Below are 288,358 nucleotides of genomic sequence, written 5' to 3'. Positions count from 1 at the left end.
AGAATTCATCCGGCCAGATGACAGGCCACCCCTAGAACAAACCTCCTTCCAAAGGAAAAAGGGCCCCATCGGCGCCACACGTTATAACAAGTTTCACAAAATTCATTCTAATCATGAACAGTTCTGAGCTTATTTTTGTAGTAGCAGACCCATGGACCCCCTATCCCACTCATTTAACTATGAAGATCATTTTGAGCAGAAAGATAGCATTTGTTACATGTAGAAACAAGCAAAACTACCAGATCCCCTGATGGCTGTAGGAGAACTGGTCTCCTTGAGAATCATAGGAGCTGATGGGCCTTTGAGAAGGGGAATTCAAAATGAGGCAACCACTTGAAGCAACTTTGACCAAAACAGAATCAACTTAAACTCATTTACAAAGGTTTTCATCATACAAGCTATTACTTGCCAGAAAATGCAAAAATTAACTGTACAAGTATGTCTTTTTTATTCTCTGTAATTATACTGGACCTTATATTTTCTTTTTATGAGAAAAATGTCAACAACTGTGTATTTTCTTTGTAATTTAATTGAATCATTAGGTAAATGTTAGCAATTATAGGGAAATATGAATACTGAAAAAGAAAAAGTTGTCAGATCATATTCTGACCTCCTTTTCTTCCTTGCTCCATGAATTTTTGACTATATCAAAGCAAAAATAAATTGGAATTAGTAGCATGCTATTTTCCATTCATCTAACTGACAATTAAGCTAAATGAAGGAAATTTGGCCTTGAAGTATATAGAATTATTCAACACTAAACAAAAAAGAGCTCAAGCTACTCAGTGTATCTTTAGACACTAATTTGCAAATAATGGTTTATTACCTTAGAAAAGCTGCCTTGGAAGCCTTCTATTTGAATACACAGTTTAAAAAACCAGTCCTTTCATTGCAAGCACATTATAGTAACTGATCAAATGTTTGTTTTCTTTAGAGACAGGAGACAGAGCCCTACCAAGTCACTGGGAGAAGGCTTTAAAGTTCAACAGCATGGTTTGACCTCCTTTCTCCTCTCTGCTTCCTGATTGAGGATGCACTGTGATGAACCACTTCATGCTCCTGCCAGCTACCATGCCTCCCTCCCCCTGCCACGATGAACTATAAGCCAAAACAAACTCTCCCGCCCTTAAGTTGCTTCTTGCCACATATTTGGTGAGAACAACAAGAAAAGTTCAGGTGATGGCCTGCAGCTGGCTTAGGGATCAGGATGCAGGGGCAAATCTCAGAATGGCATAACTGTATCAGTAACAAACACAGCGCAGTAGATGTGTGAAAGTAATCCAGACAGGGCAGCAACTCCATGTAACTGTACCACCCTTCTGTATAAACCTAAGCAACAGGGCAATGAGTTCTTTAGGAGAAAGCTTGAGTTTTGTTGCAGCAAAGAAGGGAAGAAACCACAAAGGGGGGGGGGGGGGGAAGATGTTATGTAAAGAGAAACAGAAATGACTAGGTTGCCTGAATAAAAAGGAGCTTCCATTTTTTTTCCAACCACCAGTGAGACAGTGGTGCATACAAGGAATGATCTTATAGCTATGAAGTCATTCTGGAGCCCCTCAGCATACCTTATGACCAAATTGGGTACTAATGTCAAGTCACCCTTTCTTAAAACCCCCATGCAGTCACCGAGTGACAACCATTAACCGTATCTCAGTGCCACTGTCATCTGAATAAGGGTATCTAGTATGTTTCAGTCTGGTTCTTTAATGGATTAAGACAAAATTTTATGTTCTCACATCTTTAGCTGTGAGTACAATTCTATGACTCTTCTAGTCAGAGTTTTCAGAGAATGTATAAAATTGCAGCGATTTTACTGAGCCTAAGAAAAGTCCTGTGGTTAGAAAAATTATCTCAAACGCATTGCATGGAAGACAAATTAAGCTAGGTAGTTCACAGAAAAGGAGTGAAGCATCAGGAAAAGTGGAGGCAGAAAGGATTAGCCTAGATGTCCTCACAGGCTACCGGATGTAAAATCTGAAGATACAGTATGTGTTAATTAAGAGCATCAGACCGAGAGTGCTCGACTAGAACACCTGAAGGCTAAAAACAAAGACAAGAAGAGTTACTAAGAGCAAATGGAAAGCAGAGAAGTCTATGTGGAGCAGAAGGAAGCTTCCATTCAGAAAAGCATGCCCATAAAGGATGCACAGATTTTCAAGTTGAGTGCCACATTTTTACTTCCATCACTACCAAACCTGAGACAAAAGGTCTGAAACGCTGGGGCTGTGAGATATTTATAACTCTGCATTAAAGGGAGATAGGGTATCCTTTAACCCAGGCTAGCTGAGAGCTTGGTAGGTAACAAAGTCTGACCTTGAACTTCCTATCTCCTGTCTCCACTTCCAGAGTATTGAGATTACTGCTGTGTACCATCATGTATGATTTTATACAGTGTAGGATTTTTATATTGGGCTTCATATATTGTAGGCATGCACTCTACTGACTGAATTACATCCCCAGCCCACTTTTTTTTTTACTTAATTCTTCTCTCTTACTATACATCCCGACCATAGCATTCCCTCTCTCAGCCCCTCGCAGTCCTCCCCACACTCCTCCTCTCCCTCAGATCCACAGCCCCTCCACTACCCTTCAGAAAAGAGAAGGCCTCCCAGGGATATCGACCAAACAGGTATAACAAGATGCACTTAAAAAAAAATAAAATAAGGGCTGGAGAGATGGCTCAGCAGTTAAGAACACCTGACCGATCTTCCAAAGGTCTTGAGTTAATTCCCAGCAACCACATGGTGCCTCACAACCATCTGTAATGGGATCAGATTCCTTCTTCTGGTGGGCATGAAGGTAGAGCACTCATATAGATAAAACACATGAATAAATAAATCTTAAAAAATAAACAAAAGTAAGATGCATCTCACTGCATAAATGTAAAAAATTGTATTTTTATTTCTGAAGTATGGACTAGTTGTCCTAAGACTTCTGAAAATATGAAGAAGAAAATGCGCTATACTCATCACCTTCCCATGGAACCAAAGTCATAGAATATATAATTTTCTTCATTATAACTATTATATTTTGCATCATCTGTGTCCCAATTTACCACCCAACATCAGATCAGAAACTTCTCTAGTAGTAAATGGTTCTTTCTGATTTACAGAAGACAGCTTTATTTATGCAGCTGATACCTTATGCTACTAAATACAGGGTTATCAAGAAATCCCAGGATTATCACACTGATTTCAACAGCCAGAGACAAAGCAAGCTGTTACCATGTGACAGAAGGGCCAGAGGGAACAAGTATGAGAAAGCAGTATCCCCATATTGGTCAATATCTTGCAATAATCTGTTAGTGACTTTTTATGTTTCATTTAATTTTCTGAGACTGGGTTTTGTGTATCTCAGGCTGTCCTCAAACTTGCCTATGTACAAGTTTTTAATCCCTGATCAGTCTTTAATCCCTGATCATCCTGCCTTCACCTCCACACTGCTGAGATTATACCTGCATGACTACTCACATTTTATGAGATCCTGGGAGTCAAAATTCAACCAATCGTTGTGTGTGCTAGGCAAGCACTCTGCTACCAGCTATATCCCCAGACTTCTGTGTTCTAGAAAGGCCTATGAACTTCTACTCCAAATCTGTAACACTACGGAAATCATCTCAAGTGGAACTCTTCAAGAGTCGTTCTACCTGTAAGTGTGAACAGATGCACCTAACATAGATGTGCCTTTCAAAAAAGGATGGCATATTAATAAAGCAATTTATGCTCTTTGCTAAAGTAACAGTAACAGCTAAGATAAAATAACAGAATAAAGTAATAAAACTGCAAAATGAGAACATCAGGAATCCCAGCACCCAACAATAAACATTTTTTTACAAGGTGAAATGCTATCAACCTGTAACTGACTACAAGAGTGCAATGTGCTGTCAAGAGCATAGTTTCTGCTGTCAGTTACTAGTCAGTTTGGCATTACTAAAACAAAATGCCCGAGGCAGCCATTTACCAAAAGAGTAGTTTATTTAGCACCTCTAGAGGATCAAAGTACAAATGACATAGTACAGGCTCTCTGGTGAGAGCTGCCCCTGAACTGGCCCTCACCCCAAACTGGGTCACCATTGGTGAATATTGGATGACAGTGACAGAAGTGTCTTGGAGAGAGTCATATCTTAAACCAGAAACAGCCGGATGATGACAGGTTACTCCTTATATACAACCACCTCAGAACTGAAGAACTTCTTTCTGAGAGCATCCCCTCCCCTCAGGAGCTAAGAACCTGTTTCTAGACCTCACCTCCTTAGGGACATGCTGTAGAACATGTCCACCTACCACCACCCTGAGAGCACAAGCCTTTGAGGGGACACATACCATAGGGATTGGCCTGGATTTACATCCCAGCTGGATAACTCTGTGATCCTACCTAATGTCGCTGCACCCCAGCTAATAGATTTTAGTCAGTCTGTAAAGCATTTAAAAAAGGATCTGGTACCTGTAGAGTTGATGGGCCAGCTAGCTATTGTTCTTCAGCACAGGTAGGTCCAACCTTCCTGACTTGGTGAACATTCTAAAAGGGCAATATGAACCACACCAGCAATTTCATACGTCTCACCACTCTGTGAGATGAGAGATACGGCTCTATAAGCCTCTCCACTGGACCTTGTTCACAAGTGTGTCTACAAAGGAAGCTAATGATTAGATTGAGACTGTGCCCTACAACCTGGTTTATAAGCACAACTGACTATTTCATCTTGCATCTCAACTGAAGACTGCCTTTCAGTGATCTCCAATGCAGTACATTTTTTTTTTTTTTTGCTTATTATTTTTTGAGACAAGGTCTTAAGTAGCCCAGGTTAGCCTCCAACTCACTATGTAGCTGAGGATAACCTTGAACTCTTGGTCACCCTGCCTCCTCCCTCCACTTCTAGTTCTGTGGTATATTCTTTAGTGAGTGATTGTCTGGAATTACTTTCTCTATATTTAAATTTTACATTGCATTCTGATATCTAAGATGACATTTCATTGTCTATTTTTTTTCCTGGTGCCACTGTAATAAATTACCACAAATTTGGTGGCTCAAAACCACAGGACATTATTTTTTCCACAGGTTTTGAGCCTACAAGTCCAAAAACAGCTTCACTGGAAGAGAGCAAAGTGTCACTAGATCTGTAATCCCTCCAGAATCTGTTATTGACTCTTCTAGTTTCTAGGAACTTCCAACATTTCTTGGTGTGTTGTTGCCTCACTTTAGTTTCTGACTTCATGGCTACATTGGCTTCTCTTCATTTTTCTATGTCTTCTCCCTATGCTATTCTCCTGTAAGAACATTTGTGACTGAGTTCATGACCTACACAGATGACCTCCCCATCTCAAGAGCCTTGCCTTAATAACCTCTGTGAAGTTCCTTTTGTCAAGTAAGGTTCTGGAATTAGAATAGAAAAAGATTTGGTGCCATTATTCAGTCTATCAACATACACATTAAAACTGAGAGAGAGGGGAGGGTGAGAGAGAGTCCATACATGAAGCCAAATTGTGACTTGCTTTGGGTCCCATCAAGTCAACTGGGCTATGCTCCTAGGAACAGCCTGATGCCCATAGACAAGCAAGTCTTTGCTGCTCAGTAGGCTTCTGGAATCTGCTTTGAACGCACCAGGTGGATCTTCAATTACAATATTTTCCAAGCTTTAGCTTAACAAAAAAGTTCCAGTTCCCCGTCCTCTCCATGTGTTGTTTTCAGTAAATACACATTTGGTCTTATGTGAATAAAGAAGATTTCTCCAGCCCTGTTTCAGGATCTATATATCCCGTCCCATTTGTCTGAGTTTACCATCCCCACCCCACCCCACCCTCCCTAGTCTTTCAAATGCTTTAGAGAACCCGGCTTTTGCTAAGTTAAGGAATTTCTGAATTTTCTGATAAGTTTGATGTCAGTCAATCCAAACTGTTTTTCCTCATGCTGCTGAGAAAAGAGAACATCCTTCCTCAAAAGACAAGAATTGTGTGACTCCAGAGATTGTCAAACTGTCCGAAAAGGAAAAGGAAAATTTGGAAAACAAACTCCTATGCATATAATAATCAGCACCCACCCACCCCCTTTTGGGGGGGGGAGTTGGTTGGTTTCCTTGGAAATTAATAGGATGTTTGAAGATTAGTGTAAATAAGTAAGTGCTAGTGCATTTGGAGGTCAATATCCAGAACATATGCACAAAAAAGATTAGAGAATGTTAAGATACCTTGTGGCTGCTCTTGGCCACTAAGTCCGAGTATTGGGCGAAAGCCCAGAGATTTGAATGAACCACAAAACTTCTGGTCCTTTTCTCAGAGAATGCCTCCCACCTTTATTGTGGAGCAGCCTTATGTACAAACTTACAAAAACCCTAGGTCAAAGGGTTCCCAACAGGATATTGATCCCAGTGGGGTGTGAGGTCAGGAAAACAGGAGGTACCTGTGGTTATGCTGGAAAACAACTCTTAGAGACGCCATGGGGGCTGGGTTCCAACAATACCTAGACTAGCACAAATAGTTGTGTAAATTGTGGAAAGTACAAGTTCTAGACTCATTTATTTTAACCAGAATGAATGATAAGGAAAAGATATATAGACCTTGCAAAATTTTCCCTTTGAGAAAGGATCTCCTGAAGCACAGGCTGCCCTCAAACTGGCTGTGTGGTTGAACTCTTAATCTTTCTGCACCCATCTTTTTTTTAAAATGATCATATTCACATTGCAAAATTTCTGGGGAATATTCACTGTGAGAATGTGTTGCTTTAGAAGTAGACTGTTGTAGAATGCCAATTTAAGGTGTGTTACTTTTGTTTATGCTCTGGAACATTTGTTTAATGATGCAAAGATGTGTTTGACTAAATAAAGTTCACCTGCAGTCCGGAGGCTGGGTCAGCAGCTAGCTGATAGGAAGTTGTTGAGAGGAGCCAGGTGGAAAAGGGTTTATAAGGAGGGGCGAGAACAAACACAGGATTTCTTGGGAGATAAGAGGAACTGAGCTAGGTGAGTTGATGGCTATTCAGCTTCTCTGGGAAGCAGGATTCTCTCTCAACATTTAAATCTTAAGTTCTTTAGTGGGACAGAGATTTAAATAAGTTTTCTTGGTAGCTTTGAAAGAGCTGGTGTCTGAGAGAGCAGAATCCCCTCAGGCTTTAGCTCTTGCAGCCTACCCACTGCTGGTAGCAGCAGAGTGGCAGTTGCTGAATAGGATAGCCGTAGCTTAAAAGGTCAAACAATTAAAAAAGAAAAACAACAGTTGACAGATGCAGATCAAGTGCATGTAGATAAAGGAAAAAAGGCATCTGGACACATTCAGCCTGTCTTTTCTGGGAAGCCTAGTATAACAAAGGCAGTAACTAGCCTGGTCAGAAGTTGAAAAATATCTCATGAGAAGTCATGTGGCCTGGGGAACAAGGCTGAGAAACTGAAGTGATGGGCTCTAGTTTTAGCTTTCCCACCATCAAGTTCTGTCACTTCACAGTTGCATGGAAATAATCTAGGACTACTGAAAGTGAGCTTCACTGTGGGTCAAGGAGGAAAATTCCAGAACCACAGAACTTCAGATGACTGTGGAGAATTATTTATATCAAATTCTCTACCCTTCCCATCCCAGAAATAGAAATCTACTGGCGAACAAAGGTGGCATATTTTAAGAAACATCTTACTTCCCTTTGCAAAGTGTGCATAACTTAAATTAGATCAGAATGATTCTTCACTTGACATCTATAAGTTGCTTCTTACATTGAAAGGAGACGCAGTCATTTATGCCTAACTGTTTAGCTATGGACTGTTACAAAACAAACCACATAATGAACCAAAACAACACCTTCCTTGTTTCCCAAGATTCTGTGGATTGGTTAGGAGTCCTTTTCCCTCTCTGTGGTGTTATCCAGAGGACTAGGAGAGCTGGAACATACACAACATCATTCAGGGAGTTGGTAGGTATGAGCTGATAGCTGGGAGCTCAGACTTAGCTGTCAATTAGGGATTTAGTTCTCTGTGTGGTTTTCTATACATGACTGTAGGGTTGCAAACAATATTAGAAGCTGCACATTGCTCTTTTTCTTCCATACAATATATTTTGATCATGTTTTCCCTCCCTCTTGCTGCTTCAAGGTTCTCTCCACCTCCCTACCCACCCAACCTTATGTTTTCTCTATCTCTCAAAAGAAAGAAAACAAAAAGAATCCAAGAAACACGCCCCCCCCATAAAACCACAAAACCAAAAATCAAAACAAATAGGCAAAAGACCAATAAGACAAAAAAAAATGCTATAGCAAAACAAAGCAAAACCTCCATAAAAATAGAGTTGAGTTTGTTCTTCCTGGGCACAGGCCCTGCCCTGGAGTATGGTTGTTACAGCCAGTAGGGAGTCCACTGGAGAAACTTATCTCCCCTCTGCCAGTGAGTATCAGAACTGCATGTCTAAGACCCAGCCTTTGTGGTTTCCATGTTGCCTCCCTCATGTTCCTCTTATCCAAACAAGTCCCTCGGCAGCTCAGAATCCAGAGGGTGGGGGAAATCCATGTTTCTCGATGGGAAAATACCAAAGTTGATGAAATGATGGCACTGGAAATTCCCAGGGTAGAGACAGCATGGCTGCAGAAAGATGTCAAGCTGTTTTCAAGTGTAGAACTATTTTCCTCCAGACTTCTAGTAGGTAAGAATACCAACTGCCGCCATTGTTGAAGATGCTGTACTGGGGTCCCATCACTGACAACCAGTGTAGCCTAGGTAATAACAAGCATCACTTTTGGAGCTGGGGAGACGGCTTAGTGGTCAAGAGCATTCATTGCTCTTGCAGAGGACCCGGATTCACAGATTCATTCCCAGCACTAGCATGATGACTCACTGCTGTCCGTGACTCCAGTCCCAAGGGATCTGAACCCTCTTCTGACCTCCATGAGCACAGACAAAACACTCATACACATAGCAATCGTCACTTTCACTACAGAGAGGCCTTATTTGTGTGTGTGTGTGTGTGTGTGTAGTCATATGTTCCTCTCTCTCTCTCTCTCTCTCTCTCTCTCTCTCTCTCCCTCCCTCCCTCTCCTCCCTCCCTCCCTCTCTCTCTCTCCTCTCTCTCTCTCTCTCTCTCTCTCTCTCTCTCTCTCTCTCTCCTCTACACTAGAGCATGCACAGGTGCATGTGCAAGCCAGAGGTCAACTTCAGGTGTTGTTTCTCAGGAGCTGTCTGCTTTCTTTTTTGAGACAAGGTCTTTCTCTGGGATCTAGGGATCATGGCTAGGCTGGCTGGCCAGCAAGCCCAGGAATCCTGTCTCTGCCCGCCTCCCAGCACAGGAACTATAGGCATATGTTATCCTGCTCAGCTTTACATACACATGCCTGGAACCAAACTCATACTTGCAGGGCAAGCATTTTATTGATTGAGCCATGTCCCTGCGTGGGTGGCCTGGGTGAGGAGGAGTGAATGCTTTCTGGGCAAACATGAAGGGATGAAGGAGTCATCTAGGGATTTTCAGACATATAGCTAGTTTCTTGTGTGAACATCTTACAAAGCCATTATAATTGGCATCCGATATGTAAGACTTTTTCCTTGTTTTACTTTATCTCTATTTTTTTTTAAATTTCCCATACATTGTGTTTTGGTCATATTCTTCTCCTTTCCCCTAACTTCTCCCAGATCCAACATAAATTGGTTTCAATTGGATTGACAGATAAAGGATCTGTAGAAGGCAGACACTCATGGGCAGGTGTCCTACACAGACTGATTATAGCTAAGCAAGTGATCTATCTTAGTGTCGATCTACAGGGAGATAAGAAGATTATGCCAAAATACAAAATAACAGACTGTTTCCTTCTTCTAGAAATCTTCATACACAGACACTCACGCACAAACCTACACACTCACACACCCAAGTACGAATTCGGGATAAGGAGGTGGTAGAGAGAGAGAGAAACTAAAAAAGTAAACTGAATTACACTAAGCAGTCTGATTACTGATATGGTTGATCTACATGCTGGAACAAGTTTCTTATCTACTCTTTGATAACTGATAACAGTTCACAAATCTGTAGCTACCCCTCAGGCCACACAGGTTAATAATGGGTTACAGAGGGAACAGTTTGCACCAGGCAAACTACGTAGATAACCAGTAAAGCAATCCCATGACTTTTACTCTGGATTCCACTCCTCTGATTCAGGAAGGGGTTTCTTTGCATCTAATTGAGCTGGCTGCTAAGCTTTGACTCCTTTGAAACCTTCCTGAACAATACTATTTCAGTGTATTTGTAGGTATGATTGCTTACATTTTTTAAGTATGTATCTGTTTAACTATTACATTAATTTGAAATTTGCTTCCAAATGAGGAAGTGGTAACTCTAACTAAAAGAAGATTCCAAATAAAGCTATCTTCTCTCTCCCATGCCACCTGCAATTAGATTGTTTAAATATACCCAATAAATCTCAGTTCTTTTTCAGGATATCAAGTGAAAATAGTTACTAAATACCTAGGGTATTTGAAGGAAACACATCCTGTTAGGAATAGAAACTCCAGGAGAGGAAGGAAAGGAGGGGAACTTTAGTCCACAATGGCTACTGTAACAAAGAACTAGAGCCTGGACAGTTTAGACAACAGAAATGTATGTTTTCACAAATCTGGCAGGTAGGTCAAGAACAGTTCTTTTCCCTAAACATTATAGAGTTGGATTTTTAATCCCTTTTAAATGAATTTAGGACAAATCATTCATTTTGTTGATGATAAGAGCCTTTGATTTGGGTTAGGTTATACATCATATTATTTAAATGAGCATGGTTTTAAAAGACAAAACCCACTTGTAATGTTACATTTGTCTGTCTTTCAAAAGTTTGAGAAAACGGTTGCATCCATCTAAAAGTTGGAAAAATACTTCATTAGGAAGATTCTTTTCATATTTTACTTTGTGTTTTTATAAAATAGCTCCAGAGAAATAGTCCACATATTACACCAATCCACTTTCTAAGGTATAAACCCAGCTACTTTAGCACAAAGTAGTACATCGTTAGTTTCATCTAATTCCAGAATATTTTCATTCCCCCAAAAGAAACCCCATTCATCCCCTTAAGCACTGCCCCTTTCTCTCCAACAACCTTCACAGCCACTAATCTACTTTATCTCTCTGGATTCCCCTTCTGAACATCTCACATAAATAAAATATGTGTGATATATAGGCTCTTTCACTCACTGCCATTTCAAGTTTCATCTATATTGCCACAGGTATTGGAATCATCCCTTCTGTGGGTAACATTTTATTGTATGATTCTTGCTTTGATTTTTAAGACTCTGTTACTATCAGTGTGTGTGTGTGTGTGTGTGTGTGTGTGTGTGTGTGTGTGTGTGTGTGTGTGTTTTCTCTAGTTCCTATAGAGGCAAAGGAAATAATCTTGAAATTCTATCTCCAATCTTTATGGAGTCTTTTTACTTGGTTGTGCTGCCTACAAAGTGAAAGCTTCCCCTATATCTGTACAGTCCCAACTTCTAAGAGGCTGTTATAGTTCAGGTGGTAAATGTCCCCAAAGACCCATTTGTGAAAGGTTTGGTTGCTACTCTGGGGTAATTACTGGGAGATAACTGAGTCTTTTAGCAATGGGGGCTAGGGCAGAAACCCAGTTTACAGGCCGTGACGTGCTCCTTGTGAGCCATGGTCTCTCCTACTTAGCTCAGAAACAAACCATCTTTTTGCCTTCGAGGTAAGAGCTGCGTTTTCCATCAGCACTTTGAACAGAATGTTAGGACCTCATCCCTTCCCTTCAATGCATCCCTGAAGTGAAAGTGCCTTGTGCTCCTCCTGGTCTGCACTGTGCTAACACAAGCCCAAAGCAACAGGATCAAGTGGCCATGGGCTGAAACTCCAGGAATCACAAGCTGCCACAAATCTTTGCTTCTCCTATATTCTTCCTCAGAAGTAATTTGTCACAGTGATGGAAAGCTGAGGTTTCCACTGAGCCCCAGGACTATTTCCTGTAACGAAAGACAGTGGACAGACATGTGCTTCAATTTTATCTAAACTGAACACATTTTCTTGTGAGATGTAGAATTTTTTTGAATGTTCTTTTGTTTTTCAATCCCTTTCAAAGGGATGAAAATCCATACACGGATAAGATGATAAACAAGAAGGCTTGGCAACAAACAATAAAGCCCGAGTAGCTGTGAAAAAAATTCAGTTCTTAAAAAAAAAGCGAGAAAACAAAACAAAAAACCAAAAAACCCAACTTTCCAGTTCTTTCAAAAATTATATACTTTGAGAGATAAGTATCCATATCATCTTGCCATATTGCTGAAATGAAGAAGACAGTGTTTATGCATCCTAGACCTTGGCTTTTAATGAAGGAGGAACTTATTCATGCAAACAGGCAAACAGTGTATGCTGCTTGTGTTTGTGAGCACATCTGGCTTGAAAACAGAAGAATCCGGTAGTCAGACCCACCTGCAAGTTCCCTGGTCCACACACATGGATGACAAGCCACAACCATCACACTCAAAAACAAACCCTTTTCTGCATCTGGTTTAAGCTTGGAAAGGGCTGCCTGTTGCCAGCCCACTGTGGATTTGCACTCTAGAATGCCTCTTTCATTCAACTCACAGAGGACTCGGAGGGTGGGAGTAGAATTATTAACCCATCATTGTATATTTTATGGTGGGAGAAAAATAGATGAAGAGCAGCTGGGTAAGAAGTAAATAAGCACAGAACAGCTGTGTGTATATATAAATGAAGATAAAGGCCTTAAAAGACTATACAACAAAAGGCCAACAATAGTGGAATAACTTCGTAGGACACATATGGGCAGAAAAATCCAATGAAGTTTCTGGGCATCCAGAACATTGGAACATAATGGACCATCTCCCTTCAAGGATACTGTGCTTTGTCCCTCTTCCCAGCAAAACAGAGGGACAAAGCATAATGCATCTCCTGGGATTTAGTGACATTTGTATGATTCACTTCCTGCCCATTACCTAAGTGACCCTCCTGCCTCAAATGGAGCGGGGGGTGGGATGGGGGGTGGGGTGGGGGGGTGGGGGGTGGGGGGGATACTCCCTGGCTGTTCTTAGTGAGAATGTCAGGCCAGTAAAGTCTGAAATATCTGTGGTTGATCTGGAAAAAGAGACATCCAAATCACAACTCAAGATCCTAGCACTTCATTAGACCTGCATTGGTCGTTCCGCTAACAAATTACCATGGCTGTAGTAGGTAGAAGAATGGCCACCTTGGAATTTCAAGTCCCAAAGACGAAGCTGTGGATGTAAGTTATAAGGAGAAGGGGCCTCTACAGATGTAATTAAGTTCAAGATCTTAAGGGTTTTTTTTCTGAATTATCTAGGCAGTCTTTAAATGGAAAATTTATGAGAGGTATATGGCGACTTGATAAAAGAGCAAACGATGTATAAAACAAACCATATAACCCTGAAGATCAAGGCAGAGCTTAAGGAATAGTGACAGGCAACAGAAGCTGGGATAGATGAGGAACAGACTCTTCTAGCCTTGTCTACAAATGGTTTCAGCCTGGTCACATTGATTTCAGCTCTCTGGTCTCCAGAACAACAATGGAGGAATTATATCTGCAGTAACTTGTTACTGCAGCAGCAGCAAATTGATAAGATGTTGTGAAAACAAGGCAGATCCACTCCCATTCTTTCTAGAAGTCTGAATTAGCTTTCCTGAGCTAAAGCCAAAGTATTGGAAGACCTGACTCCTTCCGGAAGCTTGGAAGTCAGTCAGACTTTCTCCAGTTTTCATTGACTATCCTCTGTCCTTTGGAATTGTTCCTTTCCTTCAAAACATATTATTCTAGTTGCTGTTCCAGCTATTTTATTGCTTATCCTCTTGTGTGCTCATTATGAGTGTTGTTGTTACATTGGGTCTGTCCAGAGATTCCAAGGCACTTCCCCATCTCAAAGTACTTAACTTCATCACCCAACCAAAGGTCATACAATGTGACATCTACAGGTCTGGGGATTCAGGATGAGTATCTTTGAGAGCCATTGTTCACCAGCCATATATTCTACAGTCATTGAACTCCAAATGTCTCTGTGACCCAATCTTCCCATAGAGAGCTTATGTGCTACCCAAACACCCTAAAGTTATTTACAGTGAATTCCATCCTCAGAGAAAGTGATAATACTCAAGTCATTGTAAAGACACTGGAATTTTTCATAAACATGTGTTTTTTTTTTTTTTTTTTTTTGGTTTTTCGAGACAGGTTTTCTCTGTGTAGCTTTGGAGCCTATACTGGTGCTCGCTCTGGAGACCAGGCTGGCCTCGAACTCACAGAGATCCTCCTGCCTCTGCCTCCCAAGTGTTGGGATTAAAGCCGTGCATCACCAATGCTGGGCTTAAACATGTGGTTTTCACTCTGCAATAGTCAGCTTTAGCTGTCAACTTGACACAAACCTTTAGTCACTTGAGAAGGAACCTTGCCTGAAGAATTGTCTCAATTAGTTTGGTCTGTGGCCATGTCTGTGGGACATTTTCATAATTGATAATTAATATAGGAGGCCCAGCCCACTGTGGGTATCACAATCCCTGGCCAGGTGGGCCTTGGCTTTATAAGACAGGTAGTTGAATGTGAGTTGAGGATCAAGCCCATAAGCATCATTGCTCCAGGGTTTTGACTTCTAGCTCCTGCCTTTAGGTTCCTGCCTTGAGTTCCTGTCCTGGCTCTCCTGAATAATGAACCATAACCTGTAAGCTGAAATAAATCATTCTCTCTTCAAGTTGCTTTTGGTCATGGTGTTTATCACAGCACCAGAAACCAAACCAAAACACACTCTCTATGCTCTAATCCCGAGACATTGTCTCATTTCTCATTCCAGAAATAGTTATCTAACAGTTAAAAGTTTTCAGAACCTGTGGATACCTTCTATAAATAGACTGATCCAAGTTCTGCATGCTCAATTTCTGTGCCTTATTGTTCTTTATAGCATTAAAATTAGGGTAGTTATACAGCCCTAGAAAATAGCATGTACAAATGGCACTGTAATATTGACTTTTTTTGGAAATAGAAATGCCTAGAAGTCTACATGAACTTCAGTCCACAGGCAAGGCTAATGATCTGGCCAGATAGCCAAGGACTTAAAAGAAATAAGAATGGGGGCTGGAGAGATGGCTCAGAGGTTAAAAACACTTGACTGCTCTTCCAGAGGTCCTGAGTTCAATTCCCAGCAACCACATGGTGGCTCACAACCATCTGTTATGAGATCTGGTGCCCTCTTCTGGTGTGCAGATATACATGGAAGCAGAATGCTATATACATAATAAATAAATAAAATCTTTTTAAAAAAAGAAATAAGAATGGAAAAAAATTAATAAAAATTGTTGTTCTGGAGACCTGCAGAATGGTGGGACAAGCTACAAAGAGTAACATAGCTTCCTTCTGCTAAGCAGAAAACCCACCTGTGGTGTCTAGAACCCAGGTTGTAAAGAAGCCGAGTAATATGAAAAAGCCACACACAGATGGTCTAGCCTCAGACTGAGCTGAAGCCCTGGCATTTATGAGCACCAACCTCCAGACACGAGTAAACAAGCCTTCAGAATAGTCCATTTCTCCCCAGCACTCGGGAGGCAAAGGCAGGCCGATCTCTGTGAGTTCGAGGCCAGCCTGGTCTCCAGAGCAAGTGCCAGGATGGGCTCCAAAGCTACACAGAGAAACCCTGTCTCAAAAAACCAAGAAAAAAAAAAGGATAGTCCACTTCTCAGTTTTTACTTATCCCAAGTGTCAGTGGATATGTGCTGACCCTGAGTGACTCACTTACGCAGAAAATTCATTATGGAAATAAATGTTATTTCAAACAATTACATTTGGAGTTGTTATACAGCACTAGAAAACAGATCATAAAAACTCTTAGAATTTGTCTCAAAGGTCAAAGTTATTTGTTCCCATTATAGGTGCTAATCAGAGGCCATTAGAAATATGCTAGACGAGGGAAAGTGCTCAGGAGCTTCAGTCAGACCCTCTCTTCGTTCAGCCTGTGTTTATCCAGTGGGCCTATGAGTGGACTGCTGTGGAGGGAGGGTGGGCTTTCCTTCAGCAAGGCAGACCTGGCTACTCCCATGGATGAGAACTCACTCTTCCAAAAGCAGAAACGTGCAACGAGTCTACAACGCAGCCATATAAGCTGGAACTTGGTAGCAGCTTGCCTACATCAAAAGCCTTCCATCTCTGAGAGACAGATTGTCCTAACAAAATTGCACATACTCTGGATATGTCTTATTTTTCCCAACACCCATATTTGTTCTATTTCTGCCAGCACTGCCATCCATAGATTTGTTAAATGCCTTGTTTGCTCAACTACTAACCAAAGGGCTCTAGGTACAGAAAAATAATCATGTGATGAATTGGTGCCTGTGATAGTCACTGACATTACCATGTATCTTATCACCTAGAAGCAGTCAGCCTTGTAAACAGTAGAATGGCTTATTGAGAACTCAGGAAATAATACTGTATTTGGCTTTCCTGCAGGGTGATACAGGCAGGATTAAAAAAAAAAAAAAAAAAGCCAGCAATAAGGGGCCAAGATGAAACAAGGACCAGATTTATCCTCCCAGCCATAACAACATCAACATCAACAAAGATGCAAGTGGTCCCCTGAGGATAGGAAGCAAGTGAGGAGCCCTGTGCCACTCCAGCCTGCTACCCTGAGAATTTCCAGGCTGTAGTGCAGGGAGTAGAAACCCAGGAAGAGCTTCCTGACTCCCTGAATAATAAAGGAGGTAGAACTGAGGGTCCAGGAGACCAAAGTGACAGAACTCATATGACAGTGTGAAAGAAGAGGTTCACATTGAAAACACCCCTCAGACTTACAGGGCTTCCTTAAGTCTTCTTACGTGTATGAGGAAAATCTTAAGTCAAAAAGAGAACTTTGCCTGGAAAGAAGCAATGCCTTGTGGCCATTGAGGGACTCAACCAGCCTGGAAAGGCTTAGAATGCACGGACACTGGGGGGAAGATGTGGATGATTCTTCCCTCAGTAGTGAGAAATATCTAGCTGGGTTCAGTTTAACAGACACCCAAAGCAAGCCCCCAAAGTATCAAACTGTGTTGTACTGTGTTAAAGAAAAAGAACATTCCCTTGCTTCCCTAGTGACTAAGGTCCTAAAGGCAAATTTCAATTTGTTTTATTTTGGTTGGTTGCCAACTAAGTGCATTTTATGTGGAATGCAAAAGCAAAGCAGAAAATCTTTCCCTGGTTCTTTGCTTGATGCTAAAGATTAAAAAGACTTTATTCTCCAGGTACTTTACTGTACCTAGAGAAGAACCCTATGCTATTGCAGCAATATTACAATTCACCTAACAAAGTCTACTGAAATCAGCAGTTATAGAGGCAGTCTTACCATTTTTCTCCTTCCAAATAGTAGCAGAGATTGCTGTTGTACTTGCTGCTGAATAAATATAGTGGCATTATTCTGCAAATGTGACCTAAATATATTCTGCCAGTCCTGACAACTCCCTCTATCTCTTTCACATGAAAACACTTGCAACTGTCTCAACTTCTTGAGATAATTCTTGAGGAATTTGTGTTAGTTAGGTATTGCTGTGTAACAAACTACCTTCTCTAAACTTGGTGTTTTAAAACAATATTTACTGTCCCACAGTTTTGTCTAGGCCAAGAAACCGGGAGCAGATCAACTTGATTACAGATCAGAATTTCTTTTGTGGTTCCAATTAAGTTATCAGCTAGAGATACAATCATGTGACAGTCTTACTGGGCCTGGAGCTTCCCTTCCCAAGAATGCTCACTGGCAAGGCCGTTATCAGGCAGCCTCAGTTCCTCAGTTACTACTGGCAGTAAGCCTCAGGCCGATTGACTGTCTGTTACAGGATAGTAACAGAACAACCAATCCAAGGAAGAAAATGAAGAAGCTGCAATGCTTTGTATGACCTTCTATTTTATCTCTGTTTCATCGAATTCTCCCAAGGAGAAGTAATTTAGGCTCAATTTTTTTTTTTTTTTGAAGGGGGTTTTGTCAAAGAAGTTGTAAACATGCTTTAAACCACCACACAATTCTCAATGGTATGAAAGCATACTACTTTGCATAGTGTCAATGCAGTTTGCCTGCAATTATCTGAATACCTCTGCATCATTAGGACCAGTTTCAAATGATTAGGTTATATCTTCTCTCTTGGAAACTGATTATGGTTTTTAAATCTTTCTTCTATTGTCTTATTTTTTCTTCCTCAAAGGTAAAGTTTTATTTATGAAGGTTAATTTGCCTTTCCTAACACCAGCTAGTATAAAGACAAAATTTGTTTCCATGTTCACAACAAATGCCATGATTTTTATGCTGGATAAATATCAAAATCTACAGATCTGGGACTGGAAGAGATGGCTCAGTGGTTAAAAACACTGGCTGCTCTTCCAGAGGACCCAGACTCAATGTCCATCAGGCAAATGGCAGCTCTAAACTGTCTGTAATTCCAGTCCTAGGGGATCCAACATCCTCCTCTGGTCTCCACAGGCACCAGGTATGCACAGAGTGCATAGAGATACATGTAGGCAAAGCACCCATACACATATAAATAAATTAAAACAAAACTAAACCTACAGCCAGCCCTAGTGGTATACAACTTTAAATCCCAGCACTCAGGAGGCAGAGGCAGGCAGGCAGACCTCCATGAGTTTGAGGCTGGCCTGGTCAACATAGCAAGTTTCAGGACAACTAGGGTTACATAGAGAGACCTTAGCTCAAAAAACATAAACAAACAAATAAGTAAATAAAGTACAAACCCATCTTTTCTATAAACAAAAATTTTAAAATCCTATCATTGTTTAATGCAACATAACCCCCAAAGCAGTTAAAATATAGATAGATTATTTTTAAAGGGTCAGGATAAGGGAATAGAAGAGTTTGAATTAACTTACCAAATTCATTGAAGAAGAAAATGAGAACACTTCAAAATAATTTCAATTCCTTCTGTATTTGAAGAAGAATGATGAATTTATTTTAAAGAATTCCCCTTATAGAATACATTAGTCATTCTTTTTGTCACTAGGACAACACACCTAACCGAAGCAATTTAAGGAAGGGAGGATTCATTTTGGTTCTCGGTTTCCAAGAATCTCAGTCCACCACAGCAGAGAAGTGTGTCAGGAGGAGAACCTCAGCCCATGGCAGCAGGAGCTGGTATATATGGTGATGGGTAGGATGGAGACAGCTGCTGCTGTAACCAGGTGCAACTAAAAACCTTTAAAGGCCTGTCTCTTGCGATCTACTTCAGCCATCTAGACCTCACCCACTAAAGGCTCCACAACCTTCAAAATAGTGTCCAAGTTGGGACTGAGTGTTCAAAACATGAGCCTGGAGTAGGGCAATCTCAGATTCCAGCCATAGAAAAACGAGATCGTTCTTGTAGAGCAATAATATTTATCAAAGGTATTTCATATAATTCAAAATATTTTAGACATTTTTTGACAATGCCAAACTGCCACCCAATGAAACTAGAGATGTATTATGAAACTGGAGAGAATATATTAACCTTATAGCTATTAACAGTTACTGGTGTAAAATGAAATTCCTTGTATTAACTAATAGATTAATACAGTTAATGAGAGTGAGACTTTTATCACTTGAACAAGAGAGTTATCAGCCTGGCTGGCAGTCATTTCGAAGTTAATCTAAAACTTCTCCATTTTGCTAGACCTAAATGGACTTTCTTTTGTGTCCTTAGATGTAACAGCCCATAACAATTTTCAGGACTAATATGTAAGGTGTGATAAAATACAACTCAGCCCAATGCCAGCCTGACTAATAAAATGGAAAACAGTGGAACCTGATGGTAGAAGTAAAGCAGCAGGGGTGCTGGGTTCTAAGGATGTACTCCCAATACAGCAGCATCAAACACGCATGCTGTAGGCTCTTCTCTTTCAAGCACTCTTTGCTGGTCTGTCTGTACCCAGCCGGCTTCCTATTTGCTTATATCAGCTCTTCTTTCCTTCAAATGTACTTACATGTTTTCATTTTATATCCTGTCTATGTGGTGGGTGACATGCACTTGCTACACAAATGAGATGGATGACCTGAATTCGATCTCCATAACCAACCCCAACACATACAGCAACAATAATAAAACCTTTAACACTGAGACAAATGATGCTATAATGAAAAGCACTACATGAAAAAATGAATATATTTGATATGAGCTTGGAGGCAAGAGATGATCTCAACAGATCTGAGGGAACAATAGGCGATATTAATTAGGAAGAATAAGAAAAGGCACAAAGGCTGGTAAATACGTGTGATTTTACATCTACATAGCTTTCATAATTATGTGATCCCAAGTCAATAATCCTGCTTACTGTGAGAGACCGTTCATTCAAACACAGTATCTGGGCATACCATCTCTGGTAATTTTGGAGACTGCAATTGCTTTGACTTACAAAAGCCACCCATCAACCAAAAACTAACAAGCAAAAAACCAGGAGACACCCAAAGGAATGTGAGTTGTGAGCTTTCCCTGACTGCTTAGCTGTAATGTCATCAGTCAAGTATACGGCTTAGTGCACATTCCCTATCCACCTTTTTTAAAAGGTGGAGTTTTTCTGTTTTTCTTTTGTTTTGGTTTTGGACATGAAGGGTGACAGCCCAGGGCCAGTGAGACAGCTTAGTGGATACAGGTGCCCACACCCAGGTCATGAACATACACACAACAATAATGAATAAACAAATAAATAAATAAATAATATAAATATCTCAGGATTCTTTAGTAATTGTATTACAACCCTGTCTCGAAAAACCAAAAAAAAAAAAAAAGAAAGAAAGAAAGAAAGAAATTGTATTACAAATATTCTCAGTGCCTGGAAAAGAAAGTATCATTCATATCCACAGTATATTCTCCAAATGGCTCCTAGAAGCTGGACTACCCAGAAGGATATGGCGAAATGCTACACTGAGACCCAAATGTCAGGAAACTTGGAAACGTTCCAGCCTATAAGAACAGTGGCAACTACAGTTTCTCTGATGGAGTTAGGTATTGACTAGTAAAGTCTTCTATCTGCATATGAGTAATGAAAATGAAAAAGACAATTTCAGATTTAGCCAGATCAGTGGCACTCAACTGTGGTATTTGCACAGCTCACACATTAAATACACATGCCATTTCTTCAACTAATATTTATATACTTGAATATACCAGTGGCTGCTCCAGGGATGGGAGTAGAAGAGGGAGTGAAAAGAAGGGTGAAGTATAACACCTCCCTCTAGAGGAACTGACACACGCATGGTGGGGGAAGCCAGTGAGGAGAAAAACAGAGGGCAGGATGCTGTTCAGACTATTCTTTCCTGCCACTTTAATTTAAAAATTAAAATCATTTTAAATACACAAATATGATTCTTTGAATAAGTGACTCTGTAAGATTTGGTCTGCCTGTCTGCTTTCCATTCAGCAGACACAGCTTCGTCATTATTTCATAAGGGTCATGGAGGAGGTGGCACAGGTGTCTAACTTGTGGTGTGGAAAGAGATGTTCTATTTATAGAATATACTCAATGGGAGGATTTGCTTGGAAATTATCATCCAGCCAAAATTTCACTAATCGAAGGGAGAGAAACCCACTAACATATACAATCCCAAACAAAAAGCTCTTTTTGTTTTATTTGCTTCCCCCCTGGCCCCACCACAAACATGATCTGGAAGGCACTTACAGTTAATTATTCAGGAAACCACTATGTGTATAATAAAAAATTAGCTGGAGTGTATTAACATGTTTCCCACATATGACTGTTATTGCTCCTAATTCTTCCAACTCACCTAAAAAGATCTGGATTCAGGTAGTTGTAAATTATTGGTCTAAACATGATACTTATTTTTAATGTTCCACTTGATCGTGTGTCTTTTGTTAGCAATAGAAGTACTAAGTGACTAAAATGGATAAGCAGGTAAAGGTGTCTGCCACCAAGCCTGCCCAGCCAAGCTTGATCCTCTAGACTCACATAGTGGAAGGACAGAATCGGCTCCTGCCGCTCATCCTCTGACCACCACACGTACATAGCTGCACCCAACCCTGGTTAGTCTGGCCATTGCTATGATGAAACACCATAACTAAAACAACTTGTGAAGGAAAGGATTTATTTGGCTTCTGCATCACTGGGCATCACTGAAGGAAATCTTTAAATAAATAAAAAAACTATATCGCCTATGAAAAATGCACCCCTCAGATCTCCTACTGTAGAAAGTGCTACTTTTAATATTTTTCCTTCACTATAAATGTAGTCAATAAACTAGTTTATTTGTTGCCACATACAAGGTAATATTTGTTTTATCTGTGAATACATCACCAAGAGAAATATGACACTTTCATTTGGTATCATAATTAAAGCAACTATGTCAAACATCTCTCATGTCCTTTACTGCTTCAAAAGTATGGTGGTTACTAGGTCCACCAAGTCTTATTGATGTATTATAAAGAAACACACATATATTTTTGTATCACAAATTTAAAAATTTTATAATTGACTTTAATATATGCAGTTCTCTTTGCACTATACATTTAAGTAAACCTTATATTTTGAAACTATTTCCTAGACTGTTCTATAGATTTATCCAGACTGCCAACTGGTAAAAGAAAAATTCCAACCCCTGCAATTTGATTCCCATAAAGGTCGCTGCCTACTCAAATGTATAACACATATAAAATAAAGGATCTAGAACTGAAGCCTTATTCATTTCATAATAAATTGATCACTAGGAGCAGCTGAAATAACAGTTTTCACCCAAGGGATAGAATTTGGGTGTCAATAACATTAGAGCAACAGGCTGAGGCTCCACATCATTGAGAAGCATATTTTTACCAGTACTTAGCAATTATAGTAACCCAGGATTTAACTCACTCCTGGGGCTCCTATTGCATGGCAGAGTTGAGCATAGTTACCTATTCACTGGTGTTATCCTTTCTAGAATCTAACCTATATGCAGACACCCAAGGGAAACTATTTTTCATTTTAATAATAAAGACAATGAAAAGTGCCCTTACATTGTTTTAAATATTTCTACCAAAAAGAAAATGAAGTCACCAATCTTTGGTTAGCCTGTAGCCTTACTCCTAAGTCCTTAACATCTTCATATCAGGGCAACAATGCATTAAGAGATGTTTTTCTTAATACTTTAATGATGTGTTTTCCTGTCTTTCCTTTTAAATGAAGAGTCAGGCCTGAATTTACACCTTGCCCAAACTTGTTTGATAATTGCATTTGAAATCTGAACTCCAGCCACTCTCCATTCTTCCCTTTACTTAAAAAGCAACGCACACACCAACTGTTTGTGTTTGTGCTTTGAGTCTCACTAATGTTTCCAGTGGGTAAAATTTCAAATTATGTCGCTCATCCATTGAAGTCTAATTCATGAGAAATAAATGTCAATTTTTTGGAAATTACCTATAAATAATGTGCAGCTTGGTTTTTTGTTTGTTTGTTTGTTTTTTAATGTCAGCTTGACTCAGGTTAGAGTTATTACAAAGGAGGTAGCCTCAATTGAGAATATGTCTCTATAAGACCTGGCTATACACAAGCCTGCTGGGCATTTTCTGAATTAGTGATGGGGGAGAGGCCAGCCCATGGTGGATGGTGCCATCCCTAGCTGGCAGTCCCAAGTTCTATAAGAAAGCAGGCTGAGCAAGCCATGAGAAGCAAGCCAGGAAGCAGCGCTCCTCCATGGCCTCTACATCAGCTCCTGCCTCCATGTTCCTGCCCTATTTGAGCTCTTGTTCTGACTTCCTTCAGTGATGATCAGTGATGTAGATGCCAAATACATCCTTTCCTTCGAAAGTTGTTTTGGTTATGGTATTTCATCACAGCAATGATAACACTAACTGGAACAAAATGGTTTGTCAAACATGAGTTTACTTTTTTTTGTTTTATTTTGTTTTGTTTCACTATGTAGCTTTGGCTGTTCCTAGAACTTACCAAGTAGACTAGGCTGGCCTTGAACCCACAGAGATTCACCTGCCTCTGTTTCCCAAGGGACTAAAGGTGTATGACACTATACACAGCCAAGTTTACTTTACTTTATAATCTTTAAAAAACAATGCTAACTTCCCAAATAGATTCCCTTTCCTCACTAGCTGTCAAGGAAGTCAGTTTAAGTCTTTTCCAGCCTCACAAGACCTACTGGCCTAAAAAGGAGGATCCCCAGAAGCATAGCTTGAGTAGACACAGTCTTTGTGCCTGAGCAATGTCCCTGCTGTACCTCCCTGCTTGTACCCTTCTGTTTGTTAGAACATTTTTGCTCTTCCGCCTGCAGTGCTCCCTCACAGAAAGAACCAGGTGCTCTGTCTTACTTTCATGGCTCCCCAGTACATGGCCTACCGTCTATCAACCTTGCCCCCAAATAAGTCAATGAGTGGAGAAGTCAGAACCTAGCTAAAAGTTATATCTAAATAACAAATTCCAGGGCTTCATGGAATTTACTGAACCCTCTTGCTTTCTTCCTAGTAAAAACCTGGAGAGATAGCAGGTATCTACAGTACAGCCAACCTTAGGAGTTTGTGCATATAGCAAAGGATGGAGAACCTGGAGCACTCCCCCACCCCATCCTGTGGGAAGAGTTAGTGAGCACCAGTTCAGAGTCTTAGAAGAGACAGTATGAAAAGAGGACCACCACAGCTAGGATGGAAGGGGTACCCTAAAGGACTTTTAGGTTAAAGGTTTGGTTGCTGGCCTATGGCACTATTGGGAGGCAACAGAACCTTCATGAGAGGGGGCCTAGTGTGACATTAGATGACTTGAGGTAGCCCTTGGATCAGATACAGGGATCATGGGACCTCCTGTTTTTCTGCTTTGCTTTCTGGCCACTGTGAAGTGAACAATCGTTATCTACCATGTGCCGCCACTGTGCCAGCATGGGCTCAAAGCAACAGATCCAAGTGACCATGAACTGAAGTCTCTGGAATTGCAGTCCCAAATATATTCTTCATCTCTTTAAATTGCTCATCTTAGTTATTCCTCAATGATGACAAGCTAATGTAAGGATCCAGTATTTGAGTAAGAGAGAATGGGAATGAGGGATGGGTAGGAAGAGAGGGAGGTCTAGTGTGAGATGCCTCCCTTTCTGAAGGCCCAAGCCTGCTAGAACTTCATTCCCTTGTGATAAAAATCCCTGATATCCCACACACTTCTATTCGTGGAGAGCTGACTTTACCATCATATGTATGTCCACCTGAGGAAGACTAGCAAGGGAAGAGAAAGGGCTCTTTTCTGACCATCAGCAGAATAGAAGAAAGTGTGTGTGTGTGTGTGTGTGTGTGTGTGTGTGTGTGCGCGCGCGCGCGCGCGCGCACGCGCACGCGCAATTGTGGGGCTGACCAAACAAGCCCAACGAGTGGAGAGAACACTCCAGTCAAGAAGCCCTTTCCAGGAGGAGTGGCATACACTATCCCCCTGGCACACTTGAGACTGAGACTGCAAGCTCGTGAATTCTATGACAACCTGGACCCTGTCTCAGAAAAAGGGGGAGCAGGAGGAAGTTGAAGGGGAGGAGGAGAAAGAAGAGAAGGAAGAAGAAGAGGCGGAGGAGGAAGAGGAAGCTAAGTAGAGGGAGGGAAGAGAAGACCTGTCTCTGATTATTTTTTTAAAATTTTTTTATTAAACTTTATTTTTTGTGCATTGGTGTGAAGGTGTCAGATCCCCTGTAACTAGAGTTACAGGCAGTTGTGAGCTGTCATGTGGGTGTTGCGATTTGAACATGGATCCTCTGGAAGAGCAGCCAGTGCTCTTAACTGTGGAGCCATCTCTCCAGCACCTCTATCTCTGATTCTTAATGCTCTCAAGCAAGTGACAAGACATTGGAACATGCGACTGTCACTGCAATTGCCTACAAATACCCAAATAAGTGGAAAGGGGAACATTCCTGAAGACAAAAAATCTGTAACTGAGTTTGGCAGTATAACAGCCAAAAGCAGTATAGAGTAACCTTCACTACATATCTTTATTCAAAACTCATACAAATGCATCTCATTAATAGCCCTTATTAAATAAAGAGAACCCTCATTGTAAGTGAGTGGGAACATGAGGTTTTCAACTTCCAAGCATCTGTCATACCAGACACCACATTAGAAAGAAGATGACCAGGTGCTAATTGACCACATCCACCATACCCAGCTAGACACACCCAACACAGTCTCTGTGATATTGGACTTCATCAAATTTTACTACCCTTGTGATATTTGCAAGCTATAGAAGTCCCCAAATACCATGGTGGGTTCTAGTACATGGCTACCAGAACCTACAGTAAGATACAAAAGTCACCCCACAACAAGATCACCTCTATGCCAAACACATTCTTCAGTGGAATCATTTATAGATGTGCTCTTTATCAAGCATGGGTTTGAGAAACTAATCCTCTAAGACTTTCATTTGAGTTTTAAATGTTACATGATATAAAAGTAGTCCTAGAAAAAGATTCCCAGAAGCAGATAGTTTTTGTAACTTATACTTAAGCAAGGGTTAAGATAAAATAGAACATATGGCTTATTAATTTATATGTATGTGTTGCCTTTCTGAAACAATGGTGAATTTTAAAGGATTGTCAGTCTTCTTTGCTGCTGAAGACCTTGATGAGTACGGATGTCATTATTTCTTTCTTTTGATGACTTCTTATGAGCTATGATGTTGGAACATGAAGGCACCGATGAAACATGGACCTGGAGATCTGGAGAAAGTTGTAATTCAAGCAACAGGACCTGTAGTGGAGAACCTACCAAACATCTCTTCTTGCTTTTGGCATTTAGATTCCAAAAGCCTCTGGAGGAAGCAAGGACAGCAGAGGTGATGCTGATTGGTAGAGGAGAGCAATAAGCTAACGGGCACAGTGGACACTGAGAAATCCAGATGATCTACATCTACATCTACAGCAGAGCAGCAGACAGTGAATTCAGAAATGAAAATGCAGCAAGTTAAAAAAGGCTTCATCCTACAGAGACCACCAACCTCCTAGTCTGGAGGAGAAAACTAGAATCTGCTCACTTGTCTGTTATTTATGAAGTACACAAAGCCAAGGCTTGTCAAAAACCTATGTTCAGATTGATGAGCCTGACATTCAAATGATGCAAATTAAGTGTGAAGCAAATTGGTTTTAGGATACGCACGGGATTAAATGCATAGGGTTAAGAGATAAGAATAGACACCAGGGATGCAGAGGAACTGGAACGTGAACAGACAGAATGCACAAGAACAGGGGGCAGGCACAGGGGTGGGAGACAAGACAGACTGCCTTGCCAATTTGACCTCCTCAGGGTTCAAGAGGCTTGGTCTCGGGGTGCACAGGAGTCTGGCAGGAATCAGGGGAGACATGTTACAGCAGGTCTGGTGGCCAGGGATGCCAGGCAACCAGCTAGAGAAATAAATCACAGTTGGCCAGAAGGACTTAAGAGTCCAATAGCTGCTACTAAGCTCACATACCACTAGCTGCAAGAAGAACCAGGTCCCAAAATACAGAATGCCCCAGGGAGACAGAGCAATGAAAATAACAGTGCCAGAAAGACAGAATTTAAACAACAGAGCCTGGCAACAATCAATGCAAACTAATGAATATTAGCATATTCCCCCACTATGGTGACAGGGTCTTAGATCAATGAAATGATAGAGCTTTTAAAACAATGAGCTTTAAAATATATGAAGCATCTGTTCTTTCAGAAAATACCTTGTATTAAATTTTAATGTGTTATCCAAACGTTCAATAGAAAGCTAAATGAGTTAGTCAGAATCAGATCCGATAAAAATTGCTTCTATAAAATGATCTTTTCTGAAAAGTATGAGTGTGTGTTAAGGACAGAGAAACAAGTCAAGAAATCTGGGGTGAGCCTTCACCATAGCAATCACTGTTGTTCTTGTATCGTACAGAGGTCGGGGAGTAACAAATATTGTGTACAGAGTTTTTCTTCTTTAAAAGGGAACAACTTCACAGGCCAGTGAGATGACTCAGTGGGTGAAGGTACTTGCCACCAACCCTGACCACTCGTGTTTGATCTCCAGTAGCAAATAGGCAGAAGAAAACTGACTTCCAAAACTTGCCCTCTTACTGCCTGCCACATGTGGGCAGTGGCACATGGGTCTCCCTAACACCCCCCCCCCATCAAGCAATAAATATAATTAAAAAATTAAAGAAACAACTTTAGGACAAATTCCAGCTATTTAGGTGAAGGTCACTAATGTCATCAGACTGTGAAACGAGACTTGCTTCTGTCAGCTCATCTCATGCTTCCATCTAAGCTCTTCTCTCCATTATGTCACATTAAAACAGCAAAACGGGCTGGAGAGATGGCTCAGAGGTTAAGAGCACTGGCTGCTCTTCCATAGGTCCTAAGTTCAATTCCCAGCAACCATATGGTGACTCACAACTATCCGTTATGAGATCTGGTGCCCTCTTCTGGTGTGCAGATATACATGGAAGCAGAATGTTGTATGCATAATAAATAAATAAATCTTAAAAAAAAAAGCAGCAAAACAGAATCCAGCCATTCAACAAATGTGGATGGTTAATCAGCACAGGAGTGTTATCTCAATATTGACAGTCTTCTGGACTGAGCACAAAAGGTTGTAAACTATGTAATCACCGGATAAACCAGAATATACACATGCCAGTATTGTGGATGATACTCTATTAGGCGCTCTGAGTGAATTTCACAAGTTTATCTTTAGAAAATTGCAAAGCTGGTTTCCAGGGAAAGCCCTTATTTACTAACTATTCTTTTTTTCTGACCTGATTTTTAAACACCCTGGTGAGATGACCTTCCTGGAAGAGCTGAAGACATACACTGATTATAGATCTGTTTTAAAAGTAATTTTAGCACTGTGGTCACCGCTGTTCTGCTTTGAATATTACAGTTACATTATTTTAAAATGAGCTTCGGGGAGCACCAACATGATTGGCCAACTACAGAGAACAAAGGCTGTAAAAGTCTAACTACATTTAATTTCAAAAGAGTTTTGCCTGGGTCTTTAATGGTTCTTGATAAATGCAGGGTAGTTTAAACAAGCAGGGAGTCGAAGACATTCTAGAATATCATCTCTTATCCACGAACTTTTGTTTGTGTCATTTATCCTGGATGCAACTTCATGTAACTCTCATCACCCAGTCACAGGCTAAATGTTTTTAGGGGCAGTTCAAAGTCAGAGGGGGAGAGAGAGAGAGTCCACACACACACACACACACACACACACACACACACACACACAACACACACACAGAGAGAGAGAGAGAGAGAGAGAGAGAGAGAGAGAGAGAGAGAGTCAGATACAGAGAGATAGAGACAGAGACAGAGAGGTGCATACATTCAGTATTCTAATCAAGATTCAAAAACACAGGTGTCCACCTAATCAGCCTCAGTGACAGGACATTTTTGGATACTATGCGAAGAACTCCGTGAGATCTGAGGGAAGAATAGCAAACGTTGTGCAAACCTAAAACTGGAAAGTGGACTGAAACAAAAGCTACCTTTTCCACAAGCCACAATCTGGTCCCTATGCATCTCTCTCTCCACAGATTTTTCTGCTCATCATCAGCATTGCTTCCTACTCTGGCCTCTCAGGTCCATTGACCATCATTATCCGAAGAGATGCTGTGTGGACCATCATCAACTGAAGTGGTGCTGTGTGAGTCTCAGCTCAGCCTTCGGAAAGGGGGCAACTGTGAGTGAGTCAGCAACGTGACCTGTGAGGAACCCCTTTGGACTCTCTGGCATGATCAATTAGATCAGAGAAGAAAGACCGACCACAAGCTTGATCGTGTAGCCCTCATGAACAAGACAGGCAAAGACAGGCATGTGCAGCCTGACATCTGTGAGTGATTAACTACTACGACTTGAACGGCAAATTATAGCATAGCTTCATGGTATATTATTTTAAGCGTTACTTTATTTTGTCAGATTTTTTTGTTTAGTTCATGTGCATATACATGTGCCTGAGTGAGTTTATATATGCCGCATGTATACAGGTGCCTAAGGAGGGTAAAGGTCATCAGATCTCCAGTAACTGGAGTTACAGGATATTGTCAACTGCCTGATGTAGCTGCTGGGAAATGGACCAGCTCCTTTGCAAGAATAATAAGTGTTCTTGACTGCTGATACATCTCTCCAGCCTCTGGCTTTACAGAACTACATTTTTAAATGTCCTCTTTTCTTGGTAAATTTCAAACATAAAACATTTGTTTATTTACAACAAAGGGACTTTAATACAAAGGATTGGTAGCATAGGTGATGGAAAAGCGATGAAAAGTAAGTAATAGGTGATGAAAGTAAGATAACCAGTGTTGAGTACCAGCAATGAGCTGTTGGTACCCTGGATTGGAAGGACAAAAAGAAGGTATTTGCCCTTTAGATACTAGAACCATGCCCTGTCTGGAGTCATCAGAGAGACATACCTGCTACTGAAGATGCTTCTGAGCCAATCAGAAGGGGACAGATACTCCAGCAATCCCATCCTTTTTCTGTTCCAATCTCCTTATATCCACTATTGGCCTGACATAGGAACCCAGCATCTGTGTATGTTTATGCTGCTATAACAGAATACCCCGGCCCAGCCAGCTTAAGCAACAGACACATATGACTCGTAGTTCCAGGGCTGTGACGCTGAATATCAAGGTGCCAGCCTGGGCGGTTCCAGTAAAGGTTCTCTTTCTAGCTCGTAGACAGCTGTCTTCTTTCTGTGTTCAAAAATGATATATACACTTCTTTCTCTTCTTATAAAACCATAGCCCTGTTGGATTAGAGATCTATCAAGATTTGATGTCACAGCCAGTGTTTCTATTTCATGGTGGAATGCCTGATGTGACGAAACAGCCACACGTCCCTGCAGCCACAGCTTCAAGCTGCTCTCGCTGCTATTCATTCCCAGAGTCCAAACAAATTCCTCCTTCCTTGAGTTGCTTCTTGTCAAGTATTTGTTCATAGCAGTAACAAAGTTGCTGATACAGGCCCTACTTCTCTGACCCCATTTACCTTCTGAAAGGTGCTGTCTCAGATGCTGTCATAATGGAGGGAAGAATTTCAACACATAAATTGGGTGGAGAAGACACAAATCAGTCGATAGCATCACAGAGGAATGAAACTCCTCCCCTGACCATCTAGCCCACCCCACACTACCAACACACACTTTCTATTGTGGTAGAGAGAGGGCAATAAATAGATCTGAGGGCAAACGGTGAAAATCCTCTTCAGAACAAATTTGTTCAGGGCCACAGAGCCACACCAGGTCCTAACCCAGGTCTTCTAATTCCAGATGCAGTCGACAGTGACTTCCATTGAGACAGTGCCATAAATATCAGCTCTCCTGGGCTCATCTTTTTCTGAATTTCCTAGTTACTTTTATTCCTTATTTGGTGGTTCATTAATGACTGATCTCTCATTTTATTCCTATTTTCCTTTGGAGCAACATTCCACCATTCTATACCTTCCCAAGTGTAGCAGTGTATTAAGATCAAGAATCATGAAGATTTCAAGTGACAGCCATCTCAGTTTTATATATACAGTGCATGCTAACCACTTCAATTGAATGATCTCTCCCATCGTATTATCAAATGTTGGAAAAAATAGTTCCACCTGAACAAGGATGACACCGATAGACCTCCTAACATGGAAGGGAGAGAAATCTCAGAGGGCCTCAATCCTAAACAAAGAACTACAGGCAACTAAGGAACGCTGAGAGCATGAGAAATAGTCTTCCCCAGGGAAGAACACACCAACTGGCTATTCAATACTAAGTGGTAGGCCATGAAATTATAAGCATATAAGTAACATCATATAGACTGTGAAGGTTCTATTTCTGCATGTAGGAATACATATACATGCATATAAATATATAAACATATATGTAGACAATTAAGTAAATGAGACCATAAGTGTGAGAGAGAATAAGGGGGAGGGGTAGTGTACATGGTGTGGTTGGAGGAAGGAAAGAGAAAAGGTAAAATGATGTAACTATATTTTAATTTTAAAAAACATTTTAAAAGAATAGTTCCATTATTTCTTTAAATAAAACTTTTCATCTGTTTTCCAAAATGCCATATTCCTCTAGCTGTCAAGATTTTTTTTTTTTTTACAATTCCAGGAAATTATCCAAGTAAATATTGTTTATTATTTCAGATATAATCTCAAAGAGTGATCTATTCCTATGAATCAGGAACGTTAAGCACCTTCCAATTCCCTCTGAACTGAGTTATCTGTCAGGGTTATGTTTGACCGTGGCCATTATTCATCCTTATTGGGAAACGACCGTCCTCTTTTTTCCTGACTGTCCTGCAAATACCTGGTTTGGTTGCTATTGATTAACAATTTATCACACCATTCTTACAAGATAAAATAGTAGAAAAATCAGAAATTCCTTTGCAAGAATCTCCTGGAGGTGAAATGATAAGCATTTCTCTTTTTTGTCACCACCTATGTTGTGAAATATGGCCTGTTGTTATCGTCATTGTTTTAGGTTTATTTATTTTGTTATTTTGTGGTATGAGTGTTGGAGAATATTACTTTATTTTAAGGTGTGTGACTTTTATTTATGCTGCATTTGTTTAACTCTGTGAAGCTGTGTTACTGTGCCTATCTAAAACACCTGATGGACTAATAAAGAGCTGAATGACCAATAGTGAGGCAGGAGCAAGGATAGGTGGGGCTGGCAGACAGTATAAATAGAAGAACCAAGGAAGAAAGGAGAGAAAAAAGAGAACAAGAAGAGGAGGACATCAGTCTATGATAGTTCCTTACATGTGACCGAGTATATAATTTACTTATTTAGAACTCAATTATAGGATATTTGGGTTATTTCTAGCTTTTAAATTATTGTTTATTATGAGCAAACTGTCACAAATATACTTGTAAGACTAATACAAATCATTGCAATGTATTCAGATGTATTTAGACCTCATTGTGTCCAAAATGCTTTTCAAATCATGGTACATGTGTAGATTCACCTAATACTCTTGGCAGGTGACATAATTTATATAAATCTTTATTTACAGAGGCCTTAAACCTAGGCAGTTGGCCCCAGGGCCTCAAGTTCACATAGAATTTTGCACATATTATGCATGTACTCTGGAGGGCTCACTTCCCAACCCAACTTATAGTTCTATTTGAGATCTGCTGCCTCTGTTTCAGTTGCCTTCTAGAAAGGACCACACATAAGAATCTCAGTATATTCGTCAGAGTGAATCTGAGTCCTGCATCCCTCACATCTCACCTTTGCCAAGTCTACAGATGCTGTAAGTTCTCATTCAAGCAGAAATCCCAGCTGAAAATTCAAGTGTGAGCCTTGATAATGGCCTTCCTCTCTACCTCACTCTCCCATTTCAACCCCTATCTGTCACTCACATCCCAGCCAAGTCCTGTGTGTCCTTATTCCTCTGTATACCAAAACTCCTGTGGAAACACCTTAAGGAAGAAGACAGAGTGATTTTGCTCGTAGGTTTGTTCCGTCATGGAAAGGAGGGTGCAGTGAAGCAGAACAGCTTACTTTATGGTAGCCAGAGAGCAGAAAGTGAGATTGCCTGAGAGTTGGGGTTTCTTCTTTCTACCTTCCTTTTCCTCCTATGCTCCTAGCCTATGGAATGGTGTCAACCACAGGCAGAGCACCACAGTTACCTCTCTCTGGAGAAGGTCTCACAGACACATTCAGTGGCAAGCTTCTCTAATCTCCTGGAGACTTTTCAGTCTAATCTTGTTGATACTGAGCTCAGGCACCACACTCCTATTTCAGACTCGGTCTTGAATCCATCCACTCTCTCCCAGTCCCACTTCTACTTTCTGAATGAAGCTTTCATTATCTCTGAGCTGAATTATTAAAATACTTTCTTCACAAGTTGCTCTGTAATTCAAAGTTATTTTGGAGGCTGATACGCTTAAAACATAGATCATATCACGTTCTCCCCCTGCCTCAAGCTCTTGCCATTGCTTTGAAAATCAAATTAGAAGTTCTGAGAGGAGCTCACTCAGGTCTGTATGATATGACTCCAAATTGCCTCACCAAATGTGCACATTTTATGTTAGCCTCTGCCTCCATTTTGGCTGAGGAGACATCAAACTTGTCCAACTTCAAGGTCTTTGTTCTCGCTGGCCCTCTTCCTCTCACTTTGAATGGTTCCTCATTCTCCGGTGTCACTTCCCCAGTCAGGCTTTTGTTGTCATCTTTTTTGTTGTTGTTGTTTTTGTTTTTATTTTTTGTTTTGTTTTGTTGTTGTTGTTTTTTGAGACAGGGTTTCTCTTGTAGCTTTGGAGCCTATCCTGGCACTCACTCTGGAGACCATGCTGGCCTCGAACTCACAGAAATCCACCTGCCTCTGCCTCCCAAGTGCTGGGATTAAAGGCGTGCGCCACCAACTCCTGGCCTATATTGGTTTTTTTGTTTGTTTGTTTGTTTGTTTGTTTTTGTGTGTGTTTTGTCATCTTATGACTAGGTCTTTTCAGTTATTTTCTGCCATATTTCCTTCAAAGCAACGGTCACATCTGTAATTTTTACGTGTATTTGCTTGCTGATTTTCTCTCCTCACAAAATATAAGCTCCAAAAAAATTTCTGTGTCATTAGGAAATCTATTTCTAGTGACTAAAGTGGCACTTATCTTAAGGACGATGGTGGCATAGAAGGCAAAGGACCCAGACATTTGAATAATATATGAGACACTGAATGGCTTCTTGTTTAAAAAAAAAAAACAAAAACAAACAAACAAACAAACAAAAAACCCTAGACTATGAAGCCACATCTGTCTGGCTCCAAAGCTCATTTTTTTTGTTTTTTGGTTTTTTGTCTGTGCTGTATTGACCTCCCATACACTTTACACCTATGATACCCAGCTACTTGCTCTTTTTAAAATATTTTATTAACACATATTAATCATATAAAATAATGACACCGATGGCGGCATTTTCATGTATATAAATAATATCCTTGGATGATATCCATCCCCTTCTTACCTTTCTTATACCTGCCCCCAACCTTCTATCTCATCTCTAATAGTCCCCCTTCTACTTTTATGTCTCCCTCGCTGAGTCTACATATTGAAGAAAATGTGGTAGTTACTTTTCTAAACCTTGTTGAAGAATATTTGTCTACAATTTAAAGATGTGTCTCTGCTTAAGGAGCCTTCTGATTAGTTTAATAAAGAACTAAATGGCCAATAGGAGAGAATAGGTGGAACTTCCTCAGAGAGAGAGAGAGAGAACTCTGGGAAGAAGAAAAATGGATGAGCCAGCAAGATACATGGAAAGCAGGACATGCAGTACAGAAATGAGATAATGAGCCACATGGCAGAACACAGATTTAAAAAATATGGGTTAATTAAGAGCTAGCTGGGAACAAGCCTAAGCTAAAGGCCAAACTTTCATAATTAATAATAAGTCTCCATGTCATTATTTAGAGATTGGTGGTCCCAATGAGAAAGTACTACTACACAATCTGATTTTTTTCCTCTTTCATTTTCTCTCTCTCTCTTTGTTTTTGTCTGTTTGTTTTATTTTTGTGACAGGGTTTCTCTATGCAGCTCTGGCTATCCATGGAACTCACTCTGTAGATAAGGCTGGCCTTAGACTCAGAGAACTGCCTGACTCTACATCCCAAGTGCTGGGATTAAAGATATGGACCACCACCACCTGTCTGGTTTATTTTTCTTGATATGATAATCTCTAGTTCTGTCTATGTTCCTGTAAATGACATGACTTTGTTCTTATTAATAGCCAAGTAGTACTCCGATGTGTAATACTTATTACTTGGTTGTTGTGGTTTTGGATTTGCTTTGTTTGTTTGCTTGCTCTCCTTTGGACAATAGCTGCCACAGGTCTCCTTGTAAGCCTAATATGGAAAATTCAATTTGGTGTTAAACACTCTTTTGGATTTAACACAAGAATGAAAGCACTACTTTGAAAGTACTGGTAAAAATCCATCTGTGTGTTGAATTAATTCACTAAAACACTTTTTCCCATCTGTAACTTCTCTGGTTTATGCTATCCTGTGAATAAAGTGATATAAAAAACACTTGAGATTCTGAGTTTACCAGCTTTCACACTAGGATTGAGAAATTATCACCAAGCTAGTTTGCTGTTGCAAAACCATCCAAGTCATGGACACTTGGTTGCCAGAAGATACCAAGCAGGAAAATCAGCTAGAAGAATGTGGTATCTGAGAACAGCAATTGCCCCAAAATTTCTTCACAAACCCAAATGCTTCTAATGAAACAAACAAACAAACAAAAATATGCCCAGTTATATATAACAATTTGAGATGTTCAGGGTAGATTTTTACTCATAGTTTATCTCTGCTCTGTTTTGATGAAGTAGTGATTTGATGGATTGGAGAAATAGCTCATGGATTAAGAGCACTGGGTGCTTTTCCAAAGGACCAAAGTTTGAGTCCCAGCACCAAAACCATCTGTAACCCCAGTGTCAGGAGCTTTGACACCCTCTTCTGACTCCCACAATGCCAGGGAACACATACCCAGGCTAGACACCCACATACAATAATTAAAATAATAACTTTTAAAGCAATGATTTAGAGCTGGAGAAATGGTTCATGGGGAAAATGCTTGCAAGTTGAGCATGAAGAACTGGTTCCGATCCACAGAATCCATATAAAACCTAGATGTGACAGACTGCCCCAGAACTGGAAAGTGGAGACAGGCTAGTCTCTGGGGCTCATTAGCCAGTCAGTCTAGCCAAATTAATGAACTCCAGGTTCAGTGAGTGACCCTGTCTCAAAAAAATAAAGTGGAGAGCAGTAGAGGAAGGCACTCAACAATGTCACCTTTGGCCTTCACATGCATGCAAGGCAAGTACACTCACACATATGTGAGTACACACACACACACACACACACACACACACACACACACAATAATTTTACACTCCTAGAATAATTGAACAAGACTCTTTATTTCCAAATTTACATAACTGACTTTATGTATTACCATTTATGTATACCATGTTATTGAAAACTGTGTTTCTTCTCATCAACTGAATGGCATAATGTTATATGGTCTTGTTACATTGTAGGGGAAATTACACAGCAGGTTTCTGGGTAAACTAAAGGACCCAGCAGAGTTTCTTAAACTGTGTTCCATGGATCAGTGAATTCAGAGTAACAAAGAATGCTTGTCACAAAGTCAAGTTCCTGGCAGCTTCCCAGATTTTCTCCTATATCTCTGAGGACTGAGGCATGGAACCTGCTTGTTAGCTCTCTGGGTGATTGATTCTTACATGAACTAAAATTATATACCCAACACATAATGCGTTCCTGCCCTTGCTTGGCTTAGCTCTGAGGTTTGCTTCTAGACTTTGAAGTATCCCCCAAACCACCTAAAGCAAAACTCACATGGCTGAGAGCTGAGCATAAGTCTGTTAACACTGGAACTCTTCCTGAATGCTGCCAGAATTTGCAACCTTTATCATTACTCATTTTCCTTTCTAAAGTGTTTTTAGTTGGAAAAAAGGGAAAACAGCTATATAAAACAAAATTATGCCTTCATTAGATCAAATTTTACATGCACACATCACTCTCTGAGAATAGAATATATTTTCACAAGTTAAGTCCTTCAGTTCAATACCTATTATCTTCTTAATTACTTCTTCAGTGCACCAGTCTTCTTGGCCTAAAATAACTGTGATTTTAAAAAGTGTATCTTTTAATTCTATGGGGACATTTTCACATAATTTATCACATACTTAATGCTAGTTTTTGGTTAGCTCTTCATAATACTAAGTCATCTGGGCCAAAAGTAATATATTTAGATAATGTGGAAAGTACAAAGGCAACTCTCAGAATGAGAGAAAATATTTGGAACACACACACACACACACACACACACACACACACACACACACACACTCTAAACTGTATATAAAGACCTGAAACTTAGCAACAACAACAAACAATGCAACTGAAAAATGAACAAAAAACTTCAACACTCCACCAAAGAATAGATATAAGTATAAGCAGATTCAAAACACATTAAAATACTCACCATTGTTAGCCATCAATTTCAAGTCATTCCCACTCATTAGGATAGCTATTATTTACAAACTGGGAAATACTAAGATTGGCAAGGATATGGAGAACCAGAGAAGCCTTGTACTTTGCTAGGGAATGTAAAATGGTGTAGCTACTGTATATATAAAAAAAAGCATAATGGTTCTTCAAAACATTAAACACAAATGTACCATAGGATCCAACAATTTCAGTCCCCAAAAGAACTAAAAAAGATACTGTACACCGATGTTCATTGTTACATTATTTATAATAGCTAAAAGGTAAGAACAGCCTAGTGCCCACAAACAGGTGAATGGACAAACAGAATGTGGCCCAGATACACAATGGAATCTGCTTTTAAATGCTGATATTATAACATGGGAGAACCTAGAAGGCATGTTGCTAAATGAAACAAGCCAGGCACAAGAAGAAAAATGTTATGTGCTTCTACTTATACCAACTACCTACAGCAGGCAAATCCATATTGACAGAGAATAGAATAGAGGTTTCCAGGAAGAAATGGGATGTTGTTTTTACGGGTACAGAGTTTCTGTTTGAAATGATGGAAAGTTGTGGAAATGATACAAAATTGTGCCTATGAATGGTCTCCGAATTGTACATTTTAAACTAGATAAATATGAAGTCCATGGCATATACATTTTCATATAATTAAAACATACAAAATAAACAGAACTGAGCAAGTATTTCTGTAGCAGGATATCAAGTCTTTGGGTATATACCAATGAGTGGTATAACTGGGTTATATGGTAACTGTATTTTTAGCTTTTGAAGAATGCTCCACACTGATTTCCACAGTGGCTGCAACAATTAGTAGTCCCACCAAGAGTCAATGAGGGTTCCACTTTCCCCACATCACTGCCAAGATTTGTTGTCAGTGGTTTCCTTGACCTTAGCCATTCTGACTAGGGTATGATGAAACCTCAAGATAGTTTTAATTTGCATCTCCCTAATTGCTGAGGTTGTAGAACACTTTGAGAGATTTCTTAATCTTATTTATTCTTTTGAGAACTCCATGTTCAGATTGGTAGTCCAATTTTTGATTGGTTCTTTTGCTTTCTTGATTCTTTGTTTTTTAAGTTCTATATTCTAGATCTTAATCTTTAATTGGATAAATACATGGCAAAGATTCTTTCCCCATCTCTGTGAGCTTTCCCTTCACTAGATTGTTTCCTTGCTATACAAAGGCCCCATTTGTTGGGTTAATTCTTGAGAGGTGGAATCCTGTTCAGAAAGCACCTTCCTGCACCTCTGTCCTATAGGGTACTGCCTATGTTTTCATATGGTTCTTTCAGAGTTTCAGGTTTCACACTGAGGTCTTTGAGTCAATGCACTTGATCTTGGTGCAGGGTCATGGACAATGGTCCAATTTCATTCTTCTGTATGTGGACATTCAGTTTCCCCAGCACTATTTGTTGGAGATGCTGTCTTTACTACAGTATAGGTTTTTGTTGAATATGAGGTGGCTGTAACTATGTGCACTTAAGACTGGCTCTTCTGTTTACATTGATCTATGTGTCTACTTTTTGTGCCAGCATCATGCTTTTGTATAACAGAACCATATAACTTGATATAGATTAGATAGATTTCTATATGAAATCTATAACACTATAATAATATAACTTGAATTTTTTTTTGCTCAGAATTGCTTTGATTATTCAGGGTCTTTTGTGGTCCCACATGAATTTTAGGATTTTTAAAAATATATTTCTCTGAAGAACATTGTGACAAATTTAATCAGGATTGCACTGATTCTATGATGGTAATATTCACAATATTAATTATACTATTCCATGAGCATAAAATTTCTTTTCATTTTCTAGTGGCTTCTGCCATTTCTTCTGAGATTTGAAGTTTTCAGTGTAGCAGTTCATAGTTGCTCTGTTCACAATAACTAGGAAATAGAAACAGCCAAGATGTCTATTATCTAACAAACAGATCATGGGAATGTGGTGTATTTATACAGGATGAAATTCTATTCAAATGCAAAGAAAAAATGAAATACACAGATTAGACAAATGCTAAGTGTTCTCTCTAACTTGTGGATTCTAGATCCTAATCTTTAAGTTTGGGGTATAAACTGGAGTAGCTAGAGAAGCCAGGAAATTAGAAAGAGACCAGAGAAGTGGGAGGATTTCCACAAAGGAGACTGGCAGGGTAATGTTATGAAGGGAAAGGAGAAATGAAGAAAACTCAATTAAAGAGGGAAGATGATACAGAAGGAAAAGGACATGAGGGAATTAACATTAAGGATGATTAAAAGAGCCATAAGGGATCTTATAATCTTATGAGCTTACTTAAAAATACACACTCACATGCATGAGCAGCACACACACACACACACACACACACACACACACACAGAGTTTTAATGGCTTTAACTCTACTCTCATCCCCCTAGGAGCCATAGACTAATAAAAACCCTATTACCAGGCAGTGAGTGGTATGTCACTTTGATCCATTGGGCAGGGGCATCCAAAAGATGATTGCTGCCAGAAGATCAAGTTAAGATCCTATTGCTAAAGACACCACGATTTTCAGACACAAGACTTGGAGAAATCAAGCTGTATTGACCTGGTAGCCTCCTCTATAAAGACTAGCTCTCATGGTGTCAGACGATTTATACAAACCACCAGGGGAGAAAATTTATCACAGCCCCAGCCAGCTGTCAAGCCGGACCAACAAGATGGCCCCCAAAACTGCAAGAGTGGCACTTGCGTCTTGCAAACAATCAACAGCTGTCTAGCTGTGCCTAAAGCGTGCTCAAGTAGATGGAATCCATGGCTCATACTATAATCCCAGCCAAGAGCATATACTCTAGAGGAGCATCTACTACCGCCATATTGTTAGTAAATTTCCAACTGCCTTCTATATACTCATCCTCATAGCATAGATAATTGCACCTCTCACACTCATCCAAGAAACATCTTTTTACAGCAGCTGGAGATGAGTAGAGAGATCTATAACTATTCAAAATGCAGAGAATAATTGACTGGCTACAAATGGGACATGTATCACACAACTCCTACAACTATGGGTCAGGGAACATCATGGAATGGGGTGCAGAAGGACCGTAAGAGCCTGAGGACCAGGATGACTGCTGTGTGGTGGTGTCTTCTGGATGGACAAGGATACTATTCCACAAACTCTCAGCAATATGGCTGCCTGCACAAGATCTTTGTGCAAAGACCACACCAGTCAACATGCCAACAAAAACGGAGGAAAATCCCCAAAGTCTCACTTCCAGATGAACAGCAACAGAGCTAAGGCTAATGGCTGCTGAGGGAGGGAGGAGTTGTTGTTTTGATTTTTTTTTCAGGGACAAAAACAAAATCCAAAATTGGTCAGCCATAGCACATGCAAATAAGGGCAACACTAATGGGACTCTTTAGATTATGTGTACACACACACACACACACACACACACACACACACACCAAGAATAGATATGAGGTCATGAATTTCAGTGGTCAGGACACAAGAGGAGTTGAAAGAGGGAGAAGGAGTGGCAATGATGCAAATATAGTGTGCCCATCTATAAAATTTACAAATTAAAAAAGAGGATTGTCTATTACTGCTTGATAAGACAGCCACTGGTCATGTTTGAAATGTCACTAATCAAATTTGAGATATGCTTACTAAGTTTAAAAATACAACTCAGTTTCAAAGAAGAGAAGCATCTTAGTAATTTCTTTTATCAATCACGAGCTAAAATAGTTACATTGTAGATATATTATAAAATAAAACCCATCAATATTAATTTAGCTTATTTCCTTGAATTTTTAAACATGACCACTATAAGTTTAAACTAATATGCATATGTAAAGATGTCATAATGATACCCATTTTTCTGTACATTCATTAAAATAAGTTTAATATATACAAAACATAAATAATGCATCTCTTTATTTTTATTGTAACTTCATCAGTATTTGTTTAATTTACTTTAGTTTTGTTTTTGAGACAGTGTCTTACACTGTATCCCACGTGGCCTTGAACTCACTGTAGTGTTCTTGCTACATCCTCTTTCAAGTGCTGAGATCACAACCTTGAGACATGATGTCTGAGAAAGTAATTACTGCACAGTGTGAAACAAATACTATAATAATAATGCTTTATCTAGTTGTCAAAGGAATACAATTAGACAGAAAATTATATGAAATAAAAAGACATTTCAAAGCTTCCCATTTTTCTTCAGTTTCTGAGTGGCATAGCCTTCTGGAACATCAGTTAGAATGTTAGTTAAATAAATGAATTTACCTTGTATTCTCAGATCTTGTGAGCACATTCTATGCTATTGAAATATGGAGTAGTACAACTAAGTTGGAAAGAGACAGCAATGTTACTCACAGAGCCAATGTGCATTTTGTTACTTATGCGCTCACTTGTGGAAATTATATATGCCAAATAAAGACATATTTTATCAGTGTTTTACTTCTTAGGAGATAGGTGACTTACCAAGAAATTTCTGAGTAACTTGTTCCCATTTGTATTCACATGCAATATAGTATCTGTTAGTATAAATATATCTTTATATTTCCTGGAAATCCCCTCAGACATTGATGAAAATGTTGAAGATTTGTTATTTTTCTTTTTCATAACTCCAAGAGAAATTTCAAAGATAAAACTGTCATATACCTATAGTAACTGAAAATATCAAAAGGCATTCATAAATAGGTATATAAGATCGATAACTAGATAAACTGAGAGAATTGATAAGCAATATAAATGAATGTCTGTTTTCTCTCTGAAATAGTCAACAACACAATTATTACTTCTGTAATGTATGAAAAGTTACTGTTTCTGTATTAAGTCAAAACTGCTATTCTAAGATCTGCAGTATTGATTATTATTTCCCCCAGGATCACATGAAGCATTTAATATAGTGATGCAGTTAATATTTCACAAAGTGAGTTCCTATTTCTTATGAAAGTATAACTTAGATCAATCCTTTTAGCATGTCATTTTGTTTTAATATTCTGAGTAGTTTTACTCTAACATTACTGTCAGACTTCATTTTTGGTAATTACACTGCCTTTGATTTTGAGGTTACATGTTTTTTTCTTTACACGACATACAGAGTATCTTAGGGTTTCTATTGCATGAAGAGACACCATGACCACAGCAACTCATATAAATGAAAACATTTAATTGGGGTGACTCTCTTACAGTTTCAGAGGTTCAGTCCTTTATCACCATGTTAGGACATGGCAATATGGAGGCAGCCATGGTGCTGGAGAAGGAGCTGAGAGTTCTACACCTTGATATGTAGGCAATAGGAAGTGAACTGAGACACTGGGCATGGCTTGAGCATAGGAATCCTCCAAGTCCACCCCCATAGTGACATACTTCCTCCAACAAGGCCACACTTACTCCTATAAACCACACCTCCTAATAGTGCTGCTCCCTTTGAACTAAGTACATTCAAACTACCACACAGAGAAGAAAGTTAATGTTTCAAACTGACTCGCTGAACAACAGCTTGCAAGTAAAAAATATTAACTGATGACTACAAGAAATTGTGAATCAAATATAGGACTTTTCCTAGATTTGAAATTTATGCTAATAAAGAGTTAGTTATTTATCCCCAAATCAATTGGTGCAATTTGTGCTCATTTCATTACACCTTTGATTGTAGAAGAGTTAAAATGCTTCAAATTAACTAATAATTTAGTTGCAGAAAGTCATCCTTAAATTGCATCTAGATGAAGCAACTGAAGCTGTGAATCTCCAGAAAGACTGAAGAATACTCACAGTGCTCTGCAATGTCATATATGCCATGTACATACTAGTGACATGGAATCCAGGAAGTATAAAACAATGCAAATGAGATTATACTATATGGAGAAGAATGCAAAACTTCAATCAAGGACCAAATCAGAGGGAAAATCTTGGCTCCACCAGTCCCTCCGTAAACTAGATCATAAAATACAAACTTTAGTTTTTAAAATACACTGCCTATTATTTGTATTATTTCCACCCACTTTTTGAACTAACTAACCGATAACAGTAATGATCCCAGCAGTGTTTACTGCCCTAATTACTATCAAGCAGGGCTTATCTAATAGGTGCATTAATACTCCAATACATGTCATAAAAATTTAATAACACAAGATTTATGTTATTTGTTACATAAAACACATAGAATAATGATTCCTGATATCCTAAAATACTTCATTTAAAGTAATGTTAGCATAAATTAATAGAAATTATTAAACAAATCACTGTTCCTACCACTTAGCTTTTAAGTGGTAAAGCAGAATGAATAAATTTTGTTTTCTTTTTAAAGAATCTTTGTTCCTAGCTGTGTGAAAATGTGTGTGTCTGTGTGGAAGTGTGTGCACCTGAATTCGTGCACATGAAATACGGGCCCCAGGAGGTCAGAGGAGGATGTAGGATCCCCTGGAGCTGGATTACAGGCAGTTGTGAGCATCCTGTATGGTCATCTGGAAGAGAAGTACATGCTCTTAACTACTAAGACTCTCTAGCCCCTGATTTGGTTTTCTTGTGTTTTGTTCTAGTTGCAGGGCAGTGCTGCTTTGTTTTAACAAAATATGGAGGAGGAGGAGGATGGTAGAAATGTAATCCAGTTCAGGCATTTCAGAAATATAGTATAATAAGCTCTGGAAAAGGAATTTTATAAAAGCACATTTCACAGCTTTCCTGAGGTGTAATTGGCACAAGACAAACAGCACCTTTCAGGAATTTAAAAGTAAAATTATCTTTTCAGTTTTACAACAGGTCTTTTAAATGGGAAAGCATTGAAAGTACACAGCCTTGTAAGACCTGAGAAGTCATCAAGAAACTGTCAGCTGGTACCTGGGAGACTGAGACGGGAGGATCCTGAGTGTAGAGCCAACCTGGGCTACATGGTGAGTTTCTTTTTTAAAATTAATTTTTTATTTAAATTAAAAACAATTTTATTTTATACACCAATCCAACTTCCCTCTCCCTCCCGTTCTTGTGGGCCCCTGGAGATTTCCCTAGTGCCAGACTTCTCGTTAAGTCCATAACATCTCCTCTATCAAGGTGTCTCTTTCCTTGCTCTTCTTCTCTGTTCTTCCTCCAACTTGACCTTCCTAATCCCTCATGTTCTCCTCCCCACTCCACTTCTCCCCTCTTCTCTCTCCTACCACTGTACACAGTGAGTTTCAGGCAAGCTTTGGATACATAACAGTAAAATGAAAAAAAACAACCCTACCAAGCTTTCCAGGTAGTTTTATTCCCATCTTCACACCACCAGCTGCTCGACTGTCTTGCTAACGGGCGGCACAGTCTGCCTTTTCAAACTTTAATTTAAACTTCCTAATAACTAATAATGTCAAGAGTCTTCCCATGTGTTAGTTTGTTATTAACAATTCCTGGTGAAAGCTCTTCAAATCTTTTAGGCATTTTCCGTTGATTTATTAGTGTTTATATTGCTAGGTAAACATTCTTTCTTGGATATATATTTGGAAACTAATTTCCTCCAGACTGTGGCTTGCATTTTGAACTTTATAACCATGCCTTTTAAACAGGAATCAGTTTCAACTTTTTATATTTTTCATTTTCTTTCATATTTGTTATTTCTCAATATTTTAAAGAAGCACTTGTCAAATCTAATATTATTAAGATTTTAGACTATGTTTACTTCTAAAACTTTCATGGCTCTAAGACTTAGGTTTAAGATGGCACTTTAGTTAAAGTAGTTTGTGCATGTGTGTGAATGAGGTAAGAAGTAGGAAGTTTTTGGTTTTGTATTTGTTTTTCACTTTTTTCTGTCTTTTTGTTCTGTCACCATTTCAATGCAAACTGGAGGGGGAGATGCTAACAAGAGTGGTGGATATGATCAAAGTACTTTATATTCATCTACAGAAATCTTATAACAAAGTGGTTTTTGTACAATTATTATATGTTACTCTAAACCCAGAAATGATTGTCCTTCCTTTATGGATTTGCCTTGGCATCTTTGTTAAGATCAATTAATTGAGTATGTCATAGAAAACTTCTAAATTCTTTTTTAAACTCCATTGATCCTCTCTGATGTTTTCGCAAGCAACTCATTGTTAACTTTGATACTGATAATCGGAAATTACTTTCTCTATTGTAGTAGACTTTATTTTTTACCCCACAAAATTCAAATGCTACTGTCCTGAATCGCTGAGCCTCTCTACGTGTCCTTGTTTGGAGATAGAGTTTTTACAATGGTGTCTGAATCACTAATATGGACCCTAATTCAGTATGGATGGCATCCTTTTATTTTTTTATTTATCATTTGTGTGTAGGGGTATTATTGTTGTTTGCTTTTGTTCCTGTTTTTCAAGAAAAGGTTTCTCTGTATAGCCCTGGCTGTCCTCGAACTCACTTTTAGTTCAGACTGTCCTGGAACTTACTTTGTAGACTAGGCTGGCCTCCAATTCAGAGATCTGCCTGCCTCTGCCTTCTGAGTGCTGGGATTAAAAGCATGTGCCACCACGACCAGCAAGATGGATGGTGTCCTTTTAAAAGAAATCTGGAGACACAGCACATATACAGGAAGAGGTGGAGTGGAACAGGGCCCCTACAAGACACAGAGAAAGACATGCAACTGCTCTCTGAAGGAGTCTGATCCTTCCCAATGCTTCAATTTTGGATTCCTATGGAGCTGAGGCAATAGATTCATAGTTCTTATTTATGGTTCTCTATCATAATTGTGTTAGGAAACTAATGCATCATTCACAACATTGGAAATATAACTCAATGTGGTAATAATATAACACAATCTGTGGTAATGTGACTAAAGTTTTTTCTGACTGAACTTACGTTTCCTAAGATTTTCTCATGTCTATTTCATTTGCAAAATCAATGACCAATTGTAACCACCACCATTATATTTTCATTCATGCCATTTCTTTGGTGACTCTTTCTTTCCGGAATCCTCTACTGTTGCTCCTCTTGTCTTTCCCATACAGCAGATTTATTGTAGCAAACGGTAAAGTGTGCCCAACATCGATGAGACATTAAAATAACTCCGATGGGAACCTAGGACTGAAAATATTTCAATAAACGGCTTAGAGTAAGCAGCATGCTTTTACAAGAACAGAAAGTTGCTAAACTCCAAAGAAGAGTGGATCCAGTAGTTGCTGCTGATTTATTCATTATTGAACGGGCATGTAAGTGTTGGTGATGTAGAATTCTTCTGGACAAAAGGGGCAAGTGTCACATGACTATATCAGGAACCTTTTATCACACTGCCCTCCAGAACTTTTAAAAAATCATGGGTTTGCACAGAAACAGTTGGCCTGAAAAAGGGAAAGCATATCGACCCCAGACGCTCTTTGGGAGGCCAGTACCGGACTGATCCAGCCCACTGATCATGGATGCAACCGGGAGGCCCCTGCACTCCTGGGAGCCTCCGGAGGTGGACTGGCATTTTGCCCTGGGGTGTGGGGGGGACTTTGAGAGCCCATCCCACTTGAAGGGATGCGCTCTGTCTCTGGACACATGGGGAGGGGCCTAGGCCCAGCACAGGAAGATTTGGTGGACTTGGTGGAGCCCCTGTTGGGGGCCCTACCCTGCCTGGGGAGTGGTGGGTGGATGGGGTGGGGGTAGGTTGGAGGTGGGGGAGAAGGAATGGGGGTGAGGGGAGGGAGAGGGAGAGGGGAATTACATGTGAAACAAGCCTGTTCCCTAACTTGAATTAATAATAATAATAATAATAATAATAATAATAATAATAATAATAATAAAAGAAAAAAAATCATGGGTTTGGGAGGCAGTGAGTTGTACAGTGCCCACATGCCACAGGCACAACAAGACTCACCTCTAGCAATTTCCCGTTTATTCTCTGTGCCGCTGATTAAAAGTTAATCAAGCACTAACTTTCAGAGTTATTAATCTTTCCATCCACATATCCTATCTTTCTAACTAGATTATGAGTCCCTCAAGGGCAGAGACTAATTCGTAGCCTTTTTTGTAACTCTGTGTTATGGTACTTTATAGTGGTTATGATGATAAAGATAAAACGAAAAAAATGAATTAAAAATTAAATACAGCCATAGCACATTTTTTTTCAGTGTGATTAGATATTCAGAGTGTAAATTAGACACAGTCCTCAGTCTTGGGTATCAGAGCAAGAGTATGTAGTATTTAAGCAGATTTTAAATTTCAGAAGAAAAGGACTTTCACCACATCCTTTTTATTGCATCACCCTCAGTACCTGGCAGAACACTGCTTGTCATTTGCTCATAGCTAAATTGCTTTGGTAAATGACTGAGAGTCACAGATACACATTTTCTCAAAGACACATTGATGGTTAGCCAGCCAGTGGTTCCCAAATCTTGGATATCATAGAATAACAAAATTCCATAGACAGTCTTAGACCTAACATAAAGTTGTCAACCTTTCAACTGGTAAGAAAGGATATTAAGAAATGCAATTACCATTATGGTTGCAATAAAAGGCATTTTAATACCAAATTAATATAAAGGATATCTATCACAGGACAAGAAACAGTCCTTTAGACACAATACATACAACCTCATTTAGTAAAAAACCATACTGCACAATAATGAGACAACTTTAAATGGAAATAGTACTTGTCCTCTGACTTTAAGCAAGGATTATATAAATGTAAGCATTGTCTCCGTGGAACAAAACAGAGCAGCAATAAGCAGGTTCTGGGCTTTAGTGCTGGACATGAGCACTGAGCACCAGGAATTCAAATGGCACAAATGATGTCATTCAAATAGATGAGAATTCAAAGTGCTTTCCTAGCTGTTATGATTTGGCTATGAAATGTCCCCTGACAGGCTCAGTATATATACTCTGTTCCAGTCTAATGGGACTATTTCAGGAAGTGGTGGATCAGGAGGTGAGGCCTCTTGAAAGGAAGGAGGTCACTGGAGACAAAACTTTGAAGTCAACCCCTGGTTCACAGTCCATTCATGGCTTTTTGTTTGTCAGTGGTCGTGATCTAGGCTGCTCTGCTCTGCTGTGCCCTGGCTGCCATAATGACTAAAACATGGAAACACTATGGCTTAACATGTCCTGTATTAACTTATTTATGTCTGATATTTTGTCAGCATGATGCAGAAGTAACACAGTAGCCAGACTCACTTCATGAAGCCCAGAACTTCAGGATGGTAGCCACAGTAATGGGAACTAGAGCTATAAATCCAGTGACCAGCCTAAGGGGCTCCCAAGAGAACCAATTTACCAATATAAAACTGTGTTATAAATTGGAATGCTCAGAGTGGGGAAGAGATGTTACCAACTCCAAAACTGTTAATTCAAAGAAACAGGGAAAGGAAATTCCCAATGAAAATGAACCTATACTAAAGAAATATCAATATGGAAAAGAAACTGTTACCATTGCAGAACAAATGTGAAACTCAATAAAAGAGTCAACTCCCAAAGAAATGGAAAGAATAGCAATCAGGAAAGTGCTTGTAAACAAGTTTATCTTATATCCTCAAAGATAATGAAAGCAAAAGCATCAATAAAAAATTATGAAAAATGGAAAGAAATTAAACATAAACAGATGGACTTTTAAATAAAAACAATTAGCAAGTCTAGAAATAATTTTTAAAAACAACAACTAGTCGTTGCTGAGTTTAGAGGCACATACCTGTATTCTCAGCACTGGGGAAAGTAAGACAAGAGATTTGAAATTCAAGGCCAACCTGAGTTACATGAACCCTGTCTCAAAAAAACATAGTCACTAAGATTTATTTTACACAGGGCAAAAATACTTTAGAATCAGCCCTTAACACAGCATGGGAAAGCATATGGGAAGTTAAGCTATGTACTAAATAGATTGAGAATTTACTTCATGCATTAATATGAACTCTAGAAACTGTCTGAAGAAAATGACTAGAAGTTTCTAGAATTTAAATACATACATTGAAAATACATATCTTTATACTGTGTTGTTAAACTTACTTTATATTATTTTACTTTGTGGCATGGTGTGTGTGTGTGTGTGTGTGTGTGTGTGTGTGTTCCACAGTGTGCATACAGAGGTCAGAGGACAACTTGCAGGAATTTCTTTTATCCTTCCACTAGGTGAGTCTTGGGGATCAAATTCAATCACCAGGCTTGGTGGCAAAGCACATTTACCTACTGAATCATTTAGCCAGCCTCTTACACTTTTTTTTTTTAATGGCTGATAATTTTTGTTGTCCTATAGCTCTTTGAAAACCCAACAAGTGTGGTCCCTCCCCCTTGAGACTGTTTGGACCTTTATATCATGGTAGAAAGAGTACTAGGTAACTTCTAAGACAAGATCGTAAATGGCAATCATTTACTTCTGAATTCTTTCTTGAGACCTTTGCCCTTAGACATAGATATCATGTGAGTTAGCCATGGGAGGTCCTCTAGACTGCAGCCCTATCTAAGTACCCAGCTGACAGCCAACGCCAGCTAGCCAACTGCAGGAAAGAACCGTGTTGACTCAGTGCCTGCATTGCTCAGTTAAGCCACCCAGTGTATGACATATGGAGCAAAGACGCTTTCTCCCAACTAGGCTCTGAACAAATCACATGCTTTTGGACAAATAATTGTCAAGCAACTAGGTGTTTCTCATTCTATTATCCAACACTAGATAACTGAACCACTCATATCAGGACCGACAGGTTACTCCTCACAGTCTTCTCGGAAACAGAAAAAAAAAATACTATTTAAAGAACATATTGAAAGAGGAGAAAAATCATAAGTATTGATATAAGGAATTGATATAAGGAATCAATAATAAGTATTGATACAGGAAGAAACGATGCACAAAGAAGTTGGCGTAGTTTTTGGCAAATCTGTTAACTGTTAACTCAACTATTTAGAGTCACCTATTAATTTGGGGAAGCAAATTTAAAGGTAGAATGGATACAATGTAAAAAATAGGTTTGTAGAAAAAATGCTTATCTTAGTAAACATCTTAGGTGTTTCTAGAAAGTAAAAAGTTAAGCATAGGGAGTTATATGAGTCAGCAGAACATCTTTTTCATGGCTGAATATGGTCACTTAGAAAATAATTTGGCATTAATGTATTTTTTAAATGTAAAATTAGAAAACAATTTAACACACTCATAGAGTTGGCCATACCTGTCTCACAAAACAACATTCCTGATCCTGAATATTTTTCAGCAAACTTCTTCTCTCTATGCTAGAGAAGACAGATACTAGAACTTCTACAAAAAGCAGCAAATAATGGATACAGCTCAGAGGCCCCTGATAAAAAGAATAGTGTTTACACTTATAGCAGTAAAGATGAATGACCCTTTACTCCCTGTATAACATGGGTCAATATTGTTAACTAATGCTGGGTGGAAAAAGGCAAGTCCTTTTCCAAAGCTTCTTTGTTCTCATTTGTTCTTTTACATGATTTCCTTTCAGCAAAGTACTCTTTTTATAAGATCCAACAGTACACAGAATTAAACATCTAATTATATATGTTTGCAAGAAAATTATTTTTAGTGTATAATTATAAAATTGCTTTCAGGGGCTACAGAGATAGATAGTTCAGCTGTTACAAACATTTGCAGAGGACCTGGGTTTAGTTCCCAGCTCTGATGTGGCAATTCATAACCATCGGTAACTCATTTCCAGGGACCCAAAACTACCTCTTGTGGTCTCTACGGGTACCAGACACACATGTGGTGTACATACAGGCAATTACTCTTTCTAAAGGACATGGTGGAAAGGGAAGGCACTCAAAGAATAGACTAAGGACAGATCAGTAAGGCAAATATAAATTATCAGTAATTTAAAATATTCTTGGTTTGGGTGTATATTTATAATAATTTTTGAAGGAAGGGTAAGTAAAATTTAATTTAAAATAAAATAGAAGTGAGGTGGTGGTGGCACATGCCTTTAATCCCAGCACTCAGGAGGCAGAGGCAGGAGGATCTCTGTGAGTTCAAGACCAACCTGGTCTACAAGAGCTAGTTCCAGGACAGCCTCCAAAGCCACAGAGAAACCCTTTCTTGAAAAACCAAAAATAAATAAATAAAATAGAAGCCAGGACTATGGATATAGCAGAGAGCTTGCCTAGTATTCTCAAAGCCTTGTATTCAAACCCAGCACCTAAATAAAATAAAATACAGAACTAACAGGAAGAAAACAAAGACCATTCATGAGCCAATTATGACAATGTGCTATGATTAATTCAATTCCCTCACTTCTGATTCAAATAAACCATAGTATGTCGATTTAAAAGCATTGAGAACTGAAAGAATACCAACAGGGAGAGAAAATGAAGAGGGACAATATTGCCCCATTCCACCTGTGACATTTCTTTATATTGTGTGTGTATTTCCACTTTTCATTACAGACGATAGAAAATTTCTTTATGCCCTGGTTCCTAGGGACCAATCACCTACACTGCGTCTGTCTCTCCTCTAAGTCCCAGACTGATGAGACTCTTATGACTCAACTTCACACACCTTCTTGAGAACTGAGGGAGGAAAGGGTTTGCATTTGCTTTTTTTTTTTTTTTTTTGATTTGTGTTCTTAAAATGAAGACTCCAGTGACCATAGTATTAATGCAATTGGACGTCAGAAAGGCTTGGCTTAAGACGCATGTTAGCAGAGACCAGCCTGAAGATGTCACTCAGCTAAGTACTTCCAGCAGCTTAGCCCTTAATTGGCCCTTATTTGCACCATCTGCTCATCAGGCTTGCTTGTGGAGAAGTGTTTTTCATCAGATATCAACAAGCTGAAAACAAAGCAGATCACCCACACCACATTTTGTCTGCCTCTTATCGAAGTTATAAATCATCACATTAAAGAGGTGAATCGGATTACAGCAGTTTCATCACTCATTTCACCCTACTTTCCTCTGTGATCCCTGGGGCATGTGTGGTATGTCCAGAAGCTCTTTCCTCCTCAGGCCTGTCACCCTCCAACTGCGTTGTCAAACACTGGGAGAAACCCTCCCTCAGTGGCTTAGTGGCTGTGTTCAAACAAATCTTACTTACATGTGCCTTTCTCCCACTACCCATCTGGTGACACTATCAGATGTATAAAATTTACTCACATGCATACACAGAAATTATAAGCTTCTGCTGGATGGTATTTGAAGAATTATTCCTACTGCTTAAAAACCATTTCCTGATAGCCTTTGTATAACTAAAGGCTACTGATTAAAAGCACTTACTATATAGGTTTTCTATCTGAAACAGCTACATTAGTATTATGAGTTGTCTTGTCTTGATCTCTGTTCTATTGCTGTGAAGAGACACCATCACCAAGGAACCTCTTATAAAAGAAAGCATTTAACTGGGGCTTGCTTACAGTTTCAGAAGTTTAGTCTCATCATTCATGGCAGAAAGCAGGCAGGCCTGGAAATGAAGAGCTGAAAGTCCTACATCCTTGTTTAAAGACAGGCTGAGAAAGAAAAGCTGGGCCTGACACAGGCTGTTGAACTGTCAAAGCCCACCCCCAGTGACACTTCCTCCCACAAGGCCACACCTCCTAGTCCTCCTAATCCTTTCAAACAGTTCTCCTCCCTGGTGACCAAGCACTCAAATATATGAGCCTGGTGGCAGGGTCGTTCCTATTCAAAGTACCACATAAGTTTAATCATGATTTATTTTAAATAAATTTATATTGTGATTAATTGTTACAACACTTATTTCAAAGTTTGACTTAATATTTAGGGGGAAGTTAAAATTAAATTTTTACTTCTTTGGATCTATACATACATATTTTTACATGGAAAAATGTGGCAAAAAATGATAATATGCTAAGGTGATAATTCATCCAAGGCAAACATAATACTTGTTGACTATGAGAATATTATTAGCACCTTTGTTTTTAAGCATCTTGGCTATTGGCATAATTGTTTGTAGTATTTACTGGAAAATTAAATGACAATAAAACACAAAACAATAAAAATATAACTGTTCTCAGAGTTATTATCCTCTACTAGAGAGAAACAAAGAATACTTTACACAGATGTAAGTTTAAGTTTGTTCTCTCTTTTCATGAAAAAGCAAGTGAACCTGCACATACATGCACATAGACACCACTTGGAATTTTGATCATATTCTAGCATCCATCATAACATTTTTGTAGACTATTAAACTGAGGGGATTTAGCATAATGGTTTAAGTCTTTTGTTTCCAGCCTATAAACTGTAGTAATTATAGGAATACATATAAAAAAACTTGGCATGTACTCAATAAACAGCAGCTCAGATGATTGTAAAACATGCATTGAAATTTTGTGCCTATGTTGAGCCTCTTTCAGGAATTTTGGTCTGATTCTTATCTACATAGCTATCAGTTTTAGCAATTCTGCCCAAACAGTCTATTCGTTTTACACTACTTCAATGTTTACTAAAAAGAGTATCACATTATTAGAACTTTATCATCTAGACAAAAGTTAATTAATTGTTTTGCACATAGTAAATGTGTAAATGATTCAAACCAATTACATTCACATTTTGAAGCCACATTATTCTTAATCTAAAAAATTGTGGAAGCTGGAGAGATGACTCAGTGGTTTAGAACACTTGTTGCTCTTTCAGAGGACCCAGGTTCTATTCCCATCACCCACATGGGGACCCAGGACCACCAGAAACTCCAGTTTGGGGATCTGACATGCTCTTCTGGTCTCAGTGAGCACAAGGCACACTCATTCTGCACATACATACAGACAGACAAAACATTGATACATATAAAATAAAAATGCATATTCACAAATGTGTATTAATCCCTTCATAATATGCAAAGGATTTCTTACTTGAGATAATCATATAGTGTAATATTTTATCTCATGTTTAGCAGTTTTGAGTAAAACTGCAATTACCAAAGAAAACAAATATTTGATTACATGTATTATTTATTTTGTGTGTGTGCTTGTCTGTGTATGTGTATGTATGTACATGTGTGTGTGTGTGTGTGTGTGTGTGTGTGTGTGTGTGTGTGTGTGTGTGTAGAATAAAACTGAAGGTCCCACATGCTTAGCATTTGCTCTACCAGCAGTTACTTTTAAAATGAATCAAATAAATAAATAAAAAGAAACACAAGTGTGGCAAAATATTAACCCATTATTTAATCTATGCAAATAGTATCTTCACTGTACTGTTTTCCCAGCTTTTCCAATAAGTTTAAAAAATATACAACTGGAAGGGAAAAGAGAAGAGCTACATTATCTAATGCTAATATGCAAAAGCCCTGAGTTCACTCTCCAGCACAGCAACAGCACAGTGATGGATGCCTGCTCTCCTTGAATGTCATGTGGGAGGTAGACATGGGAGGATGAAGACTCCAGGGTCATCCTCAGCTACATAGTAGGTGTGAAGCAAGCCTGGCATATGAGATGCTATCTCAAAAACCCAAACACACACACACACACACACACACACACACACACACAGAGAGAGAGAGAGAGAGAGAGAGAGAGAGAGAGAGAGAGAGAGAGAGGCACACCGTATATTAACAATACAATAACTGAGAGCCCCTTTCTTTTTTCACTTGCACTTGTTTGCCCTGGCTATCTGTTGTCTAAATTGGTCTGTCATTATTCTAATTTTGACATGATGCAGAAATCATTGGCATGTAACTCCACTGAAGCCATCAGCACATTATCTTTCATAAGAAGGCATTCATTTTCAAGTGCATATGATTTTTTAAAATTCAGAACATCTGTGTGCATACTTTTTTTGTTCCTTGGCTAGTCAAACTAGAATGTGTATGTTTTTCTAATCAAATTTAAAAATTTATAAAGCTCATGGAGAAAAACTTCATTAAAAACAAAAAGTTCTGTTTCTCAGTTGTCTACCTGTCAATTAAGGAAACATTACCTGCCTCACAGGAGTGCCTGGATGATTCAACGAACAAACCATGGGAAACCCTGAGCCCAGGGTCTGCCATTCAGTGAAGACTGATAGTAATACCATTTATGAGCATCCAAAAATCTCATAACAAAGATTATTACCCTAACTTTAAAGACTTTTTCTCTGTAAGGAAAATAGTAAGGGACACTCTGCATGAGCATTCAAAAGGAAGCACAGAGCCATTGCTTCTGTGGCAGAAACTGTTTTACTGTGAGCAAGATGACCTCCATAGCAGACATTACCTAGCCAATAAAAAGCGAGTATTATGAAAATTCACAGACAGTATTGAAGTTCTATAATTCATCATGCTACAATAGTCAACTCATAGAATCTTCTGGACTATAGGGACAGTGTGCAATGATCTTTTTCTCTTTTCCACATCTTCCGCTCTCTCATAAATGTAAATAATAGATAATCAATAAATGTTTCCAAATTAAAGATTAGAGAACAGTATAAAATGTGTGTTAATGGGAATGGTCATACAGAGAGGAAAAATTCTGATAATGTATCTTAGTCCATTATGTGTGCTCTAACAGAACACCTGAGACTAAGAAATTTCTAAAAAGGGAATTTATAGGCTCGCCATTCTGGAGACTAGGAAGTTCAATATCAACGTTCAGTCATCTGCCAAAGGGCTTCTTTCTGTTATCCCATGGTATGAGGGGGCAAATGAGGTCTAAATTCACCCTTTTATAACAACATTAATCCTACCCATCAAGGCAGAACCCTCATGACCTAACTACCCCCTTGATAATTCTGTCCCTTGATATTGTTACAATGGCAATTAAATGTGAACATGAATTTTAGAGAGAGCAAATGTTCAAACTGTAACAGTAGAGAAGAGAGGGCATGCTCACTAGAAATTAACAAGGATGAGATTAGGTTTTAGAAGGAACCCAGACGGTGTACCTAAAAGTAATGTTTCTCTTGAGTAAACACACTTGCAAGGAGATGCTGGACATTTGAGATGAGAAAAGCAGCTGTGACATTGTCATCTGAAAAAGCAGGAGACTGTAGGACAACTCTCAGAAATCTTTCAGGCTACCTGCTTTAAAGGGAGACCAGCAAGCTCATTTCTTCAGCTCTGTGTGGTTGCATGACAGACAATAGATGAATTAACTAGGGTTATGATTTTGCCATGCTGACACTATGAGATAAGAGAAGTAAAAGGATTTGCGAATGAATTAGAGTGATTATGGTGCTTGACTATGGATTTTCAACTAGGTAAGGAAAGCAAAGTGAGCAACAGGAATACTCATGACAGTCATGTGGTCAGTGGACTGATTTCCAGCCCAAAACTTGTTGGTAATGATATATGAGAGCCAGCTGGAGAAGTAGCTGTCAGCTGAAAAGCATACCCTAAAATTGTTATGATGGAACTATTGTGATTGTTGGAATAGGAAGCTATGGGATATAATTTTAGAATGAAGTGTTATCAGGATATTATAGATTTGGTGGGAATCAGATCTCAAGATTATTGAGGGAAATAATGATTATTGGAGGTGACGTGTTCAAGGAACTAAGTGTCCAGGATACTATATCATCCACATATATACAAATATCACCAAGAATTAAGACAGAAGTATTGTTATGATAAATCAGGAGATGAAAATCAAGAAATGAGGATCAGTGTGGAGGTAATGAGGAGGTGTTGCCCAAAGGCACAAACTTGAAGTTACAAGGTAAGTAAATTCTGGAGATATACAGCACAGTATCTAGAATTACCAATATTGTATACTAAGTAGATATTAAGTACTGTTACCATAAATAACATTATTAAGATGTGATTGATATGTTAATTAGCTTATGCAGCAATTGTTTCGTAATATGTATATACCAAAATATGTTTGGTATTTTGAAAATATATATTTTAATAATTAGTTATATGTCAATAAAACTGAAGAAAAATTTAAATGCCCATTTTCAGAAGGAAGGAAAAGAGGATAGAAAAAGAAAAGAAAAGAGAATAAGAAAGAAAAGGACAAAGGGCTATCCATACCCAGGAAGAATTGTGGAGGTGGTGGGTAATACATTCTGATAACAGTAGACTCACAGATGAGGGCTTCTCAGGGGTGAGTGAGTGAGGACACTCTGAAAGGGGTGACAAGTAACTGAGAGCACTCATACAACCTCAGGGCCGCTTGAGGGTAGGAAATAGCATCTTACCACTAGATAGTAGATAGTAGTTATTAGACATTGGGACAGCGGCGGGCACCTGAGAGGAATCTTAGAGAAAGCTGAAGATATTCTTGGTTCATTGAGAACGATTGTAGCTCCAAAGCACACTGTGTTAAATAAACTGGATGGGAGGAATGCAAGCAGTTCTATCATGAGATCAGTTTTATGAATTCAAGCAGATACTGGAGGCAAAGTTGAAAGCATTGGGAAACAAGAAATTGATTTCTGAGCTTTGTCTTAAGCAAGAATATCTAGATATCTAAGAGAGATCATTCTTTTATAAGTACAAGGAGTGTCCTCTTGGTCCCAAAATGGAAATTAAACTGTGTTCTTAGACCATTCTTGGTCCTGCCAGCCGAGGCCAGTCTATCTTCACTACAGCTATCTTGCTTAAGCCCTGTTGGTGAACACGGCCTTAGTCAAGGGAAGAAAAGGCTTCATCCAACTGCAGCACCTCTCCCCAGATGGCCCAAGGAAATGGGCAATGCGTATCTTCCTGGGGAAACGTCTGGGGGCAGGTAGACTCAGTTGCCTTTTATTATTATTATTATTATTATTATTATTATTATTATTAATATTATTATTATTTAGACTTATCTAAGGGTAGGAAAGGAGACTTTCATGAGGAAATAAAGTATTTTTGTCTGTTTTATTTGCCCATGACTGCAACTCTGTCAGGAGTCTAAGAAGCAAGTTGTCTGTCAGGTTTTCTCTTTGTATTGGTTCCACATCTTGGGCCAAATTCCTGGGTTTGGAAGCAACCCCTTTAGCAAGAATGTTGCAGAATACCAGAACAGGGTACTCAAGGTGCCCGGGAGGTCAGGCCAGGTGCTCCAGATGCCCCTGGAGGTCAGGTCAGAGTGTTCCAGATGCCCTGGGAGGTCAGGCTAGAGCGCTCCAGATGCCCCAGGAGCTCTGGCCAGGTGCTCCAGGTGCTTTTTTTTGGGGTGTGTGTGGGGGTCTTCCAGGCACCACAGAAATAAACTTCTGTACCACTCAATTCTCCTAGATGGCCCTAACCTCCTTCCTGTCCCCATTCCTTTCTCCATTCTACTACATTAATCCAGCCCACCTAACATAAAACAAATTACTAATTCACACATCTATTTTTCATCATGTTACTACTTTTGCCTCAAACCCAGGTGAAACAGTACAAATTAAGGCTGTTGACAAAATCCAGATGTCTTATGGATTTTGTCATAAGACTAATTCAATTTTAATACTACACTCTACATATAATCAACTTTTTGCCTTATAAGCATTTTAATTGTGTCAAACATTCTTAGATAAAACAGTAATAAACTGCTACTACTAATACCTGATACTACTGAAACCCATCTTCAATTATCGCTTTCTATCTCCCAGCACTTGGGAGGCTGAGGCGGGATAATTGTACAACTTAATGAGAACAAATGGTAGTTGGAAGCAAAGACTTTCCAAATAGGTGTAAATTTAGATTTTGAAATAATAAACTTCCAAACTCTAAGTCTATCAGATAGTGTTAAATTTACTTTTTATTATTCTGCTTTATGTCAGCAAGCATGAACTATACCTCTTACTCAGGCATTAGGGTGATATTTCTAATTATTCCACATTGTGGGAACTCTCTTAAGGTGCTTTGGGAACAAAGCAAAACAAAAAATGGCAAGTATATTTCATATGGCTGGTGTTTCTTTTGTCAGCACATCTACCTTGTGCGGTCTCTAGAGTTGAAGATAAGGCCAAACATTGTGCAGTATTATCCGCTGTAGTCTTTCATACTCATGTAAAAACATGAGTCACACTTTTATATTTCTGTAGAAAGTGGTATGATCCCAGATTACTGCAATAAGCCATCTTACAAACAGATCCTGGAAACAATCCAATGTTCATTCACTTATAGGAATTGTTACTGTCACTTTCATTTTATTATTTCCTGTAGCAGTACAAGCTTTCCACATATTTCAGTTTCTCACCGAGGTGTTGTAGAATAATATTTTAAGGTGTGTTACTTTTGTTTATGCTCTGGAACATCTGTTTAATGATGCAAAGAAGTGTTTGATTAAATAAAATTCACCTGCGGTCAGGAGGCTGGATCAGCAACTAGCTGACAGGAAGTTGTAGGGAGGAGCCAGGGGGACAAGGGTTTATAAGAAGGGGTGAGACCCAGCACGAGGATTTCTTGGGAGATCCAAGATGAGCTGCTTGCTATTCATCCTCTCTGGGAAGTAGGAGTCTACCTCAGCCTTTGAATCTTGAGTTCTTTAGCAGGACAGAGATTTAAATAAGTTTCCTTAGTAGCTTTGAAAGAGTGGGTGTCTGAGGGAACCAAATTGGCTTCGGCTCTTGCGGACTAGCTGCTGCTGGTAGCAGCATAGTGGCAGTTGCTGAACAGGATAGCCGTAGCTTAAAAGGCAGTAACAATTAAAAAAGAAAAACAATACCGAGGTGTCCTCAGCTCAAGCATGCTTGATCAAAATATCAAAAAAGAAAGCTCTTCCAGGTCACTTCCCACATGCACCCACCCTCGTCATCCCTACAGGCAGCTCTGATCATAACTCTCTCTCTTGCTCTACATTCAATGCAACCCAAAAGTTCTCCTAAAACTGGTGGCCAGTTTGGTTGAGTTGCACTTGGGACTTAACCAGTACCCAAACTACTTAAGTAACTTGCCACCACTGCTTTACCTCACCTTAATCTTCAGAAAAACCCAAGAACTAAGAGGAAAATATGAGATTCCTGGCCCCTAGAAACTGATAGAAGACAAAGGACAAAGCGTTACATTGTGTAATGGAGGTCTGCAAGCTCCAATGTCTAGATAAGAGCAGACAGATCTACTACATCAAATAAACAGCCATGGTTGATTAACTGTATCCCAATAGAAAATGCTTAGTATCACTGAAGGCCAACTTAACCATGGAATACAATGGAAGAAGAGCTCTCAATATGGATCAGTGTGTGATTTTTAAAGGAAGCTGGCAAGTTGAATGTTTGTATCAAAGAGAGTTCCTAATTTCAAAGCCTTTATTCAAAAGAACTTTTAGCTCCACGAGAGCCAACCAGCCACATCTTCAAGGCTAGATTCAGCCTGTGAGACTAACTTGCAACAGTTTGCCCTCAAACGTGAAATAGAAAAGTTAAAAAGCTGTTGAAGTTTCCAAGGTAGCGAGGAGGAGAGGGTGAGGGGACCTTAGAAAAACATCCCTGGGCTTTCTTTCTGCGGATATCTTCCTGAGCAGGTGGTATTGTCCCTGGTCTACTTGAAACAATGAATCAAGCATTGGCTTGTGGCAAAAATTATTAATTTTTCAATAAAAACTAAAGAGAAAGAGAAAGATAATATTTTCTTTCTCATTCAAAAATGGTTTTCCTTCTGTGTACTATGGCAGCAAGCAGTAAATAGCCAGGAGTAGATGTAATAACGAGGCAAGTCTTTCATTCCGAACAGCTGTTTCCCACATGTAGATTTAAATATGTTGTGGAGAATTCAGGATCTTCTTCCATTTAATACTTTTCTATAAAATGGAGTTCATTGTAATGCAAAGAAGTCTAAATAATCACTGAGTGCCACACCAGATATATATCATCAGGACAGTGTTAGACAGGGAACAGGGTTGAAAGAGCCAGGTGAAGCATCCCTTTCTGGAGTCAGCAATTCAGGGGTTACAAGTTGGAAAATGTCAAGAATCAGGAAGTCATGGCAGAGCCTATACAAGGAATTAACATAGCTCAGCCACTACGGAGCAGTGTTGAATATCCAGCTCTCAAGAGTCAACGGAAATAATATCTGGAATCACATGGTTGTCTCTGCCTACTTATTTTTAGTGTGAATGAGGCAGCTTTGTATGTAGCAGAAATAATAATAATAATTTTTAAAAAAACCCAGAGACAGATATTGGGGTTCAAACTAACGATCAGAGAAGCAAAGCAGCCAGACACCAGAGAGTTCTCACCTCTACCAATGCTTAGACCAAAGGGGCGATTCCTGAACCTCAGATTGCATCTCCAGACTGCACTGCTCTCCACCAAACTTCAGAATCCTAGACTGCTATGCTGTCCTCAATGTGGCTGGAGACTAATTCCTAAGATTTACTTTGTTTCTTCCTTACATTCTTCTTTAGTTCTGGGATTAAAGGCATGAGCTCTGTTATTCTTTTAAACTGATTCACTCTTGTGTAGCCCTGGATGGCCTTGAACTCACAGAGACCTGGGATTAAAGGTGTGTGCTGCCACCGCCCAGCTTTTATAGCTAACTAGTGTGGCTAGCTTTGCATTCTGATCTCCAGTGGCTTTATTAGATCATAAACAATATAGCACTACATTTGTAAGTATAAAACAAACACTGAAATGTGAAGACAGTATAAAATAATGCAAAAATTTCTCTAATGTTAAGGTTTTTTTTTTTTAATCACACATTGAGATAACACTTTATATATTAGTTTCCTGGTTAATTTTTGTCATCTTGACATAAACTGGGATCATCAGGGCAGAGGAAACCTCCGTTGAGGAATTACCGTCATCAGACTGGTCTGTGAGCACATCTATGCAGGCATTTTCTTGATTGATGATTGATGTGAAAGGGTCCAAACAGGCATGAGTGATGCCACTTCCAGGCAGGTGGTACTCCTGGGTTGTGTAAGAAAGCAAGCTAAGCAAACCATGGTGAGCAAGCCACTAAGCACTGTTCCTCCATGGTCTCTGCTTCAGTTTTTGTTTGTTTGTTTGTCGTCATTTTTGTTTTGTTTTGTTTTTCAAGACAGGGTTTCTCTGGTTAGCCCAGGCTGTCCTTGAACTCAGAGAGATCCACCTGCCACTGTCTCCCCAGTGCTAGGATTAAGGGTGTGAGCCACCACCACTTCAGTTCTTGCCTCCAGGTTTCTGCCTGAAGTTCCTTGGCTTGGTTCATCCCATTATAGGCAGTGCCAACCCTGGGCTAGTGGTTCTAGGTTGTACACGAAATCAAGCTGAACAAGCCCCGAAAAGCAATTCAATAAGCAGGATTCCTCCATGGTCTCTGCTTCAGTTCCTACCAACAGCTTCCACTCTGGTTTCCATCACTGGTGGACTGTGAACAACCTAGGTTGGTTTTCATCAGTGTTTTATCATAGCAACAGAAAAGCAAAGTAGAACAATTGTTAAGTTGCCAAAATACATATCATTAAGTGTTAAGGCAAGAGGAATATCAGGATCCCAGAGATGTCCTGATGTCAGGGCACGATATTCACCTTCTTAGCTACTCCCTTACGAGGTGCAAAGGACTCAGGGGTGTGGGGGAGGGGACATATTAGGAGATCATCAATTCTCATACCTAGAAAACCATGTTAGACAACTAGAGTACTTGTGTAACTATACCTGATTAGAGTTACCAAAATGATAAGGAGAACAAAGATAATAAGGACATTCTTAATTTCTTTTAAAATCAAGCAAAATCAAAAGAAGGGCAAACATCCAACTCTGACTATATGCTGTTAAATATGACATTTGTTTTAGAATAAAATACAAGCTATCTAATCCACTCACTGCTTTTCTTTCAGACTTCATGTCCTGACACTTCCTTGTGACCCACTGACACACTGGAATGAATGGTGCATCATTCCCAAATAGAAGCTTCCCACCACTCATCTTTGAAGCCTTTTCATTATTGGTACCTTCTTTAGAGAGCCTTTCTCCAATCACTCTTTGTGATATTGTTCCCATCCTCCACCCCACATCAGTTTCTGTCTTGTTACTTTACTTTATTGCCTTCGTAACTATTATCATTGTAAAAGTGTCTTAATTTTTTACTTGCCTATTAGTATTCTCCTGTTTGTTTCTAGTATAAACCACATGAGTAGGAACCTATTCACTACCATATGTTTATTGTTAGATCATTAGAGACAGTGGTATAGATTGTGTACTGCACAATTACATTATAGTCGGCATGGTGCTCTGATCTCTGGGTACCTGTTGTAGAATATTATTTTAAGATTTGTTTATGCTGTGGAACATTTAAGTATGCAAAGATGTGTTGCATTCTTTTATGTTGCATTTGTTTAACTCTGTGAAGCTGTGTTACGCGCCTGTCTAAAATACCCAATTGGTCTAAAAAAGAGCTGAATGGTCAATTGTAAGGCAGAAGAAATGATAGGCAGGGCTGGAGGCAGAGAGAATAAATAGGAGGAGAAATCTGGGAAGAAGAAGCAAGAGGAGAAGGAGGAGCAAGATAAAACTGTAGTAACGGCCAGTGTTACAATTCATGGTTTCAGGCAAGGGAATCTGAGGGTTAAATAAAGAAGACAGTGCGTCATTCTTGCAAGGAGAATGCTGTTTATTTTCAAAGGGGAGAAGACTTATATACCAACAGCAGCCACAGTGGAAATTTACTCAGGTCAAGGTCCATGTCCCCAAGCCACCCTCCCTCCCCCGGCAATGGGCAGATAGTTTGCTTACTTGCATACAGGCCTAGGCTGAAGGGAACGCCTAATCGAGGCTGGCAGATAACACCAAGGGCACCTTAAGCCATCCATCAGGGTCCCAACATAAAACCAGGAGAGGAGGACATCAGGGGCCAGCCACCCAGCTACACAGCAAGTCACAGAGAAAGAAGTAAAGAAATGTATACCCAAATAGAGAAAGATAAAAGCCCAGAGGCAAAAGATAGATGGGATAATTTAAGATAAGAAAAGTTGGCTAGAAACAAGCCAAGCTAAGGCCAGGCATTTATAATTAACAATAAGCCTCCATGTGTGATTTATTTGGGAGCTGGGTAGTAGGCTCCCCAAAAGAACAAAGAGTAAAAACACAACAACAGGTACCTGTCATATATGGTGCTCAACAAACATCCAACAAATGAATGTATGTGTTTTGTTATATCATGAGAAATGTCATCTCTTCATATTGTCTTTCCCCACAGATTCATGTACTCATAATTATTAAATTAACTCATATACTTGTTACTGTTATCACTTACATGGGAATGCTTTAATGAGTTGCCAAATGACATTTCTCCCACTTTTGTACTTGTCACTACTTAAACTTATATTAATTTTTTCACAGGGCATTGATACCCTCCCTTGTATCAGAAGTAATCTAGGAGGTAGACTATGTCTTTTAAGTCTCTAGGCAACTAGTAAATTATCCTTACATCATTGGTCCTTAATGTAAAGATGCTTAAGTGAGATGATCATCTTTCTTTAAAAACTGAGGTTCCAATTCAGGAAAAAAAAAAAATCATTGGAAGGGAACAGACTCCCTTTCTCAAGTTATGTCTGTAAGTATATACCTGACTGTTAACTTTACTTTTACTTTAGAGGTTATTGTATTGTGGAGGAGTTTATTATTATTATTATTATTTTGAAAATTACTAATTCATATTACTGAATTTTTATTACAATTTTCACAAATAATGGAAGTACCCTGTGCTTCCATTGAAAAAAGGCAAAACAATATTTAAATTTGTTATAACTAGATTTTGAAAACCAGTCATGTGGAAAACTCAGATGTCTGTATTCTCAAGGTCAAGATTTCTCCCATCTTGCCTGGAGGAAGTACTTGCATTTGCCAGAGAGAAATTGTGAGGGACTTCCTCAAGTCCAGAACCATAAGTAATATTCTGGATCAGAATATAAGGAATTAAGCAGAGAAAAGTTGGGGAATTTGAAGTTATAAGTAAGGAGTTAATGTTATTCAATATTGTTTCTTTCATTTGATTTATATTCCTGAGCATTTACTACAGGCCTGGCCCTTTCAAACTGTTGATCTCACTTTTTATTTTTATTGTTATTTTTTATAATTCCATCCATTATTACTGTATTTACATCCTTTCCATTCTCCCCTCTTTTGCTTCATGTTCCTCCTGTGCAGGCTGCCCTTGTTGTCCCTTTAATCCAGCCACTTACAACCCACAGGAGTTGGTAATACAAATGGTATTCAGACAAGGCAAATCATTTTCTCAGAAATGTAAGCAATTCTTCTTGGAAAAATCCTGGACACTCACCTGTGTCTGGTTGGGTTCAGATTTGTTTTTTGTTTTGTTTTGTTTTTTAAATATATGTATGTGTTTATGAGTGTGAGTGTTTTGCTCACATGTAGGTATGTGTCCCACATGTACAACTGGTACACAAAGAGGCCAGGAGAAAGAAGGCATCAGAACCCCTGGAGCTGGAGTTACAGAAGGTTGTAACCTATCATGTTGGTGCTGGGAACCAAATCCAGGTCCTCTGCCAAAGACCTCTGAGCCCTCTCTGCAGCCCCATTATGAAGCCAGTTGTCTTAGTTACTGTTGTTTCCATGAAGAGGCACTGTGACCAAGGCAACTTAGAGAAGGAAGCATTTAACTGTAGCTTTCATACAGTTTCAGAGAGTTAGTTTGTGACCATCTTGGTGAGAGCTTGGTAGCAGGCAAGCAGACATGGTAGTGTTGGAGCAGTAGCTGAGAGCTTCCATGTGATCCACAGGCAGGAGACAAAGATCTGGGAACTACTAGCTGGGAACAATATGGGCTTTTAAATCCTCAAAGCCCACCCCGAGTGCCATATCCTCCATCAAGGCCTCACCTCCTAATCTTTCTCAAACAGTTACACCAAGCATTCAAATCTGTGAGCCTCCGGGAGCCATCTTCATTCAAACCACACCACTCACTACCCACAATTTGTGCATATGCTAGCAAGCAAGGAGATATATTTTAGGGTTCAGGCTCTACTGGCCTTGCTCAGTGATCACATTTCTGATACTTGCCCCAACCTGTGGTGAGGATGGAGTATAAGGAACACACTGATTTGGAAACTTCTGTCTCTCCAGGGATAACACAGTGATACAAACTACCAAGAGACCAGGGAACACACAGTAAGGTAATTGCAAATAAATTTTCAGTTCTACTTCTTCCTGGATTGATGATTCTTTACCTATGTATTTAGTCTTTCTGAGGCTAGTTTCCTTTTCTGCATAGTAGAGAAAACAATAGCAACTATCTTATAGCTTTAAGGACTGAGTGAGTCAATGCATGTAAAGCTTTTAGTTCCAAACATGGTAGGTTTTAAGTATTAAAGTTATTGTTGCTGTTATCACACTGATTTCAAATTGTGTTCAACCCCTTGCTGATTTTTCTTTCTGCTGAAGTGCAGTCTTTTCATTGCTGTGCTGTTGACTGAGATTGGCTAAAGCCAAATGTCATTGCCTTGCCTCTCCAGCCCTGGTCCCAGCTTGGATGTGTGTAGAGAATAACATGTCACCCTGCTAGCCTCCGTGTTTGTGTGTGTGTGTGTGTGTGTGTGTGTGTGTGTGTGTGTGTGTGTGTATGTGTGTGTGTGTGTTTTCATTGTGTATAGTTATGGGTTTCATAAACATATTTTCACACATTCATACAGGTAAGTATTTCACATACTTTAACCATATACACTCTTTGTCTTAGTTAGGGTATTGATTGCTGTGATAAAACATGACAAAAAGCAACTTGGGGAGAAAAGGGTTTATTTCAGTTTACAGTTCCCCATCACAGTCCATCACTGAGGAGAGAAAGACAGTGACTCAAGCAGGGCAGAAACCTGGAGGTGGGAACTGAAATGGAGGTGATATTTTGGCCCATCCTCATCTGTCAGTAGTCTCTCTCCAAGCAACCATACATTTTCAAGAGCTCCAGAGTAAGGAGCTATGGAACTAACTTCTGTTTACTCTTTAAAGGGTCCCTTCTGTCACTCATGCCCACAGTTTTTATCATTCCTGCCAGTTTTAGCTTCTGTGTTTGTGCAATTATATCATGTCCTTTCCCCTCCAGTCTTCTGTTTTCTGTCCTGTTTCACTTCTTATCTCTTTGTGGATTTAGGAAACAAAAGCTATCAAAATGACTTTTAGGGATTCTATCATGTAATCAAAGCACCTCTATCCTGATTTGGTCAACCCAGCTACCATGCATGATGCAGAGGGCTTGAGTTTTGGTTTGACATGCTTCTCCAAAATGTTTTAACTATGGGTTCAGAGTTGATTACAGGTTTCTTGAATTACTCTAGAATTCAGATTTATAAAGATGGATGCTGGATAGACAAAACTACACACTGGCACCCATCTCACTGAGGGTACAGCTAAACACACTACTGTGCCTGGTGAGACATCTAACCTAATCAGCCACCAGCATCCTCCTTGTTAGCTCCTCTCCAGTCTCTTAGCTTGTCTCTAAGCTTCTCTAGGCCTTTATGTGCCCCATCTGGCTTCGACACTGGCTACGACACTCTTCACCAGTATCAGCGTGAAGTATCATTCTTCACTTTATTCAAAGCTCCTTTTAACATTGTTTCCTCCTTTCCTTCTTTTATCACCTTATCTGAAATAGCACACATTCTCTCTCTCTCTCTCTCTCTCTCCCTCCTTCTCTAGACCCTCCCCATTCACAGTATTTATCACCACCAGGCGCGTCTTTATGAGATGGTTTATTCGTTTTGTGGATCTTTTTCCACCTGGCATGATAAAAGTTCTAAGAGAACAGGGGTTGGTTGGTTGCTCATTTTTCTAGAAACAAAACAGCCTTCTTGATGATTCCTTTAGCATGTAAAGCCCCTACTTACCTCAGCTTTTACCCTGCTTTCCTACTGCATAGAAAACTGCTCCCTGGACATCACATGACTTCTCCCTCATTCCTGGCACCACTCTTCTGGTGCCTGTCTCCACAGGCAGGGCTTGCCCTGACTCTTTTCTGTCATTCCCGACCTCCCATGCTTTTATTGCATGTACCACACTCGGATACTAAATGCTTGTGTTCTTATTTACTTATCCACTCACTAATAAACTCCACAGTGGTGCTCCCTCCATCCTCAGCTTTTCAGGTGGTTCATCAACAAATATTAGTTAGGTGTTCAATAAATTTTTGTCAAAAAAATAAATTCACCATCATGAAAAATAGTTTAAGATTTTTGTTAGGCTCAAAGAGTCTCAAGATGAAAGCTTTATTTTACTTTGATCTACTAAATTGAATAGATATCAATTTGCTTACAAAGCAATTAAAGAGTAAAATAATAAAAGTATTTCACAATCATGTAGAAAAATAATGCTGATCCTATTATCTTGCTCCCAGGCTAATCCAAGAAACTACCAAGTACATGGAGTTTGTCTTCTGTCTCCTCTTAAAGAACCTCTTCTGCCTTCTGCTCTCTCTTCTTCTCTTAGATCTCTTCTCTGCTAGTGATGGGTAAATCTTGTTGCAAGTTTATTTTGTGGTGGATTTCTGATCACTGAGCAGAAACTTGTTCTTACTGGCCTTTCTCATCACATATAATCATTGAATTACTTCTACTGGAAATGCATGCGCTCACTAAAAGTTATATTTTTAAATGCAATTCTTTAGGCAAGATGTATTGCTGTAACCTACTTAGAACATAGTGCTGATAAACACCAAAATAAAGGAGAGGTAAAGAAGGTTTTTATACCTAGAAGTAACTTTACTGTGAAACCAAGTTTCAGGACCCCTCATATACGAGTCATTAGTCATGTTTCTATCTCATTTTTCTTAAAGTGTTCTCTGGATTATTGTCATTTTGTATTACCATATATTGGTTTTACATATTGATAGTACACAGCATATTTTGATACATGCAAACAGAAACTGACCCACTGAGGATAATTAGCATTTCCTTGTCTTTGTTTAGAGTCTTTGAGCATCTCTTTTCTAACACTTCATAAAACGGAACAGTTTACTACAAACCATTGTCATCCCTCTCCAATGCAGAACACCAGAGCTTGATCCCTTCTACCTGAGGCTTGGCATCTGCTAGCCAACTTGCTTTACAGGTTATTCTCTGCCCACCTACATCAAACTACAAAATATTTTAAGATATGCCTAAAGGATCATGACCTATTGGGGTAAAATTTGTGAAAAAAAATAAAACCTTTTAGGCAGAAGAAATACAGTACTAAGTCACTAGAGATAACAGATTTACTGAACTAAGAGAATGCAGCATTAAGAGTAGTGTCCTCACTGGAGTGGTGGAAAAATGTCGGGTTATGAAAGCCCTGAAAAGCAGTGCTAAAGATTGGAGACTTACATAAGTGTTTTTAAGCTTGTGTTCTCAAAAGATCATTCTAGCAGCAGCGTGGAATATAAGTACAATTTAGGCCCAATTCTAAATTCGATCAATAAGTGAAAATCGCTGTTAAGATGAAAGGGGAGTGAATCTGAGAATCATGACATGAAATTATGTTTTATATTTTTATTTTCTCCTCAAAATGAACATTCCTTTCATTTTAAAAGAATGAAAATATTCTCATCCTCCAAATATAAAAACAATATCTCTAAAATACAAAAAAAATTATCATCATGAATTTTCTTCCTTGTAACCTCTCTAGGAGCCAAATTTTACTATGTTTTGGTTTTTTTAATTAATTCAAAATACACAGAAACCTGCAACCTGAGATGAGATAAATTCAAATAAATACATTTTTAACAATAAACTTTTACATTTGTTAAACTAACAAAATACAGTCTTAGTTACTTTTCCTATTGCTGTGACAAATACCCCATTGAAAGCAACTTCTGGGAATGAAAGGGCTTACTTTGACTCACAGCTCAAAAATATAGTCCAGCATTGCAGGGCAGTCATGGCAGCAGGAGCTTGAGGCAGCTTATCACATGCAGCTCAGCCCACTTTCCAGTATGATTACCTTGTTACAACTTGTCTTGTCAGTCACATTGCATCTGCAGTCAGTAAACAGAAAGTGACAAATGCTGTTACTCAGCTTACTTTCCTCTTTTCATGTAGGTTCCAGGACCCAAGTCCAGAGAAGAGTGCTGTGTACTTCTAGGTGGATCTGCCCACCTCAGCTAATCTCGTCTAGATAAACCCTCACAAGCATGTACAGAAACTTGTCTGTGATTGTGAATCCTGTCAATTACAGAGTCCAAACTGATAAAACTGAAACAGAAGGATGCGCAATATTAATGGTGTTTCCCATTTGGAGAACCATACAGTACTAAGCAACAAAAATTACATAATTATTCTTTGCTCCAATCATAGCACTTTTGAAAAATCTTCAAAATCAACTTTAGACTGGGATTGAGGTACAGTTGCTTTGTAGTTATAATATTGTTAGATTGTAATTTAAAGACATTTTAATAGGTAGACTTTTATAAACTACTTTTGGGAGGGCAGATGATAAGAAAATCAAATTACCTACCAATGAAGTGCATCTGAATTTGATAGAGCTGACAATTTCGGAAAGGGCATTGCCTTAGTTAGGGTTTCTATTACTGTGAAGAGATACCATGACCACAGCAACTTTATGAAGAAAAACATTTAACTAAGTGGCAGTTTACAGTTTCAGAGATGTAGTCCGTGGCAGTGTGCAGGCAGACATGGTGCTGCAGAAAGAGCTGCTACATGTTGATATGCAGGCAACAGGAAGTAGACTGAACACCACACTGAAAGAACTTTGAGCAAAAGAGACTTCAAAGCCCATTCCCACAGTGACACACTTCCTCTAACCAGGCCTCACCTACTTCAACAGAACCACATCTCCTAATAGTGCCACTCCCTTTGGGGGCCATTTTCTTTCAAACCACTACAGGCATCTATTTTTATCATTCATTTTTGAGGTAATGTTTGTTTGTTTGTTTGTTTGTTTCAGACAGGGTCTCACCATGTAGCCCTGGCTGGCCTGGGGCTTGCTTTGTAGACCAGATTGGTCTCAAACTCACAGAAATCTGCTTGTCTCTGTCTCTTGAGTTCTAGGACAAAAAGTGTTCACTGCTATGCCTGGTTATTCACTGTATTCCTATATTGTTTTTTAAAAAAGGAATGTAATTCCGGGGGCCGACAAGATGGCTTAGTGGATAAAGGCACTTTCTGCCAAGCATGGTGATCTGAGTTTAATCCCCGGGACTCGTGGTGCAAGTTGTCTTCTGACCTCCATACGTGTCATGGCACCCATGTACACTCAGGCCTCCCAATGAAAAATTTAAAAATATAATTCTACAATTAAATAGTAAGGCTTATGAAAATAAACACATTAGATAATTTTAAATAAGTAACTACTTAAAATTCTCAATAAAAGGTGAAGTAGAAATAAATTGGGAAAGATATTTATACTTGTGACTATAAACAAAATTGTAATAATATGGAGTTCTTAAAATTTTAAGGCAGAAAATCTGATACAATAAAAATGTTAGTGAGATAAACAAGTCAGAAGATGAGTTGGAAAATGGACAGTAAGTATAACGAAAGATTTTCAGCTTAATAGTAAAGGGGAGAAAAGGAAGAAAAGGAGGGAAGGAAGGAGGGAGGGGGTGGGAAGGAAATCCTTTTGACTTATCAAAAATGAAAAAGACTTGCTATAGTGGTGTGTGTTAAGAAGGGACCTTCAGGCAGAAATGGTTGCGCGTTTAAGAGAAGTGGCTGCTCTTCCAGGGGACCCTGGTTTACTTCCCAGCACCACATGGCAGGTTACAGCTGTGTGTATGTCCAGTCCCCAAGTATCTAACATTTTCTTCTAGCCTCTGCTGGCACACACATGAGTTACAGACTTACATGCAGGCTTTGTGGAATTGTAAATTTTTGTTTCCGAAGGGAACAGTTTAAAAATAGGCACCTATTTAAAAGTAGATACATACTTCTGATCCAGCAATTTCTCTTCTAAGGTTGTATTCTTAGTCTGTAACTGCAAAAAGCACTCAAAGATGGATACACAGGCTATGCTCTATAGTACTGCTTTCTGCTGGTGAAAGCTTTGGAAACCATCTGTCCTTTAGCAGTGACTGATTTAATAATTTATTGCTCAATTAGACTGCATATCACATAAAAAGAACAGACCTATCTGAACAGACATTAGATGTTTACGACTATTATTTCTCTAAAATTAGTGTATAAAACAGTATGCATCTATCTGTCTTGATCATCTATCTCTCTAGTCATACAAAACGTGTGTGTATGTGTGGTAAGATAGCTATAAAAGTGGCAATATTATAGAAGAAGCTATTTTTGAGATTTTTGTCTGATTTTTACTTTCTCTTTTATACCTTTGTGAATTGTTTTGATTTTAAAAGCAATGACTATGTACTATAGATTAAAATCAGGGGTAAAGTGAAAAAAAGTGTACTCCCCATGCTGTTGTTGTTGTTTTGAGATATTTTATCTAAAATACATGGTAACATGTTGTACTGGTTGGTTTTGTGTGTCAACTTGACACAAGCTAGAGTCATCACAGAGGAAAGAGCCTCAATTAAGGCAATATCTCCAAGAGATTCAGCTATAAGGTATTTTCTCTATTAGTGATCAATGGGGGAGGGCCAAGCCCATTGTTGATAGTGCCATCCCTTGGTTGATAGTCCTAGGTTCTAGAAGAAAGCAGCCTGAGCAAGCCATGAAAGTAAGTAACCCTCCTCCATGGCCTCTGCATCAGCTCCTAGCCCCAAGTTCCTGCCCTGTGAGCTCTTGTCCTGACTTCCTTTGGTGATGAACAGCAGTGTGGAAGGGGAAGCCGAATAAACCCTTTCCTCCCCAGCTTGTTTTGGGTAATGGTGTTTTGCTGCAAAGATAGAAACCCTAACTAAGACACATAATATATATGCACCTTCAGCTTCATCTACTAGAATGAGGGCTCGCCCCCTGGTTACTCTTTTACAATTCTTTCTTTTATACTTACTGCTCCATATTGAAAAAAAAATATTCTGAGACACCTTCATAATTTATTTCATCAATTACGCAAGATGTAGAAATAGAATTTGAGCACAAGAATTTCTTTTTAATTTTTCCTTTTTTCGTTAATTACATTGAAGAAATCTCTGATCAAGGCAAATCAATTTTTACATGAGATATTTGTCTTTTGTTTTACTCTAGTGTGACATCCCATGCCCTCCTTGCCATAATACAGGGTCTGGGACTGCTGTAACCGCCCCTAGACTGTTTCATCCCCACCCCTAACATTGCTGGACTGTTCCATTTTCCCAGAGAGGGAGGTTGTTCTTAGAAATCTAACTTTTTAGTCCCCTATCTAGCAAAGACACTTCATCATCACCAGTGTAACCAACAGAATAATTTACAGTAAGCAAACACATGCAGTAATAAGTGAATCCAATGAAATTTTAAGTTGGGAAGCTTGTCCGTCCTTGCTTCAATCAGAACTCCCTGTGAAGAATGGGTCGATCACAGGCTCTCAGGTGTGGGACAGCAGGGCGTTCTCCACTCTTAAACACTTAAGGCGACTCTGTAAGGATGCTGAGTCTCTATAAGTGTTTCCTTCCAGATGTACCAGCACACATCCCTCTCTTCATGAGTTCTCTAACTACAATAAATAGAGCCTCTCGTTTGGGATTTGCCCCTGCTCAGGGCTTCATAACGTCGGAGCTGGGCGGTCTGAAATACTGTAATTAGGATATTCAAGTTTCAAATTCCAGGAGTGGTGGACAATAGGAGAGGAAAGTCTATATACCTGGCATTTACCCCGGCATACCATTTGTTTCAAAGGAATAATATCACTGTCTTTCATGTATTGACAAAGATTTCACAAGGCTCCCAGTAAGAATTAAGAGTAGCATTACAGTCATACTCTATATTATTTATACTTTGTTTATATATATATATATTGACTTGTATGAAGGTTTATTATATATATAGTTCTGTCATTTTCAATTAAATCAGTATATTGCAAAAGCAAAAGCTAAAAAAATTCCCCCACGGGCACACAGACTCAGGGTATATCTAAAAAGTGCAATGTCTAGAAAGAACCACCTCACACAGACAACACACCAAACTATATTTGTACAAATGCTATAAATAACACAATTTTGTTTTGTAAAAGACTTTTGTTCAGAATAAAGAGAATGCACACACACACACACACACACACACACAGAACACACACACACACACACACACACACACACACACACACACACACACGGAGAGAGAGAGGCTTTTGATTAATATAATTGAAGTCAAATCTGAAAACTCAGGTTGAGTCCTTACACAAAGAAAGGAACAAGAAATGGAAGTTTAATGGGAAAACCAATTCTCCACAACTTTCTACGTGCTTGGACTTTACATGTTTTATTTTGTTTGCTTTTCATGAGATGTCCAATGAAATTTTATTTTTATTTCAAGAAATTTTCTCAAAGATAAAAAAAATCTAGAAGTTACAGAGTAAGGATGTGGGCATAAATGTTATTCTGAAATTAATGCCCTTTTTCATCTGCTGCCTCCAAATAAAGGACTTCAGCAGTTACTATCTTGTCTCACTTTCAATTTAAACCAATTATCCAAGAAGATTAACTTTACAGTGGTCAGGTTATTAGTGGTAGGATGGAAATGAAAATGTAGACATTGGGATTTGGACTATGAGTTAATAATTTGGTCTTTTGCTTTGTAGCCAGTGTAGATATGAAGATGTGAAAAATATTTTTAACTGCTTAATTTAAGCTAGGTCTTAATATTAGCAAATTTTCTAAAACAAATAAGGACTAATGTTACAGTGTACATATTGTGTCTATGATCATTTGAATATAAGTAGCTATATATGCTTTCGTGTGATGATGTTTTATTAAGACTCAGCCAGCCTATTTTTTTCTTTCTTATAAACTCTTTGTGATTTGGGCCAATCATTTCCAGCTTATTCATCACTGAAAGGGACACAGTTGTATAACACTTTAGTCACGACATATTAATTTCTTAGTAAAGCCAAGGCGATTTCTTGGTTTCTAACTTCAGTAAGATGGAAAGTTTCAGAAAAAAATCTGTGAAAGGTTGACCTATAACTTTTTGTTTTGGATGAGAGGAAAAACACTTAAAATAATTTGTGGGTGTTATTTAAGGACTTACAAATATTCTTTCCAAAACATTTATATCAATTCTATAAAGAAGATTATGTATTTGACATGTTTCAAAATTAAAATTTTCTAATAATACATTTATTTAGATTTGATTATATGCTAGGCACTATACTAAAATCTTACAATTATAGATTCCTTTCCTTTTTCCCTATCCCTGTACACTAGCCACAATTAAAATTTCTAATTTCAAATGAAAAAAACAATGGGGTTGAGGAAGCTACATGACTCTTGCGTTCACATCTGAACTGCAATGTGTACTGCTAATCAAGAAGAAATGAGTGAAACAGCAGCCTTTTCAGCTCTTTAGTTTAGCACACTCATCTGATATTGCTAGTGACTTAATCCCTAACAATAGTGGATGTTTAATCTAGTGGCACTGGTTTGGGAGTAGGCAACATGTAAACAGGGAAGTCCTGTGTGTAATCTCTGTGAGGTGGCTCTTCCTAGGTACCACAATCTTTAGATACACCGTTCGTTACCTTTATGCCTGTGGAGTTGGTGTTTTGTTTCACTTCTGCTTTTGCAATATATTCATTTAGTTGAACATGACTGAATTATATAATAAACTTCCATAAAAGCGAATATGCATTATCTATAGATAAGCAAAGTACAAATAATGCTGCTAATTCTTACTAGGAACCTGGTGAAATATTTGTCAGTATATGAAAGACAGTGATACTGTTCCTTTGAAACCAATGGTCTTCCATGGGCTGCTGATTTGTCTGTGCATATAAGAGGAAAGGTACCTGTCAATCTATGTTTCACTTTAGCTTTGAGCATGTGTTGTGTGCATACACATTTATAGAGTTGGTGTCACAATGTAGTCTAGACTTTCCTGGAACTCACTGCATAGCACAGGCTGTGCTAGTACTTGAGACACTCGCTGCTCCAGCCTCCTGAGTGATGAGATTTTAGGCATGTCTCACTGTGCTCAGCACAATCCATATTGGTCTCCTGTGTCAGGGGAGTGATCAGAAGGAAGTTTAGTTCCACTCTTCAGACAGCAGAAGGGGGAGCCTCAGAGTGTGGAAGAGGATACTAATGTTACTCTTAAGGGGTCACACTGAACTGTGGTAACAAGAGTTGGGCCATGTTTGTTAGATGAAGCATGAGAACATAGTCAAACTCACCAGGTAGCCTTGAACCCCTGATCCTTCTGCCTTTTGAGTGCTGAGATTACAAGTGTGTCTCACCATGCCTGGCTTTGCAGAAATTGTTTTAAATCTATACTTATTGTGAAAATGGCAGTTACTTATTTGTGCTAAGTATGTATATGTTTATAAAATAGTGTGTGTGAGTGGTGGTATGTGTGGTGTATGTGTGGTGCATGCGCTCTCGGAGACCTGAGAAGAGCCCTGCTTGTCTTCCTCTTCCCTCTCCATTTTGTTGTCTTGAGAGAGGCTCTCACTGAGCTGGAAGCATACTGTTTCAGTTAGGCTGGCCAGAGGAGGTTTTAGGACCTGCTTCTCTGTACCTCTTCCCCAGAGGCTGGTGGTTACAGACATATACATACATGTCTGACTCTTACATGGGTGCAGATGATTCAAACTGAGGTTTTCATTATGGACAGCAAGTGCTCTTGTCCACTGAGCTTGTACACAGTGTATAACTGTGTATATGTTTGTGTATAAAGCCCAGCACAAACGACCAAGGAGCTGAGGAAAGCATCTAGCAACCACTTATCATAAACATCTACCTAGCTTATATCTCTAAAGCTATTTTTTCATTTAGATTATATTTGACCTGACTCAGTTCATCCCCTCCGTCCCCCCCCCCCATTTTTTTTTTTTTTTTTTTTTGGGTTTTTTTGAGACAGGGTTTCTCTGTGTGGCTTTGGAGCCTATCCTGGCACTTGCTCTGGAGACCAGGCTGGCCTTGAACTCACAGAGATCACCTGCCTCTGCTTCCAGAGTGCTGAGATTAAAGACGTGCACCACCAATGCCCGGCTCATCTCCATTTTATAAAAAATATTTCTTAGTTTAAAAACTTTCAGATTCTCATCCATTCACATATTTGGCATAAATTTCTCATGTTCCAGATCTGAACCATTCAGTTTTTAACTATAATCCTTTATATGAGTTAAAGATCTGAGACACTAAAGAGATCTTGCCAAATGTCAACACAATTTTTACTACATTTATTGGGAAACCTTTCATTCTTCTTTCCAAGACATTCCACACACGACAGAAATGAGTTCCATGGGCTTCTGATGAGATCATTTGTGTCTTCTGAACTATTAGGTTAGTGTAGTCACACCTTTGCAGTGCTCTTGGAGGCATAAGTATTATGGTAGATTTTTTTAGGTTACTATTGAATTAAGATTTTAACTGTTTGCGGATGTTTTTTAGTTTCTATTTTAAGAGCTGTCAGTGGTGGTGCTGGAAAAATGGCTCAGTGGGTGTGAGTACCTGAGTTCAGGCCCTTGAAATTGTTAGAATAAAAGGGTGTGTGTGTGTGTGTGTGTGTGTGTGTGTGTGTGTGTGTGTGTGTGTGTGTAAAGAAACAAGATGGAACACGGGATATGTTATTAAATGTGGCATATTTATCAAGAAGGAATTCTCACACGAGGAGCCGATAACCAGATTGGCACTCTGAGAAGCCCAGTCCCAGATGCCTCCGAGACCTGGCCTGAACCTGGAAAAAGAGCCCACGCCTCCCTTCCTCGCTCTTTATCCTACCCCTCTACTACGTACCCGTGACCACGCCCAAACGGTACCTGTCAGCGGTACAGGTATCCAGAGTCTCTCCCTACAGGAGTGGCCCTGAATGGGACTGTAGTTCCAATGCTGTGAGGGAGGACACAGGAGGATCACTGGGGCTTGCCAGCTGCCAGCCTAATGCAGAGTAAGAGACCCTGTCTCAAAGGAGTAAGTGGAGAATGATATAGCAGGATGTCCTGGCTGCCACATGTGTGCACCCCTGTGCACATTGGCACATATATGTGTGCATACACTGCACACACACAAGCACACACAATGAACAATGGGGGGGATAGTTTAGCCTTGGGCTTTTATTAGTCTAATAAAATGAATAAGGTAATTTTAAATTACTTTTAAATTCTCAAACTATAAAACATGGACAATTTTCCATTTTATAAAAGTTTGATTTGGTTAGACTCAGCAATACATCAGAGTAATTCTTTTTTTAATAGAGTAATTTTTAGTAATTAAAAAACAATCTATCTTTTGGTTGGTTGCTCTTGATCAAATACAAAGACTGTGGTTATAGAAAGTATGGTGAAGAAAATGACTCTGGGCCCACATCTAACAGACAATGTTTTCTGGTCTGACCAACCTTTAAGTGATTGTCATTATGCATTATGTTTTTCTAATTTTACACTATATTAAATTATTACTCTCCTATAATAGGATCTTTAAAAGATACACATTTCTTTATGGATTCAATAGATAAGACATTTAGTTGTTTGATATCTTAATACTTACCAATTTTCTTATGAGTTTTTAGTTGTTTAAAGTCATTTCCTGTGGCTAGTGATATGGCTTAACAGGTAAGGTCACTTGTCACCAAGCCTGAAGACCTGAGTTCAAACCCAAGACCTACATGGTAGAAGGAGAGAACAGACTATTGCAAATTGTTCTCTTCCATCCACAAGTGAACTGTGGCATTCATACCTATATTAACAATAAATATAAAATAATCATATCTGGAGCTCTATTGATTTGCCCAAAATAATATAAAGTGAGTTGTTTGATTTTCCATTTGAAAACTCCAAACTTGCTAATTTACTTGACATGTAATGTGAGAATTTAGATTCTTTTATGTTCTTTAATTGGAGCAGTCATTCTGTATTTATCAAACATATTCTGTTAGGTGCTGGCAAACCATGTATAGTCCCTTAGTGGAATTTACAGTTTAGATCATATAGACAGACATAAATAAAATAACCACATCATCATTTCTAAACACAAATTGAGGTGAGTGATCCAAAGGAGAAGAACTGTGAGTGCATTGGCATGATGGAGCATAATGTTTTTCAAAGAATTGGGAAAGGGGGCTCTGGCAGCTGGAGCAAAGACGATAAGGTGGAGACAGATGGCAATGAGGTTGTGGGGGCAGTTACAGACATGCCATGCAGAGTCTGAGACTTACTAAAGGGTCTTATCTCTTTCTTTAAAATAACGCCAGCCATTTAAAAGTTTTTTTTTCAAAGATTTTATTTATTTATTTATTTATTATGTATACAACATTCTGCTTCCATGTATATCTGCACACCAGAAGAGGGCACCAGATCTCACTACAGATGGTTGTGAGCCACCATGTAGTTGCTGGGAATTGAACTCAGGACCTCTGGAAGAGCAGTCGATGCTCTTAACCTCTGAGCCATCTTTCCAGCCCCAGCCATTTAAGAGTTTTAAGCAGCAAAATTATAGTATCAAATTTATGTTCTGAAAAGATAATTGTGACAGCAGGAGAAAGTTGGAGGAAAGGGGAGTATCTTTATGGATGCCAGAAGCCCAGTGAGCAAGCTATTACAGTAATGGTAGGTGAGATTTATGGTAGCCATTTTGCTCATATCCTGAGTTCTGTTATCTACCCAAATCTATAATTGTAAATAATTCAGTGTTTTCACATTTAAAAATTTAGGCCTTCAACTGTATTTATTTACTGGGTAATTATAACTACATATGACTAAATTGGTGTTTCTGGAAACAAAGATAAATATATAAAATCAACAGATATTTAGAAGATAAAATGAAGAGCTAAGACCATAGCTCCATGGTAGGGCACTAGGTTTAGCGTGCGGGGGGCGGGGGAGCCTGGGCTGAATTCCCAGTAAACATCTCCATCCTCTCTCACACACACCCCTGCAAATTGATGATAGGAGGAAGGGAGGGCAGAAACTTCTAAGTTTCTGGCTATTTACCAACATCATATATTAAATATCCTCCCTCTCCTTTTGGCTCATATAATGAAGTATTTTCCAAGTGTCTGCAAATCTCTAAGGTAATCATATTGCAAATTTTTAGTTTCACAACTCTAATATTTAAAGAAATTCTCAGCACTTACAATTCTTTTTCTTTAAAGGCATCTTTGTCTTTTTTGATTTAAAATTTTAGAATCACTTTTCATCTTCTATGGGGGAGCTGTAAATTAATCTGAGAACAGTTCTTCCAGGGTTTTCTAGTTCTCAGGAGTTTTACAAAGTTCTTTCTGTAGAAACCAGAGGCTTGCCTCAATTATTCTGTTTTTGGTTTTATGCTATTTTTAATACATTAGAGTTTCTTCACTTTATTGCAGTAAGATGACTAGATTGTGAAATTTTGTGGAAGAGTTGCACTGATACTTCATATCTAAAACTTAAGAGTCATTAAAGAATCACACTTTTGTTTTAGGTCGAAACAATCTCATATAGTTCTTCCTAACCTTGAACTTGCTACATAGGGGAGGCAGGCTTTGAACTCCTGATCCTCCTGCCTCTAGAGTTTAAGATTCTGAGAATGTTGTTTCTCAGAAGAGGGTTAAACTCACTGTTTCATGAAGGGTCAAAGGATGGGAGGAACTGCTGAGCTATTTGGTAGAAATAAAACCTGAATTTCAAAATAAATTCACAAATTTTCATCAGCTTTGATGATGCTCTGAGTTTCTGCCGCTGATTTGGTGTTCAAGTTTTCTAAGCATCTGCTTTGTCAACATGGTTCTACATCAAGAGAACTGATTGAATTCAAAGTAAACAATGCTCACCAAGAACATATCATGTTCCTGGGATTTTTGAGGATGACTACATATAAAATGGCTCTGAGGCTATTCTCTTACATTATTTGAGTCTTCCAAATATGTTCATATATATTTCCTTTCCTGAACTACGGAAGTCAAATCCAAGTGTCACTTTGGAATGGAAACCTGGATTGGTTGAGATTCAGATAGACTCAGTTCGAATGAAGTCCTTGTTTGGCTTTAACCACTTTTATTGAGATGGAATTAATACAAACTGTACAACTCAACCTTTAAAGGGTACAACTCACTGTTTTTTTGTCATATTCACACAGATTTGTGTAACCATCACTACAGTAAATTTTAGAGCATTTTCATAATCTCAAAAAGAACACTGTAGCCTATCTGGTGTCTACCTATCTTCATATAGTCAGTAACATGCCGTCATTGTCCACACAGGTCTCTCCTGTCAGTTCAAGTGAATGAAAGTAATCACACAGCATATAAAATCTTGTGATTAGCTCCTTCCACTTAATTGTGTTCTGTTAGGAACTAATTACATTGCAGCATGTATCAGTACTCCATTCCTTTTCATGGCCAAATAATATGCAATGGTATAGATATGCCACATTTGCTGGTTCATAGTCACTTGTTTCCACTTCTGGTTATTGTGAATAATGCTGCTTTTGGGGGGCACAAATTTCTATCTGGATGCACATTTTTATTTCTCTAGAATTGCTAAGTCACATGGAACTAAATGTTTAATCATTTGAAGAACAGCTAGACCTGTTTTCTAAACTGGTACACATTCCTAAGGCAGTACCAAAGGTTCCAGTTTCTCCATATCTTTGTTTTTAATCTTTTTCTTCCAGCCAATGAAGTGCTGTTCCATTTCTTTAGTGACTAATGATGTCAAATACCTTTTCATGCTCTTAATGGATTTGTATTTCTTCTTTGGATAATATCTAGTCAGACTTATGGCCTATTTCAAAATCAAGTTACTTTATTTTTGAGCGTCGTTATATATTACACATACAGATCTCTTATATAATTGTAGATGTTTTTCTTTCCTGTTCTGTAGATTGCTGTTCTTGTTCTCCACTTTCACTCTTAGTGGTGTGGATGCCCCTTGAAGTATAAGATTTGGATGAGGCCAGTATGAATTTGTTTGAGTAACTGACATTTTTGTTTCCATATTTAAGAATCCTTTGACAAATCCAAAGTCACAAACTTTACCTGTTTTCTCCTGACAGTTTTATAGATTTTGATTTTACATATGTCATTGATTTTTTAGTTAATTTTTGAAAATGGTGTGAGGGAAGGGTCTTTGCATTTGGCTACTGAGTTGTGCTGGCACCACTTGTTGAACAGCACCTTGGTTCTTGAGTAGAATCTTATCTGCCATATGTCAGTATTGCCTTCCAAATTAACCGACTTGTACTTGCCCCTTAATCACATATGCATGCAAAATTATATATATATATATATATATGCATTTTCATAATCTCAAAAAGAACACTGTAGCCTATCTGGTGTCTACCTATCTTCATATAGTCAGTAACATGCCGTCATTGTCCACACAGGTCTCTCCTGTCAGTTCAAGTGAATGAAAGGAATCACACAGCATATAAAATATATATATATATATATATATATATATATACACAAACACACACACACACAAAGTTCATACTGGCTTCATCAAATCTTAAAGTCTTATACTTCAAAGGATATATATATATATATATATATACACATATACATATATATATATGAATATGATTTAGCTATATGGGTACTGCTTTAGACTTCTATAAAACTATTTTTGAATAATTGACTATAATTCTATTTTTATATGATTTATAACATATGTGCCATCCATTAATTTTAAAAAGTATTGTATGTGTGGGAATGTATATGCCATGGTGTGTGAATGGAAGTCAAAGGACAATTTGGAGTCTGCTTTCTCCAACTACCTTCAGATGGGTTCCAGAATAGAACTCAGGCCTGCATAGCAAGTGTGATTACCACTGAGCCGTCTCACAAGTTCAGGTATGACTTTTTGATCGTCGTGAAAAGCAGAAACCTCTACAGTAGTGGTTCTCTACCTTCCAAATGCTGCAACCCCTTAATACATTTGTTCATGTTACTGACCCCAGCCACAAAATTATTTTCCTTGCTTCTTCATAACTGTAATTTTGCTACTGTTATGAATCATAATATAAATATCTGGCTGGGTGTTGGTGGCGCACGCCTTTAATCCTAGCACTTGGGAGGCAGAGGCAGGTGGATCTCTGTGAGTTCGAGGCCAGCCTAGTCTCCAGAGCGAGTACCAGGATAGGCTCCAAAGCTACACAGAGAAACCTTGTCTCAAAAAACAAAAAAACAAAAAACAAAAAAAAATCTGATATGCAGTGGTCTTAGCTGACTCCTGTGAAAGGGTCATTTGACCCTAAGGGGTCATGACCTAGAGGTTGAGAAACACTGCTCTAAAATAAATGGTAATCTTCACTTCCCCTCTCCTTCTAATCCCTCTTACCATTAGACAACAGGAAAAAACAAAACAACCCGATATTACCTTTGATTTAAAAGACCCAAAATGTTTAGAGAGTAGAAACTAAGTGATTGGGTAGCTTTTATGAGAGGGGCTGGCAGCAAGAGAAACAAAAGCCAAGTGATAAAGGTCACAGGCAGTATTAAGTAGCCAGGTGGATGTGTAGTTTGGATTGCAACTAAAAACTCCTGACTAACTGGAAAGTTAAAGGTGTAGCTAAGCTGTCTAGGTCTAGATACAAAGTATCATTTAATGTTAATAATTAGCTGCTTCAAAGTAAAGTGTTAACCTCTTGTTTTCTTAGGAAATCCCCTTGTTTTCCTGACCTTCCATTTTCAAGCAAAATGTAAAAAACAAAGTAATTGAGTAACTCCCAGGATTAGGTGATGCAAGGTTTTACAAGGTAGAGCCCAGCATCTGAAATATTTGAATGAATGAATAAATAAAAACTCTTCTAGGATGCTTTAGAAGGAAATTAGTGGGTTATTAAACCATAGCAAGTGTCTCTCATAATTCTTGGCTTATTTTTATAAACCTTCTGTGTTCAACTTTGTAATTTCAATTAGCACAAGTATGAAGATGACTCCTAGCTCTCTCTCTAGTTCCGTTTCCTGGATAGCTACATGTATTTCCAACTACCTAACCAGATAGCCTGTGAGCCAACAGGCACCTCAAGTTTAACTTTTCTAGCATCAAACTTACTCTATCTGCTCAAAGTCTACACTTGGTCCTGCATCTCAAGCATATCCGGAAGCCGGCAGGATCAGTAACACTGACTCCCTCATCCTTTCTGTTACATATTCATTGCCTTGTCTTTGTTTTTATTTCACCTTTAAAGTCTTCTTGCTCCCCTTCAGCTGCTTTTTATAGCCCAGCTTTCCTATGTGATTTGAATATATGATTATATTAATTTCTTATTGAATCCCCTTCCTCCATCCATTCTGACCTTTTTGTTTGTTTGGTTTGGTTTGCTTTAATTGAAATTACAAGAGCAACATAGTCAAAACAAAAGTTCAGGTAAAAAAAAAGCAGTCTGTCAAAGAGCAACTACTTTAAACTAGATTCATATTTTAAAATTGTATGGAATTTACAGGTTAGCCACACTTTCCTTATCTTGTGTGGGTAATGTAACTAGCAGTTCTAATGCTACTGTGCAGTTACTCTAAAACACAGTTTTCATATTTACCCGTGGGACTAAAAGCCAATTTTTGACTAGATAGAGTACCACATCTCAGACTCTTAATCTGTTACACCCAAACTGGTTTTCAGCTTATAAAACCTTCTAATACACATATATTTTTATATGTTCTGCCTCTTCATCAGAATAACTAATTTAGTTCCTATTTCCCTGTCAGCTATTTGGAAATTACTTCAATGACATTCAAAATTTACCGTGCTGCAAAGCTTTATTAAAACCTTCATTAGCCTCAGTTACTTCACAGTACTTTTGATGTAACTTATTGCTTATTTTAAATGTATCAGATAGTAATCTGTGTTGTTAGCTATATGAGGAAAGAAACAATTACTCATTTCCCATTTACTGTTTCTAGGACATACATGTTCCACGTGTTCAATGACTGAAAGGTCTATAGCTTTTAATATTGCTTTACTACAGCCTTCTTTGTTGTTTGAGACAGGGTCTTACTATGTAGCTCAGGCTGGCCTTGAACTCATGATTGTTCTGCCTCAAGTGCTATGATTACAGATGTGCATCTTCATACCAATCTTGTTCATTCTAACATAAAGATCTTCCATCTTCCAAGCTTGGATCTACAATCCACATTATTTTCATGATTATTTATTTTCTTTTCATTAATTTTTAGTGGTCCTCAAAATGATTTTCAAACTAGTTTTCTAGTGAGCACTCCTTAAAGAGGCAGCATTCATAACTATAATGTCCTTACAGTGATACTATAGCTAGAGTTAATGTAAATACAAATTAAACATGAGGCTTTATCAATTCTGAATTCCCTGCTGCCATCAACATTCAAAGTTTAAAAAAAAGCCAGTAAACTCTTTTAAAATTTTTTAAATTACCAACCAGATTCCCTTCCCTCCTCTCTTCCCATTCCTTAACCACACCTCCTTCCTTCCTTTCTTTTTTTTTTTTGAAGGTCTCCATTTTTTTATTCTTTATGTACAAAGACTAGCATGATCTGTTACACTGGGTAGACAGTCTTGAATAATCCATCCAAGGTTGCTTAGTCCAACTTAATGAAGCCTATGTCCTTTGCGTACTGACGGAAGCACTGACTGCACATGTTCAGCCCGTATTTTCGGATCAGACCGTAGCGGTTAGAGCAGACGGGGTAAGAGCGAGAGCCCTGGCGGAACTTGCGCCGGTGACTCCAGTAGAGCTGCTGGTGACCCATCTTGCCTTCAGCTGGCCAGAGAGGAAAAAGAAGCGGGCCAGCGCATGCATGCGCTCTTCAAGTTTTTCTTCACTCCCCCCAGTCTTTCTTCAACCCCCCCCCCCCAGACAGGGTTTCTCTGTACTGCTTTTGGCGGTTGTCCTGGAACTCTCTGTAGACCAGGGTGGCCTCGAACTCACAGAGATCTGCCTGCCTCTGCCTCCCGAGTGCTGGGATTAAAGGCGTGCGCCACCAATGTCAGGCCCCACACCTCCTTTCTATACCCCCTCCCCCATGCGCTCCTCAGAAGGGGTAAGGCCTCCCATGGGGAGTCAACAAAGCCTGGCATATCAAGCTGAGGCAGGACCAAGCTCCTCCCACCTGCATCAAGGCTGAGGTGTCCCACTATAAGAAATAGGTTTCAATAAGCTAGACCATACACCAGAGACAGATCCTGGTCCTACTGCTAGGGGTCCCACAAACAAACCATGCTACACAACTGCCACCCACATGCAGAGGGCCTAGATTGGTCTCATGCAGGAAAGCCAATAAATTTTTAAAAAATACTTTTGCAATACATTTATATACCCTGCAAAGATATGTGGTAAATTATCTTTGCATATGTAAAATGCTGTCAAGTACTACTGGAGGTCTTCTGGGTTTTGTATTGATTTTTCTCCTTACTTATATAAGGAAAAGTTTTGAAGAATATCAATGTACAGGAAACATGTAGTGAAATGATCTCAGGATTAAATGCAAGGTAATACAGATACTACACTAGACAGATGATTTTAGAAGCAGTGAAGAGAGGAGTTGCTAGTTAGAAACATGACTATTAAAAACAATTTAGATCTTGGTACTCATGTGTTTATGAATGTGCCAATGCACATATACAGGGGTGTTCATACATGTGTAGGCCAGAAACACACCTTCAGTGTCATTCTTCAGACACCAGACACTTCTTTTTTGAGACAGGGTCCCTTACTGGCCTGGAATACACCAAGTAGGCTAAGCTGGTTGTCCAGTGATTCCCCAGGAACCTGCCTATCTGCCTCCCTTGATAGCTGAGATTACAAATGATGTGCCATCATGTCATCTTTTTCTCAAGTGGGTTCTGGGTATTGATCTCAGGTGCACTCTAACTCCTCAGCCCTAAGTTTTAGGAAAAGATTTGAGGAGCAATACTTAAAACAGCATTTCCATTGTGAGTACACATTTCTCAACAAACTCTTGTATTTGATTTTTTTCTCACCAGAAGTAATCATATTGGTATTCCTAATGTCACCTTTAGTTCTTCTAGGTATGAGCTATTTTCTTTCCTTTTTTTTTTTGGTTGTAAGTTTAGTTATTTTAATCTGTATTAAATTAAGTAAAAAATAGCTAATGCTTGTGTACACTATGTATTCTGGAATGATGACTGAAGTGACAAGAGTTATTCCATTAGATTTTGGTATGCATTAAGCTTGCAATAAGGAAATGGTTCACAATAAAGCTATGCCACTTTATTAATGTACTTACTAAAAGACTATTCTAGAGATTTTTTCCATGTGCAGAAGCATTAGAAAAATTTAAAATAGGACTTTAAAAGGTTAGATTGTTCATACAATTCTTCAGCTCATACCCACCACGACCTGTTTGAAGGAGCTGCATGTGCTTAACCGGGAGTACCCATTTGTTTGGGGCTTTTGGTACTAAGTACCTGTAGAAATAATCATGAGATGAGTTTTGTTTCAGATGCATTTAAAATGGACTTAATATCAGGACATACCTAACAGTGTATTAAAACAGTGCATTACAAGAGAACTGACTTCAAAATCCTCTGCCAATATTATCTCTAGCCCCATTGCTAAATGATCACCTCCAAAGGGCCATTTCCTCAGAACTGGTGGCACACACTGAATTTGTACAAATGTCCAAATTTTCAATGGCATTTCACTGAATTTAAGGCCTTGTCTAGTTTATAATGAAGACTTTTCCATGACATGCAAGTAGTAAAGAGCTCAAGGAGCACATGTTGTAAATGAATAAATATAAGTTACCTGGACCTACTGTCTGAATTGGTTCAGACAGCATTGCTGCAACCTCATATTAACCTCATGGGTTAAGAGGCTAGGCTACCACAATTCAGTTCATTGTTCAGCTTCACCATGTGGGTCTTTAAGTTTATTTTGATACAGTTATCTAAAACCCAGGTCTTAAAAGTTCTACTTGAAATAACAAATAGATCATATCTATTAATTCAACATGTATCTACTTATTAGGCATTTTGAGGCTCCTGGGAGACATTAAAAGTTGACACATCACTCAGTTATACCTCCAAATAAATCTTACAAAGTTAGTATTATTTGTAGTGTTTATAAGGGATAATGAAAATTCTATTCTCAATTTTCATAGTGAAAAATTACTTCATCGTAAAAATACTCAAGCAAAATGTAATCCTTAGCTGGCGTGTGTATTTTTAAAAATCAAAAAAATTGATCTACTTACTTTTATTTTAAAAATGTGTCTATTTAGAATTCAATTTCAACTTTAAATACAAAGTTCTAAGAAATTTTGACTCCAACATCTGCAGAACAATTTGCCACGGCTCTAAGTTACTGTTTTCTGTTTGTCCATCATAGACGATAGTACTGTGACATTTCCCCTCCTTCATGTTCTGTACCCTCTGCTTTGTTCCCATCCACACTCCACCAACCAGAGGGAAAACAAAATCAGTATCTTGAAGTTTGCACATTTTACTTTCTTAGTTTTTAACATCTGGTTTTAAAAGGATTATCTTTCGTTCCATTATTCTTCCTTGAGCTGTTTCTAATTTAACCTCAAGTGTAAGACTGTTTAATATAAAAATGTTTGCATCTTTAAACTTTTCCCAATTTGCTTCCTATAAGGTAATTTTGATAGTTAAATATGTCATCATCTCCACATCTGACACACTGGTAGGCTTTGTCCCTTTTTGGTTTTTTTTTTTTTTTTTTTTTTTTGCTACACTAGACTAAAACAGGAGAACAGCTGCCACAACAGTTAAATGCAAAACAGGAAGTCATGTGGCCTTCCTAACGCTTACCTTTCAAGGCCGACTCACTCCCCCTGCTGGTTAGTAGTGGTATTCATAGTTTACAGGGCATTAATTAGTACATTGCTGAAAATTGAGAGAGCACAAAGGATTGTTTGGTTTAACTGGATTGTCATTTCTCTGGTAAAAATTATGCCTTGCCACTTTTTTTTTTTTTAATGTAAAATTTAATGTACCTGTCACTTAAAGGAATCTGGCACCAGGAGTCTGAAAAAAACAATTCTGTTTTGGTTTAGTTTTTGAAAGAGGTTCTTGATATGTAGCAGACTGGCCTCTCAGATATGGTGAAAACCAATGCTTTTTAAGTCTCTTAAGTAGACCACAACAATAAAATACTGAAATCTACAGAGAGTAAGATGAAAGAGAAATGACATGTTTACATTTTATTAAAAATCTCAGCATGACATAATCCTTACCTTCTTTAGGATATATATGTATGTTTATATGTCCATTATACACTTGTCTTGATTCTGTTCACAATTCTTGTAAGTTTCCCATTTTAAAATCCTATACACAATTTTAGGCACATTTATTTAAACAAACAAAATAAACTGGGTGTCATTCAAAGCTAAATATTTAAGAAGTTATTTGCTTATGCTACATAGAGAATGAATACTTGTTTTTTGAATGCAGACAAGTTTTTATAATTTTAAAACAACTTATTCTTATGATATGAACAATACGGGTATAAAAGTTAAGAGAAACCAGGAAGGAATGGAACAGAAACCTTACATTTGTTCCACATTTATTATTTTGCTGTATTAAACGCTATTTAAGAAAATGCATCAGAACAGATTGGTAATAGTCACTGATCTACTAAATACATCATATATAGATCCATCAGAAAAGACTTTTTCTGTATAGTTTGAATCATGATTGACATTTTTTGACCAACATTTTTATTTCCTGCTCTTTACCCTGACGATACCTTTCTGAAAAGAGCATCAAATCTCCTTTAAAATATTTAGTGTCTCAAAATTCACAATCTTATAGGAAACGTGGGAAAATAAAAATATGAACTTTGTTTTGTTTTAAAGAAAACATCCTCCTTTTGCTTATAGTTATAACTTACAGTAAGGAATATACTTTAAATGTACATACATATAAACAAGATAGATATTTATTTTAAAACATGTGAGCCAGGCGGTTGTGGCACACTTTTAATCCCAACACAAAGGAGGCAGAGGCAGGAGGATCTCTGTAAGTTAGAGGCCAGCCTAGTCTACAGAGAGAGTTCCAAGCAGCCAGGGCTACACGGAGAAACCCTGTCTTGAAAAACTAACCCCCCCCAAAACAAATAAAAACCCCCCAAAAAAACAACAACAAAAAAACATATACCTTTACCATCTTCGACATAATATTAGTTTTCCTATCTTCACTATTTTAATAAAGATGCTGTGGTACCCTTTTAAGTTAATTTTATGATTTCACAGTGGTGCATGGCCAGTGCTGTTTTAAACACTGGTCAACAGCAGATGCTTTGATTACAAGCTAACCCACCTCAAAGAGCAGTGAAAATTACTTTTAAAAGCTTCCCTCTTATCTACTGGAGATGTTTCAGATTTTAAACACATGTTGCATTCTTCCTTCACAGATAAAATCACCTTTAAACTAGTGATTGTCTAGATTAGATTAGTACTAAAGTACAACTAAGCTAAACTCTGGTTCATATCCAGTATTTGTGTGGATCCACATAGATTATGCTTTCTGAAGGTTTATGACCTTAAGTAACTTTATATTGAAATATTTCAGAAGTACACTTAGAAGATATAACTGGCTACTCTAGAATAGAAACAAAGCATACAAACACACACACACACACACACACACACTACTGGTTAGGACACATGATTATAAATGAATAACACAGACAATAAGAGCTATAGATTTAGTGAAAATTCTTAATTTATAAGTTAGTAGGATCAGTGAAAAGGTAAAGTTTATTCTTAAAAACTACAAGTAAAAATGAATAAAGACAGTCACAGGAGAGAACTCACTTCTATCATTTTAGCAAAAAATGGATAAAGTACATCAAATGGGTTCCATAAATAGTACCACAATTTAATTAAGGCACTTACTTCAAAAACCTGAAATAAGGTGGGCTTAGGCATATGCCTTTAATCCCAGCACTCCAGAGGCAGAGGCAGAGGCAGAGGCAGAGGCAGGTGGATCTCTGTGAGTATGAGGCCATCCAAATCCACATAGTGAGCTCCTGGCCAGATCCACACAGTGAGACCTTGCCTAAAAAAGACAAAAACAAAAGACAAACACACAAAACAAATTTGAAATGAGGAGGCTAGAGAGATGGCTTAGCAGTTAAGAGTGCCTCCTGTTCTTTCAGAGGCTTGCTTCCCAGCACCCACGGCACGTACACCACAAGCATTTGACCTCCAACTTGAGGGGCTACAACTCCCTCTTCTGACTTCTGAGTGTATCCCCCCACCACACACATAAATAATCTTTTAAGGAACCCACAAAAGCTAATATAAGATCTGACAATTTTAAGTTCTACCCTCAAAACCAGCATCCTTAACTCTCCACCAAAATATAAGTCATCCTAAATATAAGGTAATTTTGAAGCTACTATAAAATAATCTACAAGACATACACACAGTTTTTTATCTGCTGTTCTCTCCCTCTTAAAATGTGTTTCTATTAGAGATAAATACATAAATAAGGTTTACTGTCAGGCATAAATAGTAACAAGATAATTTTCTACAAATCTTTTATCCTTATTACTTTAAGGCAAACTGCAACTATCTTGAAGATAAATATTCAGTAAAATATAAGTTCATAAAATTCATCAGCTTTATCAACTTTCTGACAATTACATCATAGTTAAAAAATCCATCTAAAATATTGTATATCTCTGTAGTTCACTGATCAAAAATACAGATGGGAATATACATGAACATTCATTCCCAGGAAAGAACTGAGTCAAGAAACTCATTCTTTAATACAAGGTGTAGAAGTCACCTGGCTTCAGAGAGAAGTTAAAAATGCAGAAGCAAAGCAGACTAGTAGAAGTGGGAAAGACAGGTGTTAAGCAAACAGATAAGAAAATAACATCACTATCACAGTAAATGAGTGTAGTGTATGAGTAACCTCAGTTTGGAGCCATTGTGTGGTGTGGTACACACCAGTCATCTCAGCATTGGTAGGCTGACACAGGAGGATGAAGGATCAAGGCCAGTTTGCACAACATAGTGAGAGCCTGACCCCAAAACAACAAAGATCTTAAATTTAGGCAAGCAAAATACTCAAGATTCCGTGAGGAAATACTCACAAGCACTGAAATTATTTAATTCTGCAATCGGAAAAGGCATCAAAGAAAGTGAGCCCTTGTCTGCTTTCATTTATTATTTTATATGAGGTGCCTAGAAAAGAGCTAATTAGCACCTAATAAATCTTAAATATGTTTTGAGGGAATAAATTAAAGTTATTAATTTTGAGTGCTGGGGAGATTGCTCAGTTGGTAAAATATAAACATGAGGACCTGATTTCAGTCCCCAGCAAGCTGGACATGGTGGGGCACATGTGTAATCCCAGCACTGGGGAAGCTAACACTGGTGGATCCTTGGGACTTTCAAACTAGCTAGTTTATCCTAATCACAGATCCCCCAAATCCCAGGAAAAATCTCTTAGAAAGTAAGGTTGGCAGCTTGTGGGGAATGACAACTGAATTGACCACTGGCTTCCACAAGTGTGTACCCTCACACATGAACATGCACACAGCAATTTATTTTTTTTTTAAGTTTGGATTAAATGCTGCAACCATGCCAAGACTTTGTACCAAACAGCCTATCAACTGTCTTTACTGAGGCATGCAAAATTACTAGCTCACCAGTAACATTCAAGAAAGTATATATACAGGAAGATAATTGTGTTTCTGTAAGGAAAATGGATTTTGAAACTGGGTGAAAAACATTCTAAGCCATTTGTAAGTTACTTAAATCTGTTCTCAAAATTAATACCAAGCAGGCTGTTGATTGTACTAAATAATATCTAATTATTTATATTAATAGATGTAAAATAGCTATTAAAACTGTATTCTTGTCCAAAAAGTCAGTAAATGAAATATAAAAATTTTAAATATAACTTAAGCCTTTACTATACAGCTTCCAGTTTACTGTTATACTTAATTTATAAGACCTACTTTTCCTGCTACTAGGAAATAAAATTTCCTACCTGTATAGTTTTAAAAAATCATTTTCTTTTCGGTGGTGATGGGAATGGTTTCAAGACAGGGTTTCTCTGTATAACAGCCCTGGCTGTGCTGGAACTCACTCTGTAGACCAGATTGGCCTCAAACTCACGGAGATCTGCCTGCCTCTGCCTCCCAAGAGTTGGGATTTAAAGGCATGGGCCACTACCACCTGGCTCAAAAATCACTTTCAATTCATTGGTATATCAAGTGCTGTACAATAGGGTAAGTAAATGTAAATAAACATCAACTTCAATGATGAACAAAATACCAACATGAAGCTGGGTGTGGTGGTGCTCGCCTTTAATCCCAGCACTAGGGAGGCAGAGGCATGCAGATCTCTGTGAGTACAAGACCAGCCTGGTCTACAAGAGCTAGTTCCAGGGAAGCCTCGAAAGCCACACAGAAACCCTGTCAGGAAAAACAAACAAACAAACAAACAAACAACAAAACCAACATGAACCTGCCCTTATCTTTCACACATTCCTTACTTCAGAAAACTTAAAAATTTCTCTAGCTTTTGCCTTGCTTGACAGCATAAGTAAGAATAAGCAAAGTAGCCTTGGAAACACACACCTTTTGAATCACAGTGCCACACATTATGTGACCAATGAATACTTGCTGAATAAACTTTTCTAATAGTGCTGTATTTGAACTGAGCCAACCAAATTCTTAGACTTCGGTTCAATCAAAATAGGCATGCATTTTGCAAGAAGGAGGAGAGACAGGATTAAGAATGAAGTTTTGTGACTCATGAAAGCAAAATGAATTAGCCCACTAAGGATAAAGTCAACAAATGCACTGGCCTCTGCCATTCCATGTAGAGAAACCCAAAAGCAATCATCACCTTTATGAGCTTTCGAGTGGTCAGAAGAGACCTTTTCCTGACCTCTAATAAACTTACCTTGGTTCCATCTATACATATTTTTAGTTTTTACCATCTTTCATAAAAGTTCTTGTAGGTATATATAAACTCATATTAAAGGGAAATGAGGGAAGAGCGTGTCAGAGGTATCCACAGTGCGAGATGCGTACATAACACCAGCGAAGGAAGGAAAGCTAAACTTCATCGCTTGAAGCTGCCGGGCTACTGAGCAAAGAGTAAGAAAGGCAATACTCAAAAGTCCGGTCGACAGAATGAGAACGAAGCCGCTAACCTGGGGGTAAATAGAAGCTATGGCGGCACCCAGGGGGCATTTGAACAAAACCCTGAAGACGGGGCCAACTTCTAAGGATAGTCTGAGGTGAGGCGGCAGAAGCATGGAGAAACAGTTCTATTTGCAAGGATGTCAAATCGGGTTCCTTTCTTTCCCATTCCTTGAAGGACTCTTTAGGCCCTGATTTACTCCAGCGTCTGGAGAGCAGGAAAGATAAAATCTTAACATCTTGCCCCCAGTGATTTCTGAAAAGAAAATAGCCTGTAGGTGATCTGTCCCATAGACTTCTAGCACTTCTGTACACACACAAAAATATAAACGTCTGACGCTGACAACGTGATTCATTTAAAATCATGTTACCTTCGCTTACCTACTAGCACCTTTTACCTGATGAACAGCCCCCTTTTAAATTTATACAAAAAAAATAGAGAAAACTGTGTAGCGATGGAATTCCCTCGTTTTACAGTAAGACACTACAGACAGGCCCGGTAATGTATGTATATTCACATTTTGTACTCCAGCCTTGTCCAGCACAAAGAGGAAAACGCCGTTGGAAGTGCGCCGGTCCCCGGGCTCCGGTGCCCCGCGTCCGGATGGCCTCAGCTCCACCCACACCTAGACCGCCGCGCCGGAGCGACCCGCTCCTCGCTCGCACAGCGTCGCCTACAGGCCTTAGTCCGACTATCAGGGATGAATCAAAACCACCGCCAGGAAAAAAAAAAAAAAAAAAAAAAAAGGGGCAAGTCCAGCAGCGTCCGCGTATTTCCAGAAATTAATGCACCACGATCACGATTCCAACTCAGCCAGGCTGGGAGCCTTCATCTCAGAGGATTGTGTCCTTCGCAGAAATAACACAGACGGATGATACAGAGTCGTGCCGCTCGAAGGACGGCAGGCGTGCGATCCATCCATCAGGGCGGCAGGGACACCGTTTAAAAGGTGCACGGTCGGCATCCACCCACAGGCTGGCAGCCCGAGCTCGGCTTCCCCGGGGCTGACGGCCACCGCCGAGTCAGGGCGCGCAGGGTGGCCTCCGCTCGTCGCCGTCTGCGGCCTATGAGGCCCGGAGCGCCCGGCTGCACGGCCACCACACCGGCCCAGCTCCCGGCTCCTGCCGCCTCCAGGAAAAAAATCAAGCCGGGGAGAGCCGGCCGCCGGAGCAGCGGCGTAGACGCCGCCACGCAGCAGCGACACCACAGGCACAGCATCCGCCGCCGTCCAGGGCAGGACAAGGACGCGGAGAAGAGGTGCCACCGTCGCCGCAGAGCCCCCGGGCCCGCGGAAGCCGCGACGCTGAGGCCGAGCTGCGAGCCCGAGTGGCGGCGACGGCGGCGGCGGCGGTGGCGGAAGTGGAGTGGGGAAGAGGGGGTGGTTGTTAGTGTTTGGCGCCGGCGGAGGGAGTCATTCCTGCAGCTGCACTTCCGGTCGGCATTTTGTTCTGAGAGGGAGAGACGGAACGAGAGAGAGAGACACACACACAGGGCTCCTTCCCCCCGCCCGCCTCCCCCCCTCCCTCCGTCGGTACCGACTCACCCGACACCACCAAGCCGCAGGGAGGGACGCCCCCGCCGACAGGAGGATTGGTTCCCGGGCCCGCGGCGATGCCCCCCCGGTAGCTCGGGCCCCCGGTCGGGTGTTTGTGAGTGTTTCTATGTGGGAGAAGGAGGAGGAGGAAGAAGAAGAAGCAGCGATTTGTCTTCTCGGCTGGTCTCCCCCCGGCTCTACATGTTCCCTGCACTGAGGAGACGGAAGAGGAGCCGTAGCCACCCCCCCTCCCGGCCCGGATTATAGTCTCTCGCCACAGCGGCCTCGGCCTCCGCTTGGATTCAGACGCCGATTCGCCCAGGTAAATTCCTGCTCTTTATTTCGGCGGCGGCGGCGGCGGCGACGGCGGCGGCGCCGGCGCCAGGTCCTCAGCGTTTCTCCTCCTCTCTCCCCTCCCCGCCGTTTCCTCAGCGGCCCCAGGTCTCTTCCACGGGCGAGTCGAGAGTTCGCTCCTCTCCGGCGGCAGGCACCCTGGGTGGCGGCGGGTTTGTCCCCTCTCCCGGCCGGCTCCGGTGACGGGGAGCGGGCTCCTGCCGGGCGGCCGGGGAGGCGTAGGCCCGGCGGAGAGTGCAGGCCGCGGGCCAGCGGAATCTACTTGAGCTCGGGGATTAGGAGAGCTCCGGGCTGAGCGGAGCGACGGCTGGTCGGTGACAGGCCTCGCCCGGGAGTGGAGCCGTAGCTAGTGAGGAGGCGGAAACAATACAACTATCGGCAAATGTGCCCCGGTCGTCCCCATATTTACAACTTTCCCGGTCCGGGAGCGGGGAACGTCCCAGTGAAACAAACAACCCCCCTTCTTCCCCCTGTGACCCCATGAAGGGAGGAAGTAGTTTCAGTTAGTGAAACAAATGTAAATACTCAGACACGGCTCCAGTGGTAATTCTCTGCAAAACTTGTTTGGAGGTTGGAAAGTTAATAAAGACTCGTTTTCTTTGTAAAAGGATTAAACCGTCCACATGTATATTTAATATAGAAAACCATAGCGTAGTAGACACCGCACATCCTCGCCCGAGAGCTTTTATGTTGTTTGACAGTGTGTGTTGCACATGGACTTTATATTCAAAGATAAGCGTAAAGTACTTGACAGGCTTACTCTGCCACTTTATATTTGTATGTGTTATGTAAGGATAATTTTAAATGACTGTACATAAAACCCCCCAGGTACTTCCTAGCCTAAGCGTGTGCAAAGCATACAAAGAATTTGAAATGTTCTGAGCTTAGGCCGAGATGAGGATGAAACCTATTTTCTTTAAAGGATAGAAGTTAAGTTACACTTAAAATTTTGGGGAGGTTTAAAAAAAAAAACACGTAGAAGGTGCCATCCTTTCTTGTCAGGGCAGATCTTCTTGAGGTCCCAGGATTGTCATTGGCTGTTTGTACCATGATGTTTGACTGTGTAATGAGCGAGGTGTCATTTTAATAGGTCAAATGTATCTGTAAATGCTGGAGAAAAATACCAGTTCTGTATCTTAACAAGTTGTAGTTCACGAGTAAGTTAAATGTTGGGAGCTTGTTTGTGGCAGCTTCGGTAATGGAAGTTGGTGTAAGATAGAAATAGCTTTTTTTAAAGGCACTCCTCAGACTTAAAAACTGCACAGAAAAAGAAATGTCCCGTTTGATAATTCGTTTCATACTCGGTGAAGGAAAACTCATTTGTTAAAAGGAAGCAACACTGTTCAGTGAAGTTCCTTGTTTTAATAGTCATGGTTAAATATTGGTTCAAGCATTTTGTGTCTTCAAGTTTTTGTCACTGTAGAATAAGTAACTTTTCTGCGGGTTATTTTTGAGTTTTAACATTCTGCTTTAAAAAATTGCCCCACATTCCCTGCAAACGTATGGATAAATGTTAAAAAGAGTGAAGTTAATATAGCTGTCACGTACTAGGCATGTTTTTAATGCTATAAATCCGTGTAGTAGTCAGGAGCGTGTCCGTGATTTGTATTGGTCGGGGAGCAGTTTGAATTTTAAAAAGCCTGAAGCTCCTGCTGAGCCCCAATCCCGGCCTCCCTCCCTCCCACTAATCTCCCATTCCTGTCTTTGTGCTGCCTGCTCCTGTTAGACTCTGCTGCGGGGCCTCAGGCCTACGGGGGTGAAGGGGGGGTGATGGTGGTAGGGGGTATGCCAGGAGGGAATGCTGAAGTGAGGAAGACTTCCCGTCTTGAGTGTTTGGGGGCGGGGGCGTGTAAAGGCTTGGGCAAAGGCGTCATTAAATTTCTTTTGAAAGGCTCTGTGGTTATCTTTTCAACTGTTATTTGATTAAAAAGGAACTGTATGTCAAAAGATGAACCTATTTCCATGAAAGATAATGGGAAAAAGAGTTCTTGCTTAGTTTTCATAAACAGAAGCAACTTTATTTAGTTTTATAAGTTACAAGGAACCTTATGCAGAAGTTTGAATCAGTCTAGTAGATAATCAGTGTATATGATTGACATATTTTTTAAGTCGTTGGAATTATATTACAGTTAGTCCATTCCTCTCTTTTTATTATCCCAGTCTACATCTTTTGTACTTTGTGAGTGATATTCATTTAGTGATGCTTTCATAAGACCTTGAGAACATTTCTTTAAAGTAATTTGAAAATACTTTTGTTTGGCTCAGATACACATTGTTTTTAAAGGAGAAAATTCAATTCTTGAACCTTGTATTTTGGGTAATTTAGCTGGCGATAACAGTTTATGTTTCATGAAGGATTTTGGGTAGTCTGCTGGAGGTCACCTGCGTAGGTTGAGATATTATTCACCAGTGACACTCCTCGTGCTCCCCTTCCTCTCTTTAATTCAGTGTAAAGATACAATCACCAAACATTCCAGTCACTTTATATTCTAGTTACAGTATTTGGAGAAAGATTCTTAGTATACCAATATATGCCTAGTATGCCTAGCCTCAACTCTATGGCTTACTGTTTTTCTTGAGTATGCAGTTACCAATAACTTGTATTACGTGGAAAGAAAAATGACCTTAATGTCAGTAATGGAAATCTAGTAAACCAAAGTTAAAATTAAATACATAATTACTCTCAGCATTTTAAGAAGTGGGTTTGGAGTGTTTTCTAAAGTCATTCACCCCATTTGTTTACTGAAGATATTTGAATGTACTTTTGGACCAGTGCTAGAAATTATTTTACTGCTGCCTACATGTAAGAAGGAAAAGAGTGGTGTATTTGAAGAAAGATTGAGGCTTTTCAGTAGGGATAAAAAGTGAAGATTTTTATTATGGTAGTAAACAATTTTGGTTCTGCATAGTGATTGTCATTAAGATTTTAAAATATGAGCAGAGCTATACCAGTTGATGTGTGAAAGCTTCTTTATTTGAACCAGACTACTGAACTCAAAAATGTGCTTTGAAAGCTTTTTAAATTAATTTCTTACTTAATTTTTATACTAATCTATCACCAGTCTGTCATAGAAATATCTGACATGTCTGTATTTGATTTTGACATAGCATATTACATTTTTACTCTCTCAGAATAAGACATAACAAAATTAAGTAAAAACTAACTTTGAGTTTTATATAGTGTTATTTAACTATTGCTTATTAAGAAAAGCATAATTTGAAAGTATTTCTAAAATTTTAAACTGATATTTCATTTTTATATTGTGTTATTGGGAGAGCTGGGGGTACATTTCTTTGAGAAAAATGTAGTTTAATTCTGTATCAAGGCACTGACTAGGTCCTTTTAAAGAAGCCTAATTAATTGTTAAGCTTGAAGATGGTTATTTTAATATTCTAAACATACTGGTTTGTTTTGATGGTAATTTATGCTTTTAAAAACTTTAGAGATCATTTTAAAATGTACTATTTCCAATAATTGTCTTGTAATAATATTTTGTATTCTTAAGAGTTTTCAGTCTGACCTGAATCATTTATAGATATTCTTATGTTTTTATCAGATAAATGACTGGTGTGATTATAATAGAAAACTTCACTTGGAGACCAAGTGTGAGACAGACAGACAGACAGACAGACAGACAGACAGACAGACAGACATTGAGTTAAAGGGATTTCCTGATAATACTTTTTCTTTTTATTAGATTATGTTTCTCTAAGAAATGTCTGCACTCTGGTCTTCAAGCCACATATTTCTTAGTGTCAATACTATACCATTTTTAACTTTTTTGAATTATATGAGTTCAAGATTATTTCTCCCCCTCCCCATTTTTTTTTTTTAAATTTTAAAAGAGATGGTATCTCCCCCCACCCCAGTTTTATTTTCTTGGTGTGAACATACTAGTTTGACATACATTGGTGTGTATGTTTAAACTACTGATTTTATTTTCTTGTATACTTATTACTGATTTCAAATTACTATATTTGTAGAAAATGATATGTAACATTTCCTGAGTTGTTTCCTTTTTTATTTTAAAAAATGACTATAGTGGAGTTTAGTGTTTCTACTTGATTTTAGCACCTAAAAACCTGGTTTAGTCCCATTTAAGGCCATCATTCTCATTTTAGGCATGATTGTATGATTAGAATATTTTGCCTAAGTAAGTTAATTAATAAAAGTGATTTTAGATATTTGTAGTGTAGGTAATTTTGTTTTGGTAGAAATCTGGAGTTAATTTTAATGAATTGAGTTTTATGAGACTGCATTATTCTTTTTAAGAGATATTTAGAAAAGTTATTTAATAACAAGAGTATTGCCAAGAATATTCCTGTAAGATTTTGATTTGCCTATTATTTGCCAAGAATTGTGTTAAGTATGTCTCCCATAATACTATTTAATTCTAGAAAGTAGGTAAAGGAGAAACAGTTATTCACAATTTACAAATAAAGAAACTGAGGTTAGAAAGATGTAGGGAATTGGACATAGTTATATATAGTTCACGAATAATTAGCCTGACATTCATTTGTTTTCCAAAGTTCAAGGTTCTATATCTTTAGTTTTATAAAAATCATGTATTCCTTTGGTTTCTCAATTGACTCAACATTCATAAGCTCTGTAGTTGAAGAAATTATGTGTATCAGGCTAGAAAGATAGAATAGAATTTATGTCCTATACACATGCTATTCTTTGAAATGAAGTTTTAACTAGCTTTTAAGTTTGTTAAGTGGTCTGTGCATTTTTTACTTTTCTTAAGTTTTTTTTTATATTGGGTTGAAATTGTCATAGTATCTATTTTCAGAAAGCAAAAAAATAGCTTTAGAGTTATTTCATTTTTAAAAATGTAAATGACCAACTAACTGTAGTATGGAAGAAAAATCTATAAATTAATAGGACTTTTTTTAATACCAGAGTTTATGTAGTTGTCAAAATTCCCACTGGATTGTGTACTTGTTCCAGAGCTATTGCCATTACATAACTTTGTGGGAATTTTGTTTTGTTTTGCTTTGTTTTAGGCTGGGTCGCATTAGGAAGCTGGGAACTCTCAGAGATCCACCTGCTGCTACCTATGAGTGCTGGGATTAAGGTGCTCATCACCATAGTCGGAGGGAAATCCTATTTTGAATATTCATCAAAGCATTTGAAATACCAAATCCCCCTCCTTTATTTTATTTTATTTTTTCATTTTTAATTTTTCTTGTCAAGACAGTGTTTTCACTATGTAGCCTGCCTGGAATTCCCTGTGTAGACCAAGCTGATCTTCCTGCCTCTGGCTCCCCAGTGCTAAAATAAAAGCATACACTACCACACCCAGCATTGAAATAGGTCATTTAAAATTAAATTCATTATTACGAATTTTTATTTTCAGGAGGTGGATTTGAGTTAAATACAAGAAGAAAACTAAAATTTATCTTTTTCAGTCAGGTGTTGTACCTTTTGCTTTGTGATACTCTTTGTTCTGGGTTTTGGGGTGTGTGGGGGGGTTGTTTGTGCGTGTGTAGACAGGAGGCAGGGTCTCACTGTGTATGCTTAGATGGATCAGAATGTACTGTGTAGTCCAAGCTTCTTGCCTCTTCCCCCAAGTGCTGAAATCATAGGTTTGCTTTACCACACCTGGTAGTATGTAGCAATATTGAATGGCTTTCATGTGCCAGAAACTCTTCTGGAGTCTTTACACTAATTGTGTCAATTCCCTGAGGTTGACATATTATAAAACTAACTTATAGAATGATTAAGTGCTAGCTCAAGGTCACACAATGAAGTGTGGAAAGTAGCAAAAGCATTCCAGAGTTCTTTATCTACTATACTGTGTATCATGTTTTTAAAACTGTTCAGTTACTCAGTGAAGCTACAGTATTCTTGTTTAAGAAACTTGTTCTGGTGGTAAATCTAGCAAATGTTAAGGGAATTCCAAGCTAAATATGTTTAATTCTAAAACCCCTCTATTCTTTGCATTCTTCCATCTTGCTTCTTCAAAGTTTACAATTTTTTTGTGTGTATGGATGTTTAGCCTGCATGTGTGTCTGTGCATCGTGTACACTACTAGTTCCTTTAGAAGAAGGTATTGGATTCTCCAAAATTGAAGTTGTATGGTAGGCTGTGGTAGGCTGTGGTAGGCTGTTACATGGGTGCTGGGATTTGAACTTGGGTTCTGTGGAAGAGCAGGTAGCTACTGCTATAATTTTTGATGAAAAGAGTAGACTTGGTTATAAAGTAGACTGCTTTTTGCTTTTTGTTTTTCTTGTATAACTTATAAAGAGAGCCTCAAAGTAATTTGTGTGTGTAGTGTTTGTGATCTGATCCAGGGCCCCAGCATACTCGGCATGTGCTCTTATCACTCAGCTATATCCCTAGCCTCCTCAAAAGAGATGAGTTATGTTTTGATAAGCTATAGCTTACTTGTTACTAAGTTATAGTCTTATAAAATATTTTGTTGCTATACATTATGCATACCTGTATATATCTATGCCTATTTAAATAGGATATTGATTTTAAATATGAATTATATATTTAAGATATATGTGTGGAATAGCTCTAGAAAATGTCAGCTAATTTGTTTTAATGACTTTATTGCAGGTTTTAATTATTTTATGAAAATAATAAGCATCAAAAATTTCCATGAATGCTCTAAACTTCTAAAATAAGTCTTGTAGGTAAATTGGCTTTGTTATCTAACTTGTGTCAAACATCATTTAACATGGATACATTAAACTCTAAAGTTACCTTTTGTTTATGTTTGCCTTCTGTCAGAAACAAAACATACAGAAAGTAATTTATCAAAACAATTTAATGTATTTTTACCTCTTCTGAGAAATATCAAAACTGTGAGAAAATTTGAAATACTGGATTCCTTTTAGATATTTAGGCTATTTTGTCTTCTCCATTACAAAGAATTATACTGTCTTAAACAGGTGAAATGCATACTTGTTTATATGTGACCATTACTTTTAAAAAATCATATCGTTTCAGATATTTAAAATCTAACAATTTCTAAATTAGTACTAGAAGTCAGGACATGGTTTACGTTAAAAATCTAAAGTTTTATGGCATTTATTATTTTCAAGACAAAAAAATGCCATTGAAATTAATCATAGCACAGAACTATATCGCTGAGTTATCCAACACTGCTACTCTGAAACCCTTTAAGAAAGCAGGGCTTCTTAAACCTTCTCTGCTCATGAACTTTTCCTTCCCCACCCCCCAGCAATTAGGTAACCCTGGGATATATAGGTATGTAAATAAAATATTTACTGATAATAAATTGTAAACATTGGACTGGAGAGATGGTTTAGCAGTTAAGAGTGCTGGCTGCTCTTCCAAAGGCCTCGAATTGGATTCCCAGCACCAATATGGCAGCTAACAACCATCTGTAAGTCTATTCCCAGGTGGTCCAATACCCTCTTTTGGCTTATGTGGGCACTGCAAGCATGTGATGCACAGGCATAAATGCAGGCAAATGCCAACACACAGAAAATAAATTTTTAAAATAAATTATAAACAAAATTTATTTTAAAACAATTCATTGGCATATATACTCTTTTCCCATCTGTTAAAGACTAAAGTAAATTTGCATGCTTAAGTGATATATATAATTCTTGTTTTTTACAGAAGGGATTAAATCTTGCTTGAATATTTAATATTACAGGATACAATGTCTTCAAGCTTGTATTTTTTTGTTTTGTTTTTATTTTAAAGACAAGGTCTCACTATGTATTTCTGGCTGACCTGGAATTCATTATGTAGACCAGGTTAGCCTAAAACTCCAAGAGCTCTGCTAGCCTTTGTTTGCCTCTGCCTCCTGAGTGCTGGTATTAAAGCAGTATGTCACCACACACAGCCCTCTTCAGCTTTTTAAAGAGTTGATCAATATTTTGTTAACCATATGTGCCAAGAGCACCACTTCACATAAATATGTAGTACAGAATGTTAGAAGTATGTTTAGGAATGTTGTTCGAAATTTGTTCCTAGTTCCAAGACAAAAATCATATAATGGCTAGGTACAAAACTCAAGGTAGCAACTCAAATAGTAATTTTTAAAATCTAACATTCTAACTAAGTTAGACTGCATTCCAAAGATAAACTAATTTAGTTCATGCACACTGAGGAATGTGGCATGAAAGTATTAGAAGTTTTCATTTTCCATGGTCAAATCATTGTGTTTCTATACCACAGAAAACTTTAATGTGTACTCAAAACACATCAGCTTACAGAATATAGTATTCTGGAACTATGTGTGGCAGGATGGCATGCACAGTTCAAAAAGTGTGTGCTGTGTTCAGAATCAAGGCCACAGTGAAGTCAGGGCAGCTACACAGGTGACCATTGCAGGAAATACCTCCAGTGTCATTCATACGTGGTTTTGAACGCATTTTTGGTTGCTGTGTGGACAGAAACCTTTTATTGTTGCTAAATATTGCTGCTAAATTTTTGACAGCACCCGTATTCAGTTCCCTGACTCCTTATGGAATCACAAGGAGCCACAGTTAAAGAAGCTACTTAAAACGTTTTTTACTTGCCTTTTATCTGATAGTGTTATGGTTTGCCAATTTCAGCTAAAGAAATTTATTGTTGAGGTAATAGGACATATATATATATAGAGAGAGAGTTCAGTTTTTCCTTGGTAATGGTCGAATTGAAATTTTATATGGGTTAAATTAGGTGTAACTCATTATAAGTAGTAGTTCTGTTCTTAAAAAAAAAATGATACAAAGGATATTTTTTCCAGGGCTCTATTTAATGCCTTAGAAGACAACTTGAGATTGAAAGTTGAAATGCAATAAATCTGAAAGCTGCTGTTCTTTCTTTCTTCCTAAAAGAAATAGGAATACAGTATCCCACAACCTCTGTTCAGGTTATCCTGAAAGCCATATCTGACCTTTTAATCTCTGCCTGATTTAAATTTTGCATAGCACATGGAATATAGGTACAAAAAAGTTCAAAATATTAGTGGTAGAAAATCAATGATATTATCAATGGAAATGTTTGTCTAGCGTTCCCACTTGTCTACACGTTTTGCTTTTAAAAATGTTATATCAATGGGTGTTTTTTTTTTTTTTTTTTGTGTGTGTGTGTGTGTGTGTGTGTGTGTGTGTGAAAAGTAAAGCATTTTGTGAACATTCCCTTGATCATTTATTCCATTTCACAGCATTTGTACAGCTTATTACATACCTGTAGAGAAAATAATTTGTTTCTGTGTCCATTCACCAACTGTCCTTCCTGCTTTAGGCATTTATTTGGTGAAGTTTTGTTGAATCTTTTTTGTTGAAATTAAGCTGCATCTTTCAATCTACTCCCCTCCCCCTTTCTTTTTTTCTTTTTCATTTCCTATTTCCTTTCTCTTTCCCTTTCCTTTAAGCATGTTTAGTTCTTAAAGATCTCTTTCTAAATCTACCAGTAGCAATGGCAAATTTTATTTCAGTCAGTTTCAAAGTACTGTTTTCTTGACCTCAGGTATGTACTTGAACCTTCTTGCTCTAGGATAAGAGCTTTTCATTTACATGCATCCCTAGTACTACATGTATGATATAACTTGCATAATAAAAATGAATCAAATAAAAATTACAGAATTCCTTTTTCAGTTTTCAGTACCATATTTCCCTTTGTTTCTAGTCCTTTGGACTACATAGTTGGGAGTAATTTAGTAGGGTTTATTATAAGAAAGTAGTTATCTCATTACTTTGTTTTAATCTTAACATAGTTTTAAGGTTTTCTTTGCAAACTCAACTATTATATGTAATGCATATTAGGCTGTGATTAGAAATGCATTACTGCATATAAAATGCTGCTCAACTAAAATGGTGATTTGATAGCTGCATTAAAAAATTAAGTTAGATTTATTGAGATAATTTATGCCATACAAGTCATTGTTAGATCTAGTCCAGTTAGGTGAATTTTGATGAACATTAAATCTTGTCACATCCTACCACCACGGGCAGAGTATTTCCATTACTCTTAATAGTATCCTTGTGTCCCTTTATGAATTGTTTCCTAACTATCCCAGCCCATAGCAGTACATCTGATTTTGTTCTTACAGCTTTGACCTTTTCTAGAATATCCTATAAATGGAATCATACAGTATATAAAACATTGCATGTCTTGTTTCTTTCGATTAGCAGAAGGCTTTGGGATTCATTCATGTTGCTTATATGTATCAATAGCTTATTGATGTGTGAATCTTGAAGTTATGTTTAATGTACTCTTTGATTATCTTATGAAAGTATTATCAAAAACTAATACTTTAAATAGTGTGCATATTTTTCTCAGAGCTTAGTGACTTTATTACTGAATGTTGTACTTTTACAGTTTTAAACCATTACCTCCTGAAATCTAGTGTAAGTGGCATTATTATTAAATGCCATTTATATTAGTACATGCTATTAGATTAAATACTTTGTCATTATAGGGAAAGTAATATCATGTACTTAAAACTTGTAGCATGTAGACTTAGAACAAGAAATAAGGGATAGTGTGGTAATTAAAAATTGAATTTCCTATTTTGTTTTTGAAAGACTTATTTATATATTTATTTTGTAAATGTTTGCTTGCATGTGTGTGCACATGTACATGTGCATTCATGGTGCAAATAGAGTACCAAAGAGAACATTGAATATCCTGTAACTGAAGTTACAGAAAGTTGTGAGCTGCCATGTGGGTGTGGGAATCAAACCCAGGTCCTCTACAAGAGCAGCGAGTGCTCTTAACTCCTGAGCCATCTCTTCAGCCGATTGCTTTGTTTGAGGCAGAGTTGTTAGTTAACTGTGTTGTTTTGGCTTAGAACTCAGTATGTAGCCCATGCTAACCTCAAACTTAAGCAATCCTCCTGCCTCATCTTCCAAGTGCTCGGATTACAGCAACTACCCACCACACTGATAGCTTTCATTTTGTTTACATTTAATGTTTATAAAGCCTGTGTTACAGTGAAGAACATCTATAGTCTTCCTTTAAAGATTAAAGTTGGAGAAATGGTGTTTTTCACTGAAAAAATGGAGGCAGATATTGATACAAGTTGGTCTCTGCTTATTTTATTTGACCTCCCCATCCCAATTCTGGTCTTGAAATAGCTCCTCTTTGGGGTTTAGGTATCCTCTTGTTATTTTTCCTGTGTCTTTCCCCTCTGAAAGGAAAAAAAGATTGATTTTTATTTAGGTGTATGTGTGTGAAAATATACATGTATATGCAGTTTGCACAGAGGCCAGAAGAGGAGCTGGAGTTACAGACATTTGTGAGCCATCAGACATGGATGCTGGGAACCAAACTTGGGTCCTGTATAGAAACACAAATGCTCTTAACTAACTGCTGAGCTGTTTCTAGCTTCTGCCCTCCCAATTTTAGACTCTGTGTGTGTGGTGGTGGTGGGGGGGAGACAGACAGACACACTGACTGACTGGCTGGCAGGATGGCTGGCTGGCTGGCTGATTGACTGACCATGTAGTTCAGACTGATCTTGAACTCAGATCCTCTTGTTCAGGCTTCCTGGTTGATGTAGTTGCAGGTTTATGTCTCTGTTGCACATACTTTTGGAATCTTTGCCTAGAGTTCTTGAGACTGAGAAGATGGTTCTGTCAGTAAAGTGGTTGTGTTTCAAACATGAGGACCTTGGCAAAACACATCTGTCTATAATTTCAGCACTGGGAAGGCTGGAGCTCACCGGCTATCCAGCTTACTAAACTCAGTGAGTTCAAGGTTAGTGAGAGACCCCATCCCAAAAGCGACTGAAGAAGATACCCTCTTCAAACTCCAACTTCCATGTACATGTGTACGCACATGTACATACACATACATGAGCAGGTAAACAGATACACACACACACACACACACACACACACACACACACACACACACACACACACACACACAGTTCTTCCTTTGCCTACTCCTGTAAATTTTTTTATTCCCAAGGTAGTCCTTCAACCTTGGTTCACATGATTTATTACATACTGCCTATATACTGATGACTCACAAATTTATTTCTTGATTCTGTCCATTCTGACTGGGGTGAGATGTAAGCTCAAAGCAAGTTTTAGCTTCTATTTCTCTGATGGCTAATGATATAGAACACTTTAAAGTGTTTATTAACAATTCATATTCCTTTCGTGAATTCTCTTTTCAGGTGTATAGCCATTTTTTCTTGGTTTGTGCCAATATGCATTTTTCCTTATTATTTTTTATTAGTTTATTTTTTACATTCTAATCCCAGTTTCCCCTCCCTCCTCTCCTCCCATTGCAACCACTCCTCCCAGCCTCTCCTCAGAGAGGGTAAGGCCTCCCCTAAGAAGTCTATTAAGGCTGTCCCATCATCTCGTTGAGGCAGGACCAAGGCACCTCTCCACCCCCACACCACTGTGTCTAGGCTGGGCACTGTGTCTCTCTCTATATAGAATGGGCTCCACTAAGTCAGTTTGTGCATTAGTGTTAGGTCTTGGACCCACTGCCAGTAGACTCATATATTGTCCTGGTCACACCATTGTCACCTATATATTAGGAGAGTCTAGTTCAGTCTTATGTAGGTTCCCTGTTTGTCAGACCTGAGTCAGTGATCTCTCACTAGCTTGGGTCAGCTGATTCTGTGTGTGCCAATATGCATTTTTAAAAGACAAATTGATAGGCTCCAGCCTAAATAATCTACATAATCCATCTGTGCATATTAAGCATTGGAAGGTATTGGCAGTGAAAGAGGAAGTATTTCTTATAGTCTTAAGTCTTATGTAATTACTCTTGGTTTCTAGTGTTTATCAGTGTCCTTTGTACTGCCCTGTCTTCAAGACCTTGTAGGGGTCTTGAAACTGGAATTTCAAGTGGCTCAATTATAATAACTTATGGCTGCTCTAGATTCAGTGCCTGTATCTCTAAATATATTAACTAATTGTGTTGTCACCTATAGTAATTACATGCTTTAAATGAATCTGATATCTTTAATCTAAAGATATTTTCATGTTTTTAATAAAATATTTGTAGTAGTTCCATAACTCTCCATTCCCTGAGTTTTCTTACAAGCCAGAACTTCAGGTAGTGTTCTGGTATGTCAGATGAGGCTCAATTATAGTTTGCTGCTAAACTCTTTCAAGAATATTAACATTGAAGACTTCCTTATGTGTTTGGTTTTTCATTTTAGGAGAAATTTGAGAATTCCTTATACTGTTTTGAAAATTTGAAACTTTATAGATTAAAATTTTATTTTCCTAGTAGATTATTCAATAACAATAGTTGTATATAAGTACATGTAACTATATTATATCTGTGTGGTATAAACATACACATTATTTTAACAATGTATCATAAAGACTTTCTTAGTTTTTTATGTTTTATTCATAGTATTTTAGATGTTACCTATTGTTAGTAGATGAGCCATAACTTCTCATTCTACTATTGGATATTTTATTTGCTTATTTACTGTTTTCCCTTATATATGTTGAGGCAGAGAGCATCTTTATCTGTACAATTTGGGATGGGGGTCCCATATTCATTCCTTTATTTATTATAGAGTAGAATCCAGTAAACACAAAATTAAAAGGTTTTATGGCCTTTTGCATGTAATTCCAATAATAGTTTGCCCTGTCATAATCTGTTTTCCTTGATGTCTTGATTTTTGGAGAAAATTAATTTTGTTTTTCATGTAGAAAGCTCTGATTCCACTAAGATTACCCCCCCCCAATATTGTGGCTGTTTTCAATGTTTAAATTTTTTTGATGGCTAAAAATCATGGCTTTTCAAACTGTACATATCATTTGGAGATGTGCAGTAAAATTTGTGTAAGAGCTATTCTAGTTACTAGCCAAGCAACATGTAGGCCAGTTATTAACCCAAACTCATTTCTTCTATAAATTGTCTCAAGCTTTAGGAGTCTGAACTAGTAAAGCAAGACAAATTGAAAGAGCTAGATTCAAAAATAAAAGTGCCAATTTTTAAGAATATAGTTGATTTTTAAGGGTCAGTCAATCTTTTATTTGCCTAAAGTAGTAAACAAATTCAGAACTGTAATGTAGTGAACACAAAAATCAGTTTCTAGGTAAGACCTATTAGTCTTTTTTATTTTTAATTTTTAAATTATACCTTTATTTATTTAGTGAATACATATACATGTGTGTGCCCAAGCATGTGTGTGTGATCACCTTGGAGGAATTCATTCAGTCTGTGGATCCCGGGTCTTTAATTTAGGTGTCCAGGCTTACCAAACCATGTTACTTAGTCTTAATTTTTGAAATACAAAACATTTAGTGTGATATGTACATGACTTTAATCTAGTTTTCATTCTTCTGGTTATCAAACATTGGGTGTATTTTCTGTTTCAACTCAGAAACTGTAGACATTGGAAATAAATGGTGAAATAAAAGACTTCATCTTACCCACCAAGATCTTAGAGTCTAATAAAGCTTACAGATAGATGGGTAAGGATCATTTTGTAGGTGCTGTAGTGCTGTGATAAGGATGAACAGAGGAAGTACAGTAGGAGCATGGGGTGGGGGAGGGAGAGAGAGAACCTAGTTCATACTAACTAGTGTGGTAGGAAAGTACATTAGGAAAGCCTTTCTAGGAGAAATTATGTAATCCACAGGCTTTAGTCAAACTTGTGAGCCTGGAGCAGCTGTTGGATTTTGGAAACTGTGGATGTCACTGGCTTGAAAAAAGTGTTGACAAAAAGATTTAAAGCCTCAGAGAGGGCAGGACACAGATTGTGGAAAAGTGTGTCTACCTGGGGCTGGGGCTGGGGCTGGGCTGGGGCGGAGGGGGGTAGCTCAGTGGGTAAAATGCTTGCTGTGCTAGCATGAGGACCTGAGTTCACATTCTCAACACACACATTAAAGCTAGCAGCAATGGTGTGCACCTGTCACATCATCACGGACAAGGTAACAACAGGTGGATCCTGACCCTGGCAGCTCATTGATCAACTCAGTCAACAAGCTCCAGGATTCATGAAAAACCCTGCCTCAAAAAAATGAGGTGGCGTGTGGTGGAGGAACCTCAGACCTCCACATGTGTATGCATAGGTGAAGTGCACCCCACACACCACGTGTACACACACATTGCTATGAATAGTGTGTTTTGCATTAAAGGTAACAGTGATTGGGACATTATTAGGTCACAGTTACAGTTTTTTATTCTTTAAGTTTTGGTTGGTAGTGAGAAAAAAGGATGTCATGGAGGCTAATGAGAGTTGACAAAGTATTCAGTTAAGATACTGAGAATGTAGAGAAGGAAACTCATTAAATAGAGAACTGATACTTAGTTCATAAGGGGTATCTTAATCACTTTGCTCTTTCTGTGAAGAGACACCTTGACCATGGCAACTGTTATAAAAGAAAGCATTTAACTGGGGGCTTGCCTACAGTTTCAGAGGTTTAGTCTATTACCATCATGGTGGGGAGCATGGCAGCAGGCAGGTGCTGGAGCAGTAGCTGAGAGCTATATCCTGATCTGTAGGCAGAGAGAGACTGGGCCTGACATGGACTTTTTAAGTGCACCCGTATTCCTTACCCCTCCCCACTCCAGTGGCACACTTCCTCTAGCATGGGCCACACATCCTAATCCTTCTCAAGTAGAGGCACTCCCTGATGACCAAGCATTCAAATACTGGAGCCTATGGAGGCCATTCTCATTCTTACCACCACAAGATTATCTTTATCTTTTAATTATAATGAACATGCCAGTAGCTTTTCAAAATGTTAAATACAGGAATAATTATAAATAGTCAAACAGATTCATCAGAAATAATTGAGCAGTTGATTTTAACATGGCTCCTTTAATGTTTTTCAAATTCATTTTTATTTATGTGAATGTGCATGTGCCTGCTTGTCTAAATATGCACCATCCGGATACAGGTGCCTGCAGAGGCCAGAAGAGAGTGTCAGAGCCCCTGGAACTGTTGTGAGCCACCTGATACAGGTGCTGGGAACTGAATACAGGACCTCTGCAGAGCAGCAAGTGTTCTTAACAACTGAGCCCTCTCTCCAGCCCCACGTGGCACCTTATTTAATTTTAAAAAACTCACCTGAGAAGTACAAAAGGGTAAGGAATCATGTAAGAAGCTGGTGATAAAAGGAAGAGATGTGTTTATTTTTGAGAAATTGGAGAGGAAATTGCTTGGTATTCCTAGGCTATTGAATTGAGGGAGGAATCGGGTAGCAGGCACTATAAGTGCAGTTGGGGGAAAAGTTGTGAAAAAAAATAACATGAAAAGAAGCAGGTGTGAGTGCAGAATAAATTTTTAAAAACTGGAAGTGATTGATATGTTCCTAAAAGTATCTTATATTTTAAAAGAATATTCTAAATATCCAAGTGTATTTCACATAATAGATATACACTGATGAAGAATACCCTGACTGCATAGAAGCATGCTGTATACTAATTCCTGTTCTTTTGGTCAGTTGGCAGCAAACTTTCTGAATGTTACTTGAAAATATATTGCTGCGATACTTTCAAACAAATGTGCTAATTTGTGACACTTTAATGGATTATTAGAAAAGAAAGTATTTGTTGAGAATTGGTTAAATTCTCCAGGCATGATGTCATGTGCCTTTAATCCCAGTACTCTGGAGGTAGAGGAGGATCTCTGACCATCCTAGTCAATAAAGTGGGTTCTAGGCCAATGAGGCTGCACAGGAGGTTCTGTCCTAAAACAAAAGTAATTTAATCAACTTAAATTACTCTAATATTGTGTGAGTACTCTTTACAACACAGCTATAATGCCCTAGATGGAGTATCCCAAGTAATAACTACTTATATAAAGTTTGATTTTAACTCATGTTCTAATATAAATATGCCTCCCAAGGTGATATTATATTCTCACATAATGTATTTTCAGTAATCTCAAAAATGGACAGCTGTGTCCACTACACTCAATAATTCTTCTGGCTTACAATTTTCTTTTTTATTCCCCCCCTTTTTATTTAAATTAGAAACAATCTTGTTTTACGTTTCAATCCCTATTCCCTTTCCCTCCCCTCCTACCCTGCCCTCCACCGATCCCCTGTCCCATCCCCTTTCTGCTCCCCAGAGAGGGTGAGGTCTTCCATGGGGGATCTTCAAAGTCTGTCATATTTGGAGCAGGGCCTAAGCCCTCTCCCATGTGTCTAAGCTGAGAGAGTATACTTCCATGTGGCATGGGCTCCCAGAGTCCATTCGTACACTAGGGATAAATACTGACCCACTGCCAGAGGCCCTGCCCAGACCTCCTAACTGACACCCACATTCAGGGGGTCTGGATCAGTCCTCTGCTGGTTTCCAAGCTATCAGTTGGGTCCATAAGCTCCCCCTTGTTCAGGTCAGCTGTTTCTGTGGGTTTTCCCAGCCTGGTCTTGACCCCTTTGCTCATCACTCCTGCCTCTCTGCAGCTGGATGAGTTCGGCTCAGTGCTTAGCTGTGGGTGTCTGCTTCTGCTTCCATCAGCTACTGGATGAAGACTGGATGGCATATAAGGTAGTCAACAATCTCATTATAGGGGAAGGGCATTTAAGGTAGCTTCTTTACTATTGCTTAGATTTGTAGTTGGGGTCATCCTTGTAGATCTCTCACATTTCCAACTTAGAATTTTCAATTAAAACATTTACATCCTGTTTTCCCCCATCTATCCAAGTCCTTCTTTCTTCCTATCATGACTTTATGGGTTTATTTATCCATTACTATGGACAGTGACATATCACAGTCATCTACTCACCTCCTGCACCAAGATTAAAATACTTTCTCATTTTCCGTCTTTCCCATCTTGTGTGATCTTTTTATCTTCTAGTTAAATAAGTTAAATGTTGCTTCTCACTTTTGGTTGACAGTGGTATATGAATGTGTGTATACTAATGTTTGTTCACCTGTGCAAGCACATATGAAAACAACAGATTGACTTTGGATTTCTTCTATTTCTCTCCACCTTATTTTTTGAGGCAGGGTCTTAAGTCATTGTCTCTAATCAAACGTAGACACACACACATTTTGGCTATACTGGCTAGCCAGCCAAACCTCTGGGATCCACCCTTTTCTGCCTCTTTATTTCAGTTTTGGACTACAATGTACCAATTGTCACAACTGGTTTTTATGTGGGTTCTGGGGATTGAACTCAGGTCCTCATGCTTATACAGCATGTACATCCCCAGCCTGTCTCTCTTTTTAAAAAATATCATACACCAAGGTAAGATTAATTTTATGTCATTGTTATCTTAAATTGTCTTGCCTTCTCACTCAGTGACTAGTGTGTGAGGACAATGGGTCTTGGTAAAAGTGCTTTTATCTGAATCATGCTCCTAGCAAGTGTGTGTGCTTCAAGAACCCAAGTCTAAAACTCTGTAATTCTGTTTTTTCTTATATGTACATACCTGTGATAATGTTTAATTTTTGAATGAGGCATGATAAACCATTAATAGCTGAACAGAATATTTATAACCACCTGTAATAAAAGTTATGCAAATGTCATCTCTTTGAAAATATTATTCTATCTCACTCTTGTGATGATAAAGATATTTCTCTCTTTCTGTATATTTGTTTTTTAGTGGACTATGCTGGCCTCAAACTCATAGAGATCCTCTGCCTCCTGATTAATAACATGTGCCATCACACCTGCCTAAGAGCTCTTTCTTCCTTTCCTCCCATGCTTTTGTTTTTGTTTTTCAAGACAGGATTTCTTGGTGTAAGTGCCCTGGCTGTCCTGAAACTCTGGAACTTACTCTGTAGACCAGGCTGGCCTCAGAGAGATACCTGCCTCTGCCTCCTGAGTGTTGGAATTAAAATTGTGCACCACCACTGCCTGGCATAAGAACTGTTTGTTAAAAGAGCATTAACATAGTGTGTCTTCTGTGTGCCTGTATTGTTAGCATCATTAGTCTTGTGTTTTGGAGTCATGTTGAGTAAAATGTTAATCTGAACACAAACACTGAGTTAACTCAGTTGATCTGATAACCAAGACAGCTTCTAAGTAACTAATGTAGTCATTTAGAATGTAGTATATACAACATGGATACAATATACAACATGAAAACATGGGACAAAAGCATGGGTTAATTCCTGGTGGTACAGGGGCACAGTAGATGGCACACTTAGAAAAATAACACAGAATTTAAAAATATGGATTATTTGTACAATTGTTCATTTAATCATTTCAATTGACCACGTGTAACCAGAACTGAGGGAAGTGGAACCACAGATAAAGGAAGAAGAATGTATTCACAACTAGAGTAATGGGTACTCTATCATCATTACTCTAGTTCCAGTACATTTTCATCATTCTCTAAGAAGTTCCACACCCATTAGGAGTCATTATGATTTCCTCTTGTTCCAATCCTTGGCAACCCCTAACCTACCGACCCCCAATTTCTATTGCTTATAATTGGAAGTACACCAAGTGGCTTTTCAGTCTGGCTTCTTTCATTTTATCATCCATATTGCAGAATGTCAGGACTGTATTCCTTTTTATTTGCATGATGGTATATATGAGTCTGGGTGCTTGTGCCCATACACTCATGCATAGGCTAAGAAGAATATTGAGTGTCCTACTCTGTCACTCAGACATATTCTCTTGAGACAGGATCTCTCACTGAACTTGGAGATATGTTGGCTTGCTGCAGTCAGCAGTCCTCCTGGTTTTGCCCCCACTAGAACTTAGGTTATAGGCTACCATGTGGCTATTTATACTCAGATTTTCACATGAGCACTGTGGATTTGAACTCCAATTCATGCTTGCTTAGCAAGTACTCTTCCCACTGAGCCATCTCTCCTGCCTCAAGATTGCCTTCCTTTTTGTGACTGAATAGTATTCTATAGTATGAATATCCCTCATTTTACTTAGAGATTGTCACTTAGACAAAATGAACATTCGAGTTATTTTTGCTTTCTGGATAATATAAATAATGTTGATATAAAATTCTTGTGCACGTTTATGAATATATCTGTATATGTACACCTCAGTTTTTCTTTGTACATATGGAAGTGGAATTTTTAGATTGTACAATATCAATAAAAATCATGAGAAGCTGTCAGACTGTTTTCTGGTGTAGTTGTGCCATTTTACATTTCTGACAAGATTCTAATTTCCTTAAATTTTTGCTGATACTTCTTTAATTTTTTTTTAACATTTAGTAATTTTGTGTGTATGGCAAAGGGAGGGGGGGTACCATAGCACACATGTAGAAAACAGCTTGCAGGAATTAATCCTCCTCTTTTTTACCTGTGGGTTCCAGGAATCCAACTCAGGTCATCAAGGTTGGCCAAAAGTGCCTTTACCCACTAAGCCATCTCACCAGCCTTCCTGGTACTTGTTATCTGACTTTGTCCATTTTTAAATTGGCTTATCAGTGTTTTTAGTATTACAGTGTTTAAAAAAAAAAGGACAAGTCTCCTCACATGTGAAGTATTTCTCACATTCTATTTGTTCTTGTTGTCCCCTCTTTGGTTGCTTATGTTTAGGGTGTCATATCTAAGAAAGCACTGGGTAATCCTAGACATGAAGAATTACCCCTATTCTGGCTCTTACATTTAAGTCTCTAGTTCATATTAATTTTTTTTTTGCACATAGTGTATAATAGACCCAACTTCAGCCTTCTACATGTACTACGGTTGTCCATCATGATTTATGAAAAGATTCTTTATATCGACTGAATGGCAGCCTTTACACTCTTGTCAAAAATATTTCGAATCAAAGCATGGTGATGCATATCTTTAATCCTAGTACTTGATAATCTGAGATAGGAGGACCAGTCCATACTGAGTCATATGGTTGTCTTTTACATTTATAGGAATTATAAGGTCAAATCAATTTTTACAAAATACGCAGTTGTGATTTGGTTACGGATTTGTTATCTGTGGATCTGTTAGGGGGAAGAGTGTCATTACAATGGGAAGTCTCCCATCTGTGAGCGGGGGGTGGGGGGGTGGGGATGGCTTTCCTTCTTTTAAGCTTTAATGTCTTTCAACTTTTTTTTTTCAGTTAGAAATGTGTTATACTTCTTTGCCTGCCAACAGTGGTTCTGAGATGGTTTTCTTGTTTGCCCAGTCCTACTCCTTTGTAACCTGAACAAACGTGAGCACATGAAGAGGAAGACTAGATGGCTTGTGGAAGAAATTGTAGCCACTTAGGTCAATATGTCTGTTTGCTGTTATTTAAATATAACATAGAACTCCAGTATTTAAAAGCGGTTTTTGCTGTCTGAATAAGCTACCACAGGTATTTGTTGCAGGAATAAATAACTAAATGACATATGCACATCCAAAAAAGATGCCCAGCTGACTAGCAGTTAGGGAAATAAAGAGTAAAACTCTGACTAACCTATATGTTGTTGATCAAGGATTAAATAAAATGAAAAATCCTTACTCAAAGTCCAAGAGCAAGTTTTTGTTTCCATACTCAATGATATTGCTACTCTTACTACTGACTTTTAGATTTGTAATAGAGAAAGCAATTGGTGGGGTAGTTCATGCCTTTTCTCCTTTTAAACATTTGTCAACTGTTATTCATTCTCATATTCAACACTCTTGAAAATACTCAGAAAGACAATTTTTATTTTATTGTTGAAGAAATTGGAGCTTAGGATATTAGCAATTTGCTTGTGGTCTGGCTTGAAACAAGAGGAAGAATTTGATGCTAACTTTTCTAAAATCTAGCCTTGAACTTGTAGTTGCTGTACTATTACTGCTTCTCCATTACCTTTAAAGAGCTTGTGCCAAAGTTGGTTATATTAAACATAGTACTCTTTGGATCCTGAAGCCACATTAAATAAAATTTAATGCAGAATTTAAAATTGAAGTTTGATTTTATTTAGAAAATTCTCACATTGTTGTATTTCAAAAATCAGATAAAGGATTTGCCCTTTGTTTTAATGCTGTTGAATTAGTCAGGATTTCAAGTGTTCTTAATTTTGAGAATTGGGTACTTGAAACTCAGTCAAGATTTGCAGCCAGAAGTCACTAACTTGGTAAAAGAAGTTCTGATAGAGCCCTTTTTATGGTTTCATGGAATTAGGAATAGGTAAAGTTAAAAGAGTTAACTCCAGTTGTTTTCTCTTTATTGAAATTTCTGTATACTTTAAATCTTTTTTGCATAAAAAATGTAATATAACCAGGCTGTGGTGATGCACAACACTTAAGAGGCACAGACAGAGGCAGGTGGATCCTTGCAAGTTCAAAGCCAGCCTGGTCTACAGTGCAAGCTCCAGGACAGCCAGGGTTACACAAAGAAACCCTGTCTTGAAAAATTTTAAAAATTTAGAAATGTAATATAATTGTCTTAAAGATTAATACTTGTTGTGGGTTGTTTGTTTGTTTGAGACAGGGTTTCTCTGTTTAGCCCTGGCTGTCCTGAAACTTTCTTTGTAGACCGACCAGTCTGGCCTTGAACTCAAAGATCTACTTGCCTCTGCCTCCTGAGTGCTGGGATTAAAGCTGTCAGCCACCACTGCCTTGTTTGGGGTTTTTAATTGCATTTTGATGTAAGTTTCATATTTTGCTTTGTCTGTCCTGTGTGGTTCCCTTTCCTTGGGAATCTGGAATTCGATAGAAACCATTCTTAATTTGGTTTGTTGAATGTTTGAACACTTTGAACTTCATAGAAGAAAATTTAGCTTAAAGAAATTCCCAAAACTTTGGGTGTCATGGTCCCATAAAAATGAATTTTTAGGGGGCTAGCAAGGTGGGTGGCTAGGCATGTAGTTGAGTTTTTTGTGCAGACCTGGTGGCCCGGAACCCCTAATATTTTTTTTTTCCAGTTTTAAGCAGCAGTCATCCTTTCTGTGACTATATACTTAATCATTTCAGGCAACCTGCTTTTCCTTTCTTTTTTCATTAACAACTACATATTCCATTTTTTTAAATCTCACTTGAAATATCTCCTCCACTGTAAATTACCTTCTTAGTTATTATTTTTTTATTTTAGGCCCAAGGTGAATTAAGCCTTTTTCTCTGTTACCAAATATTACTTATTTTTTAAGTGTCTATATTACTCTGTTTGTGTGTATACTGCTGTGTGCCTGGTACCCTCAGAGGTCAGAAAAGGGTGTCAGATCCATGGTTGTGAGCTGCAACGTGGGTATTGGGAACTGAACTTAGGGCCTCTGCAAAAGTCACAAGTGTTCTTAACCCTAAGCTAACTCTCCGGCCCTGTTATGAGTAGTACTTCTAAAGCTATATATATGCAGAGTTGAAAAACCTGTTAGTACTCAGATAACATCATCCTAGATTATATCATCAGGTAAATGGATCAGAACTTGTTTTCAGTACTCTTTTCTTTTTTAAATACTATGATAGAGTGGGAGGTACTTCATGCCTTAGTTGATAATTACATTAGTGATACTTCTATTTTGTTTATAGAATGCATAAGGATCTAAACAAAAGTCTGTTTTCTTTACAACTTGGAAAATAGAAAACATATTTACTAAAACTTTTAATTTCTTCTTTTTTAATAGTGATAATGGTACATGCTGGCTCTGCTTTGTCACTAGACGCAGGTGCTTGGTGGTGGCTGGCTTAGGCCAGAATGAGTATACAGTGCCCAGCTATGAATGGGAGTCGTAACCAATACAGTGGTAGCAGTCAGACTAACCGTTGCTGCTAAGGGGTTTGCAGACTGTTGGAGCCTCAAGTAAAACTAGTTTTTCAAAGTCTACCAAAATAACAGGAGGCCACATCAGTGTTAGTTGAAAGCCCTACAGCCAAAAAAAGAAAAAAGAAAAGACTATAAATGCTCATTGACAAATCATGTTATTAAACTACCCAGACAATGGACGGTCTCCTTATACAGCAGCCAAAAGCTATGGACTTACTAGAAAGTCAAGCTAAAAAATGCAGGAAATGTATGATAAATTTTAAGTCCCTATTAGTCTTGTATGAGTGAGTACCACTTTTTGTGATAAAAATGCCTTAGAACTACAAAAAAAATAGGATAATAGTCATAGCAATAATGGTAATTGTATCATTTCATTACAATTCTTTGAGTTAAAAATTTAAGATTATCTCTACATATCAGAAACTACTGATTACAAAGAATGTGATTCTCACAAGTGATAAGAAAAAGAAGTTTCACAAGTTCAAAGTCACTGTAATTAACAACAAATGATGCACGCTCCTAAGTTTTGTAAGACTTAAGTTCCTTGAGGCCAGGAGTGTAATATCATATTTCTGCATTGTTACCAGTACCTAGCACAGTGTCAGCCATATAGTATATGCTAATTGTGTGTATTTTGTTTTGTTTTGTGATCAAAATTCTAAGAAGTAGATTAGTCCTAGCTGTCTTTTGACCCAAGAATTTTTGTTTTTCAATGATTTTTCCCCCCCTCTTTGCTTTGGAATACTGATTTTTCTCTATTTGGCAGGAAACCTAACAAATTTTTATTAGTCTTTTAAATTTCAAGATAATTGCATCTTTTTATAAAGCCTTCTTTGTCTTTTTGAAATAGGACTTGTCTTTTTCACACATACACCCTTTCCATCTCTCTTCCTTTCATTACAATGCCTATTATATCATGTTACAGTTGCCTTCTTTCTCTAGCCTAGGAACCCTTGAGAGACTTTTCTTTCTCCTCTTAATCAGCATCAAGGATGGTTTCAGGCACTTAGTAGCTGCTCAGTAAATATTTGAGGTAACTAATTCATACAGACCAGCTAAAAATAGACTTTGTTTAATGGTGAAGCATTTATTTAAATATTGTCTACTCTGACTTGCTTTTTGGTTTTATGCTATTCCTTCCTTTATAACAGTCCTCTGGACTGCTGCTTTTCAGCTGTATGAATGTTTAAGGAGATACTGCATAGTCCCAGCATTGCTGTTAGCATTTTCTTTATTTTTGACAGTTCTTTGTATGCAGTGTATTGTGTTCATATTCCCTTCTCCCATTACCTTTTCTTATTCCCATTCCCATACCCCCTGTGTATTTGCAGTTTCTAAGAAAATTACATCTTTATTCTTTGGAATGAAACTTGAAAAGGGAGGGAATTCAAATAATGAAAGAAATGGCCAGATGTATGAGAATAAACAAATTTTTAAGAATTTTAGATTAAAAATATTCAGTTAAACTATGAAATCTTAAACAGAAAATATAAACATAGATTATATCTGCTTTTACACATGTAAAACACATGTAAGTATAATTGTTCGTAAGATTCAGTTGAAATAATGTAAATAGAAATGTTCCTAAATAGAATAATTCTAATGTTAGGATATGGAAAATGTAAGAATTGGTTATTTTTCTGTTGCTGTGACAAAACACCGCGACCACAACAACTTGTAAAAGAAAGAGTTTATTTGGGCTTATGGTTCCAGGAAGAGTCCATTGTTGTTGGGAGGCATGGCAGCAAACAACAGAAGCTCCATTTGAACCATAAGCAGAGAGTACAAACTAAAAATGGCTCAATTCCTTGAACTGTCAAAGTCTACCTTCAAAGTCCTCCTCCAGCAAGACCACTCACTCCTTCTAAACCTAGCCACACAGCACTATCAACTGGGGACCAAATATTCACATGCCCAAGACTTTGGGGGACATTTATTATTCAAACCACTACAGATTCCATAGATAAAGTGGCTTTGTTTGTTTAAGACTTTTAAAATTCCTAGCACTGCCAAACAAAAAGAAAAATACCTTAAGAATAGTATGAGATGCAGATGCTCTTGGTCATCTTTAGCATAACAGTGTTCTCCAGCAATCTCAGCACTCAGGATGCTGAGGCTGAGGGAGGGGAAGCTCCAGGCATAGTGAGTTCAGAGGCAGCCCAAGCTATTTACCGAGACCCTATCACTAAAACAAACAAAACATCTAAAAACCTTTGTTGGTTATCAGTTGTTGTGTAACAAGTTACTTCAATATTAAACATCTTAAAACAGTATTTGTTATCTCAATTAATGTAAACCAGGAAAACTGAGCGTGGTGTGTTCTTACTTAGAGTGTCTTAAAAAGTTATGTTTTTAATACTGATACGCCTGTGGTGGTGGTGGTTATGGTCATAACAGGATTGAACCCACAGAAAAATCAGTTTCCAAACTTACATTCTTGGCTTTTGGTGTGCCTCAGATTGTTTTTATTGGCTAGATACTGGAGTTCCTTGCCAAATGAGCCTCACCTTAAGAGTGACTGGCTTATGAAAGGCTAAGTGACTTCCAGCAGATTAAGGGAGGGCAGCATGGCAGAAGCCTTTCCCTTTGTGAGTTTGTAACCTGCCATTACTTTGCTGTATTCTGATTTTTAGAAGCAAACAGTTAAGTCCTGTGTACAAAGTAAGGATGTTGCATAAGGGCACAAGTAGCAGGAAGATGGCATCATAAGGGACCATCTTAGAGCACACCCATCACAGATGCCCAATGAAATTGATATGAGGGTTTCAGTATTGCAAAAGTAAAAATTAATTAAAATACCTAGTGAGTTGGTCATATACCAGGGATAGGAATGTGTTGTTCACCAGGAAATAATAGAGGGAAGGTAACAGGGAATAACTTTGAATAAAGTAATTATTGAGACAATGTTACTATCATCCCTGTGTGTGTAGGATCAGTTCCCCTTGTGCTACCTAGGTCTTTCTCATGTATGTGTTGTGACATAAATATTTTCCTGGTTAATGGACACCCACTAATGGAGATTCCTACTTGAAAGTATAGGACTTAGTAGGAGAACTATGAGCATAAAAGCCTGCCAGTTGCTTCTCAGGTCAGAATTAGACTTGAATGTGGCCTATTTATCGAGTATATGTTAATATATATTACTATGTGATATATATCTAGAATATGTAGTGAACATACATAAAATATACAAAACAATTTCAAGAAGTGATAATGTTACTAGTAATGTTATAATTAGTTGGGACTTTTAAGATTAATTTTAATAAAAATGGGTTTGTTGTGGTTTTGCTGTTTGGTTTTGGGATTTTGTTTGTTTGTTGGTTTTTGTTTTTTGGTTTGTTTGTTTGTTTTGAGACAGGGTTTCTTTGTGTAGCTTTGTAGACTAGGCTGGCCTTGAACTCACAGAGATCCACATGCTTCTGCCTCCCAAGTGCTGGGATTTAAAGGCATTCACCACCACCGCCCAGCTGTTTGGTTGGTTTTTAAGGCAGTGTCACTAGCCCTAGCTGTCTGGAACTTGCTACATAGTCCAGGCTGACTTTGAGGTCACAGAAATTCACTTGCCTCTGCTTCTCAAATGCTGAGATTAAAGGAATGTGTCACAGCACCCAGCAACAAGAATGTTTTTATGTTAACGATGGTCTTGGTTGCTGATTATATAGTTTCCCATCTTGTTAAAACCATTGTGTTGTTCTGGGGAAGTAAATTATTGGTAGACTATAACCAGAGTTCCACCTCCAGCATCACATAAATCAATCAATGTGTTGCCTTTTAGACTTGTGTGTGTGTGTGTGTGAGAGAGAGAGAGAGAGAGAGAGAGAGAGAGAGAGAGAGAGAGAGAGAGAGAGAGAGAGAGAGAGAGAGAGAGAGAGAGATAAGACTGCCCTGGATAGCAGGATAGTGATTTAAAGGGTTTTCAAATTTACTGTTATTGGGTATTTTATGGGGAGGGCACATGTGCCATGAGCACACAGGATGTTCTTTGTGGATTTCTGTCCTTTTTTTACATGGGTTCTACAGATCAAGCTCAAATTACCAGGCTCACAGGGCAAGTACTTGTCTGTTGAGTGGAGGCCCAAGTATGGTTATTTTCTTATCCAACCACTAACACTAAAAATGACTTATTGGAGGCTGGAGAGATCTCAGTCAGTAAAGAGCTTATCATGAAATCTGATTTCAGATCTGAATTCAGATACCCCATATCCACGTGAGGTATGGTGGTAGTTGTTGTGGCTTCAGTACTAGAAAAGAAGCAGATATAATGAGGGAGACAATGTACCTTTGACCTCTGGCTTGCCTTTATGTGCATGTATACTTACATGAGTGTGTGTATGTGTGCATGTGCGTGTACATGCGTACACACACACAAATAAATAAATAATAAATTAGAGAGTGAGGCAGAGGATGAAAGGTTCAGGCATTATGCTGGCCTGCCCCTGTTACCTGGTGGAACAGGCAGTACCCTGGTCAGCCCAAGGTTCCATGGGAACTAAGTCTGCACGCAGATACAGAGGACCCCTTTAAAAGACAGGTCCCTGCCCATTTACGCTCTCTGTTTCCTCTCTCTGTTTCCCTGCTCTGTTTCCTCTCAGCTTCCTTTCTACTCTCTCTCACACCTATGCGCTCTCTCTATGGCGACCGGCCTTGGCGGTCAGCCATTTACCCTGTTGCTCTTCTCTTAGTCTCCCTACTCTGCCGGGCCATATAATAAACATGTCTTATGTCTCATGTCTCAGCATTCCTCTTCTTTTTAAACAAAAGAATAACATTTTGGCGCCCAACGTGGGGCTCTGTTTCCTCTCTCTGTTTCTCTGCTCTGTTTCCTCTCAGCTTCCTTTCTACTCTCTCTCACACCTATGCGCTCTCTCTATGGCAACCGGCCATGGCGGTCAGCCATTACCCTGTTCCTCTTCTCTTAGTCTCCCTACTCTGCTGGGCCTTATAATAAACTTATAGTCAATATGTCTCATGTCTCAGTATTTCCCCTTTTCTTCTTTTTAAACAAAAGAATAACAGAGGATATAGCCAGTGATAGTGTCGTCAGTCCTGTCTGTGTACCCAGGATCAGTGTTAAGTATTGTAAAAAAAAAAAAAAAAAAATGGAAAAAAATAAAAAGAAACTCTCTTGCCAGAACAAAATTTGTTTTACTTACTGTTAGTACCTTAAGATTATTGATTTAGATAAGGAAATGAGGTGAAATTTTAATCAAATAGACTAATCTCTTCCACCAATAGTTTCCTTTTAACCATTTGCCCTGATTAAATAAAACAATTGACTATAACTTGAAATTTTGTTTTATTGGGGTTTCTTACTAAGTCTTTAGTAGATGCAATCACTAGTAGTGTTTTTCTCAATATAGGCATTGAAGAAAGGGGAACTGGGTTGAAAAGTGGTGAGCTTTTAGCATTTTCTAGAACTTTAGTTCTTGGTGAAGTGATTGGTTTTCAGTATCTTGGTGTGGGAAAGTAAGTCCATGAGAAATATGAATGAATTCCTTCTTTCCAGTGCAAAGATAGACTGTAGTATATTTAGGTTTGGGACTGTATTTTCTTTTTCATGTCTGTGCATATTCCTGTAGGTGTATATGTGGTTGTTGAGAGAGAACAACCTTGAGTGTTGTTCCTCAGGTGCCATTGAAGATAGGATCCCAAGCCCCAGGGATCTCTGTTTCCCTGACTCTGGGATTACATGCATGTACCACTATACAGAGCTTTTAAAGCATTGTGTTCTAGGCATTGAGCTCAGGTCCTCATGCTTGCAAAGGAGCCCTTTACAACTGAGCTGTTTCCCCAGCACCTTGGCAGTATTTTCTAATATATTGATTGCTAAAGATGATGTGATATATATGTTTGTGCTGGTGATGATTAGTAAATGTGGATCTCTCTTAGGATTCTGCATTGCTTGGTTAGTTTTCCAGGTCATTCAAGTAGGTAGCAGAGTTTTAAAAAGCACTGTTTTGAGCTTACTCCCAAACTTGCTAGATGTGGATTGTGAATCAGATCCTGAGTAGGGCTTGAGCATTTGCATTTCTTAAAAACTCCCAGATGATGTGATCCTCCTGGCAAGGTTCTACACTGCTAAATGACTTAGATGTAAGTGTAGTGATACCATTATTTCTAACAAATTATTCCAGGGACTAGATAGATGGTTCAGAAGTAATTTTTCCAAGGGCTACAGAGATGACTCAGTGGTTAAGAGCTTTTCCTACTCTTGCTGAGGACAGTTCCAGTGCCAATGTCAGGTAACCTGTAACTCAGATCCAGGAGAATCTGAACTCACTTGCAGACATACACCACACTAATTAAAAATAAAAATAGAGCTTTTAAATTTTATCTGTTAAAAATAGTCTCTATGGTCTTATAACTGTAAACTGTTAGTTTTCATTTATCTTTTCTCATTTAATCTATACAATATCCTTGTAAGATTATTTTACATGTTCATTTTAGGAAATTCATCATAAGCAAAGGAAAATATTAGTTATGTAGTTGCCAGAGATAAAAATAGTATTTGTGCTTAAAATTCCAACTGAAAGTTAAAGCATTAAGAAGTATTCTATCATACGCCTTCTTCCACCTTGTTAAGAAAACAAAATTTTGCAGATTCAGAATATGACTAAAACTACAATGCATTTGCTCAGAAAAGGCCACAAGAAAATGTAAAACCCAGTATTTAGAGTAGGGTGATGGAATCTATCTCCTTTTATATGTAGCTCTAATATTTACAATATAGATATATATTACCTTTACAGTAAGAAATAAAGCTGTAGTCTTAAAAAATGTTTCCAAGGAACAGAGTTGAAGAAAATATGTAAACTAAATAGAAACTTGAGAGTCCATCTGAAAGTCATAACAGTTTCAAGAGAAAGATGAGCACTGTGGTACAGAGTGGTGGTTTGAATGAGAATGACCCCATATAAGCTCATATGCTTGAATGCTTGGTCTGCAGTTAGAAGAACTATTTGGGAAGGATTAGGAGGTGTAGCCTTATTGGAGGAGGTATGTCACTGGGGGTGAGCACTGAGGTTGCAAAAGTCCTTGCCCTTCCTAGTTAGTCCTTCTCCTTTGTCTCCCTCTCCACCTCCTTGTCCCCCAGCCCCCTAAACTGTAAGCAATCCTGCAATAAACTCTTGTTTCTGTAAGTTGCCTTGGTCATGGTGTCTCTTCTTACAGCAATAGAAAAGCAACTAAGACATACAGTTATTTGCAAAAGGAAATTGTCTTAAGAAATAGATATTAAAGATAACCTCTCACAGGTAATTGAAGAACTTTAGGCATTGAAAGATAATCTGTAAGTTCCAATTCAGTTTCTTCCTTCATGTAAGTTGTATACAAAATAGTGTATCTGAATTGTTATGTGGTAATGTGCCATTTATTATGGCTTTTTGGAACCCTCACATACTGAATAACAAAACACCATCGAGGTTTGCTTTAGGTGGCTGAGTGAGAACCACCATTGAGAATTGGTTTGTCTTGGAAAAATGATGGTTAGTGCTTGCTTGCCCTGCTGCCTGCAATTCCTCCCCCCCACCCCCCGCAACCGATAGGTGAATTTCATGTCATATGTCTGTTGATTACAAAAACAAGTATCAGGACTTTGCTCCTCCGCCCCCCCTCGATAATTTAGAAATTCAGAAGAGTAGGAGTTTCAATCTTCTTGGAGTATAATTTTGTCTTCTACTCTTTTAAGTCAAAATTTGAAATAAGCGTTTCTCATGAACCCTATTTCTAAGAATTTAGCCTTAAGAAAATCTGAGAGGCATTTGCTAGAATGTTCATTTGCAGTATGATTATGGGTAAAATATTCGATAATTTTTTAAAAGAACACCAGCTAACCAACAACAAAAATATTCCACCTACCTATACAGTTGTACATAGAGAAATAGTTAATACTATATGTTGATTAAAGAAATAATTGCTTTAGTAGTTTGTACCTCTTCATTTTAAAAAGAAAGAATTTAGTTTTTCAGTGCTCATCATCAAGCTCTTATCTACTGCACAAGCAAAAGCTCTAGCACTGAACTGTATAGAATCATTTGTGTGTCTGTGTTTATGCACATGTGTACACATTGCACATGTCGTAATCAGAAGTAAGGATAGCCTCAGGTGTTTGTTCTGGTCTTCTACCTTGTTTAAGACAGTACCACTTGTTTGCACTACACAAGCCAGGCTGGCTGTCCCACAAGTTGTCAGGGATTCAGGTCCTCCTTCCATCTCACAGTATGAACACTGGAACTACTCCTGCAGCTAGCTTTGTATTAGTTCTTGGGATTCAAACTTATGTTTTCCTGTTTGCATTACAAACAGACACGAGCTATTTCCCCAGTACTCATCTTTGTTTAGTAGTGGGGAAGCAAGTAAAGGAAAAAGGAGATATGGGAGCTGATATTACTATACTTAGGTACTGGTAATCTGTCTTGAAATACAGTAATTATTATATAGGCTAGGACACTGAAGTAATTCTTGAGGAAAAGAGAATATTAAACTACAGAACAAGTTGAAACCAAAACTTAAAAATAGATAAATTTAGGTTAGAAGCCTACATGGTAAGCTGTATTTGAGATAGAGAAATCTATAATGTCTCTTTTTCTAGTATCTTTAAGTATTGGCTTATTTTATTCATTTGGTATTTGTTGTGTGTGTGTGTGTGTGTGTGTGTGTGTGTGTGTGTGTGTGTGTGTGTGTGTATTTGTATAAAGGTTTGAGGTTGATAGCGTGCACATTCCTCAGTTATTCCCCCTATCTTTTGAGACAGTCTCTTGTTGACTCTGGAACTTTTTGGTTTGGCTACACTAGTCAGTAAGCCCAAGGGATCCTCCTTGCCTCTGCCTGGGATCACAAGTGAATGTTATTGTGCCTGGCTTTTACTAAAATGTGTATTCTAAGGAACAGAAGTCAGATCCTTAAGCTTTCAGGGCAAGCACTTTGTTAATTTAGCCATCTCTACTGCTGTTTCTTTTCCTAGAGCTGTGATGATTTTCTGGCAAAAGCAAATCAGTAGAAATGGGGTTCATTTCAGCTCACAGTTCCAGGGTATAGTCTACCACAGTAGAAAAGCTAAGCATTTAGGAGCTTGGAAAAGCTGGCATATTGTACCTACAACCAGGAAGCATGCTGTTGCTTAGCTCTTTTTCCCCAGTTACACAGTCCAGGATCCCAACCAAAGTCTTGCATCATCCGCAGTGGTAAGGGACTCACACCTAAACCAGAGCACTGAAGATAATCCCTGACAGGCATGCCCGGATGTCCATCCAGCCCTGCCTTCTATTTTCTCTCAATTTGAGAAATTCTTGGCTTATCTAACAAGAAAAAATTACTATATTCACATGTCTAGAAGCATTCTATGAAGACTGCAGAATCTAGAAAACATGCTAGAAACTGGTTAGTTAGTAAATATTCCATTTGGAAGACATTGTAGAGAAGACTCAACACATGAAGAACTTTGTCCAAAAGGATGTTCATTAAATTCTGAGTTTGTATCTTAATATCTTTCATCCTTTCAGTTTTAATAAAGGTGTATTTAATGAAGTTTTCTTACGTGTAGGAACATAAAACTGGTTTAGTGTAGTTGGCATAAATTGAATTGGGAGCAAGAATGATTACTTCCTTCATAGTTGTCTTAGGGTTTCTGTTCCTGTAAAGAGACACCATGACTATGGCAACTTTTATAAAGGAAAACATTAATTGGGGTGGCTTACAGTTTCAGAGCTTTAGTCCATTATCATCATGGCAGGTAGCATTCAGGCAGACATGGTGCTGGAGGAATAGCTGAGAGTTCTACATCTTGATCCGCAGGCAATAGGAAATAAACTAGGTGTAGCTTGAACATAGGAGACTTCAAAAGCCCTTCCCCACAATGACATACTTCCTCCAACAAGGCCATACCTACTCCAACAAAACCAGACCTCCTAATAGTGTCACTCCCTATGAGCTTATAAGGACTAATTACACTCAAACTACCACAATACTGACAGTTTCATATATGCATAAACATATACATACATATGCACACATATACATACATGTTCATGTATTTTGATTGTATCCATACACACATTGGTAATTGGATAAATTATTCTTTATTTCTTCCAGCTCTCTTGGCCACTTCCTAGAACATCACTTTCCTACTTTCATGGGTTTATTTAGAGGGTTTTTTGTTGTTTTGTTGTGTTTTATGACCTATTTTCATGAGCATCAGTGTAGGGTTATTTACTGTAGAACGGGCAAATTACCAGTGGCTGTCCAACTGAAGAAAGATTTTCCTCCAGTAGCTGTCAACTGCCAGTCAGAGAGGAGTGGAGCCTCATTAGCCCCTCCCCAAGCTACTCTAATGTGGATTGTAAATGGAGTTCTTAGCTTCATTCTGTGACCTTCAGACAGGCTTTATTTATACAAGCAAGATATTACCACAGTGGATGGCCTGTCTAGTGCAGTTAACTACAGCTTCGGTGCGTTCATGAGTGCAATAGCCATGTCCTGTTCAGGAGACGGTGTTTCACAGCATTTTCCCTCATCCTCTGGCTCTTACATTCTCTCTTCCTTCTTCCATGTTCCCAGAGCCTTGTTGGGGAGGGGGGTTTTGGGGGAGGGAATACTGATATAGATGTACCAGTTAGGGCTGAGCATTTCACAGTCATTTATTCTCAGAACTTTTAACCAGTTATTAGTCTCTGTATTAACCACTGTTCACAGCCAAAACAATCTTCTCTGACCAGGGCTGAGAGAAGCACTGATCTAGAGGTATAAACATAAATCTCCCAGTCATTCCCTCCTGTGGATTAGGCCTCAAATCCAATCTGAAAGCAGTTGGTAACCTTCAAGGGTCTGACATATTGCATTAGTGGACACATCTTTCCTGGCAGGTCATTATTATACACAGACCACTACTGGGTGATACCATTGATAACTTTTCTCTCACATTGGCCTTACACTAAAACTAGCCATCAAGGAAGCTTCTAGCTCAATTTCAACTTGATTTCTCTGTGTCCTGCAGTTAAAAGTATGTGGTATCTTTTGGTAAAGATCTAGTTTGCCAGTGACTTGTGTTGTTTTGAGGGCCTCTGAGATCCCATTAACCATAACAGCTTATGAAGAGGTATCCCGCCCTGGGCATGGGATTTTGTTAATCACGTATGGCTTCTGGAAGCAGTTTTGTCTGTCTACTCATGTAGAGTTAAGTTTATAAAGACCCTCTCTAGGGGTTTTGGTTTCCTTCTAACCTTTTGCATTTGTAAATAATTTTTCTTTCCTGTGACCTTACCTAGATCTTCTTATGACTCTTGTACTTTCTAACTTGTGAAAAAATGGTTTTGTTTGTTTGTTTTAATCAAGCTTATATTCTATTCTGGAAAATCTTCCTAGACTTTCCTAGGGTACACAACTTATTTTGTCTCTTTTCATGGTGCTTAATACTATACCTTCCATATAATATAGAGGCTCATTGAAATTTTCTGTTCAAATTATTTTGAGATTTACATAGGAAAAAGTTAATGAACTTCAAATGTAATAATTATCCCCATTAAATAATTTTTTGACCCAACAAAAAATAAACAAAAGCTGTAAAAAGTGATATCTAAAGACTGAAGTTGGGGAAACAGTGTATTGTAGAAAGCAGCATCAGTGCTTGTCAGTTAGTTAGTGGAGATGTAGATAGGAAATAGAGTTTGACTTTATCCTGCGCTTGAAGGGGAACCGGGAACCATTGAGGGATGAGGAAGTCCTTTGATCAAGCTTGTTTTTAGATAAGTTATACAGTGAAGAAGCTAGCTATAGATGATAAGTCTAAAAGGCAGGAACCCATCTAGACAGTTGAAAAAGAAGAAACTCTAAGGTCCTAAAACAAAGAAAGTATAGTAGGGTAGAAGGGAATATCTTTAAGAAATACAGGTAAAAAGTTAACAGGTTTCTTGGTGCCTTACTTCAAGTGTGGGGTGAAGCAGAGGCAAATTTCCTGACTATGCTTTACAGACTGGATGAAGTATTGACTTTTCAGTTTGAGAAAATGGGAGGAAGAGGATCTGCAGTAACTTTGTGGCTGAAGTGAGTTTTGAATATAATCAAGTTGAATTGTATGTAAAACAGTCAAAAGATGTCTGGTAGTCAACTGTATTTCTCTGGAAAGGCTGAAAGTCATCAACATGTGGATTCAAAGTGGGAGTGGCTTGTGTTTGTGGTAAGAAAACATGAAAAGTAGTTTTTTTTTCTTTTGGTTTCAGACATTTTTTTTTCAGTTCATTTCCATAAAAACATAATATAAAAGGCAATGCCACCATCTTCCCCTCCTGGGGGTGTTCCATCAAATTGGTCTAAGCTGCTGCAGTGATTCATAGCTCATCATGAGATCTGTGCAGGGCATGGACACAGAGATCTGTTCGTTTACTGCAAAGTTTGTCTTTAACATTGTCAGACTCTCGGGAAAAGAATTCAATAAGCTCATCTTCATATTCCCCCACAATGCTCTCACACGCAAGCTTGAGGGTGCCACTGATATCTGAATCGATTCGGATGCCCTGGATGCACTGGATTCTCCGGCCCACAACGCGTACATAGTTCTTGCGGTGTGTAGAAGGGTCAATTTGTTCCCCATACTCCTTCATGCGGTCACACACCTCCTCGAGCAACTCTGTGAGGTGGGCTTCTGAGCGGGCGTAAGGGACCTCCACAACTGACTGGCTGCCGTCTGGATTGATCCGGAAGGATCCCATCTGAATGGTCTTCTTGGGGTCCACTCGGGAAATTTCCCATTCTAATTCATCTACCAGAGCCCTGCAAACTCCACAGTGTAGATCCTGGCTCCTTCGAGCTCAAGCAGTTCCCAGCAGGACCCCCAGAAGTAGGGCCAGCCAACCCCAGCCTTTCATCAAGCTTGCTCCACCTCTGCTCCCATGGCCGCCGTGGCCCAGGCACTGGGAAGCCACCGGACTCTCACTTTGTTTTCTGTGACTCCCCGAAAAGTAGTTTTCAGTCAGTCAGTCAGTCTCCCCACCACCACTACCCTCTCCTTCTTCTACTCTTCTCCCCACTGGACCAGAAGACGTGTTATGATTTACTTTTTTTCCTTCTAATTTTTTACATATAATTTCTTTCAACCTAAGTCATGAGAAGAAAAAAAAATCAAAGCAGTGTAAAATTGATGAAAACCATAAAATAACTGATACTAATGCTTCACAAATATCAGCATCTTGAAAGATTAAAGATACGGGTAGAAAACTTCCAGATTCAAAGAGACTTTTAAAAGAGATACAACTAAATGCAACTTGATCATTGATTGGTTGATCCTGAATTATGCTTCTAGAATACACTATTGGGACAGCTGCGGAAATTTAAATGTGGACTGAACATTAGAAAGTACTGTCGGTTAAATTTAGTGTGATCATTTATTGTTACTTAGAAGAGAATGATTGCTTTTTTTAGGATAGAGTTCCATGATATAATCACTTCAGGGTTTAAGTCTGTATTGTCCAGACTGAACTGAAACCTCTGTCTGTACTCAAGTGCTATATCAAGTGATATAGCAGTATATCAACTTTTCAAGTGCTGGGACTACAGGCACCTGGCACTGCATCCAGCTGAGTTTTCTTAATACATATGCTTGAGTATTAGAGATTAAATAGGATTCTATTACTGCATGTGGGGCTCTTCTGATTTAACTACAGTAAAAGTAGTTAAAGTAATGTCATATTACTGTAAAAGTAGTGTCATATTCTGGGGTTCTTATCTTTTCAGATAAACATACTAAGTATATGGGCCAGAATTACTGTTATCTTGTATTGATAAACCCTATTTTAGTCAGATGATGGTAAATTAACCCTACAGTGTCAGTGGCTTAACATTATTTATTCAACAGTTGGCCAAAGAATAAATATGCTCCACATAGTATCTCAAGAAGCCAAGCTGATAGAGTTTTTGACAATATGTACAGCTGGGCATCTAGAGCATTAGGACAACATAGGGAAATAAACAACTTGCAGGTCTTTCTTTAACTTTTAAATATGTTAGTCATAGAATAACAGATCACTTCCATTCATTAATCAAAATATATTATATGTCTCTACTGGTAGGAATCTGGGCCATGATGGGGATCACACATGACTATTTGATAAACAATAAGTATCTCTATCATCTGCTATAGTTCATCTCAATAAATTGTATAGATTTTTTAAATCTGTCAATGATAGTCACTGCTACTATAATTATGTCTTTTTAAACTATAATAGGGTTTTATCACAAAAGTTTTATGACATGGTACAATTTACCATATAGGTATTGACAGCTTTCCCACAACCCATTTTTATTCGTTATCTTAAAAACTTCTGTGTACATTGATTTTGAGGGAAATTTTATTTTATCTAATTCTTCATCCTTATTTCTAGCATAAAATATGTTTAAAACAACTATACTCAGCTGTTTTCATTTTGTTTATGGCAGTTGTCACATTTTTCTTTCCCTCCCTCCCTCCCTCCCTCCCTCCCTCCCTCCTCCCTCCCTCCCTCCCTCCCTCCCTCCTTCCTTCCTTCCTTCCTTCCTTCCTTCCTTCCTATAGGCTTTCACTGCATAAGCCCTAGCTGCTGGTCTGGATTTGCCATGTAGCCCAGGCTAGCCTCAAACTTACAAGAGATCATCCTGCCACTGCCTCCTGACTGCTGGTATTAAAGGTGTGTGTCCTTCAAATTTACAGTATCTGAATTGAAGTTCCTAATAAAAGTAGCTAATACCATTTGGCACAGTTCCTCTTTTTACAAGTTCATTTAAATGGTTTATTTGTTTTTCAGGCAGAAGGTACTCTAAATTTACTAAATTTCTGCTGTAGTTGGAAAGATACTTTCAGTTTCTCTGAAACTTGTTAAAAAAATAAATTTCCATTATATTCTTGTTGAGTGAGAATCAAGACTTGATTACTGAAATAAGTCTGTATTGTCAATACTTTCTCAATTTTGTGACTCTTTCAAAAAGTAGCCAAAATTTTTTGCATTCAGTTAGGTAAAGGAGAATTAATGTATCAAAAACTTCAAATTTTGTAGTTTATAAAGCTACTTAATGAAATGAAAACGCTTCTTTTCCAAAGTGAATGTGAATAATACAGAAACACAGAATTGACTAGTAATTTAAAACTGTATTACAAATTGTTAAGTGATAATTCATTAATAAAGTAAAACAAGTGGTTAGTCATTTATTTTCCAAGAACCTTTTTCTCAATGTGGTTCTTAAAATATTGCCAGTTTCTAGTACTGCCCATAATATCATTAATCTTTTTCTATAATGTCCTTGGATTTTAAACACCCTGTGTGTGCATGTGTGTTATATGCATGTGTACATGCTTCTTTTATGCGTACATATATTGTGGAAGCCTGAAGTCAGTATCAAGTATCTTTTATCTTTGTCCACCTACTCTTTTTGAGACCCCTTGGTTTTGTTGTTGTTTTGTTTGTGGGTTTTTTGTTTGTTTTTGAGACATGGTCTCTCACTGAACCTGATTGGATAAGACTAGGGCTACAGGTGTACATCATGGTGTCTGACTTTTAACCTTTGTATTGGGGATTAGGACCCAGGTCTTCATGCTTGTGTGGTAAAAATTTATCAGAAATAAACCAATTTGGGAATATATTCCTAGAAGTAATAGTTGATCCATAAGAGCTGTATATAAAACAAAACAGGTTGTTTTCTTTGGCCATTATCAAGTATTGTACTTCTAACATACTATAAAAGTATCAACCACAGTAGATACTAACTTCTGTAGTATCACTGCCATTGTGACTGGTAGTTGACATTATTGTACAACACACAGGTTTTAGCTTTTCAGCTTTATTATTTTTTGATATTAGGCAACAGTTTCTTTGAGGTTCACTCATTTTGTTCATGTGTCACCTTATTTATCAAATAGTGTTATTATGTCAAGATTGAACGTGCTGCAGCAATTTTGTTGATACTGGCAAATGCCAAATACAAACCCCCGTAAAACTGATTACCTTTCTCAAGATAAAGAAAGATAAAAGAAAGATAAAATGGGAATTTTAAAGTATGACTAATAATGAGACAGTACATTTGTAGAAGATTTGAAGCATTAATTTTAACCCATCTTTAAGTACTCTAGGTACTTTACAGTAATATCTATAGACAAAGTTAAAGGGAAGTACATTTTAAGGCTAAGACTTGTAACCAATTTTAAAACTCACTTCTGCAGACAGTGATGTTATCTTTATGAGGCAAGGTTTTTTACTGTTTTAATTTTTCATGACTAACTTGCACACATTATCTATTGGTCATTATTTCTAGTAGCTAGATAATCTTTTGATCTTGTTTATAATTGTTGACAATTCTTATCAAGACTTTTTTAAAAAACGAAAATTGCCTAGCTTCTTCTTCATTCTCTCTGTAACCTTAAAAAAAAAAAAAACAGATGAAATTTAGTTATATTGCTTTGTACTTTTGGGTGTTCTGATGAATACTCTTACAATTCTATAAATCTAGGAGTTTTTCTGCAGCTGTTGAAGTTAGTTTTTGGTTTTTGGTTTTTGTTTTAATTATAAAATGGAAGATTTGGGGGTTGAGTATGGTGTGCTTGCCACAGTGCACCTGTGGAAGTTAGAGACAGCTTTGTGGAGTTGATTCTTTCCTTTCACCTTCCAGGTTGCCAGGCTTGCACAACAAGCATCTTTACCTACTGAACTATCTCAGTGGCCTCAGAAGTCAGTTTCCATCTATTTTATTTTTTGTGTAGGGTCTGTACTCTTAATCATGAACTCATAGGCTTAAATAAGTTTCTTAAAGGATGTATCACCAAATGGTAAAAACTCACTTAATACTGCCAGACTAGGTTCACTTTTATAGGAAGTCCATATATATTTTTGTACATGCATTGCAAATCAAGTCCTGCAAAGTTTAGCCTTACAATGGGTAGGACAAGATCCAGTTTGAGTATTTTATTGTTGATTAATTATCATTCTGAATTAATTCCTAATAAAGGTGGTTAAGAATTGTTTACAAGTTCCAAATTGGTTGTTTCTATTCTATTAATTGTCCTGTAGGTGGCAATGTTACAATTTGCCCACTCATACATTTTGCTTTGCACAAACATTCTGTTCCATCTTTAGATCTTTTTTGTTGTTAATGATTGCTTATATATGGTCACATCACTCTCAACACTTCTTATTATTGTCTGGTAATATGATTGCTCAAGTGATGAATTAAACTAGATCAGGGAGTAGAGAACTGTGTAAGTATTATTAATAATTTGAGGTAACAGCCAATTATCATTCAGTTTTTTTAGTGCTCAGCAATTATGTAATTTTTAAAATTTTTTTAAATACTGGTTCTGAGACACCGAGAACAGCAGTTAAAAACATAGGTCAAGAGAAACATTTGAGTTCTTATATCTCCTCTTAGCTGTGTGACTTTGAGAAAATTACTTAACCTCTTTGGAAAGGCTTTCATCCTGCAGCAGCCTACACATTGATTGGGTCAGGGAAACTATATTGTCTTGGGTATAATTGAGTTCACAACATCTAGCACTTAATAGGTTTCGGTAAGTTTTTTCATATGTTTTTGCATGAATGCCATGAAAATTATGAGTGTAAAAGAGGTAATAATATACAACAGAGGTGTTAGCTGCTATTCCTATCAACAATAATAAAAAATTCTGTCTTTCTAGTACATGAATTTTCTGTATGCTCATATCCCCCACATTTTACGGTGCTATTAAGCAATTAACTTGCTTACTTATTGAGGCATTCCATTAATGTGTGGATGTTAATCTCTGGCCAGCAAGAATGTAGAGAAGATTAGCATTTGTATAATTAATATGTCGTCTGCCATATAGAAGTACTCAACAGATGCTACTTATTAATTTTAGTGGTATTAATAAAAATTTAAAACAGCTTTTTTTCATATCCCATTTATCTCACAACTGTTAATATTTATTCAGAGTCTTTCTCTTATATTGATTCCATGTACATTGCCTAATCTTTAAAAATATGTGTGCTCAGTTCTGTTGTCCTCACTTTATATTGGAAGACACCATCAAATAAACTAATAGTATGCTTCACATTGCTCAACTATCAGTGACTGGATTATAATTTTAAAGCCTGTGTTCTTGCTTTTTTTGCATTATTTGAATAATTATTTCTTCTTGAGATGGAATTAAGAGAAAGTATACACATCTGTTGTATCCTTGTCTGCTTATTTTTCTTATTCCAATTACATTTTTTGTTTTTCTCTTTTTCTTCTGTCCAAACAGATTATCAAGAACACAGTATTTCAAGCCCCAAATTTCTATGTCACAGATTAAAATATATCTCCTGTTCTGTTGATGCTGCTAACAGGTTATGAATTATTTCTTCTACCCTTACCAATTTGTTAGTGACTCAGTTGCTTCCCCATGCCCCAGGCCCACAACAAATACGGAAAAATAGCAACAGCTCTATTTCCTGACTTACTTTTTAAACTCACTTCATATATACCTCTTAGCATTTAACATTTGTTAAATGTCTGTTGCTATGTAACAAACTAACCCCAGAACTTTGAGTGGCTTAAAATAGTAACCATTTTAGTATGTCTCATAATTGTGTTGATCAGGAATTTAGTTGGTGCTTAGCTTTGGTCATGTGCTTTTGATAGTAGTTACTTGACAGTATTGACTGGCCAAGTGAGTGGGTCCAAGCTGGTTTCAGACAGATACATTTGACCTTGATGAAGATACCCAGAAGAAGTCTGGGTACATCATCGGCAACATCTGTGTACAGAATCACCTACGTGGTTGTTCCATGGTCATCTAACATTTTTGATGACCCAACCTTTAGAATCTAAGAGGATGTCTTCACTGTGTTTTATTTGTCTTGTAAATCACACAGGTCAACCCAGATTCAAAGAGGGAAATTAGACTACTTCAGTGAGGACTAGCAAAAATGTGTAGCTGTTTTTAATCTGTCACCATGAATCACACCAATTTTAGATTGTGTATATCCAAGTGAAAATTAAATTGGTTATAGGGAGTGCAAATGGTTTCATGTTTTTCTCTACCACTGACAAATTTAAAAATTTAAAACTTACATGTTAGAATCAGAACAGCTATAATTGAACTTAATTTTCTCCTGGAGCTCAACCAAAGCATTTATTGGCTTGATTTGAAATATAAAGTTGGTTTTGTTATCATTAAAACTATGAATACTAGTATATAAACCTCTAATACCTGCTTGTTGGTTAATACTGTGATACTATATACTTCATCTCATATCCTGAGCTTACAGATTTGTAAATATGGAGGCCTGGAGAGATGCCTTAGTGGTTAAGAGCATGTAGTAGTCTTCGAGAGGACCTGAGTTCAGATCCTACTACCCATGTTGGGTAGGTTAAAACTAACCACCTCTAACTCAAGCTCTGGCGAATCCAGAGCTCCCTTTTGGCTTTCCTGGGCACCTACACTTTGACACATGAAACTTAAAAAACAAAAAATCACTTTAAAATAAACCGAAAGAATTTGTAGAGATAAGATTCAAGGAAAAACAAGAACTCACTTCTCACTTAACAAGTTGTATATTACAAGTAATATTTTTATGAACTAAGATAAAGATTTGTTTTTTTTTACAGAGGGGAAAATATCAAGGTATAGCTCTGGTTAAAAATGTCAAAATTTATATGCAAGCTTATAGATATTAAAGATTGTGCCTTTTCTGAATGAAAAAGGAAGTACTTGAGAGGTTTTTGAACAGAGGAAAACTACAGTATATTTTAATAAGATTGTTGGCTGCTGTGTAAAAGTACATAAGAGTATCAAGAACAGAAAAGACCAACTAAGGAGCTGCATTAGATACAATCAGAATGCAGTACTTCCGTGTAAAGACCAAGTGAGGGAGGGTAGTGGCTAAGAGACAGTCAAATTCTATGTAGATTTGAAGATAGGGGCTTCTCGTTTTATACCCATTCTTATTTTTGCCTGTTTTGTGTGACTTCATCATCACAGTGGGTATTTAAGTTAGCAACCCTTTCCTTAATATTAGTGTATGTGTATATGAGTGTGTGAATTATACCTCAATCATTATAAACTTTAAATGTAGATAACTCAAGAAAAATAGTTCTTGATCAGATAATCCTGCTAATTGCGTTTGTATGTTTCATATATGTGTACATGTTCATGTGCATATGTATGCAGAGGCCAGAGGTTAGTGTTGGGTATACCTCCTTCTGTCTCTCTCTATCTTATTTTGTAAGACAGGGTCTCTGGAGCTCATCAATTCAGCAAGATGAGCGGGCCAGTGAGTTCCAGGGATCCTCTTGTCTCTGCCTCACTGTGGTTAGGATTATAGGAATGTGCCCACCACACCTGCCTTTTTCTGCCTTATGTGGGTATAGGGATCTGAACTTAGGTCTGCATGCTTGCACAGCAAGTACTTTGTAGAGTGAGCTGTCTGCCTAGACCTTTCTTTTGATGAGAAATTAGAAAATGACTTTCTCAAAAGCCAGTTTGTTTTGTGGAATGTATATATGTTTGGAAAGAACTTTGATGGTTAAGCAGTTAAGTGTGACATTTCTTTACCATTTAAAACTAAATGGCGCTCTGCCGGCCTGACCCCTACCAAGAGCCCTCATCCAGTGGCTGATGGAAGCAGAGGCAGACACCCACAGATATACACTGAACTGAACTCTGGAACCTAGTTGCAGAGAGGGAGGAATGAAGATCAACGGGGAAGGTACCAGGCTGGTGAAACCCACACAAACAGCTGGCCTGAACAAGGAGGAGCACATGGACCCCAGACTGCTGTCTGGGAGGCCAGCACGGGACTGATCCAGACTCCTGAACATGGATGTCAATGAGGAGGCCTCTGCACTCTAGGGGGCCCCTGGATTAGTATTTTTCTCTGGTGTAAGAAGGGACTTTGAGAACCCATCCCACGTCTCGGCCTGGACACATTGGGGAGGGCCTTGGCCCAGCCCAGGATGATGTGGTGGACTTTGGGAGCCCCCGTTGAGGGCCCTACCCAGCCTGGGTAGTGGAGGGTGGATGGGGTGGGGGACACGTGGGATGTTGGGGAGAGGACAGAGAGAGGGAGAAGGGATTGATATGTGAAGCAAGCTTGTATTAAAAAAAATTAAGAAAAAAATAAATGGCATTGTAGTAGGCACTGAATATATTAAAATAGACATAATATGTTTATCATTAAGTTGTATATAATCAAATGTGAAGCCCGGACTTTTATATATAATTACATATCTTATATACAGAGGAAGCATGAAATTGCCTAAATACTGGGGTTTGTGAAGAGTAACACAGTGGTTTTAATACTACAATAGAGCAAGAGAACTGATCAATTTAGAGACTACTGTTAGGATTAAAGTTGCCTATGCAAATCTGGATAGAGATGTTTGGTAGGTAACTACATATATGGTAATAGTCCAAGTAAAAATTATCTGAAATAGCTAACACTATTTTGTTAGCAATGGTGTTTGCTGTTGCACAGGCAGAAATTACATTGTTCTGGCAAGTGGTAAAGCCTTCTAGGGAGAGGCAGTCAGAAAATGGTTTTGAATTGAAAATCTTTCTCAGTGACTACTCATTTTCCCTTCCTCCCTTTCATGAGGTGTGGTTGGCATTATAGTTTTCTGTGTCTACAACTACTTGGAGTTTTCTGGGTGAAATTAGTGTCAATCACAAGTCATTTGTAGTTTCTTGTTTTCCTTTATGTGCCAGTGTCAACCAACCCCTGTTTTTCCAGAATCTCTTTTTTCTATTCCATGTTTTCAACTTTATCAGAAAGGTGAACTTTTGAAATTTCTTCAAAAGTGAAAAATAGACTTCCTTCTGTTTAACTTATTTATCACAGTTTGGAAAGATTTTTTTTTTTTAATTGTATATGTATGCCTGAATGTATGTATGTGTACCACTTGCATGCCAGTCAGAAGCAAAGGTGTGAATCCCTACAACTGAAGTTACTGTCCGACAACTGAATTGGGTCCCCTGCAGCAAGGGCTCTTAACTGTCAAGCCCTCTCTAGCTTTTCACATTATTTTTTAAAACTAAGTTACTTGGGGCCAGCAAGATGACGTCCCAGCTGCATAAGCCTAGCATCCCAAGGTCTATCCCTGGAACCCACAGAAAGGTGGAGGTAAGAACCTACTCTACAAAGTGGTTCTCTTTCTGACTTATACATGTTTATTGTAGTGCCACATATATGTGAGTAACACACACATACACAAATAAGAATAGCAAAATTCATTTAAAAAATATAGGCTAACTTATTTTCTAAATTGTAAAAAAAGATGATTGAGCGCATTTATTCTCTAAAGAACAGTACCACCCCAACTGTGTAAAAATTGGTTTGAGGAAAGCAGAGGCTTAAATAGGCTCCGAGCCTGTAGATCTCATAATCTGAGAAACACCAACCACCAACATAGAATACTACATGTCTATGTGTTATAAGAGAACATACACAAGATTTTAACATCTAGAAGGCCTTGGGGAGCAAAAGGTGAACTCATGAAGCAGGATTTTACTTTACATTGCAGTGCACTTCATATTGATTAATAGGTAAATCCAAACCCAGATATATTTAAGCTAGATAAACTTCTGATGAAGCTTAATAGGGATTTATTGAGTGCTAATGATCATAGTTTACAAACTGATTACTACTTCCCTGATTTTATACCAATCAACAACTGTATTGTGTTTTTATTTTACTCATGAAGAAAAAGTGTCCTTTTTCTGGGAAGGAACATAATCTACTTGCTCTCATATCAAAAAGCAGATTCTTCTTGAGATCAGTGGCCCATGCCTTCAATCTGTCATTCAGAAGGTAGAGTGAGATCCCTGGGAGTTTGAGGCCAGTCTGATCTCCAGGGATACATAGGTGAGACCTTGTCTCAAAAAAAAGGTAGATTTTAATATTGTGAAAATATCTCTTTTTTTTCAGCCTAAGTTTGTTTTTCCCTACACAAACATTATAAACTTTTGTTAGAAAACTACTATATCAGAAACTGATTCAACAGTTTAAAGATTATTTCTGATTTAAAGAGCAGAATCCATATGTAATATGTATGTGCACATGTATTTATATGTGTGTACATATGTAAGTGGAATTAGAAAATAAGAGTTAAAGCTTTTAAATGAGAGTAAAATTCAATTGTAAAATAACAATAATAGTTACAGTAGTGGTTTCCAAAGTGATATATGTACTAGAGAAGATACAATTGCATGGTCCTGGGGCTGTGAAAGATAAGTTAGCTTATCATGGACAGGATACTTTTAAAAAAAAAATGTATTCTTATTTTGCCTGCATATATGTGCACCACATGGGTGCTTGGTGCTTGTGGAGGCTACAAAAGGGCACCGGATTCCTTGGGTCTAAAGTTAAATATGGTTCTGAGTTACCATATAGGTACTGAGAATTGAACCCTGATCCTCTGAAAGAGCAGCCACTGAACTATCTCTGATACCAACACCACCCCTTAATCTTGTCTTTGAAAATAACTTGTTTGTAATTTGCAGTAAGATAATGTATCTTCTACTTAGCTACTTGTCTTTCTAGAAAATTTTCTATACATTTTCATAGTTGAATTTATTGGGGGAAATGATTCCTTTAATGAAAGTTTAAGTAGACTATATAGAATAAGAGCTAATTTTTTGTAAAGATATCTTCTCTAAACAATCAAAAGATCTTATTTATACCTTGATAAGTCTGGCTATTTTGTATCTCTGAATCTATGATGTTTTGCTTCGTAGTTAGCTATCCATGTTTGGTATCCAGTGAAGCTTACATCCACTTAAGTGTAGTATCAGAACCTTTATTTACTTCAGAGTTACTTATAAATTCCCACTTTACCCATTATACCAGAATAATAATGATGTAGTTCCTAAATGTGTTGCTCTTCTTATTTTTTATGGTCCTGTGTAGACCCAGGTTGACCTTGACCCCATCCTCTTCATCCTCTTACCTTAGCTCCCAAGTGTTGGGATTATAGATATACTGGCACACTCGAATATATGCAAATTTTATTTCTAAATTAGTATTAGGCAAGTTGGACTAGTAAAACTGATTCAGTTTGGTCAAATGATCTATTGGTCTATAGATACTGTAATAGTTAATTTATTATGTGTGAAAAGTATTTTTTAAAACTTACCCATCATTGTCTGCTGATTTGGATAATATAGTAATGGTGTCATTTTGGTTTTTGTTTTGTTTTGTTTTGTTTTCTCTGGGATTTTGATTTTGAGATAAAGATTTGGTCCTAGACTAGAGATAATGCTAGAACACTTGCCTAACATTCATGATTATTTAAAAACAAAAAAAATGGGCTGAAGAGATGGCTCAGTGGTTAAGAACACTAGTCTTCAGAGGTCCTGAGTTCAATTCCCACATGGTGGCTCACAACCATCTGTTATGAGATCTGGTGCCCTCTTCTGTCCTACAGGGATACAAGCAGACAGAACACTGTATACATAATGAATAAATCTTTAAAAAACAAAACAAAACAAAACAAAACCTTTTGTCTTGACCCTACTTCTTCCTACAGCTGTGCATTTTCTCAACTGCACATTAAAGTTATCTGAATTTACTTAGTCTCTTTTCCCAATCTTAAACATATTCTTAACAATTTTCTGTCTTACAGCCTGTCATTTTCAAAGTGGATCTTTTTGTGTAGCCACCTAGAACTTCCATCTTGACTATTCTAGCTATCAGGTTTCAGTTATATGTTTACTCTCGAAGACTCTTCATCTGGCTTCTAAGACACAATGTTGTCTTAGAATTGCTATATCAACAATACTTCGAGCACAAAGCTGACTAGCTTCTAATTTTTCTTTTCACTTATTTGTCCTTAGAATATATCCTAGCAAAATGTCTTCCTAGGGCTTCCATTACAAATTTTTACAAATCTGGTGATTAAGAACAGCAGAAATGTCTTCTCAGTTTTAAGGGCCAGAGTCCCAAAACAAAATTGGCAGTAAACCTATTTTCCCTCCAAAGGCTCTGGGAAAGAAACATCTTGCTTTTTCTAGTTTCTGATGGCTCCAGGTATTTCTTCTCTTGAGGCTGTGTAACTCTAAACTTCCTCTGTATACCTTGCCTTCTTTGTGTGTCTGTATATCTACCTCTAGATATAGGTTCTAGCTTGTACCCAAAATGGTCTCATCTAGGTATCTATCCTCCCTTATAATAAATTCACATTTATATATTCCTGGTAGAGTTGTCTTAGTTAGGGTTTCTAATGCTGTGAAGAGACACCATACCCATGACAACTCTTATAAAGGAAAACATTTAATTAGGGTGGCTCACTTGCAGTTTGGAGGTTTAGTCCATTATCATCAAGGCAGCATGCAGGCAGACATGGTGCTGGTTAAAGAGATGAGAGTTCTTACATCTTGACCCACATGCAACAGGAAATGGTCTAAGACAGTGGGTGTGGTTTGAGCATATATGAGACCTCAAAGCCCACCCCCACAGTGACACACTTCCTCCATCAAGTGCTACTCCCTTTTGGGGCCATTTCTTTCAAACCACCACAGAAGGAAAGGAGTCTGCATTTCAACTCACTGAATCCAGAAAGTTTATAGTCAGGGTATTACTGCTTTTAAAGTTCCTTGAATTAATTTTTTCTTTGTGATAGTAATGATAATACATCATTTGTTGCTATTTGTATTTGGTTGTAGGATTTGCTTTTTCTCTATTAATAGTGGTAACTTTGGTATGTTTAATATCCATAGTTGAAGAAGTCAAAGTTTTATTAAGAAGCTACACTTTTTTGCATAATATATCCCAGAAATTATTTCACATTGGTTAAAGGTCTTTTCAGGTGTGTGTGTATGTGTAAGAGAGATATGTTTTATAATACTTCACAGTGCCTATTTCAGCTTCTTATGCTTTTTACATTAGTTGGATATGATACAACACACCTGTATTCCCAGCATTCTAGAGACTGAGGCATGGGGACCACAAGTTCAAGTTAGCCTTGGCTACATAGTAAGACTATCTTAAAAATAGTAAATATTTAAAAAAAAATAAGCCCAACAAAACAAAAACCCAAGGAGGGAGAGGGGTAGGGAGGATGAGAAAATAATGCCCAGGTTGTGCTTGAACACACAGTTCATCTGTTTGGTCCTCCTGTAACACACCTACACCTTTGTAACTAGTTCCAGGGGATCTGACACCCCTTGTAGCCTTGTCAGGCTCCTGCACATACATCATACACATAAACTCACAAGTACATACACATGCACATAGAAATAAACTAAGCAATGCCATTTCATTGTGATTGATTAACCATATATACTTTTGCCTTAAGAATGCCAAATGTCTTCAAATGTTACCCATCTAAATTTTTCAGAAGCACAATTTTGAAATTGTATGGTGTTCTGCCCATTCCTTTGAATACTTTACATGTTAATCTTACGTAAATCATGTCATTAGATGTATTATTTGTGTGCTTTATATTATTTGATCTCCTTATAGCTTCACATATGTTTTAGGATATGAATATTTGTTGTTTTTTTAAGAGAAAGAACAGGACAATTCATCCAAAGCAGATCTTTGAGGTGAGGGGTTTAGGGATGCTATCAAGGCCTTTCTTATATCATTCATCTAGTCCTAGTTATTTTTTTAAACAACAGACTTTTTGTCTGCATGTATGTCTGTGCACTTCATACATGTAGTACCCATAGAGGCTAAAAGAGGTGGTCAGATCCTCTGGAACTGGGTTTTGAACGACTATGTAAGCGCCAGGCACTGAACCCTGTCCTCTTTAAGAGCAACTGATGCATTTAACTGTGCTGTCTCTCCATCCCCACGTCCCAGTTTTTTATGAGAACTTACTAGGGAAATACCTCTCATAACATCTTTTAAAAAGTATAATTTTGAACAGTTGCAGATAGATAGATAGATAGATAGATAGATAGATAGATAGATAGATGGATGGATATGTATATATATATTTAGTTTTATGAATGGGATTTTTTTGTCTTGCTAAGTTGTAAACTTAATTTTTATTTGAGCATTAGTATTTGAATCTTTGTAGAAAAATATAATAATGTGCTTTTTTCGTGTGTACCAATTTTATTATTCAGATGGCTCTTTTGCCCTGAATTTTCACTCATTTATTTTTATCATGTATATTCTGGAATGAAGTGGGATATGATGTTTATGTGTATGATACTATGTTTGTGTGTGTTATTGTGATCACATTTGCCCTAGCCAGCCCTTTAAAGTTGTCTGACATGCTTGTTCTCCAATTCCAAGTGGCCACCAAATTTGCTTTCTACATCCTTCATGGTCATAGACTATGTTCTAATTCCAGGTCTATTTAATGTATGTATAGTTCTGTCCATTTGGCTCTTAAGCCTGCTGTGCTGTTTTGCATCTATTTGCCTTTCCACTTTTTTTGTGTTTCTGTCAAGCTCTCAGACACCATTACAAATGAAATTCCCCAGAATTTTTTCCTTATCCCATTCCCAATAGTTATTAGTATGGTCCCATGCATCAACAGCATTGGTATCATTTGAGGAAATTATTGTAAAGTATATTTTTTGGTGTTGCATGAGACATAGTGAGTTAAAAACTTTGGTGCTACTGTTCAGCAGTCTGAAACCCAGTGATTTTTCAGAGTTTAGCATGAATCAGAATCACATGAAGACTTACGTAAGTACTGGTTCTCATTCCTGAAAAGTTTGGGTTCAATGGATAAGATGAATTGAATGAATAGCTCCAGGTTTTTGCTCCTCCCTGTAATCAAGCCCTTTGGCGTGTGACTGTTCAGGTACAAAATCAGGAACTGTTTCCCTGTCCCTTAATTTTCAATTTGGCCACAGGTCAGATGCTTTTACCCTGAAGTGAGTGGACAAGACATAACCAAATGCTTGAAAACCATTTGCTCATTTGTGCCCCTGCCACTTCTAGGAGGCTGAAATGTCTAGCCTGCTTGTGGTTCCAGGCTAGAGACTGTGGATCCAAACTGAAACATACAAGCTATTTTGGAGAAATGGAATTTGATGTCTCCAATTCACTTTCAAATGCTTCAGTAGATACATATACATGTATATGCTTCTGGACACACATAGAAAAAGAGGAAAAAGATTATGGATATTAAAGTAGATGAGGCAAGATGTAAACAGTTGGCAATTCTTAATAAAGCTTGTGGTAGTTTCTCACATATTTGAATTCTTACTAAAATAATCCCCTCACCCATAAATAAGTTAAAGCATTTTTAAACTGGAAAACTTCTGCCTGTTATACAACAAAATTCTAAATCTGCTAATATAAACTTTTGATTTTTCTCAGTATAAAAAGCTTGTCGAAACAGTCCCAGTTTTTGATAATACAATTTATGGGTTTTTAACTTATGGTGGTGTAAAAGCAATATGCATTCAGCAGAAACCATGTTTTAATTTCTGAATTTTGATCTCTTACCAACTATTGACATGTAAGTAGTAAAATATTCTTTGCTAAGCAGCATCAGTGAGCCTCAGCTTTCAGTCAGCAATGACATCCTAAGGGTAAACAACAGATACTCAGTTGCCAAGCTACCATGTTCAATAGATTAGGTATATTAATGGTATATTAATGTATTTTGAAACTGTGACAATTTCAGTTTCAGAGCTTGTTTAGATTTAGCCAGCCATGTATGCACTATTTGGGGTTGAGGTATTCTGTATAGTGTGTGGGCGCCCTCGCACGTGTACATATAACTACTATGACACTTGACACAGACTTACTCAGTTATTCAAAGAACTATGCCTACTGAAATCAGTGGTAGTGCACACCTTTAATCGCAGCACTTGGGAGGCATAGGCAGGCAGATCTTTATGAGTTCCAGGCCAGCCTGGTCTACAGAGCAAGTTCTAGGACAAGCTCCAAAGCTACAGAGAAACCCTGTCTCAGAAAAAAATCAAAATAAATAAATAGAAAGAAAGAAAGAAAGAAAGAAAGAAAGGGAGAGAGAGAGAGAGAGAGAGAGAGAGAGAGAGAGAGAGAGAGAGAGAGAAAAGAAAAGAAAAGTAACAAGTTTTCTTGTTGGACTATCTTTGGCCCACCAGCCCACAAATAATGACCTGGAGACTTGTTAATTATGAAAGCTTGGCCTTAGCTTACTTAGGCTTTTCCCCAACTAGCTCTTAACTTAATTAACTGATAATGTTTTAGTCTGCATTCTACCATGTGGCTCAGTTACATCTTCTTAGTATGGCACCTTTGACTTGCTCCAAATCTGCAGGCAAAATCGAGCACCTAGATTCCTCCTCCCAGTCCCTCCCCCCCCCCCCCCCCCCCGCCTCTCTCCTGCCTAGCTATTAACCATTTAGCTCTTTATTAAACCAATCAAAAGGCACTTAGACAGTGCTCTTCTGCAGCAATACGCCTATGCGCTTCATCATTAACCCCTAGCAACTATTTTTGTTGTTGTTGTTTTTCGAGACAGGATTTCTCTGTGTAGCTTTGGAGCCTATCCTGGCACTCGCTCTGGAGACCAGGCTGGCCTCGAACTCACAGAGATCCGCCTGCCTCTGCCTCCCGAGTGCTGGGATTAAAGGCATTCGCCACCAACAACTGGCTACCCCTAGCAACTATTTATTAATCTGTTTCTTGTCTCATTACAGTGTTTCATGTGTTACATAAATGGAATCATACAGTATATATAGTCTTTGGAGTGGCATTTTTCCACTCAGCATAATCTCTTTGTGATTTCCAAGTTACTGTACATGCCTATAATTTGTTGCTTTCAATTCTGAATAACATCTTTCATTCCTTGTTACGGATCCACCACAGTTTAACTGCATTAAAGGGTGTTTGGCATTTCTAGCTTTGGGCTATCACAGCTAAAACTTCTATGAGCGTTCTTGTTCAGGTTTCATTTCATAAATATAAAAGGGTGTACACTTGCCTTTTATTTAACATTTAGGTCTGTCCTTTAAAGTTTATTCTGAGGCAGTTGATTTCAACTTGTAGAAGACAATTTTTCTTTTCAATGGTTTAAAGCTCTTTCTAATCTGATAGACAAATTTATTACAGTTCAAAATAATTTATTTCATGTTTTTGTTTTTATTTTCTGGGACAGGGTTTCTCTGTGTAGCTTTGGAGTCTGTCCTGGAACTTGCTCTGTAAACCAGGCTGGCCTCAAACTCATCTGTCTGCCTTTGCCTCCCGGGTGCTGGGATTAAAGGTGTGCCACTGCCCACTGCAAATTAACTGATTTCTCATTCAGTAGTGTAGGCTGACCTCTAACTCAGGATCTTTATGCCTCAGTTTCCTGAGTGCTAGGATTACAAGCATGTGCCACCATATCTGGCTTTAAGTTAAAAGTCTTAAGTATTTTCTGAGTCTCAAGGTAATCTCTTAACTGTAACCCCCTTAAAATCAAAAGACAATTACATGTTTCCAAAATGCAGTGGCACAGAATATACATTACCATTCCAGAAAGGAGGATTGGGGCACAATGAGGAAATACTGGACCAAAGCACTGGTGAAATCCAGCAGAGCAAACTCCAAATCCTGTAGCTTCGTGTCTGGTGTCAAAGAGCTTAGATGGCTCCATCTTCCCAGCTTTACTGCCTGCAACACACACTTCTCTCTCTAGATCTGGTTCTGCTTCCTGTGTGCAGCTCTCCTTGGCAGGTATCCCACAGCTCTGGCGTCCCTAACATCTTGGGGTCTCCAACGCAATCCAGGCTGTCTTTCCCAGCTGCATGCAATGCCCTCAGCAGCTCTCTTTAATTGTGGAAGATTTTGTAACTCTGACTCTTGTATCCTTCTAAAGCCAGTCCACATGGACAACACTGCCAAGTTTAATTGACTACTTGGGATGGATCCTAGCCTCCTCAAATCATATTACAGCAGCTTTCCTTTGTTGGCCTTTTTGGAGCAGAACATTTTTTAGATCTTTTCTTTTTACAAATTGGAAGCTTTGCTGTGTCCAAAATGTGTGGTGTGTTCAGCAATAGTCTTACCTTCAAGTTATGGGTGGCAACCAAGGACAGTGGTAGTAGCCTATATTGTCTGGGGAGTCTCTTGGACTTCTGACCAACAATTCAAAAGGAAATTTTCCATGCCTGGGCCTGGGGGTTTTGTTTTAGATAGTTTATGGCTTTTGGGAGGGCATCATCACCCCACATAGCCTAACTTCATTGTGTGTGTGTGTGTGTGTGTGTGTGTGTGTGTGTGTGTGTGTGTTATATCCTTCTCCAGATCTAGCTGGATGAATGTAGTTCTCATCCCTCATCAAGGATACTTTTTGCAACAGAGACCATTATAGAAAAATTACAACCAATCAGAATGCAGAGTTATAAACCTACAACACAATGCATCTACAACTCCTGTACCTAAAGTTCATGGATCATTATGAAAGAAGAGATGGAGAGACTGTAGAACCATAGGACAAGAGATTTTTGCTGTGAGAGTTTGTCTCCTAGAAATATCAGACTCTATATGCATGTAGTCTGTATGGCAGCCTAAACATGATGACCACTAGACACTATAATGTGAAAGGAAGAAAGCTCACATGCCTCAACCAAAGACAAAGAACTAAAAGCAACAAAGAATGCTACGTGGGAAAAATAGTCTTTCCCAGGGAAGAGCACACCAATTGGTTATCCAGTATCAAATAGTCAGTCCTGAAACATATATGTACAAGTAAAATTATATAGACTGGGCAGATTGTATTTAGGTACACATGTATGTATTTAACAACAATTAAAGAAAAAGAGGCCATAAAGAGATCAGGGAGGGACATATGGGATGGTTTGGATAAAGAAAACAAAGGAAAGAATGTAATTATATTATAATCTCAAAAAATAAAATTTTCAGAAATATGTATATGTGATTTATGTATGTATATAATAATATAAGTTTTGTGTATATTATTTTAACTAAATATGAAATAATATGATATTCCTATGGCTTTTTCAAACATCCTTGGTGTTATTCCCCACCAGCACTGTCCATGTTTCTATCCCTTACCCTTCAACAATCTTTCCCTTTTCCCCATTATTGCACCTGTGTCCATCTGTTCCTTCTGTATAGCTTCCCCACCCCCCCAACTGCACTCCCTTTTTCCCTTATTCATATCTCTATTTATTCTGGGTTATATACTTACATCTAAGAATTCAGAGCTAGGATCCACAAATAAGAAAAAAATTCAGACAGGTTTGGTGGCACATATCTTTAATCTCAGCACTCAAAGCAGAGGTATGTGGTTCACTGAGCTAAAAATCAGTCTGGTCCACATAGGGAGTTCCATGCTAGCCAATGACTACATAATGGGACCCCCACCCTGAGGGAGGCAGGCAGATAGGACATAGGGGAGAAGAGGAGAGAGAAAACATGGCTGAACAAGTATCTGTGGAGTAGAATGTCAAGTCCTTCAGGCAACTGCTTAGGAGTGGTGTAGTTGGGTCATATGGTAGATGTATTTTTAGCTTTTGGAGGATTTCCCACACTTAACTTCCATGGATTCTCTATCAATTTTCAATCCCATCAACAGTGAATAATTGGTCCCCTTTCCTCACATCCTTGCCAGCATTTGTTTCTAGCTGATCTTATCCCATAAATCTTAAAGTAGTTTTAATTAATTTGCATTTCCCTATTTAGTAAGAATGTTCAACACTTTAAAACTTATTTCTTAGCTATTTTTACTTCTTTCAAGGACTCTGTTCAGATCCATAGTCCACTTTTTAATTGGGTTGCTTCTTTTCTTTTTGTGTTTTGTTTGTTTGGTTTTATTTTGTGAGACAGGGTCTCAACCATGTAGCTTTGGTTGTCCAAGAACTCACTATGTAGACCAGGCTGGCCTTAAACTCAAAAAGATCTGCCCCCGAGTGATAAAGGTGTGCCACCATGCCCTGCTTGCTTATTTTCTTAGCTCTTCTTTTCCTTTTTTAGTTCTTTATGTACTCTGGATATTAATCCTCAATCAGATGATAACTGGAAAAATTCTCTCCTACTCTGTGGACTTCCTGCTTACGATTGTTTCCTTTGCTGCCCAGAAGCTGTTTAATTTTATGAGGTCCTATTTGTCTGTTGTAGGCCTTAATTCCTGGGCAGATAGAGTCCTAGTCAGAAAGTACTTATCTACACCTATATTTTCTACAGGGTTTTTTTTTTTTTTTTTTTTTTTTTTTTTTTTATTGAGTGTTTCCCTTCCATGGCAACTTGCTTACTTTTTCCAAATACTATGACAGCCAGTTCTCAGGCTACCTATGTCTTCTTCTAGCAGTTTCAGTGTGTCAGCTTTCACATTGAGGTCTTTGATCATTTGTAGTTGATTTTTGTGCAGGTTAGAAATAGAGTTCTAATTTCATTCTTTTACATGTGGGCCTTCAGTTTCCCTAAAGGTGCTGAAATTTCAAACTCAGAAAATTAACAGAAAGAAGGAAACTTAAAAGTTAATTATCCTTAAGTATACTTAATATAACCTGATACTGGCAAAGAAAAGTTAAATTAGTTCGTTGAGTCCAGATAATTTAATATTACAATTTAAATGAAAGTGTTTTTGTTTACTTTGCCTTTCTGTTTCTGTGTAATAGCTAATTGTGTTAATATGTAATTTGAAAGCTAGGAGGTGCTGATTTTTGTTTGTATTGTTTTTTAAACTGGAGACTGAAGGAGATCTGTAGGGCAATGGGGACAGGAAGATGCAAAGGGGGAGTCCAAGAGGAGGACACGGTCAGAGAAGTTTATATTGTTGTTACTCATGAAAAAAGTAGTCAGTTGTATTGATTTTTGGACCAATTATGTGGGACCTGAGGCTAGCTTGTTCATTGAATTTAACATTGTCATTGTGATTACTGACTGTGGTGAGGCATTTGGAGAAATGATGCAAGTGAATATATAAATAGTGTGAGTTTAAGAAAAATTAGGACATGGGGATAGATAGCTGAAGAACTTTGTGAAAATAAACAGAACTACTAAGCAGTAGTTGGAGGGGAATCTAGCAGTCAAGATGAGGCTTTTGTTTTGTTTCATTGGGAATAGGGAACATTCACCAGGTAGGGTATTTCATGCTAATTAGAATGATTTGGTAATAAAAATTAATACAAAAGGATTGCTTGAATGGTACCTTTATATTACAGCAAAAAATGAGATGTAAGTTGCAGATTATACACATGTATTCTGTTTTGTTTTTACTTGGTCTCTGTATTCTTTTGGTTTCTGTTTTGTTTGTTTGTTTGTTTGTTTTGTTTTTTCCCTTGAGACAGGGTTTCTCTGTAGCTTTGGAACCTGTCCTGGAACTCACTCTGTAGACCAGGCTGGCCTCAAATGTACAGAGATCGACTTGCCTCTGCCTCCCAAGTGCTGGGATTAAAGTCATGTGCCACCACCGCCCAGCTGTGTGTATTCTTTTGAATTTTTTTCCAGATAATTTTCTTAATTATCTTAAATGTATATGGGTGTTTTGCCTTCGTTTATGTCTGTGTACCTGGTATGTGCTTAGTGCTCATGGAAGCCAGAAGAGGGCATTGGGTCCCCCAGAACTACAGTAAGCCACCAATATGGGAAGAGCAGCCAGTGCTCTTAACTAAGCCCTTTCTCCAGCCTTTGATCTTATCTCTTTAACTAGAAGAATTTACTAAAATATCAGAATCTCATCCCGTTTGTTGTCACACTGAGTTGTATTGATTAATGAATTACTCGCAGATCTGTATCATATTAGGATAAAAAAAATCAAAGTTGCCATAGTTTCTTGAAATTGTTTGTAGGTCAGAGATGGGCACAGCTGTGCACACTTGAGCTAAAGGCTAGCCTGAGTCATATATTGAGAACCTGTCTCACAAAACAAGAAGAAGGAGAATGGAGAGGGGAGGTGGAGGGGGGAAGGGACAATTCTAAGGCAGCTAAATGTCACCAGAGATATCAAGGCTAAGGCAATTTATAATTTAATATTAACACAGAAGTTTCTGTATATCCAAGTTTTCCTTAAATTTTGTATGCATCAAAAAAATCTTCACTGTGTGAGTACTTTAGACATTACACACTGATCATTTCTTGCTTTCTAATGATGTTGAGTCATCAGTTTGGAAAAAATTGGCCAACTTTCATTACAGTAGTTTATTAAATCTGATTTTTTTTTTAACTTTCCCACTTACAGTAGTTGAAAGTCTGCCCTCTTGTGGAGTTCTTAGATTGCAGATTAAATTTCATTTTGATCAAGCATGTTTTGTTTAGACCCGAGAGCTAACTCTCAAACATTTAAAACCAAAATTTAATTTAGAAAGAAATAAAATAGTGGTTTTTCTGTTTTGTTTTATTTTTCTTGCACTTCTAATACTGCCCATCTCTGTTTAAGTAACAACCTTTTAAGTTAGTCTCTGTTTGGGGAAGCAGATCTTAAAGACAGGCTGTGTCATTTGCAACATTAGGAAAACCAATTGTTTTTATGCTGGGGGATAGACTAACAAAGCAAAACATAGTAACAGTTTTCTTCTATGAAACCTTTTAGTTTTATTTATTTACTTTTTTATTTTGAGACAGGATCTCTCATATAGCCCTGTGTAGCAGTGGACTTCCTTGATCTCCCTGTCCTTCTGTACTCCCAAATGCTGGGTTTACTAAGCATGTACTACTACACTCTATTTATGAAGTGCTAGGGATGAACCCTGGGCTTCCTGTGTTCTCGGCAGTCACTCTGTCCACTGAGCTGCATCCCAAAACTCAACTCTCTACATTTTATAGTTATCATTCTGAGATTCAGGGCTATTGTTTTCCTGATGCAGTTTGTATAATTGTATATAGAGAAGGTTAGACTTTGTCTAAGTACTCAGTCCTCACTAAATCTAAATGCCACTATTTAAAGTCAGTCCATGAGAAATAATGGGAAAGAAAAATATTAAGGCAAATTCTTACTGTCTTATTTCTCAGCAAGCACAACTTCATTTTATAAACTGCTTTTGAAAAATTGCAAATCCCAACCTGATTTTCTTAGAGGTTAACTTTTTCCTATATAATAAACTCAGTGATATAAGTATACCCCTCTTTGTTGTGTATGTACACTTCTTTATGCATATATTATGATAGAGCTACATGATCTAGGCATGTATACATAAACATTCTTAGTTTGACCATGATGACTACAGGGGTCTTCTAAAGATGAAGCAAATTCCCCATAGTAGCTTTGTTTCATTTTATATTGTTCTCACTTAATGGTGGTAATTTGGAATTTTAGAAAGGCAGAAATGCTTTAAAGGAAGTAAATTTTCATAGTGCAGTAAGGCAGGGGGTTGCTGATGGGTAACTTTTTGAGCTAGGATTTGTGGAAGATCCACTCATCCATGTATGAATATAATGTAAAAAATCTGTTCTTGAATAGCTGATAAGGAAAGAGAATCTGATTCTGATGATTAAGTAGTGCAACATGAGATTTATTTACTTAGCCTCTATAGCTTTTGAAGATGTATATCTTACACATTTTCCAAATGGATTTGAAGCAGTTTATGAAATTAAACAAAATTAACTGAAGTAATAAAACATGCTGGTATGTGTATGTGTCCTGCTCATGTAGATGTGTATGAAGTCCAGAGGTTAATCTGAAGATGTTTTCTTCAATCATTTCTCCCTGCTTTTTGAAACAGGATCTGTCAACCTTTGAGCTTGCCATTTAGACTTTGCTTGGCTAACCAGCCGCCCCCCTCCCTCATCCCCCTGCAGGATCTACTCTGCCAGGATCACAGGCAGGCAAGCACTGTACTTACTGAGCTATCATCTCCCTATCCCTAAAATGGGCTAGTTTTGAACCTTTTCTACACATAACAGGTTTTACATTAACAAAGAAGGAAAAGCATCAAATAGTTTAAATAGTCCATATTTATTAAATTTGGGTCAAAGATCAAAATAATCTTATAATCACATGGCATAAAGATTTTGAATTACAGCAACAGACATTTGTATTCTGTTCTTGGGCTAGGCTCTAATTATTTCTCCCTGAGAACTTAAACAAATACTTAGCTTTTAAAACAACTTTTTCTCTTTTCTTTGTACCTTTATTGGCTTTTTTTTTTTTTTTTTTTTTTTTTTGGACTTAACAATGTAGGCAAATCCTTATATCCTTGACTGACAGCCTTTTTATGTGCCCAAGAACTGGTTTAGAAACACCTGGATTCAGGCTGATTGTGGTGCCAGAGAGGTATGTGATCCTAGCTAGCACTCAATAGGCTGAAGCAGAAAGATTGTGAGTCCAAGACCTGGTCTATATAAGGAGATTCTACTTAAAAAAATTATAAATTAATATAAAAAATGGAAAACACTCAATTCAAATGTTATCTCTGCTTTCTACCCATGTAGCTGCAAACTTTTCAGATCCTAAGGCTTCTATTTCAATCCAGGAAATAATGATAGTCATTATAATAACCTTCCTATGATATAATTAGGAAAGGGGTGTGTACATCATGTGAGCATGTACAGGTAAAAGTGCTTAAAAACAAACCTTTATCCAAAATGTTTGGTATCAGAATTGTCATGGATTTTTATGTTTGGGTATGGTGTTTATTTGTTTTGTTTCAATTTGGGACTATTTGTATAGGCACAGTGAGATATTTTGAGGATGAGACCAAAATCTAATCATAAAACTCATTCATGTTTCATATACTGTATGCACACAGTAATTTTAAATAGTATTTTATATATTTAACCTATGTGTCTATGTATGCTAAGTATATGTGCCATGGCACATGTGAGGAGGTCAGGAAGCTTTGTGGAGTCAGTTCTGTTTTACCTATACATAGGATCAAACTCAGGTCGCCACAGGCTCAGCAAGCTATGTTACTAGCCCAGATATGCCTGTGTTATAACTCACTATCACATAGTGTCAGTTACAGAATTTTCCCCTTGTAGCATGATGTCAGTGCTGAAAAGCTCCAGTTTTTGAAACATTCTATATTTTTATCCTGTGTTAATATATGAATTTTTCCTGAACTATCTCTGGGTTTGAGGGGCGAGGGGCTAGTTAAAATTTGGCATTGATTGTACCAGGGCTTTGCGCAGGCAAGACAATAACTCTACCATTGAGCTACATTCTGTAGCATAGCTGGAATTCTCGCTATTTTTATCTGTTTCTTAATTACCAGCTTCCCACTTTTGAAATTTCCAATTAAATATTACATTGACATCTAGATTATTCAAGTCCAGAATTGGACCATTATTGCATGCTAATATTCTGACAGAACTTTTTGCCTTCATTCTCTCTCACTACTACCCCATCTTCCTTTTGATTATTTTATTGCTCTTGTGAAATCCTGATATGGGAAGGAAAGAGTCAACATCATATGATATGCAGGCTTTTCTTTTCTGACCATATGCTCTGGTCAACCTGTTTATAAATACACTCTGCATACTCTGTCTAGTATCCTTTAACATGTGGCACAATCCCTTTTGTTTGCCTAGCATATAGTATCTGATACAAAATTGACATTGGACACGTCATCATGAAGGACCAAATAGTGTAGAAATGTTTGTTATGTTGAATGTCATGTATAACTCCGGGAATACTTGTATAGATTTGTGTGAGCTAGTCATCAAATCTAACTTTTAACTGCCCATTCAATAATATTAGAAAAAGAATGCACCACATTTGTGTGTCTTATCTATATCTATATATATATCTATCTATATATATGTGTGTGTGTGTGTGTGTGTGTGTGTGTGTGTGTGTGTGTGTGCGTGCGCGTGCGCACGTGTATAAAAGGTGTGTATATATATGATAGTCTGAGATAACATAATAAGCAAAATACAGAAATATAGTGTTACAATACACTTTTATTGAAATTTACTACATTCCAAACACAAACCTAAGTACTTTATATCTTTACATATATTAATTCAGCTCATCTTCACAACAAAATTAGAAATAACAATTACCTGCTTCTTACCGAGGTTCAGAAATATTAAATAATTTGTCTTTGGTCACCTTGTGAAAGAACTTAAATAGCTTAGTTTCTTTCTTCTTTGACTACATGTTGTCCCTTTTTCTTGGGGGAGGGGTCTTTCGGGACAGGGTTTCTCTGTGTAGCTTTGGAGCCTGTAGACAAGGCTGGTCTCAAACTCACAGAGGTCCACCTGCCTCTGCCTCCTGAGTGCTGGGATTAAAGGCGTGTGCCACCACTGCCTGATTTTACATTTTAGTTATGTAAATGGTTCATGCGTTTGACTCCTGCTGTATGATCACAGGCAGATTCTTATCTTCTTTGTATTTCAGGTTACTCATCAAAGATTGAGATGTAAGTATACTTAAGTGTTTTAAAGCAAATTTATAATACAGTTAACTTTTCTGCCCATTTTTCAGTGCTAAAATGCTTTATAATGTTATGTTTATATGGGTACATTATGTTTTGAGCCATGTATATGATCAGTTCTTCGGGGTATATTTTTATGTGTACAGGGATGAATGTGAGTGTGAGTGAACACTTGTGCACATATGGAAGTCAGAGGACAACCTCAAGTGTCTTTTCTTTCTTTGAAACGGGGTCTCACTATGTAGCTCTGGCTAGCTTGGACTTCATTGTGTAAATTAGGCTGGCCTCAAACTCACTGGGATCTACCTGCCCCTGCAAGGATGGTGGTGTTCCACCTCACTCAGGCCAACTTTTTTTTTTTTTTGTAGAATTTCTTGTTGCCCATCTAGGCTGTGTTGGCTGGCTAGTTAGTCCCAGGAGTCCACCTGTCTCTACCTCCTTAGCACTGATAAAAGTATACTTCATCATACCAGGCTTTTTAAAAATGTTAGTGGGGGTAAGGTGGGGTGAGGTGGAATAAGTAATATGTGCATGCTTCTCTGAAGCCAGAAGAGAGAGTGGAATACTATGGAGTTAGAGTAACAAGTGGCTGTGAGCCCCCAATGTAGGTGCTTGGTAGGTCCTCTGGAAGAACAGCAAATGCTCTTAACAACTGAGCACGATTCTAGCCCTGCCTACAATATTGGTTTTGGTTTGTTGCACAAGTGAAAATCTTTATGCTTGTGCTGCAGGCACTTTATAGACCAGGTTATCTCCCAACCATGTTCAAGGTATTTTGTAGAAGTGAAATTCTTTGGGCAAGATAACATGCACATTTCAGGCTTTGCTGTATGAGACAAAGTCCTCTGTCTGCCATCAGATATTTTATTACAGCCCCATACCAATTTGAATATTATTATAATTTCTGCCAATTGTTTTATTTGCATTTATTTTGCTTGCATGAAGCAATCATAAAATTGAAGGGAAATTAAATGAATAAAAAAAAATGGAGTCTTTCAAAAAAATCCTTGGCAAATACTTACCAGTTCCTTCAGACTTATTATAGTATACTAAATTAAGCGTTTACCGGTAATATCTTCCCATAACTAAGCAATCCTTTCATTAAACCACAAGCCATTCTTAAGATCTGTTGTTACTTAGTATATTTTGTTGATTTATTTATGAAAATTATAATGGATATTTTTCCTATTTTCTGTATTGGCATTATTTCTGGTTTCATAAAAGTAATTTTTGTTAGAAAGTGAGAAGTCTACTAAAAATAGCATTCTTAGGTTAAGAGCATTGATTGTTCTTTCTAACAGAAAGTAACATTTCCACAGATTACTCTTAAAAAGTATAGCTAGAATTCTAAGCATTTCTACCAATTTCTGATCTTCATACTCTTGGATTCCTGTAAAATTAATATTGTTGAGCGATGCAATATTTTTTTGGTCTGTAATCATTTCACTGTGTAGTTAAAGCACTGCTGCCTGTGTAGATACTGTTATGTCCCTCCCCCCTTTTTTATTCCATTTTGAATTTACATCAGAGAGTCTAAATACATGCACACCACTAAGAGAAATACATTCTTGTGATTGGTTTTTTTTTTTATTATTCCAATTTATATATGATCATTTTGAGCCTAAAATCCTTAGCTTGAGATTGGATTTGTTGTACATGTTATTTAGTAAAATAGAATAAAGAAGTCAGGTGTTACCCAATAGAACCCTCTCCTTACTGTTCGTTAGTTCCTATCTGAATCAAATATGCTTAAATATGGGAACTTACATGGACAATGATGAGCTATAAATGAGTAACAGTATTTTTGTGATGTTCTGTAAATAATTTGCATTTGATGGTTTCTTTCCAGTAATTACTAAGGAATTTGGAGTTTCCCTATTAACATAAAGTTAAAACAAACACATTGTTTTTTATTAGTGACCTGTTTCAGATTTTAATTTCTAGCCTATATTTTAAAGTGTTTGATGTTGGTGCTAAATGTGTAGTGTTGCTTAAATTTCTTCGTTGAGAGAGTTTCAAATTGATTAACAAGAGAAGTCCACATTGGAGCAGAAGGACTAGAGTATAGTCAGTGGTAAATACATCTTTCGTCTATTGTTTCTTGTGCCATTTCTTTCAGTAGGCTTCTACCAACAAATTTTATTAGTCACCCATCAAGGAAAGGTGGGGGGGGTTGTGTTACTTAGCTGCCCATTAATAAGTATATGTATACAAATAATTTTTAATAGAAGACAAATGTTTATAGTGACAGGATAGCTATTACATCTCTAAGGAATTGGGTGCTGTCCTTCTATTTGCCTAAGGATGTTCACTTTGTAACTGCTAAGCCTTACATCTATGTTTTGTGTAACTTGTTTGCCTATATTTATAATTTAAAACATGTGGAAGGATTCTGAGTACTACTTTTATCTACTTAAAAATATTTTTGAGTGGTGGAGGTGTGTATTGTAGATGTGTTTAGGCCACAGCATACAGTCCATGTTGGAGGACAACATAGGGGAGAGGAGTCAGATACCTCCTTCCACTCCATGAGTTCCAGGGACCAAACACAGATCCTCAAGCTTGCTGGCACCTGGCTTTTACCTATTAAACCATTTTGCTTGTAAAGTAGGGTTAAGATGTATGGATAAGGGAAGCCAATTATATCAAGTTTGTTTTTTTTTAAGTTTATGACTCAAAAACTTCTAGAGGTTCTCTTAAAAGTAACTAATAAATGCAGTGTTGAAAATGGAAACATTTAAACTAGAAGCAGTTTCTGAGAGGTGTAGCTCAGTGATGGAGTCTTGTATGAAGCCCAGGTTTCAATTCCCAGCCCTGAGAAAAGAAAATCAATAATGGAAATAAATTATTTAGGTTTCTAGTTTAGCCCTGTGATGTAATTGATGTATCATATACTAAAATGGTTTAATGAAAGCATGTTTTTAGTTAATACATAGATCGCCCTAAGTTGAAATTAAGATGAAAAAGAAAATCTGGAGACACTGAAAGGGAGAAAACATTCAATATTGCAGGGTATCCTTTGTATATGTGTACATACATTTTTTTTTTTTTTAGAGAAAGAGGATGCATTGCATCATTATAAATACTAAATACTGATCTTGAATTGTAGAATTTAGAATAAAGGAGAATAAAAGTCTTTTTAGATAAGGAGACTATCTTAGTGAGATATACACACATATGAAAACACAAGAAGAATCTTAAGAATCTAATGAGATAGTCCTCATAAGAGAGTAAAGTCTATTTGAGAGAGTGAAAAGAGAACTAACTAGACAAGAATTGAAGCCAGATTATTAAGTAAAAATTGTAGTTAGAGTTTGGAAAGGAATTAAGTGTTTAGCAAGTTTGAGTACCCCTCTCTAGCAGTATATCCCAGTAGTTAAGAAATAGACTTTGAAGCCAGATTATGCCATTTGAATTCCAGCCCCACTAGTTAAACTCCCTGTAATTTCCTTATTAGTAAAATGCAGTAAACAATTGTATCCTGCTGGGTTGTTTTGAGATCTAAATTTTAATGTGCACAAAGCATTTTGCAGAACTTCATATGTGGTAAGTGGTATATATGGATGACTTTTTAAAAATAGATTGAACAAATAAAAGCTGAGATTTTTGTTTTTAAATGCTAGTCATAATTTGATATAGTTCTACAAATAATTATGTGGTTTTCTTTGTGTGTGTGTTGCAGGGTTTGGGAAATGGAAAGTAATGACAGCTGGCACCTGAACTAAGTACTTTCATAGGCAACACCATTCCAGAACTTCAGGATGAATGGGGATATGCCCCATGTCCCCATAACTACTCTTGCGGGGATTGCTAGTCTCACAGACCGTAAGTTTGGATAATTTATCTAATATAAGATCTGCTTTTTGCTAACATTCATTTTTAGAGACACTTAAAATTATCCTAATGTCACAAATAACAGAAAAATGTATAATTTATTTGGTTGATGTAATTGTGGGAATAGCAAAATTAATGTTGCCACCTAATACATAAATTTAATTTGTTTCCTTTTTCCTTAAGAAATGGTAATAAGATCTTGGTTACAAAAATAAAGATTTTAAAAACAATGACACAAAGCTCTAAGAAATGCTAAAACTAAAGGGACATATTGACAATCAAGAATAAAGATTTTTATAGCAAGCATTTATAAAAACAGCACCTGAAATTGCTTTCCAACAATGAGAACTTGACAACCCATCTTACCTAAATTCTAGTGGTGCTGGGTTTTAAATATCATGTTGCCTATTGGTGTGAGCAGTATGACAATTATACTATGGAGCTAGTTTGAAATTACCTCAAAAGCATGATACCTGATATTTTAGTGAAATTTCTTAACCTTTAGGCAAATTAACAAATCCTCATTAAGTGTGCTGACATGAAATGGTGGAATTTAAGCTGCAAAATTTTGTTTGTTTGTTTGCTATTTAGAGTAGAATGGAAAAAACTTCAGGAATTTATGACAAGAATGTTTTATTGTTCTTCAGGAATGTTGTACTCTGAATATTCTACTACTGGGAGCTATTTGTTTTTGTCTATTAAGCTTTTAAAAATATCAGTGTACTGTAGAGTCAGGTATTGTTCTTGGTTTATTTGTCTGAGAATGCTACTGATCTCATCCATCTTGTAGATAAGTCACCTTCTAACCTTACATTCCAAAGCTGTGCTTTATTTGGTTCGTTAAAATTTTTAAATGAAAACTAAGCATGAATATAAAGAAGCTAAGTGTTTCCTAGTAGAATGTTCTGCAGTGATCTGCAGTGTTTTGAGAGGGATGGTTTCTAGGGTTGATTGAGACTTTTTCAGAATGAAGAGTGATGCTTTCAGTCATTTTTCACATTGATACTTCTAACTTATTTTTACTCTTAAAATTTATATAAATACACACGTGTATATAAAGACTTATTGCAGTCTGATTCCAATAATGTGCTTTTATTCTGACTAGTCCTGAACCAGCTGCCTCTTCCATCTCCTTTACCTGCTACAACTACAAAGAGCCTCCTCTTTAATTCGAGAATAGCAGAAGAGGTCAACTGCCTTTTGGCCTGTAGGGATGACAATTTGGTTTCACAGCTTGTCCATAGTCTCAACCAGGTATCAACAGATCACATGTAAGTACAATCAATTTTATATCCAAAAGTAAAAAGTTTTGGTCTTGTGTATCCCAGGCTGGCCTTGAATTTACTGTATAGCTGATGTTCTGCTGCTACTTCATGAGTGCTGATATTACATGTGTGTGCTACCATGCTTAGGTTATGTGGTACTGGGACACAGATCCAGGGTTTCATGTATGCTGAGTATTCATTCCATTAGTAAAGCTATATCCACAGCCTACTTTTGGTCTTTGAGACAATCTCACCTTATAGCCCAGTCTGGCCTCAGACCTGCTGTCCTTGTCAACCTCTTAAGGGCTAGAATTATGCCTGATTCATCACGAAAGTTCATACATTATTTTTAATGTCAGTACCCATCCAGAAGTGGAGACTGATGCCATTGGTTCCAGCATCAGGGAGACAGAGGCAGGCAGATCTCTATGAGTCTGAGGCCACCTGCTCTACATAACGAGTTCTAGGCCAGCCAGGGCTACCTTGTCAAAAAAGGAAGAAAAGAAAATGTCAGTATCCAAATGAGAGTATAGCCAATTTTGATGAGACGTTAAAGAGATTTAGTTAGGTCATAGTCAATTTGTGACAATAGTTTTGACCCACACGTATTTATGCAGATCTTTTCAACTTGTAGAAATCATCTTAACATCATCTGTACAAAGATTTAAATGTGCTCATAAAACTTATCTCCCCTTTTCTGATAGTACTGAAGTAATTAAAGTTCCTAGACACTGTGCAGTAAACTCAAAATTAACTCCATGGGAAATACAATATTTTTTTCTTGGAATTGACTATAGCATTTGAGCATAGGTGCATATTTTCACACAGTAGACTTCAAAAATAAAATTGAGCTAAACAGTAAGAGTGTACTTAGTATGTTTTGCACTATGGAAGTAATATATACTTCATAAGATTAACAACACAAAAATGTGTCTAACAGTATAGTCTGGGTGCAGAGAGATGATAAAGTACATGCCACTCAAACCTGATAGTACCTAAGTGCAGTCCCCAGAGTACACATAAAGGTGAAAGTAGAGAACCAACCTCACATCTGTGTCATGACATGTGCATACATGTTACATGCACACATATAATGACAAACTTTTCTCAAGGAAGATCTGTCACTTTTATCCCACTATAACGTACTATTGTATTCATCTAAATGTTCAACCATTATTAATTTTTAAAATTATTCATTAGGGAAGAGGTGAAGCATATTAGATACAGAACATATTTGGGGGACAATTTCCAAGTTGACTTAATTGAACTACTTATTAAATGTGACTTTTCTGGTGGAGAAACTAAGAAATCTCTGCTTACAACCAGAAGGAAGTACAATGTTCATATTTTAATCACTCTAGAAATTTCATTGTCTAGATACTACATACTTGACATGCCTATACATATTCTGTAGTATTTTCTAAATATTTAAAGAGGTAGGGAAAGGGCACATAAAAAATTAGGATTTATTTTATAGGAAGTTTCTTTAAGGTTATTCCCAGGAATTTATTGAGTCCTTCTGTTGGGTGCCATCTTTTAGGTCTTTAATATTGAATCCAGTGAGTTTCTGTGCATTCATGAATGCCCATGTATGTGCCAGGGTGGGTGGGTTTGTGGAGGTCAGAGGACAACTTTGACACTTAGTTCTCAACTTGTACCAGGCTGAAGCAGCATGTAGAGAACAGTGGTATCTAGAAAGCAACATTGAGTCTATTGCCATGCTTCCATGAACATGCCCAATGCCCTCTGAGCTCAGAAGCTAAGCAGGGTTGGGGTTACTATTTAGATGGGACAGTGTGAAATTGAAGACACTGTTTCCAAACAGACATGTCTATTTTAACTTGCTAATTACTTAGATGTTTGCTAAGAATTGCTAATGTGTTTATTTTAGCACTTGTTTGGTTTGGCCTTATACCATGACTTTATTTGAAAAACCAGTATAAGAAAGGAAAAATCACATAACCTATATATGTTCTGTTAATCAAATATGGCAACATTGCATATTCATTGGGAGAACAATCCCAAGAAAGTCACACTCACTCATTTTCAGACTTAAGGGAGAGTCAAAATATTCCAAGTCCAAATAGTAGCTTCTTAAGATTATCATCACTTCTATATCTTTTAATTATTGAGGAATATGTAATAGATTTTGCTTTTCTTTCTTAAAATAAACATGAACATTCTTAAATAAAATTGTTGTTCTGTAAAATTACAGTTTCAGCTTCCCTTTCCCATGCCCTAGATAAAGTATGGGGATGTTGTCTATAGGCACTTCTATTATTTTTAATAATTTCCTTTCTTCTGGGGTTGTATCTCTGAAAATCCATACCTCGGTCCAACTGAAGTATATGTTTTTATTCTGTATGTCTTCTTAAGAAATCAATCATGGTCTTTTTTTTTTTTTTTAAATGCCAGAGAACTGAAAGATAACCTTGGCAGTGATGACCCGGAAGGTGATATACCAGTCTTGTTGCAGGCCGTCCTGGCAAGGAGTCCTAACGTTTTCAGGGAGAAAAGTATGCAGAACAGATATGTACAAAGTGGTGAGGTTCTTTTTTATGGTGCATGTTTGTGAATCCTGTATCAGAACTTGTTTTAGATATAATTAAATTCAAGTGTCTTTAACTAGCTGGCATCTCATCTACAAATGTCTATATTTTAAATCAAGGCAAGAGTGAGAAGGAAACTTAATAATATTCTTGTGGTTTAATACATAATTAAATTCCTTGGGATTTAAAACAAAATTTTGAGTTTGTTTTTTAAGGTATCTTGAAATGTATTTAAGTGAACTTTAGAAATTTTGTTTTTAAAAAATCATAGATAGTTTGGAAGAAATTTTTCAGTAATGAAAATATAGGAAATCATTCATGGATAATTAAAGTACATTTTTTGTAATCTGTGATTTTAAGTATGAATTTAGATAGTAAATCATTATAATAAAAAGTTTACAACATTCACCATATTTAAGTTACATGTTTTAATTCTGTACACATTTTAAATGCGTAATTACTATATATTGCTATAGATCCTATTTGTGAAAAGATAAAGTAGAATTTTAAAAATAATTTGTTAATACTGTTGTCATTTTTAAAGGCATATTTCATAAGACAAGGTTTAAAAGTTTTTAAAGGTTAATTTATGTAGATTTATGATGTGGGTCTGTGTATATGTAGGTGTATATGTTCGTGTGCACATGTCATAGCGATCACTCACATCTTTTATATTTTGAACCTGAAGTTCATCAGCCAGGCTAGGATAGCTGACTACTGAATTTCAGGGACTCACCTGTCTTCACTCTCTTTTACTACCTACCCTGGTGCTAGAGTTAGAAATGTATGGCCTTACCCAATTTGGTATATGGGTTTTGGAGTTCTAAACTCAAGCCCTCATATTTATGTAACAGAACAAGTACTTTACCAAGTGAGCCATTGCCTATCCTTAAAAAGATAACTTTTTGTCCCTAAATGTAAATGTGGTTCACACATAGACTTTTTACTATATGCAAGTCACTATAATCGTAATTCTTTGGAACTTAGGGGTAATCAGAAAGAGCTGTTCTGATTTTACTTGCCCCTTTATTTAAATGGTTGCTACTTTCAAACTAGTAATTTCAGTATTACCCAAGAAATGACTGTTAATTGAGAGGGAGAAATTTTTTAATTCCTGTCTTATGCTAATGCTTTCCCCAATCAACAACAAAAAGAACAATCAGGAACAGTAATTATAGTCATTAAATTATTAAGTTACAGAATAAAACTACTTTGTACTGACGTTCACATCTTTAATAGTAGCCTTTGAGGTAGTCTTGAGCCCTAACCTCATTCTGCTACTGATTGTAGAACTATAGTCCCTTCTGTAATGTTACTGCCAAATAACCAGTATACCCATATACCTTCTGTTTGAATATTTCTGATGAAAGATATCTTTCATGTCAACACCAAGAAATAAAATTTAAATAGTAATTTGATTGAAGTTCCCAGAAGCCATATAAGAAAATCAGGGTTAGTTGATTTAATTAACTGAATTTTCCTGCTGCTTCTTTACAACAAAATGCCATTTGTGCATCAATCGAGAAGCAATGTTGTTGTTGAAAAGAAATAGAAGAATCTAAAACCTGGAGTAGGAGAAATGGCTCAGTGGTTAACAGCACTTTTATAGAGAATCCAGGTTCTGACAACTGTTTAAGTCCTGTTCAAAGAAATCCAATGTCCTCTTCTGGCCTCCAAGGGGACCTGGCACACTTGTGGTACACATATGGATAGGTAGGTAGACACTCATACACATAAAATAAAAGTAAACCATAAAAAAAGTAAGAAAATGAAAGCTATCCTCATATTTTCATTTACTAATGAAATACTCTTTTGAATATTTTGGATAGAAATTTCAATAACTCCAACTTTTTGTCCATAGATAAATTTATAATAAAACCTAGGTTGAAACAATTAACTTTGTGAAATTAAGTTCCTAAACACAGAAAAGGTATATGCCATAAATATTTCTATATAGTAACAACAATAATAAACTAGTTAGAGGCCTATATTAAAAGAAAGTATATGTAGAATTTTGATAAAAGCTAGATGAAGTGATTTAAAAATTCTTCTTAGTTCTAAGGCTGAAGGCTAATAGGATGTGTATTTAAGGTTGGGGATGTAATTCAGTTTGAACACCTACCTAGTATGTATGATGCCCTATGTCAATACCTATATCCATAAAAATGGTTAGCATCATCTCTATTTCCAGTACTATACTAGTTGTATTAAAAGTGTGTTTTTATAAAATAGATCGTACTTGAAATTTAGTTTGCCTAGTATCTGTGTATTGCTTCCTCAAACCAAAATCATTTCTGGAAGAAAGTAACTTTTAAATGTTTTTAAAGAATGCATTAACTCTTTATTATAAGAAGAAAATAATATTTAGTGTTTTTATCTGTTGCACAGGAATGATGATGTCTCAGTATAAACTTTCTCAGAATTCCATGCACAGTAGTCCTGCATCTTCCAATTACCAACAAACCACTATCTCACATAGCCCCTCCAGGTAAATAGATAGCTATGTATATGTCACTTATTAAATATTACATTCTATGGTTAATGAATATGCCTCTGAATATCAATGATATACATCTAAACAATCATGAATTATATGTAAAAAGTAGTTCTATGCTTAGTAGTGCTCATGAACATTCACCTAAAAATGTTGCATGTGGAATACTGTAACATATTAACTAAAGAGCTACCGTATTATTAATTGAATTTCACATAGAAAAAGTTTGATAAAATAAATGATGTGTTTGGGATAGTAATGTAGTTGACTGGTAGAATGCTAACCTAACATGTACAAAGTCCTGGGTTCAGTGGCTTAATTTCTAGTAGCACTACCACCTTAAAAAAAAAAAAAGTAATGTGTTTATTGTAAGCTTTGTATAAATAACAAAATTTGGAAAGCAGACTTTATTGTAAGAGTCATAAATTGGTATTCCTAAATAGAATGGTGATTTTTATGTAGTAAAAGAAGTGAACTTTTAATTTGATGTGACTCATTATATTTTGAATGTGAATAATTTATATGCTATTTTGCTGTTTTTCTGTTTGTATAGATTTTATTATATATAAATTCGAATTGAAAGAACTTTGTCAGTTAAATTTCAAGGAATAGCCTGTTCATTTCTTTTCCTGATATACTTCATTTGGGTTTTGGGTTTTAGCCGGTTTGTGCCACCACAGACAAGCTCTGGGAACAGATTTATGCCACAACAAAATAGCCCAGTGCCTAGTCCATATGCCCCACAGAGCCCTGCAGGATACATGCCATATTCCCATCCTTCAAGTTACACAACACATCCACAGATGCAGCAAGGTAAGAAAGTTATTTGTTACCTAAATAAGCATATTAATTATTGGATATACCTAAATATAATTCTAAAGAAGCTCATTTTGCATAAACTAAAATAATGTACATGTTATCAAAAAATTTTTAACTGTGGCTTAAATTGTTTTAAACACATTAAATTTGTTTTTTGGTGATTTATCATTGGAATAAATAGGGCATTGCCATTGAGTCTTTGATTAAGTTACTATGTAGTTATATTTTGTTATGAAATTAAGAGATCTTTTAATTGAGTTTCTTTTTATAGTATCATTTTATTTTATATTTATAATAAAGAAAATTATAATTTTGATACAGAATTTTCTGAGTTGAATTACTAGTCTCAGTTCTCCATATCATATGTTTATATCTATATCTTTTAAGGATTATACTGTCTCATGACTACTAAATAATTTATTAGCAGTACAGATTCTTAACACACTTTAAGTATTTAAAAAGCAGGAATTTTCAAGGGAAAAAACAGAACAAACATCTGTGGTTTTGTTTCCCATAATTATTATCAAAATTTAAATACTAATGTTAAGTTATTATTTCCTATATATGTGATGTTGATTATATTGTTATGGCTGTTATTATTGTTACTATTATTATTGTGTATAAAGCCAAAACTTAGTTTATTTAAAAACATTTTACTTACAAACTTTTAATTTTGTCATCTATCAAAACAGCCAACTTCTAGTTTCCAATATAAAATGTTATATTGAGACGATTTTACAATAACTTGAAGAGAAACTTGAAGGCAAATCATGTATTTGAAATACATATTGAATTTAATGTCAATGCTGATCATACTCAAGTGTATAAATGTAGTCTTAATGTTTGCTGTGTAATAGTATAAACTGACACACATGGTATTGGGGACATTGTAAATATAATAAGTCAAAGGACAAATACCTAAAGAGCACTTTTAAAATATAAACAGCCATGTACAGGGTGTATGTGCAAAAGCGCATCATTTGTACTCATAAATACTGATGATGTTGGATGGTAGATCCACCCGCTTTTTGAGCAAAACAGATTTTTCAAGATTAATTAAAAGAAAAATATAGTTGAAGGCCCTGTTCTACAATAAGTCGTTACTTGGATTTGCTCAGATGCCAGGAACTTGAAAACACTACTCAGAGTTTTGTCTGGGTACATGGTAAGTCAGTAGAACAGAAAAGAATTGGAGATAGGGAAGTTTAGAGTATGAGAAAGATAACATTTAAAAACTTTTCTACTTCTTAGTAAAAATTAAACAATACAGAAAAATGGCCATGCCCATGAGCCTTTTGTCAGCGTCTTCCAGGAAAAATTTTTTCTTTTAAATCAGTATTCACTAGAATATTTCACTTATAAACACTTAATATTTAACATCATCTAATACACAGTCTGTATTTCATTTTCACCAGTTTTATTTGTCATAAATATGTCTTTAACATGCGTACTTTCTTTTTCAAGGTATAATCTAGTTTCTTGAATGTTGTTGTTTTGTTTTGTTTTCTTTTGACTTTTTCCCTCTTTAAGAAAAGGTGTTACAGTGTGGGTCAGGCCGGCCTTGAATCCCTGTTCTTCCTGCCATGGCGTCTTTGGTGCTAGAATTACAAGTATTCACTACCATTTCCAGCTCTTTCAGCTCTCAGTCTAAATGATTCTGTACCCTTTTTCCTTCATCATACCAATTTTGCTTTGTTTTATGTGATATTGGCAGTTCATTGTATGGTCTCCTGTGTGTTAAACACATACTTAACTGAACCATAGTTAGTCTTTTGTTGTTATTTTGAGACAGAATCTAAGTTACCCAAACTGGCAGTAAACTTGCTCTGTTCCCCAAATAAGCCTTGAACCTTCCTGCCTCCTAAGTAGCTGGATTACAGGTCTATTGACTAGATTTGGCTCTGATTTGTGTGTGGTGGGGAATTAGCAATCTTATTTCATATTCTAGACTTTACTGTTTTCTCATCATATGGCTTGGTTTCTTCTCATATCCTTTATATTTTCTATCAGCTAGAAATATGTTTTAAAGGATTTATTTGTTATATGTATTTTTGCAAGGATATTCCATAAATGACGTATACTCTGTCATCTGGAAGTATACAAGGCCCAATAACCCACTTATTTGTAGTTTTTTGATGGTACCATGTGATGTGTTCACTGATCTAAATACAGTATGTATTTTTTGTAATTACTAAATAATCTGGGTTGATACTACAAATACCCTATTTTCTAGTAATCTTACAGAGAGATCATCATCCATTTATTCTGGGTTTAAGTTTTTTCATACTGGTTATTGGAATGTTGTAATAGTTTCAATTTTCATTCAAAAGGTGATGCCTTGAAATCAATATGTAAGAATGACTTAATAAATAATCTACACAACAAAAATACAAATTTTTGGTAGAATGAGAAAAACCTGTTTCTGAGCAGATTGAACACCTAGATTTGAAAAAAAGAGAAAAAGAGATTAACCATAAATTTCTATATGAGAACATAAATATGTGATTACATAAGTATATATTATACATACAATATTGTGTATATACCAAGGTATATAAAAATTATTAATATATTGTGTATATGTGTTGCGAGATTCCCTTCTGGGTCCTGTCGCCACTTCAGCACCCAAAATAAGACATGGAGACTCTCTTAGTTACAATAATGTTGGCCAATATCTAGGACTTCTATTGGCTAACTCTGTCTTAAATATTAACCCATAACTACTAATACATATATATTTCTCAAGGTCTTATCTTTCGAAGAATGCCAGACTCGTGCTTCCTATCCTCCCGGGATCACATGGCAGCTTCCTACTACATTTCCCAGAATCCTCTTCTCCTAGTCCCGCCTATTTTGCTTCCCTATTGGCCAAGAGTGTTTTATTCATTAACCAATAAGAGAGACATATACACAGAAGGACTTCCCCCCATCATATATGTACATATTCTATATACGGTGTTGAGAGCAAATCAAAAATTAACTTATGAACTAAAAATAGGCAATTTATTATTATGCAGCCAATATATACAGAAGAGTTTAACAGATATTTAAAATAATTATTAACTTGAAGTAACAAGTAAACATATAATATAAACTGAAATAAAATTTACATCAAATTGGTAGATATTTCACCTTCTTAAAATGGATAAAAGTTTATACATATTTTCTGAAGAGTTGTTTGCATAGTTTATAAATTATTTATTCACTCACTGGGTTAAAACCTCCTTTAAAAGGTCTAAGGGATAAAACACCTTTTTATCAGGTTTCCAGAGCATTTAATGAAGACTCACTCAAATCTTTAACTGTTTTGTAAAAAAAAAAAAAGGAAAAAACGAAAGAAAGACATTAACACTTACCCAATTCACTTTATAATATTAAATAATAACTGAATTCTAAAATCGGGTGAGGTGAAGAATATGAGGAGGAAGAGTATGATGCTGTTAATATCTGTTCATGGAAACAAATTCTAAAATTGAGACAATTGGCATTACCAGCCTTTATGACAAAATTGGATATATATTAGGAATTTAAAATATATAATTATTGCAATTCAAATGGATAGGGGCAAGGGGACCTGTAAGCTCCTTAGTTTATTTTAAAAATATTACTGAATGATAATAAATTGGTACAGCTTTATCCTGCTATTGGGTACCTAGAGGAGATAACTTGGAAATATTTTTCTTTAAATCATGTGCAGAAGACATGAGTGCCTGTAGTCACCACTCTAACTTAGTGAGCAATGGGTATCCTAGATAATAGGAGAAGCATATGACCTCTCTACATATCTAATGTCAATGTGTGGATATACTTATTCGCATGTGTGTGCATGTGAAAGGAATAACTAAAATGTTACTTTGAGTATAGAACTATCTTTGTAAAAATTTTAAAAATGCTAAAGAAAAGATATTGTTTACTGAAAGTATTCTTTGTAGTCCCTGAATGTACATTAAACATGAGATTAACCATATTTTACATACCACTAAGCAATTACAGGTATTATTTTAACTATCAGTAACAATCCTAAAGAAAACTGCAAGAAACCTTGTAATTAGTGAAAGATGCAAATGACCTCTGTTAACAACATGATAAAAAGTGAAACTGTGTTGCCCTGATAGATAAGAATATCGAGGTTAAAGTTACTTTTTACAAATCTATAAACTCAGTATAACATTATCAGAAATTTGAAACAGAGTGTATTGTGAAACCTAGGCAACTTCTAAAAATCATGTGAAAGAATAGAAGTCTAAATGGGCAAGACATTTTTTTAATTTCTTATGTCTTTTGATATTATAATTACATCACTTCTCCCTTCCCTTTCCTTCCTTTAAACCCTCCCATATATGCCTCCTTGCTCACTTTCAAATTCATGGCCTCTTTCAGGGGGTTTCATTCTCTTTTGGTTTCTGGTTTGGGGTTTTTGTTGTTGTTGTTTTGTTTTGTTTTGTTTTGAGAGTGGGTCTCTCTATGCCGCCATAGCTGTTCTGAACTCGCTATATAGACAAGACTGGTCTCTAACTCACAGAGATCCGCCAGCCTCTGCCTGTCAAGTGTGAGATTAAAGGCATGAATTACCACATCCAGCTGACCTCTCTTTTGGGATAGGTTAATTTTTAAAAGTAATATTATGTAGCTCAATATAACAGGAATCAAATTTGTTGTACTGTTAGTACAGACATGGAAAAGTAATGCATGCTAAAGTGCAGTGTGATTAAGTGTCTAGAAACATACCCATAAAGCAAATGAAAACTTCATACGTATCTTAATAGGGAATAATATATGATTATATGCTGTATAGTATATAATTGTATTTTCTAATAGGGAGATATTATTTAATTGTACTAAGACAGTTGAAAAAGGGCATAATTGTGTCATTTACTACAATATGCTTAAAATAAATTTTAATCTTTATAAAGCTTTTTTTTAATGTAGAAAACTTTTCTATAACTTTGTGGTAAGGAGGGAATATGACTAACAGTGTAAATGAAAGAGTTTTGGCTTTGTTGCTAATTAAGAAATGTAAACTAAAGTGACTATCAAGAATATTTTTCACTCTCAGTAACAAAAATTGTTGGTAAATAAAAAAGCATCATACTACTGATGAATTAAGGGACTTAAATAATTTGTAAAGGTATTTGAAAGTTTTCAGGAAGACTTACAAATGTGTGAAACTAGTAATTTTATTAAGTCTTTAAAGTTACAAATACTAAAATGATTCATGTGTATATCATAAACTAACTAACACCCAGTAGTTTGAATAAGCCACCTGTTCCCATATAAAAATGAATAAATATATTGTGTACATTATTATATAGCAGGATATAGGTAATTGCCTATTCAAAACGAATGAATTTAAGATTGAATTATATGCTGGGCGTTGGTGGCGCACGCCTTTAATCCCAGTATCCCAGCACTCAGGAGGCAGAGGCAGGTGGATCCCTGTGAGTTCGAGGCCAGCCTGGTCTCCAGAGCGAGTGCCAGGATAGGCTCCAAAGTTACACAGAGAAACCCTGTCTCGAAAAGCAAAAAAATAAAATAAAATAAAATAAAATAAAATTGCATATATATATGAAATAGAAAAAAATCACAGCATAATACCTAATTAAAAAGGAAGTTATATGCCTGAAGTTCATGAAGCCCTGGATTCTATCCGCAGCACTGCATTAAACTAGGTATGGTGACCCAGGTTTGTAATCCCAGCATTTAAGAGGTAGAGGAAGTAACGCCAGAAAGTCAAGGAAATCCTCAGCTACATAGCAAATTTGAGGCCATCCTGAGCCACATGGGGCTCTGTCTGAAAAAAGAAAAACAAGTTGTAAATGGATTTATAAACAGATCATTTAGAACATTATATTCCAAACAGAACAAACAGAACCTGTGTATTATTTGATAATATGTTTCTTTACAATAAAAATACAACGATATACATGCATAGAGTGATCTGATGCCAAACTATCCTTTCCTATGGAATAAAGTGAGAACAGAAAACACAAATATAGAGAGCTTTACCCGTATCTGTGGCAGTATTTGTTTCAAAATTTGTTTCAAAAATGGATCTGAAGGACATCTATTATAGTGTTAAGATTTGTAGTCAGTATTTGTAGTTTTATATTTTGTTTGGTTAGTGCAGTATCTTACATAGCCCATGTTGTATTCAAACTTGCTGTATATCCAAGGATCAGTACACAAATGTTCATTATATTCTTTACATTTCTGTATGTTTAAAATATTCTTGTAATTATTTTCTAAGAATTCCTCTAGTTAATTTTCATATTTTTAAAATGTTTTATTTCAGCATCAGTATCAAGTCCTATTGTTGCCGGTAGCTTGAGAAACATCCATGATAACAAAGTTTCTGGTCCATTATCTGGCAACTCAGCTAATCATCATGCTGATAACCCTAGACATGGCTCAAGTGACGACTACCTTCACATGGTGCACAGGCTAAGTAGTGATGTATGTAATGTCCTAGTATAAATGCAGTAATGGCTGATGTCTGTCTTGTAGCCCAGCATTTTATAGCACTAGTGAAGGATATCTACTCTACCTTGAGAATTATTCTAGAGTCTGAGAACATAAGTGTGAATGTAATACCTCGAGATTAATCTATAGAGTAGGATTCAATTGCAGTTATAATAGTGGTTATACCAAACTATTCTCTCAAGTAGCAAACCTTTGTTCGTATTTGACTTGTTAATAGTTCTCTGCTTCCTCATATTTAACATTTTCTCATTAAAATATTTTGCATATTAGAAATTTTCTTATTATGGATGTCATTGCATTTTTATGTAAATTGCCTATATTTAAAGGTAACAGAGATGACAGTGGACTCTGCTCAAAAGACATTTACAGTCTCATAGAGTACTCTTCACATCTCTCTTTTATAGAAAGCAAACCAAAATGGAGCATGCTCCTAATGTCAGTTTTCTTTATTCATTGCTATGCATAGGGTGTTGGTTCTTTTGGATACAATTTCAATTCTTCTAAGATATACCATGAAGAAAACAGGAAAGTGCAGAAGAATTATACTATTGAATTTCAACACTTTACCTGTCAGTAATTTATGTCTCTTTATTAGTTCTCTTTAAGATTTCAGTAATGTATCTCCTAGCATTCAAGATAGAAATTTTATGTTTTACTTTTAGGATGGCGATTCTTCAACAATGAGGAATGCTGCATCTTTTCCCTTGAGGTCTCCACAGCCAGTTTGTTCCCCTGCTGGAAGTGATGGAACACCTAAAGGTATTGTTCTAACTAGAAACATTTCTGTGTATTTCATATTTCAAGCAGACTTAGACCAAGTATCTAGATATTTAAGTCTGTTCCAATTTATTTAAATTGTTCATCTTTATATTTGCTAAATCCTAGTAAACTCTTAAGTATATACAGTATCATTCTTACTAGTAAATCCAGTGGCCTCTCGCAATCATAACCTTCTTACCTCTCTAAAATGTTTGAACTGTTAAATCGGATTCATCTGTCCACCTCCTGAAAAAACTTCATAAAACTGGCTTGCTGTCTTCCTGCTCTTTTCATTGGCATTCACCCCCCCACCCCCCGACTTTAATGCATCTCTACAGGCTCCTTTTTACTTTACTCCCTTTTCAAGATTTCTGTCACTAGAAATCAGTGTTCCTGCTGTACTTTTTACCTTTTGACCTTTAATCCCAACACTTAGGGAGGCAAGGGCTTGGTGAATCTCTGTGAGTTTGAAGCCACCCCATGCTGCATGCTGAGACCCTGTCTTAAGAAAAAAGGCAGTAAAGCCGGGTGGTGGTGGTGCACACTTTTAATCCCAGCATCTGAGAGGCAGAGATGAGCTCTTTGAGTTCGAGGATACCTGGTTTACAGAGAGAGTTTCAGGACAGCCAAGGCTACACAGAGAAACCTTGTCTCAAAAAAAAAAAAAAAAAAAAATCTGAACAAAAAGAGGAAGGAGAAGAAAGAGAAAAGATAGTAATAAGTTGTAAAATACCATATCATTTTCTGGTAAATTTCTAATGTGGGCTATTCTGCCCTATATGGTAAAGCATTTTTTTTTTGCAGATGATATTCCAACTTAAGGACATTCTTTATAAAATAGAGGCTGAACCTATCTCTTCAAGATTTTTCACCAGATGTTTTACTAGATTCTCCAGAGAGAGAAGGCAAAAAGAATGAAAATGAAATTAGGCAAGAATGATAAAAAGACGAGTGAAAAAGCTGCAGTGTGTGGTATTTTAGTTCTATAAATGTACACATTTGAGGGATTTAAGAAAGACCAGCTTCTAAGAAAGAAAACTAGATTAGCCATCATAATCAGACATTTATCATTCAAATTTGTCAAGGTTAGAAGTTATTGATGCCTTCTAGGAAGGGATAACAAAGAAATAGATAGTTAATCTAAATAACCACCTTGCTTTTCTGCTGACACTTAGGGGAAAATGGATGATGGGTAGATAAATAAATGACAGAATACCTCAAATTGAAGCAGCTTAAACAATATCATAAGTACACTATATGTCAAAAGCCTAAACATCACTTTATCAGGTTTCTTTCCAACTAGTCTTAAAATATTAGTGTATTATCAGTTATTTTAATTTGATTTTAAGGTAAATTGTTGAAATTTTGAGCTTTTTATAAAGTACTGTGTAAAAATTCAGACAGAAAAATCTGGTCCTTAGCTATTCATGCTTGCTAGCTATTTAACTTTGGAAAAATTTCTAACCTGTGAACAGGTTCCTTTTTTAGCAAAACTAACAATAATGCTCCACAATGTTCTTAAAAATAAATGAATTGGTCTGGAGAGATGATGGCTCAGTGATTAAGATCACTGACTGCTCTTCCAGAGGACCTGGATTCAATTCCCAGCAACCTACATGGCAGTTAGCAACTGTGTGTAACTCCCAAGAACTGACAACCTCACACAGGCATACATATAGGCAAAACAACAATGCATGTAAAATAAAAATAAATGAATTATTAAAGTAAATTAATTCATTAATCAAGCATGGTGGTACACACAGGTAATTGCAGCATTAGAGAGCTGATGGCAATGTCAGGAGTTCTAAATCAATGTTGGCTTCCTAGCAAGTTCAGGGATAGCCTGGGTAGCATGAGTCTTTGTCTCGAAAATTAAGTGAAGTAGTATATGAAGTATCTTTTATAGTTCAAGCTACAGTTCCAAAGTACCTAGGGTTAGAAAATTTAATATTTGATCCACCTTAACTGTTATCACTTAATATTTTTATTACACTAAAATGTGTAAAGTGGCACAACTGTTTATTTTTGTTGAATTTTTTTTCTAGGATCAAGACCACCTTTAATTCTACAATCTCAGTCTTTACCTTGTTCATCACCTCGAGATGTTCCTCCAGATATCTTGCTAGATTCTCCAGAGAGAAAACAAAAAAAGCAAAAGAAAATGAAATTAGGCAAAGATGAAAAAGACCAGAATGAGAAAGCTGCAATGTATGATATAATTAGTTCTCCAACCAAGGACTCTACTAAACTTACTTTAAGACTTTCTCGTGTAAAATCTTCAGATATGGACCAGCAAGAGGATATGCTATCTGGTATGGAAAATAGCAATGTTTCAGAAAATGATATTCCTTTTAATGTGCAGTATCCAGGACAGACTTCAAAAACACCCATTACTCCACAGGAGGTAAACCGCCCACTTAATGCTGCTCAGTGTTTGTCGCAGCAAGAACAAACAGCATTCCTTCCAGCAAATCAAGTGCCTGTTTTACAACAGAACACTTCAGTTGCTGCAAAACAACCACAGACTTCTGTTGTACAGAATCAGCAACAGGTATCACAGCAGGGGCCGATATATGACGAAGTGGAATTGGATGCATTGGCTGAAATTGAGCGGATAGAGAGAGAATCAGCCATTGAAAGGGAGCGCTTCTCAAAGGAAGTTCAAGATAAAGGTAAGAAATCTGGGGCACATGAGTGATTAATCCATTGTCATCTCATGTGTGAATTCCTTTCATTATCTGAAACAACTATATCAGACTTGGTAATTCTGTACCGTTTATTATCAATTTTGAACTATGTGATTTTATTTTCTATTATTCTAAAATAAGCATTACTGTTTCAATATTACACTTATTTTATCCAAGTTATGCTGACTGAATTGTACACCATCCATTTTTTCTGTAAAAAACAGGTTTACCATTGAATTATTTTAAAGCAGGTACAAACCAGGTGTGATGGTTGATGCCTGTAATTTCAGTATTTGGGAGGCAGAAGCCAAAGGATTGCTGCAAGGTGGAAGCCAGGCTGTACTTAATAGTGAGTTTGCTGCCAACCTGAGCTACAGAGTGAGACTGTTTCAAAAACAAACAAACAAACAAAAAAAAACCAACAAAAAAAAAAACAAAGTGGGTTTATCTTAGGAGAACTTACTTAAGTGTGTGTTTATTAAGAATTCATCTGTTTTGATAGTGCGAAGTTTTTATAGTAAATTTTAGAAAGTTTTAAGCTAATATTAAATAGCAAACTCTTAAGGATCTAAGAAAGATCTTTTGATGTGATTCAATTAAGTGTTCCCTTTTATCCAACTAGTATATGGCAGGGCACAGTTTGAAGGTATACCTATGAGTTTATTGGCTTACTTCATCCTTCATAATCAAATTAAAGTAAGTCTTGCCAGAAGTGATGACACACACCTTTAAACCCAGAATCTTGGGAGGCAGAGACTGATGGATCTCTGTGAGTTCTAAGACAGCAGTATTGTTACACAGAGAAACCCTGTCTCAAAAAAAGAAAAGAAAAGAAAAGAAAAGAAAAGAAAAGAAAAGAAGTAAATCTTTAGTGCTTAATAAAATCCCTTTAATTTTTTAAGCAAGATATATGAGATCCTGAAATTACTAGTATAATTTATGAACTTGATGTCTTTACAGATGTATATGTACATTAGATTATCCGAATGTAAAGCATATTTATAGTTCAATTTTATTCTTGATACTGAATAGAGTTCATTTTGCCTATCTGTTATGTGACAGGTTCATCACTAAATAACTGTGTTCTGTTCTAAGAAATATGCTGAAGGTTCATGTTATCTCTTTTATCATGGTGAATTTTTTAACATTGATGAAAAATGGTCTATATTTAGAAATTATACTATAATGTCTTCACAGTAAATCATAAGTAGGACCCATAGTCTTTATTTTACTGGTTAGAGAACTTGTTTTGTTTTGTTTTGTTTTTGTTTTTAGCCTTTTGAAAACCTTGGTCATAAACCTTTGTTAAAGATAAGAAAGTGTGGCTGACTCTTTAACTTGTGATGAGTTTCAGTATAGATTGTAATGTGCATTGTAGTTTTCTGCCTTTGTAAAAATTGTGCATGTTAAGGTATTCAGCTTTCCTTTATAATATTGAAGTATGCAAAATTTGTGACTACTATGACAGTTTTGAAACAAATATTCAAAATTGTTACTGACTAACCAGAAATACTACTAATGTAGAGAACGGAATTTCCATGTGAAATTTCATTTTTGTTATGGAAGATTCTGTTGTGGAAAATGGGGTAGGTGGATATTGTTTTAAGTGATTTTTAGTAGTTGTTGACAGGAACAAAAACAGAAGAAATTGTAAACACTTTTGTTACCTTTTCTGTATTTTCATTATGTCAAATGTGTTGAAACTGGAGATTTTAGTTTTAAAGTGGAATGAGGGGCTTAAGAGGTGACTTGGTAGATGAGAACATGCTCTGTTCTTGTAAAGGACTGGAGTTTAGTTCTCAGCACTCGTATCTGGCAGCTCACAAATGCCTGTAACTACAGCTGCAGAGGCCAGTGCCCTGTCCCCTGCACACATGTGCACATAGACACACACACACACACACACACACACACACACACACACACACACACAAATAAAAGTAAGATAAATGTGTCTTTTAAAAGTGGATTCAAGGGGCTGAAGAATGGGTCAGCAGTTAAGCATACTTGTTCTTGCAGAGGGTGCAGGTTTGATTCATAGCACCCACATGTGGCTCACAACCCTCCATAACTCTAGTTCCAGTGGCTCTGATGCCCCCTTCTGAGCTTGGCAGGGACTAGGCATACACATAGTACAAAGACGTAACATGGAAGCAGAACATTCATACACATAAAATAAAACAAATATTTTTAAAAACAGAGGTGAACATAAAGGTTAATTATAATAGGCATAATTTGCTTATTAGTAAACTTACTTTTCACCCCCTAACTTATTTGGGAGATCAAAATAAAGCAATTACATTTATTGTTCTTTCAGAAATTTGTAATGCGTATTCTACTTTGAATCATTTGAATAGTTTTCTCCATAACCTGTGATTATGTGGCTACAATAAATTTAACTGAAACTTACAGGACAAAGCTAGCATACAGTTCTAGTGAAGGATCATATGTTCTATGACTATAAAGACTAAGTAGATTTTACTAACTTCATTTCACAGTTGTCATTTTTTAAGGTGTTTTCTGATGTCAGTTCCTATTATGTTATATGTAAATTATATGGAGATTTGGAGATACTGAAATAATATATTATTGTGTTCCATGGGTGTACATAAAGTTATAAATAAATGTGTAATTTTTCTTAATTGGTAATTTTGCTAAGTGAGCCCTGGAAAGATGAAATAATCACTTGAATAATTGAATAATTGATCATATCTTACCATTATTTTGATGTTTTCAAACTAAATTCTAAAGTTAACTTTAATGTATTCTAGCATATGGCTCTAAGAACTTTTGGTTGTATCACTGGTAACAAGGAGCACTCTGAACTCCTTGTCTAGTTTGCAGTTTTGTTGCATGCCCTTTCTAGGGTCTGAGTTGTTTACCATGACATTTATATGTTATGGAAAAAATATTTTTGTCAGAAAACAGAAGCCAAACCCCTATATCTTATAATTAAGAATAAATACTGATAACTGTGGAATTCAAGAATAGAAATAGATTAGTCTTAAATATTCTATATATGTTGTGATTAAACCTACCTGGTTCTGCACATAGGCAGAATTGCTTTTCTTGATGCTGGGTGTTTATGTTCTTGGCCTGTTCTTTCTTTGAACATACAAATATACATATTAAAAAACAAATTGCAACCTAATATTACACTATTCCCAAAATAAGTTTCTCTCAGAAGCCGGGTGTTGGTGGCGCACGCCTTTAATCCCAGCACTTGGGAGGCAGAGGCGGGTGGATCTCTGTGAGTTCGAGACCAGCCTGGTCTACAAGAGCTAGTTCCAGGACAGCCTCCAAAGCCACAGAGAAAACCCTGTCTCAAAAAAACAAGAAAAAAAAACAAAAGACAAAAATAAGTTTCTCTCAATATGCCTTGCTCATACTTGTAGCATCTGTAATTGTATACATTAATTTTTTTATTTTTTTTATTTGAGTTACAAACATTATTGAATTACATGACAATTCCAGTTCCCGTCTCCCTCCCCTCCTCCCCTGTATACATTAATTTTTAAAAAACTGTTCACCTTTGCTTCTAAAATGACCTATAAGGATTGTATTTGTCCTTTGTGTGCTAAAATATTCCTGCTATCTTTTTCTTAAAGGTATTCCTTTATTTATCTTTGTCTATTTCATTTCCCAAGGTCTTGTTTTCCATATCAACAAATGTAAGGAACTTCCTAATGTTTATCATAATGTTAAAATACACTGACTGTAACTCTTATAAGAAATAGGTTACAGATTGAGCATTGTTGATTTCCTCCCTACCAAAAAAATAAAACCCAGAATGCTCTCATATGTAAAACTTACTGAGCATGAAAATTTCAAATTTGAGAGCATTATGAATTTTGTTATTTTGAGATTAGGGTTATCCAGCTAGTAAAATCTATGAAAATACTACAAAGTCTGAAAAACTCATAATCAGAAATGCTTTCATTCCCAAGCACCTACTGTTGTTTGAAAAGAGATACTGGTATTTGGGACGAGAATACCTGTGTGTGCTGTTGTTTAGGTGTCGGGTATTTTCATTTGTCCCAGATGGCTACTGCATTCTGCTTTTAATAGGTTTAGGTTTTATTTAAAATATATTTAGTAGCTGTAACAGTTTGTTTCTTGTAAGCCTAAGAAACTTGAACTTCTGGAAGGTTGAGCCTTAGTTTCAAAATATTCACAACTAAGTGACAAATGGTTTCAAATCATTTTTTTTGTACACATTTTCTTTAGGAGTATGGTAAATTCTGAAAGCTAATGTTACGATTCCTGAAACTAAAGAGAAATTAAAGGTAATCAGTGTCCCAAATATTAAAATTACCCTTTACAGATGGGCTTTCATTGTTGTGTAAAGGTCATGATGTAGTGAAGACAAAAGAAGAGGGCAAAGGTGAGCTGTCCATGTCCAGAGCCTCTTTACAGGGATAAACCCATGGGAGAACTGAAGCAGACAACACCCTGAAATCACAAAATTAGTTCTTTCCTGGACCCCCAACTCCCTGCAACAAAACAATGAAGTATTTTTCAACAGATGAAAAATTCTGATCTGGTTTGGTGGCCCATACCTTTATTTCAGCAGTCGGGAAGCCAGGCAGAAAGAAGCCTGGACACTATACCAAGCCACACACCAACATGAGACTGTCAGAGAGAAAGGGGAGTGAGTGACAGAAGAGGGAGGGGGAGGATGATCTACAACTTTGTATCCAGCAGTGTTTTCTTTATAGTAGAAAAAGTAAGATCTTTATTAATCTTTATTACATTGCTTATGTGTTATAATTTGTAGAATATGTATTTCTTTCAAATAAATTACTTGCCAGTTTTTATTTTAATAACAAAAGGTAAATTAAAATGAAGTTAATGATCCATAAATTCTTTTAAGAATTTTTCGTCCTTTTAAAATCCACCTAAGTTAATGTTTATTTCTGAAAAAAATATATTAATCAAAGAATGTGGCACAGATTTAACAAAATTCTTGAGATGTCTGGGGTTAATTATATTAGTTTTGAAGTATGATTAAGTTATTATTTTAATGACATTTACAAAAATCTGTTGCCTTGAAACTGTAGAAGTCTTAAGTTGTGTGAATTTTTGGTTTTGTTATAAAGGCTTAAGGGATAAGCTTAAGCCTTTCTGTTTGTGATGTAGTAATTGTTTTGTGTGCTGTATGGCAAGATTAAAATTTTGTGACACAAAAAAATTTGTGACAATATTTTAAAGGGATACTGTAAACATAATTTTAGTATTCTGAGAATTTCTTTCCTCGGGTATTGTTTCAGAAGGCTTCATATACACTCTTATCTGACAGGTTATTTGGAAAACAATGTAATGATAAAAATGATAACATTTTATTTTTGTTGTTTAGAAGTGCAGCATGTGTGACAATGGTGTTGACTTCTGTGTAACAGAGCAGATTGTATGTTTGGGGGTAGGTCCTGGAGATAAAACTCATGTTCTCATACATTCTAGGAAAGCATTCAACCACTGTGACATCTTCAGCCCTGAAGTATATTTTCATTACATTTGATTAGACTTTATATTGGAATGAACTGCTCCTTCTGTCTTTGAGAGTCAAACAATGGAATTTGGTATATAAAAGACACATTACAACTTTAAAAAGTGTTTTCGGGATTCTATTCCACTACAATAAAATAATCATGTCTCACCTGTCACTTTGAAGTTTTAATCTTGTAATACTGTTCCCTTAAATGGTATGTCCCATTGATAGATATTATCAGGGAATCTAGAAATTCTCTTGTTAAAGTAACTAAAATTGACTTTTTAAAACATAGTTTAAAAGTTCAGGAAATAAATTGAGTAGACAAAAACCACAAGGTACTATGAATCTGTTTTTAGATTCAGTTCATAAATGGTGAACCAGAAATCTTCTGAGTTAGGATAGAATCAAACAAACAGAAATGCATATCTGCTAAAAAGTACTTCACAATGTATTGAATAGTAGGTTTGTGTTAGTATGCATGTGTTGTTATATTTCATAATACTGTAGTTCTCCCCCACTCCCCCCCCGTAGTCAATAATATAAACCACTAGAATGAAAAGCCTAAAGACATGTTTGTCCATGAAAGTTGCTCAGAGCAAGATTTATCTAAGTAAAGTGTGTGCTTATAATCTTTCTAACAGGAGACAAAGGCAGGAGGATCTGGAGTTCAGGGCCACTCTGGGCTACATTATAAATTCTAGCCCAGGTTACGGTATATAGAAAGACCCTGACTCAAACACACAAACAGAAAGACAGAATTCATCTAAAAAAAAAAAAAATCCATGTTTCTGATTATTCCCATGATATAACTTCTTTGTTCAATTTTATTTCTAACATTGTGTGTTAACTTTTAAGTTCCATGTGCACTGTTAACATCTGAAGAATTTGAATTCTGGATTAACGTATAATGGCAAAGTCATGATATTTTGTCATTCTCCTATCATTTATCCTTTCTTCAGTGATATAACTACCTCTGTATTTTAGTCTTATTCTTTTCTATCTTGTATGTCTTTCATGTAGTAAAACACTGTGTTTCCAATTGTATTTGGCAGATTTAGGACTCATAATTGTTTTAACAATAAAGTGATCTTAAGTGAAAATATGTGATGTATAGCTAGTCTTACAAAGCAACTTGGGTCTTTTATATATAAACATTAATTCATGTGTGTATTACAAGTTCTATTCATTTGTATTCATATACTTACATACTCAAAATGCTACTGAGTTATTTTTGATGTAATCTATTAATTATTGAAGTTCAGTAAGCATACAGATCTCATATCTTAGTTTTAAAAGTAGTCATTCATGCTGTTTTAAAAATTAGATTTTGTTTTTTAGTAATATAAGAATGTATCTTGTTACTGATGTTGACTATTTATCTTTAAATTTCAGATAAACCTTTGAAAAAAAGAAAACAAGATTCTTACCCACAGGAGGCTGGGGGTGCTACAGGAGGTAATAGACCAGCTTCTCAGGAGACGGGTTCTACGGGAAATGGGTCAAGGCCAGCATTAATGGTTAGCATTGATCTTCATCAGGCAGGAAGAGTGGACTCTCAGGCTTCTATAACTCAGGATTCAGACTCCATAAAAAAGCCTGAAGAAATGAAACAGTGTAATGATGCACCCATTTCTGTTCTTCAGGAAGATATTATTGGAAGTCTTAAGTCTATACCAGAAAACCATCCTGAGACACCTAAAAAAAAGTCTGAACCTGAGCTCTCAAAAAGTGAAGTGAAACAAAATGAAAGTAGGTTGTCAGAATCTAAACCAAATGAAAACCAACTGCTGGAGACAAAGTCAAGTGAAAGTAAGTTAGAAACTAAAACCGAGACCCAAACAGAAGAACTTAAACAGAATGAGAACAAAACTACAGAATGCAAACAGAATGAGAGCACTGTAGTTGAGCCTAAACAGAGTGAAAATAGACTATGTGATGCAAAACCAAATGACAACAAACAAAACAATACCAGGTCAGAAACAACAAAATCAAGACCTGAAACCCCAAAGCAGAAAGCTGAAAGCCGGCCTGAAACTCCAAAGCAAAAGGGTGAAGGTCGACCTGAAACCCCAAAGCAAAAGGGTGAAGGACGGCCTGAAACCCCAAAGCAAAAGGGTGAAGGACGGCCTGAAACCCCAAAGCAGAAAGGTGAAGGCCGGCCTGAAACCCCAAAACACAGGCATGAAAATAGGAGGGATGCTGGAAAGCCATCAACAGACAAAAAACCCGATGTGTCTAAGCATAAACAGGATATCAAATCTGACTCACCTCGTTTAAAATCAGAAAGAGCTGAAGCCTTAAAGCAAAGACCTGATGGGCGATCTGAGTCTCTAAGACGTGACCATGATAGTAAACAGAAATCAGATGATAGGGGTGAGTCAGAACGACATCGGGGGGATCAGGCAAGGGTTCGAAGACCAGAAACATTGAGATCTTCTAGTAGAAATGAACATAGCATTAAATCTGATGGTTCAAAAACTGAAAAGCTAGAAAGAAAACACAGGCATGAATCAGGGGACTCACGGGACAGACTTTCTTCTGGGGAACAAAAATCAAGACCAGACAGTCCTCGTGTAAAACAAGGAGATACTAATAAATCAAGACCTGGTTTTAAATCACCAAATAGTAAAGATGACAAAAGGACAGAGGGTAACAGAAGTAAAGTAGATAGTAATAAAGCGCACACTGACAATAAGGCTGAATTTCCAAGCTATTTGTTGGGGGGCAGGTCTGGTGCATTGAAAAATTTCGTCATTCCAAAAATCAAAAGGGATAAAGATGGCAATATTACTCAGGAAACTAAGAAAATGGATATGAAAGGAGATCAGAAAGACAAAGTAGAAAAAATGGGATTAGTTGAAGATCTAAACAAAGGCGCTAAGCCGGTAGTTGTTCTGCAAAAACTGTCGCTGGATGATGTCCAGAAGCTAATTAAAGATAGAGAGGAGAAATCAAGAAGTTCCCTTAAGTCTATCAAGAATAAGCCATCCAAATCAAATAAAGGTAAGAATACTTCCACAGTCACTGTATTTTAAGTTTGCTTTTAAGTATAAGCAATGGAAATCTATAAAACTGAAAAAGTTGATACATGAAAATGTAACACTTATGTAAGCAACAGTGTATTATTTTCAGGAATATAGATTAAATATTTTAGTAAACTTTTTTCCAACCTGTACTTGAACTTAGTCATGGTAGTCAAGAATTTTACTTCTGTCTGGGTTTAGAGAGGCATTCTTTCTCTGTTCTTTCAGGTATTTCTGAAAGTTACTTACTAGTCAAGTGAATGATGTGTTGTGGTAGACATATTTAGCTCTAAAAAGATATCTTCGCTATAGAGTTACACTATACAATGAAGTACTTAATTTCTGACATCTCAGTAAAGGTATATATGGTATGCAAGAACATGTTTTATAATTTTTAATTATCATACACTGTTTTCTTATAGGCTTTATGATTTAGTTATTGATGAATCATTTGAAAATTTATTTAGAAAGTTATTTAAAAGTTGGAGAAATGGGTTTTGTAACTTAAAAATATAAAAGGGTGGGGAATGGCACTTCCTTTCTAAACTGGTTTAAATTGTTGATTTGTGGAGTTGGAGCTGGTGTTATTTTCGTGTGATGACCGAATTAAATTCTCTAGTTACCTGACTAAAATTAAGTGCTAAGAATATAATTGCAGTTTAAGAAGAAAATAATCTTGTATTCCTTTGTATGTCTGTGTTTAAAATAGTTTTTTTTAATGGTGCCATGTGGCGAGTCCTACTTAACCTGTGTTTAATTTGAATACTATCTAAATAAAAACAGTTCTGAAGGCAGTAGAGCAAAACATTTGTTTTAGGTTTTCATTCTGTTACTGTCACTTAAAGCTTAAATTCATACTTATAAACAAATACATGAAATTTAATATTATTGTTCAGTATGGTAGTCAGTATCCTTTTGGCTATTTTGGTCAAAATTAACATAAGTATTAAAATCTGTTTATCAGTAGTCAAGTGTGGTTATTGACTGCTGTATTGTTCATCACAGATGAGAGAATTTGTATCATCACTTGTAGCATTGCAGTATAGTAGGAATAGAAGATATAATTGTTACCATTTGTAGCATGTAACTGTAGCTGTCTATCAAGGACAATAGTATTCAAACCGATTTGTGGCTAATCTGTTTTTACTTTTACTTGATTGTATCAAACGTTCACTCCTTTGCTACTGTTTTGTTTCTCAGAAATGAAAATTACTTTCTGAATCACTATTATTTGTGCCCTTCTAGGATTGTTAGGACAGTCAGAACTGCAAAACTAATAGGTGGTATTTATTGTTTAACCTGAATGTGTCTTTCTGCAGTTGCTTCTTAAAATAATATAAAGAGGTACAGGATATGTGACTGGCACAAGAATTGTTTCTTTTAAGTGAAGTTTGTTTGATAGGGTTTACTGTTGGTTTGGGGCTTTCCGTTTGTGTTGATTGGTTGGTTTGCTGGTTGGTTGGTATTTTTGATTTTGTTTTGTTTGCTTGTTTTCCAAACAAGGTTTCTCTCTGTAGCCCTAGCTGTCCTGAAATTCAGATATATCTGCCTCTGCCTCCCAGTTGTTGGGATTGGAGGTGTAAACCACCATTCCCAGGTAAATAGTAATTGTCAGTGAGTTTTGAGACAGCTTGTATTTATAGAGAATATGGTTTGGGGGCTGAACATGGTGGCACATGCCTGTAATCCCAGTACTCGGAAGGCAGGGGCAGGAAGATGTCTGTGAGCTTGAGGTCAGCCTGGTCTACATAGTGAGTTCCAGGCCAGCCAGATCTATTGATTCAAAAAACAAAGCAAACAAAAGCTAGTGGAAAGGCTCAAAGGATAAAGGTGTTTCCTGTATAAGCCTGGCAGCCTGAGTTCAAGTCCCAGAATCTACATAAATGGGAAGGAGAGAACCAAGTCCACAAATTGTCCTGACCTTCTTTACATGAATACTGTAGCAAGCATGCCAGGCATACACATCATGGGCACGCATGTGCACAATAAAAATAAATAAAATGTTAAATAAAGAATATGGTATGTAATTTTAATAGAGGAAGTAGAAAGATGGAAAGTGTTAGCTACCCTGTTTTTAAGCTCTGTTTTAACAAAATCTTTTACTGCTGCTAAAAAACATTAAGCCTGTTATGGTGGTGCACTCCAGTAAGATTTGCTGAGGGAGGCAGAGGTAGGAGGATCATGAGTTAGAGGACAGCCTGGGCTACACATTTTTGCTGGATAGTGGTGGCACACACCTTTAATCCCAGCACTTGGGAGGCAGAGACAGTCAGCTCTCTGTGAGTTCAAGGCTAGCCTGGTCTATAGAGGCGGTAGGTTCCAGGACAGACTCCAAAGTACAGAGAAATCATGTCTCAAAAAACCAAAACATAACCCATTAGCAGGTGTGTAGCGTGGGTGTGGTGGTGCAAGCCTGTGGTCCCAGCCTTCTGCACCTGGACAACAAAGGTGGGAGGATCTGAGCAAATTTAGGCCAGCTTGGTGTCCCTAGGAAGTTTCTGGTCAGACAGAGCTAGACATGAGATCCTGTACACACAGGGAGAGGTAGAGGCAGGAAAGTCTCTATGAGCTTTAGGCCAGCCTGGTACAGAGTGAGTTCTAGAAGAGCCAAAACTCCATAGTGAGACCCAGTTTGAAAACACAAAACAAGCAAAAAGAGTGTATTATAGGATCAGTAAGAAGGCTGAGGGGGCAAAGGCAATTTCTGAGAAGAGGACAAGGCTATGAACTCCAAATTGTTAGTAGCCATATTATATATTTGCATGTTTTTTTCACATCTTTTTAATGCTAATGCATGTTTCTTGTAAGAATATGCTTGATATGGTCATATTAACAAGTAAATAGACTTAGGTGTCTACCATTAGAGAGTAGTATATGTGTACATGTAAGGATATTTGTGTGTATATGCACATATATTAATAGATCTGCAATTACAATATGTAGAATTTGGGGTGATACTTTGTTTTTGGAGACAAGGTCTCACTGTTTAGCCCTGGCTGTCCCAGAACCCACTGTGTAGAGCAGGCTGGCCTCAAACTCACAGTGATCTACTTGCTCCTGCCCCCACAACTTAAATCTAACCAGGGTTTTGATAAAAATATCTTTCAGTCCTCAGATTTATTTTCAGACAATACATTAGATGGGGAATGGGGTATGTATCAGAATCCTTTTATCTGTTGTTTTGTTTTTAGTGATATTCTATTTTGGTATATGTTTTAAATCTCTGTTACTAAGCTGACACAATTACACAATTGTGTATTTTCTTGCTATTTGTAGTTGAAACACAGTTAGGTAAAATAATTAGTCTGAATATTGCTGGGATACTATTACAGTTAATTTTGTTCTAGCACAAAAATCCTTAGTAACTTTTCGTTTGTTGAAAGAGCCATAAAAATCTACCCACAAATATTTTATTTTAATGTTTACATAGTTAATACTCACTTTTCAGGGTAATTTTAAGTTCTTTGAATATACTTTTAGGCCAATTAATTTTCAGTGTATAGAAAGGCATAGATTAATTTAGGTTACTGACATAACTTTTTCAATTTTTTATATGAGTGTATTGATTGTAAACTGATGTTACTTTTAAACACTTAGGTTAATATGTATGTAGCCTTAGTATCTAACATATTACTTCATACATGGTAAGTGTATAAATGAATTGGGACTGTGTTGCTGTTTTGTTTAGAAAAGGCATTGCTGAACAGAATAAAAGTATATACTGAAAAACCGGACAATAGTGGTGCAAGCCTTTAATCCCAGCACCTAGGAGGCAAAGGCAGGCAGATATCTGAGTTCACTGCCAGCTTGGTCTGCAGAGCAAGTTTCAGGACAACCAAGAGGGAAACCTTGTCTCAGGAAAAAAACAAAAAACAAAAAACAAAAAAAAACAAAAAGAGGAAAAGTGTATAATTGGTCTTTCATTCCCACAAACTATGTAACAAGAGCTACTTAGTTTCCAAGATCTTGTTCTCTTAACTTTGCATTAACTTTCTCTGCCCCACCTGCTGCCTGACTTGCATTACAATACAAAAGAAACCAGTCATACTCCTGTGTGTTCACTTCCCCTGGGCCTTGTTTTGATTTTTAGTCATTACTCAGTAGGTTCCCTGCCAGTCCTGTTTCCTTTCAACATTATCTTTTTGTCCCGGTGATACAGAGGAGAACCTTTTAATGTCTTATATTTGTATCAGTATATAAAATAACCTGTTTTATCAGAATATTATGTACAGTTTAGCTACAAATAAAAAATTAGATAATAAAATGATCTTTTAAGAGTGGCGTGATAACTAACATGCCTTACATAGTCCTTCACAGTTTAATATCAGTAATTACCAACATGTAGACACTCAGAAGTGTCTCAGAAAATCTTCACTTGAGGGCTGGGGAGATGGATCCATAGTTAAGAGCACTGTGCTCTTCCAGAACGCCCAGGTTCAATTCCTAACACCCATGTGGTAGCGCACAACAGTAACTTCAACTCCAGGGGATCCAACGCCCTATTCTGGCCTCCACAGGCACCATGGCATGCACGTGGTGCATACGTATGTATGTATGTATGTATGTATGTATGTATGTATGTATGTATGTATGTATGTGAAGGCAAAACACACATAAGAACAAAATAAAGATTTTTAAATCTAAAGAAAAAACATATTTTAAAGGGGGGGGTATAAAAGCTTTCATTTTCTTTCTTTCTCTTCTGCTTTCTTCCAACTACCTTATTCTCCATTACTTGATTTAGTCCCTTTAAGAATATCCTTTACTATTTGTGTGATCATCTTTTTTTGTTTGTTTGTTTTTTGGAATATGTGGATTGTATGCATGTTCACATATGTGCGTACTTTGGTGTGGGTGTCAGAGGTTAATGTCAAGTGTCTCTGTATGGATCTTCACTTTATTTAGTGAGGCATGGTTTCTCACTGAACCTGAAACTTGCTCACCTAAGGCATTAGTTTGGCTAGCCAGTCTGCCTCAGGAATCTCTTGTGTGCCCCCTAAGCATTAGTATGATAGGTGAACCCCACACTCACCTGGCTCCTTTACGTGGGTGCTGGAGGTGTGAGTATGGCCTCATACTTAACTTGGCAAGAGCTTTATCCACTGAGCTGTCTTCTTTAAAAAACTGAATTACAGCCAGGTGGTAGTAGCACAAACCTTTAATCCCAACACTGCAGAGGCAGAGGCAGGTGGATCTCTGTGAGTTCAAGGCCATCCTGCTCTACAGAAAGAGTTCCAAATAGGCTTCAAAGCTATAGAGAAACCCTGTCTCAAAAAAACCCAAACCAAACAAACAAGTAAATAAATAAATAATACAAACTAAGTTCCTGGGTAGGAGTCTAGAACATATCTAGTAGTTCTAACTATTAGCAATGATGTAATCAGTGTCACTTGGCCTAATGATAGCAGTTCTTATTAGAAGTATTTAGCATCTTGGTTATCTTTTGTAGTCACTGAACAACTAAGTGCTGCCATTAAAAATGTGTTGTTTGCCATCCTTTACCCAGGCCTTATCAATCTCATTTAGTTTGAACTGTTCTGCTGAGCTTCTATAGGGAATGTTGTTTCTGAGTGAGTTTGTAGCAAAGTCTGAATTCTTGAACTGGAGAATATTGTTCTGTTTTCTTTACAATAGATCATATTATTCAAGATCTTTAATAATACCGCAGTAGAAGTTTGTTTCATTTTAGCAGTTTTATGATGCACATTTCAAAAATCTCACATTAAAACTTTAGTATTGATGATATTTTTAGAATATTTATATAGAAATTATTCTTGTTGTAACTACTAGCTAGGTGTGATTTTAGAAGAGTATTTTGAAATTTTGTGCCCATGATTTCCATTTGTAGAAATGTTTGGTCATTATATGCAGTGGTTTTTGTTAATGTAAAGAGATTCGTTCGGTATAAACTTTTTTCATAAGAACCAAATGGATTGAGCTGGAGATTGAGCTCTGTGTGGAGTTTGCTCCAGGATAGCTGAGTCTATAGGCTGCAGTGAGAGAGATGAACATATACTGAAGGTGTTCTTACTGCTTAACCATTCTGTATTTCAAGTCACCATTCAACAACATGGTTTCTGTAGAGTTCTCAGACATATAGTAATAGGCATCTTATAGCTGAGGCTATAGGTTGCAATGAGAGAGATGAACATATACTGAAGGTGTTCTTACCACTTAACCATTCTGCATTTCAAGTCACCATTTAACAACATAGTTTCTGTTGGTTTCTCAGACATGTAGAAATAGTCATCTTATATGTCTTAGTTACTCTTCATTGCTGTGATACAGTTCTCTGACCAAACCCACTTAAAAGGGAAGAGGAAGCTAGTTCCAATTCATTGTGGCAAAGAAGTCAACATAGCACAAACTAAAGCAGTCAGTCACATTGCAGCCTTCAGGATGAGACAGCGTGGAATGCTGGTGCTGGCCTAGTCTAGGACCCAAGGCCTGGAAATGCCCCCATCAATTCTTGGAAGGGTCTTTCTATCTTGTATTTACTCAATCAAGTCAATCCCTTATAGGTTTGACCTGAAGCTAACCTAATCTAAATAATTCCTCACTGGTGTGCCAAGAGGCTTGTCTCATAACTGATTCTAGATCTTGTCAAGTTGATAATCAATGTTATCCATCAAATATTTGATGACAGAGAGGGTTAGCAAATAACTCTCATGAAAGCTTTCTTCTATATATGAAAGAAATGATCTTTAACATACTAAATTCCCTTATTCTTAAAAAAAATTAATGTGGCCTTGATGAAGATTCTATGCAGATATCAAGACACTAAGTTCTTACTTGCTACGGTACTATAAATAAAACAGGTATTCTAAATATAGGCCTTCCTATCTTTCCCACCAAATGCTCTGGCTTCTCATGTTTCAATTTTTTGAAGTTCTCATTTAAACTTATATAACTTATAGTACTGGAAATAGTGGAATTCAAACTTTGAAAAATAACCTTTCAAAGCTTGATATTCATTTTTGAAAACTGAGAAACAGCTTTCTGCTTTATACAATTATGAAGAGCAAATGAGTGTTGTAATAAGAGCTATCCTGTACATACAGGAATGCAGCCAGTCCAACTAATACAATTTTAAAGCATCTTTCTGTGTATGTTGTTTGTAAGCAGTGTGTATTTAGGATGTTCCTGCTGCACTTCATTACCATCATTATATGTCCATAGCAGGAAAAGAGTCCTCTGACCCCCTAATTCCTACTTTGCTGTCTTGAGTAGTATGTTTTCACTTACATAATTACTTACCAGAAAGCAAGGTCTAACAGTCTTCCATGTAGTAATTTGGCAACTGAACATTGAAATCTTTGTAATGTTGATATCAAAATTAAAACTATATAATGCTAACACTGGATTTTCTTTTGCTTGTTTCATTTATAATAGTATTCTTTCAATTTGTCTTCATTTAATAAACCACTTTACAAGAACACATGTATGACATGCTTAAGATGCTGGTTTCAGTGTCCAGTAACTTCTCCAAATAATAACAGATGATTTTGTAATGATCGAAACCTTATAGGTTATATAGTGATTCCACCAATAGGATCACTTTGTTTCACTTTAAATTAAGTATAATATATGAATCAGATGCCTGCAAGCTTTTTCCATAAATAACTATAAGTAAATATTATTGCTGTTTCAGTGCCAACAAATGTTGTAATTATCTTTCAGTGTGATCTACTCTTCTTTGTATTCCTTTATTTGAGGACATTTATAGTGGCTAAAACTAAAAAATCTTTAGTTTTAGTGGCTCTTATTTTGTTCAACAAATATTCGACAGTAGTATTGCTAAAAAAGTTTGAATACCATTTGCTGCATAATAGAGTCTGAGTATGCACAGATCAGAAGTGTGTGTGTGTGTGTGTGTGTGTGTGTGTGTGTGTGTGTGTGTGTGTGTATGTGTGTGTAACTTGGGAACAGAGACTAAATCATTGAAAATAATCTTGGGACCATAAAACTTCCAGACAAGATGGTGCACACCTTTAACCCTACCACTTGGGAGGCAGAGACAGATGGATCTCTATGAATTGGAGACCAGCCTGATAGACATAACAAGCTCCAGGCCAGCCAAAACTATATAGAGTACCTACATAGAGCTACTTGAAGGAAAAAGACAAAGTACAACCTTAAAACTATTTTTGCAACTTGTTTGAAATTGCAACTTAAAAATTCCTGTGTAAGGGCTTGGTGAGATGCTCCATGGGTAACGGCGCTTTACCAAACCTGACAACCTGAGTTCTTCCCTGGGAACCAAATGACGAAAGAAGAGAACCAACTCCTTAAAGTTGTTCTCTGACCCACACATGCACTGTGGCATGCATATTCCTGCTTGTGCACACACACACACACACACACACACACACACACACACACACACACACACAGTAAATAAAAATAAGTTTTAAAGAGGAAGTTACTAGAAATTAAAAAAGACACGCCGGTACATAGACTTCTTTTGCTTTCAGGATTGTTGCTTGGATGCCAACAGATAGAGAGCACATCTGTACAGTTTACTCTATTGCCCTTCTAACACCATAGAGAAAAAGGCTGTTAGCTCTCAGTCTTTTCTTTTCTTTAGGATATCTATGTTCTTAAGCAAAATTAAAGCAACTTTACACACTGGAGCTGTGTCCTTCTCCCTCAAATTAAGACCTTGCCATGTGACCTGACACAGGTTCTCTTTCTTATTATGCTGACAATGCTGACAAACACTAACATTTCACTCGATTGCTACTTTGACTCAATGTATGAGCTTCTGTGTCAAAAGTATGTAGTTTTTCTCCCAGTTTTCTGTCATCTTTATTTTTATCAAACTAGTGCTCAAATATAAAAGTCAACATTCTTTCTCTAAAGCCAGGCTTTTGCGACCTTGGGGTTTGTATCCACAAGCTCTCCATATCCATGCACTCACTGGGGATTTCAGTCCCTGGTTGAGTCTTTTACTTGCCCTTCCAGTCACTAGAATTGTGACTTTTACATAGAATCCCTGTTGTCTGTGTCCATAGCAAAGCAGAAGCGTGTGAAGTCTTGAAGAGCCTTTGTGATACTGAGTAAAACCTTCAGAACAGCAAATGGTATATTCTCAAAATTGATGCTGATTTTGTATCTTAAATCATGTAGACTCTTGAGCCTGGGAAATATATCTTGATACTCATTTATTTTTCTGTCATGATTTTTTTCTTTTTAAGTAAGCACTATTATTTGAACATTACAAGAGGTAATGTTAATGTTGGTTATAAGTGCTGATGTCTCCTGCTGTAAACTAGTAAGGAACTATTTGATCCCATTTTATAAAATCTATTATGTAAGATATCAATTCTAGTCTTCCACACAAAGGTTTACATAGGTAAGTAATGTTAGGTAAAATTGTCATCTTTATTATTCATCAAGGAGCAATTGTCTTAAAAAAATAGCCAAAATAATAATAACAAATGTTTTCTTCATAGAAACTGTGAATGTTTGTCTTTGTGTTTACATGGTGTTAATGATTCTCAGTTTGTTGATAGATTTTTTTGTGTGTCATTACTCTTTCATGGGAAAATGTGAAACTTTCATAACAGGCTTGAATTTATTTACTATTTTCATTTGTACACATTTTTAAGTATTTTGGTTTATTGATCCCACTTTACAGACTCCTGTTATATTTAATTAATTAAATGTTCACTATTTTGTCCTTACAAGGAAAATTTTTTGTGATGCTAAAGGCACTACTTTGCTTCTCAAATAGACAGTGGCAGGTAAAGATGTATAATGCTCTTACCCAACCACCATAGGCAACTGTCAAAACTATAGAGGAAGACAAGGAGGTGGTAAGTGCCCTCCATCTTAACATGTGTACTGAAGAGCTACTTTAGTTCCAGGATACAGAGGCTTGCGCCAGACCTAGTGAAGACTTTAGTTTTAAAAAAATTACAACATAGAGATGACATTGTAACTCAGTGGTACAGTGCTTGCCCAACATGTATAAGACACCAGTACCTTTTAGGAAAAGTTATTATATGATTAATTTTGTTATTAAAGTAATAACATCAATTCTTGAAGTTTATAAGTATATATACATGTATAAATTTTGTTTAAGGTTAATATTTTGGTTGTAAATGTAAAAAGATTTGTTTTTATAGTGCTAATTTGGTTAAAATTTTTATCTTCAGATTTAAATTTCTCTCTTACCTTTCATTAATAGGTAGTATAGATCAATCAGTGTTAAAAGAATTGCCCCCTGAACTCCTGGCAGAAATTGAGTCTACCATGCCACTTTGTGAACGTGTGAAAATGAACAAGCGCAAGCGTAGCACAGTTAATGAAAAGCCAAAATATGCTGAAATCAGTTCAGATGAAGATAATGATAGTGATGAAGCTTTTGAATGTAAGTATCATTTAATTGTTTTTAGGAATTCAAGGCAGATTAATATGTGTCACATAATTTGGGGGTTAACAAGGCACAGTTGCCTTAATTCTTAATAACCTAGTATAGCGAGGTTTTTTTTTTCTTTATACCTTAAAATTATATGAAAGATGAGATCAGTTGGCACCAAGAAAAAAATTTAGATGAGCTGTAATTAGTAATAGAAAACACCAAGTATGTGTCTATTTGTATTTAACCTGTACTGGACTCCTAATATATAGTAGGCATTGGAAATAAAAATACAAATAAAAATGTGTCCCCGTCTCACAGTCTCAGTCTGTTGGGGGGAATATGTAATTAATAACTGTAGTACAGTGGTAATAGTAGCTGCAGGGTGCTGTGGGAGCACATTGGCATCAGTGTCAGTGGGGGTTCGGAGAATGCTTACTGGAAGAGGTGACACTTGAGTTGAGTCTGGAAGGACACGTAGGAGATAGCCAGATAAAGAAATATTTAAAACCATACTATCACTAAATTATGAATGGCTTAGCCACATTGTGGATTATCTGTGTGGTTTGGACCTGGCTTCTCCTTTTTGCCCAGCTGTGTCCTGGAATTCCTCCCTTGTTTCACTGTTTTCCAGAGCTGGCTTCTTCACTACACAGCTACCTCTCTACAACACTGTGATCACCTGTCTTTGCACTAGACTTGCTATACCTCGCCTGTCTTCCTACTGGTCCACTGAAAAAGTTCTTCTCTTTTATCCCTATCTTCCTTCTTCTGGAGCAAGAGAGAATTGAGCCTAGCCAAGAGGGGTCAGCAACCTTGTTTGACTTAAACGGCATTCAGTGGAAACAGACTATGGGAGATCTTCACTTGTGTGCCAACTGACTTAGTCATAATGACCAAAAGAAGTGGGAAGACCACCAGTGTGTTCTACCTTTTCCACCTAGTGTCTGTAGATTGAGGTGTGACAAGCAAGGGCAGGAAGGACAGATGCATGCTGCCATTTTTAAGTGTATATTGCCGATGGAAGCTCTTCACCTCCTCCAAAGTTTTTAATCAATGTTCATTTACTCATCCTTTTAAAATTGTGAGCTCTTCAGCTAGAGCAGTAGACTATGATACTGAACAAATTTTAACAATTTTAAAATATACAACAAAGATAATCTGACATATGTGTGATTGTTATAATTTGTATTATCATGAGATGTATTAACAATACAGTATATTTAAATGGCTAAAGTTTTTTTTTTTAAATTATAATCAAACATTTGGTGATATAAGGACATGGTTAGCTCTGAGAAAAAAAAAAAAAAAAAAAGAGAAAGGGAGCATGGTGGCCCAGAAACTCACTCCCTTTTATTTGTCTGTCTACTCCTTCTCCTTCCCCCCTATTCTTTCACCATTTCTAAATTCCTTACTTGCAGCTTCATTATAAATTTCACTTCATCTCTAGTTGCTTGGTAGTGGCTGCCTGCATTGCTCAGTTGGTAAGGGTTATGAAATAACCAAGTAAGAAAAGGAAAGGGTAGCATAATCAGAAATGTCCACGAAATGTGAAGTAGAGAGAGTAGAGCCACACATTTGTCGTCAATGGAAGCATAAAGCTTCATTCTAAAACCATGGATGGCATTATAGCTGTGCCCAAATATATTAAAATCTAATATTGAGAGAACTTGGGCTTCAAACCTCTGCTAGAAAAAAGGAATTTTTCTCTAGATTTTTACAAAGATATCTAAGTAGTTTACTGTTTTATTTGGTTTATTTCAGTCCATTTATGTATAAAACAAGGGTCTACTGAAAGATGTTCAATTGGTAATTGATATAAAGAACCAAACTGACATTTTGCCATAACAATACTTAAAATGTACTATGGTGCAAAACTTAAAAGTATCACAAGATGAGTAGTTGGAAGAATTATGTTACTTTGAGATAGATTTTGTGAAATTTAAGATTTCCCTGCAGTTTAATCAAATTAGTTCACTAAAATCTAAAGCTTAAGGAAATTGTTTTGTTTTAAAAAAAACAATAATAATAATAATAAGGTCACTGGTGCCTGAAAAAGGTACAGAGGTAAGATAACAGAAGTGAGACTGAGCGCTTGAATTTGTAAAGGGGAGGTAGGGAACACTGAATTCATACTTTATGTGTATGAACTTCAATTGCACTCCTCTCCTTCCTCTGCTTTTTCTAGAGCAGTGATTAAAATAGAGAAAGGACAAGCTCGCCAATGAATTGCCACCCTGCTAACCTCATGTAGCACATAATGTGTCGTGCACATGTGGGGTTAGGTTATTTCATCCTGTTTTGATCCAAACTCCCCAAACTTTAATGAGTATGACATGAAGATGTTCCAAGGTCTATAAAGAATAATGATGCAGCATACTGTATAATTTCTAATAACCACAAGACTTATCAAGCATTTTCTAGTGATAGAATTGAGGGCAAATATAGATTTCTTTGAAATTAATTAAAATATAGAAAAAGTAAAGTAGATTGTAGTTTCGGTTTATAAGTATAAGGTCTTATACTTAACATTATAGCATGCTTCTTTCTGAGCAAGTTTGTTAGTTGCCAAATCATTATTTAGTAGATAGTTCAGTAACTGTTCAATTGTTGCAGAACATTTAGTGAGTATTATATAAACACATTACCCATCTCAGTGAATCCCACTTTCTGTCTCATAAATGAGACAACTTGTGTAAACAGTGTTCTAGAGCATACCCTAATCATAACCATGAGAAGGAGGTCCTGTCTCTCCTTATATTCATTATAGCCAAACAAAATTCACATCTAATTAGGAAGTACAATATTGAAGATTTGAATTTACTCATTCACATACAGTTGTTCTCAATAACAACTCTTCTGTGACAAAACTGTCCCCAAAGAAGTCAAGACCAAAAAACCTTTTTCTGTCCATACTGCAGTTCAGTACCAGGAAGGAAACCATACCATAAGTAGGAATAATGATGGCTGCAAATAGGTTAAAGTTACCAAGATTTAAACATTTATTGTGTACACATAGTGGTACTAACACAAATATAATAGTGTGTATAAGTCAGATTGACAAACTTAAATCTAAGCTGCATAGAGGGTTCAAGAGATTTGTCTGATTATTTGTATATTGATCATAGTTAGGAATTCAGGAAAGAAACCAGTCAGAGGAAGAAAAGGCTCTTTAAAAAAATCTAATAGACTAGACAGTTTATCTTTGTCACCAGCAATTTGTCACTATAGTAACTGGTGTAGGGACCACTGAGATAGTTCATCCGTGAAAAGGCACTTGTCACACAAGCTGGCAACCCCAGAACCCACTTAAAGGTGGGAAGGGAGAACCGACTCCAGAGCTGCCTCTGAGCTACACATGCACATAAACATACATGTGCAAAGTAACAATAAGTATCTTTAAATACCATTGTCATAATCTCAAGGTAGGACACATCAGTCCTACCTGTTTTTACCTGGTGGTGCCTGCACTGAAGACCAAGTGTAGTGTGTATTTTTTGCTTGCACTGCCCTCTAGCTTTCACTGCAAAACTGTCATTTTTTTCATATTGAAATGTAATCCTTTCTTAGCACTCAGAATCATTTTCAACTCACTACATCAGTTGCTATGTCAGATGAAATTGTTTGCCAGAGTCTCCTATCAGTATTGGTGATTTTAGCAGAATGCATACAAGCATTGGGAAGATGGGGGGGGGGGGCGGGAGTTTGAAGGTAACATATAAACATGCTTATGTAGCATGCGTAAGCTTAGAAACTTGTCAGAGAACTGTTTCAGTGTATTAGTGTTTGCAGTTCTGATATATACTCTCTGTAGGTTTGTGATGTTAGGTCATCAGTCTCTGGAATTTATTGCTAAGTTGTAAGTATAACTTAGCCGTTCATTGGTGGAATACTTGGTTACGAATATTCTGTAACAGTTTCTCAAAAGTTGACTATTTTCTCCCCAAACCCTTCTCCCCATAAAAAAATATAAATGGTGGTTGTTTTTTAAACCAAATTCTAAATAAAGGTTGTTTTATAAGTCTTAATTAATCTTGAGTTTTATATATAATTCTTGCTGATGTGCTGAAACCTTTTACTGAACTGTACACTGTGTTTTAATTCTCAGAACCTTCCTGTTGATTTATTAGCAAGCTGACTTCATGTAAAAATCTCTAGTTTTAGATTAAATATTGCTAAAAGTCATGATATCCTCTCTATACCCTAATTTAATCTTCTGGATAGATGAATGGCTCAGAATTTTATAGACCAACAGAATGAAAATGTAGTTCATTGTAAAGTACAAGTTTTGACAGTCTTTTAAAGTGAGGTAAATTATTTGTCATGGGGATCTGCTTCTAGCCTCTAGGAAACGGCATAAAAAAGATGACGATAAAGCTTGGGAATACGAAGAGCGTGACAGGAGAAGCTCTGGGGATCATAGGAGAAGTGGCCACTCACATGAAGGAAGAAGGAGCTCTGGTGGCGGTCGCTACCGAAACCGAAGTCCATCAGATTCTGATATGGAAGATTACTCTCCTCCTCCCAGCCTTAGTGAGGGTAATTCATCAGTTCCAGTGGATTTCTAAAACTGATTGCAGTGTTGGGCTCTAACTTTAAAGAACATTTTTATCATGTCCTAAGCCAATTAACAACCTCTAATTTAATTATAAATTAGATGTAGATGTTTATATTTATAGTAATTGTTGTCTAAGCATTTAATTAATGTTCAGAAACTAGAAATACAAGTGGAAAATATTTTGTCACTCTTGAGTTTCAGTGTTTCTTTTTGTTTATTTTAGTTGCTAGAAAAATGAAGAAAAAAGAAAAACAAAAGAAAAGGAAAGCTTATGAGCCAAAACTAACACCTGAAGGTAACATTTTTGCTTGGTTTTATGATCTTCAGCTTTTATTTACCTACTTGGAATGTAAACATGATTTTTTCTTCTTTCTTGTAGAAATGATGGATTCTTCAACTTTTAAGAGATTTACAGCCTCAATAGAGAATATTTTGGATAATTTAGAAGATATGGATTTTACTGCATTTGGTAAAATTAGTTTACAGGGTTTTTTGTTTGTTTATCCCTTTGTCTGTGTCTAGTTTTTTGCAAGATACACTAGAAAATAGTGATGATCTATCTGTACTGTCAAGAAACTTGAAATCGATTATGAGTTCATGTTCTCAAACTAAAACTATTGCAAAACCTAGGCTCCAAATTATCTTAAGTCCTGAGAATATAGCTATCACAGCAGGGTAGAGTAAGAAAATATTTCTGCAAGTAATTCTTGTTGAATATTCCCTAGATAATGAGAACATGCAGAAATAGGAATCAGTTCATTTATTACAGTGGTCAACTATGTAAGGATATGAGATGCTAAAATATATAATAACTTAACAAAGAATCCAATATATAAAATAAACCATCAGCTAAAATAATGGTATAGCCAATATTAGATAGTTTGATAAGATATAAAAATTATATCTGTAAATGAAGATAAGATTAAGAACACTGATTAGAATATTTTATTGAGGTGGGTGTGGTGGCATATACTTTTAATCCCAGACTTCGGGAGGCAGAGGCTAGCCTGGTCTACAGAGTAAGTTCCAAGACAGGCACCAAAGCTACATAGAGAAACCTTGTCTCGAAAAACCAAAAAAGAAATAGAGAAAGAGAGAGAGAAAGGGAAAGGAAAGAAATCATTCTGATTAGAGTGTTTCATCTTTTCAAAAACTTTTTAATTCTATGCTAAGAAATTATCTACATAATTTAGAATATAAAAACAAGAATTTTCAAATTAAGATATTGTGGGGAAGAAATATTTACCAAAGACATTATAATTTATAAAAAGAGTAATTATAAATATTGAACAAGATAGTGCCAGAACCCAAGGTTAACAACTGTGGAGCTGTTTATTGCCCCTTTACCCAAAAGAATTAAATAAAGATAACTCTCCAAAATGTACTCAATAGGAAAAAATTATATGCTACCTTGAAAAAGCAGTACTTTTTGGATGAGGATTGGAGGAAACCTTGAAGAAAAGAATGAGGGTATAAATAGCCTGATCTCACTCTCCTCTCTGACCCTCTAACAGGGCCCCCTACTGGCTGAACCCACACAGAAGCCAGAGGGCATTGGACCTTGTTGAGTTAGTTCATCCAGGTCAGCTCCCTGGGCAGAGAACATGATTGACAAGTGTCAACACTGTATCTGTAGTAGTAAAGACAAGATCAGAAGAACTCTGATGTCACCCTTGCTCTCTTTGGTTATGGCTTACATGGGGTTTACAGAGCTCTCTTAAACTACTCAGGCATTTTATATGTGTGATCAAAATTTTATTTTTGAAAGCTTATTAACTTATTATTCTTAGTTATTTCTTTTGCATAACTGATTTTTGGTTGGTTTGATTTTTCAGGTGATGACGATGAAATTCCTCAGGAACTGCTGTTAGGAAAACATCAGCTTAATGAACTTGGGAGTGAATCTGCTAAAATTAAAGCCATGGGTATCATGGACAAGGTATCTCAGCAAAAACATTCAGATTTTCCTAATACACGACATGTGCAGTTATTTTAAAGTTTTCAGGCAGATTGCAAAGTTAGTACATATTAAAAAGAAAACTCATGACTGTCACCTAACAGTATATTGAATTATATCTTAGGAAAAGCTCTTGGTGAAAGAGGTGTACAGATTGTTCTAAACAAAATTATGTATTCATTGACAGAGCATGGGCTCTGACTTCACTTTTTCATATATTTACATTGTTCAGTATAGAAATATACTAAACTTTTCTCTGGCATTGCTTTAGTCCTCTGGGGTTGTAAAAGAGTAGCGTCACTTCTGGTGCTAATAAAGTGTGGCAGTGTTTGATTAACTACTGTTAATTTATAGCCTCATTGCCATAGTCTTTGGTCAGTCCTCTTCTCCAGGAGTCCATGTTAGTAAGGTGTCTCTTTCTATTTATGGATAGCAGGTTATTTCTAGTGTGATACTTACTTCAAACAGGAACAGCGGCATCAAGAGGTGGCCTGCCATTGCATTTGTCATCTGCCACTGACCCTCTGCTGCCTAACTAGTGTGTAGCTAGAGTTCCCTCTTCCTCTAACCAGTCTCTAGTACAGTTGTTACTCTGAGACTTAGGTTTCCTGGTCTTCATGTTTTATCCTTTACTCTAATAAAAATAAAAGATTAACTTCACTTTGAAATTGAGGCTTAACACCTTAAGCCTCTTTACTTAGTTTTCCCATTTCATAATTTTATGATGGCCTGGAAAATATTTGGGGGGTTGTTTTATTTTGTTTTTAAATTTTAAGTTACATTTATGTATTTGGTTATTTTAAGTGTGGTCGGGGGAAGTCCTTGTACTCTGTGGCATGAATGTTGAGGGCAGAGAGCAGCTTGCAGGAGTTTCCTTCTGCATGTGGGGCCTGGAATTGAACTCAAAGTCAATTAAATTGTTTTGCTCTTCAGTTATTGTCTACAATCTAAGTAATCAATGTGCCATGAAATTGACTCTTAAAGCTAGAAATACCAAATCATGAACCAGGAATTTGTCTGCTTATAAATAAATAAATAAATAATTTAAAATAAGGGGTAGGGGCTGGAGAGATGGCCCAGTGGTTAAGAGCACTTACTGCTCCTGCAGAGGACCCGTGTGCTCAGTTCCCAGCACCTAAATGACAGGTGGCCGTCTTGTTATTCCAGTTTCAGGGGATCAGTGCCCCCTTTACAAGCTAAACACTGGTACACGTAAAATAAATGAATCTGAAAGGAAAGAATTGTTGAACTTCTAGTTTCTATTGATAATACCATATATAGTTAAAGAGATTGATTCATTTTGTATGTAAAACCATTTCAGCATTTTTTGAGATATCAGTACTAATCTTAGTCATTTATAAGTTCAGTAAGTACATGCAGATGATATTTCTCTTTCAGAAGGCAAATTCACTAACTGTTGGCTAAATGTAGACATTTTGTCAAAAAGATTCAGCTTTAATGTCCCAAGATAATCTGAAGTAATATACCAGGGAACAATCTTCTGTAATCCAGCATCAGTAATCACACTAGACCTAGCTCTAACTACTTGCTTGATCCACTTGGGTTTTTTAGCTAGTTTGTGTGCATGTCCTATCAGCATGCTAGAAATTGTAAAGAAATATTGTGCGGTGAATAAAACCTAAGTAACAAGAAACTCTTAAGTAAAACAACTTTACTTCACATGTGACTTTTTCACTCACAATTTCATGCTTGGTATTCAAAGTACTTTGAGGTTTTTCTGTTTGTGTTTTTTTGTTTTGTTTTCTTGTGTTGAATTTTTAAAGCCTGCTGGGTAACAAGCATGGATGAAATCTTTACTTCTTGTGTGTTTCCATGTGCATGTTGGATGTCACTGTAAAATGCTAGAGGGCAAAGCATCAGAGTCTTGATGGATAAATGGTATGAGTTGCTATGGGCTATGTGCATGCGTGTGTGCACACACTGGGTTCAGTTCTCTGTCTTTAAAAGAGGGAATCAGCTCTTTCAAGTCAGAGTTGAGTAGACGGTCTAAAGAGGAAAGTTTGTTTTCTACTATTACTTAAAGGACTGATAATGTTAGCTCTTCCATAGCCTAAAGAAATAATACTTAGATTGTTTCTTGAGTAATATTAAAACAATTTATATTTCCTTTTAGCTTTCAACTGACAAAACTGTGAAAGTCCTAAATATATTGGAGAAGAATATTCAGGATGGATCAAAGCTTTCCACTTTGTTAAATCATGTAAGTTTAAGACCTGTGTTACTAATTTTACCCCTGTTATTGTTAAATGTCCTGGTTTTCATTATGTTGGTTTGATAAAAATACTCTGAGCAAAAGCACCTTAGGGGAGGAAGGGAATACTTCCTCTTATACCTGAGTTCACAGTCCATCATCGTGAGCAAAGTCATAGCAGGAACCATGGAGGAGTACTGCTTACTGCTTGCTCACAGGCTCATGTTTAGCTAGTTTTCATATACAGCCAAGGACTACCTGCCTAGAAATGGTCCACTCACAGTGGGTGGGACCTCCTCCATCAATTAATAATCAAGACCATCCTTCACTGGCATGTCTATTAACCAATGTGATAAAGACAATTACTCTTTGGGACTTCTTTCTCAGGTGTTTCTAGACTGTTTGAAGTTGGCAGTTAAAGCTAACTATAGCACACTAAGATGAATTTTTTTTATAAACAACTTGCACTTACTAAGCAGATTCTAGATTTCATTGGAGTTTGTTACCACATATTACTAGTTATATTTATTGACATTTCTAATAAAACTTCACTTTTAGTGATATTAACATGAATAGTCCAATAAGTGTTGCCATAGGGCTGGGAAGATGGCTCAGTAGATAAAGTACCTGCCCCACAAGCTTGAGAACCAGAGTGCTGACCCCAGAATCAACATAAAAGCCAGGCAAGCATGCTGGCTACCTGTAATTTCCCCTCTTGGGAGAGGAGAGTGGCATTTGTAGTAAGCTAGTAAATGAAACTATCAAGATTTGGGTTTACTTCATATAAGTAAAATGGAAAATGATCAAGGGAGGCATCAACTCGCAGCCTCTACAAAAACATGCACACACATACCCCAACATGTATACATACATGCAAAAAAGACTTGCCATGCCAGCAGTGGTGTCATGTGCCTTTAATCCCGGCACTCGGGAGTCAGAGGCAGGCGGATCTCTGTGAGTTCCAGAACAGCCAGGGCTTTTACGTGGAGAAACTCTGACTTGGAAGGTAAAAAAAAAAAAGACTTCTCATAAAAGGAGAACAATAAAAACAAATGTAAGCTTCTGTAGCTAAAGCACTGGATCATCAGTTAGGAGTCAGAAGCAAGAGAATTACAAGGTCCAGGCTGGTGTTGGCTGTGTAAGGACATTCTGCCTTTAAAACAGACCTGATTTAAAAAGTAGTGTATTTATTGTTGAAAATTTCTGAAACACTAAAAAACAAATCCTCATCTAGCCATAACCACTTATTTACATTATCTCTCATTTGTGTAAACATGTATTATATACATATATGTCTGTTTTTAATACATGCACTGAATTTTATTTCATGAGAAAATGGTTACAGAATTTACAGAATTTCTAAGTGATCAACATGAAATAAAAATACATAGAAAAATAATGTGGTATTCTCTGGAATATTAAGTATGTGTATGCAGACTGATTTGTTGATGATGATGATGATGATGATGATTTTTAAAACAACTGGTAGACTTCAGGTTGGCCTTCAATTTTCCATTCCCCTGGTTTGCCCCTTCTGAGTGATGGGATTCCAAGCACGTGCTACCATGTATATTTAGTGCCCTCTTTTTTAACTAGTTAAAGGGGGGGGCGGGACTTTAGTTTGAGTTTTTGTTTGACAGAGAGTAAGAGAGAGTATGTGTGATTAGTATTGGGTATTGAACTAGTACCTGTGTATAATAGATAAACAAGAACACAGGCTTAGAGAAAAACTTAGGTGCCATTCTATGGTGAAGTTTACAAGTTCCTTAGGCATTTCACCAAGAAATTTTAATGTCTGCCATGGAGGATAAATTCTAGGATTACAGTGTATCTCGGTGGCAGAGAGTATAAGTGTCATACATACAGCTCAGAAGTGATCCTATAATCTAAAGTTTGTATTTCATTTAAAAGAAGAATGTGATAGAAAGATTTATACTCTAGCAATAAGCCTAAAGCACTCCATCCTAGTTTAAATGTCTAAAGTAAAAGAAAGACTGATGTTAATTGTTAAATTATCCATTTTAGAAAATGTTAGGTCATAAGTACTCTGCATGTCTCTACTGTGATGTTTTTAAGACATCAATTTTAAATCTTGATATATAACCCAGACAGGGCTAGAACTTGCCATATAGCCCAGACTTGCCTTAAATACACCATCCTCCTGTTTTAACTTACCGAGGAATAGAATTGCAAGCAAGCATTGCCATCCCCAGCTTTTACTTTTTAATTAGCAGATGGCAGAGGGAAGTATTGGAGATTGAACCAAGTACACAGTACTACCATAGAGTTAGACCTCTGTGTATATTTATTTTTCAATGTTTCAAAATAGTGCTTAAAAAACAAATATTGATCTAGGAATAATGGCTCATACCTGTAATCCTAGCACTCATGGGCAACAGTTGAACCCTTGTCTCCAAACAAGATACAAACAAACAAAAACAGATATTAGGAATAATTATGTCAGTAGCAATTTACTACTTTCTTTTTGTTTTTTTGGTTTTTTGTTTGTTTGTTTGTTTTGTTTTGTTTTTTGAGACAGGGTTTCTCTGTATTATTGCTTTGGAGCCTTACCTGGCACTCACTCTGTAGATCAGACTGGCCCTGAACTCAGAGATCCACCTGCCTCTGCCTCCCAAGTGCTGGGATTAAAAGTGTGTGCCACCAACACCCAAATAATTTACTACTTTTTAATAAAAGCTTTTCACTTGTTAATTCTTCCTTTGTTCATGAGTAAAGTTTGACTATTGCATTTATACCCGTCACAAAATTAATTTATATTCAGTATAGTTTAAGTTTAAATCTTAGATCTGGATGCAACACACAAAAGGTAAGGTGACAATAACTTTGTCATTGGAGTATCATCTAGTAGTGAGATAGGAAGAAAGGTAGATTGTATTTGAAAATGCCGAAACAACAGCAAAAACAGAATAAAAAATATCTTTCCTAAATTGGGCATGGTGATGCATGCATGTAATCCCAGCCCTCAGGAGACAGAGGCAGATGGACTGCTGCAAGTTCAGGGCCAGCCTGGGCTACCGAGTGAGATCTTACCTCGAAAATGTTTTAATCTTGGCTAAAGTGATATCATTATTTGTACTTTATTCCAGATATTCCTTTAAAATAGTCTTTAAAAGTTCTAGATACTTTTTAAGATTGTTCCTCCCACCATTGAAAATCATATATCTTTGTTTTTTAATATTGTGAACCATAGGTATTTTATTCCTACTTTATTAACAATGATCTGTTTTATAGAATAATGATACTGAAGAAGAAGAAAGATTGTGGAGAGATCTTATTATGGAGAGAGTTACAAAATCAGCAGATGCCTGTCTTACAACTATCAACATTATGACATCTCCTAACATGCCAAAAGCTGTATACATTGAAGATGTAATTGAAAGAGTTATACAGTACACTAAATTTCACTTACAGAATACACTCTATCCCCAGTATGACCCTGTTTACAGATTAGATCCACATGGAGGTCAGTTTGCCCTTTTATACTGATAGATTGGATTTTGGTCGGGCGGGGGTTGTTTTATTTTGTTTCATTTTTTTACACATTACCAAACTGTCCATTGTCAGTGCTAGGTGAATCAGAATACAATGATTTTACTTGTCCCCCAAATCAATAGATTATGTACATTTATAATAAATATTGACTTTGATTTTTTTATTTGACTAGAATATAAAACCATTAATAACTGATACATTACTTTAGCATCTATAGGTTGAACACCCATTATTCTGAAAATCCAAAATGCTTTGGAACATAAAAACTCTTTGAGGGGCTTGAGAAATGTCTCAGCAGTTAAGAGTGCTTTCTATTCTAAAGAACCTAAATTTGGTTCCCAGGACCCATACTTGGCAACTCATAACCACCTATAATTCCAGCTCCGTAAGATCCAACACCGTCTTCTGACCTCCTTGGATTCCCACACACAAAACATATACATATATGTACATAAATTAAATGTAAACCTTTAAAACCTTTTTAAGGACTAGCATGGAACAGAAAAAGCTTTATATTTGGGGTATACATGATTTTTAGATTAGGGACATTCAAGTGGTAAAATCTATGCAAGTATCCCAAAATCTGAAATACTTTTAATAAGTGATATTCAATCAGTATTTATTTATAATTGAAGTAATTTTTTTATTTTAGAGAAAATCCCAGATAATAATAGTTTTGGGTTCCTTTTAATTTAGCTCAAAATAATACTTACCTGAAAAATGAGTTGATTTAAGATATATATTCTCTTAGCTCCATAACCTGCATTATGTGATCAGTAATTAAATGTGCATACAGTTCATTTAATTACTTATTGTGTACTAATCCCAAGTAATTTGAATGAGAAATATTATCAATATAGTAGCCACTGTAGTGTACCATACATTATTTGTTACAAGAATCTTCCAGTACAGTACCACTTAGGAATAATTTCCTCTGTTAATTAACAGTCATTTTTAGTTGCTGCACTGTATTTTTATGTAGCACCCTGAAATGTTTGTGTTCTCTTAATTTAGAAGATAGTGTAGTTACCTCCATGGAAGAATGTTAAAGTTAATATTCTTCTTATCTTGAATCTCTTGTATTTTAGGAGGGTTATTGAGTTCAAAGGCCAAGCGGGCTAAGTGTTCTACTCATAAGCAGAGAGTGATAGTGATGCTTTATAACAAAGTATGTGACATTGTCAGCAGCTTATCAGAATTGCTAGAAATACAGCTACTTACAGACACAACGATCCTTCAGGTAAGTGTTTTTTGAAGCATTTTATGCATTTCTAGGCACGACAAAAATCTTACTCAATCTAGTATAATCTTCACTTGGTAGTAATACCTACACAGTGTTAACTTACCCACTATGAGTATTTTATGTGTAAACTGAAGAAATAGAGATTTAGCATCATTTTAAAGGAAGTACCTGAGCTAAAGAGGGAAGAATGCTGTATAAATTCCAAACTCTAATTTCTGTGAAAAATAAGTTAATTCTTAAGAAGTTGAGATATTTTCATTCATGAAAACAAAATGGCTTTTGTTCCTTTAATTCCATTGGTGTTCAATCTAAAATGTAGAGACTAGAGAAATGGCAGCTGTGAAGCAAATTATTTGATAGGAGAGACCGAGGAGACCATAGGAGGAAATGCATGCTAGGTCACAGAAAGGAATGTGCTCTCTGGGTGTTTCGAAGTATGACTGTTAGAATATAGTAAGGTACAATGTTACTTAAAGTCAGCCAAAGACATACTAAACAGTTAATCTTGAATTTTCAGGTTTCATCAATGGGAATAACACCATTTTTTGTGGAAAATGTCAGTGAACTACAATTGTGTGCCATCAAGTTAGTCACTGCAGTAAGTATAATCAATTTGTAATTTCAGTTACCCACAAATGAAATAAGATTTTCATCACTTGGTCCAGATGACCTTTTTTTCTCTGTTTTCCATTAGATTTGTTTTACAATAAGGATTATTTTAGTGCTGTTAGAGTTCATTAACTGAGAATTTAATTGCATTGATTATGTTTTCCTTGAATGTAAAAATCTTACTTTTTAATATTATGGTAAAAACTAGAATGATTTAAAATCTTAACTCTTGTCCTAACTTCTCTACCCAAAGTAATATATCCCTCTAATAAAACATTATACTGCCTCACGTTGATAATTAATTACAAAATTGGAATACATTTCTTTAGATCATAACTATCTAATGTGTTGAAAACGTTTCATTCTGAATAGCATGTATACTCCAATCTCCAGATAATATATTGTCCTTTTTTCATGATAATATTTCTATTTTGTTTTCTGCCATATAATGAGTTTAATTTGTAATTTTATAATTATTAAACAGGTGTTCTCAAGATATGAAAAGCATAGGCAATTAATATTGGAAGAAATTTTTACTTCACTTGCAAGATTACCAACTAGCAAAAGAAGTTTAAGGAATTTCAGGTAACTATAGTAGAATTTAACTACAATGGAGAACCTTATTATGTTGTAACTGTCATATATTAATTCTTACTACCACTTCTGTCTGGTTTATTTTTTAATGGTCACATGAAAGAAGTACTTCCACCAGAATTACATAGATAGCTTAGATAAGTGAAACAATATGACATGTTTTGGGGGACTTAAAGAAATTTATCGGTCCTGAAGTACAAAGATCTGTGGCAGTTTGAGACTATTAACATTTGGACCAGTTAATGCTTCATGTCCAGGGCTGTCCTGTGCTTTATATAATGCTGAGGAGCATTTCTAATCCAATAGAAATCTCTATTTTCATTTGCAACAACTTAAACTATTTCTAAGTACTAGAGGTCAAAATGGGTTACATGAAAAGCATAAGGAATGTGGTTCAAAAGGCTTGAGACAGTTTTAAAACGGTTTTTATGAACTATAATAACAAAGTTAGACAATCTTTTAGACTATGTTAAACTATTCGACAATATTTTAGAAAGGTGACACGTGGCTTTAAGAACAATATAGAAGGGCTGGAGTGATGGCTTAGCAGTTAATAGGATTGGCTATTCTTCCAGAGAAGAATTCCACATTTGATTCCCAGCACCCACATGGCAGGACACAACCACCTGTAACTAGGGCCCCAGGTAATCCAACACTCTGATCTGACCTCTGCAGGCACCTGGGAGGCAAAGCTAGAAGGATCACAGCAAGTAGAAGGCTAGCAAGTTCTAGATCAGCTTGTACAATAAACACTTATGTCACACACAGACACACACACACACACACATGTATGTAGGTGATTTTAATTCCAATCAACTACCCTGCTTAGCAAGTGTGGACCAGAATATATGGGCATTTGGAAAACTTCACACTTTTATTATTCTAATTTATTCAATAATTCCTCATTTTAATTTTTTATCTGCAGTGCATAAAATATTAAATTTCATATTAAATACTGTTTTTCCTCTCTTAAGTAGGCATTTGGTGGTTTTGTTGTTTTTTTTTTTTTAACTGATTTTAAAAGTATACTTAGACCCATCATAGAGCACTAACGGGAGGTAAAGAAAGCATATTGAGCCGGGCGTTGGTGGCGCACTCCTTTAATCCCAGCACTCGGGAGGCAGAAGCAGGCAGATCTCTGTGAGTTCAAGGCCAGCCTGGTCTCCAGAGCAAGTGCCAGAATAGGCTCCAAAACTACACAGAGAAACCCTGTCTCGAAAAACCAAAAGAAAAAAAAAGAAAGAAAGCATATTTAATCTCTTACGTGGTAATGAAACATAACTTGACTATTTTCATCTCTGTGATTTAAATTGTTTCTTCTTCATTACAGGTTAAATAGTAGTGATGTGGATGGAGAGCCAATGTATATACAGATGGTTACAGCACTAGTTTTACAACTTATTCAGTGTGTGGTTCACTTACCCTCATCAGAGAAGGACCCTAATTCAGAAGAAGACTCAAACAAAAAGGTAAGGAAATACTTAAAGGTTTTTATTAAAGTATTAATATACTTTAATTATTGGAAACACCTATATTTTCTGTAATCCTTCTAAAATGGAAATTCTTATCTAGGGGTTCATGACTGGGTTTTGAGTTTCTTGTAGAGCATTACACAGAACTCCGGTAATGAGTTCTGGTTCCAACTCTTATCTGAGCATCATGAAGCACATAAATCAGCAACACCCAACAGGCTTGTTATACCAGCTTGTAAAACTCAATCAAGAAATGAGTGTCAGAAAAAAAAGAGTGTCAGGGGAAGTATTAGAATAGATGCATATTATTCATACATGTAATTAGTATGGAATTGACATGGAAATGACTTCATGTTCTCTGATGAGTAGCAAGGTTTGCTTGGTTTTATACAGTCTGTTGCTACTTAGATTTTACTGGAGCGTTTGTTTGTCTTGTTTTGTTTTGTTTTTGAGATAAGTTTCACAGTGCAGCTTGGCTGTCCTGGAACTCACTCCATAGACCAGGCTGACCTCAAACACATGGAGATCTTCCTTCCACATGCTAAGATTAAAGCTGTGCATCACAATGCCCACTTCAAATAAAATTCCAAAGAAACAAGAATAGTTTATCTATGTTAGAGAGAGAGAGAGAGAGAGAGAGAGAGAGAGCGTGCGTGCGTGCGTGCGTGCGTGCGTGCGTGTGTGTTTGTGTGTTTTCCATACAAAATTAAAAAAGTAAATGTAGTCCAAAATAATGAGGTCCTCTGTTTCCTTCTCTCTAGGTTAGGTTAGTCTAGCTTCCTTTTCTGATGATTAAACATTAAAGTATGTTTATTTCTTTCTATTTTATATATAGATTTGAATATGGTCATTTTGTTTTATAATTTACACATAAACTTTTTTTCCTTTCAGATTGTTTTTATTTGAATTAGAAACAAGATTGTTTCACATGACAATCCCAGTTCCCTTCTCTCTCCTGTCCTCCACTACCACTCCACCCCCAACTAAAACCCCACCTATCATATATCCTTTCTGCTCCCCCTGGATGGTGAGGCCTTCCATAGGGTGTCATCAGAGTATCATATCATTTGGGATAGGGCCTAGGCCCACCCCCATGTGTCTTGGCTCAGGGAGTATTCCTCTATGTGGAATGGGCTCCCAAAGTCCACACCTATGCTAGGGATAAGTACTGAACTACTACAGGAGGTCCTGTAGATTTCTGAGGTTTCCTCAATGAAATCCATGTTCCTGGGGTCTGGATCAGTCCTATGCTGGTAACCCAGCTATCAGTCTGGGGCGCAAGAGTTCCCTGATGTTCAGGTCAGCTGTTTCTGTGAGTTTCACCAGCCTGGTCTGGACCTCTTTGCTCTTCACTTGTTCTTCTCTGCATCTGGATTCCAGTTCAGTTCAGTGATTTGTTTTGAGTGTCTGCTTCTACTTCCTCCAGCTGCTGGATGAGGGCTGTCAGGTGACATATAAGTCAGTCATCAAGCTCATTATCAGGGGAGGGCATTAAGGCAGCCTCTCCTCTGTTGCTTAGAATGTTAGCTGGTGTCATCTTTGTAGATCTCCAGACATTTCCCTAGTACCTGATTTCTCTGTAAACCTAAAATGTCTCCCTCTATTATGGTATCTCCATTCTTGTTATCTTCTATTCTTCCCCTGACTCAACCTTTCTGCTCCCTGATGTCCTCTGCATCCCTCCTCTTCTTCGCTTCTCATTCTCCTAGCTCCCTCCTCCCTCCCCCCATGCTCCCAATTTGCTCAGGGAATCTTGACCCTTTCCCCTTCTCCAGGGGACCATGTATGTCTCTCTTAGGGTCCTCCTTGTTTACTAGCTCCTCTGGCAGTGTGGATTGTAGGCTGGTAATCCTTTACTCTGTCTAAAATCCACATATTGTTTGTCTTTTTGATTTACACATAAATTATAGTGATATTTATGGCTAATTTTTTTACTCAACATTTTTTGTCAGTTTCTTTTTGCCTTGAGACAAACAATTGGCACACAACAATTCCATCTTAAATTAAGAGTCTCTTTATGAGATACTTAGAAGCAAACTTGTTACAGGATACATGCTTTTACTTTACTGGAGGCTCTCCATATGTTCACTTAAGTGATAGTTCCATTTGAATTCCTGCATTCTGATTTTACTGATTCTAGTTACTGTAAAATACTGCCATGTTCATTTTGTATTTTTCTGGTTAATATTACTGACTTAACTCCTTCTATATTTATCACTGAGTTCGTTCAGTTATGGACTGACTTTTTGATATCCTTTTTTTGTTTTAATCTTTTAATTTCTACTGAAACTTTCAAATTTTTTTATATTATAGTGGTTTCATAAATTTTGAAGTTAGAATATTCTTTGGTTGGTTGAATTAGTTATCTGTTATCTGGGGGTAGTGGCAAATATTCTAACACTGATCTATATATCTCCAATTCTGAAAAATAGTTTTTGCACTTTGACTGTATTTCTTCTTGTTCTGATATGGATCATGATAAACAGTTACTGATTACTTCTTAATTATATTTCTGACTACTTTAATAAGCTTAAATGAACTCTACCATTGTTTCTAAGTCTTTATAATGTTTTAAAATGTGTTTAGTATGCCAGCTGGCCTATCCCATTTTATAAAAAGAATAGCCTAAAAACTAAATTTGTCATCTCTCTTCAATATTAGCATGTCACTAGCAGCTGGCCTCACTTATTCATTGTTTTTCTATCTTATAAAGTTGTTTTTCTTACTCTAGGTTGACCAGGATGTTCTCATTACTAACTCTTATGAAACAGCTATGAGAACAGCTCAAAACTTTCTTTCCATCTTCCTTAAAAAGTGAGTAAGATCAACTGTGTGGTTAATATACTTTATAATTGATGGATATACAATTTAAGAAATATATTTTTAGACCTCATTTAATCTCATACACCTTGTTACTAAATACAGGGGTGGAGGAATCTGTACTTAACAAAATTGCAAACATTATGTAAATTAACATCTTTGTGGTTTTTTTTGGTTCTTTGTTTTGTTTTTTGACTAGATGTGGTAGTAAACAAGGTGAAGAAGATTACAGACCCCTTTTTGAAAATTTTGTTCAAGACCTTCTTTCAACAGTCAATAAGCCTGAGTGGCCAGCTGCTGAACTACTCCTTAGTTTGTTAGGGAGACTGTTGGTAAGAGCATAGCATTTAAAGATTATTAATTACTAGAAGACAACATAATGAGGATGTACTCTGATTCACAGATGATGAATTCTTTAAAAATGTGTAAGGAAACATGAACATTGCATCTATTTTTGCATGTATATAACTGTACATTATATCATCAATACCTGTAGAAAACAAAATTGTAAATTTTAGCACTTTCATTTTATTACATATAATGGCAATGCTTTTTGAGATGGCTTGGGGGTGGGGCTTAGATTTGTTAACATTGTTGGTTTAAAACATCTCAACAATGAGTTATTACAGTTAACCATTTGAAAGCATGAAACTGACTAATGTGAACATTTTGTCTTTTTTTTTTAAGATAATTCCTAAAATCATATGGTACTTTTTAAATCCTTATAGTACAGTTTAAAAATGGAAAGAAATACAGTGATTTCTCTTTTCATTTTAAAGTATATTTGGAGTTGTACAATATAAGTTGTTACAGAACTTTTGAAACCTTTTTATGAACTGGAAAAAGTAATACTGCTATTCTTTAGCTATAATGATTTGTAGAAAACCGTATTTTACTCTTAAGAAATTCTTACTTAGTAATATCCCATCTTTGATGTTTAGGTACATCAGTTTAGTAATAAGTCAACAGAAATGGCTTTAAGAGTGGCATCTCTTGATTACCTTGGAACTGTTGCTGCACGACTGAGAAAAGATGCTGTTACCAGCAAGATGGATCAAGGGTCTATAGAACGAATTTTAAAACAGGTATGGAAATAAAGAACTTTAATTAATACATAAATAGTTGCTCACTTGGTTGCTTTTGGTGTCAGGGAAAGAAACAGGGTCTAATGTTGTCCGGGTTGGTTTCAAACTTGCTATATAGTCTATAGTTGAGGATGACCTTGAACTCGTGATCCTCCCAAGTTCTGGAAATTCCAGGCATGTATCACTAGACCCAGTGTATGGAGTGCTAAGGATTGAACCCAAGACTTTGTGCATTCTAGGCAAACATTCTACCACCTGAGCTATATCATCCAGCCCTACATGTTCTTACCTTATATCATAAGAGTAGATGTTGCTGGCAATTTTCTTGTCCCACCTAGGTACCGCTGCGGCTTCAGCCCCAAATAAACACATGGACACTATATTAATTATTAAACTGTTGGCTCAGGACTTCTTATTGGCTAGCTCTGTCTTAATTATTAAACCATTTCTATTAATCTATGAATTTCCACATGGTCTTATTTTACCGGAGAACACCTGGTCTTTTCTTCCCAGTCCTTATATGGCGACTGTTTTGTGTGCTTTCCCTGCCTACCTTTCCCAGAATTCTCCTCATCTTCTAGCGTCATCTATACTTCCTTCCTGGCCAACAGTGTTTTATTTATCAACCAATAAGAGAAACATGTACAGAAGAACATCCTTCTTCAAGTAGATTTTGTAGATTCAAGGAAAATTGTTTTGTTAGTTGGTCCTGGGTGCTATGAGCTCTCACTGTAGTCCAGGCTAGCCTTGAATTCATAATGTTCTCAGAAACTTGTCCTAGTAATAAAATTTTAGGTCCTACTCTGGATCGGCTGAATCCAGAGCCCTAAGTGTAGAATAGTCAGTGGTTTAACAAGCCCATCAGAAGATTGTAATTACTGCTAAATTTTGAGTGCTGTTTTGTGGTATGTATTTGTACAAATGAGAATTGGCACGTAAATATTTGTAATATAGCATCAAAAGTAAAAACTTAAAATTACTATATTACTAGTATATATAATACAGTATAATCTTTTGCCATTTTTTTTTGAAGATTTGATTTGTTTCATTTATTTGTATGAGTATGTGTGTGTACATGTGTATGTAGGAGTCCATGGAAACCAGAGGGTCCATTGGGTCCCTTGGAGCTGGTATTACAGACATTTGTGAGCCACTGAATATGGGTGCTGGGATCAGAACTCCAGTCCTCTGATAGAGCAGTAAGCACTTTTAACCAATAGAGCAATAAGCCCTTTTAACCATTGAGCCATCTCTCCAATGATCATATTGTCCTTACATTTGACTAGTGAGATACCTTTTGAGCTAGCTTTGTGTCTTTTTTGACATGTATACTATATTCTTTTTTGGGTGGGAGTGGGGCAGAGGAGTAGGTATGTGGTTATGTTGTGTTTATGTTGTATGTACTTTCTAGTGTGTGTGCACATGCATATAGATGCCAGAGGTCAATTCAAGTGTCTTTTTTTTTTAAATCACTCTCTACCTTATTGTCATTTATTAGTTAAAAGACTAGAATTCTTTGAAGAAATAAATGATCCCACAGATTTGAGACACTGAAAGTAAAAGATGTCTGTAAAGTACCTATTACATCATGAAATAAAATCTTCAAAGAATAATGGGAACAGTGCTAGGGAGATAGCTTAGTGGCAAACTGCCAAGAAAGCGTAGGTACTAAATGCAGGTCCTCAGAATCCACGATAAGCAAACTCAGTTAAATTCCCAGAGCCTACAAATTCGCTCCTTTTCTACACCTAAAGTATCTCCACAGTAACTATAAAGCTTCCTGAAATGTTTAATGCATATTATTACAACTGTTAACATTCTTTTATTTACTAGATTAAAACTTTGGCATACATTCATAAATATAAAATATGCAGTGAGTTCATGACAATACTGGAATATGTGAGTCCTGTCTTCAAAAAAAACAAAAATTAATGATTGTCTCCTTTTTTTCAAATGTAAATTCAGTACAGGGTTGGATGATATTTGTGTAAATATCTTTGTGATGATATTTACACCAGCCATTTCTGAGCATTTAAGATAGCAAACAGCTCATAAAGCCAAACTTTAGTTATAAGTATGTTTTTGAGAAACCATAGTTTTTGTTTCTGTATACTTGTTTTCCTTCTTACTGGTTCTCCCCACCTCCATTAGGTTTCCATTTACATCTACATAATTTATTAAAACACACCAGTAGTCTAGTGGTTACATATTTATTATCCCATCACTTGGAAGGCTGGGGCAGAGCTCACAGATTTGAAGCCAGCCATAGTACAACACGGTTTGAGAAGTGGGTGGAAGGACCAGTGACAGACAAATAAACCACCGATAATTTTGTGGTTGTTTATATTTTGGTTTAGGTTTCTGGAGGAGAAGATGAAATTCAACAATTGCAAAAGGCATTGCTTGATTATTTGGATGAGAACACTGAGACTGACCCTTCACTGGTGGTGAGATTCATTTTGCCTTTTAAATTTAAATTGTCTTCCAAAAGTAAGTTTGGGAACTAGGGGGAAAGAAAATAAGAAAAATATTTGGAAGTATTTTTATTGGATTATCTTTAAGTCTAAACTAATCCTAAAAATGAGTATAGACCACCTTACGCTGAAGATGATCTGTTAACATGCAAAGAAGCTATCAAATTCATGTGTGTATGTGTGTGTGTGTGTGTGTGCACATACAGTTCTTTGAAATGTATATTAAGTAACATGTCCAGAATATAATAGGCTGTGTATACAATTTGTACACTTTATAGGCCTGGCATAAGTTCATAAATAACACTGTGCACATAATAGGGTGTTTTCAATTTATTTTTTAAACTGTGAAATGAGAGTTGCAATAACCTGTATATTTTAGCTACCTAGTACAGATTTCCACTCTCCTGTCATAGAACAGATACACAGAAGTGCTTCAGTGATGATTGTTTCAGTGTATTTAACTTATATATTTCTTGTATAGATAAGAATTGAAAACACATGGAAGTCTTTTATCTTAACAACATTTATTCTAAACTTTTCCAAGTGGTCTTACCATCAAATCTTACTGAGCCATATGAATGTCCTACTATATAGTCATTTTTATTAAGTTAGCTTTTAACATTAACAGTTAAATTTATAGCTAAATGTAAAAAAGAAATTCTATAATCCGGGATATTTCAGAAATGTATCTGTCTTTACTAATTGCATCAGCTCAAATATGCTTAATGTCTTTCCAGTTTTCTCGTAAATTCTATATAGCCCAGTGGTTCCGTGACACAACTCTGGAGACAGAAAAAGCAATGAAATCACAAAAAGATGAAGAATCATCTGATGGAGCACATCATGCAAAAGAAATTGAGACAACTGGTCAAATAATGCATCGAGCTGAAAACCGGAAAAAGTTCCTTAGAAGCATTATCAAAACCACACCGTCTCAGTTCAGCACATTAAAGTAAGATGCAGAGGACATGTGATTGGTGTGTGTGTGTGTGTGTGTGTGTGTGTGTGTGTGTGTGTGTGTGTGTGTGTGTGTGTGTGTGTGTGTGTCTCGTAGATTCCATTTACAAAGACCATATAAAGCTTCAATGCTCTCTGTTGTAGGATGAACTCAGACACTGTGGACTATGATGATGCGTGCTTGATTGTTCGATACTTGGCCTCTATGAGGCCGTTTGCCCAGAGCTTTGATATTTATTTGACACAGGTAAATTGACTGATTGTTGTGATTTTTTTTTTTTTTCTGGTTACTTTTGGACAGTATGTGATCATTGCTGGGGATATTTTTAAAGGATTGTGAAAGCTGCATTTGTCTCTGTTCCATGTTGTTCTCATGTCTTTAGCTATGCTTACCCTCTACATGCTGAATCTTGTTGTACAAACAAATGGACGTATTTGTATGACATAAAAATAAATTCTTCAGTTATCAGGTCATAGCAAAAGTTACTGTCTTTGATAAAAGTCACACATAAGGCTTTAGTGGAGATTGGCATTCTTAAGTGTATATACAGCAGTATGTTTGAGAATTCTGAGTTAAAGGAAAGACCTAAAATATAGAATGCTTTTCCATGTGTGCTGGTCTCTGTTAAGAATTTGGAACAGTAAGATGGTCCAAATAAAAAAACAAAAGGCATTGAGTAATAGATTGTGTTCTCTTATATTTATGTTATATTTCATTAAATTTGTATTTTAAATGTTTTAAGAATGTTAATGTTTGCCTGGCAGATACTACGAGTTCTTGGTGAAAATGCAATTGCCGTTCGAACAAAAGCCATGAAGTGTTTATCTGAGGTTGTTGCTGTAGACCCCAGTATTCTAGCAAGGGTAAGAGCAAAAGTAGTATGTCTTCCTTTTTTTCTCAAATTTGAAGATTATCTCTGCTGCTACAAATGACATTTCTCTTGCTCTTCCTTAGCTTGACATGCAACGAGGAGTTCATGGACGATTAATGGATAACTCCACTAGTGTTCGAGAGGCAGCCGTGGAATTACTAGGTCGATTTGTCCTTTGCCGACCTCAGCTTGCTGAGCAGTATTATGATATGCTGATTGAAAGAATATTGGTATTTGCTTCAGTTTTATAGTAATTCATGAATATAATTTGGCTTAAATATCACACCTTGTTTTAAATTAATCTAAAAACGTATAGATGCCAATTACAATTTTATATTGCCTAATCTGTAACCTATAGTAAAGAAGGTAATGCTTTCAAGAGCTACTCAATGTTATAATGTCAATTGTTGGTGAAAATAACCATTTTTCAATTACTGTTATACCAGTTTTTAATAAGCAATTGATAGTAATTATTTATGATAGTTAACTGCTTTTGGAGAATACTCTAGAATAACTATATTGTCATTGCAGAGTGAGCATGTGTGTGTCTGTCTCTCTGTCTGTGTGGACATGGAATTATTTCCATGGCAGGCACCCCACCCACTATAATTGTATTGATTTCTTACAGAACTACACATTGATGCATTAGCACACAAAAATTTTGTGTTGCTTCAATGAAAAGGATTTATTACCACTAGTGTAGTACAAGAGTAGTTAGTGCTTCAAGTTTTACTTGATTTAGCTTAACCATTTTGTTGTCTACATTATAGATAGCACTTCGTATGTTGTTGAAGTGCCAGACACTATTCTAAAAGTTTATTATCTTATTCAATTCTGGTGAATTTTTCCTCTGGGCTTGAGCTCATTACTAAGTGCACATACTTCCATGTTATATCATATTTTAAAAGTTAGGGCAGTAAACTAAATGTCATGTTTATAACATATGAAGAGTATATATATACAACATAATTTTCATTTAACAAATAGAGATTATAATGCTTACAAAAATTCTTATTTTGTCAAATTTCACACATGTAAAACATCTGAGTTTTCCTAACATTTGAAAATACATTTTTGTTCTTAGGATACTGGTATCAGTGTCAGGAAAAGGGTAATAAAGATATTAAGAGACATCTGTATTGAACAACCAACATTTCCAAAAATTACAGAAATGTGTGTAAAAATGATTCGTAGAGTCAATGATGAAGAGGGCATTAAGGTAAGATGAAAATTTAATCGTGTGAAATTTCTTTTTTATTAATGTTTAAAACAATTTAGGTATTTATTGAATCTAATTTTTTGTTTTGTTTCTATAGTTTATATTAATAAAAGATGATCTTTCCCAACCTTTTCAACCATTACAATATTTGTGTATATTCTATCCAAAGAGATTACCAGATTGAAATTATCTTGATTTTTTTTAAATAGTATATTGATTTTTCAGTTACAGACTTGCCTACAGCCTATAGGGTGTTATCTTAATTGAGGTTCCTTCCTCTCAGATGTTTTTAGCTGGTGTCTAGTTGACATAAAACTATCCTGTATAATTGATCCCATCTCAGTTTGACATGCAAACAAATCACCATAAAGCTACAACCTTTCCTTTCTTGTTCATCCTCAAGATTACACATTCAAATAAAACATCACAATATGACACATTTTACATACTTAAAAGAGCCCCACAGTCTTGCCAGGTGGTGGTGGAGCACACCTTTAATTCCAACACTTGGGAGGCAGTGGCGAATCTCTGAGTTCCAGGCCAGCCTGGTCTACAGAGCACACTCCAGGACAGGCTCCAAAGCTACAGAGAAATGCTGTCTTGGAAAAAATAAAATAAAAATAAAAACCACAGTCCACACCATGTTACAAATTCATACACTTTAAAAATTCAGTCTCTTAGGCCGGGCGTTGGTGGCACACGCCTTTAATCCCAGCACTTGGGAGGCAGAAGCAAGTGGATCTCTGTGAGTTTGAGGCCAGCCTGGTCTCCAGAGCGAGTGCCAGTGCCAGGATAGGCTCCAAAGCTACACAGAGAAACCCTGTCTCAAAAAAAAAAAAAAAATTCAGTCTCTTTAATGGAACAGACTTAGTAACCTTTCTAGGGGAGGCCTTACCGTCTTCAAGGAGTAAATGGAAGGAGGGATGGGTAGGAAGGGGGAACTGGCATTGGAATATAAAAACCAAATTAATAAAAAAAGTTTAAGAAAACATTCAATCTCAAAAACAACAAAAAATAAAAACCAAAGTCTTTTAAATAGAAAGTCTCTCACCTATGGGCTTCTATAAAATCAAAATTAAGTTGAATACCTTCGTATTTTAAGAGAGAAAACCTAGGCACAGTGCCAATCAGATAAATTCAGAACCAGACTCCAACAGTGTAAATCAAAAAGCCTGGGTCACTTCTCAGGCTCCACACTGCAACAAACACAACTTGTCTTCTAGACTCAGGCTGGGTACACTCCAGGGCTGCTGCTATTCTTGGCAATCATCCCATGGTACTGGCATCTACAAAATGATGGGTCTTTTACTGCATCTGGGCTACACTTTCACTAATGGCCTCTCATAGGCCCACTTCACGATGCCAAGCCTCAACTTTTCTCCATGACTCCTGCAGTCCTGGGGCTTCCACTGCTACTCTGGTTGCACCTTCATGAGTGGCCTTCCCTGGCTTCTCACAATACAAGGCCTCAGCTGCTCTCCATGACCCCTTCATGTCTTCAAAACCTAACACCTGGGAGACTGTTAGACATGACCAAGTTGGGCTGCCAATACAAGGTACAACCTTACATACCAGTGAACACAGCCTGTGTGTGCTGACTCTGAGAAAAGACTTCCCACAAAATTTCACCTCAGTGATGCTGGTCTCTCCCAATTTTTCCAAATTTTCAATTTCAGCCCCAGCTAACCAGAATCACAAATTCTTAACTCAAAATAGCAAACAGCTCTGATAGAATCAGTAAGGGTCTCACAAACTTCCTTCTGAAACTTCACAAACCAGGCCTCCATTTTCTGCATCGCTCCCAACATTCTTCTAAGCTCCAACAGAATATCTCACCAAGCTTTGAACACTCAATGATTTTTCTTCCCCAAAGTTCTGAAGTCCTTCCACAATCCTCCCAAAAATGGCCCACTATCCACTAGAAATTAGCCAATTTCTGTCCTGGGTTCTATAACAAGTGGGTAAGAATACTTGTTCTACAAGCATGAGGACCTGAGTTCAAATCCCCAGCACCCACATTAAAAGCTAGGCATGACCCCGTGTATGCTAGCGTTGGGCAAGTGGAAAGAGTCAGATACTCAGGTCTTGCTGGCTAGCCAGCCTAGCCAAATTAGCAAGCAAGAAAGTCTCCTTAAAAAATGATGGCGGTAGATGTCCTGCTTTGGTCTCTTATGTGCTCTCATGGGTATACACACCCACATACGTACATGCACACACACACACAAAAATAAAACAATAAAAGTGGTTTTAGTCTAATCAAAAACATTTTGGACTGGAGAGATGGCTTGTCAGTTTCTTGCTGCTCTTGCGGAGAACTCAGGTTTGATTTCCAGCACCCACTCCAGGTAGCTTACCACCACCTGTACTCTAATTCCAAAGGATCCAAAACCTCCTCTGGCTCCTGCAGGCACTTGCACACAGGTGATGCACGTCCACACAGGCACATACACATAAACACATGGTTAAAGAATTTTGAAAGTGTTTTATGTAGAAGCTGTAGGTTAAACATAGTTGTCTCCATCACCACCTGTTTGGAAAAGTTCATAATTTGGGAATCAGTTGGTCATATTTTTTTGTGTGTTTGATGGTTTTATTTGTTTGGTTTTGGTTTTTTCAAGACAGGGTTTCTCTGTAACTTTGGTACCTGTCTTGGAATCTGCTTTGTAGACCAGGCTGGCCTCAAACTCAAAGAAATCCACCTGCCTGTGCCTCCCAAGTGCTGGGATTAAAGGTGTGTGCCACCACTACCTAGCTACAATTAGTCATTTTAATCATGAAGAAATTTATAATAAACTCCTGAAAACTACTTTTTTGGCTAGCTGTAGCTTTGGTTGGGCCTTAATGAGAATTTACAATTAAAAGATTTCTGTTTTGGGCTGACCTAAGCAAGTGGATGCTCATGGACCTCAGTCTGACAGCTGGGAAACCAACATAAGACAGAACTAGGACCCCTGAACATGGGTGTCAGTTGGGGGTCCTGGGCAGTCTATGGGACCTCTGGCAGTGGAACCAGTATTTATACCTAGTGCACGAATGGCTTTGGAAGCCCATTCCCTATGGAGGGATACTCTCTCAGCCTAGATACATGAGGGAGGGGCTAGGTCCTGCCCCAATTGATGTGACAGAGTTTGATGGTTCCCCCATGGAAGGCCTCATCCACCCTGAGAAGTGGATGGGTGGGTTGGGGGGTTTGTGGGTTGAATGGGAGGATGGGAGGGAGAGGGAAAGCGAACTGGGATTGGTATGTAAATAAAAATTAATTTTAAAAAAGTTTGCTGTTTTTGTTGTTAGTAATTGATTTTCTTTTTCTTCTAGAAATTAGTAAATGAAACATTCCAAAAACTCTGGTTTACTCCAACACCACATAATGACAAAGAAGCAATGACAAGGAAAATCTTAAACATCACTGATGTGGTAAGAATGATGGACACAAGTGTGTGGTCACTGTGAATGCAAAGGTAGTTGAAGACCACCGCATCTTATGAGGGAAGAGGCAATGATGAAATGCGTAGCTGTGCCTGGCGTTAGTGCTGCTTCCTTTGTATTCCTGGAGTTTCTGGGATTTAAGTAAAAGGAGATTAATGTTTACACATGGCTGAGCTTCTTGATACTCACATTTATAAACATTGATGTTGAAGTTTTCTTTTCTTCCATAATTGAAAAAGGAAGAGAGAAAGGAGGACAGCTGTGTACTCTGGGCTAGCAACCTGCAGATGGCATTTAGAGTAGGTTAGATTTTATTAAATAAATGAACTGTAATTTGCTGGTGTGTATTGAGTAATAGCAGTTTTATATACTCAGTGACAAGATTATCTCCATTTTCACTGTTAGCAATAAATCTTTTCAAGAGGGTTAAGAAACAAATACTTTTATTTTCATTGTTTGAAACCTCACAAGTTTTTCTGATAGAGCATGGCATAAGCTATTTTTCATGATTTGGTCCCATTGTAGTCTTTAATAATAAACTAATTTTTACTAATTTTTAATGTTTTCCATATTACCAAGTGTTTGAATTGATGAAAAAATGTTTGCTTTAAATATAACATTTCAAATTTTAAAAGTAGACATATACTTCATGTTACAGCATAATTAAAAATGTCTATTTTAAAATAAATGGTTTTTTTTGAGAGAGAGAATTTCAACATTTTTCCCTTTTGTTTACTACCTCCAAACCCTCCCATATACCCCTCCTTGCTCTCTTTCAAATTGATGGCCTCTTATTTCATTGCTATTACATGCATATGAGTATATTCATATATATTCCTGAACATAACCTTATCAGTCTTTTTATAATGTTATTATAAATGCCTTATTTTAATAGTTGTATGGCCTTTCTTTTCACCTTAGGTTGCAGCATGTAGAGATACTGGATATGATTGGTTTGAGCAGCTCCTTCAAAATGTGAGTGTAATTTTGATGACATGAAATTTAATAAAGGGTCCTTATCTTTTTAAAAATAAAATTTTAAGAGTTGGAGAGAAGAGCATTGGCTGCTCTTCTGCCTGTGTTCAATTCCTAGCACCCACATGGTCATTCACAGCTATGTGTAATGAGATCTGATGCTTCTTCTGGCCTGCAAGTGTACATGCACATAGAGCACTATATACATAAATAAGTCTTAAAAAAAATAAATAAAAGTTTAAATAAATAAATAAAAGTAAACTATTCAATTCTTAAATATTTTGTTTTAGGAGAAGAAACTTCAGTTTGTTAAGCCTTATGTTTTTTCTTATTGAATCAATTATCCAGTTAACAGCTAAAATGTTTTCTGAATTATTAATTGAAGTTCTAACTTCACTTTCAGATAATTTTTTAGTATCTCTTTAATGTAGAACTGTGGTTCTCAGCCTTCCTAATGATGTAACCCTTTAATACATTCCTTATAGTGTGGTGATCCCCACCCATTAAATTATTTTGTTGCTACTTTATAACTATAGTTTTGCTGCTGTTAGATTCATAATGTATAAATATCTGATATGTGTGATATGTGATATGCAACCCCTGTGAAAGAGTCATTTGATCCCCAAAGGGGTTATGACCCACAGGTTGAGAACCAATGATCTAGAGACTACTCACGAGATCTTAAATATAAAAATAACATTAAATACATAATTATTTGGCATATTGCAAAATATATAGAATTTCTTTTAGTAGTGTAAAATTAAACCACAATTTGAACTTTTAGAAATTTTCAGTTAAGAATATTCATCTCCCAACTGTAAATGTTCCCATGTTTCAGTCCTTATGTGTAGGAGGTAGGTAGCATGTGTGGAGCTAGAAGAGAGTGGTAGGAGTCTTGTCATTCCTGTCATTCTCTGTCTTACTCTCTTGAGACTCTCTCACTGAATCTGAAGTTCAAGGATTTGGCTAGGCTAGCTGACCAATATGTTCCCAATAGCCACCTGTTTCTCCCCAGTACCAGGGTTACAGACAGCAGCTGTGCCCAAGTTTTATGAGGGTGCTAAGGATTTGAACTGTGGTCCCCAGGTAGTCTTACCCACTCGGTTATTTTGGAGGCAGTATCTCACATTTTTCCTCGGTTTTGCTCTAAAAACTGTAGGCTCAGTGATCCTTCTACCTCTGCCTACCCATCAAATCTTCTTCCATCTGTCTTTCTTCCATCCCTTTTTCTTTCATGGTAGCATGTGTGCATGTATGTGTGTGGGTATGCACGTGTACACATGCATGTGTGCATATACAGGCTGTATGAGAGCATTCTGTCCCCTAAGGGTATTGTTACAGGTGCTTGTGATTTGGAAAAGCAGAAAGTGCTTGTAAACTCTGAGCTGTCCCCCTAGCCCCAGACAAAAAAAAAAATTGGTTAAATTACATGTGACAGAGAAATAACCTCTCTGCAGCTATGTATGCATGCGTTTCTATAGGAACCTGGAAGAACATAAGGAGTGGCTGCTGGGGTTCCTAGGAATTCTAAAGTCAAGAATATATAGCACACCTACCATTTCCATACTTCCAGACATACATACATATGTTCCATTTAACAATTTTAAGAAATTTACAATTTTATTGAATTTTTTGCTTGTGATTGAGTAATTTTCTACATGAGATATAATCTCTTAGGCAAACTCAAAGTACTATATTAAATAGCCTCAAACTCACACATGAAAGACTTACACAGAAGAGTATTATCATTATCGTGTGTGTGTGTGTGTGTGTGTGTGTGTGTGTGTGTGTGTGTGTGTGTGTGTAAAAAGGCACAAATTAACATTTCTAGCATTTAGTCCATTAGCTTTCCTGTCATTAGTTATTTGTCACCTGATTCCTCAAATTATGCCAGTTCAACAGTGTAAAATGTGGTCCTCATCTGTTGTCATATGTTCAACTTTACTTAGGAAGTAACAATTCTCCACATGAACTGTGTATGTGTATTGCATCCAGTTTCCTAGTTTGTGATGTGTTCTCCCTGCTTTGAAGAATCTATTCATATTTCCCTTTCTATTGCTAATAGTTGAAGGTAGGGGCTGGAGAGATGGCTCAGAGGTTAAGAGCACAGACTGCTATTCCATAGGTCCTGAGTTCAATTCCCAACAACCACGTGGTGGCTCACAACCACCTTGAATGGGATCTGGTGCCCTCTTCTGGTGTGCAGATATGCATGGAAGCAGAATTTTGTATCCGTAATAAATAAATAAAATCTTTAAAAAAATAAAAAAGTGACAAAAAAAAAAAAAAAGAGTTGAAGCTCAAGCTTTCTGGGTACAAAGCATACACTCCACTATTGAGTTACACCTAACCCTCTCCCACCACGTTTTGTTGGTGTTTTGTTTTATTTAAGACAAGGGTCTTATTGTGTAGGCCTTCTGACCTAGAACACTCTATGTAGACCAGGCTGCTCTTGAACTCATAGAGATCCACCTACTGCTGCCTCTGGTGTGTGGAATTAAAGGCATGTGCTACCCCACATGGCATGATCCCAGTACTCTTGAGGCTAAGACAGAAGGATCTTGAATTCAGGTACAACAGGCTATCCAGAAAAACTGTTCTATAAAATATCAAAAACAAAAAGAAGAGTTTTATTTATTCGTTTGCTTGGCTTTTCAAGACTGGGTTTCTCTGTGTAACCCTGGGCTGTGCTGGAACTTGCTCGGTAGAGTGGGCTGGCCTCAAACTCAAAAGATCCTATCTTTGCTTCCGGAGTGCTGAGATTAAAAGGGATGGAGAATGTTAAAGGCACTTACTTGTCGCTCTTGCAGAAGACTTGAGTTGGATTCCCAGTGTCCACATGACAGCTCACAACCATCTGTAATTCCAGCCCTGGCAAATCTGGCATCCTGTTCTGACCTCTTGAGGTCAATAGACATGCAGGTTGTACGTATACATACATGCAGGCAAAACACTCATGCACATAAAATAATAAAATAATAGATATAAATAAAAAAAATTGTGTCTGTAAACCTTGCTGCTCAGTGAGAAAATCTGAGTACTCCCAGGTTTGAAATACTTGAACACGGAATGACTTCTGCAAATTGAAAAATCCACACCTGAGCTCATTTGACAGCCAAACTCACACATACTACAATTACCTTCAAGCAATTTATATAAGGAATATATAAAACTTAAATGAGTTTCATACTTAGAACTCTGTCCTTTGCCCAAGCATCTCCTTGTGTTGTATGCAAATGTAGAAGACTTCAAGTCTCAAGCATTTCACATAAGCATTTCATTCTGTACAATCACTTTGGAAAAGATTATTTCAAGTGTACACCATTAAAATTTCACTTAATCTACACACAGAAGAGTGACTAAATGGCTTGTGGCATACAGAGGTGACTATTAAATAGCAATGAAATAATAAAACTATCTGAATCAACCTGAATTAAAGTTATGTCATAATGTTGATTAAAAATGCAAGACACCTCCCCTCAAGACTGCTGTCTGGGAGGCCAGCATGGGACTGATCCAGACCCCTGAACATGGATGTCAATGAGGAGGCCTCAGCACTCTATGGGGCCCCTGGTAGTGGATCAGTATTTTTCCCTGGTGTAAGAAGGGACTTTGAGAGCCCATCCCACATGAAGGGATGCTCTCTTGGCCTGGACACATGGGGGAGGGCCTAGGCCCAGCCCAGGATGATGTGGTGGACTTTGGGGAGCCCCCTGGAGGGCCCTACCCTCCCTAGGGAGCAGAGGGCAGATGAGGTGGGGGGTTAGGTGGGGGGGGAGGGTTGGGAGAGGGAGAAGGGATTGACATGTGAATCAAGCTTGTTTGTAATTTGAACTAATAAAAAACAAAACAAAAAAAAAAATTCAAGACCCAAAACACCAATCAAGTTAAATTTGTTGAAGTAGAAAATTTAAATTTGAAAAAAAAAGCAAAAACCTGCCAGGACCAAGCATGATAGTGCATGCCTTTGATCCCAGCACTCAGGAGGCTAGAGCAGGCAGATCTCTGTAAATTCAAGGCCAGCCTGGTCTACAGAGTGAGTTCCAGAACAGCCAGCACAACAAAGAGAAACCATCTTGAGAAAACAAAACAAAACAAAAAAAAGACTCAGAAAAGCAGCAGGAAACCTAACCTGGTAATATAGTGCTTTTTTGTAAAAGCTTGCCTGTCTATGCATCTTGCAGTAAAAGTTTAAAATCATGCAGTTTCACAATTTGAATATTGAATTTTTGTTTTACTTCACTTTAGTTCCTCTCATATGAGCCACTCATGACTTGCTCTGACTCTATGAGACACATGGAGATAGAATATTTGTGTTATGTCTGATAACCCTGGAAGACTCCACAGAAATGAAATGCAGCTTTTTTTTAATATCCCTAGAAATAATTTGGCTAATTATTATTGGTAAAACAGATACACCTAAAGTCATTTTTCCCAATAACCTGTGGTTGTAAGATTGGATTGCTTTTACTTATTTACTCTAAGTAGGCTTGTCTCCATCCTCTTTATTGTTCTTCATAGTATTTTTAAGTACATCCTATTAATGATTTGGGAAAGAGTGAAGCACAAAGAATATGCCTTTATGTTTTATAATTTTAAGGCTTAAGGTATAATTCAGATACAGTTGTTAATTATTTAAAATAATTCAGCTAGCATCAGATAGTACTTCTGTGGTCTTGGATGGTGTGAGAGAGAAAAGTTGCTTTTCCTGCCTCTCTCCATTGTCAGGCCATTGCACACAGCTGTTTAAATGCTTGGTACTAAAGTTGTTAACTTTGCAAATTGATGATTTATAAAATATTTTTAAATATGTTATGTATTGTGACACAAACTGTGAGGCCCAGCAAAGACTATGTCCAAGCCTCTGTGTGTGTGTGTGTGTGTGTGTGTGTGTGTGTGTGTGTGTGTGTGTGTGTATTAAGAACTAAAAAACAAAATGCTTGATATTTGATGCATGTACATTATCATTATTGCCTGATAAATAATTTTACTGGGTTTTTTTATATGTATACATATATAGTTGTTGAAGTCTGAAGAGGATTCCTCATATAAACCTGTGAAGAAAGCTTGTACTCAACTTGTTGATAACCTAGTTGAGCATATTCTTAAATATGAGGAATCTCTAGCTGGTAAGACATTTTATATATTGCTCCTTAAGTTAATTTTATGAGATTTTCAAGTATTGGGGCCCTTTTCTCAGTTTTGCCTCTGGATTTGCTTGCTAATAACTAGCTATATCACTTTTAAGGGTAATTTGATTTTCATGATACAAATTTCTGTTTGATAATTCATTTTAGATTATATTGTAAGATTACCTAGATCAAACAATATAATAAAAGCATATCTACATATCTCTCAATATGTACTTTTACATGGCATATTGAACAAGACTAAAGTTCAGAGCCCAACATTTTTTTTTCTTTTTTTAATGGCATCACAAAACTATTTGGTTTTATTTAAATTTTAGAAACTTTCAAAGAAATTGTAGTAGCCATTAAAATGTTCTTAATATGTGCTTTCTAATATTTTTCTAGTTGTATACAAAGTTCTCTTAATATTTAATGTTTAATATGTTAAAGTTTCTTAATCTTTTAATCTGTTGAAATTTTTAATGTAAATTAAGTACTTAATATTTTATATTATGAATTATGTCAATCACAAACCTGAAGTCTTCTGTTATCAAAAATTGCATGAAAAAGTTAAGTCATAATTGGTACCTATTACTTAAAAGCATAGACTATTAATATTACTTCCCATTCCCTAATGTACATTATGAGGAGCAGCAGTAAGTAGACCTCAGTTACTCAGTTGAAGGACCGACATCCTCTAGCGGGGGTGTCACTTATGGCCCCCTAAAGGAATTGTAGATATCCTTTCTTTTGTCAAACAGGGCTTATCTTTCTTCACATTTTTCTCATTTTTATGTGTACCTTTTTTCCTTTTCTGTATTTCTCATCCTAGACTTCTCTGGTGATATTACTATACATTAATTTTCATCAGTGCCAATTATCTCTTTAAAAAACAATTTTTAAGAACCATAGTATCTCCTAACTGGCCTCATGTGAACAGTGTTTTGTGTGACTGCATAGAACACTGATAGAAATTCTCTGTCGCTTCCATTATTTAACATTCTCACCAGTAATCTTTAAATACAATATCACATAGCTAAATTGTTTTTGTTTTTGTCTTCCTCATTTGTTTTCCTATATTCACTTCCATTTATAGACGTTACCAGCTTATTCCCAAAGACTCTCCCTGAACTTCCCAACTTCTCTCTCCTTTTAAACTTCAGTCATATCTCCTTACAGTGAAACTTGCCTTTCTTAGTAAGGCTTCTGTCCTTTGTCTTCATTGTATAATTTTGTGCCCCAAAATGAAATACAGATAGTCTAATATCATAGGAAATACTAATGCATTTTATTAAGGCCCATACTGAATCTGTTATATTGAGTAAAGTAAGTAATATTTTGTCTAATTTTCACTACTTTACCTTATTTCAGTGTCTTATTTCTCTGTTTTTTCAGACTCAGACAATAAAGGTGTGAATTCTGGAAGATTGGTAGCTTGTATAACCACTTTGTTCTTATTCAGCAAAATAAGACCCCAACTCATGGTTAAACATGCCATGACTATGCAGCCATACCTTACCACTAAATGTAGTGTAAGTATAAGTGCTATGTTGGTTGGTTGGTTGGTTGGTTGGTTGGTTGGTTGGTTGGTTTTTTTTGAGACAGGGTTTCTCTGTATAACAGTCCAGGCTGTCCTGGAACTTGCTCTGTAGATATCTGCCTGACCAAATGGACAGAACTAGAAAGAAACATCCTGAGTGAGGTAACTCAAACCCAGAAAGACAAATATAGTATGTTCTTACTCATAAGTGGATACCAGACATAAAGCAAACAGTACCCAGCCTACAATCCACAACCCCAGGGAAGCTATAACCCTCTTCCAGAAACAGATGGAAGCAGATGCAGAAATCCACAACCATTGGGTCAAGCTCCTGGAGTACAATTGAAGTGAGGGAGAAGCAATAATATGAACAAAGGAGTTAAGACCATGATGGGGAAGCCCACAGAATCAACTGACCTGAGCTAGTGAGAGATCACTGACTCAGGTCTGACAAAGGGGGAATATGCATAAGACTGAACTAGACTCCCTTAATATAGGTGGCAATGGTGTAGCTGGGACAGTATATGAGGCCACTAGCAGTAGGTTCAAGATCTAACTCTAATGCACAAATTGACTTAGTGGAGCCCATTCTATATGGAGAGATACCTTGCTGAGCCTAGACACAGGGGTGTGGGGATGGGGAGGTGTCTTGGTCCTGAGATGATGGAGCAGACTTAGTATTAGTAGACTTCCTAGGGGAAGACTCTCTTGGGAGCAGGTAGGGGGAGCGAGAGGAGAGGAGGGAATGGGAACTGAGATTGGAATGTAAAATATAAATTAATAAAAAGAATAAATAAATCAGCAAAAAAAAAAATGAAAAACAAAAGAAATCCATCTGCCTCCCGAGTACTGAGATTAAAGGCTTGTTTGTTCTTTCTTCCATACAACAGGTAGTAGTAAGTACTTTAAATTTAGAATTCACATATGCTAGCCACATTGTCACTGACAGAGAACTGTCATTGACTCAGATATAACTTCTAATGGTTGTTACAAGTTATCTAAAAACATCAACAACTAAAATTCAGGCTTTATTTCTCTTAGTTCTTAAGCTAACCCCTCTGTAATTGTTTTATAAATGTTGTAGCTCTTAAGACCCCCAAAAGTGAATAAGGCAGAAATTGTAACTTGAAGAAACTTACTATATTTTGATTCTTAATTTACAATATATTTGTCATAATACATTTTATTACTTTTATTATAAAGCAATATGTTGACTATGGAACGTCTAGTATATTAGGAGACATTGATATATTAACATGCTATGGTCTAGAATAAAATGATGAAAATTCATAAAACATTGCTTAAAAAATAGTGTAAATCAAATTAGTTTTACTTCATATATAATCTGTAGCTAATACTTAGCTCATGTCTGCTAAACATTGCAGTCAGACACTTTGAATAACTTTATATGCAAGTTGTCTTATTTACTTTGTCAAGCACTATTTATCCTTAATTTTAAAGATAAGGAAATCAAAGCATAGGAAATATAAATAGTTTACTCCATGTCACATAGCTCATCAATGCCAAGAGTATAATTCAGTACCATTCTCTACTTCTAGAGTCTGGATTATAATATAAACATAGTCTTCTGACATATACTTTGAAGCATTGTTGCATCACTTTGAAACATTGTTACATCATTTTAGTGAACAGATTTTCAGGAATGGGTTCACTAGGGCATTGAGAAAAATTGGGGTTTTTCTGTTTGCTTCTTTATGGGCTTTGGATTTTGAGAGATCATTATATAGCATCTCTAGCCCCTTTGAAAAGCAGTCCATAACTATTGGAATCATTTTTGTAATCTGCTAATCTAACAGGCATGAAGGATTAATTCCTTGTTGCTTCACTTCTAAGAAAGTGGACCTTTTTCATGTTGACCAGTTGGCCTTATTTTTCTGTAAACACATGCCAGCTAGTAATGTTGCTTTTAGAGAAAGTTAGCTGATTAGAAGACAAGTGGGAAAAAGAGTTTGTGTTGCCGGGCTACAGAGATGCTCGGTGGTTAAGAGCACTTGCTGATCTTCCAGAGGACCTAGGTTCAGTTCCTAACACCCACATGGTGGCTCACAGCCATCTGTGACTCCAGTTCCAGGATATCCAGTGCCCTCTTATGACCTTTACCGGCACTAATCATACACATGATACATACATACATGTAAACAAAGTTCTGATACACATAAAATAAATAAAATCAGGAATTTTTTTTCATGTGCTTGGTTATTTTTTAGTCAAGAAAAATCTGTAAGTATAAAATTAAAAAGCCTCCTAGCTAGTTGTGGGTAATATATGTTTATTAAATAAAATATTAAGCACAGCATTTGTCCACTCCAGCACTATTGACAGAGCTGGATATTGGTAAGAGCTTTTGTTGTATTGTGGGATATTCAACAGCATCTTTTGGTTTCTGTCCAATAGATGCCACCACCCACTGTGACAACTAGAATTGCCCCTGACATTGCAAAATACTTGTGGGTAGAGAATGGTGAGCACAGTCACCCACAGTTGAGAACTACTAGGTTAATAACCTTCATCAAGAAGTTAATCATCAGCCGGGCGTCGGTGGCGCACGCCTTTAATCCCAGCACTCGGGAGGCAGAGGCAGGCGGACCTCTGTGAGTTCAAGGCCAGCCTGATCTCCAGAGCAAGTGCCAGGATAGGCTCCAGGATAGCTATACAGAGAGACCCTGTCTTGAAGAAAAAAAAAAAAAAATTAATCATCAGTCAAGCTTCAAAGCTACCAATCTTTGTAAAACATTCGTACTCATAAAAATAAATAAAATCCCTAAATTATTTTAGGTGTAACAGCTTTCACATTATTAAGTGCCCAAAGGCCACATGTAAATTAGTGTTAGAACTACAATGAAACTTGTGATAATCTCTCAGATGCAGTTCTTTTTCATATGTGGTGGTAGAGAACTCCTTGCAAGTACTTTTTAAAAAAATATTAACCTTTTTTTACTATTTTAATGTAACTTTACATACATAATGCTCTATTCTTATACTCCAGACACAAAGCTGTATGTGGTTTCTTTTAAGTTTTATATATTCATAAAGCATTAATTTTATCCTCATAGACGCAAAATGATTTCATGGTTATCTGCAATGTTGCAAAAATCCTTGAGTTAGTTGTACCACTGATGGAACACCCAAGTGAAACTTTCCTTGCCACTATTGAAGAAGATCTGATGAAGCTGATCATCAAATATGGCATGACTGTGAGTAGTTTTCTGTCTTCATCTTGTAGTAATATTAGGTAATAGTTTGTAACATATTGCTATATAATGTCAGTTAAGTCACAAGATCTTTTATTTTAAGGCAAATATATAAGAAGTAAATATCATACTTCAACTGTGTTTTAGTTTTTACTTAAAGAGTAACATTTTCTCTATCTTTTAGGTAGTACAGCATTGTGTGAGCTGTCTTGGGGCTGTTGTAAATAAAGTGACACAGAATTTTAAATTTGTGTGGGCCTGTTTCAATAGATACTATGGTAAGTTCCGTGCCTGAGCTTTCAAATTGTTCCCTAAATTCTGCAAGTGTGTCTGCATCATTTACATATCTGATAAAGGAGAGCAGTGAGGAAATAAGTGTGTTCTCCAGCATCCACTCAGAAGTTCTCTATGATCTTTTGTATTCTCATTAGTTCAAAAGTTTGTCTCTTTAAAGTGATAAGTTTTCTGGCCACTATATAAAGTAAAACTTTAATATTTTTTCTTACATTGTTATAGGCTAGACACATTATAAATGTATTTTATCCTTAAAACCATTAGTAAAAGTTATTTGTATTTTATTAGTAATTGTTTAAACATGATTGAAAGATAAAGAGATTACTGTAAATAACTGTTATTTATCTTTACTAGGTGCCATTTCAAAATTAAAAAGTCAGCACCAAGAAGACCCAAATAATACTTCACTTTTAACAAATAAACCAGCGCTTCTTAGGTCCCTCTTCACTGTTGGAGCACTCTGTCGGCATTTTGATTTTGACCTGGAAGATTTTAAAGGCAACAGTAAGGTAAAGATCACAGTATTTCCTAGTGTGCTGTGAATCACAGTCCTGTGATCCTGAGCTAAGAATCAGAGTAATGACCTCGGAAGAAGGCAGCATTAGATAGAGAATTGTAATGAGACCTCTGCAAGAGTCCAAGCCTGATCCAGGATGGCCTGCTGATCTATAGCAGTTTCTTACTAGTCTGTGGCAGATTTACAGTTTCTACAGCCAATTACATCAATTTGTTAACATAGACACACTGTTTACAACAACAGGGTGTGGCATATACTTGTCACAGACAAATCAGATGCCATTATTCTGAAATAAGAGACTGGAAAGGTGGTGTCTGCTTTATTCTGAAATAAGAGACTGTCTGCTTTTGGTGCTGGGGAAAGCACCCATATGGCAGCTCACAACCTTATGTAACTCTAGTTCCTAGGGATCTGATACCCACTTCTGGCCTCTTTGGGCACCAGGCACACGCATGATGCATAGTTGTCATACATGCAGACAAAGGTTTAAATAAGTTTAAATAAAGTTAATGGAATTGATTTTTTTTTCCCCACCCAGTGTTGTGAATGACACTTAGTGCCTTGTGTTGGCCAGGCTGGTGCTTTGCAAATGACCAACATCCACCCCAAAGTTCACATGAAAATTCTCATTGTTTGCTTTTGGGGTTCCCCCCCCCTTTATAGCTGAGAATCGAGGGCTGGTGAGATGGCTTAGCAGGTAGAGATACTTGCACATTACCTGAGCTCCATCCCTAGATCCCACAGGGCGACAGGAAAGAGCCAAATCCTTAGAATTAATTCTTCTGGCTTCCACACACCCATAGGGCACTATGGTGCCTGCTCATTCTGCCTCTCTCCCTCCCCCTCCCCCTCCCCTCCCCTCCCTTTCCCTCTCCTCCTCTGTTTCTCGGTCCCTCTCTTCCTCCCTCCCCTTCCCCTTTCTTACACATACTTGAAAACTTATCTGACATAGAGTATTCTTCTTGAATACCTTTAATATGCGCCCCCCCCCAGGTTAACATAAAGGATAAAGTGCTTGAGCTGTTGATGTATTTTACGAAACACTCAGATGAAGAAGTACAAACAAAAGCCATCATTGGTCTAGGTAAGTTAAGTCTAAATTTCTTAGTAGTCTTTAGCTCTTTGAGGGGTGGAGTAAGCTTTTTGACTATTGTGAGTCTAAGTTGTTGGGTTTTTTAGACATACTTCTTTTGGCTATGTGATCTGATGTGGAGTATGAAGCACTGGGGTTTAAAACACCTGGATTTTGTTCATGTTTCAGCCTGTGGCCTTTCTGGGTAACTCTGATCAAAGCCACTTCTCCTGTCCTCAGTTTCTTTCTTAGTAAAGTAGAGCTAACAATATTGTCTTCCACCCCTGCTTCCTAAAGCTGGCTTAAGAACACTGACTGGGACACCGTAATATTCAGGACATGTTCAAAGTTTTATGCTATTTGCATTTCTTAAATTTGTTCTTTTTCAGTGCAAATAATGTTGTTACATGTATCTGCTACTTGTTAATGGACAGTCTATATAGACTTAATTATAGGAACAGTTGGGGGGCATACCTGGTCCATGTTCCTTTTCCAGAAGCACTAGTGTAGTAAAAACATGTTTTGCAAGCAACTCTATACCGCTTACCTGTGAAGGAATTAGAGTATAGAGAATTAGGAACAGGAAAGTATTAAATTGCCTGAATTAAATACTCTTTTAAAAAGAAATCTAAAACTCTTTTGTCTTAGACAAATAAGTTGTTTTATTTATAAAAGACAAAGAGAAAAGTATGTCCTATACTTGGGATTTTATTGTTATTGTGTATTTTGTGCAAATACATAAAATATTTAATAATTTAATTTGTTCGGAAATATTTTGAAAGCATTGTCAAGGTTTATAATTTAATAAATATTCATGGGTAGTCACTGATACTGGTCTTTGAAAAAAGTGAGTGAAAAGATTCTGAGTTACCCAAACCCTGTTAAATTATGTTAACAATTTTATTGGTATTTAAATATAGCTGCCTTTTTCCTTGTCATCCCTTTTATAAATTACTTATAAGCCAGGTGTCATTGTGGACACTTTTAATACAAGCACTCAGCAGTCAGAAGCAGGCAAATCTCTCAAGTTCAACCCCGGTTTGGTCTACATAGTGAGTTCCAAGTGAGCTAGGATTGCATAGTGAAGTGTTCTGTCAAGAGAATTAAAAGAGGAAATATGAACACCATATATTAGAAAGTTTTAGGATCTGGTACGACCTCCATACCAGTGTATATTCTTGAGTAGTAAATGTAGATAATAAATTTTGGAGTGTCAAACCCAGTTGTATTACAGATTACTCAAAACAAATAAATGAAGTTTTAATTTAAGGAAGTGGCACTGTAGAATTGTCAAAAAAAAGTTCCATGGGCCATGGTTATCCTGTGTGACCTTGAACTAGTTGCCTAATTACTGTCTGCTTTAAGTCTGGTTTGGATTGGTATTACTAATGCTTGCTGCCATCAAGAGTCTTAATTTTTTCTTATTAAACATTATCTATATATACATTGATCGTTTAATTTTGCTAGTTATTAATTAGTGGTTATAAGTTAGCATTGTGGCCTCAATAGGGCCATTTGAGAAAGAATTAGGAAGATAATTTTAGTTCTATTTTTAAATTCTGTTTCATCAGTGGATATATTTCAGTTTTTTTTTTTTTTTACATTGTCACTGTAGTACCTTCTATTAGGGGGTCTGAAAAAATGTTTGCAGACATTACATCTTAATCCTGACATCATCCCTCTGAGGTAGGTGGGTGGTAAATATTATTGTCCCCATTTTACAGATGGAGAATTGAGGCAAAGAGAGATTGTGTGACTCACCCAAGGTCACACTACAAGTCAGTGGTGGAGCCAGGAATAGAACCCAAGACTCCTGACTCCTAATCCACTCCCCTAGCCACTAGGCCCTGCTCCCTCCTCAAGGTTTCCTCTTGTGTGAAATTCTCCTTTGAAATGCAATTTCTTGTTTTTAATTCATGGGGAAAGAAGTGCCTGCTCTAATGCTTCTCTAGGTAAGGCCACCAGCATATTCTTCCAGTCATTTTAAGTTTTAAGTTTTTGAAATTTTGAAATAAGGAGCTCTTTGTATAATTTGACATTTTCATTGTGTTATATTTATCTTTAGTAAGAATATATAAAGACATTTTTCCCTTTTTCTTAGGCTTTGCCTTTATACAGCATCCAAGTCTAATGTTTGAGCAAGAAGTGAAGAATCTGTATAATAATATTTTATCTGATAAGAACTCCTCAGTGAATTTAAAAATACAAGTGCTAAAAAACCTCCAGACTTACCTACAAGAAGAAGACACACGAATGCAGCAAGCAGACAGAGACTGTAAGTGAGAACATGGTTTGTGATTGACAATGCAGCCAGCTAGTTAGGACGCTTAAACTCTACCTCAGATAAGTAACATCCCTCGATTCTTAGAAAGGATGCCGTATTTTGGGTAAGTGGGAGTTAGTAAGCTAAAGTTCATAGGTCCAATAGTAGTATTAAACTCTAAAACAGTTACAAAATTTTAGGTATCTACAAGCATTAGTACTTTCCAGGAGGAGAAGGGAGTATAGTTTTTACTGTTCTCAAAGAGCCTCTGACATAATTGAGGAAAAAGACTGGAAACCACTTGAGCTTTAACATGAGCTATACCACTTTGTGGGTTTGAGTTGTAGACTCAGTCAGAAGCAGTGAACAAAGTTAATATGATCTTGATGTGTTTCTCCTTTGCCTTCTTTTGTAGGGAAGAAAGTCGCAAAACAGGAAGACTTAAAAGAAATGGGAGATGTTTCCTCGGGGATGAGTAGCTCCATCATGCAGCTTTACCTCAAACAGGTGCTTGAGGCCTTCTTCCACAACCAGTCAAATGTACGCCACTTTGCACTAAATGTCATTGCATTGACTCTAAACCAAGGTCTTATTCATCCAGTGCAGGTAAGCAAGTTTTATGATAGCAGCACGCACTGACAGCCAAATAAACTGTGTTGACGCCATGATGGAACATCAATAATTTTTTAATCCACTTAATAAAATGTGTCCTAAACCACTGCAACAACTATTCTTATCCCTCTCCTTCCTTTTCTTTCTTCTTCCTTTATAGTTAAGACTTAGTCTTGCAGGGCAGTGGTGGTGCACGCCTGTAATACCAGCACTCAGGAGGCAGAGGCAGGAGAATCTCTGTGAGTTCCAGGCCAGCCTGGTCTACAGATTGAGTTCCAAGACAAGATTCAAAGCTACAGAGAAAGAGTCATATAACATTGCTTAGGCTATCTGTCCTCAACTTGTGGACAGTTAGTATGTGGGCTCAAGTATCCTCCTGCCTTGGTTTCCTGAATTGTCTTCAACTCTTAAGATTTTAAACTTTGAGTAATCTGTTATGTTGCCATTGCTGCAAAATACCTATATATACTTATGTTAAACGTCCAGTCTCTATTACTTTTTTCACACTGGCTTTGATAAAATTCATTTTAATCCAATTTTACTCAGATTCTTAAAAACCAACAATATGTCAATGGAATTAAACAGGTTTAAGAGAATAATAAGCTAAAAAGCATAAAGTTTTGTTCTACCACAAAAAGGTAAATCCCATCATCTGAGTTTCATTTTTCTTTTTAAATTGGAGGCTAACATTAAAACTTTGCAATGTAGTTGGGATGATAGACTAAAAGGCCAGGTTTGTAACTCAGTGGTAGAGTACTTGCCTAGGGTATTCAAATATTCAAGTCATGGATTTGACCTCAGCATCACAAAAAGAAATGGGAAAAACGAAAAAGAAATAATGTCATAAATGGTTTAGTATCCTTGAAGACTTGCATTTTCTGCTGATCTACTGACTGATATCAAAAGGTCTGATATTTTTCTAAAACATAATTAAGTGTATATATACAGTGTTGTGTCATAAAACAGGAAGCACACTGACAAGTATTTAGTCTGTTTTTCATCACTCTGAGCTGTTAAAATCACTTTATAGCATGCAGCAGTATACTGAGATTTTTCACCTTTTTTTAAATACTCAGATATAGGGCCCATGAGATGGTTTGGTGGATAAAGTGAAAAGACAGCATCACAGAATTTTGTATTCTCCTTCCACCATATCGGTTCTGATCAGACTCGAGTCCTCAGTCTTGGTAGTAGTTAACCTGTCCACTGAGCCACCTCACTGACAGTCTTAACCTGGGAACATTTAGAAAAACTTAAATTTGTGTTGAAACTGTTTAAATCTAAGTGCATTATTCTTGCTCATATTTCCTTGCTTTAAGTTAAATTAAAGAAAGATGATCACTTTTAATGGACACCAAAACAGCAATTATAAGCAGTCTGTACTGCTACATTTTTATATCTGATGTACAAGCTTGACGTTTGTTGAGATGCATATAGAATTTACTGCTGTAATGTCTTATAAAGTCTTTTCTTCTCCCAGTGTGTTCCATATTTAATTGCCATGGGCACAGATCCAGAACCTGCTATGAGGAACAAGGCTGATCAGCAGCTTGTGGAAATAGACAAAAAATATGCTGGATTCATTCATGTAAGTGCTTTTAGTAACTTAGTATTGCTCTAATAAACCAGGGTGAGACTGTTCAAAAAAAGTCAGGAGGCATGAACTGTGGACCCTACTCTAACCTTGGCTAGCAAAGACTTCTAGACCTTGGGTTTTTTGTGTGTGTAAAATGAGGGGGTTACAATAGATGGTCTCTACTATTCCAGTACTTCATTCTGTGATTTCTATTATTTTGAATAAGGCAACCAAATAATGAAGTTAGCCATGAATGTAATGTTCAGAGTATACTTAATCTGAGTCTTAACATCCCTAATGCAAATGAGGCCTTTATTAATTTCAGATGAAAGCAGTGGCTGGTATGAAGATGTCTTACCAGGTACAACAGGCGATCAACGACGACGGAAAAGATCCTGTCAGGGGTTTCAGACAAGATGAGTCCTCCAGTGCTTTGTGCTCACACCTCTACACCATGATCCGTGGGAACCGCCAGCACAGACGCGCCTTTCTTATTTCCTTACTCAACCTCTTTGATGACACAGCAGTAAGCATAAACTTTATTATCGTTAAAAACAAATGTTCTAGAAACTATATGCCTAAAAGAGTCATGACTTTTAAATATTAACGTTTTGGTAAATGTCATTGACTATTTTGTGTTTCCTTAACTTTTACTAAGATACTTAACAAAGTTTATGGTCATAATCAAAAGGGTCATTTTACATGAGATTGAGGAATAAAATATGATTTGTCTATACTGAATATCTTGAAAATTTTATCGGGGTTTTTTCCTTAATTTTTTACATTTAATTATTTATTTTATATTTACAGGGGTGGGCCACAATGTGGGTGTGGGGATCAGAGGCCAACTTGTGAGAGTCACTTCCCTCCTTCTACCATGTGGATCACAGGAATTGAACTTAAGTCATAAGGCTAGGTGACAAGCTATTCTCTCCGCCGAGCCATCTCACCATTGAGTAACAGTCTCTATAGAAGTCAGCTGCAGCATTTAAACTGTCACTGTGGGGATAGATTCCATGTACACATGCATCAAACATACATGCACATATAAGATTATTTCTGTCATTGTTGTAGGACTCAGATATTGTTGGAGAATAATACAGTTTTGGGGAATTTGTTTGGTTGCTTTTGGTTTTTTGTATTTTGAGACATGGTTTCTCCTGACTGACCTGGAACTTGCTCTGTAGACCAGGCTGGCCTCGAACCCAGAGATCTACCTGCCTCTTCCTCCTGAGTACTGAGATTAAAGGTGTGCATCAGCATACCTGGCTTAATAATAATAACACAGATTTTTGGTGCGAAGTCTTTTTGTGTTGATTTTCTTCATCATTTTCTTCAGTCTACACTTTTATGTAATTGCAAGTTGACACACATTACACTGGCCAGGACCACCAGCCAAGAACGCAGAAAGTCATGTTCTGTAGGTTTTCTTTTTTAATTCATTTATTTTACAAATACTTCCTTAGTACCTACTATGGTACTCACCATTGTATAAGACATCATCAGATACAATAGTAAGGTCAGCTATAACACCTACCTGCCCACATAGAGCACACAGAGCATCCTGTCTTTCTGTAAACGTTACTAGATCTATTCTTTTTATTTTTTTATTTATTTATTATTATTATTATTATTTTTGGTTTTTCAATACAGGGTTTCTGTGTATTGCTTTGGAACCTGTCCTGGAACTCGATCTGTAGACCAGGCTGACCTCAAACTCACAGAGATCCGCCTGCCTTTGCCTCCTGAGTGCTAGGATTAAAAGCATATGCCACCAATGCCCAGCTTAGATCTATTCTTTTTAAAATACTACATAATTTTTTTATATGTAACATAGAAAATACATGTCCCAAGTTTGTATTTCAGAATGCCTGACATCTTCCCCACCATCCTCACCATTACATCTTTATTAGTATTAAACTTTTACAATGTAGGACCCTGCTAAGACTAAGAATGTTGTGCTGTGGTGCTATGGCTAGTGCTATTCAAAGGGTTTATTTCCATTAAGAAGATAAAATACAAATAAAGAAAATAATAATGATTGTGTGTAGCATATACTGAATGTGGGTTTCTATTGATACTTCTTCAGTCTTTATATCTCTGTTGGGGTTCATTCCTCTCTGATTTCAATGCTTAGTCTCTGTTAATTGACCAGATGTTCTATTATTGTGATAATAGAACTTTAAAACTTTACTCTGATTGCCTCCAGCACAGGATATCAGAAAAGACCTAAAGACCTAAAGAGATTAGATGTGATAAATGTACTATAAAGTAGAGGAGGATTGGAGACTATGGGTAAATTGCTATTTGTCTGAATCAGAGGTCTTTACTAAGCATAGTACATAGACCAAAGAAGCAGCTGTGAGCATTGGAGGACCACAGAAAATGATTAAACAAAATGATGGGCAGCAATTACAGAGAACATTTTAGGAACACAGGTTTTTCAGCATTGTGTTCATAGTACAGGTCATAAGGAAGTGGTCTCTTACAGCTATCTATAGTACAGAATGAAAGAACTGGTATCAGGAAAACAAAGAAGAAGCATTTTAAGAAAGGAATAAATTGAGAGTATGTGAGAAGAGACAGTGAATAACTGAAGTATTTTTCTCCTGAGGACCTGAGAAGATAATGTGACTGTTACTAATGACAGACATAGGAAGAAGAATCTGGCTTGTTTTTAAGGAGTTTGATTTTGAGAAGAGGAAACCATTAGGACTTTGATTTTCCAGTTCTGAACATTTCTACCTGTATCAAAAAAAAAAAAAAGTAGATATTCATATGAATTATGGTGTTAAAGCTGATGGGTAAACTAGATGTGGTAGCTCATGCCTGTAATCCCAGCCTGCAGGGGCAGGGTCTTCACCATAATAAGTTCAAGGCTAGTCTGGTCCACATGCTGATTTTATTTTAGGCTAATTAAAGAAAGAGAGGAGATGTCAGAGAAGGGAGAGAAGATAAATATTGGTAGGTGGGGTAGAGTTCTATTTTCTGCTTTTACTTGTTGTGACATTTAGACAGTGGTATACAACTTTAAAGAATTGATTGAGGGTCTGGAAAGTGGCTTGGTAGTTAGGATCAGTTGATGTTCTAACAGAGGACCAGGGGTCAGTTCACCGCACCCATGTGGCTGCATACAACCATCCATAACTCCAGTTCCAGTGTGTCAGACACCCTTTTCTGGCTTCTGAGTTCCCGGCATATACATAATGAACATGCATACAAGCAAGCAAAACAGTCTCACACATAAATCTTTTTAAAGAGAAACAAAGTAAAAATAAAACAATTCACTATTTAAAAATGGGTTGTCTTATAAATATTAATAGTAAATGTATTATATCTGTCTTATGAGCTTTTTATTATTTTGCTGCTACATGTTTTGTTATTTGGATGCAGAGAAAGTTGATAGGGGAAATAACATACATCTGATTACTAGTTCTGGTTTCATTTTTTAAATTCAGTGACCATTTCATTAGGATTTAAGAAGAAAACAACAGGGCACATAAGCTGTCTTATCTCTGCAGCTGCTAAAAGGAAGGAGATGGAGAAGAGGAGAGGGAGCCTTTGAGTTAGGTCCAAGACATCAGGAAGGCTCAACCGTGGCATCTACAAGCAGCTTTGCAGTTGTGTTGGGCAGTTGGGAGCTCCGAGAATCTTTTGGTGTTTTGAGACAGGGTCTCACCATGTGGCTAGCCCTGGCTCTCCTGGCACTCACTGTGGTGCTTTTCTTCTGCCTCCTGAGTTCTGGGAATAAAGGTGTCTGCTACCACATCTGGCTAGAAGCAAGAATAAGGGCAAGCATGCTTAAGCTTTTGGCAAGTACCCAAAGAGAAAAGGAAAGGGGGCTGGAGAGATGTCTCAGTGGTTAAGAGCTCTTGTACTTCTTGCAGAAGACCTGGGCTCAGTTCCCAGCACCCATATGATGCTCACAGTCATCCATAAGTCCACTTCCAGGGGATCCAGTGGGCCAGGCACACACAATATACACACACATTCATGCAGGTAAAATACCTATCCACCTAAATAAAATAAATCTAAAAAAGAAAAGAGCAAAAGGGGCTAGCTACCAGATGGCTCCGCATGTGTAGCTCTGCCATGCAAGCCTGGCAACCTTAACCTCTATAAAGGCAGAAAGAGAGAGCCAGTATCACATGGTTGTCATCTCACCTTCGAATGTCCCCTTACACACATCATGCATGCACAAATAATAATGGTGGTGATTTTGAAAAGAGAAAGGAACGTTAATACTTTCTCTGTTAAAATTCAAGAAAGTGGGTAAGCTTAGTGGTGAAGCTCTGCAAGTTATTGCCTTGGTCACTAGTTTTATGATAGTATTTCTGTAAGTTCTCAAAAAATAAATATTAATATGTCTTTTCTATTTATTTGGGGCATGGCATTTCACTGTGTTGCTTTGGCTGGTCTTGAACCTCTTAACTCAAGTGATACTCCTGCCTCAGCCTCCCTCATCCTAGGGTTACAGTCACATTCCAATGTTTCCCAGCCTACATTTCTGTTTAAGGTTCTTCTTTTTAAAGCCAACAACCAATATCAGCCATGATTTCTCTTGCATTGTGTGTATTTTGTACTATTTGGGGTTTTATTTTGGATTTTTTGTTTGTTTGTTTGTTTGTTTGTTTGTTTTTGAAACAGTATCTCACTAGTAGTTATAAGTGTCCTGGAATTCACTATGTAGACCAGGCTGGCTTCAAAGTCACAAGAGATCCTCCTGCCTCTGCTAGGATTAAAGGTGTTTGCCACCAGGCCTAGCCCTGGAAAATGTTTTTATTGGTGCATAATTGGAGGTGGGTAAATCCACATATTAGTAGTGTATTACATACACTTTTTTGAAGGCTAAATAGTAACATGCGTGTAACTGTTCTCCATATTTATTAAGCTTTGAGAAGACAATGACTAGTTACTATGTTTTCATATATACTTACTGATACAATGTGGATCTGTCATAAAGGTCTCACATAATCTATAAAGGAAAGAGATTTTTACTTACCTACACAAGAAACTTCCCCTCTTCCTTCTTGAGGTATCATGGTGTACTTCATTATAAAATCTCCTAAAGTGGCTGTAAGACCTCTTTTGTAAACACATTTCTTTCTAGTTTCACCCTTTCCTTTCATCTACTTTCTGCCTCTTTGCTTGTTTTCTCCTCACTCTCTCCTTTGTCTTTCCTCTTTTGTACTTCTCTTTATCTCTCTCCAGTATTAACTGAGGTTAAAGTGCCTTGTGATAATTTTCTAAAAGCTGTTTGGGTGGGTTTCTAACTCACCACTAAACGTGTACCTTCTTTTAAAATTTGCAGAAAACAGAAGTGACTATGCTCTTGTACATAGCAGACAATCTAGCCTGTTTTCCATACCAGACTCAGGAAGAGCCGTTGTTTATAATGCATCACATAGACATTACACTCTCTGTTTCCGGTAGTAATCTATTGCAGTCGTTCAAGGAGGTAAGTTACACGTATTGCTATTCTTTTTGTTTGGTTTTGGTTTTCAAGACAGGGTTTCTCTATGTAGCCCTGGCTGTCCTGGAACTCACTCTGTAGACCAGGCTGGCCTTAAACTCAAAGAGATCCACCCATCTATGTCTACCAGTACACAGAATAGAGGTGTGCCACTACACCAGCATATTGCTGTTCTTAAATGTATCTGCCCAAGTGTGGACATGGTAGTTTCATTGTTTTGTTTCTCATTATTCTTTCTACAGGCATATAAAGCCTTTCTAAATGAGCTTACGATATCTAGGCAGTACTTGAACTGGGAAACATGGGTTGCTATTTCATTTCTACTCATATCTAAAACCATCCCATTTCCAGATAGTTTTTTTTTAAGATTTTATTTATTTATTATGTATACAGTTATCTGCATTCATGCTTGCACACCAGAGGAGGGCACCAGATCTCATTACAGATGGTTGTGAGCTACCATGTGGTTGCTGGGAATTGAACTCAGGACCTCTGGAAGAGCAGTGGAGTGCTCTTAACCACTGAGCCATCTCTCCAGCCCCAGAAGGATTTTTTGTTGTTGTTGTTTTTGTTTGGTTTTTTGTTTTGTTTTGTTTTTTGAGACAGGGTTTCTCTGTGTAGCTTTGGAGCCTATCCTGGCACTCACTCTGTTGACCAGGCTGGCCTCGAACTCACAGAGATCCGCCTGCCTCTGCCTCCCAAGTGCTGGGATTAAAGGTGTGCACCACCAACGCCCATGTTTCTATACTTTGTACACATGTGGACTGTTCCATTGATAGGTCATCCCACTTTTTTCCTCTCCCTTTAAGGACTATCGGTGCTTTCTTTAATCATGTATCTACTTGAGCCCCATTAGAGGCCATTGCTATTCTGATAATGTTGTGTTGCTATAAGACTGGTGTGAGCATACATGGATGTGGATGGGTATGTGTCTGGTGTGTAGCTTAAAACCACTGTACTTACCCCTCCACTGAAGCATCTTAATGCAGTTAGCATGCACTAACTTTGTATTTTCTGTCACAACTCTTAAGATTATGAATGTACCTGATCCAGCACATGGCAGGATATATTCTTTAATACATTTAGATCTCATTTCACAAAATTGTAGTACTCAAAACTCAGCCTGATGACACTAGTAACTCAGAGAAATTCTCTTAGAAACCTAAGGAAATTCTAGGAGTGCCTAATCTCTTGTGGACCACAGAACAGCAGCACTTTCATCTGAGCTTGTTACAGCCACAGAGTCTGAAGCCTCACCCTGCACCGGCTCGATCAGATCTATGGTCTGAGTGTGCACAATAAAGTTTGAGAAATTAATAATTTTCTGGCAATTTTATCTGTCATGCTCTCTTAATTTTTACTTTTAAGGATGTACTTAGAAATGTGTCTCCTGTTATTTTGCAACAGTTCAAATTTTGAATAATTGTTTTTATAATTTGGTTCTCTCAATGTGACCCCCACCACCATAAATCAGCTCTTTCAAATAAAGTTTTCAGAAAGTAAAAAGAAACAGGATTTACTAATGGAAGAAAAATTGCATGGTATCTTGCTAAAAATTCTTGAAAGGGGTAGTTAGATGGAATCTTGGGGTGTTTAAGCCAACCATACTCCCACTTAAACTATAAGTGTTGCTCTTATTCTACAATGGTTTACATATGTACCAAATTAATAAGTATTGTAGAGGGTCTGTTTGGATGGGGAAAGATAGCGTGTGCATTGTATATGATTTAGTCTTAGGACTAAGTTTTCCCAAGAGCCTTACATCTTAGTTGCTAATAGAAAGTCAATGGACTTATCGGCTATTTATTGAAGGAAACTTTTGTAACTGTTAGATGGAGGATACTTAATTTGTTAGTGGCATTTTGTTCATATGTTTTTCAACAGAATGATTTCCTCTTTCTTTCAGTCTATGGTAAAGGACAAAAGGAAAGAAAGAAAAGCATCCCCTACTAAGGAGAACGAGTCCAGTGAGAGTGAAGAAGAAGTTTCCAGGCCTCGGAAGTCTCGGAAGCGGGTGGATTCGGATTCCGACTCAGACTCAGAAGACGATGTGAACTCAGTGATGAAATGTCTGCCAGAAAACTCAGCCCCTTTAATTGAATTCGCAAATGTTTCCCAGGGTATTTTGTTACTCCTTATGTTAAAACAACATTTGAAGAATCTCTGTGGATTTTCTGATAGGTGAGTTTATGTAAGCAATAAGAAAACAAACATGCTATTTTCAGAGTACATTAAGACATGCTCCATTCAAACATCCTAGACCGGGGAGGGGACTCAGGTTTGGTTCATTTTACTAGTATATATTATTAATTCCTCTGTTGTAAACCATTTTTTGGGTTGGTTTTTTTCTGCCCCAACATCCCTGTTTGGGCCTTTTTTATAATACCAAAAGAAGGGAAAACATGCTTCACTCAGTGTATTCCAGATTTAAAGGACTTTTTTCATTGATTTCTGTAAAAATGCTTTATTAAATACTTAGTCTAGTTTTAAAATATATCATAAATTTAGGGTTTAAAATGCTATCTACACAGAACTCTTAATAGGACCCCAAGTCCTTTCTAAAGTAAAGATAAAGCCATTGGTGAATTTTGAGCGTTTCACAGTCATTGGAACCTTGGATTAAAAAAAAAAAAAAAATCACCAAGTGGGGGCTGGAATGATGGCCCAGGGGTTAAGTCTCTTACCGAAGACTCAACCTCAGTTCCCAGCACCACAAGTGTCTCCAGCTCCAGGAGACCTGGCAGCTTCTTTTGGCCTCAGCAGACACTGCACATACATGCCAGGGACACACACATATACATTCATAAATTTTAAAAATCTTTTTTAGATCACCAAGTCAAATATTAATATTAGTAACCAAGTGGAAAGCCTATATGTCTTATTCAGCATCACTGTTGCTGTGGTGAAACATCATGACCAAAGCAAGGTAGGGAGGAAAAGGGCTGTTTGGCCTGTGCTTCCATACCACTGTTCATTGCTGAAGGAAGTCAGGACAGGAACCTAGAGGCAGGACCTGATGCAGAGGCCATGGAGGAGTGCTGCTTAATGGCTTGCTCTTCATGGTTGTTCAACCTGCTGTCTTATAGAACCCAGGACTACCAGCCCATGGATGGAACCATGTATGATGGGCTGGGCCCTCCGGCATTGATCACTAATTAAGAAAATGCTTAACAGGCTTGCCTTCAGCCAGCTGTTTGCAAGCATTTTCTCAATTGAGGGTCCCTCCTTCTCTCGAATGACTCTAACTTATAGCAAATTGACACAAAACCCCCCCAGCACAGTGTGTTTTATGCAAAGGGGCATTTAGTGCTGAAAATGATGAACATAGATAGCTCTATAGTGAAACATGTGGTTATCGTGTATAAAGCCCTGAGTTCTATCCCTAACACCAGTAAGGGACAGAGATTTCTCATTTGTCAGCTGTTGACACAGGAGAGGTTGCACAGTGTAGACAGAGTTTCTACTGTTTTCAAGAAGTGTCCAAAATCCAGCCACTCTGCTTAATCTAGTCTGGAGATGAAGCCAGAGCTTTGTGTTTGCTACGAGTGCACTGTGTCCCCGAGATCTGCTGTCTGCCCTAGAAGTCCAGATTGTTAAGAGAAATACTTGGGTGTGAGATATCGGTGACTAATTTAGAATAATTTTGAACAGTATAAAGTCTTGATAAGGAGTTGGAAAGAGTTTCAAAGTTACTAATAATGTGAAACTAGTTTATATGCAGTGTTTCTGGCTACCATGTAGACAATGAATAAGCAAAAAATCAAAATGAGGGAGGAACTGCTTAGATGATTCAGTGGATAAAGAGGCACTTGCCTCCACGCCTGACAGTGTGAGATCCATCCTTAGAACAAACATGGTGGAAAGAGAGAACTGACTCCACCAGACACCCTCTGACATCCACATGTGCACTGTGTCATGCGTGTGCACACACCCACAAAATAATAACAGATCAATGTAAAACGAAAGAGGTCAGACCACTGAGATGACTCAGTGCATGAAGGTGCTTGCAGCCATGCCTAGTCCCCAGGAACCACACTGTGAAAGGAGAGAACTGACATCTGTGAGTTGTCCTCTGACCTCCACACATGTGCCGAGGTGAACTCGTATACCACAAACAAATTTCTTTTCACAGAAAAGAACTAAAAGTTAGCGGGCAAACCAGTTAGATAGGCTCACTTGTAAGAAAGCTGTCCTGTTACCATGCTCACAGTCTATAAATTAGATACAAGAAACGAATTTCATTAAAATGATGCCTTCTACTTGTAATTGGGTTTCTCCAAGTCTGTTGCATCCTGAGCCAGATATCTCATTTCCATCGATGTCAATATAGATAGTGATGAAAACAAAAGAACATTGTTAATATTTGCTTTTTCTCTTTTCATTGGTTGAAATCAGCATGATTTAAAAATTGAATTATTACTAAGAAAAAACTAGAGTCAGTTTGAGTATGTGCCTGAACTTTTTAAAACTCTGGTTTTGTATTTCTAAAACAGTAAAATTCAGAAATATTCTCCATCTGAATCTGCAAAAGTATATGATAAAGCCATTAACCGAAAAACAGGGGTTCATTTTCATCCCAAACAAACACTGGACTTCCTGCGAAGTGACATGGCTAATTCCAAGCTAACGGAGGAGGTGAAGAGGAGCATAGTAAGGCAGTACCTAGACGTGAGTACCAAAGTGAAAACACTGAGAGCCAGCCTCACGGGCTGTCAGGCTAGCTTTCCCACTGCGTCCACTGCAGCATAGTTGCATTACCTTTGTAAATGCAGTCTGTGAGTTACTTTAGCAAAAGATGAAATTTTATCCAGCAGATTAGTCATTCTCTTGCCTTCTTTGGCCATTTTTGTCCCCCCCCCCCATCTCTTTCTCTCTCCCCCACCCTCTCTCCCTACTTTCTCTCTCTTTGGTATCTCTTTGTGTTAGATCTGGCTATCCTGGAACTTGATGTGTGATATGTAGACTGGGCTGGCCTTGAACTCACAGAGATCTACCTGCCTCTACATCCTAGGGGCGCAGATTAAAGGTGTGCACCACCATACCCAGCTTTTCTTGCATTTTTACATGAGTAATCCAAGTATACATATGCTTGGATGGTGTGTGTGTGTGTGTGTGTGTGTGTGTGTGTGTGTGTGTGTGTGTAACGAGTATGTAAGTGCATGTCTTTAAAATGTCTTTAAAGATTCAAGCTTGCTAACAGATTCCTATAATGCCAGCACATGGGAACCTGGAATGGGAGGATTGTAAATTGAAGAACAATCTGGGCTATATAGCAAGTTCCAGGCTTTGGGACCTTGTCTCAAACCCCCCCCAAAAAAAAAAGTGTTCTAGAATAAGCAAAACCCTGAGTGTAGCAGCACATGCCTTTCATTCCAGCACTGAGTCCAAGGCCAGCCTTGGCTACATAGGTAGCTTGAAAACAGCTATCCATGTAAGACCACACCCAAAAATACCAGCAAATCAATAAAGATCAAGACTGTCAGGTTTAGGGAACAGGGCTTCTATTTAAATGATGAAAAACTTCTGAAAATGATGGCAGATGGTAAGGGCTGTACAATGCAGTGAAGGTACTTAAGGCCTAGAGATTGTACAGTTAAAGTAATTAAAATGCTAAATTGCATGTACATTTTGCCATAATGAAACTTTAAAAATACTATTTGGGGAATATGTTTAAAAAGCTGTCCTAGTGGGCTCAGTAGTTAAGAGTACTAGCTGCTCTTCCAGAGGACCTGGGTTCAATCCCAGCATCCACATGGCAGCTCACAATCGTCTATAATGGGATTCATTGCCCTCTTCTGGCCTGCAGATGAACATGCAGACAGAGTGCTCAAATACATTAATAAATAAATCTTCAGAAAAAAGAAAGCTGTCCTGGTATTTTTTCACATTATAATTTTCTTAGAGTAACATGTGTATTACAGTTGGTTTTTTAACCAAAGACATATGAAACAGCCATGTTCAGTCTACATGCTTTCATACAACAGTGGGAGAGTAGTAATTATGAAAGGTATCATATGGTCACCAATCCAAACACATTGCCTATCTGCCTTTTTACAGAAAATACTTGTCAATTCCTAATTGACATGTGGGTCCAGACTGAATCTCTTACCCACTATAAACTACTAGCACAGGAAACATTTAAGAATTTGATGGTGTTGTTTAAAATATTTACTTAACACTCTCAATCTTTTTTCAGTTTAAACTTCTCATGGAACATCTGGATCCTGATGAAGAAGAAGAGGAAGGCGAGGTGTCAGCCAGCACGAATGCTCGGAACAAAGCAATTACCTCGCTGCTTGGAGGAGGCAGCCCTAAAAATAACACAGCAGCAGAGACAGAAGATGATGAAAGTGATGGGGAGGATAGAGGAGGAGGCACTTCAGGGGTGAGGCGGAGGAGGAGTCAACGTATTTCCCAGCGTATTACGTAAAATGATTTTTATGTGCTTATATATGTCAGTCTATTAAATGTTCACCAAGTAATGTAATACTTATAAAAACAAAACATTTTGTAGATAGAGATTCTCTACTTAACCATTTATACATCCTTTTGTAGAAAGTTTAACATAAAAGATAATAAAAAAAAACAGAAATGAGATTTATCCAGCATAAAGGGTTAATAATTTTTTTGAATTGTATTAATGTGTGCTATCCTTTTTATTGTTGCTAAGTTTTATGTAGCTTTATGGTTTATATGTACATATAATTTTATATATCAAGAGTAAAGACACGGGTACAAATTAAAAGTTATATGGTTTTACAAGTATATGTTAACCCCTTGGCGCTGGCGGTCACGGTGCGTCTCATTGCCGGCAATGGAAGTGTGCTGGGAAATCCCAACTCCCGGCGTCAAGGGATTAAAAGCAATAAAAACAATAATTTCACTAAAATTCTTTTGTGTAACACTTGGTCTTTTTTCCCCTCCCAATGTTTTAGTCATTGAGAAGGTCAAAACGAAATTCAGACTCTACGGAGTTGGCAGCACAGATGAATGAAAGTGTTGACGTCATGGATGTCATCGCTATTTGCTGTCCAAAGTACAAAGATCGACCACAAATTGCAAGAGTAGTACAGAAAACCAGCAGTGGCTTCAGTGTTCAGTGGATGGCAGGCTCCTACAGTGGCTCCTGGACGGAGGCTAAGCGCCGCGATGGCCGCAAACTGGTGCCTTGGGTAGACACTATTAAAGAGTCAGACATTATTTACAAAAAAATTGCTCTAACGAGTGCTAATAAGCTGACTAATAAAGTTGTTCAGACTTTACGATCCCTGTATGCCGCCAAGGACGGGACTTCCAGCTAATGAATTTGTACATGCAGCCAAATTTACAGGAATTTTTTTAAAAGGCAAAAAAAACTTGAAATATCAACATTCTGGCAAAAAAAAAAATCAGTTTTTTTGAAGCGTGGAACCTGGGATGCAGGAACAAAGGAAGGAATGTTGGGCAGACATTTTTGTGGGAGCTCCCTTCGCTGTTGTGCAGCAGAAACGTTTCTCGGTTCGTTTTTACTCCCACTGTATTATAGTTTAACAAAATTGTTTATATCTTGGAAAAAAGTTTCTGTTTAAAAAATAAACAAGTGAATGTTGGAAATGAGTCTGTTAATGTTCTTAATAAAGTGTTCTTGGAGTTGCATCTAAGCAATGGCTTTCTTTAGCTTAGCCCAGTTTCCAGGGAAGCACTGTCTCCAGGCTGTAAAATGGCAGAGTCTCCTGGATCTCTAATTTATTCTGTTGAGAACAAAGCATGCAGTATCTGTGACCTATCTGCAGAAGGAGTTTTTGTAAATGTAGATTTTGTTGTATTAGGTCACCCTGAAAACAATACAAGAAAAGGGATCCCCAGGCCATCTGGTGGAGCGAATACTGCAATAAATTTTTTTACTTCTCTTTGTTACTTGTCTGTTTCCATTTGAATTTCTTATTGTAAAGATCTGTTTAAATCCATTTATATTATTTTGCAGTCTTTTATGTAAAATTTATTATATCATTGGTTTTCAAAGCAGAACATAAAGTATTGTTTATACAGTTTGTACAGGCTGACTTCTGATAATTGCTATCTATTATTTTCATTCCCATAAGAGGGTGTAAACAGCTCCAGGGTTTATTGTATCCTGCAATATTTAGTATTAACTATATATGATTTAGCACTGTGCCAAACACATTTTCAAGAGTACATTTTGATATAAAAAGAAACTATAGTTTATTCCTTGTATGCTTCCATTTCTTTCTAGTGATGTCATGATGGTAATACTTATTTTTAAACCATGGGGAAAGATAACAATTCTGCTATTTTGGAAAAACAGCATTTCTCTTAAAGTGACGCCATGTTATTTTAGAAATAGAGTTGAAATAAGTATGACACTTCCTAGTTAAACACACTACATTTTGACACGCTATTTTTAATGCTGAGAGTAATTTTACTAGTTGGGATATTCATTTTGTAGCCTAAGAGTTTTATACATGTTTTCAGAACAATTGTCTTATAGATTAGTTACTACAAATACCTCAACTAAATTGGGAGAAGGATATTATATGTACTGATTTTTAAATGACCTCTAAAAAATGTTAAATTTTATGAAACCAGCAAGTAAATGAACGTATTCAGTTTGTGAGGAAGAGTGACTGCCACAAAATTCCTCTTTGTGAACACCTATTAAACACTATGAAAATACCTCCAAACTCTACTTCCTATGTGGGATCTTTCAGAATGCCTTGTTGAAGGCTGTGTTTGTTTTCTTCCCCTGACTGCATGGTCCTTCCCTTTTACTGTGCATTCTTTATGAGGAAACTAGAATGTTTTTTCCCTGGAGTCTTTGCATCAAAAGAAGACTTGAGGTAGCTTATAAACACAGCAATCTATCAGTAAGGGTAAAATACTATCTAGAGAAAATATAAAAGTCCCGCCTAGAGAATACTAAATAAACTGAGTTTAAAAGCCAACTCTTAAGTCCTTTGTGTCTGGCGATGCTTACTGTCTCTCACTTCTCACAATATGCCACAATATTTTGTTCCTGTTTTGGAGATGAGGATGATAGGCACAGAGCATTCAGTGGCAACAGTATTGAAATCTCTGATTGGCACACGTGCGTTGCATGACTTTGCATGTGTGCCAAGCATTAAGCTGAGATCCTACTGAGAAGAAACCCTTCTCCAAAGGTATCTTGTCTATCTAGGATTGCAAGAATTTTCATTTTGTTTTCTGAGACATTGTATCACTATGTAGGCCATGCAGGCATATAACTACAGTCCAGGCTGACCTCCACTTCATAGTCCTCATCTCATCCTCCCATGTGCTAGAACTATAGCATGCATGCACACACACCTGGTTGGAATCCTATTTAAAGTCAGCCTTAGAGCTGAGAGTAATCTGTTTCCTTGGTCAGAGGTGGGTTACTGCTGTTAGTAAATAGAATGTTGACAAAACGATGATAGTTTGACTCATAAATATGTAACCAAGGCTTTCAAAAAGTTGAAAGTATCTCAAAGGTGCCCTTTTTAGGTGTTAGCACTAAAGTGAAGACCTTGGTGGTCAAGCATAGAAAAGTAAACTTCAGGCATGTGGGGATTGACAGCCCAGGCTTACTCTGCTTTATTGATTAACTACTATAGATTTAAAATTGTAGTGACTTGTATGCTGGAAATGCTCAGGGCTAAGAGTGTAACAGATGGTGTGCTTGGCATATGTGAAGCCTTGTTTGCAGCACCCCTCCAAAAGAGACTGCAGCCAGGAATAGTTAATCTCAGCCCTTGGGAGGCAAAAGCATGCAGATTTCTGAGTCTACATAGTTCTAGGCTACACGCTAAGACACTGTTGAAAAACAGAAAAGAAAACCTTTCAAGTATACTTCTTGATAGACGTATTAATCTATATTTTAACACACTCAAATTATTCTATTTTAACAAAGAATGTCTAGTTTTTAAGCTGCCATATGAAAATATACATGACAATATTCTAGAACTCAAACACCGTTTTTAGAGGGAATAGCATATAGCCTATTTCACTAAGTGTGGATGTTTGGCTTGTTTGCACACACCAGCAGTTTTTGAGTGGTTTTCTGACAAAGACAGGTAAGTCAAGCTGATTCCTCCTCCTCCTCCTCCTCCTCCTCCTCTTTACCTCCTTCCCTCCTCCTCCTCTTCTTCACCTCCTCCCCCTCCTCCTCCTCCTCCTCCCCCTCCTCCTCCTCCTCCTCCTCCTCTTCCTCTTTTCACTTATTACATGTGCAGGTGCATGAACACATGTGGAGGCCTAGGTTGCTATGCTTGGCTCTTTGATGGATGCTGAGGATCCGAACTCAGGACTGCATGCCCGCTTAGCAAGCATTTTACCAAATGAACCATCTCTTTGGCTCCTTGAGGAGGAAGTTTTCCTAATGAACTTCTCAGAGTTGAACTTAGGAAGTGAATGGAAGGACTGGTATTTTCTTTGCCCTCACTTTTAGGTTCACAAAAGAATGCTGGTCACTAGAGTGAAATCCAGGTAGGCTGCATCTCCCAACCTGGAAAAGACAGACACAATGCAGACTGTCAGTCTATGTAGTGCTGCCTCCCTAGTGCTGAGATTAAAGTGGGAGTCCTCACATTTAAAACTAATTCCTCCACCAAATACTAATATGTGAAGCATTTGATAGTTTGTGCTCAACAGTGATCTTTGTTATTCCATGACAGAGTCTGCCTAGCATGGGTAAAGAGGAGAAAACAAACAACTTATCTGTTTGGACGTTTTGCTGTTTGCCTTGTGTTCATATTTGGCTAGTATGTTTAATGCTCTGTGTAACTCTCATCAGTGGAAGTATATGTATTGCACATTGATTATTGCTAAATTTGAATTTCTTTTTTTCTAAACATGCCCCTTGTTCAATTGGTCCTTTATGAGAAATTGGATTAAAAATTTTGAATGCCAATTGGATATGATAGATCTCTAACCAGACAATGTTTGTGTAATGTATTGACTAATGGTCATTAAAAACCTTGTAAGTAGCTCTCATAATTCAATCGTTTCTGGAGATTAGGCAGAGGATCTCAGTTGAGAATAGCCTAAGCAACTCAGCAAGACCCTATCTCAGAAAAATAGGGTCAGAAGTCTGTGTGCAGTGCAGTGTGTAACTCAGTGTCCTAGGTCTGAGGTCCTAGGTTCAGTCCCTGTCCACGGGTGACTGCCATCAAACCACCTTTCCTTTTGAAAATACCAGTAATGCATGGCTTACCTGCTCAAAGCAGGGTAGTGTGCTTTTCTTCTCATTGAAACCTTGTTTTAAGAAAAAAAAAATTTGTTAGTGGAAACTCCACATGAGCAGTGCTCCATCTTGAACACTGAATTTCAGACCACTTTTTCATGCATCCCCTGACAAAGGTATTTGAGCAAATTCTAGGCACATTGCCTATAACTATGTTATCTATAAATCTAATCCTTGCTAGCAAGGGCCCACTAAATGTTCATTCTCCAGCTATCTGGCTGGTTATGGTGATGAGCTGCTGTAGTCCCAACTCCCGGGGGTGGGAAGGGGTCCTCATTTGAATTCAGTTCAAGACAAGCATTCAGAACAGTAAAACCTCTCCCAAAAATAAAACTCAACCTCCTCCCACTTGGGGTTCTTCATCTGCCTTTATTGTCTTATTTGCAAAATGTGTTTATAAAGGAAGTTTTTTTTCTTGGGTTTTTAAGAAAATAGGTCATTTCAAATGGAGGACTACAGTTGTTTTCTGGTTTTTAGCTGTTTCTTAACTGAATTAGAAGATCGAGAGATCTCCAAGTTAACTAATGCTTGAGCTCATGTAACAGTAACAGAGGTGCCCTGGAGATGGAGTGTGAGCAAGGTCTAGTTTTCAGGAGATAGTCATGTTGTTTGTCCCTTTGCATTCAAGTTACAAATACCAAGCTTGCAACTGGATCCCAGCACTTGCAGCCGGAGGCAGGTGGATGTCTGAGTTGTTCATTGCTGCATAGAGGAAGCAATTTTCAGGCTGTGGTTTACATGTGTTTACATGTGTGCTGTGCTTTCTGCTGAATGGGGACTTCAAGCCTTTCACTTGGGACTTTGAATAAGCAACGGTTTAATCTGTCATGACCTTGAAAAGTTATTTTCTGTCTATTCAGCTGGAATTTTACACTTTTTTCCACTAAGAGATGACAGCATAAGTTTATCAATTTAAGCTTTCTCAGATTTAGAAATGTAGCACACAGAAAAAAATTATAAAACCCAAACCGAATACTGAATCTCTTTATTCCATAGTTTTAAATAAAATATATATGGACACATGAGGGAGGGATCTAAGAAATCACTTATTCTTGGTTTTTTTTGTTTGTTTGTTTTTTGTTTTTTATTTTGTTTTTTTTTGTTGTTGTTGTTGTTGTTTTTGAGGCAGGGTTTCTCTGTGTAGCTTTGGAGCCTATCCTGGCACTCGCTCTGGAGACCAGGCTTTCCTCGAACTCACAGAGATCCACCTGCCTCTGCCTCCTGAGTGCTGGGATTAAAGGTGTGTGCCACCAATGCCCAGCTTCTTGGTTATCTTAATCATTTTCTATTCACAATTTGCCTTTAGGGCATCTGCTGAGTTATGAAAGTCCTTTAGAAGACGGAATTAATCCATACTCAATATTGCACAAATAACTTAATTCACAGTCACCCCATCCAAGTTCCAAAAGTGCCATTCTAGAGATGGCTATGGCAAAAGCATTTCCTCTTGCAATAGAAGTGAGCTGATGTGACACTCACCTTCTGTACACCAACTTAGTCCTAGACAGCAGCGCGAGGCTCCCGCCTCTGAGATCAGTACAAGGAAGCTGCATGTGAGTTGGAATTAGAAAATAAAATCTTTGTAAGAGTGGCAGGGGAGAATTGAAATTCTGAAGAGCTGGGGAGGGAGCAGTAAAGGGCCTGACATGCCACAATCCGAACACTGGAAAGAGTTTGAATAAGGTTTGGTATGCAAAGCACTGTCTGCCACTTAAACAATTGTGATGCCAGACTACATGGCTGTGTTTATTTTCTCCAGTGGTGTTCAGCTTCCCTCCAATGGGTGTTTTCTCATGGAGACAGGACTTAGTGAAGAACTAAAGTGAGAGGAAATTGGAGGATGGAGGTTTACAGGTCTCTGAATTGCAAGAGCATGTGTAATGAGACTAGCAAAAGTGGAGTCGTGATACATCAGTTGTTTTTTAATTCTTATTATGTACATGTGGGTATCTGCACTTGATTGCAGTGTCCACAGAGGTATTAGATCCCCTGGAGCTGGAGTTTTAGGTAATTGTGAGACACCTCTTCGTGTGGTTACTGAGTCCAACTCAGGACCTCTGCAAGAACCATTAATGTCACTGAGCTATCACTCGGTGATAGCCCTTGATTTCTGTCTTAAATATCCTCCAAAGACTTATGTGTTGACAGCTTGATCCTCAGTTTATAGTACTGATGGGAGATGGTAATGTGGTAATGTGAATTTCATTAGTGTGTGTGGTAGTTTCAATGTAATTGGTCCCCTTAAGCTCATAGAGAGTGGCATTGTTAGGAGGTGTGGCTTTGTTGGAGTGGGTGTAGCCTTGTTGGAGGAAGTGTGTCAATATGGGGATGGGCTTTGAGGTCTCCTTTGCTAAAGCTTCCATCAATGTGACACACAGAGCACTTCCTGTTGCCTGATGGTCAAGACATAGGACTCTCAGCTTCTTCTCTAGCACCATGTCTGCCTACATGTCACCATGTCATACTATGATGAAAATGAACTAAGCCTCTGAAACTGTAAGCCACCCCAATTAAATGTTTTCCTTTGTAAGAGTTACCATGGTCATGGTGTCTCTTCACAGCAATAGAAACTCTAAGACAGTGTAGATCCACATATAGATAAGATGACCTTGTCCTTGGTTTGCCTAGAGAATAGCTATGGGTAATAACCATTATTTAAAGAAAATGAATCAAAAAATGACATTACCCAGAAGGAGAAAAGTTGTGGTGATATCTGCATGCCTTACAACAGTCAACTGTACCTTTAAGACCCTGCACTCTTAAAACTCAGTGATTTCAAGATAGTAATTATAAAGACATGCTATTAATTCAACCATAACCTTGTATTATTAGTACTTTAATTTTCCCATTAAAAACCATACTGCTTGCCATGCCTTACCTCTCCATCTAATTTTTCTCTATAGAAGCAACCACTTTGGACTCTATTCTTTATTAGAATCATTATGTCTACCCCTTTTTCATTTTTAACTTTTTTACCTTTATGTGTGCATGTGTGTGCTTGTGTGTGCATGCATGTGTGTATGAGCACACATATGAAGATCAGAAGACAGCTTGTGGAAGTCAGTCCTCTGCTTCCACCATGAGGATCCTAGAGCTTGAACATGGGTCATTAAGTTCAGTAGCAAACAAGTTTACCTACTGAGTCATCTTGTCATTTCCCTTCCTTCCTTCCTTCCTTCCTTCCTTCCTTCCTTCCTTCCTTCCTTTTTTGCTTTTAGTTTTTGGAGACAGGGTTTCTTTGTGTAGCCTTGGCTATCCTGGAACTCGCTCTGTAGACCAGGCTGGCTTTGAACTCACAGAGATTCACCTGCTTCTGCCTCCTGAGTACTGGGATTAAAGGCGTGTGCCACCACTGCCTGGTGACTCATCTATGGTTCTAAGGAATAAACTTATAATGTATAAGTCCTGGACTTAATATACTGAATTAACTGTATGATCTATTGATTTGCATTTCAAATCTATTTCAAAATTCAAAGTATTTTTTTCTCATTTTCTGGACACTCCTTATATACAGTATGTAGGGGATGCTCTAGTCATGCCTGCTTAGGGGCTGTCTACAGGTGTGCCTGACCACATGCATGGTCAGGGTGACATAGAGTGAGGGACGCTTATGTGGTGGGATGCTTTCGCTTTCATTTTGGCTTGCTCTACAGACTGCTGCCCACCGGCTGGCTAGTTCTCTCTGTAAGTAAGGCTTTTCCCTATTAAATTCCCTTGTATTTTTACCTGGCTCCGTATTGGTAATTTTCCCACATTATCTGGTGTCAGAAGTGGTATATTGTAAACCTAGGCCCCATTTGGGACAGCCTGCAGGTTCTACTGGGACGGTGGCCTAAGCCGGAAAAGTGCCCTGTCTCCACAGGTGCTCCAGACTCACAGTCAACCCGCTGCATCACACAAGCACATCCCCACTGCCACTGAGCCACTCAGAACCATTTGCCCAGCTGGGAGACTTCCACAGACCTCCCCACGGTTACTGTTGCAGTTTCTAGCTGCATGCATGGGACTGGCTTGGACTGTAGCCTACCCACGCCCTGAGGCCCCCTGCCCTAGAGTGGAGTAGGCGTTGGCTTTCAGCAGGGTCCTTGCAGCTGTAAAGCAACGCCTCATTCAGTGGTTGTGGCTGCAAGGCCGTACACTCTCTAAGCTAAGGGCAGTTGCCTTTGTGACCTCTCTCCACCTCTCTCCACAGCTGCCACCGACCACTGCCAAACGCCATGCAGACTAACTGAACGCCTTCGCCACCTGCTGGTCAAAGAGTAGAAATCAGGTAAAATCATGGCAGAATAGTTATCATTTGCTAAAATTGGTAATATTTTTGGTATTACATGAATTCAATGTTTGAGGAGGACGCTAATCTGCCAATTACTGGCCTATATGCAGTAATGGCAGTTAGCTTGCTGGTACAAATAATATTCCTAGCTAGAGTCCTCAGGAACAGGGATAAAGATAACCTCACCACCTGCTTGCAGAAAATAACAGCTTTATGAAATGAGGTTTTGGAGAACAGATTAGGTCAGGCCACAATTGTGCAGTAAGTGGAACAGAAGTTGGATGATAAGCTTGGCTCTGTGTCCAATATGCTAAAGACAGAGCTGTCTGTTCCCCAAGAGGAGGTGCACCGTATTTATGATAAGCTAAACACAAAGAGATCCTCCATGTTTGAGGCATTAGAGGCTAGGCTGTCAGAGGACCATGACGAACTAAAGAATATCTGTAGCCAGCTAGAAACTCAGATAAGCTCAGTGACCCAGAAACTAGATGCAAAGGTGCAAAATACCCAGGATAGGGTTGAAGAATTGGACAATGCCATTCAATCAATTATTGAAGCTTCTAAGGTAGCAGATCACAAATTTGAGTCTAGATTTGAATGTTTGGAACATGATTTACAGAACAGGGCTGATAGATTAGATAGGTCCATATGGTCAATTGCTGAGGACTCAAAATCAGCAAATCATGACCTCGAATCTAGACTCCAATACCTAGAAGGCAATATCCATACCATCCAGATGCTGTCTAAGGATGACCATATTAGATACCTAGAAAAACGTGTAGAGGAGCAGTTAGAGTAATTTACAGATTCTCTAACACACTTGGAATCTTTTATGATGCAGGAAATTGAAACTTTTCATGAAGATATCATTACTAGGCTTAAAGATCATTGGGATGTCTCAGAGGCAGAATCACTCCAATCTGAGGCACCTACTCTGCCCAGGTATCATGACTATTCTTCTAAGGTTGTTACTCATACACCATTAGTCTACCCAGCTACCATGGTAGAAAAGCCAGCTTCTAAGAAACCCCCTCAGGGACAGATAGCTTATTTATGGCAACCTATACAGCTGAAGGATCTTAAGAATATTAAAGAATCAGTTGTCTCATATGGTCTCCATAGCCCATATGTAAAACAGCTATTACATTCATGGGCAACCTTTAACAGGGTAACGCCCACAGATTGGGAACGATTGGTGGCAGCTGTACTTGAAAATTCATGCCAAATCCAATGGAGGGTGTTGGTCAGGGAGGAAGCAAAGCTCCTTGAGCATCAAGGCATAAAGGATGGTTATGAAGCACCCCTAGACAAGATTCTTGGTGAGAGTATTTATGCTAACCCACAGGCTCAGGCTGAATATGATGACCATATACTGTCCCTATGCAGGAAAGCAGCATTAAATGCCTGGGATAACGTTCGTGAGCCAGGAGAACACCTAGAAGCTTATACCAGAATAGAAGAGGGACCTACAGAACAGTTCCAGGACCTCTTACAAAGGTTAACTAGGGCAGTAGAATTACAGGTAACATATCCAGAAACAAGACAATCAATTATATATACAATAGCTTATGAAAATGCAAACCCAATATGCAAAAGAATACTTTTGCCTTTAAAGATCAGATCAGCTCTGCTAGAAGAATGGGTTTTGCATGCAGCCAACATTGACTGTAATGTGCAAGATACTGGAGCTTGGGTAGGAGAAGCCATCTCAAAAGGTTTAAAAAGGCAGCAGGAGATTAAAAGTTCTAGAGGCGAGGACGCAACGGTTTGGGAAAGAGAAGCACCTTACAGTGGTCAACATAGGTACCAAGAGGCTAGAGGTTACTACTGCTATGAACCAGAACCTTGGGTAGCAAAAGCCTTCCTCAGGAGACCACAAAGTTGCCAGGAACCTAGATGTTTCAGCTGTGGTAGAATGGGACATATCAAGAGAAATTGTAGACAAAGGAATTCTAACAATGCCTCATACGGAAGGCCATTGCCTTCTAGATTGTGTAGAAGATGTGGTAAGCTCAGGCACTGGACCAATGAATGTATATCGACCAGGGACATGCAAGGAAATCTGTTAAGGCTGGGAAACCCCAAAGGGGGCCTCAAGAAGACCCCCACATTGAGAAAGATCCGGTCATTCCCAGTAGCAGTGGAAGACAACCTCTCACAGGACAAATAGATAGTTCTTTGTCCATTGTGAAAAATGATACTGCTCTAGATGGTAGTTTGAATAGTGATGAAGAATCAAATGTGAATGGACAAAATGAAAAACACATATTTTGGGAAAAAAAAATTTTCTTGATTTTTCGAGACAGGGTTTCTCTGTGTAGCTATGGAGCCTATCCTGGCACTCACTCTGGAGACTAGGCTGGCATCGAACTCACAGAGATCTGCCTGCCTCTGCCTCCCGAGTGCTGGGATTAAAGGCGTGAGCCACCAACACCTGGCAGCAAAATTCTATTAATGATAAAAGATCTCAGTTGAAATTGAAAATTAATAATAAAGTTATTACTGGCTTAGTAGACACTGAGGCAGATGTGACTATTATTACCCAAAAGTCTTGGCCTTAGAAATGGCCTTTTAGAGAGGCGATGTACAATTTTTAGGAATTGGAACTCTATCTAGAGTTCGACAGAGTGTTCACTCGGTGGTCTGCATTGGACCGGAAGGACAGAAAGGGAGACTGAAACCATACTGGCAGATATAGTTATAAATTTCTGGGGTCGTGATCTTTTACAGCAATGGAATGCTGAGATTAATATTCCTCCAGTGTCGGATACAAATTGTGTACAATCTTTAGATAGCAGAAAAGATCTGGTAAGACACTATGGAAAATGGTTACCAACCATCCAGGCTGTACAGAAACTAGGTACAAATGATAGACTTTCAGAGGAGCCCAAGGCCCTGCCATTGAAGTGGCTTACAGATGAACCTGTTTGGATAGGACAATGGCCTATGACCTCTGAGAAGGTAGAGGCTTTAGAAAAGTTAGTACAGGAACAGCTAGAGGCTGGATACATGGAGGAATCGACCAGCCGTTGGAATTCTCCTGTATTTGTTATCAAAAAAGAAGTCAGGTAAGTGGAGAATGCTAACAGACCTGAGAGCCATAAATAAGGTAACTCAACCAATGGGCTCTCTACAACCTGGAATACCATTACCTTCCTTAATGCCTAAAGGATGGCCTATCATAGTCATTGATCTAAAAGACTGTTTTTTCACAATACCTTTACAGGAAAATGATAGAGAAAAAATTGAATTTACTGTACCAACTGCTAATAATTCACAGCCAGTTAGAAGGTATCAGTGGAGGGTTTTGCCAAAAGGAATGCTAATAGTCCTACTTTGTGTCAACACTTTGTACAGCAACCTTTGGAAATAATTTGTAAGAAATTTTTACAATCTCTTGTTTATCATTACATGGATGACATTCTTTTATCAGATTCCAATAAGGAAACTTTGGAAGGTATGTTTGAAATGGTGAAGGAAGTTCTGCCTTATTGGGGGTTACAGATTGCCCCAGAAAAGATACAAAGAGGTTATAAGATAGACTTACAAAGAATCAGACCTCAAAAAGTACAAATTGGAAGGGATCATTATCAAACTCTTAATTCTCTTCAGAAATTATTAGGGGAAATTTCTCAATTACAGATGATTATTGGGGTAGAAGGACATGACTTAAAGCATTAAAAAATGGCCCTTAAAGGTGATAAGGACCTAAACAGTCTGAGAATATTATCCACTGAGGCAGAAAAAGAATTACAATGGGTAGAAAACAGAATATTGGACATACATGTAGATCAGATAAACCTTGACTTAGACTGTATTCTGGTTATCTTGCCATCCAGAGAATATCCTTCTGGGATTCTGATGCAGAGGGAAGACACTATATTGGAGTGGATATTTCTGCCACATAAACAGAATAAAAAGTTAAAGACATATATAGAAAAGATTTCTGATTTGATTGTAAAGATTCTGATTTGATTGCAAATTAAGACTTCGTCAACTGATTGGAAAAGATCCAGCAGAAATTATAGTACCTTTAACTAATGAGGAAATTTCCTCCTTATGGAAGGATAATGAATATTGGCAAATAGCTCTTACTGACTTTTTGGGAACAATTAGCAACAACTATCCCAAAACTGACAGAATTAAATTCATAAAAAAGACAGTCCACATATTGTAAGACAAACTCCCATTTCTTGGGTTCTTACCTTCTACACTGATGCCGACAAATCAGGTAAGGCAGATTATAAAGCAGGTGAGGTAAGTAAAGTAGTTCAAAGTCCATATACATCTGTACAGAAGGCAGAATTATATGCAATTCTCATGGTACTCATGGATTTTACAGAACCTCTTAATATAGTTACTGATTCTCAATATGCAGTGTTATGTTACACATTGAGACTGCAGAATTTATTCCTGATAATACAGAAGTAACTTCACTGTTTATACAATTACAGGAAACAATCAGAAACAGAAGTAATCCTATATACATTATACATATCAGCTCCCATACGGGTCTGCCAGGCCCACTAATACAAGGCAATAATAAGATTGATCGTTTATTAATTGGAAGTGTGCTAGAAGCCTCAGAATTTCGTAAGAAACATCATGTAAATAGCAAAAGTTTAAAAAAGGACTTCTTGCCCTGGCATTGGTGGCACATGCCTTTAATTCCAGCACTCGGGAGGCAGAGGCAGGCGGATCTCTGTGAGTTCGAGGCCAGCCTGGTCTCCAGAGCCAGGATAGGCTCCAAAGCTACACAGAGAAACCCTGTCTCGGAAAAAAAAAAAAAAAAAAAAGGACTTCTCCATCACTTGGCAACAAGCCAAGGAGATAGTGAGACACTGTCCTACTTGTTCTTTTTGTAATCAAACTCCGTCGCCAACAGGCTGTAATCCTAAGGGCATTAGGAGAAATGAGGTTTGGCAGATGGATGTCTTTCACTTTGCAGAATTTGGAAATTTGAAATATGTGCATCATACTATAGACACATTCTCTCAGGGTTCCAATGGGCTACTGCTCTTAACTCTGAAAAAGCTGATTCTGTTATTACACACCTGCTAGAGGTGATGGCAGTTATGGGTATACCTGCACAAATAAAAACTGAAAATGCTCCAGCATATGTCTCCACTAAATTGGAACAGTTTTTCAAATATTATAACATAAAACATGTCACTGGTATACCACACAATCCTATGGGACAAGCAGTGGTTGAGAGATCTAAGAGAACACTTAAGGAGATGCTCCACAAACAAGCTTGGAAGACTAAACCCCCCAAACATAGGTTGCATAATGCTTTATTAACACTAAACTTTTTTAATGCCAATGAAAAAGGACAAACAGCTGCGGAAAGACATTGGACTACGGAAAAAACTGCTGAACTCAATCAGCTGGTATACTTCAAAGATGTACTAACCTCTGAATGGAAACCAGGGCATGTGTTACGTTGGGGTAGGTGTTTTGCATTTGTTTTCACAGGAGAAGAAAGACTTTGGATACCATCAAAGTTGATCAAGATTCAAGTTGAAAAGGAAAAAACCTTTAAACAAGGAGAAATGACATGTATTCTACTACGGTATATCTCATAAACTAAATAGAAACCTCCCAAAGGAAAGGGAAGTGTTTTGCTTTTATCTTCACAGGAAAACTCATCTGCCAGAAGCCCAAGAACACTGCATGGGTAGATGCTTAAGAAGAAAAGGTAGCTATAACCATCAAACAAATGGAACATGCCATATGGTAAACTTACAGCTGTCTCTTGGAGAACTCTATTTCTCTTTATTTCCTAATCCCTATTCAAGTAAATCAATGCTGGATTTAGAGTTGGATTTGGCTTTCCTCCTCTAAAATCCAAGTACTTTGTTAACTAAACTTTAGTTTCTGTATTGTATCAAGAAGCCAATTGATGTAATACAGAATAAGAGAAGAATTTGGGGACTGTCTCTTTTCTTGGCTTTTTCCTTCAAGGTGTATACTCTCTCATAATCATTATTCTCCCATGGTTGCCTTTTCTAGTATACATACTTACACAAGCAAACACTTCTCTGCTAACATTTATGTTTGAGTCCCGCACAGTAATGAAGACCTGCCTGACAAAAATCCCTGGAAACCCTGGAAAGAAAATGGGCCACACCTGCTCGACTGCACTGGATCCAACTTGCTCCATTTCAAGTGACACTCCAGCCAAAGCTTCGAGTACTGACTTCAGTCAAGTAGAGGATTTCAATCGAGATCTTCAATCAAGCGAATCCCATCTAACATGGACTGGATACAATCCATTCAAGACTTTCACTACACTAACATTTTCTTCCTACAGGACCCCACAAAGGCTATCGTCGTCCCATTTCAGCAGGAAGTAACTTGGAGGATGCTATGCCCCCTTTCCCCATTGTTGTCACTTAGGATAGTGTATATACCTAGTTAGGGATAATCTCCTATTGTTTATGGTTGGGATTGGAAGGAGGTGTTCAGGCTTGGACACCTCTTTCAGATGACTTTAGGGTTTAGTTAAAATAGATAGTTAGGATGTGACATAAGCAGATTGTTATGTCTTCTTATATTTCACCTTCATAATTGTTAATTTTGGATACTTTACACTGTTAAGTTTTAATCCTCTTTTAGACTAAAAGGGGAATTGTAGGGGATGCTGTAGCCATGCCTGCTTAGGGGCTGGCTATAGGTATGCCTGACCACGCCTGCAAGGGTGTGGTCTGGGTGACAAAGAGTGAGGGACACTTACGTGGTGGGATGCTTTTGCTTTCATCTTCAGCTTGCTGTACAGACTGCTGCCCGCTGGCTGGCTAGGTCACTCTGTAAGTAAGGCTTTTCCCTATTAAATTCCCTTGTGTTTTTACCTGGCTCTGTATTGGTAATTTCCCACATTAACAGTAATTTATGAGGCCAGCACCTCATATCTGACAGAAAAAAATTCTCATTTGTCATTTGACTTGAGCCCAAGTCACAGCCAACACATCATGTGCTCGAGTTTAACTTGGGGAGCAATCATGGTCTTTATTTCATGGAATTCTGGTTAGAATTGTAAACTGTGGTCAAACAACTTTATTGTCGGAAACAAGAATGGTCAACATATTGTAGATCAGATATGAGCCCACCAAGCTTTCTGCTGACTTCCTCAAATCACTGCTCAGACATACCTGTTGAGTAGTCTTCCCCACCTGCTCAGCTTAGCAAGAAAAATCGCTGCCTCTACAATCAGTACCAAGAGCCATGACCTGGAGAATGGGCTCAGATCAGCTTCCCCTGTAATGTGTGGGCTGCACTTCCACAGGAAATGGGAAACAACTTATGTTCAATTCTTGGCTAACCACCAATCAGAACTAAAAATGTTTTTTACTACATAAATGACCTGATAGAGAAGTAAGAATAGGCTTTCCTTTGTCATTTTCTAAGCATATTGATTTCATTTTTAACGTTGTAAAGTAGTTTTGGGGTTGTCTTACATAAGAATGGGTTTTGTTGTGACACTTCCATGTGCATGTGTCATTGATCGTACTTTGTGCATATCCATACCCTACTTTTCTCCGTTGGTTTTAATGTCAGTTCATTCACACGTTTGTGTTTGTGTAAAACTGGAAATCATGTTGAGCAAAGCAAGGCACACTCAAGAAAGAGAAATGTTTCCTTTTACCTCCGTGTGTGTGTGTGTGTGTGTGTGTGTGTGTGTGTGTGTGTGTGTGTGTTTCTGAATCTGGCTTACTTTATTCAACAGGATTTCCAACTCCCTCCATTTTCTTGGATGACTGAACACTATGTAGGACCTATTTGTGAGAATCTAAGCTGGTCCTGTATCTTGACAAGTGTGACTAGTACTGCAGTAAGCAGGCATGTGGAATTTCCTGTGCTATGCTAACATAGAATCCTTTGGGTTTGTACATAGCAGTTGCACTACCGGATCATATGGTAATTCTGTTTTCAGTTTGATGAGAAACCTCTGCATGAAATCCCACAGCCATGTATTATACACAGCTGGATTCTACAGCAGTTACACAGATTCTCCTTTTCCACATCCTTGCCAGCCTTTGCTATCAGTTGTTTCCATTTTCATTCCCTGATGTCTAGGGATGCTCAACTTTTTTTTTTTACATAATTATTGGTCATTTGTATTTCTTCCCTTACAAACTTTATTGATTAGATGTGGGGGTATGTGTGTTTGGTTTTTGTGTTTAATTTTTGAGTTCTTTATAGACCCTGCTAGATGTACAGTTGGCAAACATTTTCTCCCATTCTGTGGGCTCTCTTCACTGCTTCCTCTTCTGTGCAAACCCTTCTTTACACAGAATCCCAGATGAGTGTTTTTCCTGCATGTTTTTCTATGCACCACTTGCATGCACTGGTGCTGCTCATGGATGCCAGGTGAGAGTGCTGGGTCCCCTGGCATTGGAGTTACAGACAGTTGTGAGCTGTCATGTGGGTGCTGGGACTCGAAGCCAGGTTCTCTGGAAGAGCAACCAGTGCTCTTAACCACTGAGCCAATTGTCAGTTCTCAGTATTATTTCCTGAGTCATCAAACTCCTTTGAGGAAGTACTTGCCTGTGTCATCAATATCTTAGCTTCTGCCTGTGTTGTCCTCTGGCAGTTTCAGAGTTTGGGGCCTCACATTAATGCCATTGGTTCATTTTGATTGGATTGACTTTGAGGATGAGTGATAGGGCTATAATTTCATTCTTCTACATGTGGATATTTAGGGGTTGGGTGCCATTTATTGAAAAAGCTGGGGCTTTTTCTGCCAGTGTATGTTTTTATTATTTATTATTATTATTTATTGTTTGTTTTGGTTTTTTCAAGGCAGGGTTTCTCTGTATGGTCCTGGCTGTCCTGTAACTTACTCTGTAGAGCAGGCTGACCTCATATTCAGAGATCCACCTGCCTCTGCCTCCTGAAGGCTGAGATTAAAGGTGTGCACTGCCGCCACCACCTGGCCATGAAAAGGTTTTTTAAACCTTTGTCAAAACTCAGGTGTCTGGATTCCATTGTTTTTTTCTGCTGAGTAGTACTCCATTGTGTAAATATACCACATTTTCTCTATCCATTCTTCAGTTGAGGGGCATCTAGGTTATTTCCTCGATAATGAGATTGATGACTACCTTATATGCCATCCTACAGCCTTCATCCAGTGGTTGATGGAAGCAGAGGCAGACACCCACAGCTAAACATTGAACAGAGTTCATGGAACCCAGTTGCAGAGAGGGATGAGTGATGAACAATGGGGTCAACACAGGGCTGGTAAAACTCACAGAAACAGCTGATCTGAACAAGGAGGAGCTTAGGGACCCCAGACTGATGGCTGAGAGGCCAGCATTGGACTGATCCAGACCCCCTGAACGTGGGTGTCAGTAAGGAGGCCTCAATAATCTATGGGGCCTTGGGTAGCAGACCAGTATTTATCCCTGGCACACAAATGGACTTTGGGAGCCCATTCCACATGGAGGGATGCTCTCTCAGTCTGGACACATGGGGGAGGGCCTAGGTCCTGCCTGGGATGATATGACAGACTTTGGAGATCCCCAATGGAGGGCCTCGCCCTCCCTGGGAAGCAGAGGAAGGAATTGGGGGAGGGGGGAGGGAAGGGAGAGGAAGCTGGGGTTGACACGTGAAGCAAGCTTGTGACTAATTTAAAAAAATAAAAAAACAAACAAACAAAAAAAAAACTCAGGTGTCTGAATGGGACATGTCCCTTTATTGTATCCCACTGGTGTGTGTTTATTCTGTGACAGTGGCATGCTGTTCTTGCTCTTGCTCTGTAGTGAATGCACCCGGTACTGTGATATTGCTTTCTTTTTCTGGTCAGGATTGCTTTGGTTATTTGTGGTCTTTTATGCTTGCAGATGAGGTTTTATGATTTTTTTCTATTCTTGTGAAGAATGTCATTAGAATTTTAATGAGGATTAAATTGGATTTCTGGGTCACTTTCAGTGATGTTATAATTGATTTAATGTCAACCTGCCACAAACGAGAATCACCTGAGTCCGGGACTCCCACCTGAAGAGCTGTCCTGATTATCTTGATGGGTGTGGGAGGCCCACCTGATTGAGGGCAGCACCGTCCTTTAGCAGCCCAGATAAAAGGTCTGTGCTGGAAGGAAGATGGCGTGTCTGGCGTTGGTTGACACCGCTGTTGCTGCTGCTGTACATTCACTGGCAGCACAATTAGCGTTTCCAAGCCTTTCATCCCAGAAACATCCCGGGACAATGGACTAGGGGCAATCCGGAGATTTCAGGGCTTCTGCAGCCAGAAGCGACTGTGAGGCATCTTGCCTTGTGGACTGAGTGATTGCTGATTGTGTCCTTCCCTCCCCCTCTAAGAAACAGCTCTTGTGGAACTGCTGACGGGTGAGGCCTTCAGCCCCAAGGACGCCCTCTCAGGTTCTTGGTATCTCAGGTATGATTTAGCTGTTACTATTTGAAATCTGACCTAATAGATTCACACTGGCGTGTGTGTGTGTGTGTGTGTGTGTGTGTGTGTGTGTGTGTGTGTGTGTGTGTGTGTGTGTGTGTGTGTGTGTGTGTTGAAGACTTTCCATCTACTAGTATCTTCTTCAAATTCTTCACTGTTTCAAAATTTTCATCTTAAGAGTCTTTCACTTTAGGTTTATCCCTAGGTATATTTTAAGCTGTTATGAATGTGAATTTTCCCTATTTCTTAATCAACAAATTCATTATAGATACTTAAAATAACACACTTTATTGTATTTTTTTTTGCCATGTATGGTAGTGAGGCCCAGAGTCCTAGTACTTGGGAGGTAAAGGCAGAAGATGGGAGTCCAAGGCCGGCCTTGACTACAAAATGAGTTCAAAGCCTACCTTGGCTGTATGACAGTCTGTCTCAGAGTGGTCATAGTGGAGTATGTCTTTTTTATTTTTAATTTAATTTTATGTGCATTGGTGTGAAGGTGTCAGATTCCCTGGAACTCAGTTACAGACAGGTGTGAGCTGCCATGTGGGAATTGAACCTGGGTCCTCTGGAAGGGCAGCCAGTGCTCTTAATCCACTGAGCCATCTCCCCAGGACCCAGTGGAGTATGTCTTTAATCCCAGCTGTCAGGAAGCAGAAGTAGAAGAATGTATTTGAGCATAAAGCCAGCATGGTCTACATAGCAAGCTCCTCAGGACAGAGGGGAAGGGGAGGAGATAGCCTGTCTCAAAAAAACAAATGAAAGAAAAGATTTAAAAAAAAAAAAAGGAAGGAAAGCCAGGTAGTGGTGGCCCACTCCTTTAATCCCAGCACTCGGGAGGCAGAGGCAGGCGGATCTCTGTGAGTTCAAGACCAACCTGGTCTACAAGAGCTAGTTCCAGGACAGGCTCCAAAGCCACAGAGAAACCCTGTCTCGAAATAACTCTCACCCACTCCCATCCCCACCCCCTGTCAAAAAAGGAAGGACAGTGTGCAGGTTGGTTCTGTCAACTTAAGGCAAACCTAGACACGTCTGGGAAGAGGGCTCCTGACTGAGGAATTGTCTCCATGAAGTTCGCCTGTAGGAGAATCTGTGTGGCATTTCTTGATGACGTTTGATGTGGAGGGCCCAGCTCGATGTGGGTCCTGGTTATATATGAAAGCTGGCTAAGGAGGCATAGGGAGCAAGCTAGTAAGCAGTGTTCAACCGTCTCTGCTTCCATTCCTGCCTTGAGTTCCTGCCCTGACCTCCCTTTGTGATGGACTGTAAGTTGTAAAGTAAAACAAATCCTTTCCTCCCCAGCTTGCCTTTGGTCAGTGTTTTCATCACGGTAAAAATGTAACTAGGACTGAGGGACACTTGATGGTTTCCTGCTACACTGCTGAAAGCGATTATCTGGGTTGAAGTTTTCTGATGGAGTCTTGAGTGAGGGTCTTTGAGTATAGGATCATGTCATCTACCAATAGGGCTAATTTGACCCTTCTCTAGTTGTAGCCTCTCTCGCTCTTTTTTTTTTTCCAAGACAGGGTTTCTCTGTACCTTTGGAGGCTGTCCTGGCACTCACTCTGTAGACCAGACTGACCTCCAACTCACAGAGATCCACCTGCCTCTGCTTCCGAGTGCTGGAATTAAAGGCGTGAGCCACCACCGTCCCACCAATTGTAGCCTTTTTATTTCTTTTATTTTATTGCCGTAGTGAAAACTTCAAACAGCAAATGCTTTGTTCTTCCTGTTTAATGTAATTGTTGACTCTAATTTTGTCATACACAGCCTTTATTATTTTGAGCTATGTTTCTTCTAGTTTCTTCAGGGCTTTAAATTTTTTTAAAATTATGTTTTAAAGTGTGTGCATGTGTGTACCAGAGGACAATTTGTAGGAGTTAACCCATATTCCACTATTCAGGTCCTGTGGATCAAAGTCAGGCTTCAGGTTTGGTGACAAATATCCTGGCCATTGAGCCATCTAGACAACAATTCTTCGGGTCTTTCAACATGAAGTGATGTTGATCTTTGTTCAGTGTCTTCTCTGCAACTGTTGGGATGAATATAGGATTTCTGCACCTGAGTCTATGCGCCATGATACATTTGTTATTTGCATATGTTGAAACATCTTGCATGCCTGGAATGAAACCAACCTGGTGATGGTTAAAACCTTTTTAATGTGCTATTGAATTCAGCTTGCAAATATTTTATCGCACGTAAAGTTCATCAGGGAAATTGGGCCATAGCTTTTGTTGTTGTTGTTAAACTCATTTTTATTTTATGTGTGTGGGTGTTCTGCCTGCAAGCATATTGCCTGTGAAGGTCAGAGGAAAGCATCAGATCCCCTGGAACTGTGGTCATGGCAGATTGTGAATCATTCTGTGGGCACTTAGAATAAACCCTGAGTCCTCTACAAAGAAGAGCAAGTGCTCTCACCCACAAGTTCTCTCTCCAGCTGCCTTTGGGGATGATTGCTTCCCTACCAGGTTTTAACATCAGGCTCCATGGAGTGAGTCGGGTCAATGAGGATCCTGTGTTTTGCTCTTGGTGGAATTTGGAATGAATCCTTTTAGTTCAGGCTCTTCCTTGCCCAGAGTCATTTTTCTGTTTCACCCTCATGTCAATTCAGGTGTCTAGTTAAGTTTTTATGCCTTGTTTTAATGGAGGTAGGTCATATGTGTCTAGAAATTTGTCCATTTCTTCTAGATTTCCCAGCTTTTTAAAATACAAGCTTTTAAAAATAATCCCCCCACAATCTTCCAGGTTTCATTTGTATCTGTTGCAATATTTCCATCTATCACCTATAATTTAAAACTTATTTTGGCTCTTCTCTCACAGACAGGGCCTTTATCTATAAGAAGGGGAGGCTGCTGCTGGTATTGTGGCCTCCAGAGCAGCTAGGTTTTAATATTCCAGCCCTACACTTGGGAGAGCTGTGGGTGTGCTGTGGAGATGACTTGGTGTTTCACAGGGCCTGTTGGCTTTACCTTTTAGATGGATGTGGTTCTCTACTGGGCAAAGAAAGCCCTGGGCTACTTTCTGCTGGGACACCCTTTCTTGTCTTTGTATTTGTTAGCCACCTTCTCTCTCTCTCTCTCTCTCTCTCTCTCTCTCTCTCTCTCTCTCTCTCCCCTCTCTCTCCCCCTTCTCTCTCCTCTCTCTCTCTCTCTCACACACACACACACACTCACACACACACACTCACACACACACACACACACTCACACACACACACACACACACTCACACACACACACACACAAACTCACAGAAACCTGCCTGCCTCTGCCTCCTGAGTGTTGGGGTTTAAAGACATGCACCACCACACCTAGTTCACTTTTCTTAACAATTGAATAAATTGTATATTTATACAATATACCAGATTATCCATGCATCAACTGATGGACATCTAGGCCTTTTCTTTGATTTATTTGGAGGTTTTTTTGTTTTTTGTTTTTAAAGATTTATTTGAGTGTTTTGCCTACAAGGTTGTATTGCACTACATGTGTGCCTCGTGCCCCTGGAAGCCAGCAGGTGGTGGTAGATACTCTGGAATGGGAGCATTGGATAGTTGTGAACCTCTATGTAAGGTGATGGGAACAAAAGCACCCAGGCCTTCTGTAAGAGCAATGGGTGATTTAAACAACTGAGCCATCTCTCCAGTCCCGAGGAGCTGATTTTTGTGTAGGGTGAGAGAAAAGAATTTAGTTTCTTTCTTCATGTACATACCAGTTTTCCCTGCACAATTTGTTGAAGATGCTAACTTTTCTCCAATGTGTATCTTTATCAAAACTGAGGTGGGTTTAGTTGAATGGACTTGTATCTGTGTCCTTACATTATGTCTGTTTCTGTGTCAGTACCATGCTGTTTTTATTACTATGGTCCTGTAATATAACTTGAAATCAGGTATGCCAATACCACCAGCAACATTCTGTTTTACTCCAGGGTTACTTGTAATTTCATATGAATATTGTTATTTCTGAGGAAAATCACTGGAATTTTGATCAGTATTACAATGAATTTATAGACTGCTTCTGGTCAGAGTCTTTTTCACAAAATTCTTTCAATCCATGTGAGGCCTTTCCATTATCTAATGTCTTCCTCATTTTTTTTTGTTGTTGTTCAGTGTTTCATTATAGATTGGGATTATTCCATATATCAAACCATTTTGGCACCTGTGGAATAAGTCTAACTTGATCATAATGACCTTTGTTGTAATAATACAATTTGGAAGTATTTGGTTGATAAATTTTGTATCTATATTCAACAGCAAGATTGGCCTATAATTTTCCTGTTGTCTTCTATCTAGCTTTATGAAAAGAGGTTGGTAATGTTCTTTCCTTTTCTATTTTATGTAGAAATTTCAGAAACCCTGGTGTGAACTCTTCAAAGGTCTGGTAAAATTCACCAGTGAATCCATCTGGGTCTGGTCTTTTTTAGTTGGAAGAATTACTGATTCAATCACTACTTGTTATAGTTTTTATCTCATTTTGGTTTAATTTTGGTAGGTCATATGCACTTAAGAAATTAAAATACTTCCTTTAGATTTTCCAATTTAGTGTAATGTTTTAAAGGTAAATCTAATGATATTCTGAATTAAATTGGTATCTGTTTAATAGCTTTTCAATTCTAATTTTTTTTAACTGGGCTCTTTTTCTTTTGGTTAATTTGGCTAAATATTTGTCAATACATTAATGTTTCCAAAGAACCAATTCTGTTTCACTGATTTCTTTACATTTTCTTTTCCTTTTCATTAATTTCTGCCCTGATCATGATGATTTTCGTGTACTGATTTGGTGTTTGGCTTATTCTTTTTCCAGAGCCCTGGCATGTCATTGAGACTGAATTTCCTTTTTAATTTTTTTTTTAAATTAGAAACCATCTTACTTTATATATCAGTCCCAGTTCTCTCTCCCTCTTATCCTCCCATGCCCCCCACCGACCCCCATCCACTTCCCAGAGAGGGTGAGGCCTTCCAGGAGGGATCATAAAAATCTGTCAAGTCATTTGGGGCAGGGCCTAGGCCCTCCCCTGTGTATCTAGGCGAAGACAGTATCTCTCCGTGGGAAATGGGCTCCCAAAGTTCATTCCTGCACTAGGGATACATCCAGGTTTCACTGCCAGAGGCTCCCATAGACTTGCCAAGTGCTCCTAACTTACATCCACGTTCAGGGGGCCTGGTTTGGTCCTGTGTTGGTTCCCCAGCTGTCAGACTAGGGTCCATGAGCTCCTGTTGTTCAGGTCAGCTGCTTCTGTGGGTTTCCCTAGCCTGGCCTTTACCCCTTTGCTCATCACCCTTGCCTCTCTGCAGCTGGATTCCAGGAGTTCGACTCAGTATTTAGCTGTGGGTGTCTGCTTCTGCTTCCATCAGCTACTAGATGAAGGCTCTAGGATGGCATTTAGGGTAGTCGTCATTCAGGGGAAGGGAATTTAAGATAGCGTCTCCACTATTGCTTAGGTTCCTAGTTGGGGTCATCCTTATGGATCTCTGTATAATTCCCTAGGGCCAGATTTCTCTTTAAACCTAAAGTGGCTCCCTCTATTGATGTCTCTTTTCTTGCTCTCCTCTATTCCTCTCCCCACTCAATCTTCCCAATCCCTCATGTTCTCTTCCCTGCTCCTCTTCTCCCCTTCTCTTTCTCCTGCCTCCTGCCCCCCTCCCCCAGGCTTCCAATTTATTCAGGGGCTTTTGTCTCTTTCAGTTTCACTGGGGGACCGTGTATGTCTCTCTTAGGGCCCTCCTTGTTTCCTAGCTTCTCTGGTGGTGTGTATTGTAGGCTGGTAGTCTTTTGTTCTATGTCTAATATCCATATATGAGCGAGTACATACCATGTTTGTCTTTATGTGACTGGATTACCTCACTTAGGATGGTTTCTAGTTCCATCCATTTGCCTGCGAATTTCAAGATTCCATTGTCTCTCCCCCCCTCCCCCCGCTGAGTAGTACTCCATTGTGTAAATGTACCACATTTTCTGTATCCATTCTTCAGTTGAGGGGCATCTAGGTTGCTTCCAGGTTCTGGCTATTACAAATAATGCTGCTATGAACATAGTTGAACAGATGTCCTTGTTGTATGAATGTGCATCATTTGGGTATATGCCTAAGAATGGAATTGCTGGATCTTGAGGTAGACTTTTTTCCAAAGTGCTGTACAAGTTTGCATTACCACCAAGCAATGGAGAAGCATTTCCTTCTCTCCACATCCTCTCCAGCATAAGCTATGGTTGGTGTTTTTGATTTTAGCCATTCTGATGGATGTAAGATGTTATCTCTGAGTTGTTTTGATTTGCACTTTCCTGATGGCTAAGGATGTTGAGCAATTTCTTAAGTGTTAGGCATTTTAGATTCCTCTATTGAGAATTCTCTGTTTAGAACTGTACCCCACTTCTTAATTGAATTATTTGGTGTTTGTTGCCTAGTCTCGAAAAAATTGTTTGGCAATGAACCTTTAGTTTGTATTGTGTGGAACAATTTGAGGAGTATTGGTATTAGCTCTTTCAATTTCTGGTAGAATTCTGCACTGAAACCATCTGGCCCTAGGCGTTTTTTTGGCTGGGAGACTTGATGATTGCTTCTATCTCATTAGGGGTTATATGTCTATTCAAATTGCTTATCTATTCTTGATTTAATTTTGGTAAGTGATATCTATCCAGAAAATTGTCCATTTCCTTCAAATTTTCCAAATTTGTGGAGTACAGGTTTTCAAAGTGTGACCTTATGATTCTCTGGATTTCCCCAGTGTGTGTTATGTCTCCCTTTTCATTTCTGAATTTGCATGTTCTCTCTCTCTCTCTCTCTGCCTTTTGGTTAAGTTGGACAAAGGTTTGTCTATCTTGTTTTGTTTTGTTTTTTTCCTCAAAGAACCAACTCTTTGTTTCATTGATTCTTTGCATTGTTTTCTGTTTTTCTACTTTATTGATTTCAGCTCTCAATTTGATTTCCTGGTGTCTACTCCTCCTGGGTGAGTTCGCTTCTTTTTGTTCTAGAGCTTTCAGGTGTTCTATTAATTCTCTAGTGTGGCTATTCTCCGGTTTCTTCATGTGGGCACTTAGTGCTATGAACTTTCCTCTTACCACTGCTTTCAGAGTGTCCCATAGGTTTGGGTATGCTGTGCCTTCATTTTCACTTAATTCTAGGATTTCTTTATTTGATTTCTTTATTTTTTTCCTTTACCCAGGAGTGATGCTGTTGAGCACTGTTCAATTTCCATGAGTTTGTAGGGTTTCTACAATTTGTGTTGTTGCTGAATTCTAACTTTAAAGCATGGTATTGTGATAAGACACAGGGGGTTATTCCATTTTTTTTTTTTTTTTATCTGTTGAGGTTTGCTTTATTGAATGTGGTTGATTTTAGAGAAGGTTCCATGTGGCACTGAGAAAGTATAATCTTTTGTGTTTGGATAGAATGTTCTATAGATGTCTGTTAAACCCAATTGGGTCACAACTTCTATTAGTTCCTTTGTTTCTTTGCTAAGTTTCTGTCTGGTGGTCCTGTCCAGTGGTAAGAGTGGGGTGTTGAAGTCTCCCACTATAAGTGTGGGGTTTAATGTGTGATTTGCGTTTTAGTAATGTTTCTTTTACTAATGTGGATGCCTTTGTATTTGGTGCATAGCTGTTCAGAATTGAGACTTCATGGATTTTTCCTGTGATGAATATCAAATGGCCTTCTACATCTGTTTTGATTAATCCTAGTTTGAAGTCTAATTTGTTAGGTATTAGGATAGCTACACCAGCTTGCTTCTTAGGGCCATTTGATTGGAAAATCTTTTCCCAACCCTTAACTCTGATAATGTCTGTCTTTGTAGGTGAGGTGTATTTCTTGTATGCAGCAGAAGGATGGATTCTGTCTTTGTATCCATTCTGTTAGCCTGTGTCTTTATAGGTAAGTTAAGACCATTGATACTGAGGGATATTAATGACAATTGTTGATTCTTGTTTGTTTTGGATTTGTTTTTGGTGGTGGTATTGTGTGTGTGTGTTTTCCCCCTATTTCCGGCTTTTGGTAAAGTGAGATTATCTATTGTCTATGCTTTTGTGAGTGTAGTTAACTTCCTTGGGTTGAAGTTTTCCTTCCAGAACTTTCCATAGGGCTGGATTTGTGTATATATATTGTGTAAATCTGGTTTTGTCATGGAATATTTTGTTTTCTCCATCTATAGTGATTGAGAGTTTTGCTGGGTATATTAGTCTGGGCTGGCATTGGTAGTCTCTTAATGTTTGTAGAACATCTATCCAGGACCTTCTGGCTTTCAGAGTTTCCATGGAGAAGTCAGGTATAATTCTGATTGTTGTAACCAAATTTTGAACCCCTCAAATCACCAAGAAACCCATTCCAATGTAAAAGCAAAGAGTCTTCTATTGTTTAACGAGCTAACCCCATTAGCTCAGGTCCTTCGCTATGGGTGACTGGAGAAGGACCTGGAGAAGCCTCGAGGCAGGGAATATATTGGGTAGAGCAAGGGGAGTGTCTAGGGATACACAAAAGTCTCAGGATTGGTGCATTTCCGGGCTTGGATGACCTATTCTGTGTTGATTGGTCAACTGGTTGTTATGGACTATAGGCCCTCCCAGGACAGTTGCTGTGCTCTGCATGTCCCTTGTACAGTAAAGGACAGCCCCACCATCTAACTTCTCATTGGTTCCTTGCCACAAGGAAGGTATCTGGCCTCCTAGTGACTAGTGCAGGCTCAGCAAGGTCAGACGAGCACATATTGAGTCATAAGCCTGTCATGGCTGCTAAAGCAGGTGGCTGGTCCCTTCACTGATAGGTCTGCATTTATGTTACTTGACCTTTTTACTTCGCTGCTCTTAATAAATATTCTTTATTCTGTATGTTTGGTGTTTTATTATTATTCAGGTTGGTAAGTTTTCTTCTATGATTTTGTTGAATGTTTTCTGTACCTTTGAGCTGGGCTTCTTTGCCTTCTTCTATACCTATTATATTGGTGTTTTCACTGTGTCCCATATTTCCTCAATATTTTGAGTTAAGGATTTGCTGGATTTAAGATTTTCTTTGGTCGATGAATCTATTTCCTGTAGCTTATCGTCAGTGCTTGAATTCTTTCTTCATCTCTTTTACACTGTTGGTTATACTTGCATCTGTAGTTCTTGATCATTTACCCAGCTTTTCTATTTCCAGCATTTCCTCAATTTGTGTTTTCTTTATTGTCTCTATTTCAGTTTTCAGGTCTTGAACTGTGTGATTTTTTTCCTTTATCTGTTTGGTGGGTTTTTTGTTTGTTTGTTTGTTTGTTTGTTTTTTTTTTGGCTTTCCTTGCTTTCTTTAAGAGATTTGTTGATTTATTTTTTGGTGTGTTTTTTTCTTCCACTTCTTTAAGGGATTTTCTCATATTCTTTGAGGCCTCTATCATTTTCATGAAGTTGTTTTTAAGGTCATTCTCTTCTGCTTCGTTTGCATTGGGATGTTCAGGTCTTGCTGATGTAGAATCCCTAGACTCTGGTGGTGTCATATATATCTTTCTGTTGTTGGATGTGTTCTTGTACTGTCTTCTTCCCATGGATACAGTTGGGGTCTCTCCTTCTCCTGGTGGGTATGGGTTCAAGTCTCTATTCTCTCCTCTCTCCCAGAGGGTTCTGGGGCAAGACAAGAATGGTAGCTGATGCTGGATGCTTTGTTCTGCCTCCAGGTCCCTCTGGACGATTTGGTGACAGGAAGGGTCTGGCGGCCGCAGGTCAGGGGACTCGAAGAGGGAAAGGTATGCTGAAAGAGCCTCTGGCACTCACCTCTCTACTGGAGGGTGGAGGGCCAAGACAGGAATCAAGACTGAATTTCCTAATGTAAGCACTGAACTATAAATTTACCTTCTGGACGACTTTCAGTGGATCCCACGTGTTTGAGGATGTGTGTTTCCATTTTAGACTCTGCAAATTGTTTCTTGATTTAAGGATTCATTCACTATTCAAAAGTGTACTGTTTCATCTCCATGAGTTTCTCTTGGTATTTATTTGTAGTCTTTCTGCATTTCAATTAGATAAGATACAAAGAATTATTTTCATTTTCCTGTATTTGTTGAGACTTGTCTTGTGTCCTAATATGTGGTCTAATCTGGAGAAAGTTCCATGAGATGGTAAAAATAATGGGTTTGGATGGAGTGTCCCATAGATGGCTGCTAAGTCTATATGATCTATGTTGTCACTTAGCATATTTACCTATTTTGTTGCTGTTGTTGGGAAGACCTGTCAGTTGGTGAGAGTGGAGTGTCAAAATCACCTACCACTGTAATAAGGTTAATCTCTGGCTATATGTCTAGTTGCATGTGCTTTATGTATATACAGTATCCTCTTTATGTATGTATGTCTATGCATGTGCATATATATGAATGTCCATACAGTATCCTCCCTATGTAAGGATCTCTCTCTCTCTCTGTGTGTGTGTGTGTGTATCTATACAGATTTAGCTAACAGGATTAAAAGTGGGAGAGAGGATGAATGAGTATATTAAGTATTGAGGTGTGTAAAACAGCCAAGTTGGGGCACTGTTAAGGCCCATAGATTTTAGGGATTGTTAAAACTATGAACAGCTTTAATTAAGAAGTAAAAAGAGGGAGAAGAGAGAAATAAGTAAAGATGCAAGAATACGGGTTTTTACATGAGATATGATTAAGGACTGGAACTAGGTGTAGAAAAACAACCCGTGACCTAACTGAGCAAAACACAGACAAAGCAGAGCCATCATGAGACAACATGCCAGAGTGGAATTAAGTAAAAGACAAAACACTAGCTGGGTGGTGGTGGTGCACACCTTTAATCCCAACACTCGGAGGCAGAGGCAGGTGGATCTGAGTTTGATACCAGCCTGGTCTACAAGAGCTAGTTCCAGGTCAGTCTCCAAAGCCACAGAAAAACCCTGTCTTGACACCCCCCCAAAAAAAAACACTAATGAAGAGAACTGCTCACCCAGGTGTGCTGAGCTGAGAGGCGAAGTCCTCAGATACTTCTGGCATGACCTGGGATTAGTCTTCCCCTACTGAGGATGAGACGAGGGGGACAGAAAAATTTCGTGGTAGTTCAGTTTTGTTCTGTGGTGCTGGGGACCACAGCCAGCACCTGCACACAGTAGGCAGACACAATTTCTGCACTACTACATGTGCCTCTAAGAAATTGAATACAATGCAGATGACTCTGCATCTCTCTCCAAGGTTAAATGATGCTTTGGTTGAACATGGAGAACACCTGACATCACGAAGTTAGGGATGAGGGACAGTTCAGCCTTTGCAGACAACAGGATTCTTTGACAAGACTCCAAAATAACCCAAAATGACAAGGGTTGGAGACTCCTGCGATGTCATCATTTCTCTGAAAATCATCTCCCTGTAATTTTTACAAGGTTAAGATGACTGTTGTAGGACAGATGATTTTTTTCTTTTTTGGGGGAAAGGGGGTTTGAGACAGGGTTTCTCTGTGGCTTTGGAGGCTGACCTGGAACTAGCTCTTGTAGACCAGGCTGGTCTCGAACTCACAGAGATCCGCTTGCCTCTGCCTCCTGAGTGCTGGGATTAAAGGCATGCATCACCACCACCCAGCAACAGATGATATTTTAAAACATTTATTATGTATACAGTGTTCTGTCTGCATGTATGACTTTATGCCAGAAGAGGGCACCAGATCTCATTACAGATGGTTGTGAGCCACCGTGGTTGTTGGCAATTGAACTAGGACCTCTGGAAGAGCAGCCAGTGCTCTTAACCTCTGAGCCATCTCTGCAGTCCTGGAGCAGATGACTGTTGTAGGACAGAGAGGTAGCTCAGCAGACAAAAGCGCCTGCAGCCTGATGACTCCAATTCGAGCCCTGGGGCCTACA

At 37.6% G+C, this 288,358-nt stretch overlaps 2 protein-coding genes and 1 pseudogene across 4 annotated transcripts; 1 reads left to right on the top strand and 2 right to left on the bottom strand.

Annotated features, from left to right (window-relative positions):
- Nucleotides 1-85,949: 85,949 nt before the first annotated feature.
- LOC100771687 (40S ribosomal protein S29) lies at nucleotides 85,950-86,297 on the bottom strand. The gene has a single exon (XM_035440601.1). The coding sequence runs from the start codon at nucleotides 86,221-86,223 to the stop codon at nucleotides 86,053-86,055; it is 171 nt and encodes a 56-aa protein (XP_035296492.1). The 5' UTR covers nucleotides 86,224-86,297; the 3' UTR covers nucleotides 85,950-86,052.
- A 9,826-nt stretch (nucleotides 86,298-96,123) lies between these two features.
- Nucleotides 96,124-258,667, top strand: Nipbl (NIPBL cohesin loading factor). Of its 3 annotated transcripts, XM_027401314.2 has the most exons (48): nucleotides 96,124-96,482; nucleotides 159,163-159,184; nucleotides 162,882-163,024; nucleotides 164,139-164,304; nucleotides 166,714-166,841; nucleotides 169,236-169,335; nucleotides 170,003-170,154; nucleotides 176,453-176,613; nucleotides 177,303-177,399; nucleotides 179,445-180,071; nucleotides 186,970-188,580; nucleotides 198,793-198,975; nucleotides 203,305-203,502; nucleotides 203,745-203,816; nucleotides 203,901-203,990; nucleotides 205,357-205,460; nucleotides 207,613-207,699; nucleotides 210,943-211,174; nucleotides 212,292-212,443; nucleotides 212,964-213,044; nucleotides 213,540-213,640; nucleotides 214,980-215,118; nucleotides 217,853-217,935; nucleotides 218,141-218,273; nucleotides 218,883-219,026; nucleotides 221,384-221,473; nucleotides 222,238-222,452; nucleotides 222,602-222,704; nucleotides 223,223-223,321; nucleotides 223,413-223,559; nucleotides 224,414-224,548; nucleotides 227,864-227,962; nucleotides 228,896-228,949; nucleotides 233,970-234,078; nucleotides 235,474-235,610; nucleotides 238,693-238,833; nucleotides 239,015-239,108; nucleotides 239,479-239,633; nucleotides 240,635-240,725; nucleotides 242,815-242,988; nucleotides 243,392-243,582; nucleotides 245,069-245,176; nucleotides 245,490-245,690; nucleotides 250,476-250,622; nucleotides 252,544-252,818; nucleotides 255,131-255,305; nucleotides 256,834-257,022; nucleotides 257,573-258,667. In XM_027401314.2, exons 3-48 carry the CDS (start codon nucleotides 162,961-162,963, stop codon nucleotides 257,936-257,938), a joined length of 8,400 nt encoding a protein of 2,799 aa, XP_027257115.1. In that variant the 5' UTR covers nucleotides 96,124-96,482; nucleotides 159,163-159,184; nucleotides 162,882-162,960; the 3' UTR covers nucleotides 257,939-258,667. The 3 variants fall into 3 exon arrangements, with proteins under 3 accessions (XP_027257115.1, XP_027257114.1, XP_027257116.1); XM_027401313.2 differs by lacking the exon at nucleotides 159,163-159,184; XM_027401315.2 differs by lacking the exon at nucleotides 159,163-159,184 and having other exon boundaries at nucleotides 256,834-257,063; nucleotides 257,573-257,715.
- On the bottom strand, nucleotides 132,236-132,875 carry LOC100771978 (annotated as a pseudogene).
- Nucleotides 258,668-288,358: the final 29,691 nt, after the last annotated feature.

This window comes from Cricetulus griseus, chromosome 2 (assembly GCF_003668045.3).
Source record: "Cricetulus griseus strain 17A/GY chromosome 2, alternate assembly CriGri-PICRH-1.0, whole genome shotgun sequence".
Classification (NCBI taxonomy): domain Eukaryota; kingdom Metazoa; phylum Chordata; class Mammalia; order Rodentia; family Cricetidae; genus Cricetulus; species Cricetulus griseus.
Note: the sequence above shows the minus strand (reverse complement) of the source record. Positions and strands in the feature narration are given on the sequence as shown.

Excerpts from the sequence above, each read along its gene's own strand:
- LOC100771687 (XM_035440601.1), bottom strand. The coding sequence starts at position 86,223 with ATGGGTCACCAGCAGCTCTACTGGAGTCACCGGCGCAAGTTCCGCCAG.
- Nipbl (XM_027401313.2), top strand. The coding sequence starts at position 162,961 with ATGAATGGGGATATGCCCCATGTCCCCATAACTACTCTTGCGGGGATT. Across the intron at positions 211,175-212,291 it reads CAGATTAGATCCACATGGAG|GAGGGTTATTGAGTTCAAAG; the intron begins GTCAGTTTGCCC and ends CTTGTATTTTAG. Across the intron at positions 239,109-239,478 it reads CTGTTTCAATAGATACTATG|GTGCCATTTCAAAATTAAAA; the intron begins GTAAGTTCCGTG and ends TATCTTTACTAG.